Source organism: Musca domestica, unplaced genomic scaffold (assembly GCF_030504385.1).
Source record: "Musca domestica strain aabys unplaced genomic scaffold, Musca_domestica.polishedcontigs.V.1.1 37, whole genome shotgun sequence".
NCBI lineage: Eukaryota > Metazoa > Arthropoda > Insecta > Diptera > Muscidae > Musca > Musca domestica.
In genome coordinates, this window is record NW_026712321.1 from 1,311,237 (window position 1) to 1,599,594 (window position 288,358).

At 34.9% G+C, this 288,358-nt stretch overlaps 14 protein-coding genes across 23 annotated transcripts; 4 read left to right on the plus strand and 10 right to left on the minus strand.

Annotated features, from left to right (window-relative positions):
• Nucleotides 1–974: 974 nt before the first annotated feature.
• On the minus strand, nucleotides 975–22,310 carry LOC101887849 (calpain-A). Of its 4 annotated transcripts, XM_059126158.1 has the most exons (12): nucleotides 22,210–22,310; nucleotides 11,913–12,135; nucleotides 11,555–11,575; nucleotides 7,939–8,118; nucleotides 7,538–7,860; nucleotides 6,612–7,476; nucleotides 3,362–3,480; nucleotides 3,127–3,187; nucleotides 2,768–2,915; nucleotides 1,997–2,263; nucleotides 1,369–1,698; nucleotides 975–1,298 (listed from the first exon to the last, which is right to left on the minus strand). In XM_059126158.1, exons 2-12 carry the CDS (start codon nucleotides 12,084–12,086, stop codon nucleotides 1,213–1,215), a joined length of 2,574 nt encoding a protein of 857 aa, XP_058982141.1. In that variant the 5' UTR covers nucleotides 12,087–12,135; nucleotides 22,210–22,310; the 3' UTR covers nucleotides 975–1,212. The 4 variants fall into 4 exon arrangements, with proteins under 4 accessions (XP_058982141.1, XP_005185121.2, XP_058982142.1 ...); XM_005185064.4 differs by lacking the exon at nucleotides 11,555–11,575 and having other exon boundaries at nucleotides 22,210–22,309; XM_059126159.1 differs by lacking the exon at nucleotides 1,997–2,263 and having other exon boundaries at nucleotides 22,210–22,309.
• Nucleotides 22,311–26,814: 4,504 nt separating this feature from the next.
• Nucleotides 26,815–48,268, minus strand: LOC101888139 (transcription factor Ken). 2 transcript variants are annotated; one of them, XM_005185066.4, is made up of 3 exons: nucleotides 46,812–48,268; nucleotides 29,241–29,410; nucleotides 26,815–29,041 (listed from the first exon to the last, which is right to left on the minus strand). In XM_005185066.4, exons 1-3 carry the CDS (start codon nucleotides 46,818–46,820, stop codon nucleotides 27,421–27,423), a joined length of 1,800 nt encoding a protein of 599 aa, XP_005185123.2. In that variant the 5' UTR covers nucleotides 46,821–48,268; the 3' UTR covers nucleotides 26,815–27,420. The 2 variants fall into 2 exon arrangements, with proteins under 2 accessions (XP_005185123.2, XP_058982202.1); XM_059126219.1 differs by lacking the exon at nucleotides 46,812–48,268 and adding an exon at nucleotides 34,167–34,229.
• A 3,720-nt stretch (nucleotides 48,269–51,988) lies between these two features.
• LOC101889484 (uncharacterized) lies at nucleotides 51,989–70,311 on the minus strand. The gene is made up of 5 exons (XM_059126169.1): nucleotides 70,172–70,311; nucleotides 55,047–55,204; nucleotides 52,584–52,838; nucleotides 52,154–52,490; nucleotides 51,989–52,091 (listed from the first exon to the last, which is right to left on the minus strand). The coding sequence occupies exons 1-5, from the start codon at nucleotides 70,228–70,230 to the stop codon at nucleotides 51,989–51,991; spliced, it is 912 nt and encodes a 303-aa protein (XP_058982152.1). The 5' UTR covers nucleotides 70,231–70,311.
• On the plus strand, nucleotides 58,345–62,968 carry LOC131804016 (uncharacterized). Its single transcript, XM_059126168.1, has 2 exons — nucleotides 58,345–59,898; nucleotides 62,684–62,968. The coding sequence occupies exons 1-2, from the start codon at nucleotides 58,360–58,362 to the stop codon at nucleotides 62,693–62,695; spliced, it is 1,551 nt and encodes a 516-aa protein (XP_058982151.1). The 5' UTR covers nucleotides 58,345–58,359; the 3' UTR covers nucleotides 62,696–62,968.
• A 6,785-nt stretch (nucleotides 70,312–77,096) lies between the features above and the next one.
• On the minus strand, nucleotides 77,097–98,416 carry LOC101888430 (transcription-associated protein 1). The gene is made up of 17 exons (XM_059126093.1): nucleotides 98,033–98,416; nucleotides 97,763–97,948; nucleotides 97,485–97,679; nucleotides 97,239–97,405; nucleotides 96,943–97,178; nucleotides 96,503–96,875; nucleotides 96,363–96,441; nucleotides 96,154–96,297; nucleotides 95,881–96,081; nucleotides 95,197–95,814; nucleotides 91,542–95,136; nucleotides 91,319–91,478; nucleotides 83,122–85,912; nucleotides 82,518–83,054; nucleotides 82,337–82,459; nucleotides 81,049–82,272; nucleotides 77,097–77,803 (listed from the first exon to the last, which is right to left on the minus strand). The coding sequence occupies exons 1-17, from the start codon at nucleotides 98,267–98,269 to the stop codon at nucleotides 77,231–77,233; spliced, it is 11,439 nt and encodes a 3,812-aa protein (XP_058982076.1). The 5' UTR covers nucleotides 98,270–98,416; the 3' UTR covers nucleotides 77,097–77,230.
• A 2,921-nt stretch (nucleotides 98,417–101,337) lies between these two features.
• LOC101888596 (deubiquitinase DESI2) lies at nucleotides 101,338–104,713 on the minus strand. The gene is made up of 6 exons (XM_005185069.4): nucleotides 104,565–104,713; nucleotides 103,875–104,029; nucleotides 103,572–103,799; nucleotides 103,420–103,500; nucleotides 101,913–102,001; nucleotides 101,338–101,831 (listed from the first exon to the last, which is right to left on the minus strand). Exons 2-6 carry the CDS (start codon nucleotides 104,007–104,009, stop codon nucleotides 101,750–101,752), a joined length of 615 nt encoding a protein of 204 aa, XP_005185126.1. The 5' UTR covers nucleotides 104,010–104,029; nucleotides 104,565–104,713; the 3' UTR covers nucleotides 101,338–101,749.
• A 2,261-nt stretch (nucleotides 104,714–106,974) lies between these two features.
• LOC101898850 (paired mesoderm homeobox protein 2B) lies at nucleotides 106,975–125,664 on the minus strand. The gene is made up of 3 exons (XM_059126229.1): nucleotides 124,810–125,664; nucleotides 117,291–117,466; nucleotides 106,975–107,227 (listed from the first exon to the last, which is right to left on the minus strand). Exons 1-3 carry the CDS (start codon nucleotides 125,144–125,146, stop codon nucleotides 107,144–107,146), a joined length of 597 nt encoding a protein of 198 aa, XP_058982212.1. The 5' UTR covers nucleotides 125,147–125,664; the 3' UTR covers nucleotides 106,975–107,143.
• A 5,166-nt stretch (nucleotides 125,665–130,830) lies between these two features.
• LOC101889839 (alpha-catulin) lies at nucleotides 130,831–143,212 on the plus strand. Of its 3 annotated transcripts, XM_059126228.1 has the most exons (9): nucleotides 130,840–130,969; nucleotides 134,891–135,054; nucleotides 135,120–135,300; nucleotides 135,364–136,934; nucleotides 138,305–138,622; nucleotides 138,682–138,888; nucleotides 141,936–141,954; nucleotides 142,343–142,406; nucleotides 142,479–143,212. In XM_059126228.1, the coding sequence occupies exons 2-8, from the start codon at nucleotides 135,028–135,030 to the stop codon at nucleotides 142,357–142,359; spliced, it is 2,340 nt and encodes a 779-aa protein (XP_058982211.1). In that variant the 5' UTR covers nucleotides 130,840–130,969; nucleotides 134,891–135,027; the 3' UTR covers nucleotides 142,360–142,406; nucleotides 142,479–143,212. The 3 variants fall into 3 exon arrangements, with proteins under 3 accessions (XP_058982210.1, XP_058982211.1, XP_058982209.1); XM_059126227.1 differs by lacking the exon at nucleotides 141,936–141,954 and having other exon boundaries at nucleotides 130,831–130,849; XM_059126226.1 differs by lacking the exon at nucleotides 141,936–141,954.
• Nucleotides 143,213–146,854: 3,642 nt separating this feature from the next.
• LOC101887255 (focal adhesion kinase 1) lies at nucleotides 146,855–159,511 on the plus strand. Of its 3 annotated transcripts, none has more exons than XM_020039395.2 (20): nucleotides 146,855–147,011; nucleotides 147,108–147,232; nucleotides 147,900–148,114; nucleotides 148,168–148,580; nucleotides 148,642–148,919; nucleotides 148,997–149,106; nucleotides 149,488–149,750; nucleotides 149,820–150,072; nucleotides 150,141–150,365; nucleotides 150,432–150,564; nucleotides 150,642–150,774; nucleotides 153,034–153,175; nucleotides 153,244–153,448; nucleotides 153,514–153,653; nucleotides 153,716–153,873; nucleotides 155,712–156,196; nucleotides 156,344–156,454; nucleotides 158,431–158,545; nucleotides 158,612–158,821; nucleotides 158,994–159,511. In XM_020039395.2, exons 3-20 carry the CDS (start codon nucleotides 148,093–148,095, stop codon nucleotides 159,189–159,191), a joined length of 3,594 nt encoding a protein of 1,197 aa, XP_019894954.2. In that variant the 5' UTR covers nucleotides 146,855–147,011; nucleotides 147,108–147,232; nucleotides 147,900–148,092; the 3' UTR covers nucleotides 159,192–159,511. The 3 variants fall into 3 exon arrangements, with proteins under 3 accessions (XP_019894954.2, XP_019894953.2, XP_058982123.1); XM_059126140.1 differs by having other exon boundaries at nucleotides 146,862–147,011; nucleotides 147,112–147,232; XM_020039394.2 differs by having other exon boundaries at nucleotides 146,860–147,232.
• A 132-nt stretch (nucleotides 159,512–159,643) lies between these two features.
• On the minus strand, nucleotides 159,644–166,170 carry LOC101901721 (benign gonial cell neoplasm protein). Its single transcript, XM_059126139.1, has 5 exons — nucleotides 164,474–166,170; nucleotides 164,053–164,412; nucleotides 161,814–162,776; nucleotides 161,007–161,754; nucleotides 159,644–159,795 (listed from the first exon to the last, which is right to left on the minus strand). The coding sequence occupies exons 1-5, from the start codon at nucleotides 166,020–166,022 to the stop codon at nucleotides 159,657–159,659; spliced, it is 3,759 nt and encodes a 1,252-aa protein (XP_058982122.1). The 5' UTR covers nucleotides 166,023–166,170; the 3' UTR covers nucleotides 159,644–159,656.
• A 917-nt stretch (nucleotides 166,171–167,087) lies between these two features.
• Nucleotides 167,088–169,734, minus strand: LOC101901385 (exostosin-2). Its single transcript, XM_005190853.4, has 3 exons — nucleotides 168,077–169,734; nucleotides 167,854–168,013; nucleotides 167,088–167,795 (listed from the first exon to the last, which is right to left on the minus strand). The coding sequence occupies exons 1-3, from the start codon at nucleotides 169,533–169,535 to the stop codon at nucleotides 167,294–167,296; spliced, it is 2,121 nt and encodes a 706-aa protein (XP_005190910.2). The 5' UTR covers nucleotides 169,536–169,734; the 3' UTR covers nucleotides 167,088–167,293.
• Nucleotides 169,735–171,314: 1,580 nt separating this feature from the next.
• On the minus strand, nucleotides 171,315–242,555 carry LOC101895046 (serine/threonine-protein kinase MARK2). Its single transcript, XM_059126142.1, is given in 17 exon segments — nucleotides 171,315–176,105; nucleotides 176,180–176,298; nucleotides 176,488–176,640; nucleotides 191,124–191,247; nucleotides 198,463–198,551; nucleotides 204,561–204,720; nucleotides 204,816–204,943; nucleotides 207,477–207,597; nucleotides 207,719–207,850; nucleotides 207,853–207,901; nucleotides 208,004–208,116; nucleotides 214,599–214,783; nucleotides 214,873–215,154; nucleotides 215,317–215,537; nucleotides 216,148–216,363; nucleotides 230,668–232,288; nucleotides 242,396–242,555. Coding segments are annotated over 16 exon segments (3,039 nt in total). The 5' UTR covers nucleotides 231,556–232,288; nucleotides 242,396–242,555; the 3' UTR covers nucleotides 171,315–176,046.
• Nucleotides 234,205–236,529, minus strand: LOC101895217 (meiotic recombination protein W68). Its single transcript, XM_011296084.3, has 2 exons — nucleotides 234,977–236,529; nucleotides 234,205–234,904 (listed from the first exon to the last, which is right to left on the minus strand). Exons 1-2 carry the CDS (start codon nucleotides 235,467–235,469, stop codon nucleotides 234,261–234,263), a joined length of 1,137 nt encoding a protein of 378 aa, XP_011294386.2. The 5' UTR covers nucleotides 235,470–236,529; the 3' UTR covers nucleotides 234,205–234,260.
• Nucleotides 242,556–244,794: 2,239 nt separating the features above from the next.
• Nucleotides 244,795–254,219, plus strand: LOC101897377 (RNA/RNP complex-1-interacting phosphatase). 2 transcript variants are annotated; one of them, XM_059126247.1, is made up of 7 exons: nucleotides 244,795–244,949; nucleotides 245,196–245,271; nucleotides 245,347–245,457; nucleotides 245,531–245,613; nucleotides 245,684–245,730; nucleotides 253,279–253,386; nucleotides 253,463–254,219. In XM_059126247.1, the coding sequence occupies exons 1-7, from the start codon at nucleotides 244,927–244,929 to the stop codon at nucleotides 254,164–254,166; spliced, it is 1,152 nt and encodes a 383-aa protein (XP_058982230.1). In that variant the 5' UTR covers nucleotides 244,795–244,926; the 3' UTR covers nucleotides 254,167–254,219. The 2 variants fall into 2 exon arrangements, with proteins under 2 accessions (XP_058982230.1, XP_058982231.1); XM_059126248.1 differs by having other exon boundaries at nucleotides 245,534–245,613.
• Nucleotides 254,220–288,358: the final 34,139 nt, after the last annotated feature.

Sequence of the window (288,358 nt, forward strand, 5' to 3'; positions counted from 1 at the left end):
TTATTTGGAGAATAGGTATTTCAACACGATATTCTATATTATAAAAATGGCACAAATTCCTTGACGTTAGACACTAATCAAAAGCAAATTATTTTCGTTTTATGTTATTATTCTCACCTGGGCAATTTTCAATATTTCTTTATTAATATTTCAGCATTAAATTCTCCAATCTTTAGTTTTAATATTTTAAATTTTTATTAATTTAACTAAAAGAAAAAAAAAAAAAAAACGTTTTATAACCACTATCACCATTACTCAATGTTTCAAATTTCACCTTCTAATTTTAATAATTGCTAAATATCTTAAATGTTAACCTTATTGTAAACCTTCAACGTTTGAAATGAAAGAACAATTTCAAGGTGACTTTGTGAAGGTTGGAACTCACATGCTGGAGTTTTAGAGATGGTACAATTGGTTCCTTTTTCTAGTGGTATCAATTTGTATTGTTAAGCATTCTATATAGATGGCTCTCTAGTAATGATCATGGCAGCATTTATTTTTCTTGTGTTCAAGATTTATTAATACGAATTAATAATGCTATCATATTTTTAAAAATTCAAATAATTTAAAGCAGGTCAAGGATTATTTTATTAAAAGCTTTTTATAGCAATTGTTAAAGCTTTTTTCCAATTGTTGTCCAACATTTACTACGATTTATTGGAAATAAATCTGTTGTACGACTGCGGTGTAGTTACGACCAGATAATATGCAGATGGTAAAAATACGATTGCAGAATCCCTACTAGATAATATGAACTTGGTCAAGATACGATTGTGGCATCCCTATAATGTTTACATTTGAAACATCAAGCCGCTAAATTGTAAAATAAAAAGTCATGTTGAAAAATATTAAGTGAGTTGCTCATCTCCACAGCCCAAGGGTGGCTGTCACATCCTATGAGAAACTGATTTTTTAACAATCCTTGTTAACAAAACTGGTTCATTTTTAATTCTGATTAATAAAGCGTTGTATGATTCTTTAATTTATTTTTTTTAATAATACAAAAAAACAATACAATTAAATACAGTCAGTTACAGATAAAACTATATAGAACTCACATATATCAAAATACATTCTTTTTTTTTTAAGAGATTGGACAAGAATTCGAGAGAGATAGCGATAGAGAAATAAATACATATTTCATATTTTTTTTATTTATAGTTTATACGCACAATTTGAAAAAAGCTTTAATTGTTAGAGTAAAAAAAAGAATTACGAGTAAATTGTACTTTCAATCCATTCATCCATGGTAAAGGTGGCCGTTTCTGTATTTTCAGTATCTTTGTCCTTGAATATATCTAAAAATAGTTATTATTAAAAATGGGTTATTATTTTTTGTGATAAAAGAGATAAAGAGGGAGTCCCTACCTATAAAGGTCTTTATTTTAACGGCACACATTAAAAAGTCATCAAATGCAATTTTGCCATCCCTTGAGCCATAGCGATGCACCAGAGCATTCAATATGCGATTGTTCAAATGATAACCAGCCGAGTTAAGGGCCTGGCGCAATTGGAAGCCATCGATGCGTCCGGTTTGATGGACATCATATATTTTAAATACCGCCTTCCATTTGGCAATGTCGGTGAGGAGGGCCTCAAATTCTTCCAAACCCAATTTACCTGACTTGTCTACATCTAACATGGCCACCATGGAACGGCAAATGTCTTTGGAGAAACCTTCGGGAGTGGCAGTCATTACTGGAAATAGAAAGAAACGGGGGAAAATTAATAACGAAAATTGGAAAGTTGTCAGCAAAGATTTGGATGAAAGTCGTCTTTATTTTGATATTATTCTATTACATAGTTTTAGGCGTTTTATGTGTATCAAATCACCGGGCACATAAGCTTGCTTTGGAAAAAAAATGTAAAAAACAGTTCATGACCAACACCATGTTTTTTTTGAGGATATTATTTTATGTTTTGTAAAAAAAAACAATATTTCATATATATATGTTTTTATAGATAGTTGTTTCTATAGTACGTAGTAATTGCTCACCCGGGCTATTGTAGTCATCTGTGCGATTAGGGTCATACAGGCGTTGCGTCGTATTGTTCTGATCGTCTAATCCAAACATTTCCTGTACACTATTATCTTTATTACAAAGGCCACACAACAATGATACGATGGTATTCAAAATATTGCCAACATCGAGGTCATTGTTGTTGTTAGTATTTGGCACATTACCATTTTCCTGGGACAATGGCGCTAAGTTTTCTTTAACATTTTGAGCTGTCTCTAGACTTGACGTAGTTATTGGTAATTCTGCATATGGGGTTTTTTGTTTGTTTTATTTTTGTATTTTTGTGTTTGTGTTTATTTTTTAGATTTGGAAGATTTTGGAATGTATGACAAGTGGCGAGAGAAAAAAACAAAAAAAATGTGGAACAGGTTTTGATTATCTAATTCAAGAATTAAAGGCTACTATCACGTAAACAAAAAACAAATTAAATTTTTTGTAAAAAAATAACCAAAACAAATCACATGCAAAACTCATATTAGATAACAAGCCAAATTACAGTGCAGATGCTTCAATTTTTTCGATTTTGATTTATTAATTACACATGACATTCTAATGATAGTCTACAAATATGGGATGGGAGTTATGAATTTAATTTTGTGCAGAACCCAGAAGAAACTCAATATTTCACAGAAGTTTTTTTATAAACAAATATTTGTTATAAACCAATCGTCTTATAAACATAATTCGGTTATTTAAGAAAATCAATAAAAAATTTTAAGTTTTTTTGTTATGCCTTTGAAACTTACCATCCCTCAGTGAATGATCCAAAATGCGTTTCAATTCCATCCAATCCACTTCCATATCGGCACCAGCCACACTCTTGAATAAACGGGCCAAGGCTTCTTTTTGGGGATCCACGGGTGGAGCAACGGGTGAAGGCATATTGGGGTAAAGCTATTCCATTTTATTTTTGGGAGGAGTGAGAGATTTTCATTGTTATATTCTTATAATATATACTAATACTTAAAGTTAATAACTAAATAAAATTTCTACTCCAATAACTACTCCCAAAAGAAAATTAAAAAAAATAAGAAAATAAAACCCAACATCTCCAAAAAAAGCCCCCAAAATGAATTTTTGAAATTGGTTTTTCCTAAGTACTTACTCCGCCAGGTCTATTGTCATTATCTGCGCCATCTCCATAGCCCACATGATCATCATTTTCTCTAAAAAAAAGTGTGTAATATATTTTTTTATTAACAATTTGTAAATTTACACAGTGTGGACAAACACAACAACAAAAGGGACAAAAACAAAATTACGGTTAAATTATATACAATAACATTTTAATTTTCTTGTTTCGTCATGCATTATTACTATAGCTGTCTTATGATACATACTCCATATCCATCTGACTTTCGGAGAAGACACGTATAATAAATTCACCCTCTTCATTGGGATCGAATGTTGAGGGTACAATCAGATAATGGCCGGGTGGCAATTTGAAACGGGCCGTGACCTAATAAAATAAGAAAGAGATTTAAAAACAAATGAAAATTGTTGTAAAAATATTGATTTCATGGGATTCTATTCCTGAATCTATTAGTTCTGAAATTTTTTTTTTGATATAATAAAGGAAAAATCTGTTATCGTAGTGAAATTTTGACATTCTTGAAGACTCTGGAACAGAACAATTGTCTACATGCATCTTTTAAATCATGAAGTGTGAAATATACTTATTTATCGTAGCTTGTGAACCTCCCTAGATCTGTTTATTAATAAAATTGATGTGCGGTGCGAATAAAAATTTATAATATATATCTTTTGATATGAATATACCTAGATAGGTTTAGTAAAAAAAATTGAGGTCTGGCCGACTATCTTGGTTTTGCTGTTTATTATAGTAGTGTACACATTGCCGATCATAAATGTCTAAATGAGTTCACAAAATCCAAAAATCCGTTTTTTTATCGATACTTCAACCAGTTGAAGAAATCGTTAGTTATAAATGCATTATTCCACAACTAACTACAAATTGGTTGAAAAGTCATCTGGAGATCAGAAGGTAAGTAATTACAACTGGTTGATATTCAGATGACTTTTCAACCAATTTGAAGTTAGTTGTAGAATAATGCATTTACTAACTAACTTACCAGCGGGGCATTTTTCAACCAGTTGAGAAAATCGTTAGTTATAAATGCATTATTCTACAACTAACTTCAAATTTGTTGAAAAGTCATCTGGATATCAACCACTTCAAACACCAAAACGAAAATAAATTGCAAAAACAAAACACATATAAGTTCTCTATTTCTCAAGAGATCACAACACCCAAAGCAAAAACCGTTAGAATTGCATACCATACAAAAAAAAAAAAAAAAAAACAATAACAAAACACTTTGCTGAGCGATGAAAAGAAAAAAAGAAGTCATTTGTGTTTAGATTTCAATCGATTAGGACGCGTTATTTGTGGTGAAAAAAATGTGAAATATAAAGGGTAATTTAAAAATATTAAAAATGCTTCCAAGCAAATCTCATTTAAGAAAATTAATTAAATCCCATAGGGAGATGTATTTGAATTTATTAAATTCTGGTATGCCTTTGGGTGAAAGTGAAGAAAGTGTGGTTTCGAAGTCATTAAATAAAAGAAAGCGTGTGGAAGGGGAGGAATCAAGTGAAAATGAGAAATTGAGAAGTTAGGTGATTGGTATCGCAGATATAGGCCGTCAAGAATTTGTTTGGCAAAATTTAATGAATTAAATGGTAAAAACCAACAAAATTATTTGTATGTATTTTTAACCTTCTTACATTTCAGAAAGTATCAATTAATTAAAGACCACAATGCTGTTTAAACGTATGAGGCAATTATGACAGCTTTAGCCTCACAAAAAGTTGTCACACAAAAATTGATACAACAGGACAATCACACGAAAATCATAAGGAAATCCTTCCCAATACAGACCTTGTCAAATTTGGAAACCCTTAAATGATGAGATAAACGATGATAATCGTTTAACATATGTACGTTTTTTTTCTTTAAAGCATTGTTGTTTATATTCTTCTAATGGTAAATAAATTTCTATTTTCATGTTAAAGAGTTAAAGACGTTATTAAAAGGACCACTTCATAGATCGATTTCTGAAGTTTTGTCAACGAACATCATAATTGACTTTAATACGGATGGGACGCATGGTAAGAAACGACTGAAAGATTATCAAAATGTTTTCGAATGTCTAATGGACGCCTTGCGATCACAGACGGAAGACCCAAACAAAGAATTTCGAAAAGCTCTTAATGTCGTCAAAAAAAGGCATTTTCACAAAGTGTGCATTGAAAAAAAAAAATCAGTAAAATATTTTTATATAATTTTTGAAAAATATATTTGTTTTAATAAATAAAATTGAATTTTAATAAACGAATTGGTATTTTTTGTAAGCTGACAAAAAATCAGTCAAAAATAGTTAGATATAATTTGGTTTCATTTCAACTAGTTATAAATTGTTTTTTTTTTTGAACTAACTACAAGTCGGTCAAAGAACCGTTAGTTATAAATTGGTTATAAATTGTTTTTTTTTTAACCGGTTTATAGTTAGTTTAAAAGTAATGCAGGAAAGGACAATTTTCCAATGCCTAGCTTCATCCCCATGTTAAAATAGTTAGTTGGCGTAAAGGAAATAAATCAAAAAATAAATAGTTGTGTTTTTTTAAACTAATTTTAAGTTAGTTTTAAACCCCGCAGGGATATTTGAAAAAAATAAAAAACTGTCTGTTCCAATTGCAGATTAGCTTCGTCGTTTATCAAATTATAGCATGTTCAAATTGGTTGTGTAGTTTCAAAATTGTCAACCCAAATCAGTGACACTATTCATCATTCATAGCTGTATTCATGTTTATTTATTTCATTTTGTGTTGTTGTCCTGTTTTTATTTAATTTTAAATCAGATCATATTCGATAAGCTTTGAAATTAACAAAAAAAGATACAAGTCTTTCTTCCATATATATTTTGTTCAATAAATTGTATACTATTCATTCAAGGTATTCAACTTTTTATAAAGCTTGGACTTTTTAATATTTTCCGTTTTTCTAAATCTACTGGAAAGATATACATATGTCCAAACTAATTTTGTTTGCTACAGCCACTCAGAAATTTATATCTTTGTTTCTACTCGTCTCAAACATCCGGCCGTCTAAATAATTGCTGTAAATCATTAAATGCGAACAGTCCTTTTAATACTCTTAGAAATGTGAACATCCCTAATGTCGTTAGTCAAGTCAATGTGTGGCCGTTATGTCGCCGTAAAATATCTAGTATTGCGAATCTACCTTGTCTTTCGGGCATCCGTTTGAATTTTAATGTTTATAATTGATTACGAATTTACTGAATTTACAGTTAAATTTACTACCACATATAAATATTCAATTACTCAAAATTGCAATGCAATAATTACTTTCTGCTATCGATAATTGTTACAAAATTGCAGAGCTTAACAAAACGTGATGAAAGTGCCTCTCTAAATTTTTACATGAAATTATAATTGTGAGATTAAAAAAACTTTAGGGTAGCTAATTTGATCCTTCAAAATAATGATTTTTTCAAATTTTTTCAAAAAAAAAAAAAAAAAAATAAAAATAAAAAAGCTACCACTTACCTCACGTGTATTAATGAAATGCGGTGATCTCGCCACCGACGAACGATATTTGAAGAAACTCAAACCCTGAGGACGTACTTGCAGGTCACGTTCATTCAAATGGTATATGGCAAAACCGATTGTCAAACACTCCATGCCCAAGTTACGTTTCGAACGGCGATTCTTTTGCATAAGGGCCACAATAACGGTACATTTACCATCATCATCCTCTTCGTCGGGATCTTCCAGGGTAATAACATATTGCGGATTATGCCAAAATGTCTCCAAGAAATTACGACAACCACCGGCTGTTACGCCCGGCGTCCATTCACCCTCAAACATTGACATTTCCCATTTACGTTTGCCATCGTTCTGTTGACTTTCCGTCAACGAGTCGGGCGATAAATTACAAATTTCTACACGTTCGAAATAGTGCAGGAAATCCTGGAATGACATCCAAAATTCACCATCACGATCAAAATTTAAACCGATTTCATGTTTTTGATCGTCCGGTATGTAACGCCATTCGGGCGAACCATCACTCCAGGGGCCATTCCATTCGGCTTCATTGCCCCATGGATTGCGCAGACGTATCATGGGGATTTTTCCTTGGCGATTGGGTGTAGCAATGTCGATCATACACACTTTGGTTATGGAATAGGCATGACCACGAATCAAACCCTCGGGGGTTTCGGCTTCCAAGACATTCGGATCAGCCTCCAATGAGCAACCCATCATGGAGTTGCGTTCAGCCGCTTTGGCCAGAATACTAAATAAATTTTGTGGAGCTTCTTTCAGGTCATACCATTCAGTAACACCACCGGTGAAATCTTCCATGGCTTCACAGGTTGAGCCACCTTTCAAGGCTTCATAGGAACCGTGTAATCTGTAAACGAAGGAGATACATTTGAGTAATTACGGAGGGAAAGTTAAAGAAGTTTTCTTACTTGGCATAGGCTTTTTCCAATAAGGCACTCCAGAACTCATTCCTTTCCGCTGAATGCATGTACATTAATTCACCCCTGCTGGTGGGCAGACGATCATCAATGACCACATCCACCCATTTGCCGTATTGCCAAAAACGGAAATGAAAAATACCAGCATAGTTTTCTTCAAAGCTTTGATCCGGTGGCACAACACGGAAGAAGAGATTCGAATCTTGTGTGAGATTTGCTGCAGCAGCCAAAAGCCAACAATCACCCAATTCACCCTGTTGGACATCGAAACGGGAATAACCCTCCACAAAGAATTGAGGATTATCACAAATTTCCTAAAACGACAATTCAACAATTATTTCAAATTCAAATAAGGTTTATATTTCAATATTTATTTCAATATATATACTCACATGTGGCCTTAGCCATTCGATGTAACGATCTGGACGTCTGGAAAACATAAGAGATTCATCACTGGCCGGAAATAGGGGATCTTCAAACAGTGAGCCAGAATTCAGGCACTGTTGTCGTATGGTATCAAAATCTTGTATATCTTGACGTGGCCTATGTGAATATGCAGCGGTCTCACCAAGCTTAGAGGGAGGTTAGAAAAACATCAAAATAACATTGTTAGAAATCTTGCATCGAATTTGTGGTATATTAGGAAAAGAGAGGTTATTGATGACAATTCATTTGTGGTTTTGACAATCAAAATAAATTTTGTACAAGAAAACAAGGAGGTGTAATAATAAAAGGTAAACCACAAAAAAAAAACACAAATCAAAATCACTAAAAAAGAAACAAACGGACTTGGTGAACCCTCCTAATGTTTTCGCAAAATGATGCTGTGAACCCTCCTTGCATTATTTTAATTTCCTAATACCTAGTTGGTTTCACATACCAAGTTTCATATGGTAAAATTATGAAGGTAAAGTCATTTCAAATAAACATTCCCATCTCTGCATTTTCTGTAATTTGCCTTGTCAAATTTCGCTGCATAAAAACTAGGTTTCCATGTCTGATTTGTGTATTTACAAAAGTTTTATAAATATATATTTTGACAATGAGATGTTGTCAAATGAATAATTAAAAAAAACAAACAGGGTGAGATGAAACAACTGCAACCAACTTCAGACTGCTGTCCTTTCTAAGCCACTCGTCCGACAGCTGTTAAAATTATTCCAGTGACAGTTCATTATATTGTCTACAAGCGTACAAAAGCGTTTTGATGAGAATTTTCCAGAAAAAAAGTTATTCGTGACGGAATTCAAGCGTGATAGGGTGATTTCTTTTTATTTGGCTGGAAAACCACAAGTGACTGTCGTTAGAGCAGCGCTCCAGCATTTAAATGTGAATAAATCATTTGTGTCTCGTACGCGCCGTGATACTGCTGGCGTAGCTCGACGTCAAGGAAGTGGACGGAAGAAAACAGCAACATCAGCAGAAATGGTTCGAAAAGTAAAGAAGCGACTTGATCGAATCCCGCGTCGCAGTGGCCGAAAAATGCCTTGTGAGCTGAACATATCGCAATATTCCATTCGGCAAATATTGAAAAATGAGCTCGGGGTAAAGCCATTGAAATTCCAAAAAGTGCAAGAACTTACACCGCAACAGAAAGAAAATAGACTCTAAAAAGAGCTAAAAAGTTGCTTCGCTTGGCCGAAAGTGATGAACTGTGGAATTTGATTTTCTTCGATGAGAAAACATTCGTTGCCCAGCTGTTTGTAAACAAACAAAATGATCGTGTTTACTTGCCAAAGAGGTCAGCTGAAAATTAGCACCTTCTTGTGGGCCACCATAACAGCCGATGGTCGCTTTCCGCACGTATTAATCGACTGTGGCATCAGAATAAATGCCAAATATTATCGCGAAAATATTCTGGAGGGTTTATTAAAGCATTGGGCACGCAAACATTTTGTTCGCAGACCTTGGACATTTCAACAGCACTCAGCACACGCCTCCCAAGAGTGATTACAAAATGAGGTTCCTCGCTTCATTTCCGGCGCACAATGGCCACAAAAATATCCGGTTACCAATTCGTTGGACTATTGTGTCTGGAGGGTTTTGAAAAGCAAGGTTGGCACTAAAAAATACCAAAGATGGGCCAAAATATCGCAGAACAACATTCGGGCAACGTGTGACGGTTTTATTGGTCGTTTGAAAGCCATAACTCGTGCCAAAGGTGACCAATTCAAACAAATCTAAACTTATTCTAAAATTTGATGCTATTTTCGACATTTTTTGCTCTCATTCAATAAAATTTAAAAAAAAAATGAAAAAATTATTGCGTTTGACTTTGTTGCAGTTTTTTTATCTCACCCTGTATGTTTGTATGACTTTACCTTCTTGATTCTACCATGCTAAAAACAAACTGAGTTAAAAAAAAAAACTCACATAAAACTTTAATCGACATCAAGTTTTGTCTAAAAGGTTTCATTTCAAATTTTCATAGGACAGAAATTGAGGACCAGCTAGCTAAAAATTTTCCGACTACAATTGTGTAAATGTCCATAAACAGCAAAAAGATCACATTTGTCAGACGATTGTAAAAAAAACTGTATTTTGCCATGTGAACATACCTAGTAACGTTTGGAAATTAAATTGATGTGTGGCCGAATAGCTTGAATTTGCTATTTCTCATAGTGGTGTACACATTGTCGATCATAAATTGCATTAAATTACCTACATCATAAAATCGATTATTTTTATCGACAGTTTGCCACACCTTCCGCTAAAGATTGCCTTGGATGATGTGAACATTGTATGTAATTACAAACGAACTAAATTTTACCATGTGAACATGCCTTTTGGAAACCTCTACCTTGGGGTGGGATCATTGTAATCAATTTAAAAAAAAATACAATAAGTTCATATTAAATATATGCGTTCTAAATCTATACAATTCAATCTTCTTCAAGGGCTCTTAATTTTACGTTGTTAAAATATTTATTTTTTTTTTGAGGACAACACAATGTGAATAAGGAAAAAAGTACACGAAAAACAAATTACATAAAACATTCTTTACAAGAAACAAAAAAAAAATATAGTGAAAAAATTTCATCGATTACATAAAACAGCAGAAGTTAAAAATATCACATTTAATATTTGGACAATTGAAAAAAAATAAAATATGCACAAAAAATGTCTGTAAAAGAATAGACGTTTTTGGTTTTTTATATTAAAACTGTATGTTCCCACACCAAAAAGGTAAAGCCTAAAACAGATTGGAATGTTGTTACATTGCTTGTGTGGGAGCAAAAAAATTCAAAACTATTGAGTTCAGATTAGTTTGTCACAGTCGCCATGTTGTTTTTTTTTGTTCATCGCATAACGGAAAAAAAAAACTTCCAACTTGGATTTTTAGAATTTTGGGCTTTAGTTTGCCAAATTTGGTGACATTACGGTCTAATTGCTTGTCAAATAAACCAAAAACTAACCACATAACCTATGGTAGAATTAAAAAAGTTCAAATCATTCCAAATAACAATATCCATGTTTTTTTTTTTTTTTTTTTTTTTTTTTTTTGTAATTTATCTAGTCAAATTTCACTGCAAAGAAAACAGATTTCCATCTCTGCTTCTGTATATACAATTTGTTTATAAATTAATATTTTGATAATTAGATGTTGTCAAATGAATAATTTTGAAAAAAAAAATGCAAACAAATGATTGCATGACATTACCTTCTTAATTCTACCATGATATAACCCTTGGGAATATTTTAAGGTTAATTCATGTCAATTATGTATCTCATAATTCCATTATATTTTTTATAATATTTAAATATTCCATCATCTGCTAATTGACGTATGTGAATACAAAATGTGACTTGCTAGCCCAAAGGATTTTTTCGTTAATATGTGAACATCCCTAATCGAAATCTCTCTATATGAGCAATTCTTAAACAGGGTTCACACGACCAAAAACTGTATACATTTCCTTGGTCTTTTTACAAAAACATTTAAACAAAAAGTGACAAAAAAGTATGAAACAAAAACAAATAAGAACCTTTTTTAATGTTGCTACATACCAATTGTGTTCGTTTGGAAACCTCAAATTGTTTAATGTGGAATTAAGAGAGGGGGATGTTTTATTGTATGGGATGAAATGATAATAATAATATTGCAGGATATTTTTAATGGGGTTTAAAAGTAAACATTCTAGCTGTGTTCCAGTTAAAATACCAATTTTGTTTTAATTGTTTTCTACTCTTTTGGAAAAATATTTTTTTTTTTTTCGATTTTTATATTCATATTTTTCTCTCACTTTTATTAATTAGGATTTTAGAATTCTATCTCTTATTAGTTTTTTTTTTTTTTTTTGTAAAAAAATAAGGTACTGGAATACAGCTTATGCGATGCTTGAATAAGTAATTTACATATACTTACCACTCTCATATTCTTAATGCTCGGCAGAATTCTTTTAGTTTCAGCCTCCTTCTTAATAAATATTTCATTGATCACTGAGCCCATGACTTCTTTGGCCGCGCCCATGGCTGCATCGCCGGCGGCATTTAGGAATTCCTTGCCGGCTTGTTTGAAGAATCCCTTAATCTCATCCATCTTTAGGTACTTTTATATATATGTTTTTATTTATGTTTTTGTATTAATTCTGTGATGAAAGAAGTTATAATTTTTATAAGTGATTAATTCAAGTGGAATCATTAATTTATAAATAATTGACTAAGTAGGCACTCATAGATAAGAGACTTGCAATGTGTCAAGTTTCATTATCAGGGTGCGTGCGACGACTACTTGAAGATAATTTTCTTCCATCTTTATCTAAGGAAATCTACATTAATATGGAGGTTATTGCCATTCCAATTTATGAAAATTGATAATCGTATAGATAGATTATCAATTTTCATAAATTGTTAGATTTTAACATTTGTTAGCCAGTTTCGGAGTCATAAGCTAAAGAATAGAATCAGTCTGTGTAGTAATGAACGAACATTTTAGATTGGGTACCATGGCTGTTTTTTCTGCCAATCCATAGTATTGTGTTCATCTAACTAAAAAGTTCTCGCCCTGAAATTGTAAGGATATACACGAACAGGAAGAAAGGATGACGGATTACATTTTCTAGATGATTGCCTCTCCATTTAGTTAAAAAATGTATTTTACCATGTGAACACACCTAGTTACGTTGAATAATTAAATCGATGTGTGACCAAATGGCTTGAACTTGCTATTTCTTATAGTAGTGTACACATTGTCGATTATAAATGACATTAAGTTCCCTTAATCTTAAAATCGATTATTTTTAACGATAGTTAGCCACAACTCTTTTAAAAAAATGTTCTCCAGTCCTCAATTCTTGTTCTGAAATGAGTTTCAACTAGCTGAAACCTTCCCGCTCTGAAATTATAAGGATGCACATAAACATTAAGAGATCACATTTATGAAATGCTCTCTGCTCTCTACTCAGTTAAAAAAACTATATTTTGCCATGTGAACATACCTACTAACTCTTAGTAATGAATGGGCGACCGATTAGCTTGAATTTGCTTTTTGTTTTTTATAGTGGTGTACACATTATCGATCAAAAATGACATTGAGTTCCCTAAATCATAAAATCGATTGTTTTTTATCGATAGTTAGCCAAAAAAGGTTTCTCCAGTCCTCTATTCTCGTTCTATTAAATTGTGAAATGAAATGCAGCTAGCTTAAAAGTTCCCGCGCTAAAATTATGAGGATGTACATAAACATTGAAAGATCACATTTGTCAGATGTCCAAGGTCTGCGGCCAAAATGTTTGCGTGCCCAAAGCTTTAATACACCCTCCAGAATATTTTTGCGACAATATTCGGCATTTATTCTGATGCCACGGTCGATTAATACGAGCGTAGAGCGACCATCGGCTGTTATGGCGGCCCACATCATCACCATGGCCGGCGCTTAAGTTCTGGTGTCCAACCATAGGTGCACATTTTCAGCTGACCTCTTTGGCAAGTAAAAACAATCATTTTGTTTGTTTACAAACTGCTGGTCAACGAATGTTTTCTCATCGGAGAAAACCAAATTCGGCAGTTCACTCCTTTCGGCCAAGCGAAGCAACTCTTTAGCTCTTTTGAGTCTATTTTCTTTTTGCTGCGGTGTAAGTTCTTGCACTCTTTGATGGCTTTACCCCGAGCTCATTTTTCAATATTTGCCAAATGGAATATTGCGATATGTTCAGCTCACGAGCCATTTATGTGGCCACTGCGAAGCGGGTTTCGATCAAGTCGTTTCTTTACTTTTCGAACCATTTCTGCTAATGCTGCTGCTTTCTTTCGTCTACTTCCTTGACGTCGGGCTACGCTACCAGTATTACGGTAATGAGCGATGGTACGAGACACAAAAGATTTATTCACATTTAAATGCTGGAGTGCTCTAACTATAGCCACTTGTGGGTTTCCAGCCAAATATAAAGAAATCACACTATAACGCTTGAATTACATCACGAAAAACTTTTTTTCATGGAAAATTCTTACAAAAATGCTTTTGTATGCTTGTAAACATTATCATGAGCTGTCACTGGAATAATTTTAACAGCAGTCGGACCACTGACTTATAAATGACAGCAGTCTGAAGTTGGTTGCAGTTTTTCCATCTCACCCTGTATATGATCTCACAGCAAACGGACAAAACTTTTGATTAAATTATGTTTTTCTTATGAAAATAGGGCTCGCTTGTATCGAAAAAGTATGTATGTACTTTAGAAATGTATTTCGCAGCTGAAATGTTTTCCATGTATTACACGATGTGTGCAACGTCTACATATGGAAAATTTGTAATGTCAAATTTATTTATTTATTATATGTTAAAAAATTGTTGGTCTGATAGAGCATTAAGAACATGATTTCAGCCCCTAATTATTAAAATTAATTGTCTTACTTACAAAAAAAGAAAAATATCCAACATGATCGATAATGTGTACACAACTATACCGTTATGTTTTATTAGACGTATGTCACGTCTACTCATGCATTTCACAACTGAAATGCCGTCCATGTGTCACACGATATGCGCAACTTCTACATATGGAAAATGTGTAATGTTAAATTTAATTATTTATTTATATGTTAACATTTTTTGGTCTGATAGAGCCTTAAGAACAAGAATTTAGCCCCGGATTATTACAAAAAAAAGAAAGAAAATTTTAGCTGTAATATCCAACATGATCGATAATGTGTACACAATTATACTGGTTTGTTTTATTAGACGCATGACACATGTCATGTATTTCACAACTGAAATGCCATCCATGTTTCACACGATCAGTGCAACTTCTACATATGGAAAATTTGTAATGTCAAATTTATTTATTTATTTTGGTCTGATAGAGCCTTAAGAACAAGTATTCAGCCCCGGACTATCAAAATTAGTTGTTTTACTTACAAAAGGGAAAAATATCCAACATGATCGATAATTTGTACGCAACTATACCGTTTTGTTTTGTTTGACGCCTGACGCATGTCATGTATTTCACAACTGAAATGCCGACCATGAGTTACTCGATATGTGCAACTTCTACATATGGAAAAAAATTCGTAATGTCAAATTTATTTATTTATATGTTAAAAGTTTTTGGTCTGATAGAGCCTTAAGAACATGAATTCAGCCCCAGATTATCAAAATTAATTGTCTTACTTACAAAAAAGAACAAGTTTAGCAATAATATCCAACATGATGGATGATGTGTACACAACTATACCGTTTTGTTTTATTAGACATAGGTCCCGTCTGCTCATGTATTTTACAACTGAAATACCGTCCATCTGTTACACGATATGTGCAGCTTTACACATGGAAATTGTGTAATGTCAAATATATTTATTTATTACTTGTTAAAAAAATTGTTGTTTGATAGAGCCCTAAGAACAAGAATTCAGCCCCGGATTATTAAAATTATATTACTTACAAAAAAATACAATTTTGCATGTTCAATAATGTGTACACATCTTTACCGTTTTTTTTGTATTATACGCATGTCGCGTCTTCTCATGTATTTCATAAATGAAATGTCGTCCATGTGTCACACATATGGAAATTTTTTAATGTCAAATTTATTTATTATATGTTAATTTTTCTTTTTTGGTCTGATAGAGCCTTATGAACAAGAATTCACCCCGGATTATCAAAATTAGTTGTCTTACTTGCCAAAAAGGAAAATATCCAACATGATCGATAATGTGTACGCAACATGTATTTCACAACTGTTACTCGATATGTGCAGCTTTGCTTATGGAAATTTTGTAATGTCAAATTTATTTATTTATATGTTACAAAAAATTGTTGGTCTTATAAAGCCCCTTATTATCAAAATTAGTTGTCTTATTCAAAAAAAAAAAAAAAAAAAGAATAACAATAATATACAACATGATCTATAATGTGTACACAACTATACCGTTTTATTTTGTTGCCAGTTACACCTAAATATAATAATTTCCTTTCTTTTCAAGGCAAAACAAAAATATCCCCCTTTTCCAAAGAAGCACGGCCACTGACAAATATGGCATTTTAAGTACATGACTAATATGAAGAGATTCCGATACTGATTTGTTAATTATTCTAAATCCTCTCATTAAGCAAGTGACATTAGGCATTCCAACACTTCTTAATTCTGCTTTACAAGTCAATATGTTATCTTATCTATCACCTGACGTCGTATCCAAATAAATGCATAAAAAAGAAAATAAAGTATTGTGTCAATATTGATTTTGGACTTAATCACTTTAGAAATATTTTTTTTTTATAAACATTGTTCTAACCAAAGGAAAGGGGCGATTAAAAACAATAATTTTTGCAATTTATCTATGAACACCAAATAAAAAAAAAAAACTTGTGCATGAATAATTGGTATTTTTATCCACCACGAAACCAAGCATTTGAGTATTTAATTTCAGCGTTTTGCTCTAGAGATCCCCCTTTCCAAGCGGCGTGAATGGACCATTGAATGCGTCATTGATTTGTTTTGTTGTTTTCAACAAACTGACAAAAAAACTAATGCATTAGATTGTTGGGCACGTTTGTTTTTTTTTTTTTTTGTTTTTGTTATTTGCAAGGTATTTGTAATGAATGCACGATACAAGTTACGTTAGGGGACATGTATGTCTCCGTGTGGACTTTAATAATTGCGGCAAACTAGTTTTTTTTTTCTCCGATTCTTGATATGATCACTTCTCTCTGTATATGTGTCTGTGGCATTTGTTATTGAGATAGGTGGCTCCATGCATCACATTATCATTTTATATAGGAAATACCTTTGTATTAGTGTGGATCGTAAAAAAACACATTTTGGCACAACATTGAAAATTGGCGCTAACTGAATACCAATTAAGAGTACTGTCAAAATATTAGCAGTAGTAATAACATTCCATGGTGTCTTTTATTGTTGGCAAACCCAAAATATGAGTTTTTTAGGGTAATTGTTTACTGAGATTTTTTGTATGGGGAATGTATTTTTTAGAATACCAAATGAGTTATGAAGAGATTTCTTTCTTTGGATATATTACTCATATTTGTATACTAAATATTTTTTGTTGCCTGGAAAAATAAATTTATTTTTTATTATTTGTTTATTTTTATTATAATTGATTATTGATTTATTTTTCCAGGCAACAAAAATATTTATATTTATAATCAATTTCCCAGCAGACATATAAATCATGTGTTTACAATTCAGCGGAATTGGTGAGTAGTCTGTAGAAAACCCCAGCTGTTTGAATGAAAGAACAAAACCACCAGGGATACGTAGGTCGATTATTGATTATTCATTTTTTTACACAATTACAGAAGGTAGAACAAAGCAACCCCCCAAATACATTTTTTTTTCTTTTGGTGCCCTTATTATGTCAAAACATATACACATTTTTTGTATGTTTGTGTATATAACCCCGAAATTCCTTGAAGTTAAGGCTAGGCATATCAATGTCAAATTATAATGGAAAACGACGGCAGGATTTTAGTGCGGCTCTGTAATTCCTTTATGAAATGTCACAAAATATGCCTAGCCATGACTTCAAGCTTCTTATGTACTTGCACCTTTATTTTTCATTAAGTCGATTAAATGAAACTAAAAAAACTTAAGAACTGTATAGCGCGTTTATACACTAATTTTTATCCGAAGTAACCCTCAGTATTTATTTCCTTAACCCGTATTAATTGCACTAGACTTCCCGTATAAAAATATAACTTTTCACGACTGGATTTATTTTAAATCCGATATGGAATCGGCTAACAATCCAGTATATTTCATTTTTCAAATCCGATAGTGTGTACACCGCTTTATACGTGAATAAAGTGAATCGTTTATTCGCTTTATAGCGATGGAAAATAGTTCAGAGGTTATTTTCAATAAATCGCTCAAAGGAACTAGTTCCATTGTGAACTGAATATAGTGCATTTAACCACAAATATTTATTTTAAATCCTGTATGGAATCTGTTAACAATCCAAAGTTGTAAATGTTTAGCCAAAAATGAAGTTTACACTGCATGCAACCGATATATAAGTAAAACCATTCTTCAAATCCGATAGTGTGTACACCACTTTATATGTCAATTAAGTGAATCGCTTATTCACTCTATAGCGATTAAAAATAGTTCAGAGGTTGTTTCATCGTTCAAAGGAACTAGTTCCATTGTGAACTGAACATGGCGCGTTTACGCACAATTGTTTATCCGGATTAACCCTGATTATTCAACCTGATTAACCGTATAAAAATAAATCTTCTCATGATGAGATTTATTTTAAACACGGTATAGGATCTGGTAACAATTCAAGTGCTTAGCAAAATGTGAAGTTTGCACTACAATCAACCGATATTTGGATGAAGTTATTCTACATCTTGATCTGATAGTGTGTTCATCGTTTTATACGTTAATAAATTTTATTCGCTCTATAGCGTTTAAAATAGTTCAGAAGTTATTTTTAATGAACTGTTCAATTGAACTAGTTCCTTTGTGAACTAAATACTTTATAGCGCGTATACCTACAAATCCGGATTAATCCTTTACTATTAGGATTTATTTACTCAATCCGGATTTATTCAACTAGATTTACCTTACAAAAATATATCTCATAATTGAATGTCAATTGACAGTTGACAATTTTGTTTCGATTTTGCTGTGATTCCGTATGAATACATAAACAAACATCAGCTGAGCGGCATTTCAAATTTTCCATATGTAGAAGGTACACGCATCGTGTGATACATGAACGCCATTTACGTTGTGAAATGGATGAGTAAGATACATATGTACTTTTTCGATCACAGTGTTCCCTATTTTCATCGGAAAAATATAATTTAATCAAAATCTTGTTTGTTTCTTATGTAAAATTCCATTTAATTTTGCAGTAAAACTTCATTCATAAAATGTGATATTTCTTTATATAAATTACAATATAAACCTGTGATAGCAAAAATTATGAATCATAAGTAAAATGACGATTTTGATAAACTCCAGGAAATACACATGGATAATAAAATTGACAGCTCATATGCAAAAAAAAAAAAAAAAAAAAAAAAAAAAAAAAACATTACGTCTGATAGAGCCTTAAGTGTGTATGTAAACTATCGCTGTAAACAGCAGTGGATTATTTTTGAACAGTTTGCAATTTTATTTTTTGTCTCTGAAATATCGCTGATAGTCATGGGTCAGGACTCAGTGCTTGTTGTAGACATACTGACATACCTTTTAATATACAGCTTGCATGATTTTTTTATGTTTTACTAACCACGCTAATAAACCATGTCCATGTTAATTGCTTGTTCATTGAAACAATCAATGTTTCATGATGGCGAAATTCAACGATAAAAAATTTTTAAATTTTATTTTTGCTCAAACTCGCTTTGATGTATAAAAATGCTCACAAAATGACAAATAAAAAAAAAACTATGGTTGCGATACAATTAAATTTAATTTTCATCGTTTTGAAATTTTTTTGCTCTTAAAAAGAATTTTTGAGAATGGACCGCATAAAACAAAATGCCAACATTAAGTGCTTTCAAAAATAAAATAATTCATTAAAATAATTGAGATTATTGATCGCATGGACATTTTTTCACATTCACTTGAATGCTAGAATTTTATTGGGTCATCGCTCAGCAATCATAAAGATAAATGTTTGTTTGATAAGCAACAAGTTCAAGGTCAAATAAAAAACAGCTAAGTTCGGCCTGGTCACACTTTTAATACCCTTCACCATTTGGAAGGAAAAATACCGAGTATTGGGAGGTACCGTCATATGGAGGCTATACGAAGACGTAGACCTTTTTCTCATAGGTTGTATTAACCATTGATATCTCCAATACGAAATTTGATACGATTCCGGTAAAGAATGTCGCCGAAATCATGAAAATATCAAAAATCGAGAGGTACCGTTATATGCGAACTATACGAAGACGTGGACTTGCATAGAAAAATGTTTGTCATAGGCTGTTGTACCCTATACGAACTTCAAATATGAAATTTGAAATAATTCCGGTAAATAATGTCGCTGAAATCATGAAAATATCGAATATCGGGAGGTACCGTTATATGGAGGCTATACGAAAATGGCGACCGATATGGCCCATTTACGAACTTAACCTGCCTAATGGTAAACTATGCATGTGTGCAAAATTTTAGCCTTCTATCTCAATTCGTTCGAAAGATATCGTGATTACAACCGACAGACAGACAGACTGACATCACTAGATGATCTTAAGGTGGGAATACATAAAGCGCCTATTTACTTGGCTTAAGTCATCGGCTGGCTTCTTCGGAAATGAACAAAGGAGCCTAGGGCCGAAATCGAACTAAGTCAACCTAAAACTATTTTGTTCCTCTACGAAGAAACCAGCCGATGACTTAAGCCAGCCAAGTATGCGCTTTATGTATTCCCACCCTTAGAATTTAACGCTGAAACGTCCGTTGAGTGTTGTTGGAGTAATTAGACAAAAGAACATTTTTTCCCTTCCTTTGTTGAAACTTTCTCATAAATCATTTCAAACGGCGCATTACCGTTTTACTGACAACGCACACAATCGATAATGTGTACCCTACTTTATGGCTGATAACAGTTGAGCGATTTGTTGTGCAACCTACATGTGTTTCTCACAGTTAAATGTCAAAGCAGCACTCATCACGATTTACCTTTTTTCTTTGGTCTAATTTAACTAACAATAAGCGGGAGTATATCGTAGCTTGCTACTTTCAGATTGCACCCTAATAAGCACTCATGACGATTTAATTGTTCTGTGGAAAAAAATATCTTAAAAAAAGAGGGAGCATCATTGTTTCCATGTGCTAAGATTCTAGGCGTTATTTCACACAGTCCAAATGACTCCTACTCTTTTGTTCAAAACAAAATCCCAAAAAAATTGTTTTCTTTGGTAAAGCAAAGCAAAACTTGTTTCTAGCATTTCCGCAAATTATTTCATCTAAAAAAATACAACAACAACGGGAAAAAGAAACACATTTAAATTGATAACAATATAAAATAACAAGAGCGGCAAATTATTTTCATTTGTAAACAAAAGTACTCACTAAAGAATAAATCTTGTTCTAAACCTCCCCCACTCTTGCCGCCGGCATGGCTTTTATTTATTTACTTTAGAACACACACAGAAGGAACATAAACAAATCATTTCATTTGATTATTTGCTTCACCCAATTTTTCTGTTCGTTTGCGTTTTTATGAACTGCCAGACGACAACAACATGTACTTAGTTGAGGATGACTCAAATCGAGACAATACAACCTCTAGGCGTCGTCGGTGTTTAGAATAGAAATAAAATTTTTTTGAGGAGTGCCAAAAATATATGAAAAACCTAGAGACTGGTAATTAGCACACCAAAAAAATGGCCCTCTAAAGATTTACAAAGAATGGAGTTAGTCATATTAAAAGGAAACAAAAAAGTTGCCAAAAATGTCATGCGACTCCATAAAAGGATGGCCATTGAAACATGTCAAACCCACAACAAACTTTCCCCCAAAAAAAGTAGTTCATTTACATCAATTAAATTCAAGTAATTTCTGGATACATTCAAATTTAACATCAAATAAATGATTAACACATTGTTGTTGTTTTGTGCTTTAAAGAAATATTCCGCATTCTCCTCCCCCACTAAAAAAAAAAACAAGAAAACCAACACCTGGTGAGAAGACAGACCACTGTCGGCAGAAAAGACGGCAATCACAAGATGAATCAGTTAAAGAGCAAATAAGGAGAATATGGTTGCTGCTGCCTAGTAAATTGTCATGGTCGCTTCTAAAGAAATTTATTTTTCTTCTTCTTCTTCGGTTTCCCCCACATCTATGCTTTGATATTGGAAACATCTTCTAAATCTAATTTTGGATATAAATTGTAGATATTTTGCCTTGTTCACATTTGAGATTTTTTTCTTCCAAAGGGTTTCCATATGTTGTTTTGTTATTGTTTTCTTTTTTGTTTTCATTGATGACATCATCAAATCGCATTGCTTCCACTTTCTCTTTTTATAAAATACATTTGATTATTTTTTCAAATTATTCTTATTTTAATCCACAAGAACTCATCAGTAATGCTTCGATATTGCGTTGAATTTCTTAAATGCTTCAAACGCTGTTAATGAATTCTTAGCGAAAAAGTATCGAAACACCAGCGAATACTATAGAATGTATAAACATTCAAACGCACACACACACACACACACACTCAAAAAACAAAATAACACGCACCTACGGAAGAGCGAACGGAATTCAACAGAACGACCCGTTTCACAACGCTTTGAAAAAATGACTAAAGTCATATGGTGGCAGTAGCCGACAAAGGCCGACAAAAAAACACACACACACATTTCATTGAATGAATTTGTTATTGTTTTGAAACAAACAGTGATAACAACTGGGCGTTTTTTGTGATATAGCGATACTATTTCTTTTTGACGTTTTTATGACAGCAGACTAGTTTTTATCACAATGACAAGGAAAGGACAAGTAGTTAAATTTTTTACGGTTTTGTGGAAATTTTTGTTTTTTTGAAAATTTTTTGAAACAGAAAGAGAGAAATTTTTTGATGACCATTAGAACATTTCAGATTGATGTAGAATAATAAAAACAATGAATATCCCAAGGTATTAAGCTGCTATCAGACGATAAGGGTTCTACATATGTAGTGTAGTCAAATTTTAAATATATTGAACTTGCACACATCGTGTGATACATGGAGGACGTTTTAGTTGTAAAATACACATGGTAGAACAACGCTTGGGAAAATTGATATGTCAAAATTTTTTTTTAATGTTTTGTAAAAAAGAATTACATTTTTATATGTTTTCTTATATGCAACGAATCGGAGGTTGTTATAATACGCATTTTTTAATAATTTTTACAAACAGAAAAAATTTATCATTCAAAATTTTCAATTTCAAAATCGGGTTGACAGTTCATTATCCCTACAGTTGTGCATCGACACACCATGGAAATACATGAGTAAAGTACATATGTACTTTTTCGACCACAGCGATCCCTATTTTCAGCGGAAAAATATAATTAAAACAAACGTGTTGGTTTTGCTAATATGAAGAAGGTGCAGTCATTTAAAATAAGACTATCCATCTCTGCATTTTCTCTAATTTACCTTGTAAAATTTCACTGAATGAAAAAAAGGCTCCTTTCTGTGATTTCTGTGTATACAATGGCTTTATAAATATAAATGTTGACAATGACATGTTGTCACATGGATAATTTTGAAAAAAAAAATGTAAACATAAGATTGCATTACTTTACCTTCTTAATTCTACCAATAGTTCTACATATGTAGTGTCAAATTTTAAATATGTAGAAGTTGAACACATCGTGTGATACATGGACGACGTTTTAGTAGTGAAATACATGAGTAAAGTACATACGTACTTTTTCGATCACAGCGAGCCCTATATTCATCGGAAAAATAAGTGTGAAAATATACACAATTAAAATTGTCGTAAAAAGTCATCCATAAAGCATAATATTTTTTTAGAAAACACAACCTAATCACAATTTAACCAAAGGAAATAAAAAAACGTATGCAAGTGTGTGATTGCAAAAATTATGAGTCACATGTAAAATAGCAATTTTGGCAGCACATGTGTAAAACCCTTATCGTTTGATAGCAGCCATGGCAATGATATCAGCTTTAGCATGATCTACAATGTTAAGGTGGAAATTCATAAAGCGCTTATTTGGCTGGCTTAAGTAATATGCTGGCTTCTTCGGAAATGAACACAGAAGTCTAGGGCCAAAATCGAACTAAGTCAACCTAAAACTCCTTTTTTCTTCTACGAAGAAGCCAACCGATGACTTAAGCCAGCCAAATATGCGCTTTATGTATTTCCACCCTTAAGTTTTCTCCCTTGGCAAAGTGGAAGCAACGCCTTTGCGTAGTCACATCCAACTTTGGAGTGTTTGAATAAAAAACAGCTGTGTTTAAAAGTAATATAAATCCTTATAAAGTTCGCCAGATTTGCTTTGTTCAGAACTGCAAAAAATAAAATCATGTTGCCACGAAACAGGATTTTCCTTCATGATACCATAAAGAATTCCAAACTACTGGATTATGGCAGATTTTGAAACAGAGCAATAGACATGTTAGACTCATGGTATAATTTTGAAAGTAACCTCAAGCAATCATATGGTTACCATTTTTCAAATAATTTTTTTGACAATATCTCACTGTCAAAAATTACCTTAATAAATCTATTGTATATGCAAAAATGAAAGATGGAAACGTGTTTTCAATGAAGTAAAATTTGACAAGGTTAATTACAGATAATTAATGGCTTATTGTTTGAAATGAGGTTACGTTGAATTCATTTGTCGTGATTGATATATATTATGCTATTAATTCAATGACAAAATCGATGCAAATAAGCCACATTATTTTCATTTTAAAATTCAATTGTATTTAAGATGAAAATAATGTTGCTTATTGGCTTCGACTTTTTCATTGCCACAAGCAGTTGCCATACGCATCTGTTGAAGTATGTCTATTACATATGTATATTGCGAGTTTTGGTAGCAAATATAGATGGCGCTCAATAAAATATGTATACTAAAACTTATATTAAAATGGTCTATGCCTTAATGACATAATTACTTCAATCGGTATTGATATAAATTACGCTATTCATTTATAATTTGAAAATAATATAAATGTTGATTTGCAACGAGCTTGTCATGGAAAAAGTGTTGATATACGGCTGTATTGACAACATTTAAACATTTGACACACGCATCTATTGAAGAATGTATATTGCAACAGTTTGTGTTAGAAAATATAGATGGCGCTCAATGGTTTCATCTGTTAATTCCAACTTGAAACAACCTGATAAAAAAATATTAAAAAAAAATAAATAAATAAAGTCGTTTTTGAGTGGGAGCAAAATTTGTTCAAAATCGAGCAGATTGTATTCTTGCCGAGCACTCTTTTAGTCTTACATTGTCCTATTTTTATGTATGTGTATTTTTCTGTACAGACAGGAGGCCGTGCTCTCACACAAAACAAAAGAGCGAAGTAGAAAAACTCTCACTCATCGAGCAAATTTCGCTCCATTGTGAATATGGGAAAGTTTGTGCTCTGGTTTCGACACATGTCGAATGTTCGGTCAACATTATACAAGGTGAGATAAAAAATCTGCAACAAAGTCAAACGCCATAATGTTTACATTTTTTTTAATTTTATTGAATGTAAGCAAATAATGTCGGAAATAGCATCAAATTTTAGAATAAGTTTAGTTTCTTTCGAATTGGTCACCTTTGGCACGAATTATGGTCTTCAAACGACCAATGAAACCGTCACACGCTGCCCGAATGTTCCTCTGCGGAATTTTGGCCCATTTCCGGATCGACACTTCGGTATTTTTTAGTGCCAACCATGCTTTCCACAATACTCCGAGTATCCGGATTTTTTGTGGCCATTGTGCACTGGAAATGAAGCGAGTAACCTCATTTTGTAACGCTGTTGGAATGTCAAGGTCTGCGGTCAAAATGTTTGCGTGCCCAAGGCTATAATACACCCTCCAGAATATTTTCGTGATAATATTCGGCATTTATTTTATTGCCACGGTCGATTAATGCGAGCGGAGAGCTACCATCGGCTGTTATGGCTGCATCATTTTGTTTGTTTACAAACTGCTGGACAACAAATGTTTCCAACGGAGAAAACCAAATTCGGCAGTTCACCACTTTCGGCAAAGCGAAACAACTCTTTAGCTCTTTTGAGTCTTTTTTCTTTCTGTTGCGGTGTAAGTTCTTGCAATTTTTGGAATTTCAATGGCTTTAGCCCTAGTTCATTTTTCAATATTTGCCGAATGGAATATTGCGATATGTTCAGCTCACGAGCCATTTTTCGGCCACCGCGACGCGAATTTCGATCACGTCGCTTCTTTATTTTTCGAACCATTTCTGCTGATATTGCTGTTTTTTTTCGTCCACTTCCTTGACGTGACGTTACGCCACCAGTATCACACAAAAAATTTATTGACATTTAAATGCTGCTGGAGTGCTCTAGCGATGGCCACTTGTGGTTTTCCAGCCAAATATAAAGAAATCACACTATCACGCTTGAATTCCATCACGAATAACTTTTTTTCTGGAAAATTCTCACCAAAATTCTTTTGTACACTTGTAAACAATATAATGACCTGTCACCGGACGAGTGGCTTAGAAATGATGGCAGTTTGAAGTTGGTTGCAGTTTTTTTATCTCATCCTTTAGAGACAAACTCGTTTCAATTGACACATTGGAAGACAGCATTGAGTTATTTATTCGTAGACCAAAGTTGGGCTAAGCTGATGGACATTTGAAGCGCAATCGCGCGATCAACATTTGCATAAAATAATCTTTAAGCATTGAATTATATGGACGATATTTATTTTATGCATTATTTTGCATTTTATGAGTTTTTATTTATTTATTTATATATTTTTTTTGAAAAACTTTCCTATAGCTCCTAAAAATCATTCTTTATTTTTCGTATTTGATGTGTGGTCAGAAGCTCTAAAATGTTGTCCAACAAATATTGTACAGTGTGAACATTGTCTTTTGGCTTAAACTTCAAATCAAGTGAAGGGAAAACAACATTTGGGCGCCACGAATATCTTTTGGGAATTTTATAATTAAAAACCCCCCGTTAGAGAAGCAAACAAATTTTTTAATAAATCTATTAAAAAATAAAACAAAATTTAGTGTATAACAAAAAAACTGTAAAATGATCATTTTGTATTTTTGTTTTTGAATTTAAAAAAAAAATGTATTTAATTGTATTACAATTCAATCATATATATATTACATATGTATAAAATAATAATAATAATAAAAAAAAATCATGTATACGACAATGTGTAAAAGTTTATATTTAAAAAAAAATATACAAAAAAGTAGAAAAATATAGATGGAAATGTTAAAAATTAACAACGACAAAATGCATAGCTTTATATTATATATATACATATATAGAATATATAGAATTTTTTTTAAGATGGGATTGAACAGTTTTCTTGTTGTTTTTTTTTTTTTTTGATATATATGTACATATATGTATATATAGATTGTTGATGCAAACATACATACTTGCATTTTAAGTTATTTATCCAAAAAGGGCTACGACGAGGGGGTGGGGGTGGAGGAGCACTACTTTTGTATATTTAAAAATTATATATATATAATATAGGTACCTATATGGATTTGTGCAGCATATGGGAGAGAGAGAGAGTAAGAGAGACAGAGAGGAAAAAAGATGCATGGGGGTATGGGTGCTTGATTGATTTTGTTGTTGTTGTTGGTGTATATGGTATGCATGTATATAAAATTATATAAATATTCACTTTTTTCTTCTTCTTCTTCTTCTTTAGGATCAAAAAATATAATTATGATTATTGTTATTGTTATTATTATTATTATTATCAAGTACTAATCGCGTAAGTTTTTTGCTAACAATAAATTGTTGTGGTGACCCGACAAATGTCGGACCAACTCTTGTACTGATTCGAAATACATTGAACAGAAACAGCAACAATATCGGGTGTCATTGTCGCTGCCATTGGTGGTAATGACATTTCTATGAACTGAACACAAATGTTTTAGCAGATGGGCCTTTTGCTTGAACATAGCTATGCAAAGGCGGCAGGCGAATGGCTTCTCACCGGTGTGTACACGAAGATGGGTCTTCAGATTCCAGGACATGCCAAACTGTTTGCCACAATACTCGCAGCGATATTCTCGAACTGAATTCTGGGAATTGCCACCGCCGCTACCAACTCCACCGCCGACGCCGCCACCGCCTCCACTGGCCGCCGAGCCGCCACAGTTGTTGTTGGAGTTTTGATTGCTGGAGCCTTCTAAGCTTAAATTAATGTCCGCCATGGAAGAGAGACCCGTTTGCAGATGGGATAGTGATGAAATATTCGAGTTGTGATGGCTAGACTGCCATTGATAGACCAGCTGTGGCGGTAGTTGTACTGTCTTTTCAGGGCTGTTGTCATGTCGTGATATACTCTTCTCCAGGGCCAAACGATTTTGCGGTAGGATATCAGAGGGATTTATAACACCCTCATCCAGCGGCAGCAGCATATTTTTATCCGGCAAATAACCCGACATGGGTGACAGGGCCGATTTGGCTGAGCGGAATTCATCGAGCAGATTTTGTTGATAGGATACAAACGGCTTGTGGCTGGGTGAGGAATGGAAACCAGGTCGTCGTTTTCGATGCGGTGTCACAACATAATTATCCGGAGAACTATTCAGATCACCATGTTCGGAGAGGGGTTTAAGACAATCCTTGGCCGAGTCCGAGAACAGTGTTTTGCGCTTGGCACTTTCCATAATGTTGAGCGTTTCATAGTCGGGTGGAGAATAGCTGCTTTTGCCACGGAATATATTTTTCATACTGTGTTCGGACTTGGTGCGTATGCCCAGCGAGAGATTGACCGGATTTAAGCCACCACCACCACCACCACTTATGCTGTTCACATCGGATAAGTTGTCGTCTATGTCTTGGCTGTCCTTGGTTTTCATTAGATCTGCGGTACTGTCACTGTCGATATTCAAATTGTCCTCATCTTCGTCGTGGTGATTCTCATCGGAGGCGGCATTCTTTTCCGAGTGGCATGAGGAGGGTGGGCTCTTTTTGATGTCATTGCCATTTTCACTTTTCAGTTTCTTTTCGCAATCGGGGCTCTCACAGTCCGATTCGGAAAGTTTGCGATTGCTGTTGAGATTGTGGGGAATGTGGTGAGAAGGGGTTGAGTTGCCACCACCAGCCAAACCTAAGCCAACGCCTCCTCCCCCGCCACCACCTCCACCCCCCACACTATTGGGTGTTGCAACTGGTGTCGTATCGGTGGTCTTCCAATTGTCCGATTTAATTTGCAGCAGCAACAACAGGTCATGTAAATAGTTGACATCCCGCGATGTTATGCACGTCTGGCCGGAATACAAGAAATCCAACAGAAACTTAAAATACGTTGCATTCACATCCGGGAAATATACGGTTGTCATGCAATCATAAAGCTGTGTATCTTCCAGAAGATTTCTTCGCGAGCGGCGAGAGGAGAAAGGGTACCACAAAGCAAAAGCGAGGCATGAAAAAAAAAACGAAACAGAGAAGAGGGGGATAAAACAGAGAATTAAAAAAAAAAACATTTCTAAAAAAATGCAAAAGTGCCAACGACAGACGTCGTGTCAGTTCGTCGTCGTCTTGTGGTTGGCAACAGTTTATTGTATGTGTTTACCTAATTAACGGACTTGCCGCTGCCAAGACCAGCTTGTGAGCATGCAATTTAACTTTGTTCTCGCAGACAATTGTCAGATCCGCGGGGTGTTCTCCACGAAATGCGGCTCCAATTTCTTTAAGAATACATTCGCCATGTTTGCTGTATTGCAACATCAACATTCTCGGTACCTGAAACAACAACAAAAACAAAAAAAAAAATACATTAAATAAGCAACAATGAAATACCACACAACAACAACAAAAAAAGCACAAATAAGTGAAGAAACCCAAGATTAATTTTCAAGCTAAACTCATACATTTACAGACCAAAAGATACAACAAAAAAAAAAAAGAGTTTCACACACACACACAAAGACACTCACTCGCCTGTCATTATATAGTAAAAGGCCTTGGATTTTGAAATTATTACCACAATAAAAACGTCGGCGACGACGACGCCAGCGACTTGATCAAAACTACTTTCTAAAAATGGCTTACATCTCTTTTCTCGTTTACTGTTTCTTTTTTATATTTTCAGTTCACAAGCTTGGCAGGCGCAACTCTTGCATTTACATACAGACATACCGACAAACATACAGACAGACAAAGAAATAAAAGTTAAGCAATCAACCAGCCAGCCAACCAGCCAGCCAGTCAGTTAGTCAATTCGACAAATAACCCTTCATGCCAGCAGCCACAAACAATGACGAAGACGAGACGAGACGACAATAAAGCGTTCTACATTCACTTTTATTGTGGCCACATTGGAGAAGAGAGTAAAGCACGCTTTGTTGGAGTGTGTGTGTGTTTGTGTAGGTGTTCAAGAGGATCGTAAAAATTGTTTTTTTTTTTTTTTTTTGTCAATATTTCTTAACCCTTTTTTTTAGCTGTTAGATATGATATTAGAATCATTGAAGCCCATATGGGATAATGGCGCCCAATGTAGGCATTTTGTAGGGCAGAGAGAAAATTTGTGTAGGTGTTCAAGAGGATCGTAAAAAGTGTTTTTTGTCAATATTTCTTAACCCTCTTTTTTAGCTGTTAGATATGCTATTAGAATCATTGAAGCTGATATGAGACAATGGCGCCCAATGTAGCCATTTTGTAGGGGAGAGAGAACTTCTCAACTTTCCTACGGCCAGTGGCAAGAGAGATATTTCATTTGATTTGGGAGAGAACATAAAGTGGAGATATATCTAAAAATTTGATCTAGACAAGAGATCCATTAGATAATGCGAATAGGTCATCTAAACACTTGAAAAGGATATTCACCGTCGAAAACAGGCGACCACCAGATATGATATTAGAAACATTGCATCCGATATAGGACAATGGCGCCCAATGTATGCATTTTATAACGGAGAAAAAATTTCTCAACATTCCTGTGCTAATGGCAAGAGAGAGAGAGAGAGAGATATGATACAAGAATAGGACAATGGCGCCCAATATAGGCATTTTGTGGTGGGGAGATAATTTTTCAATCTTCCTGTGCCAATGGTAAGAGAGGGAGAGAGAGGGAGATTACATGTGATTGATATGATATTAGAAACATTGCATCCGATATAGGACAATGGCGCCCAATGTATGCATTTTATAACGGAGAAAAAGTTTCTCAACATTCCTGCGCTAATGGCAAGAGAGGGAGAGAGATATGATACAAGAATAGGACAATGGCGCCCAATGTAGGCATTTTGTGGTGGAGAGATAATTTTTCAATCTTCCTGTGCAAATGGTAAGAGAGGGAGAGAGAGGTAGATTACATGTGATTTGGGAGAGAATATAAGGCGGAGATATATATAAAAAAATGGTCTAGACAAGTGATCCATTCTTAAATGCGGGTAAGTTATCTAGCCACGTGAATAGGATATCCACAGTCGTGAATAGGCTAGCCACTGGCGTGAATACGATAATAGTCGCCTGGGAAAGGACTTCCGACGACGTAGATAGGCAGTCCACCAGATATGATACTAGAAACATTGCATTCGATATAGGACAACAATGGCGCCCAATGTAGGCATTTTGTAGAGGAGAATTTCTCAATCTTCCTGTGCCAATGGTAAGAGAGAGAGAGAGAGAGGGAGAGAGAGAAAATACGTCTGATTTCAGAGAACATATGGTGGAAAATATGTCTAAAAGAGATTGGTCTAGACAAGCGCTATATATTCGCCAATGTGAATTGGTCATCTAGCCACGTGAATAGGATATCCACAGTCGCGAACAGGCTAGCCATTTGCGTAAAAACGGCAATGCCGTCTTGGAAAGGACTTCCACAGACGAAGATGATAGGCAGTCCACCAGATATGATACTAGAAACATTGCATCCGATATGGGATAATGGCGCACAATGTAGGCATTTTGTAGGGGAGAGGGAATTTCCCAAATTTCTTCTTCTTCAATGGCAAGAGGGAGAGAGAGAGAGAAAGAAAATACGTGTTATTTCAGAGAGAATATAAGATGGAGATATGGATCTAGACAAGCGATCCATTCGCCAATTCGAATAGGTCATCTACCGTCGTGATTAGGCTAGACACTAACGTGAATACGACAAATATCCATCTTGGAAAGGACTTCCACCGGCGTATGAAGCTAATCCACCAGATTTGATAGTGGCGCCCAATGTAAGCATTTTGTAGTGAAGAGAGAGAATTTCTCAACCACCATGCGGAAATGATAAGATAGCGAGAGGGAGAATTTAAGTGAGATTTAATATAGAGAAAACTTAATGTGAAAAATATATCTAACAGAAATTGGTTTCGCCAATGCGGATAGGCCATCTAATCTCGTCAATAAGCTAGCCCCTGACGTGAATAGGATAAATAGCCGCCTCAAAAAAGACTTCCACCGACCTGATTTAAAACTGGATAGGCCCTCCATCGACGTGGTTAGGACTTTCTATGTCGTGGATGGGACTTCTGTCGTGGATAGGACTTCCACTGACGTGGATCGATTATTCACCGAAGTGGATAGGCCATTCATGACGTGGATAGAACTTCCACCGTCGTGGTTGGATCATTCACTGACGTGGACGTGGGACATTTACAACTTCACTGACGTGTACAGGACGTAGGACTTCCCAGGGCGTGGATAGAACTTATTCCTCCACGTCGGCGATCGGACTTCCACCGACGTGAATGGATTATTCACCGACATGGAAAGGCCATTAAAGACATGGTAAGGACTTCCACCGACGTGGACAGATCATTAACGGCGTGAATAGGACTTCCACCGGCGTGAAGCAGTCATTCACCAACGTGGACAGACCATTCAAGACGTGGACATGACATTCACGACGTGGTTAAAACTTCCACCGAGGTGGATAGGCCATTCACGATGTGGATAGGACTTCCACTGACGTGGATGGGACTTCTGTCACGGATAGGACTTCTGTCACTGATAGGACTTCCACCGACGTGGATGGATCGTTCACTGACGGGGCCGAGACATTCACGAAGTAGATAGGACTTCTGCCGCGGATAGGACTTCCACCGACGTGAATTAATAAATCGCCGTCGTGGACAGGCCATTCACGATGTGAATAGGACTTCCACCTACGTGGATGGATCATTCACTGACGGGGTCGGAACATTCACGAAGTAGATAGGAATTCTGCCGCGGATAGGACTTTCACCAACGTAAGTTAATCATTCACTGACGTGGACAGGTCATTCCCGAAATGGATAGGACTTCCGTCGCGGATTTGACATCCAACGACGTGAAGAGGACATTCACGACTTGCATTCACCGATATGAATAGAAAACTCACGACGTGGATAGGACTTCTACCGACGTGGGCAGGCCATTCAAGCCGTGGAGAAGAGGAAAGGTCCATTCACCGACATTTCACGAACATGCAGTGGCGTGGATAGGCCGTGCAACGATCTCTCCACCAACGTGGAAAGATTCCTAAGGCATAGATCGAAAATTAACGATGTAATGGATCTTTCATCGACGTGTATACGCCATAGGACTACCGTCGACGTGGTCATGTCATTTACTCTCCTGAATAGATCTTCCACCAACGTGGATGGGACATCCAAAGACTTGGATAGGACATTCGACGAAGTGGATAGGTCATTCACGACACGGATAGAATATTTTACCTCGAAAATAGGGCATCTTAAAGGCAGTCGTAGATAGGATTTTAACCAACGTGGATAAGAATTCCCCGAAGTGGATGGACACAATATGGCATTCTCGTTTACTATTCTTAGTAGGCGAATTTCTCCGACTAAAAAAAAAAATAGTAGCATGGTTACCAGCTCCTGAAATGTCTGAAATTTTCAATTTTGAACGATTGTCGACTATTTTTTTACATTTTTATTAGTTCCCATACTTTCTACGTAAAGCAGTTCTCTCACATCGAATACAACATTTCTCTCTTTTTCTTTTTCTTGTATTACCTTTAAAAAGTTACGGGAACAGGATATATTTTTTTTAATATTTTTACTTATAGCACGTTGGAGGTGAGCCATTACTTTTAGGCCATGTGAAAAGTTTTGGATCCTATTTTTCCCAAAAGGGTAACCCCTACATGCTACTTTCGATTATTTCAAAAGTCATTTATTTTTCAGTCATTTATTGGCACAGCGAAAAGGAAGACAAAGAGAGGGAGATTTTCAAAAGCAACAGCAGCGGCAGCAGGTAGAACAATACGAACCAACAGCACCATACACATAATAATATTGGCCAATGGATCCTGTTTTGTGATCTTCTTGTTGTTGCTGCTGCTGTTGTTGTTGAAAAAATCACACAAACAGAAAAAAAAAACAAGCAAACATTGTGGGTACTAATGAAATTGAAAGCGTTCTTGAGAGTTTACGGTTAATCAACTTCTTCAGCAAGAAGAAGAAGAAAAAAAAAAAAACACAACAGAAGAATAAACTACACACACACGCACGCATGCCAATACACAAATAAAATACTCAGAGAGATAGGCGAAACTTACGAAACTGCCAATGTGCGCCGACTCAGTTATGGCATGCTCCTCTGACATTCTCTGGCTCTCTGAGCGAAAAAAAAAATTATGATTACTCATAGCTTTTTTTTTTAAATTGACACACGCAGTGAGTATGTCTTGATACGAAATTGAAAGCTTTGTTGTTTTTTTTTTTGGTTGAAACTCAGTTTCTTCCGTTTACTTTTATTCAACTGTCTCTTGCTGTCGTTGCTGTGGCTTCTCATTATTCCTTTCACGACGACAACTGGAAAAAGAGCTTTGGCGTTGATCACGTATGCGTAAAGCAGACTCCCCGCTGCTCTCCCCTCCCCTCCCCCAAAAACACATGTACATTCACTACTCACACTCACTCAAGGCAAGACGTCAGACAGACACACGAAGAGACGAGACGCGTCGCGACACACACGACTGCGCTCTAAAATCTCAAGTACAAAAAAATTAAAGAAACAGTAGTGGTTGAAGACAAGAAAAAGAAACGAAAATGAAAACGAAAACTATGATATGAAATTTAGCACACACCAACACATGGGCAACAAGAAATACACACACACACACACAGTCACACATGCATAAATGGTTTGAACACACACACACATGCGCACAAACATAGATCACACAATCATTGGGCTTGGGGTTATTAAGTAATCCCCATGAATTGAATGGTCGCTCGGTCGGTCGGGTGTTCGTTCGTTCGGTTACTTGGCTGTCGGATGGATAGATGGCTTGTTGGCTACACTGGTTTACTGAGTTTTGTGGGTTTCATGCTGCTGCTGTTGCTTTTTGAAAATGAAAGTGAGAATTCATCGCTTACAAATGTTTTTTTTTTCAAGTTATTTTTAGATTACCAAGGTAACGACGAACGACACATGCACACAGACAAATAAAACAGCAGAAGCAACAACAATAACACAACGGGAAGTTGTAAAATAAAATATCTTTAACACTAGCCGACCAGGTTTTTGGCTGTCAATTGTGAAATATCCATGGGATTTGAAGATTAGGAAAGCATATCGGACTGGAAAATATATACCTAGAAGACCATTTTCTATCCAATGACATGGACAGGTCATATTCCTACGTTAAGTGGATATTTGCCGACATGAATAAGTCATTCACCCAGGTCGAGTGAAAAGTCGAATTTTGTGGATTTTATAGTTTTCGAATTTCTGAAAAGTCGAATTTTGGGAATTTTGATGTTTTCGAATTTTTGAAAAGTCGAATTATGTGAATTTTAAAGTTTTCGAATTTCTGAAAAGTCGACTTTTGTGAATTTTAAAGTTTTGATTTTCATCTTCACCAAACAAATCGTTTTCTCGATCAGCTAAAAAATCGAATTTCGATTTTTTACTTTTAAAGGTGAAAATACATAAAACGATTTTTTGACTGACTTAAGTCATCGGCTGAGCTCTTCGTAGATGAACAAAGCTAAACATAGAAGTATAAAGATGGGACAAGACAGAGTCTATGGAATAGAATTTTGAAATCCTATTTTCGGGTTTTCCAAACTTTTATTTGTCATTTTTTTCTATAAATGTTGTTTTTATATTAACATGGTCCTGTCATGAGCTGTTATTCCAGATAGTATAGACACAAACCATCTGCTCAGAATGCATTTTGTCTAGTCTTTACCATTTAAAGTCTTTGGCAAAGGAGTTTTAGGTTGACTTAGTTCGATTTTGACCCTAAGAAGCATCTTTGTTCTTCTCTGAAGAAGCCGGCTGATGACTTAAACAGTCAAAAAAAGGTTTTATGTATTCTCACCTTAACTCTTCAAACCAAATTCGATTTTAATTCTAACTTGCCAAAGAGATCGACTTTGACTTTTAAACATTTATTAATCGAAATTCGATTTACGTATCCCTAACGGGTATTCATCAGGGAGTACAAGAAAATGAACTGGAGGAACTAGATGACAAAAAGGAACGGAAAGCTATTTTCATTTCTGTACCTAAAAAAGTAGTGCAAGAATAAAAAAAAACCGGAGTCAAGTTAATGGTAAAACAATGGAACGAAAATAACTAGAAACGAGAAGAACGAAATAGACTTGATAAACGAAAGAACTAAATATTTATCCTATTGTTCTTTTGAATTGAATTGGTCACAAGGCGAATTGGAGCGGCCAATTTCTATATATCGATATGGAGTTGTCACTTAATGACCTGGATGGGTTAGTCTTGAGTAGTTCACTAACGATTTTGGTTATAAATTCTTATAAACTATTAGAGGTGTACAGGGTGAGATAAAAAACTACAACAAAGTTAAACGGCAAAATTTTTACATATTTTTTTTAAATTTTAAAAATAAATAAAAAATGTCGGAAATAGCATTAAATTTTAGAATAAGTTTCGATTTGTTCGAATTGGTCACCTTTGGAACGAATTATGGCCTTTAAACGGCCAATGAAACCGTCACACGCTGCCCGAATGTTGCTCTGCGGTAATTTGGCACATTCCCGGCGAAGCGCTTGCTTGAGGTGATCGATACTTTGGTATTTTTTAGTGACAACCTTGCTTTCCAAAATACTCCAGACACAATAGTCCAACGGATTGGTATCCGGAGATTTTGGTCGCCATTGTGCACTGGAAATGAAGCGAGGAACCTTATTTTGTAACCATTCATGGGTGGCGCGTGCTGAGTACGATGGTGTTGAGTCCTCATGGAATATCCAAGGTCTGCGGCCAAAATGTTTGCGTGCCCAAGGCTTTAATACACCCTCCAGAATATTTTCGTGATAATATTCGGCATTTATTCTGATGCCATGGTCGATTAGTACAAGTGGAGAGCGACCCTCGGCTATTATGGCGGCCCACACCATCACCATGGCCCGCACTCGAGGTGGCCAATCGAAGGTGCACATTTTCAACTGACCTCTTTGGCAAGTAAAAACGAACATTTTGTTTGTTTACAAATTACTGGACAACAAATGTTTCCTCATCGGAGGAAACTAAACTCTTCAGTTCACCACTTTCAGCGAATCAACTCTTTCGCTCTTTTCGGAGTCTATTTTCTTTCCGTTGCGGTGTAAGTTCTTGCACATTTTGGAATTTCAATGGCTTTACCCCGAGCTCATCTTTCAATATTTGCCGAATGGAATATTGCGACATGTTCAGCTCACTAGCCATTTTTTGGCCACTGCGACGCGGGTATCGATCAAGTTGCTTCTTTACTTTTCAAACCATTTCTGCAGATGTTGCTTTTTTCTTCCGTCCACTTCCTTGACGTCGAGCTACGGCAGCAGTATTACGGTAACCAGCGATGGTACGAGACACAAGAGATTTATTCACATTTAAATGCGGGAGCGCTGCTCTAACGATGGCCACTTGTGGTTTTCCAGCCAAATATCATCAGAAATCACACTATTATGCTCGAATTCCATCACGAATAACTTTTTTTCTGGAAAATTCTCACCAAAATGCTTTTGTACGCTTGTAAACAATATAATGAGCTGTAACTGGAATAATTTTAACAGCTGTCGGACGAGTGTCTTAAAAATGACAGCAGTCTGAAGTAGGTTCCAGTATTTTCATCTCACCCTGTATATACTTTGTTGGGTCTTAAATTATTATTTCGATGAGTTACAAACGGAATAACGAACTTAATATTACCTCCATACAATGCCTGGTGGAGGGTATAAATAAAGATAGAAATCAGCATGGTACAATAAAAAGGTAAGGTAGAGCCCCCAGATGATTACAATTTTTTTTCTAAATGTGTCCGACTTCTGTATTTGTTGCTTTAAAAAATATAAACAAAATATTTTCAAAATCAATGTTTTGAAGAAACTTAAATTGCGGGGCGCGCAACCAGATTTGCCATGAATTTGAAAGATTGAACATTTACAGTACGTTTATATATATGAGGGTTAACCCACTGGATTTGGATTTAAATTGTCATATCCATTACTTTTACTTCAAATAAATCCTCTCAAAGTAGGTTAACCCTACAAAAAGTTCTAACGTAAACATGGCATTAGGATCATATTTATGAGAGAACACATCCAGGCATTTCATTCATCTTTCGCGTTATTTGACTCATTTTAGAAATGAACCAAATATATCATATAAATGAAAAAAACTTGTTGTATATAATTTTGAATAATTCTGACAGGAAGCGGGCATAGCCTCAGGGCTGTATTTCTGTAGTTTTACGAAGCTGTTCTACCTCCTTATTGTACCATGGAAATCAGCCTGTAAGTAATTTGATTTCGTTTTTAGAATCTAGGGGAATATCTTATTATTATGTCCAGCAAATGAATGAACTAGTTCACAGGAACTGCTACTAAAAAGAAACGATCGGACATCGATTGTCTTGAAAACTTAGGGCAATGGTATGTTTCCTCCATACTATGTATGGTGGAGGGTATATGAAAATATAGAAAGCAGCCCGTAAATAATTTTATCTGATTTTGAGAATATGGTGGAACATCTTATTATTATGTCCAGCAAATGAATGAACTAGTTCACAGGAACTACTACTCCAAAGAAACGATCGGACATCGATTGTCTTGAAAACTTGAGGCAATGGTATGTATCCTCCATACTATGTATGGTATGGTATGTATGAATATCTTATTATTATGTCCAGCAAACGAATGAACTAGTTCACTTGAACTACTACTCCAAAGAAACGATCGGACATCGGATTGTCTTGAAAACTTAAGGCAATGGTATGTATCCTCCATACTATGAATGGTGGAGGGTATAAAAAAGCGTAGAAAGCAGGCCGTAAATAATTTTATCTGATTTTGAGAATCTGGTAGAACATCTTGTTATTGCACCAATCAGTGAGAATGAACTAGTTCACAGGAACTACTACTTCAAAGAAACGATCGGACATCGATTGTCTTGAAAGCTTAAGGAAATGGCCTGTTTCCTCCATACTATGCATGGTGGAGGGTAAAACAAACGTAGAAATCTGCCCGTAAATAATTTGATCCGGTTTTTAGAATCTACTGGAATATCTTATTATTACGTCCAACAAATGAATGAACTAGTTCACGTGAACTACTACTCCAAAGAAACGATCGGACATCGGATTGTCTTGAAAACTTAAGGCAATGGTATGTATCCTCCATACTATGTATGGTATGGTATGTATGAATATCTTATTATTATGTCCAGCAAATGAATGAACTAGTTCACAGGAACTACTACTCCAAAGAAATGATCGGACATCGGATTGTCTTGAAAACTTAAGGCAATGGTGTGTTTCCTCCATACTATGAATGGTGGAGGGTATAAAAAAGCGTAGAAAGCAGGCCGTAAATAATTTTATCTGATTTTGAGAATCTGGTAGAACATCTTGTTATTGCACCAAACAGTGAGAATGAACTAGTTCACAGGAACTACTACTTCAAAGAAACGATCGAACATCCCATGGTACATATTAAAAAGGTAAGGAAGAGCTATCAGCTGATTACCATGGAATATCCCACATATCCAGTTAAGGCCAATGCGTGCTTAAAAGCCTATAAAAGTAAGTTTACATACAAATCTTAATCGGGATTAAAATGATAATTTACAAACACAAAAGAACGCGAAAAAAATTGTGTATTTAAAGGCGCTAAATGAAACGAAGGAAGTAAATTAAATAACTGGTTCATCTTGAGGAACGATCGATTCGCTTAATTAACGGACTTGGCTAACTTATAAACTTAACTTATAAACTTATAAACTAACATGGTAGAAGAATATAGGTAGACGTATCGACACAGCTGCTAGGACAGTGAACTGTCAAACCAAATTTGGAATTGAAAATGTTGAATGAAAAATTATTTAAATTTGTAAAAATTGTTGAAAAACGAGTATTATAATATCCTCCGAAAGACGCCGTATAAGAAACCCTATAAAAATCTACTTAAATGCTCCCAAGCGTTGATGCATCAACCTGTATTTTTCTACCATGATAACTAACTTATTTCATAATTGTGGGGGGCTGATCCAAACTAAACTAAAAAAACTAAACTAAAAAATTACATTTTTCTGGAAAAATCATTTTTCCTCATTTATTTGTATTTTTTTATCTCCATAAAATATTCACTTTAAAGTTTGGCCATAAGTTTTTTTTTTATTTCAATTATTATACAAAAAAATACGGAAATTGTGAAACTGATTTTTTAGAAAGTGTTTCAAGGTCAGTGAGTTTAAATAATAATGACGTGTGTGTGCCTCTGTGTGAGTGCGTGTCTTTCACAGACCATAAAAATTCCACTTTTCCACCAAAATTTATTTCATCAAGGCGTTTCTTTTTTTTGCCAGACAGTGTAAACCCTATGACAAAATAATTACCCAAAAAAAAAGAAACCCACAAAAAACAAAAAAAAAAACTTCATAATTTATTACGTCTAAACGAGTTTTGAGGGGTTTCGTGACGTTTTCTTTTGTTAGCCAGTGTTAATGGTGATGAAAAACCTTTCCTTGGCTGGCTGGCTGGCTGTTAGCTTTTGCTTAGCGCGCGAGCTGTGTGTGTGCGTGTGTTTGTATATGTGGACCATGAAGTTAACAACAACACCACAACAACAGAGCCGAGAGTGAAATGTTTTCCGGCTGTGGCCCACATACATACTTATATACGAAAGAAACAAAAAGCAAAAAAAAACAAAACAACAGCAGAAAAAGTGAAGTGTTGCCTCACACTCCTCTCATGCATACACACTCACACAAACACAAATAAAAAAATGAGTAACAACAACAAAAACGTTTAGGTGGGCCATGGGGTACACTCCATGGCAGACAATGAATGGTGGTGATCGTCATTGTTTTTATTGTTGTTGTTGCTGTTGTTTTCTGTCGAAAACGATGATGACTGGCTGGCTGGTGTTGGTTGGTTGTTTGGATGGTTGTTGAATGTCGAAATGTTAGGTCTGGTTAGGTTTTGCAGCTCCTCTAGCTCTCTTTTTATTGTTTATATGTTTTGTTGTTATTTTTGTTGCTGCCGCTGCCGCTGCTGGTGTATGGTGGCTTGACATACCTTCTGTAAGTTTCTCTTGTGTGTGGGTTTGCAAGTATGTCATAAATATGTTAATGTTGGAGTAGTGTGTGTATGTACGTGTGAACACGGTATAAGAAACTCTTCATGAGGTGAAGTTAAAATTGGATAAAAAAGAAGCCGAGCTATTAAAATTAACAACAAAAATTTCAAGCATTGTTGTAACATCATCTACAACAACAAAGACAATTTCCTTTTGTAATACTTTTCCTTTAAAAATTGTTTTTTTTTTAAGTTTTTTGTTTTGGATATTTTTCAAAGTTTTTTATGGCATGCCTTTTATTATTGCATGTGTCCAGGCGACGATGACAACGAATGTGTGTGCATGGGCGTGTGTGTGTGTTTTCCCATTCACTTAACATTTACTTTCCATTTTTCTTCTTCTGTGTTGTTGGTGTTGCTGCTGTTGCTGCTGCATCACAAGGGAAAAGAGCAAAACAAGACTTGTTGACTAAGGTTGCGGTGGCGGCCGCTGGCTGAAGCAACTGGTTACTGCCTTAACCAGTCCGAGATTTAGGTGGGGTTAAACAATTTTTTTAACATCACATTTCAAAAAAAAAAAAACACACACACAGACTGAAAAGAGAAGGTAACAATTTCTTTACTGGCGTAAGGCGAAGGCTTGCTTTCAAAAAAAAAAATGGAATGAAATGGAAATGTTACATTTTTTTTCATTTTACATTCTCCGCCATGTCTGTCTTTGTTGTTGTATGTGGTAATATGTAACTTCAGAAAATACAAAAATAAAAGCAACAACAACAACAACCAGCAATATTTTTCGAAAGTTTGCGCCGTCATTAAGAAGTAAGCGTATGATCGATCTTTGCCGTTTTTTTCTTCTCATTTTTCTTTTTAGTAACGAAACACAGACAACAACAACAACTACAACAACAGCAAAAATTAATGAAAACAAAAATCTGCCTTTCACAAAAAGCTTCAACCAAACCAGCCAGAACAACAACGTAGAAGAAAACTCAATGTGTGCTTGCTTCTCGGCAGATCTCTCTTGTTCTCTAGTGGGGCACCATTGTGTGTGTCAAGAGTTAATGGAAAAGTTGAGAGTTCATGGTTGCCATCACATAATAATAATAATAATGCAATTAGTTCCTATGAAGAATTGGGATTATCGAGGACATTACATGACAGAAGAATACAGGTAGTACATGTAGACAATGAACTGTCAAACAAATGTTGGAATTGACATTTTTTAATGAAAATTTATTGAAATCTGTAAAAATTGTTGAAAAATGCTTATCACAACAACATCCGATTTGCGTCGTATAAGAAAACATATAAACATCTAATTATTGTTAAAAAAACGAAAAACATTTTAAATTTTTTGACACATCAATGTTCCCAAGCATTGATGCATGTACCTGTATTTTTCTACCATGGTTCCTATGAAGAGTTCTGATTATAGAGGACATTATAAGTGTACTGATGTTATATTCATGGTAAAATTAAGAGGGTAACGTCATTTCAAATAATCATACCCATCTCTGCATTTTCTATCATTTACCTTGTCAAATGTCACTGTATAGAAAACAGCTTCCATCTCTAATTTGTGTAGATACAATGAATTCATTTTGACAATTAGATAATTTTGAAAAAAATTGTAAACATATGATTGCATGACTTTACCTTCTTAATTCTACCGTGGTTGTATTTTGGAAGCCACTGGATATTTTAGAGAAATAACTAATTTTTATATTGTTTATATTATTTCAAGTAGAGATGCTCAAGAACAAGAGCTCGCTCACCAGTGCAATTTCTCTTAGCCTTTTGATATCATCAAATAATTTTTAAGTTTTGTATTTTTTAGATATCATAAAGGAAAAATCGATTATCGTAGTAAAAAAAAAGTTATATATTCTTGTAGTTCTGGAACAGAACAATTATTTACATATATTTTTTTATAAAGTGCTTAATTAATATTTTAGACAAGACTAAGCATTTGAAAAAATTGTTAAATATAAGGAAAAATATAATTTATCTTTTCTCTAAAATGAACTCTTTTCCGGGTTGATTGCTAGCTTTTTAAAATCTAAGCAATAGCTGTATCAGCCCTGAAAGAAGGACTTTCCCCGAAATGTAAATGGATGAAAAAACTGCAACCAACTTCAGACTGCTGTCATTTCTAAGCCACTCGTTAAACAGCTGTTAAAATTGTTCCAGTGACAGCTCATTATATTGTTTAAAAGAGTACAAGAGCATTTTGGTGAGAATTTTTCAGAAAAAAGTTATTCGTTATGGAATTTAAGCGTAATAGTGTGATTTCTTTATATTTGGCTGGAAAACCACAAGTGGCTATCGTTAGAGCACTCCAGCAGCATTTAAATGTGAATAAATCTTTTGTGTCTCGTACCATCGCTGGTTATCGTGATACTGCTGGCGTAGCTCGAAGTCAAGGAAGTGGAAGTGGAGAAAACAGCAACATCATCAGAAATGGTTCGAGAAAAGTAAAGAAGCGACTTGATCGAATCCCGAGCCCGAAAAATGGCTCGTGAGCTGAACATATAGCATTATTCCATTCGGCATATATTAAAAAATGAGCTCGAGGTAAAGTCATTGAAATTCCAAAAGGTGCAAGAACTTACATCGCAACATAACAGCCGATCAGAATAAATGCCGAATATTATCGCGAAAATATTCTGGAGGGTGTATTAAAACCTTGGGCGCAAACATTTTAGCCGCAGACCTTAGACATTTCAACAGGACTCAGCACCATCGCACTCAGCAAGCGCCACACAAGAATGGTTACAAAATGAGGTTCCTCGCTTCATTTCCAGCGCACAATGGCCACCAAAATCCCCGGATACCAATCCGTTGGTCTCTTGTGTCTGGAGCATTTTGAAAAGCAAGGTTGGCACTAAAAAATACCAAATTGTCGATCATCTCAAGCAAGCGCTTCGCCGGGAATGGGACAAAATACGGCAGAGCAACATTCGTGCAGCGTGTGACGGTTTCATTGGCCGTTTGAAGGCCATAATTCGTGTCAATTCAAACAAATCTAAACTTATTCTAAAATTTGATGCCGAAATTTTTTGCTTTCATTCAAAAAAAAAAAAATGTAAAAATCATAGCGTTTGACTTTGTTGGAGATTTTATAATTCAACCCGTTTTTAAGCAAAAAAGCTCTGAAGACTTCCTTGGTCCATGAAGCTCATATTTCATAAGGTACAATTCCCAGAGAGTAGCTCCTCTTAATGTGTGGAACGGGAAATGTTGACATTAAATGGCATGATATTTTCTAAACCAATTATATGCTGAATAATATCATTAAACTCATTTTTAAGTTAGCAACAAAAATCGGTAACTTTGAAACCCAAAGTTTTAATATAAAAAAAAGTTAAGGTTGACAACATTGATATCTAGCGTGTACTTTTTTTTGTCGCTATCTTAACGACAAATTTCTTTAAGTACCGAAATTATATTTATTTTTATTTTACATTGACTTTTGTCGGGTAACTTAAAAACGGGTTAGAGAATTCCTGCATTGATTTAGCTTTTTTAGAAAGTCTATAGTTTATATTAAAAATGTCTTGACATAGGATTGAAATAAATTCGCCCCATTCAGCTGTGAAATTCATTTTCCCAGTTAACGTTTTCAAGTTCCTTTCCTATCGGATATATTTTATTATTATTTTTTATGTTCAGGTTGTGGTCATTATTTTTTAATATTTGTATGCAATTTAACATAAAGTAGTTACATGTGCCCTTTTGCTCGTGAATTGAAAATATAATTTAATAGTACACTTACAGTACACCAGATACAATAAAAACCCCATTTACATTTATTTCAAATAAATCCCCTTAAAAAAATATTAACCCGCAAAACCTGTAATGTAAACATATTATAAAGCATGGGACAGTAAAAAGGTAAGACAGAGCTACCAGCTGATTACATTTTTTTTTTCTAAGTGTGCCCGACTTCTGCCACTTTTGTGTATGTATTTAATATTTTGAAAAACAAAATATTTTCAAAATCAATGATTGGAAGAAACTTAAATTGCGGGGAGCGCATTATTGATATTAACCAAATTTGCCATGGAATTGAAAGATTGAACACTTAGGATCATGTTTTTGAGAGAACATTCAGGCATTTCATTCATCTTTCGCGCTATTTGACTCATTTTAAGAAATGAACCAAAAATATATCATATAAATGAAAAAAAACTTGTTGTATATAATTTTGAATAATTCTGACAGGAAGCGGGCATAGCCTTAGTGCTGTATTTCTGTAGTTTTAAGAATTTGTTCTACCTCCTTATTGTACCATGCTATAAAGCTCAAAATCCCAGCATATTTGGTTGGAGATTGTGTGCGAATTTTGTATTTATTTCACTTTCCATTTCAAATGGTTTTTCTCTTACTACTTAGTGTCTAAAAAGTGCATTTTTTGTAAAAGTCAAAGTGTTTTAAACTACATATAATTTCCATTTATTTCCAAAACTAAAAAAACATAGCAATGGCAACCATGCTACTATTTGTGTTTTGTGTACAATGAGAGCTTATGATCACACTCTCTCTCTCTTTTGTTTTTTGGTGAGTAACCAAAACATAGACTGTGTAAGTATGGGAGATATGGAGGATTGCATTAAAAAGTGTACATAACAATACCCCATAAAAAATATCAGAGGCAGCAGCAACAGCAATAATAACAACAACAATAAGAAACAGAAAACATTTCGTAAGTTTTTGTGAAACTTTGACGACGACGAAGAAGAAGTAGAAAAAAAGTGGTAATATTTATCGCAAGTAGTTTGGTTATTGGTGTTGTTGTTGGTTGCTTTGAACAAAATTGCGACTTCTTCGCTCTTGCTGTGAAACACAACAAACCAACAAAGAAACTATTTTATTTTGTATGTTGGCTTTAAGAAATTGAATTATACGCAGCAATAAAAAATAACAACTAAAGAGAAATAAATTCAAATTAAAAGAAGAAACTTTAAGTGAAGGTCGAACATGCATGGGTTTGTTTGTATGTTTTTTTTTTTTTGTAATTTTTATGGTGAGAAGAAGAAGATGGACAGACACGGACGGCCTGGCAGAAAAGTGATCACTTGAATGTTGAGTAGTTGGAAATATATTGTAAGTTCACAGAGAGTGTGTGTGTGTGTGTGTGTGTGTGTGTGTGTGCGTGTTTGTTTTTGTTGAGTTCAGATACTTTTTGTTGTTGTTGGTATGTATGCCCCATTGTAAAGTTCCATTTAATGTAGCCATATAATTCATGTAAAATATCTTTAGTTTTGTTTTTATTGGGGGGCCTATGCTTTTGTTTTTTTATTGTGTATTCTTCCTCTCTTTCACTTATGCTCGCTCTTTTTGTATTTTACTCATTATTTGTTTTTATGCACAGAGACACTTCCCCAGCCTGTCATCCATCTATCCAGCTGGATGGTATGTTTAGTGAATGCCTGTCTGTATGTGTATGGGGGCAACCAGACATGCATGCATGCATGCCTTTCTGCCCAAGAGATGTAATAATAATAAGACACAATGCCGTCGCTGCGACGTCGCCGTTAATTTGTGTGTTGTGTGTGGCGCAGTAAATGCTAGTAGTTGTGGTCGTTTATACACGACCTACATAAAAGAAAATTATTCACTTTTGAAAAAAACACTACAACAACAACCAGACAAACTTACCTCTTTCATTTACAATAGTTTTGCTGTTGTTGTACAAGTCCCAGAAGAAAAAAAAAAGAAACACGTAGTAAAAAATTTCTTAACGCTTGGGGTAGTGAAGATGATGATGATGGTAGTAAGGATGAATTGTGGATTTCTGGAGAGGAGTTTACGATCCGTTTAATAATTTTTTTTGTCACAAATTTATTTTGTTGTAAATTTATAAATTAATTTCCATAATTCTTGCTTATTTTTTTACTTTCGTTTTGTACTTGTCTTGTGTGTGCCACAATATTTTATTGCATTTTTATTTTCTCTTGTTTCTTTCTTTCGTTTTACTTTTTCTTATAAAATGCCTGCTGTTGTTGATCTCTGATCATTTTAATCATTAACTTCATTATGAGCACTTTATTAATAATAATTATTAACATAACAACAAGAACACATTCACTTTTTTGTTTTATTTGTTGTTGTTGTTTTTTTTTATTTTCTTCTTCTTTTGCAATTGAAGTTTTAAATTCTGAATCCTCTGTTTTTTTTTTTTTTTTTTTTTTTTGTTTTCAATTAAGTTCAAACATTTGCTTGCAGTTGGTTTACAAATTTCTTCTTCTTCTTGTTTTCAATGGAATATCTTACCCAGCTAGCTGAGCAATTTTTTTCCGATTCGCTATTTTTTTTTTGTTTTTCAATTTTATTTCTTTCAATTTTGTATTATTGTGAAACAACATGGGGGAGCTATTGCGCTTGGGTATCTTTTATATTTTTTTCTTCTTTTTTTTTTGTGATTTTTGCTTAGTTATTGTCTCCGCGCGTTGTAAATTCCATTCGCCAACCACACAACAGCTCTTTTTTCCGAGTAATACAACGACGATGTGTGTTGTGTTTTTCGTACAGCGTTTTCGAAAACTTAAACCAAAAAAAAATCAATCCATGTAGCCGTTGTTTGTTGTCGAAATCATAGTGCCCAAGACCGACGTAGAAGAAGAAGCAGAAGCAAAAGAAATAGACTTTCCAAAACACCCAACAGGTTTTCCGCGACTGCTTGGTTAAATATCACTTTTCTTACTGTGCCGAAACTTTTAAGTAAACATATTTCGTGGTCTAAAACACAACTGCAGCAGTAAAACTTCATGCTTAGCTTTTGTTGGTTTCATATTTGTTGTTGTTGCTGCTAGCGTTTTTGGTTTGCTGCTGGTGATCAACACCATCTCTTTTTGTGAGTGTGCCCAATAGTTGTTGTTGCTGCTGGTATTTCAATGCAATTGTTGTACTAGATACGTTTTATTTTCTCCTTCGTTTTGTTTTGCTTTTTTGGTTTTTTACTATTAAGCGCGACGATCACAAAAATCCACTCTTCTGACAACAACACTCACTCCACTCCACTGGCGGCCCGACTGGTTGCTCTGCCTAATTGTGTGCGGAGAATTTTGAATTTTTTTTCCATCATCGACCAACCGAGTATAACGACACTGTTACAACTTTCATGTGGTGTGAATGGTTTTTTGGTATTGAGTAATTCTTCTTTTTTGTTGTTGTTTGTTAATATTGATAATGCATAGAAATACGCTCTCCCTCTCTCTCTCTCTCTCAGTTTGGCTTGCAAAAGCTCAGCAAGAGAAAGACCAATGGAAAAATATTCATGAATGGTTGATGTTTTCACATAACAGACAGATAGAGAGAGAGAGAGAGTACTCTCTCTTCTCAACAAAATTTACATGAAAGCTTTTGGTGTTATGAGAATCCCATGAATCATGGAGGGGGGCAAAACAAAATCTCTCCCCCATCTCTTTGATGGAAAAGGAACATTTAGCAACTCTTCACTAGGAAATGCCAAACTAAACGAAACAAAAAAAAACAACTGAGAGAGAAGACAGTGTTTCCATTTGAGATTTTGTAATCATGACTTAGGTAGCTGGGCTGAATGGCTGGCTGGCTAATTAACCAACAAAAAAAGACTTTCACATACAACAATAAACCCTTGCCCCCTTTCCACCTACCCCCTCTTCAAAGCAAATCACATAATATTAGTGTGGCGGCTCCATTGGCATTTTCTGTGTGTGTGTTCGGGCTTTAAGAAGTTTTTGAAAAATAAAAACAATTTCAAGGACATTCATAGCGAGAGTAAAAGCCAAATGTGTGTGTGTGCGTGTGTGTTTGGGGCTAGTAAAACAGAAAACCCCCAAAGCATAAGCTGCGTCACAAAGAGAGGCTTACCTTAACAGAAACCACTATTTGTGTGTAGGAAAAAAACCAAATACCACAAGTCATTTCCCTAAACAAAAAGTTTGCCAAGATATTTCTAGAAATGCCTATCTCTACCTATAAAAACTGTAATATTTACTATATTATTGCCTTCTCAATACTATTGGAGGCCATTTTCTAGCTCTGACTGACTGACTCTTTCATAATATTTAAATTGTTTATCTAAACTTTTCTCGGGGGTTTCCAAGGTTTCCCTCAAACAGTTGGGCGCCATTTTTTTGGTTCTCATTTCATTTGGGCGCCATTTTCTAGCTTTATTTTATGATACATTTTGAAGATGAGTCTTTCATAAAATTGCATTTTTATCTAAACTTTTCTCGGGGTTTCCAAGGTTTACCTCAAACATTTGGGCGCCATTTTTGGCCTTCATTTCTTTTGGGCGCCATTTTCTTGCTTTATTTTATGATAAATTTTGAAGATGAGTCTTTCATAACATTTCAACCTCTACCGAGGTTTCCCTCAAACATTTGGGCGCCATTCATTGTTTGACAAATTCCCCTCAAACAGTTGGGCGCCATTTTTGGTCCTCATTTCATTTGGGCGCCATTTTCTAGCTTTATTTTATGATACATTTTGAAGATGAGTCTTTCATAATACGAGCATTTCCTTTTTATCTAAACTTTTATTTGGTTTTTCTAGAATTCCCTCAAACATTTGGGCGCCATTTTTGTCCTTCATTTCATTTGGGCGCCATTTTCTTTATTTTATGATACATTGTGAAGATGATTTTTTCATAATATTTCAACCTCTACCGAGGATTCCCTCAAACATTTGGGCGCCATTCATCGTTTGACAAATTACCTTTAAACATTTGGGAGCTATCTTTGGTCCTCATTTCATTTGGGCGCCAATTTTTTAATGTCAAATTATAAGGGGAAACGATGGCAGGATTCTGGCATCCCTTTACGATACGTCCAAAAAATTGGCCATGCGAAGACTTCAAGCTGCTTATGCACTCGCAACTTTATAAAGAATGGATGTCATCGGTCCGTATTCCAATACATTTTCAGAGTGGCGATCATTCAAAAGAAATATAAAACTTGTATTTTCAATACTATGGGGCGCCATTTCCTATTTTTAATATATGATTTCTAAGATTATTTTTTTTTTTTTGATAAACCCATAGGCTACTTAAATAGTTGGATTCAACAATTTCTCAATTATTTGGGCGCCATTCATCGTTTGACAATTTCCCCCTCAAAAAAAGGACAGGAACTTAAGGTGACGATACACAAGCAGCTTGGCATCATGGCTAGGCATATTAATGTCAATTTATAAGGGCAGACGAAGGCAGTATTCGAGTGCAGCTCTGGCATCACTTTAAGATATTTTAAAAAATAGGCCATGCAAAGACTTCAAGCTGCTTATGTACTAACAACTTTATAAAGAATGGATGTCATCGCTCTGTATTCCAATACATTTTCAGAGTGGCGATCGTTCGCAAGAAATATAAAACTTGTCTTCTCAATAATATTGGGCGCCATTTCCTGTTTTTAATATATGTTTTCTAAGATCGTTTTTTAAATAGTTGGGTTCAACGGATTCTCAATCATTTGGGCGCCATTCATCGTTTGACAAATTCCTCAACAAAGGACAGGAACTTAAGCTGACGGCATCATGGCTAGGCATATTAATATCAAATTATAAGGGGAAAACAACGGCAGGATTCGAGTGCGGCTCTGGCATCTCTTTATGATATGTCAAAAAATAGGGCATGCAAAGACTTCAAAGCTGCTTATTTACTCACACCTTTATAAAGAATGAATGCCATCGGTCGGTATTCCAATACATTTTCAGAGTGGCGATCGTTCAAAAGAAATATAAAACTTGTCTTCTCAATACTATTGGGCGCCATTTCCGACCTCTATTATATGATATCTAAGATAATTTTTTGATAAACCCATAGGCATGACCTATATAAATAGTTGGGTTCAAAGGATTATTTTTTGTCAATCATTTGGGCGCCATTTTTTGTTCTTCGTCTTATAACAATTTTCCATATAATATTTTACGAATTCGCTTAAGGCCTAACGACGCCATGAATGGCATGCCTTTCGGTATTCCAAAACATTTTCAGACTTGGTGAGATAAAAAAACTGCAACATTTTTTAAATTTCATTGAATGAAAGCAAAAAATTTCGGAAATAGCGGATTATTTTTTTTTTCTTTCAATCATTTGGGCGCCATTTTTTGGTCTTCGCCGTATAACAATTTCCCATACAATACGTTACGAATTCGCTTAAGGCCTAAAGACGCCATGAATGGCATGTCTGTCGGCACTCCACAATATTTTCAGACTTGTGCCAGAATATGAAAAAAACATAGCTTGACTTGAGGATATATCTGTGGTTTTCCAGCCAAATAAAAAGAAATCACCCTATCACGATAGAATTCCATCACGAAAAACATTTTTTCTGGAAAATGCTTCTGTACGCTTGTAAACAATATAATGAGCTGTCACTGGAATAATTTTAACAACTGTCGGACGAGTGGTTTAGAAATGAGAGCAGTCTGAAGTTGGCTGCAGTTTTTTCCATTTCACCCTGGATTTTAAAAAAAGTTTTCAAAATTCAATTGGGCGCCATTTGTGATTTTCCACCTATAATTTCTATATAAGTAATTTCGGACTTCGGACACATGTTATAATAATTTTTAGGCTGTTGTAAAAGTACGGCATATGTTGAGCGTTATCCCCCAATTTGTAAATATTTGAACGCTTTTTTATCTTTATCGTATAACATAAATTACATACAAGTCATTGCGGATTCTCTGTGGAATATTTTCCATGTTATATCAAAACATTTTTAGAGTAGGACTTGGACAAGAGAAGTAATATTTGATTTAATGAACTAAAATGGTTATCAGCTATCGATTGGGCGCCATTTATTTATAAAACCAAAAGTTTAGGAATTGTTTTAAAAATTTTATTTCCGAATTCACGTTTCCTTAAAATATTTTTCATAGGCTTTCAGTTGTCTTTTCGACAGATTATAGGGATAATTTAGGCCCGTCGGTACAAATATATCACCCTGTATGTGGCTGCAAAGAAATTAAATATTTTTTAATAATATTATTTTTTAATGGGAAATCCTCCCGCTTACCTTCCAATGTCACCATTATAACCAACTTTGAAGCCCTCTGGTAAATTTAGCACCGGATTTCCGGCCAGACACCAGGTTGGCAATTTACTCGAGGCATAGAATGGATAGTCAAAGGCATTTATATAGATTTGTACACTCAGGCCATGACTGCTGAAATAGGGTTGACTCAAAATGGCCGGCTGTGTATAGCCGCAGTGGCCCAGCAATATATTTTGATGGCAACTACGAAATTGTGTACCCTTATCTAGACTGGCATAATAGCAGGCCACATTTTCGGCAGCTTCACGATGGGCCGCATAGCTGAGAAAATCAAAGCCAGGTCCGGCAATGTCACACACTAGAAAAAAATGTAAAAACAAGAAACTTAAACAGTAAAGCTCGCTAAGCAAGTTTAAACCCCCGACTCAAAGACCTCCCCTTCGATACTTACTATCAATCTGCTTAAACATATAATCATTGTAATGTATCAATTGTCTGCCAATTTTTGATGCCAATTGACCGCCATAACTAAAACCGAACATATAGCCATTTGCCGGGTCAACACCTCTACGTATTAGTTCAAGAATTTCTTCGTATAAAATATGACTGATAATATCGAATTTTTGTACCAAATCCAAATAGGGTTTCTTGGACCAGTTGCTGTAGTCTATGCAAATTATACAGCCGCCACGATAAAATGTCAAACCTAAAAATAAAAAAAAATAAAGAAAATTAAAAATTTTCACTTGAGGTGTGAACATGGTATAAATGCACATGAGATATTTACACACTTTGTGTGAATATGCCATTAGTTTAAAAAATGTCAAAATGATAAATAAATAAAAATGTATAAAAGAGTGAAATATAAATTCTCGGTGCGAACATGGTATAAATGTCACACCTAAAATAAAAATAACATTTATAAACAAAATGATAAATTTCCACGCAAGGTGTGAATATGCCATAATATGCTTATAAAATGTCAAACCTAAAAATATTTAAATTTAATTAAAAGTAACATGTTCCACTTGCGGTGTAAACATGGTATAAATGTCAATGATAAATTTACACTCCAATATGGAATGAATATGAAAATGTCAAAACCATAAATAAATAAAAATGTATAAAAGAGTGAAATATATACTCTCATTGTGAACATGATATAAATGCCACATTTAAAATAAAAACATTTATAAAAAATTTTTAATTTCCAATCAAGGTGCGAATCTGCCATAGCATGCTTTTAAAATGTCAAACCTAAAAATATATAAATTTAATTAAAAGTAACATATTCCACTTGAGGTGTGAACATGGTACATGGTCAATGATAAATTTACTGTCCAGGTGTGAATATGGCATTAAAGTTTTAAAAAATGTCAAAACCAAAAATAAATAAAAATGTATAAAAGAGTGGAATGAATACTCTCGGTGTGAACATGGTATAAACGTCGCACCTAGAATAAAAAAACAAAATTTATAAAAAATCATAAATGTATACTCAATGTGTGAATATGCCATTAGATTTTTTTAAAATGTCACAGCTAAAAATATATAAATTTAATTAAAAGTAACATAATCCACTTGAGGTGTGAACATGGTGTAACTGTCAATGATAAATTTACACTCCACACACATAAATAAAATGTATAGGAAAAGTGAAATATACACTCGCGGTGTGAACATGATATAAATGTCACACTTAAAATAAAAACAAAATATTAAAAAATTACAAATTTCCAATCAAGGTGTGAATATGCCATAAGATGCTTTTAAAATGTCAAACCTAAAATATATACATTTAATTAAAAGGAAAATTTTTACTTGAGGTGTGAACATGGTACAAATGTCAATGATAAATTTACACTCCAGGTGTAAATATCGAATGAATATGAAAATGTCAAAACCATAAATAAATAAAAATGTATAAAAGAGTGAAATATATATACTCTCGGTGTGAACATGGTATAAATGTCACACCTAAAGTGTGAATATGACATTAGATGTCTATAAAATGTCAAACCTAAAAATAAGAAAAATAAAGAAAAGTGACATTTCTCACTCGAGGTGTGAACATGGTATAAATGTCAATGAAATATTTATACTTATGGTGTGAATATGGCATTAGAGTTTTAAAACATGTCAAAACCATAAATAAAAATGTATAAAAGAGTTAAATATATACTCTCGGTGTAAACATGGTATAAAGTCACACCTAAAAAAAACAAAATTCATAAAAAAAATTTAAATGTACACTCAAGGTGTGAATTTGACATTAGATGTCTATAAAATGTCAAACCTAAAAATATATAAATTTAATTAAAAATAACATATTCCATTTGAGGTGTGAACATGGTATAAATGTCAATGATGAATTTACACCCCAGATGTGAATATGGCATTAGAGTTTTAAAAAATGTCAAAACCATAAATAAATAAAAATGTATAAAAGAGTGAAATATATACTCTCGGTGTGAACATGGTATAAATGTCGCACCTAAAAAAAAAACAAAATTTATAAAAAAAATGTTAATTGTACACTCAAGGTGTAAATATGCCATTAGATGTTTTTAAAATGTCAAACCTTAAAATAAATTAAACTTATAGAAAAGTGAAATATACACTCGCGGTGTGAACATGATATACAGGATGAGATGAAAAAACTACAACCAACTTCAGACTGCAGTCATTTCTAAGCCACTCGTCTGACAGTTGTTAAGATTATTCCAGTGACAGCTCATTATATTGTTTACAAGCGTACAAAAGCATTTTGGCGAGAATTTTCCAGAAAAAAATGTTATTCGTGATGCAATTCAATCGTGATAGTGTGATTTCTTTATATTTGCCTCAACACACTTATAAAGGTGGCCATAAGAAGGATATCAATGATTAATAGTTCCCCTCAGAATATACTTACGTTCTCTCAGATTGCCAACCCATTCTGTACTACAACTTTCCGTCCAACCATGAAAAATAAACGAGGTTTTTTCATTGCCTCCACATTTGCGGGCCACATATGAGATGGCTTCTTCCGATTCATCACCAGGCGACAATTTGGCCAGTAAATTTCCATTTCTATACAAAAAAAAAAATGTAAATAAATTTATAATTTAAATATATATATAATATCATGTAGGTCCACGTTTTGGTATAGCTCCCATATAATGGTACCTCCCTATTTTCGGTATTTTGGAGATTTTAGCGACATTATTCATCGGAATTCTTTCAAATTTGGTATTTGAAGTTAGAAAAGGATGTCATAGCCTATGGCAGAAAATTGTCTGTGCAGGTTCACGTCTTCGTATAGCCCCCATATAATGGTACCTCCCCTTATTCGGTATTTTGATGATTTTAGCTACATTATTCACCGGAATTATTTCAAATTTGGTATTTAAAGTTCGTATTGGATGTTATAGCCTATGGCAGAAAATTGTCTGTGCTGGTCCACGTTTTCGTATAGCCCCCATATAACAGTACCTCCCGATATTCGGTATTTTGATAATTTTAGCGACATTATTCACCGGAAATGTTTCAAATTTGGTATTTGAAGTTAGTAATGAATACTACAGCCTATGGCAGAAAATTGCCTGTGCAGGCCCACGTCTTCGTATAGCCACCACATAACGTTACCTTCCGATATTCGGTATTTTGATGATTTTAGCGCCATTAATCATCGGAATTGTTTCAAATTTGATATTTGAAGGTCGCAATGGATGTCATAGCCTATGGCTGAAAATTGTCTGTGCACGTCCAAGTCTTCGTATAGCTCCCATGTAACGGTACCTCCCGATATTCGGTATTCTGATGATTTCAGCGCCATTATTCACCGGAATTGTTTCAAATTTGGTATATGAAGTTCGTAATGAATACTACAGCCTATGACAGAAAATTGTCTGTGCTGGTCCACGTTTTGGTATAGCCCTCATATAACGGCACCTCCCGATATTCCGTATTTTGATGATTTTAGGTGTAACGCCCAAAAGTCATGCTTTCGTTTTTGGGGTACATTATTATTTTAAATACCATTTTTACGTACTTATGTTATATACATCAACTATGAATTATATTTTTTTTGTTAAGTTATGAATTAAACTAACAGCTACTCAGGGTCATGTAATTTAAATGTATTTGAATATTAACGGTCACACAGGTCCCCTAGTAGAAAGAAGTATACTTAAAATACAACATTGGAACCCCTGGTGGCAAATGGCGGAACTACGCAAAACTGTCAGATTGGGATCAGCTGCTGTCATGAGAAAACAACAATCGTTGTCCAGCCAAAAAGGTATAAAAGGAGACGCATTTCACACAATCGGGATCAGTCTTCTGTTGATGGCTGGTAAGTCAAGTGTGATTGGGAGGAAGAAAAGGCGCGCAACCTCGGTTGAATTGAGTCTTAGTAAGCCAAACAATAAGCCTTGACTATTTGTGGTGACGGGACTGGACTGAACGCAGGGTCAAGTGAGGGTTGTAGCAATACTCCCTATTCTTCGGGCTGCGTTGACGGCGACTGAACGCAGGGTCAAGTGAGGGTTGTAGCAATACTCCCTATTCTTCGGGCTGCGTTGACGGCGACTGAACGCAGGGTCAAGTGAGGGTTGTAGCAATACTCCCTATTCTTCGGGCTGCGTTGACGGCGACTGAACGCAGGGTCAAGTGAGGGTTGTAGCAATACTCCCTATTCTTCGGGCTGCGTTGACGGCGACTGAACGCAGGGTCAAGTGAGGGTTGTAGCAATACTCCCTATCCTTCGGGCTGCGTTGACGGCGACTGAACGCAGGGTCAAGTGAGGGTTGTAGCAATACTCCCTATTCTTCGGGCTGCGTTGACGGCGACTGAACGCAGGGTCAAGTGAGGGTTGTAGCAATACTCCCTATTCTTCGGGCTGCGTTGACGGCGACTGAACGCAGGGTCAAGTGAGGGTTGTAGCAATACTCCCTATTCTTCGGGCTGCGTTGACGGCGACTGAACGCAGGGTCAAGTGAGGGTTGTAGCAATACTCCCTATTCTTCGGGCTGCGTTGACGGCGACTGAACGCAGGGTCAAGTGAGGGTTGTAGCAATACTCCCTATTCTTCGGGCTGCGTTGACGGCGACTGAACGCAGGGTCAAGTGAGGGTTGTAGCAATACTCCCTATTCTTCGGGCTGCGTTGACGGCGACTGAACGCAGGGTCGAGTGAGGGCTGTAGCAATACTCCCTATTCTTCGGGCTGCGTTGACGGCGACTGACGTATTCATCGGGCCGCCGCTGTGCCAAAGCCGCCGCCACCCTATTCGCCGCTCGCCTATTCATCGGGCCGCCGCTGTGCCAAAGCCGCCGCCACCCTATTCGTCGCTCGCCTATTCATCGGGGCGCCGCTGTGCCAAGCTGCCGCCACTACTACTCGCCGCTGACGTATTCATCGGGCCGCCGCTGTGCCAAAGCCGCCGCCACCCTATTCGCCGCTCGCCTATTCATCGGGCCGCCGCTGTGCCAAAGCCGCCGCCACCCTATTCGTCGCTCGCCTATTCATCGGGCCGCCGCTGTGCCAAGCTGCCGCCACCACTACTCGCCGCTGACGTATTCATCGGGCCGCCGCTGTGCCAAAGCCGCCGCCACCCTATTCGCCGCTCGCCTATTCATCGGGCCGCCGCTGTGCCAAAGCCGCCGCCACCCTATTCGTCGCTCGCCTATTCATCGGGCCGCCGCTGTGCCAAGCTGCCGCCACTACTATTCGTCGCTCGCCTATTCATCGGGCCGCCGCTGTGCCAAGCTGCCGCCACTCTATTCGTCGCTCGCCTATTCATCGGGCCGCCGCTGTGCCAAGCTGCCACCACTGCTACCCGTTTATTAACATTTCGACTGAACTTTGTGATTTAGTGTTCTTCGTAAAAAGTTCTGAACGTGATTTTATTGTGTTTAGTGTAGTGTTTAGTGTTATTTAAGGAAATAAATTTATAACGTTTTAAGAAAATATTTTTGCTTCGCTCTCTCTCTCTCTTTATGCCCTAACAAATAAATTTTTGTGACGACTCTGGCCCCCGCTGAACCTACCCCAGCTTCAAAGTGAAAACACGTCGTCACAATGGCGCCCGAGCAGGGACTATAAAAGAGAGAAAGAATAAATAAATGAGTGAACAATAATTAGACAAATACAGATGAAAACCCAGTGAAAAAAAAAAAAACAGTTAAAAAAAAAAACTGAAACAAGTAAAAATAATAATAAAAAAAAAAAAAAAAAAAAAAAAAAATGTCAAACGAAAAGACAATGTTGAAGGTCTCCTGGGCCTATATGCTAAAGCAAGAAGACTTGGTAACATATCTTACTGAATTCAATCTTGATCCAGTTGGAAAAGTGGACGATCTCCGAAAAAGATGGGCTAAATTTCTCCACAACGACCATGAAGCCGATGTATACAGACGGCTTATAGAGTTGCAGAACAAACATGAAAGTACCAGTCCGACCAAATCGCCGACATTGCGAGCCGTCACAAAACAACCCCTTATAACCGTAACACCGTGTGGAGCAGAAGCAATAGTATTATCCCCAATAAAAACAGAGTACGCCCTTCCCCACATTTCCGCGGAAAGGTCACATGGAGAGTCAAGCACAGGGGTAACAAACGATCAAAAAGTACAGAAGATGTCGCCAACAAACCCCGAATATGGATTTCAAAAAGATTCTCCGCCCAAGCCATCCAATAATTCGTCGTTACTCGTAATTCTCGACCAAATCCGAAAATGGAATATTACTTTTGAAAATGGAATGGACCCTATTGGATTCGTAGAACGTGTAGAAGAAATGGCTGAAATGTACATCGTGGAATTGAATCAAATAATTAAAGTAATGCCAGAGTTGTTACGAGGTAAAGCTTTAATCTGGCTAAGGAACAACAACCGACACTGGACTACCTGGAACGAATTTAAGAGTGATTTTCTGAAATTCTTTTTGCCACCGAGATACTTTGAGAAATTGGAGGATGAAATTAGGAGAAGGATACAGCGTAATAAGGAGCCGTTTAAGGAATATGTACTCTCTATACAGCATCTTATGCAGCACACCAATATGACCGAAGAACAAAAATTGGAACGAATTTTTAGAAACGCGCATTCGGATTATCAATGGTACATTCGCCGTAAAGACTTTACCACACTTTCGGAATTGATCTCCTTGGCAGACGAACTCGAAAGCATACCAAATAATTCTCGGTCAGAACAGCCTCGAAATCAACAAAACTATAATCGACGTGCGGACAACTCTAGAAATAACCTGTATTGCACCAATCAAGGTGACCAAGTGCTAAACGAAAGCTCATCCAATCCAGAAACGCAGCAGGATGAACCCCCGGCAAAGAAGAGTAACCAGAATATTACATCATTGCAATGTGAAGAATATCGCCTTACTGCAACTGTCTTAATAGAGGGGAAAGCTATTAAAGCAACTGTCGACACTGGTGCCACTAGCTGTTTTATAAAAAGAGAATTTGCGGAAAAAATCAAGAAAAGGTTTACTTATTCACGGCATGAGGCAAATGTTATCCTCGCAGACGGCACCACGGTGAACATCACAAGATCAACAGTGTTACCTGTTACATTTGGAAACCAAAGCTCAGATGTTACATTTCTCATCATGCCGCAATTCAAGGAAAACATCATATTGGGATTGGAATTTCTAAAACAGTTCCACACGACCATTCACTGCGCCGGTATAAGTGTCAAATTAAGTAAGCCAACCACATCAACGGAGCATTGTACCGTGGCTATAGGAGAGGAAACCCCATCAAAAGAGGTAATAGATACAATGACAGCTACGAATAATGTATCCCCCAGACCTAAATTCTTAAACGATGAATTGAGTAAAACGCAATGTGAGATCGTTGAAAATTTTCTGGCACAGGAACTCCCTAAGTTCCAACAATTAAATGGCCTATCGTCAATAGCTGAACATAAGATTGTAATGACCGACGATCGACCCATTAAATTAAGATATGCTCCGCGAAATCCTGCAATGCAAGCCGTGATTAATGCCGAAGTGAGAAAGCTCGAAGAACGAGGATGTATAGAGCCGTCTACAAGCCCATACTGTTTCCCCATCACATTAGTCAGAAAGAAAAATGGGAATTGGAGAACTTGTATGGATTTTCGCCAATTGAATAAACGTTCTGTTCCAGATGCCTACCCTTTACCCCGCATCGACACAATACTGAATCGACTACGGGATGCCAAATACGTGAGTAGCCTGGACCTTAAAGACGGATATTGGCAAATACCTATGGCGAAGGAGAGCAGAAAATACACGGCCTTTGCGGTAGCTGGTAAAGGTCTATATCAGTGGAAAGTGATGCCTTTCGGTTTGCATTCAGCACCGGCAACCTTCCAACGGGCATTAGATAGTGTGATTGGGCCTGAAATGGACCCCCACGCTTTTGCATACCTTGACGATATCATCGTCATTGGAAAAACGTTTGAGGAACACTTGCGGAACTTGAGAGAAGTGTTCAGAAGATTGCGATCAGCTAACCTGAGAATAAACATTGAGAAATGCGAATTTTTCAGAAAAGAAACGAAGTATTTAGGCCATGTTGTGAGTAGCGAGGGAATAAAGACGGATCCAGATAAAGTTGCCGCAATAGTGGAAATGAAACCTCCAACATCGGTAAAGGAGGTACGAAGATTTCTTGGAGTAGCATCTTGGTACCGAAGATTTGTCCCACAGTTTGCAACAATTTCACAACCATTGACTAGTCTTCTTAAAAAGGGAAAACATTGGAAATGGGGTCCCGAACAACAAGAAGCATTCTCAGACCTAAAAGCAAAGTTAACTGAAGCCCCCGTTCTGGCTTGTCCGGATTTCACAAAGACGTTCATATTGCAAACTGATGCCAGCAACTATGGCCTTGGAGCAGTTCTAACACAGGAGTTAGATAACGTGGAACGTGTCATAGCCTACGCCAGCAGACATTTAAAACAGGCTGAAAAGAACTACTCAGCGACTGAAAAGGAATGTCTAGCCATACTGTGGGGCATTAGACACATGAGACCCTACTTAGAGGGTTACCAGTTTATAGTTATTACCGATCATTTGGCCCTAAAATGGTTAAATTCTATTGAAAGCCCTACAGGTCGACTCGCACGTTGGGCTCTCGAGCTACAGCAATATAATTTTTTGATCAGATACCGTAGAGGAAAACAGAACGTTGTGGCGGATGCGCTTTCGAGAACACCTTTGGAAACGTTAGACCTAGCCACAGTAAAATATGACACCAGTCCGTGCCCATGGCTAGAAAAGTTGAAGGAAACCATAACCAAGAATCCGAAGAAGTATCCAGACTATACAATCATTGAGGGAAATGTTTATCGACATTTTCCCAAGCAAATAAACGATGAAGATTGCACACCATGGAAGCTGTGTGTGCCCACCGGATCAAGGATTCAGGTCCTTAGAGAAAATCATGACAGTGTCACCGGAGGTCATTTGGGAGTGCGAAAGACTAGCAACAAGGTGGCGAACCGATATTTTTGGCCTGGTATGTTCCAGGACATCAAACGTTATGTCCAGCAGTGCGAATGTTGCCAAAAATATAAAGTCAGCCAACAGAAACCAGCAGGGGAAATGTTGATAAGAATCCCGGAGGAACCATGGGCCACTATTTGTGCGGACTTCGTAGGACCCCTACCGCGATCTAAGCACGGTAACTCAATGCTACTCGTTATTATGGATAGATTCTCAAAATGGACGGAGTTGGTTCCATTGCGGAAGGCTACGACAGAGGGATTAATAAAGGCATGCAGAGAAAGAATTATTTCTAGATATGGGGTTCCAAAAATATTGATAACCGATAACGGAACCCAATTCACTAGCAACCAATTCGAAAAATTCCTAGCAGAAATGGGTATAAAGCATCAACTTACGGCTCCTTACACCCCGCAAGAGAACCCTACTGAAAGGACAAATCGGACAGTGAAAACAATGATAGCACAAGTTTCGAAACAACATAATACATGGGACGATATGCTGCCCGAAATAATGTTAGCCATAAACACTAGTGCATCAGAATCCACTGGATATTCGCCGGCATACCTGACACAAGGAAGAGAACCGCGACTGCCCCAGGCATTATATGATCAGCTCACAACAGGAACTGGTGCTAGAATAGTCTTACCAGAAGACCGTGCCCAGGAGTTGAAAGAAATATTTAAGATAGTGCGTCGAAACTTGGCAAAAGCATCTCAAAACCAGCGGAGACAGTACAACCTTAGACGACGAGTTTGGAAACCAAAGATTGGGGAGCAAGTTCTAGTTCGTCTACATCCTCAGTCGAAGGCCGTCGAAAATTTCGCCGCCAAACTAGCGCCCAAATACGGAGGGCCGTTTGTCGTACAAAAATTCCAATCTCCAGTAATCGTTGTAGTCCGAGGAAAAGACAACATCACCCGCGTCGCGCACTTAAGTGAAATTAAGCCTTTTTATGAAGAACAAAATTAAATTGTAGACATAGAAGTAGAATGTTGATTGTAGTTCCACTTACGTTTATGTGATGCCATTTCATTATAATTTCTTATTTTATTTTTAGACATTAAATTGACAATACCCAAACTAATCAGTGTCCTAATATAAGCCCATACTTCAAAGACCATCGCAATTCTCAAAATTTCAACATCACGATGGAGCAAGATAGCCCCAACACGAAAAAATTCAAACGGGCGAAGGAGAAATTTCGAGCTCATCTGGAACAAGTCGAGGCTCAAAGGCGAAGGACAATATTTTTAGACGAAGGTCCTAGTACCAGCCGAAAGAGGAGAACAAATCAATACCGTAAGCCCAATCCAAGAAAGGGTAGCAGTCAATCCTCATCGCCCCAGCACCAAATATTTTACCGAATGTGCAGCACAACCCCGAATGACGTTCCACAGCAAAAGTGTAACACGACCGAAAACAACAGCGACGATATCGATGAAACTGACTCTTTGAACGAGGAAACCCAGCCTAGTAGTGACGTCCCGCGTACACCAACCTACGCCCCGTGTTTTGGTTCGCCAAATAGCTTTAAGCCGGCTTCCGATGTGCTCTCAACACCCACTTCAAGGTGCTCAGAAATGCCTGCTACACCGGGTAAAGAATGGTGTCGTGACTCAGATGACGCATCAACTCTTCCTCGGCCCAATATGGAGGAGTCGGATGAATCTCAATCAAATTTCGAAATGGATGAAGAATGTCGGCGTATGTTTTACGGTTACTTAGAAACCTCAGTGACTCGGCGAGCACAGTCACCCTTATCCTCGAATAATTCCTCGCTGGATGAGTCGGATAACGAAGATCAACGTTCCTCGTCTCCGCCAAAAAGGTATGGTCTGGGATTTGTCCGTCAGAAAGATAGCCAATACAAATATCTCGGATTTCGCTGTTATGAGAGAACAGTTACTGTGCAGCTTTTGGTCCCCGACTCCGGGGAAAATCCAATATATGAAATAACCAACCCACCGCCGGATAATCATCGTACGCCCTCACCCACACCCGCGATAGGGGAAGAGATCAACACCGAAGATATCCATTCAATATCCAACACCTCACACAAACATGAGGAGGTTCCTACTTCATCCTCACATGCTTTCGCACATTTAGAAGAAGACTCCAGATCGACCGCAAGTAGTTTTGTGACAGTTCCGAAGATCCTAGTTTTGAGTGGTGGACCCAATGGCAGACGCTGGTTGGTGTTCCTCCATCATCACCGCTATATAACATAACCGAACAAGCAAATCTGTTGCATAGTGATGACGTACAAATTCCATCGCAATCCAATGCTGCCGTCATATCGGACGATCACAGGTCCCCCAACGTGAAGGAAGATAAATCATTACCAGGAACGCCGGGACACGTTGTCGAACTGTCATCACCATCGATATCTTCCCGATCGTCATCCTCATCCTCATCAGCCTCGTCGTCTTTATCGTCATCCTCATCCTCATCAGCCTCGTCGTCTTCATCATCATCCACAAGCCAAACGATGACACCTCATCAGCCAACATTGTGTAGCAGTCAACCTTCCATCGATGAAGTGTTTATACCCAGTAAGGAGAATAATAGCACACCAAGTACAATCAAATTGCCAGTCACTGAAATCCCAACTGAGTCAACGCCATCGTCCTCGACAGACAATCCCGTGAACGATAACACATTTCTCGAACTGCCAAATTATCCCGAAAACCTACAAATCCGTATCGAGAAGTTTAAAAACAATTGGAAAAAGGGACACAAACTGAAGCGAATTGTTAAACAAGATGGCAAGCAGTACCGCATAATAATATCAGCAGACGGGGTAGTGAAGGTATCTCTCCGAACTTCTGCAATTGGTCTCTAACATACCTTCCTATTCGACCGAGATATAGTCGAACCAAAGTGCCCATGTCGGAGAAATAAAAGGTTACATAACACCCTAGGGCTTCCTGGCTATTGAAACCCAATAGCAATAGAGAAAGCAAATCAAGGAATCAAAATCAGAGGGAGGAAGAGATGCCATGTAACGCCCAAAAGTCATGCTTTCGTTTTTGGGGTACATTATTATTTTAAATACCATTTTTACGTACTTATGTTATATACATCAACTATGAATTATATTTTTTTTGTTAAGTTATGAATTAAACTAACAGCTACTCAGGGTCATGTAATTTAAATGTATTTGAATATTAACGGTCACACAGGTCCCCTAGTAGAAAGAAGTATACTTAAAATACAACATTGGAACCCCTGGTGGCAAATGGCGGAACTACGCAAAACTGTCAGATTGGGATCAGCTGCTGTCATGAGAAAACAACAATCGTTGTCCAGCCAAAAAGGTATAAAAGGAGACGCATTTCACACAATCGGGATCAGTCTTCTGTTGATGGCTGGTAAGTCAAGTGTGATTGGGAGGAAGAAAAGGCGCGCAACCTCGGTTGAATTGAGTCTTAGTAAGCCAAACAATAAGCCTTGACTATTTGTGGTGACGGGACTGGACTGAACGCAGGGTCAAGTGAGGGTTGTAGCAATACTCCCTATTCTTCGGGCTGCGTTGACGGCGACTGAACGCAGGGTCAAGTGAGGGTTGTAGCAATACTCCCTATTCTTCGGGCTGCGTTGACGGCGACTGAACGCAGGGTCAAGTGAGGGTTGTAGCAATACTCCCTATTCTTCGGGCTGCGTTGACGGCGACTGAACGCAGGGTCAAGTGAGGGTTGTAGCAATACTCCCTATTCTTCGGGCTGCGTTGACGGCGACTGAACGCAGGGTCAAGTGAGGGTTGTAGCAATACTCCCTATTCTTCGGGCTGCGTTGACGGCGACTGAACGCAGGGTCAAGTGAGGGTTGTAGCAATACTCCCTATCCTTCGGGCTGCGTTGACGGCGACTGAACGCAGGGTCAAGTGAGGGTTGTAGCAATACTCCCTATTCTTCGGGCTGCGTTGACGGCGACTGAACGCAGGGTCAAGTGAGGGTTGTAGCAATACTCCCTATTCTTCGGGCTGCGTTGACGGCGACTGAACGCAGGGTCAAGTGAGGGTTGTAGCAATACTCCCTATTCTTCGGGCTGCGTTGACGGCGACTGAACGCAGGGTCAAGTGAGGGTTGTAGCAATACTCCCTATTCTTCGGGCTGCGTTGACGGCGACTGAACGCAGGGTCAAGTGAGGGTTGTAGCAATACTCCCTATTCTTCGGGCTGCGTTGACGGCGACTGAACGCAGGGTCAAGTGAGGGTTGTAGCAATACTCCCTATTCTTCGGGCTGCGTTGACGGCGACTGAACGCAGGGTCGAGTGAGGGCTGTAGCAATACTCCCTATTCTTCGGGCTGCGTTGACGGCGACTGACGTATTCATCGGGCCGCCGCTGTGCCAAAGCCGCCGCCACCCTATTCGCCGCTCGCCTATTCATCGGGCCGCCGCTGTGCCAAAGCCGCCGCCACCCTATTCGTCGCTCGCCTATTCATCGGGGCGCCGCTGTGCCAAGCTGCCGCCACTACTACTCGCCGCTGACGTATTCATCGGGCCGCCGCTGTGCCAAAGCCGCCGCCACCCTATTCGCCGCTCGCCTATTCATCGGGCCGCCGCTGTGCCAAAGCCGCCGCCACCCTATTCGTCGCTCGCCTATTCATCGGGCCGCCGCTGTGCCAAGCTGCCGCCACCACTACTCGCCGCTGACGTATTCATCGGGCCGCCGCTGTGCCAAAGCCGCCGCCACCCTATTCGCCGCTCGCCTATTCATCGGGCCGCCGCTGTGCCAAAGCCGCCGCCACCCTATTCGTCGCTCGCCTATTCATCGGGCCGCCGCTGTGCCAAGCTGCCGCCACTACTATTCGTCGCTCGCCTATTCATCGGGCCGCCGCTGTGCCAAGCTGCCGCCGCTACTACTCGCCGCTGACGTATTCATCGGGCCGCCGCTGTGCCAAAGCCGCCGCCACCCTATTCGCCGCTCGCCTATTCATCGGGCCGCCGCTGTGCCAAAGCCGCCGCCACCCTATTCGTCGCTCGCCTATTCATCGGGCCGCCGCTGTGCCAAGCTGCCGCCACTACTATTCGTCGCTCGCCTATTCATCGGGCCGCCGCTGTGCCAAGCTGCCGCCACTCTATTCGTCGCTCGCCTATTCATCGGGCCGCCGCTGTGCCAAGCTGCCACCACTGCTACCCGTTTATTAACATTTCGACTGAACTTTGTGATTTAGTGTTCTTCGTAAAAAGTTCTGAACGTGATTTTATTGTGTTTAGTGTAGTGTTTAGTGTTATTTAAGGAAATAAATTTATAACGTTTTAAGAAAATATTTTTGCTTCGCTCTCTCTCTCTCTTTATGCCCTAACAAATAAATTTTTGTGACGACTCTGGCCCCCGCTGAACCTACCCCAGCTTCAAAGTGAAAACACGTCGTCACATAGGTATATTATTAACCGATTTTTTCAAGTTTCGCATTTGAATGTTGTAATGGCTTATGAAAAAATTTGCCTATGCAGGTCCATGTCGTCGTATAGCCCCTAATATAACGGCTACATTCGGTATTTTTAAGATTTTAACAGAATTGTTAAAGGATTTTTTTTTATACCCTACACCACAAGGTGGTCAGGGTATTATGTCTTTGTGCATTTGTTTGTAACAGGCAAAAGGAAACGAGATAGACCCTTAATTCTTTTTGATGATCTGCATAGAATCACATTCTGAGTCGATTTATACATGTCTGTCCGACCGTCCTCCTGTCTATGTATTTTTGTGAACAAAGTACAGTTCGCATTTATTACCCGATCCAGATGAAATTTTGCACAAATCATTTGTTTGGCCCAAGGACGAACTCTATTGAAATTGGAGATAATCGGTCAAAATTTAGATATAGCTCCCATATATATCTTCGTCCGATTTGTCTTTTATTGTGCACTAAACGTGTAATATCACCCCGAATAGTATGAACTTTTGCACATACAACCAAATTAGGCCTAAAAATAAGTATGCTAAAATTGATCGAAATCGGTTCAGATATAGCTATAGCTCCCATATATATTGTCCATCCGATTTGTTTATTTTTGTCCTCCGCAGCCGTAATATACACTATGTACCAACAATATTTGGGGAAAAATATCAAATACAGCTCAGAAATACATTTGCTAAATTTTATCGAGATCGGTTCGGATTTGGATATAGCTCCCATATATAACTTCGTCCGATTTACATTTTATTGTGCACCAAACGTCTAATATTTGTCCAAATGGGATGGAATTTGGCACTTACGACCGAATTGAGTCTAGAAGCTAGTATGTCAAATTTGTTGAAGATCGGTTCAGATATAGCTATAGCTCCCACATATATTGTTCTTCCGATTTGTTATATTTGTTACCCACAGCCGTAATATGCACTCTGTAACAACGATATTCTGGGAAATATATCAAACACAGCTCAGAAATAGCCTTGCCAAATTTTATCGAAATTGGTTCCGATTTGGATATAGCTCCCACATATAACTTCGTCCGATTTACCTTTTATTGTGCACCAAACGTCTAATATTTGTCCAAATGGAATGGAATTTGGCACTTACGACTGAATTGAATCTAGAAGCTAGTATGTCAAATTTGGTGAAGATCGGTTCAGATTTAGCCATAGCTTCCACATATATTGTTCATCCGATTTGTTATATTTGTTACCCACAGCCGTAATATGCTCTCTGTAACAACAATATTTGGGGAAATATATCAAATATAGCTCAGAAAGATATTTGATAAATTTTTTCGAGATCGGTTCGGATTTCGATATAGCTCCCATATATAACTTCGTCCTATTTACATTTTATTGTGCATCAAACGTCTAATATTTTTTCAAATGAGATGGAATTTGGCATTTTATGAGCGAATTGAGTCTAGAAGCTTGTATGTCAAATTTGGTAAAGACCGGTTCAGATTTAGCTATAGCTTCCACATGTATTGTTCTTCCGATTTGTTATATTTGTTACCCATAGCCGTAATATGCGCTCCGTAACAACGATATTCAGGGAAATATATCAAATATAGCTCAGAAATACTTTTGCTAACTTTTGTTGAGATCGGTTCAGATTTGGATATACCTCCCATATATAACTTCGTCCGATTTACCTTTTATTGTGCACCAAACGTCTAATATCAGCCCGAATTGTATGGAATTTTGCATATACACCCAAATTAGGCCTGAAAATAAGTATGCCAAAATTGATCGAAATCGGTTCAGATATAGCTATAGCTCCCATATATATTGTTCATCCGATTTGTTATTGTTGTCCTCCGCAGCCGTAATATGCACTCTGTAACAACAATATTTGGGGAAAAATATCAAATACAGCTCAGAAATACTTTTGCTAAATTTTATCGAGATCGGTTCAGATTTGGATATAGCTCCCATATATAACTTCGTCCGATTTACCTTTTATTGTGCACTAAACGTCTAATTTTTATCCAAATGGAATGGAATTTGGCACTTATGAGCGAATTAAGTCTAGAAGCTAGTATGTCAAATTTGGTGAAGATCGGTTCAGATATAGCTATAGCTCCCACATATACTGTTCTTCCGATTTGTTATATTTGTTACCCACAGCCGTAATATGCACTCCGTAACAACGTTATTCAGGGAAATATATCAAATATAGCTCAGAAATATCTTTGCCAAATTTTATCAAGATCGGCTCAGATTTGGATATAGCTCCCATATATAAATTCGTCCGATTTTCCTTTCATTGTGCACTAAAAGTAATTTTTATCCAAATGGAATGGAATTTGGCACTTACGACCAAATTGAGTCTAGAAGTTAGTATGTCAAATTTGGTGAAGATCGGTTCAGATATAGCCATAGCTTCCATATATATTGTTCATCCGATTTGTTATATTTGTTACCCACAGCCGTAATATGCACTCCGTAACAACGTTATTCAGGGAAACATATCAAATACAGCTCAGAAATATCTTTGCCAAATTTTATCGAGATCGGTTTAGATTTGGATATAGCTCCCATATGTAACTTCGTCCGATTTACCTTTTATTGTGCACCAAACGTCTTATATTTGCCCAAATGGAATGAAATTTGGCACTTACGACCGAATTGAGTCTAGAAGCTAGTATGTCAAATTTGGTGAAGATCGGTTCAGATATAGCTATAGCTTCCACATATACTGTTCTTCCGATTTGTTATATTTGTTACCCATAGCCGTAATATGCACTTCGTAACAACGTTATTCAGGGAAATATATCAAATACAGCTCAGAAATAGCCTTGCCAAATTTTATCGAAATCGGTTCCGATTTGGATATAGCTCCCATACATATCATCAAATTAATTGTGCACCAAATGGGCAATACAATTCCGAATTTAAAAGATACAAATGCTTCGGCATATTTAGTCTTTTAAACTTTAAATTATAATTATAATCATGGCGTGTATGACTGAATTCTCCCATAAAAAAACTTTTAATTGTTAAGCGGAGCTCCACTAAATTAGCAAAGTGGTGTAGGGTATCATAAATTCGGCCCGGCCGAACTTACAGCTTTTTTTCGTGTTATATATTAATCTTATGAAATTTGTGTGTACCTACTTGTAATAGATAAATTGTATGGCATTTTGTATCTTTGCCTTGGTCTCGGAACGGCTCATGGCCAATGATAGATTTCCAACGGTGCTGGGTAAATGTAGCCATCGTACGGAATATAAATTTATGATATTATTATTATTATTATTATTACTATTTTTATTGACATTTTGCGAACTGGAGCTTGAACGATATTGAAGATGATGATGATGCTCTGATGGGGTAACATTGCGGAACTCAATACTTAAATTACCCCGGGCATCTTCAATTAAACAATGCATCGCAAGATATGAAAATATCATAGATGTGAGAGAAGTTTTGACCATCTTTGTTTGATTTTTTCGGCTGTGATGTGTTATCCGTTTTAAAACTAAGTCAATAGAAATTTTAGAATAAACTAAGTTTGGTGTTTTGGGTGAAAGTGGTAAAAATGCTGGCTGGCTGGTTGGTGGTGGTGAAAATTTTCAAAAACGAAATACCTAAAATCTCTTCCAAAAATTAGCTTAGGGATTTTTCTTAAACCAAAAAAAAAAAAATAAATAAATAAAACCATAAAAAACCCAAAGGTGATGAAAAGAGAGCTGCTAAATGTTAATTTTTGAAAGCGGGGGGAAGGGGAAAGAAGAAGAAGAAATATATTTTAACCTCGAGTCAAACGTTGTTATTCACAAAAAACCAGCAAAAGTCGCCGTCACACATAGTTATGCTATAATTTTTTTTGTTTTTGGTTTTGTTTTTGTTTCTAACGTTGATGGAAGATTGTCATTGAAGAAGAGTTAGAGAAGAGTTAGAAAAATAAAAAAAACAGAGCTTGGCACGTTAGCTCTGTTTTTTTTATTTTTTTTTTGTAAAAACAACAAAATATTCCACACACACTCACAAATTTCATGTGCGCAAGCGCAACACATTTAAAATTTTTAATCGAGCGGTGAATGCCAGACGAAATGGGGAGGGGGGGCTGGCTGAGGGGGCGGTTAGCAAGCATATAGCACAATACTCATCGTTGATAAGATTGTCGTAGCTTATGAGTAATCAAAACAAAAAACAAGCGAAGAAGAAAAAACACTTCCAAAGAAAAACAAAACCCCCCGAACAACAACAACAACAACGATGGCCATAGCGGCGAAGATTTGAAAACTATGTTGTGTACGGTTTTATGCTAAAGTGAAGGTGGTCAAAACTTGTTTTTGTTTCTTCATCATTTGGTAGAAAAAAAGAAAAAGCTTTTTTTGGGAAGTAAAATTTAGCAACACTTCAATGCTTTGTTGTACACATATACAGGGTGAGCTGAAAAAAAAAAACTGCAAACAACTTCAGACTGCTGGCATTTCTAAGACACTCTTCCGCACAGCTCTTCGAAATTATTCCAGCGATAGCTCATTATATTATTTACCAGGGTATCAAAAGCTATTTGGTGAGAATTTTTCAGAAAAAAAAGAGTAAAGAAAGGCTTAAAGTCGGGCGGGGCCGACTTTATGATACCCTACCCTATCTGAACCGATCTTGATAAAATTTGGCAAAGATATTTCTCAACTGTATTTGATATATTTCCCCAAATATTGTTGTTACACAATGCATATTACGGCTGCGGAGGACAAAAATAACAAATCGGATGAACAATATATATGGGAGCTATAGCTATATCTGAACTGATTTCGATCAAATTTGGCATACTAGCTTCTAGACTCATTTTGGTCGTAGATGCCAAATTTCATTCCATTTGGGTAAATATTAGACGTTTGGTGCACAATAAAAGGTAAATCGGACGAAGTTATATATATGGGAGAGATATATCTAAATCCGAACCGATCTTGATAAAATTTGGCAAAGATATTTCTGAACGGTATTTGATATATTTCCCCAAATATTCTTGTTACACAATGCATATTACGGCTGCGGAGGACAAAAATAACAAATCGGATGAACAATATATATAGGAGCTATAGCTATATCTAAACCGATCTTCACCAAATTTGGCATACTAGCTTCTATATTCAATTAGGTCGCATGTGCCGAATTCCATCCCATTTGGGCAAATATTAGACGTTTGGTGCACAATAAAAGGTAAATCGGACGAAGTTTTATGTGGGAGATATATCCAAATCCGAATCGATCTTGATAAAATTTGGCAAAGATATTTCTGAGCTGCATTTGATATATTTCCCCAAATATTGTTGTTACAGAGTCCATATTACGGCTGTGGGTAAAAAATATAACAAATCGGATGAACAGTATATATGGGAGATATAGCTATATCTGAACCGATCTTCACCAAATTTGACATACTAGCTTCTAGACTCAATTCGTTCATAAGTGCCAAATTTCATTCCATTTGGGCAAATATTAGACGTTTGGTGCACAATAAAAGGTAAATCGGACGAAGTTATATATGGACGCAATGTCCAAATCTGAACCGATCTTGATAAAATTTGGCAAAGATATTTCTGAGCGGTATTTGATATATTTCCCCAAATATTGTTGTTTCAGAGTGCATATTACGGCTGCGGAGGACAAAAATAACAAATCGGACGAACAATATATATGGGAGCTATAGCTATATCTGAACCGATCTTCAACAAATTTGACATACTAACTTCTAGACTCAATTCGCTCATAAGTGCCGAATTTCATTCCATTTGGACAAATATTAGACGTTTGGTGCACAATAAAAGGTAAATCGGACGAAGTTATATATGGGAGCAATGTCCAAATCTGAACCGATCTTGATAAAATTTGGCAAAGATATTTCTGAGCTGTATTTCATATATTTCCCTGAATATCGTTGTTACGGAGGGCATAATAAGGTTGCAGAGGACTAAAATAACAAATCGGATGAACAATATATGTGGGAGCTATGGCTATATATGAACCGATCTTTAACAAATTTGGCATACTAGCTTCTAGACTCAATTTGGTCGTAGATGCCAAATTTCATTCCATTTGGGTAAATATTAGACGTGTGGTGCACAATAAAAGGTAAATCGGACGAAGTTATATATGGGAGCTACATCCAAATCGGAATCGATCTCAGTAAAATTTGGCAAAGATATTTCTGAGCTGTATTTCATATATTTCCCTGAATATCGTTGTTACCCAGTGCATATTACGTCTGTGGTTAACAAATATAACAAATCGGATGAACAATATATATGGGAGCTATGGCTATATCTGAACCGATCCTCACCAAATTTGACATACTAACTTCTAGACTCAATTCGCTCATAAGTGCCAAATTCCATCACATTTGAACAAATATTAGACGTTTGGTGCACAATAAAAGGTAAATCGGACGAAGTTATATATGGGAGATATATCCAAATCCGAAACGATCTTGATAAAATTTGGCAAGGCTATTTCTGAGCTGTATTTGATATATTTCCCTGAATATGGTTGTTACGGAGTGCATATTACGGCTGTGGGTAACAAATATAACAAATCGGAAGAACAGTATATATGGGAGCTATAGCTATATCTAAACCGATCTTCAACAAATTTGGCATACTAGCTTCTAGACTCAATTTGGTCGTAGATGACAAATTTCATTCCATTTGGGCAAATATTAGACGTTTGGTGCACAATAAAAGGTAAATCGGACGAAGTTATATATGGGAGCCATATCCAAATCTGAACCGATTTCGATAAAATTTGGCAAATATATTTCTGAGCTGTATTTCATATATTTCCCTGAATATCGTTGTTACGCAGTGCAAATTACGGCTGTGGCTAACAAATATAACAATTCGGATGAACAATATATATGGGAGCTATAGCTATATCTGAACCGATCTTCAACAAATTTGACATACTAGCTTCTAGACTCAATTCGCTCATAAGTGCCAAATTGCATTCCATTTGGGCAAATATTAGACGTTTGGTGCACAATAAAAGGTAAATCGGACGAAGTTATATATATATGGGAGATATATCCAAATCCAAAGCGATCTCGATAAAATTTTAACAAAGGTATTTCTGAGCTGTATTTTATATATTTCTCTGGATATCGTTGTTACGGAGTGCAAATTACGGCTGTGGGTAACAAATATAACAAATCGGATGAACAATATATATTGGAGCTATAGCTATATCCGAACCGATCTTCACCAAATTTGACATACTAGCTTCTCGACTCAATTCGCTCATAAGTGCCAAATTTCATTCCATTTGGGCAAATGTTAGACGTTTGGTGCACAATAAAAAGTAAATCGGACGATGTATATGTATATGGACGATATATGGGAGATATATCCAAATCCGAACCGATCTCGATAAAATTTTAACAAAGGTATTTCTGAACTGTATTTGATATATTTCCCCAAATATTGTTGTTACAGAGTGCATATTACGGCTGCGGAGGACTAAAATAACAAATCGGATGAACAATATATGTATGGGAGCTATAGCTATATCTGAACCGATTTCGATCAAATTTTGCATACTTATTTTCAGGCCTAATTTGGTTGTATGTGCAAAATTCCATACTATTCGGTCGGATATTACACATTTGGTGTACAATAAAAGGCAAATCGGATGAAGGCATATATGGGAGCTATATCTAAATTTTTACCGATTATCTCCAATTTCAATAGGGTTCGTCCTTGGGCCAAACAAATGGTTTGTGCAAAATTTCATCTGGATCGGGTAATAAATGCGAACTGTACTTTGTTTACAAAAATACAAGGACAGACGAACAGACGGACGGATGGACGGACGGACGGACATGCATAAAATCGACTCAGAATGTGATTCTATGCAGATCATCAAAAAGAACTATGAGTCTATCTCGTTTCCTTTTGCCTGTTACAAACAAATGCACAAAGACATAATACCCTGACCACCTTGTGGTGTACAGGGTAGGACCTTGAACATTCCAACAGGACTCGCATCTCAACACGCGCCACCCAAAATGGTTACAAAATGGGTTTCCCCGCTTCATTTCCAGCACACAATGGCCACCAAAATCTCCGGATACCAATCCGTTGGACTATTGTGTCTGGAGTATTTCGGAAAGCAAGGTTGGCACTAAAAAAATATCAAAGTGTCGATCACCTCAAGCAAGCGCTTCGCCGGGAATGGGCCAAAACACGGCAGAGCCACATTTGGGCAACGTGTGACGGTTTCATTGGCCGTTTGAATGCCATAATTCCTGCCAAAGGTGACCAATTCGAACAAATCTAAACTTATTCTGAAATTTGATGCTATTTCCGACTTTTCATTCAATTAAATTAAAAAAAAATAGAAAAAAAAGCTGTAAGTTCGGCCGGGCCGAACTTAGAAAACCCTCCGCAATTTGAAACGAATTTGTCAATTCTCAAAAACAATAAAATCCGTTAAAAATTCTGTTAAAATCTTAAATGTACCGAATGTAGCTGTTATATTAGGGTCTATACGACGACATGGACCTGCATAGGTAACATTTGTCATAAGCCATTACAATATTCAAATGCGAAACTTATGAAAAAATCGGTGAATAATGTAGCTAAAATCATCAAAGTTCCGAATATCGGAAGGTACCGTTATATGGGGGCTATACGAAGGCGTGGACCTGTACAGACAATTTTCTGCCATAGGCTATGACATCCATTACGAACTTCAAATACCAAATTTGAAACAATTCCGATGAATAATGTCGCTTAAATCACGAAAATACCGAATATGGGAAGGAGCCGTTATATGGGGGCTATATGAAGACGTAGACCTGTACAGACAATTTTTTGTCTTAGGCTGTAGTATCTATTACGAACTTCAAATTCCATATTTAAAACAATTCCGGTAAATAATGTCGCTAAAATCTTCAAAAAACCAAAAATGGAAGGTTTATATGGGGGCTATACGAAGTCGTGGACCAGCACGAATAATTTTCTGCCATAGGCTATGACATCTGTTAGGAACTTCAAATACAAAATTTGAAATAATTCCGATGAATAATGTCGCTAAAATCATCAAAATACCGTATATCGGGAGGTACCGTTACATGAGGGCAATACGAAGACGTGGACCAGCACAGACAATTTTCTGCCATAGGCTATGACATCCATTACTATTAATGTCGCTAAAATCATAAAAATACGGAATATCGAAAGGTGCGTTATATGGGGGCTCAACGAAGACGTGGACCTGCACAAACAATTTTCTGTCTTAGGCTGTAGTATCCATTACGAACTTTAAATACCAAATTTGAAATAATCCCGCTGAATAATGTCGCTAAAATCACCAAAATACCAAATATCGGGAGGTACCATTATATGGAGGCTATACCAAAACATAAAGTTACATGGCCCATTTTCAATACCAAAAGACCTGCAGACATAACATACATTTGGGTAAAATTTTATCAATCTACTTCAATTCGTTCGCAAGCTTGAGTGATTTCCATAGACGGACGGACATCGCTAAATCGACATAGAATTTTATGCTGATCAAGAATATCAATATTTTGTGGGGTCTAAAATGTATATTTCGAAATGACAAACTTAATATACCCTCCATACTATGGTGGAGGGTATGGAAATATGTAAAAAAAATATTTAAAAATTATGGCGTTTGACTTTGTTGCCGTATTTTTTTATCCCACCCTGTACATACAAAGATATACACACACACATGTATATATGTGGGGATGTGTGTGTGTATGTAAGTCTGTCTTTTGGTCTTTCCAACAGTCATTATGGCTGTTTGTTTGTATGTTTGTAATATGCACTATGATATTCAGTGTGAGTCTTTATTTCATAGACGCAATCTTCCACACACACACACATACATACATTTATTTATTTTTAAAATATTTTTTTTTATAAAAAGAAGGTAGGCTTTTAGCTAGTTTCATGATATTTGCCCTTCGAGCATAAAACCAGCAGCTACTGGCTTGAATACATATTTAGCTTTTTGTTTCCAAAAAAAAAAACAAAACAACATCAACAACAACAAAATATGGTTACTTTTTCAAGTCTTCTTTTTTTTATTTCAACGCAATGAAAAGTCTTAAAATTATTACAAAAAAGCGACACATTTTTTATGGATGTCTCTTTCTTTTTTTTTTCCTCTTCTCTATGTTGTAATGACAGCCACTTACAACCATGGATGCCATGCCGGATCCATGAGACACAAATTATCATGATTTGTGGCCTGTTGTAAAAGTAATGAAATTTTCTTCGATTCAATATTATCAAAATATGATATTGTGTTCAAGCGACTCAAGATTGCATTGACAGACTTATTGACCAAATGGATCATGTTTTCCGTGGCATTGGCATCAGCCGCCGTATCTTCCATGGTGTCCATGGGCTTATTGTCACGCATTCGTTTCTTATGAAATGCAATGATTTCATCGCGTAAAATGGTTCGCAAAATCGAACATAACTTATAGTTCGGATGTACAAAACACCGGGCTGTTGCAATAATCGCTGCCGACAGGGGCCCAGAGATGCCAATGTTGGTTAGGAATTCTGCAATATTGGGCGTCAAACGGAACGGCACAGGTCGGCTGTGATCCAACTCCTCCTTCTCGTCGTTTATATCGAATTTAAAATACGACACATTAATCAGTCCCGAATCTTGATGGATATAAATCATATCGGTATTTAGGCGGGTCAAATGCAGGGCATATTCACAGATAAAGGCCAAGGCCATTTGCAAAGTCATCTGAAAAGATAATAATACGATAATTAAATTAATGCAATTTGTAACTGAGTTCAGGTCCTGCCACCAAAAAAATGAGATAAAATGAGGCCAGGTCATACTTTTGGGAGAATTTTTTTTGGCGAAATTTTCCTGAAAATCAAAATCGACCAGTCTATGTCGTAGGAAAATGCAAATACAGGTAGTCGCATCGATATAGCTGCTGGGACAATGAATTGTCAAACCAATTTTGGAATTGAAATTTTTAAATGAAAAAATATTCAAATTTGTAAAAATTCTTTAAAAAGGCATATCATAACAACCTCCGATTGACGTCGGTTAGGAAAACTTACACAAATCGATTTATTTTTAAAGAAACATTTACACAATTTTGACATTTTAATAATCCCAAGCTTTGACACTTCTACCAGTATTCTTTTACCATGAAAATGCACAAGCCGTAAATCTAAAAGTTAGGTTATGTCATACTTTTGAGAGAATATTTGATGAAAATCAGATTTCCTGTCGAAGGAAAATGCGACAGAAGAACATCAACCCTATGGGTGTTTTCCAATATTTTCTTTTAATTTTATAACAGAGATAATGAAATAAAAATTGAAATTTGAGATTAGGTGTAAAAAGACAATAATAATAATAATAATAATAATAATAATAATAATAATAATAATAATAATAATAATAATAATAATAATAATAATAATAATAATAATAATAATAATAACAATAATAATAATAATAATAATAATAATAATAATAATAATAATAATAATAATAATAATAATAATAATAATAATGCCATAAAAAACTGAGGATAGGTCACACTATTGGGAGCACTTTTGTGAAAATCGGATTTACTGCATGTCTATGTCAAAAGAAAATTAATGCTAAAGAAGAACTTCAACCTTATGTGTGTTTTCAATTTTTATACCCTCCACCGTAGTATGGAGGGTATATTAAGTTTGTCATTCACATTTTAGACCCCACAAAGTATATATATTCTTGATCAGCATAAAATTCTATGTCGATTTAACACTGTCCGTCCGTCTATCCGTCTGTGGAAATCACTCTGAGGAAATCGCTCTTTTGGTATTGAAAATGGGTGATGTAGGTCCACGTTTTGGTATAGCCCCCATATAATGGTACCTCCCTTTTTTCGGTATTTTGGTGATTTAAGCGACATTATACACCGTAAATGTTTCAAATTTGGTATTTGATGTTCGTCATGGGTACTACAGCCTATGACAGAAAATTGTCTGTACAGGTCCACGTCTTCGTATAGCCCCCATATAACGGTACCCCCCGATATTAGGAATTGTTTCAAATTTGGCATTTGAAGTTCGTAATGGGTACTACAGCCTATGACAGAAAATTGTCTGTGCAGGTCCACCTCTTCGTATAGCCCCAATATAACGGTACCTCCCTATATTCGAAATTTTGATGATTTTAGCTACATTATTCACCGAATTTTTTATTCAAGTTTCGCATTTGAATATTGTAATGGTTTATGACAAAAGTTGCCCATGCAGGTCCATGCCGCCGTACAGATCCTAATATAACGGCTACATTCGGTATTTTTTAAGATTTTAACAGAATTTTTAATAGGATTTATTTTTTTTGAAAATTGCCAACATCGTTCCAAATGGTGGAGGGTATTTAAAGGTGGAGGGTATTTACAGCTTTTTTAGTTGTTTTAATTTGTATAAGAAATAATAAAATCAGAATTGAAATTTGAGGTTAGGTGCGAAAAGATAATAACAAATGGAAATATTAAATAAAGTTGAACGATAATTAAATTAAATGAAATAATTTTGCATCTCAGAGCGGTTCCTGTCAAATCAAAAACAGATAAAGTGAGGTAAGGTCATGTTTTTGAGAGAATTTATGTGAAAATCCGATTTACAGCCTGTCTATTCCGGCGGAAAATGAATGCGAAGAAGAACAGATAATGAAATGAAAGCTGAAATTTGAGGTTATGTTCGAGTTGATTCAGTTTGATAAACCTTAATGGACACCGGTACAGATTCTTGACCAGTAAAGCTCATCTATATAGACCCTCGTCTTAATGGACTCCCTGAAGTCCCCCTAATTCGTCCAAATGTCTCTATGTCTCTTGTTCCCCCATTATGACTCTCCTTCGCTTGCCCATAAGGACGACCATAAAGTCTTACTTTCACTCGCCTATAAAGGCTCCTTTCGCTTGATTATAAATACCCTTCTCAATATTTCTATAGTCTCCGTTGGGCTCTTCTATGATTAATACGTTTCAGATCTGTTCAGCTTGTCTATAAAGGCTCCTTGTCTTTCGTTTTCCTGTAAAGACTCTTTCGTCTATAAAATCTCCCTCTCGGCGGTCTAAAAAACTGAATTTCTCCCGTTTAAAAATGCTGCTATTTTGTCGTATATAAAGACTAACTTCAGCTAGGCTATAAAGACTCCCTTTCGCTTAAATGTAAGACTCTTTTCGGTTGACTAGAGAGACTCTTTTCATCTCGTCTTTAGTCTCCTTTGGGCTCTTCTCTAAAGACTATGTTCAGTTTGTCTATGAGGACTTCGTTTTTTTACCTTCTATAAAAACTCTGTCTGTCAGCACTTCTGTAAGGCTGTCTGTCTTACCTTTCCCTATAAATACTCTTTCGTCTATAACAAATCCCTCCCGCTCGTCTAAAAAACAGCCTTTCTCCCGTGTATAAATGTTGCCTTCCCCTGATATATAAAGAATCGCTAATATAAAAAGACTCTTTTTTGTCTTAACTATAAAGCCCCTCTTCAACTCGTAAATATTCTTCGTTCAGATCTTCTATAAACACTTCCCTCAGGCCATCCATCAACACTATCAAGTTTTCAGTTAGCCCTCCTATAAAAACTTCATTCAGCCCATCTCTACAGGATCTTTGTATTTCGTTTTCCAAAACAGGCTTTTTCGTTCGCTATCATTTCCTATGGAATCCTTTCCACATACCTATAAAGATTCCCTTTCGTTAGCCTCTAAAAACCAACTAAGACGCTCCATTATGCATGCCTACAAAGATTGCCTTTGGTACTCCTATCAAAATTTCCCTTAGCCCAAAATTTTTCTCTTTTGTTAGTCTATAAGGCGTTCGCTTTCCATTGTCTAAAAGCCTACCTTCAATACTTTATAAATTCTCGCCTTTGCCTTCATATTCCCTTGACTTACATTTCATCCTCTAAGAAAGACATAATTTCTCAAGAAAATAAATAACCCTGCGATGTTGATGTGTTCAACTTACCATTTTACGGAATTGCCAAAAATCTGTGGCCGAGACAAAGGTCTTGACGGCCCATTGTTTGAACAGCGTTTTGGGTACCATTTTCGTTTGTATCTCCTGGAAGATGTCCCTTAAAATTGCATGGGTTATTTGGCCACCCTGTGATTGCACTTCGGAGAGACGTTCATAATACTTCATAATGGGTAAATCATGTTCCACATCCATTTTGGCACAGGTGCTCTTGTAGATTTCATACAACGATATGCTGGCCGGATTGTCTTCGGCCAAACGCATTTGTGGCGATATGGGCACAACACGTGGCACTGTGATGTTAAGGAAACGTCGTGTTGTCTCTTTTTGTTTTTCCAAATAATAGTTAAGCATGCGCAACAACTGTAGGACTCTTTCCTCACGGCGGGCATCTCCCAAACCGGTATCAATGACAACCAGATATGGATAGATTTTACCATTTGTACCACGTATATGCAGACGACGTGCTGCTGTGTTATTCTTTTGGACAATCTCCACGCGTGGCATAAACCGGGAGATTCGTATGTGATAATGGGAGGAGGAGGGTATAAGGAATTCACCGGGCAACTCAACTTCGGCAGTCTTTTGACTGAAATTCGAGAGAAAGCGACACTTGTCTTCGATAAGAAATGAGGTGGGTAACTTTTTCACTTTGTTCTCCAATGCTTTGATCCAGGATTTCAGTTTGGTAATCAAATTGTGCAGCTTCATGGCATCCGGTTTGGAGAAATCAAAATCTCGTGTAAATTGTTCTTTCATCATTTGGAAGGCAGGATCTTGGAAGGTAACTTGAGCACGACGAGCCAAGGACTCAGAGGCGGCGGAATTCGAGGCCGAAGAGGCCACCGAACCGGGAATGTTTTCTATGCCAATGCCAAAGGTTGAACCCAATTTCTTGACAAAGTGTAACGTGTGCGGCGTAATGGTGGCCTCATTCACTGTGCTGCGTGTCTCAAAGGCAATGGCATAGCATTTGATGAGACCCTGCCTCAGTTGCCTTAACACCTCCTCCGTCCAACTTTCTCTAAACCAAACCATTTGATCGACAATACCCTCCAGGGAGCTTAAAATGGTTGGATGTATTTCCCGTTGAACGTGCATTACCTTGGAGCAACGCCACATGGGAGGTGTGGCTTTGATGGGATTAACTGAATTGGATCCCGTGGCTGCTGAGGTATTGGTGAATACCTGATTCATGTTATTTTCCAAGTTGGGCTGGAAAAAAGGGAGTATATTAAAATGGAGATTCCAATAGGATTGCAAACAGGGTTTAGCTTACATGATTATGCGGCCTACCAGAGGCCTGTTCTGCAGTCTTGTGTTTTTCACGCTGTTCTATTTTCAGGGTTAGATAGAGAGTACGTATGGGGAAATAAACCGCTTGGGGATATAAACGACCCACCTGCAAATAAAAATTGTCATTTCCTTTCCAGGATAGGATAAAGATATCTATTACTTACATGGCTCAACAGATTCAATATAACATTGCTTTCATATTGTACCAGACAACACAGAAGCTGTGGTATCCAGGGCAACCAGTACGATGGCGGCACACCCACAACATATTTCTCCAAAGTACTCATCAGTGTGTTGCTGGCATTGTCATAGGACAAGAACCACAGCACCTTGGCCAAATATTTTCGGGTTTTACTTTCGCTGGGATGACGACAGGCATGCAGATAACATGTCAAAGCACTGACACCCAACGAGATTTGTTTGTCTCGAAGGAATAGATGTTCCATAAAATCACCCCACATGGCCCAGGCCTTGGTGAGACCGTCATGAAGTTGTACCGCAGCACTGAAAGCCTTGGCGGCCTCATCGGTGCGACCAATCTTGGCCAAAAGTAAACCTTTTAGGGCATAAAATTCGGCATTCATTTCAGCTGTGAAATATTTCAAGTTGGTCGATTCAATAACTTCCAAGGCTTCGTTTAGATCATTGCGCCCCGCCAAGGAGGCTGTCTGAATGTAGCATTTGACTTGTTGGCGTATTTTCTGGAAGTAAAGGAGTACTTCGTTATTTAAAAGAATAAAAACCTCCCTTATATTGCCACCTACATACCTGAAAACAATCCACAATCGGCACCGACGGTATCGTATAGATCCTCGACAATGTCTCCTGACACACCCCCGTCAAATTGTGTTTCCTTGCTATCTTACCGAAATAGATAATGGCCTGGGCCGAGGCATGCACCCCCAACATGGTATTACCCTGATCGGGTTGCTGTTCCAAATGCTGGGTAATAATCTGATAATGATGTTGACGCCATGTAAAAATGTCCGACCAATGGGACAAATCATCTGCTATGACCGGTAGACGATTTCTCCATGTCTTTACAATGGCCTTCATGTCATGCAATGAGGTATTGCGCGATTGCAGCAATCCCTGATGGATTTGACTTGCCTCGTGTAGCTCGATTATTTGTTGAGCGGCCTGGAGATATTGCAAATGAATGTGCGACACAATGTGCGGCAGCCTACGCCATTCCCGTATACACAGACCCGAGGCAATTTCAACATATTTCTCAACATTGGACAACTGGCGATCGTCGGGATGCAGAATGGCCAAAAAGCCCCGATACAAATGGACTTTGTAACCATACTGCTTCGAATAGGCCTGTTCGATTTTCATTAGAGCCTTTTTCATTAGATTCCAATCGGGTACACGCCAGGCACTTTCCATGATAAGTATTTCGTGCTGCTCACGATTGGTTTGGGCGTAGTCCAGCAGTATATCCCATTGATTGAGTTCCTTGGCACAGCGTATCCAGTGATTTTCCCACAGGGCAATTTCACTATTCATGTGCGAATTACACTGGCCATTGGAGAGATCTTCTTTGAACTTTGACATCACCAAATCGTACGCCCCCTGGGCCTCCTCAAAGAAACCCATTTGTTCATAGGCAATGGCCAGATTTGTTTCAGCATATTGGGCATATTTCATCCAGAGACCGGCCCACAGATCTTCCTCATGCATGGCCGAATACATGAGCGACAGCGAATCATGAACCGAACTTTGATTGCCATTGTATTCATGTTGCTGATCACAATAGTCCATAAAGGATGTTTGATTGCTGGGATTAACCTTGGAGGCCATTTCTTCCAGCACCAAAGTCATGCGATGCCATAGATTGTGGGCCTTGCCCAAATACGTGCAGACATTGGGCGGTATATAAATCTTGGGATTACAGTGTGTGAGCCCCTCAACAAATGTGTTAATGGCACTGGGTGCACAATCCTTTTGTATGATATTTGTGCCCGAGGCCAGGAAGGGTATGACTTCTTTGATAATGGTTTGTTGCTGATCGGCATTGAATATGTTCCAAATCTGGGGGAAAATTGCCAACCACACCGATTCGGCTAGATTTGTGTCCATGTGACACAGCTGGGAGGTGGCCACCAGCAATTGATCGGTACGTATTTTCCGATTGATTTCCAAAAACTCTATTTGGCGATTGATCAATTTACATATTTTCATTTTCCTAGCCGGCAGCAGACGTTCCGTGTCCGGTTGATCATTTTGTGAATTGATATATTCCAAATTTACATCCACATCGAATTCCTCATCCTTATCATCGACACTCTGTGGCATATCCATGCAATCGGATTGTGACGAGGTATAGATGACAAATTGACTCTTCTCCTCATTATCGGCCATATTGATGATGGATGTGATGCTGGGAATCTTGTGCATATCGTTGGAATTCTGTATTGCTGTCATGGTATTGGCGGTCAAGACCAACAGCTCAATACATTGTTTTATCCAATAATGTGTGCCAATCGAATCCCATGCCTGCGAACAAATGATGTACAGCAGACGATCGTGCAAACGTCGGCGCATCGAGGCATCAATGATTTCAAAGAATTTTGCCCGTATCGTGGGATTTTGACTGCGCAGCCCCGTCAAGAATGCCGCCTCCAACTTCGCACTTAACTCTGTCTGTTTCAAATGTTCATCGCGATATATATAATTGATCATTTCCAAGAACTGTATGTGCAATTCACTTTCATCCGAAAACTTTTTCTCCACACACTGCATCAGCTTGACCAACAACACCGATTTCTCCCGAATCGAGGGTATTTGTACCACAATATTTTGATCCTTCACCCTCACCCAATCGTCGAGCATTTTTATGATACACTTTATGATCTTGGCATCCATGCTTTTCTCAATCAGACTCACAATAATGTTACCAATCAGCAGCTTTCTCACCTCCACACTCATGATGACAATGCGATTCTTAATCATGTCAAACGACAGTATCAACAATTCCAAGTGATTGCCCTCCACGGAGGGATTCATGGCCTGGGCGTTATTTTGCATGGCAATGTGTTCCTTGGTCAAACGATTTAGAACCCTTATAAATTGTACCATCAAACGATCGATATAGTCTGGGTTATTGACACAGCAAGCCTTGAGAATCATTAGCGTTCCCAGCAGAGAAGATGGATTCGATTGCGGACTCTTCTCGTAGAAATTCAAATTGTCCGCAATCATTTTACTAATCGCGCTATACAAAATATCCAGATCTTCATTTTTATGCTGAGCATCGGGTGGAAATATGGTCATCAGGCGGGTTATCAAGCCATGCATTAGGCGAACAATTTTCGTATTTTGATGTATGATACAGGCGGAGAGGCCCTTTTGTATGGGCCTTATGATGGCCAACAGTTGTTCCGGTTTCATAATCGTACTGAGGAATGTCAAAAAGTCCAGCGCTGTACAGATGTTGTTGATATTTGTGTGTGGCGATTCAATGGTGGTGAATATTTTATCCATCCAATTCAGTTTCAATTCAAATGGCTGGGGCCAAACATCCGGACGCATGGCTGTTTTCAATAGAATTATACATCTGCAAAAGAGAAAAGGAAGAAGAAAACAAGGGTGTTAGTAATGGGGTAGAGTAACACTCAGTAAAAAAATTTCAGTCGGTTCTGCCGACAGATGTGTACCCCCAGCCTTGAGGTTATGACTATACAAACTGTTCACCCTTTATGAGGCAGGTTCCGAAGCAGTTGGCCAATATTGAGCAATTCGTATCTGACCTAAGACCGATATAAACATTACAACGTGCCAGATTTGGCCTATATCGACTACTTCCTATTCTTTATATTAGATATGTGCAAATTTTATGCGATATCATAAGTTCCGATTAATTACGTATTCATATCAGATTTCTGGTTAAGAAAAATATTTAAATACAGCAATTTTTAAAGAAACGCAGAATTGATTCGCAAGTTATGACAAATATGACAAGTATTGGAAATTGTGAGCCGTTATGGGTGAGGTGTACCAGAAGAGGTTGGCAGATATATATCATCTTTACAACAGATCTTGCGTTAGAAAATATATTTGGATGTGTGAAATTTGAAGAGAGTTGGATCGCTTTCTTTGTGCGTTTTGTTTTTAAGAATCTTGAACCCTTTGTGGGGGAGGTCCCAGAAGGAATGGTCTGATCTCTATAATATTTTTAACAGATATTGTGCTGATGGAAATATTGAGATGTGCCAAGTCTGAATGGAATCGAAGGTTAATTTCGCGTTTTATGGGCTTCATGAATATTCAAAATTTTGACCCTTTGTGGGGGAGGTACCAGAAGGAGTGGACCGATATATTCCATCTTTACACCATACATTCGGTAAATAAAAATATTGGGATGTTTGTAATTTAAAGAGCAACGGATGCTTTTTTCGGATTTTATGGTCGTTTTGGTTATTCAAAACGATGACCCTTTGTGGGGGAGGTACCAAAAGGAATGATCCAAACTCTACCATCTTTATGACAGATCTTGTGTTGCTGGAAAAATTGAGATGTGCCAAGTTTGAATGGAATCGGTTGTTAATTTCGCGACTCATGGATATTCAAAATTTTGAGCCTTTGTGGGTAGGTACCAGAAGTAGTGGACCGATACATTCCATTTTCACACCAGACATTGGGTTAATAAAAATATTGGGATGTGTGTAATCTGAAAGGAACCGAAAGCTTATTTCGAACTTTATGATCGTTTTGGTTATTCAAAACTTTGACCCTTTGTGGGGTAGGTACCAGAAGGAATGGTATGATCTCTATGGTATTTTTAACAGATATTATGCTGATGGAAATATTGAGATGTGCCAAGTCAGAATGGAATCGAATGTTAATTTCGCGTTTTATGAGCTTCATGAATATTCAAAATTTTGACCCTTTGTGGGGGAGGTACCAGAAGGAGTAAACCGATATATTCCATTTTCACACCATACATTGGGTTAATAAAAATATTGGGATGTTTGTAATTTGAAGAGGATGCTTATTTCGAATTTTATGATCGTTTTTGTTTTTCAAAACTTTTACCCTTTGTGGGGGAGGTACCAGAAGGAACTGTCCGATCTATACCATCTTTATGACAGATCTTGTGTTGCCGAAAAAATTAAGATGTGCCAAGTCTGAATGGAATCGGCGGATGTTAATTTCGCGTTTTATGAGCTTCAAGGATATTCAAAATTTTGACCCTTTGTGGGGGAGGTACCAGAAGTAGTGAACCGATATATTCCATCTTCACACCAGACCTTGGGTTAATAAAAATATTGTGATGTGTGAAATCTGAAGAAAACCGAAAGCTTATTTCGAATTTTATGATCGTTTTTGGTTATTCAAAACGTTGACCCTTTGTGGGGGAGGTACTAGAAGGAACTGTCCGATCTATACCATCTTTTTTACAGATCTTGTGTTGCCGGAAAAATTGAGATGTGCCAAGTTTGAATGGAATCGGATGTTAATTTCGCTATTTATGAGCCTCATGAATATTCAAAATTTTGACCCTTTGTGGGGGTGGTACCAGAAGTAGTGGACCGATATATTCCATTTTCACATCAAACATTGGGTTAATTAAAACATTGTGATGAGTGTAATCTGAAGAGAACCGAAAGCTTATTTCGGATTTTATGATCGTTTTGGTTATTAAAAACGTTGACCCTTTGTGGGGGAGGTACTGGAAGGAATGGTCCGATCTCTACAATATTTTAAACAGATATTGTGCTGATGGAAATATTGAGATGTCCCAAGTTTGAATGGAATCGGGTGTTCATTTTGCGTCTTATGAGCTTCATGAATATTCATAATTTTGACCCTTTGCGGGGGAGGTACCAGAAATAGTGGTCCGATATGTCCCATCTTCACAGCAGATCTTGTGCTAGTAGAAATAATGAGATGTACGAAATTTCAAGAGATTCGGATGCTTATTTCGAATTTTATGATCGTTTTGGTTATTAAAAACTTTGACCCTTTGTGGGGGAGGTCCTGGAAGGAATGGTCCGATCTCTACCATCTTTAGATGTCAGATCTTGTGTTGCCGGAAAAATTGAGATGTGCCAAGTCTGAATGGAATCGGATGTTAATTTCGCTATTTATGAGCTTCATGAATATTCAAAATTTTGACCCTTGGTTGGGGTCGTACCAGAAGGAGTGGACCGATATATACCATCTTCACAGCAGATCTTGTGCTAGTAGAAATAATGAGATATGCGAAATTTCAAGAGATCCGGATGCTTATTTCAAATTTTATGATCGTTTTGGTTATTCAAAACGTTGACCCTTTGTGGGGGAGGTACCAGAAGAAATGGTCCTATCTCTACCATCTTTACAACATAGCTTGTGTTGCCGGAAAAATTGAGATGTTCCAAGTCTGAATAGAATCGGATGTTAATTTCGCTATTTATGAGCTTCATGAATATTCAAAATTTTGACCCTTTGTGGGGGAGGTACCAGAATTAGTGGACAGATATATTCCATTTTCACACCATACATTGGGTTAATAAAAACATTGTGATGAGTGTAATCTGAAGAGAACCGAAAGCTTATTTCGGATTTTATGACCGTTTTTGTTATTCAAAATTTTAACCCTTTGTGGGGGAGGCACCAGAAGGAATGGTCTGATCTCTACAATATTTTTAACAGATATTGTGCTGATGGAAATATTGAGATGTGCCAAGTCTGAATGGAATCGAATGTTAATTTCGCGTTTTATGAGCTTCATGAATATTCAAAATTTTGACCCTTTGTGGGGGAGGTACCAGAATTAGTGGACCGATATATACCATCTTCACAGCAGATCTTGTGATAGTAGAAATAATGAGATATGCGAAATTTCAAGAGATCCGGATGCTTATTTCGGATTTTATGATCGTTTTAGTTATTCAAAACTTTGGACTTTTGTGGGGGAGATACTAGAAGGAATGGTCCGATCTCCACCATCTTTATGACAGATCTTGTGTTGATAGAAATATTGAGATGTGCCAAGTCTGAATGGAATCGGGTGTTAATTTCGCGTCTTATGAGCTTCATGGTTATTCAAAATTTTGACCCTTTGTGGGGGGTACCAAAAGGAGTAAACCGATTTATTCCATTTTCACACCAGACATTGAATTAATAAAAATATTGGGATGTTTGTAATTTAAAGAGCAAAGGATGCTTATTTCAAATTTTATGATCGGTTTGGTTATTCAAAACTTTGTCCCTTTGTAGGGAAGGTACCAGAAGGAATGGTCCGATCTCTATAATATTTTTAACAGATCTTGTCTTGATGAAAATATTGAGATGTACCAAGTCATAATGAAATCGGAGATTGATTTAGCTATTTATGAGCTTCATTAATATTCAAAATTTTGACCCTTTGTGGGGGGAGGTACCAGAAGGAGTGGTCCGATATGTCCCATCTTCACAGCAGATCTTGTGCTAGTAGAAATAATGAGATGTACGAAATTTCAAGAGATTCGGATGCTTATTTCGTATTTTATGATCGTTTTGGTTATTCAAAACTTTGACCCTTTGTGGGGGAGGTACCAGAAGGAGTTGACCGATATATTTCATCTTCACATCAGACCGTGGGTCACTAAAAATATTGTGATTTTTGTAATTTGAAAGCAATCGGACACTTACATCACATTTTATTAGTGCTACAATTATTCAAAATTTTGACCCTTTGTGTGGGAGGTACTTGATGGACTGGACCGATATTTTCCATTTTCGCACCTGACCTATCACTGATGCAAATATTAGGATTTGCAAAGTTGGAGCAAAATCGGATTATCGTTTCTCTTTTTGTGCAGAAAATATATTTTTTGAAAAGTTCGACCTTTTGTGGGGGAGGTACCAGAAGGAGTGGACCGATATTGTCCATCTACGAACTCGATCTAAGTTTGACAATAATATTTTCGATATACCAAGTTTGGATCGAAGCGGATACTCCCTTCGAGAGTTATCGTGTGCACCAACCAGCCAGCCAACCAGACAGAGGGACGGACATAGTTAGATCGAAATGTTCTGAAATGGATTTGGTCCAAAGAGACCTAGTGTCTAAAACCATTATTTCGATTAGGCACATTCTGGCCGTATCAAGTGATATATACCCCCTGGCCATATGGCTGAGGGAAAAAAAAGCAGGTCCGATTTCGTAAAAATATCATTTGAAGACTTTTCTCAATTTACGATATATGCGGCTTGATCAAATTATCCTGGGTACCTGGGTGGGCACATCAACGTCCTGAACACGCTGACAATAGGTGACGAGTTTGCTGGTGAAATATCGGACCTTACTGTAAATCCATTACCTAATTATTAGGTGATTCACAAATTCTACCTTGAAAAGACAAACACAGATGGCAATGCAGGGAATTGTGGATCCTTTTCCGAAGTAGAAATAAATCCCAACTCTTGAAAATTAGGATAGATATACGAATTGCAGTGGATCACTATATGATCAGATCTCTGACTTCAACATGGGAGGATAACAGCAGTACTTCTGTGTGGAGACGTTCGAACATTTCCATGGTATTTGCCCGGATTTTTATATGGCAAAAATCATTGGATATGAGATAGATACTCCAACATTCTTATCAGATCCCAGTAGACCTCATAAATATTTCAAATTTGCTTTCCTGAATCATTTTCCCCCCAAATCTCTGTTTTTATTTCTAGACCAAAACAAAAAATTTTGCTTTTCATTCCTCTGGACCTGATGATATCCGAAATTAAGTTCATTTACTTTCATTGGCAACATTTTGCTTTTCATTCCTCTGGACTTGATGATATCCGAGATTAAGAAGTCCTCAGAAAACATTTATTTATAGAGGTGCTCCTAGATTTATATCTAGCGTATGGGCGGTCTTGAGATCCTCTTTTTTCGGAGATCATATAGAGAGCTTTTTACCATCTTCCTCATACCTCTAAGCATTTTTTTCTGTTCTATGAAAAATCGATGTTCTCTACCGAATTTCCTACTCACCTTCTTGATAAATTATCTCCCGAATTCAAAATACTCGGCTGATTGTCATTGACTTGGCATGCCAAACGAATGAGGAAATTCAACACCGTATCACAGTGGACTTTACCAATGGAACGGCTGCTTTCATCCATTTTCGAGCTTATCGAGGCCGCAGAAGTACCTGGATAGAAAAAAAGATATTATCATTAATCAAATATTCAAAAAAAAAAAAAAAACAACTCACTTGTTCTGGCCACCACCGCAGCCTCGGTATTCAATTTCTTACGATGTGATTCGGCAAAATCATCACCGGTACTGCGTTTCACTGCCGTCTTATCATCCATTTCATCATCCATATTGGCATTGAGTTTGCTCTCCGTTTCATCCTCTTTGATACGTTGCAGCTCCCATTTGATAATGACATCGGCCAGTTCAACCGATAACTTTTTATGTTCCAACGAAGCATTGGGTGGGAAACCCAAACGTTGCATATAATTCACCAGATGTGTAACCAATTGATGACGCACCGGAAAATAGACTTTATAGTGCCGAACAATTAGTTGCAAAATATGAAATAGCTGTTGCATAGAGTGACCCTCTTCCACAATGATTTTCTTTGTCCAATGGGTAAGCATGGTGTTGCCATCTTCCATGCGCAGTGGCATGGCTGGTGTTAAGACATCCAAAGCTTGTCGTACAACTGGCCGAGCCTCTAAGGCATGACCCTTGAGCAGCGAATGGAAAACTTGTAGTACAATTTTCTTGTGTATAGCCAGGCGCGCAATGATATGGGCCAGCAGCAAATGGCCATGATAGCGGGCTGTGGGATCGACAGAATTTTTACTCAACAAACATGGCCAGGCAAAGGTCATGAGCCGGCGCAACTTGTTGCCCTGTATGCGATTATTGGCATCGCCATCATGTATGTGCTGGGAGGCCCTTTCCACCAGCAGACAGGCAAACTGCAGCAAAGCAATGCGCACCGCATCATCCTTGGCATAGGGCTTTTCGGGATCAAATACTTTGCTATTGATGAAAACGGAAACAATATTTGTTTCATCTTCCTGGAATTGAGTGGGTGGTGCACCAATCAGTTTATTGCCCTCACCCTTGTCGAAACTGGCCACAAAGCAGGGTATCAAAATCGAGGTAATTATCTTAGCCTTCAGCTCTTCCGACAGCGAGGCATTGTTGAAATTTTCAATGAAATAAAAGAATGCCTGACGTTTCCAGTAGACCGTATAACTCTGGGCCACGGTGTTTTGTAGAAAATCTCGCAGGAAATAAAAATCGGGAATGAAATGCAAGCACAGAGCTCGTGACAGCTGGAACAGCAATTCAATTTCATTGGTATTGTGTGAGAAATATTTCAACAGAATCTTTCCCACCAAATGCCATTTATAGCTAATGACATTCTCCTGGCAGCTGTTGCTCAGGTTGTATTGCCACAGTTGTTTCAGGCAATTGATTAGATCGGTTTGGACGGCAATCCATTGGTCATCACATTCCATGACTGTGTAGACAATTTTAATGGCCTGCTCTTGGACCTCTTGTTTTTGTTCATCATTCATGATGGAACTGTCGATTTGTCCACAGCTTATCAAACGTATCAAGGCCTTAATACATTTCGCTGTCTTGAGGGCAGCATGGAAGGGTTTGCCATCTTTGTGCTTCAGCAGATAGATAAAGAAACGATTCCACTGGGCATCCACAATGTAGACATCGGATAGGAAATAATCCACCGTTTGTTGGGGGAAACGTAAAAGAAATTTCAGCAAAGGAGCCCGATAGGGTGATGATGATTCGATCATTAGATTCTTTTCCGTTTGCAGAACCAATTGACAGAGATTCTCGATGTATTTCGGTGTGGCTGCTGTTATCTGGTGGAACATTTCAATGAGGCATACTCCCTTTTGTTCGTATTCTCCTCCTCGTATGGCAGCAAAGAAATTACCACCCTGTTGGCCTTGTTTACAGATCTGCACAGACATTTCCAGCAGATTGCGACACAGTTCAAGTATCTGCTCACTGAACTTCTCCTTGAACATGTGAGGGAAAAGCTGGGTAAAATACGACAATCTCTTTGTGGCGGTGAGTGTTAGATTCCGGTAATCGCCCAATATCATTAGCAGCGGACGCATGTAATTGTTCAACTCCATTTTGTCGATATGTATGCCAGCATTGAAACGTTTCATACACTGGAAGGCTGCCTCCTGCAGTTCCGGTTTCTTGTGGTCCATCAACTTGAAGAGGATATTTATGATTTTATCTTTGTGTTGACTGTCGGTAATGTAATGGCAGGCGGCCAAGGCCTTTAGGGCACTTATCCGCAGTGGCACCAGATTGGTGACATTCTTATAACAATCCAATTTCATGAGCGTTGAATCCTCAGCCTCGGATAAGGTTAACAGTTCATGGAAGAATAGTTTGTGGTAGTTATTGTTCAGATCTATGGTAAAAAGTCTGGGCTCCAGGGTGGTACAAAATGTATTGCCTTCCATCAGACCAATTTGGGCATTAACCGGTTGATGACGCAGCAAATGTTTCTTAGGCGGAATAATATCCGCTAATACCTCTTTGTGGGGATCCATTACTTCGGACACGGTTCGATTTTGCAGCTGGGCAACATATTTCAGCGAAGCCATGGATTCTTGCCGTACCAAGGCATTGGGACTGGTCACTTGCCTACACAACTCATGGACCACATCATATGTGGCCTTGGTTCGTATGACGGTAATTTCCTCGCTGGTTTCGAGTTCCTTGGGTGCCATACACAGATCTAGCAGAGAACGCAAATTTGTTTTGGCAATGTAGATGGCTCCATTCGATACCTCTCCCTCCAAATCCATTAGCACAAACATAAATGCCTTTACAAAGGAGAACAAATGCTGATACAGGGAACGGGGCGAGAAATGTTGATACAAGAATTGTATGGCCTTGCAGCCGCCCACCTTGGCGTACCAAGGCCTTTCATAACACAAAGCAGTCATTTTCTCGGCCAAGTATTGCATTAAGGGCAGGCGACAGGCTCGTTCCTTGCTGCCCAAAATATTTGCGGCCGTGTCCAATATCAAACCCATACAAAGTTGTCCCGGTTTACACAATTCCTTCTCTTCATGGCCCATACAAATGGCCAGGGCATCTACCAAGACCAAAGGATCTATGCCATTCAAGGAATAATATTGTTTCACCGGAAACGGACCGGCCTGTTGGGCAATGGCAATCATGGTAAAATGTCTGGCAATTGCCACCATTATGGGAAAAACAAATTCCCTCAAATCTTTGGTGGCCGAGGCCACAAACATTCCCATTAAGGCATTCTGTAGGGTCTTGCGTGCCTGATAGTCTTCGATTTTATTTTGATTTACCGGCACATTGACAATGTTATTCTCCAAGAAGCTGGGATGTAAAAAGAATTTCTGTAGAGTGTGTTTTTCGTCGTCCAGATTTATGGAGGCAGCCAAATAACAACGTATTACCTCCCAACTTTGTCGCCTATAAAATGAATCCGTGGCATTGGAGCTGAGAGCATTGAAGGCCGTCTCAATGGCTTTGTCTATGGGAAAATCAATGGGTTTTTCATGTTCTTGGAAATAGGCCACAACAGATGTGGGCTGGATTTCGCTATTTGTGTACTGGATACATTGCGGTTCGGTCATCATTTTACGATTACCACCACCAAATTTCCCCAAGACACGGAATGCCACCAAGGCAGCATTATCTTGATTGCGTAGCGTTTTCCACAAGGCTTGCATGAGGGCAGCTCTCACCGGTTGTATGTGGTCATAGAGGAAATCGGGTTGCAAATTATCCACACATAATTCCAAGGTACGGAGACCCTAAAAAAAACGCAAAGCAAAAATTACACTTTGTTTTTCATATCTCCGACAGCAACTTGCCTGGCTAACCAAGGTTGCTGAACCATTTAAGGCCGATACCAATGGATCCATTAACATTGGCAAATAGGGCAAAAGTGAAGACAGCCTCACCGGCACCGTAAGACACAGCTCCACAAAAAGATCTTTCATGTGTTGTTTGTGGAAACCACTTTGCAGGCGATTTAAACCCTCCAAAAGATTTGGTAAAAGTGGCAAAAATTCTTGATACAACAAATCATGTGAACCACCTCCAATCGAACGAAATAGGGCTCGAAGCAGAAGGAAATAGTTGTAGGGTTCTTCGGCCGTCAAGGCCAATTCCATTGATTGATTAACAATACTATGGAGATGGGGTTTCAGCATTTGTTCATTTTCCACGGGAAAAAGACTAACACTGCCAAATACCAATTTAAAAAGCCTCAGATACAGATTGGATCTTTCCACATTTGTACCCATTTCATGCATTTTACCCAATAGATATTCGACCAGTATGGTGGCAAATAATGGCGAAGTCTGGGGATTGGCCAAAAATGAATTGGCCACAATTTGCAGTGAGGGATTTTTGTGTATACGTTCGACCATAAAATCAATGGTTGTGGCAAATACTTCTTGGAAATTTTGTGGATGCATCATGAGGAACTGCAAAGGAAATGAAAGTAATTTGTAAATTTTTCTATGCTGAGAAGAAGAAGAAGCAACACTTACAATGCCACTAAAATGTTCCAGAACTTCCTTCTCCTCCTTTGTGCGTGGCATATTACCAGATGTTTTCAATTGATTTGCGGCATTTATGGAATAAATATCTAAAGCCTCCATGGCCCAGTGCACCAAATCAATGTAGATGCTAACCTCGTAGGGTTGAAATATTTTCTCCTGTTTTATTTTGGTAACATCAACGGAGGGGGACTAAACGGAGGGAGTAGAAAACGCATTAAAAAAAAGAATTGTTTTTTTTTTTTTTTTAAATGGATAGATTACCTTGGAGCTAACAAAACCCCAGGTTATGGTTTTAACACCGCCCACCAATGTTTTTACCAGGCTGCGATATTCAACAATATTTAGCGAGCATAGCATTTGATTTCCCGTCAATTGATTTTTGGCAATTGAATCTGCATTAGTATCCTAAAAACCAAAAATAATGGTCAATCAATGTTAGATACCTAGTTGCAAAAATAATATGTTATTACCATAATTGCTGCTGTTTCCTTGCCCTCCAAACCAGTTGCATTCGAAGCTGGTGATGTGCCTGAGGCAGACTGGGCTTTCCTAAGTTTTAGAAAAAATATTTAAAAAGAAAAGGATATAAATCTCATTTCACAAAACTTACAATCTCTGGGTTATTGTGGGCAATGTTATTTTGGCAATTGTTTGGAATTTGTAGACAAATACCTTTAGCAAGGTTGTTAGTAAATTCCTTGCCTTCAGAGGATCCATTTCACTGTGTTGCCTTACACAGTCTACCAAATTGAGTAAGAGTTTGCATGACATGGTCTGTATGCTGGTGGCCAGCGATTCGTCATGAACATTTTTGGAAAACAACTTAATGGCCTTCTCCAAGACATCAAGACTTAAACTTTGCCTTAAATGATGGGCCAAATCAGCCAATGTGGAATAGGCCAAGGGACGTATCGAGTCCAAGGTTACCCCCTTGCCAATCAATAAATCCTCATCGAACAAACGTTCAATGGAGGGAATGAATTCTAAAACAGAGAATAGAAAATTGTTGATAAATACATTTCTTTTAAATGTTGAATTATTTGCGGGTACTTTGTCTTAGATCCGTGGCAAAGATATGCCTTGTGGCAATCAAAAGTTCCTTTCGCAGATGGGCTGCTTCTTTGGGACACAAATGCATAAGGCTTAATATGCCACTTGTCACCAAAGCTGAATGATTCATGGTGTTCTCTTGGAACAGTCTTACAATGTAGGCCAAAAAGGAGAGGGTTTTGATCTGGGCATACATGAAATCGATGAAGATTTCCTTGTTGAAAAATTGGGAATTTCTGCAAGGAGGAAAATATTGAGACATTGAGAGAATCGATCTCGATCAATATATACATTACCTATGTACTGCTGAGGGTTGTAAATTGATGGTGGTCATTATCAATGGTATAAATTCTGAGACTTCTTGATGTACGGCATTCTTGTAGATTTGATACATTAACACCACAATAATGGGCAATTCTTGTAATACCCTCAGAGATAACATGCCTCGCGGCAAAAGGTTATACTATTGTAGGGGAGAAAGGAAAAAAAGGGGACACACATTGAGAATGACATGATAAATTTCGTTATGTATTTCACAATACCATTTGATAGGTAACCGGTTCTGTGGGATTTTCCAAATGTATGGTCTTAATGACATAGGTTTCTGATAACAATTGTTCCATGTTTAACTCCTTGAGTTCTTTGATTTTTATCTGTTGTGTGGGCTCGAAAATTTTATTCATATGATTGGGCAGTTCTGTGTAGATTTTCTTCACCAATGCCAAAAACTGTTGGACCTTTGAGGGGGAAAAATATAAAAAAGGTTTAGTATTGGAACCAAATAGCCCTGTTCCAAAGCAAACTTTCAATCTATACTTACCTCATTATTGAATGATGGTCGAAAACTTTTGTGCAATTCAATGATAATGCGCAGGCAGACCAGGACATTTTCTTCATTATCGATTTGAAGGATGTTTAACATCAGCGATATTATGGACTTGACATGTTGGCGTAGATTTTCGGTGATCGGCAGGCGATGTATCATTTCCAGAATTAATTTTCGTACCTAAAAAAAGCACAGGCCATAGAAGTTCATTAAAACAAGACTTCCAGGGAGAGAGGGGGGAAGAAGGTGGTATTGTCGGCTTACCTGATGAGCTTGATACTCTTGTATGAACTGCGGCTCACCATCTTGCAGGAAATGCATAAACGCCTTAAGCGAATGCTCCAGAAACGATGGATACGATGAACTCTGGACAACTACCTCAAAATGTTCACTCAATTCCTGGGCTGCTTTCAGTTTTTTGTCATCCGTCGCCTTGCTATCGGCCAGTATTGAAACATAGCTGCGAAATGTGTTTAATTGAAAATTTTCACTGTGCGCCATTTTGAAAAGGCATCCGGCAATGGATTGCAAATGATTACACCGTTATATATTGATATTTTTAATTTTTATTTAAGTTTTGCGACAATATCTAAATTTTTGCTGTATTTTTGCTTCCGCTCGGTATTTTCGCATTGTAGGGTTATGTAGGTCGACAAAAAAAATTTGAAAAACACGAAAAATGTGTAGAAACAAATTGGTCTGATAAACGCATGGAGCAAAACAAAACCGGCGTGTTGTCATAGGGTTAGCACAATCGTTTGCTGCAACAGGGTGATTCAGGAGAAATAAAAACCGATATTTTCTTTTTTTGGGGTGATGTAGTCTAGGCGTTTCAGAGTATGGTACCATGGTACAATGATATCAAGGTAGGGCTATTATACCATATGATTTTATTTTTTTATCTTCATGGCTTAATATGGCATCTTTTTTGGTTATGTGTGGGTATTCTTTTCATAAATAAAAAAATTGTTCAGAAAACATTCAAATTCGGATGTTTTCAAAATGTTTATTTCATCGTATGCACCGATAAAATCTACAGTTTTTGTAGGGAAATAAACCTTTAGGAATACATAAAACATGATTTTGAAAAGAAATTTTGTAAATTCATTCAGTTTTCGCGGTTTTCAATTATTTATTCGAATTCTACGCAACAAGTTGTTTGATTTTTTGATTGTTTTGATAGTAATTCAGGCATTAGGTGTGTCTGGTTACTCTAAAATTTGTAACAATGGTTACAAATTGTTACTGGACGTCGTCTGTTTACCCGAAAGTTCTGCAAAAGAGAGCGGTTGGAGAGAGAAATTTTGACAGGTTTTTTAGTGAGAGTTTGCAATGTCTTGCTGGACAAATTTCTCCCTGCAATCACTTGCAACTCTTCTTCTTAATTTATTTATTTTTGTGCTTTCGTTTTGAAAATATTTTTTTTTTGTTTTTGGAATTAGCAAGTCTAATTGTGTTTTTAAGAACAACTCTACAAAATGTAAAAAACGTAAACATTAATATGTACTAAGAAAATAAAAGACTATTTCCAATATTTTTAGTCAAACGCCATTAGCAACACGCTTAAAAGATTCCTAATTTCCTTTTCATTTATAAAACTTGTATAATTGGTGGTGCTTGCTTTCTTTTAATTATTTTAATGGGGGACATATTGGTTTGTTTTGACAAATCAGCTGATTAGTTGCAAGCTTCTGCAGGAATACCGTCTATTTACTTTTCGAATTTTCCTTGCAAAAGAGAATAAAACTACTATAATCTCTCAGAAAGCTGTTACTGGACAATTCCTGCAGGAAAAGTAACCAGACACACCTATTACAAGCCAAACAGGTAGACCTCTATACTTGCAATTTTTTCAAAGTCTTCTTTGTACCATGGTTCAGAATCAAAGGAAGATGATGCTGGCGTTTTTTTATTAAAAATTATTTTCAAATAATCTTTGGTGGCGGATAACAAGCCACCAAAGATTATTTCATTATTTGGTTACTTGGAACCATGGTACAATGAAGAGAAGTTAGGCCAACTTTGAAAAAATTGCAAGTACAGAGGTCTATCTGTTTGGCTTGTAATGTCAGAATTAGTATCAAAACAATAAAAAATCAAACAACTTATTGCATTTATTTTAAATAAATAATTGAAAACCGCGAAAACTGAATTAAAGGTCAACACTTCTTTTCAAAACCAAGTTCTATATTTCTCTAAAGGATTATTTCGCTACAAAAACTCTAGATTTTGTCGATGCATACGATGAAATAAACATTTTAAAAACATCCGAATTTGAATGTTTTCTGAACATTTATTTGTTGTTGAAAACAAAACTCATACATAAACAAATAAAGATGACATATTAAGCCAAGAAAATAAAAAAATTGAAATCATATGGTATCATAGCCCTACCTTGAATTCATTGTACCATGCTTGGAACGTTTTTCATTCAATGCTAATCATTTACTGTACATTGCATGTATTTCTTGAAAGACGACGATGAAATCAATGAAATTCTTGTTCTGTTAAGGCACCAAACTAACACAATATACACTATTTTTAACAGACATCAAATGCTGTCCCAGTTTAATTTTTTATTTGTAATTAGTTTCCCAAAAAGTTAACCATTTACTGTGATTTATTTCGGAAGAAGAAATTGCTATAAATATTTGTTTTTTTTTTTTTTTTTGAATATAAATTGTAATCGTGTTTGTGTAAACATGTTCGAGATTAACCCTGCAAAAGTATGTTAGAAGACAGCAAGTGTAAGGTTTAAATGCCTTACTGATTCTATAATATCCTGCCAAAGATATTTGTTTCTTTGGCAACAAATTCAAAATTGTAGACTATTCATAAAAATTAACAATTTAATTATGTTGGGCTTAAGAAAGCACAGTTGTACGGGAGTCGGCAACTGTTTTTATTGGAAGCCTTTGGTCCATTGAGTTCAAAACCTGTGATTTAGCTATTTGTGCCATGCTTGAAACGTTTTTCATTTAATGCTAATCACTCACTGTACATTGCATGTGTTTCTTGAAAGACGACGTGGAAATCAATATAATTCTTGTTCTGTAAATTCACTAAACTAACACAAAATGTACTGCTTTTAACAGACATCAAAAGTTAACTCAGTGGAGAACAAACATTTCCCTCGTTTAATTTTTTATTTGTAAGTAATTTCCCACAAAGCTAACCATTTACTGTGATTGATGTGGGAAGAAGAAATTGCTGTAAATCTTAGCGTTTTTTTGAATATAAATTAAAATAAATTCAAAACTGTAGACTACTCATAAAAATTATCAATTTAATTATGTTGGGCTTAAGAATGCGCAGCTGCGCGGGAGTCGGCAACTGCTTCTCTCGGAGGTCTTTGGTCCATTGAGTTCAAACCCAGTGCTTTAGCTATTAAGTAATAGAGATGGAATTATTCATTCTTAAATTTGACTTTTTCTGTAATTGGTTTATTTCTCAAGAGATATCGTTGTCTATATTATATTAATAACATAATTCTAGTTATAATAATTTGACGGCATCTAAAAATTCCCTTTACATTCCCCACAAACAAAAAAGAAAAATGTAAAACAGAATTTGCATTAACTTTCTTAAATATTAGAATATATTCTATTATCATTATATCGTTTTTCGTTATTATTATAATTTAATCATTTCAAATTTGTTGTAATTATAATTATTTTCACTAAAATTGTATGAGTTTTTTTGTTTTGTTTTGCTATCTCGATCTCTTTGTTTTTGTTTGTGTGATTTGCATTGTTGTTTTTTTATGATTTTTCTTGTTTTTTTGTTAAATAAGACGAAAAAATGAAATTATAATTATGTATAATAATAATAAAAATTAAAAAGTTTTTCTTTTTTTATGAAAAATATATGTATGGTTGTAATATGTTTTGTGTGTGTATGTTTTTTGTTTTTGTAAGTATGTATATAGTACAAATTGGTGCATTGTTACGATTACGATGTATGGCCCTGACAGGCCATGTCTCAAAGGGGACTATTTTCAGAATCATCACGTTCCTGGATAGCAGTTATGCTCTGTTGTAAGGCATTGGGAGTTAACCATTCCCTGAAATATAGGAGGATGAAGAATGTATTGTAAGGTGTGTGTGCTCGTTTGTGTGTGTGTGTTTAATATAATAACACCTACTTTGGCAAGCATCTTTGTAAAAAAGGTACACATGAACTGAAATGGGCTAAACGATTTACCCAACTGGGAATTTCTTGGCCGCAAAGGATCTGCAGACATGAGAAAAGAAAATTGTATAAAAATAAGTATTTCATTTAAAATTATGAATTATGAATTAATAAGAATAGACAATTATTTTTGGAAAGTAAAACTTTTGTTTTGTTGCATCTACAGGGTGAGATGAAAAAACTGCAACCAACTTCAGACTCATTTTATTTCTAAGCCACTCGTCCGACAGCTGTTAAAATTATTCCAGTGACAGCTCATTATATTGTTTACAAGCGTACGAAAGTATTTTGGTGAAAATTTTCCAAAAAAAAATTATTCGCGATGGAATTCAAGCGTGATAGTGTGATTTCTTATATTTGGCTGGAAAACTACAAGTGGCTATCGTTAGAGCACTCCAGCATTTAAATGTGAATAAATCTTTTGGGTCTCGTACCATCGCTTGTTACAGGAATACTGGTGGCGTAGCCCGACGTCAAGGAAGTTGACGGAAGAAAACAGCAATATCATCAGAAATGGTTCGAAAAGTAAAGAAGCAACTGGAAGCAAGTGGCTCGTGACGCTGAACGTATCCCAATATTTCATTCGGCTAATGTTGAAAAATGAGCTCGGGGTAAAGCCATTGAAATTCCAAAAAGTTCAAGAACTTGCACCGCAACCGCAAGAGATAAAGAGTTGCTACGCTTGGCCGAAAGTGGTGAACTGCCGAATTGTCGAGAAAACATTTGTTGTCCAGCAGTTTGCAAACAAACAAAATGATCGTTTTAACTTGCCAAAGAGGTCAGCTGAAAATGTGCACCTTCGGTTGGCCACCAGAACTCAAGCGCCGGCCATGGTGATGGTGTGGGCCGCCATAACAGCCGATGGTCGCTCTCTGCTTATATTAATCGACCGTGGCATCAGAAAAAATACCAAATATTATCGCGAAAATATTCTGGAGGGTGTATTAAAGCCTTGAGCACGCAAGACCTTGGACATTCCAACAGGACTCAGCATCATCGCTCTCAGCAGGCGCCACCCAAGAATGGTTACAAAATGAGGTTCCCCGTTTCATTTCCAGACTACCATGGCCATCAAAATCTCCGGATACCAATCCGTTGGACTATTGTGTCTGCAGTATTTTGGAAAACAAGGTTGGCACTAAAGAAAATATCAAAGTGTCGATCACCTCAATGGGCCAAAATATCGCAGACAACATTCGGTCAGCGTGTGACAGTTTCATTGGCCATTTGGAGGCCATAATTCGTGCCAAAGGTCATCAATTCGAACAAATCTAAATTTATTCTAAAATTTGATGCTATTCCCGATATTTTTCGCTTTTTTTTTCAAAAAAAATAAATAAATTAAGAAAAATTTTAAAAATTATGGCGTTTGTCTTTGTTGCAGTTTTTCTATCTCACCCTGTACATGCCATATACATTTTAAATAGCTCTATATTCCCTCCAAAAAATGTCCTCCTTACCTGAGTAAGTGCACTGGAAAAATGATTGCAATTATTGTTCATTAAATGGTAACGGTCACCACGAAATTGATTGCCCAATTCCTAAAACAAAACAAAAAGAAATTGTATTTAAAAAAAGACCATTCAAAATTTATAAATAATTCATGACTAACCTCCACAATACGACGAACTTCTTGATACGTAAAATCTGTACATCCTATTTGTATACTTTGTCTAAATTGAAATTGATCGCCGAGTTCATCGTGATCCCTGGGCGTTATTTCGAATACTCCGGTAAATGAAAATGGATGACCTCCATAGGCGAATTCGGTGCCAAAAACTTCAACGCCCGAATGAAAAACACCCAAACCTATTGATGTTGTGTATTCATTTATCCAATACTGGGTCGGAAGAAACCAAATGACAATATGTTACAAATTTGGGTAAAATATATAATATGTTTGCCACAAACTTACCATATCGTATACATTCAAAATTACCGGTTCCCGATTGCCAGTATTGGAGGGCAGTAGTTCATCATTTCCACTATCTTTGGATATGCCCAAGCAACTGGGAAACGGTAAATTGCAAGGAAGACCATTCGAAAACATCTCGCATGAATATTTACTAACTGCAATGGGAGTTGGGAAATGGTAGGAAATTCCTGGTTATTTTATTATTTGGTTAATATTCCAAGCACATAGTTTGTGGAACAGTTCTTAGTTTCTTTTTTGTGTTCTTTTTTTTTTTGGTTCAAAGTAAAAAAATCGATGTAAAATGATAAATTGTTGTAGGCGCTGCTGCTGCTGCCACAATTGTGCAGTCGACGTCGTAGTAGCTTCACACTCAATGACAACAATGAATGGTATTTATTCTGGTTAAACGACCGACCGACATAGTATTTCTCTGACTATTACACATCATCCAATGACCACCATTGACACCGCTTTGTTTATTTTTTACAATGTCAAATGCTCCAATTACTTTCACCATAAATGAATTGTGTATTCTGCCATCAATTTGTTGTACAACAAAGACAGATTTACTCTTTCTCCATGCATCGCGTCGTCGCTTATTGACTTATTTTTGTTCACCAAAAAAAAAAAAAGAAGACAGCAGCCCAGCAGCAGCAACAACGAACGACGAAACTGGAACACAACACATACCTTATGGTTAAGGATTATATTTTAGAAAAAATATATACACGACAAATTGAATTTGAATTTAACGTTTTAAATTGTTTTTTAACACTTCTTTTTGAACACAAAAATATCATTCAGTTTATGTTTTTTTATGTATCTTTGTGTTAATAAATATTGGGGATGTGTAGTTCGGTTTTTTGGCTAATCGACATATTGGTATCGAGTTATCGATATTTCTTGTGGACTATTTGACGGTCGATCCGATTGGGGGATTTTTAAGCAATTTATTGTAGTTTTTGAACTCAAATAGATATGATATTTTTGAGAAACTTTGTAACAAAGTAATCATTCACATTTATTTGTTATCTTAAATTGCTAGAAAAATTTGTTTTTCAGTTTAATTATCAAAATCGAAAATCGACTTACATATCCCTAAACAGTCTTTTGCAATGTTCATACGACAATTTGAGTTTTATTGTTTGTTCTGTTCCAAAGATGTAAGAAAGTAAAAGTTTTTACTAAGACAACCGATTTCCCTTTATGACATTGAAAAAAATTGCGGAACTAGTTGATTTTTTATGGTATTGAAACAGAATGCCCAAAAAAATAATAAAGATGAATACAGGTAGCTGCATCAACGCTTGTGAACATTGATATGTCAAAGATGTTTTGTTTCTTCAAAAATAAGTAGATTTGGATATGTTTTCCTGCAGAACGCCAATCGGAGGTTGTTATGATATGCATTTTTTTAAACAATTTTTACAAATTTGAATAATTTTTCATTCAAATATTTAAATTTCAAAATTCATTTCACTGTCTCAGTAGCTGTGTCGATGCGGCTACCTGTATTCTTTTACCATTGACGCCGAATACGTTTCCAAAAAACGCGTTATTTAGATTGTCAATTACATTAATTATATGTCAAATAGATGACGAATGTTCGTTAAACGCATAATTTATATGCCGGTATAAAGTAGATTTAATTAATTTTTCCTGTATTTGATTAAAAATTCCTGTTTGGTAAATAATTGAAAGACAGCTGTGTTTTCATCCCCAAACGTCACTGCAACTTAGAAATTATAATTGGTCTGTTCCAGAATCTGAAGGTAGGTTGATAAAATTTTACTCAAATGTGTATTATGTCTGCAGGACTTTTGGTATTGAAAATGGGTGATGTATGTCCACGTTTTGGTATAGCCCCCATATAATGGTACCTCCCTTTTTTCGGCATTTTGACGATTCACTGGAAATGCTTCAAATTTGGTATTTGAAGTTCGTAATGGGTGCTACAGCCTATGACAGAAAATTGTCTGTGCAAGTCTACGTCTTCATATAGCCCCCATATAACCTCCCGATATTCGGTATTTTGATGATTTTAGCGACATTATTCACCGGAATCGTTTAAAATTTAATGTTTGAAGTTCGTAATAGATACTACAGCCTATGACAGAAAATTGTCTGTGCAGGTCCACTTCTTCGTATAGCCCCAATATGATATTAGCTACATTATTTACCGAATTTATTATTCAAGTTTCGCATTAGAATATTGTAATGGTTTATGACAAAAGATGGCGTACACGTCGTCGTATAGACCCTAATATAACGCCTACATTCGGTATTTTTGAAAAATTTTTACAGAATTTTTAACGGATTTTATTTTTTTCAAAACTGTCAAATTTGTTCCAAATGGTGGTGGGTATTCAAAGATCGGCCCGCCCGAACTTGTAGCTTTTTTACTTGTTTCGATATCATGAGGTGAAAATCGGCTATCATAATAAAAATTTGTACATTCTTGCAGTTCTCGAAAAAGACCAAATAAAAACTCTAGTGGGGTTCCGCAAAACAACACGAAAATAAGAAGTTCTTTGAAGAAATATTTCTCTTTTATTTTTTCTGATACATAAATCTGAATTTTAGAAGTTTAGGTTTCAATTGGGCCTCGAAGTCATAGAATTTAAAAGTCAAATGTAGCAGTTCTATGACTATTCTTTAATTTCCATTGGGCGCCATTATTAAAATTTGGCTCAAACAGTTCAGTATAGTAGAAAAAATTCGCTGAGCGGCATAATTTCATGCTATTCAATAACTTTATAATGTAAAATAGGATGGTCACACCAATCAGAATTCAATAAATTCTCTATGTAAATTTTCCAATTTCACTAGATTAGGTTATCGATTATTCTCATCTTAAATTCTTTTTCCAAGGGGCTGACTACTTGTACTCGAAAATAAGAATTGAAAAAAATTGTCTTTATAAAAGTTTTCATTTCAAGAACAAGAATCGAAGACCTTGGGCTGAATTCTTGTTCTATGAAAACAGAAATGAAAAATATTTCCTTTATAACATTTTTCATTTGACATTTCTTTCCTCTATAAAAGTTTTCATTGGGCGCCATTACTAAAACCAATAAAATAAAAGTCCAGCAAAACAATGTTAAATATTATTATTATTTATTAATACATTGTAAATGAATGTATTTTATGACTTAAATTATCAAAAACACAGTAAAATCGTAAACTTATATATTATGTAATGCCTTATGATGTATATCGTAGTAGTGTAAAATGTTAGTGGGAGGAAGGATTGGATGTATAATGTAATCTCAATACGAAGACGTTGTACGATTGATATGTATGGAATGCCGTTCCTGTTTTCGAAATTTGGCCCGACGATTTTGGAACCAGACCTGCAAGAGAGAGAGAGAGAGGAGAGAAAAGTATAAGTAAGGCAAATTAGAATACAATTTTAAAGTATCAGGATTTATTTTTTTGCGTCGGCAGGCCGAGATGAAAAAACTGCAACCAACTTCAGACTGCTGTCATTTCAAAGCCACTCGTCCGACAGCTGTTAACATTATTCCAGTGATAGCTCATTGTATTGTTTACAAGCGTACAAAAGCATTTTGGTGAGAATTTTCCAGAAAAACAGTTATTCGTGATGGAATTCAAGCGTGATAGTGCGATTTCTTCATGATTGGCTGAAAAACCACAAGTGGCTATCCTTAGAGCACTCCAGCATTTAAACGTGAATAAATCTTTTGTGTCTCGTACCATCGCTCGTTACCGTGATACTGGTAGTGTAGCCCGACGTCAAGGAAGTGGACGGAACAGCAACATCAGCAGATATGGTACGAAAAGTAAAGAAGCGACTTGATCGAAACCCGCGTCGGAGTGACCGAATAATGGATCGTGAGCAAAACATATCGCAATATTCCATTCGGCAAAAATTTAAAAAATGAGCTCGGGATAAAGCCATTGATATTCCAAAAAGTGCAAGAACTTACACCGCCACAAAGAAAAATTAGACTCAAAAGAGCTAAAGAGTTGCTTCGCTTGGCCGAAAGTGGTGAACTGCCGGATTTTTGTTTTCTCCGATCGGAAAACATTCGTTGTCCAGCAGTTTGTAAACAAACAAAATGATCCGCTCGTGTTTACTTGCCAAAGAGGTCAGCTGAAAATGTGCACCTTCGGTTGGCCACCAGAAATCGAGCGCCGGTCATGGTGATGGTGTGGGGGCTGTCATAACAGCCGATGGTCACTGTTCGCTCGTATTAATCGACCGTGGCATCAGAATAAATGCCGAATATTATCGCGAAAATATTTTGGAGGGTGATGTCGAAGGGTTTTACTGATTATCGCCTTGACGGCTTCAATCATGACGCACCATTGCACAGGGGTCGCGATACGATGCGTCGGCCAGCGCCCCTTTGGAATTACCCTGAATTCTCTTAGAGAGTGGTAGCCCTCCACAGAGTTCTAGATCTATTCCGCAGGTACCAATTCCAAGATCAGCTATATGGGCTTCACTTCCTTCTTGGTAAGGGGTTGAGGACTATCTTACACCTCTGCTGCTGTATGGGTCGCAGCACCCGGTTGAGAATGCAACACCAAATCGAGCCGAAGCTCTACCCGCGATTTGGGTATAACCCACAATCACCGCGTTGCACCCAAAACAGGGGCCTCTGCATAGTCAGGCTAGATCAATAGATGTAGGGGCTCCTGACACCCGCGGCATCAGAAGAGTCTCCGGTCAGACTTCGTAGTCGAAACTACTACCAGTTTTTGCTCCATACAGCACTGGACTGGTCATATTCTGGGGGGTGTATTAAAGCCTTGGGCACGCAAACCTGTTTGGCCGCAGACCTTAGACATTCCAACAGGACTAAGCACCATCGCACTCAGCATGCGCCACCCAAGAATGTTTACAAAATGAGGTTCCTCGTTTCATTTCCAGCGCACAATCTCCGGATACCAATCCGTTGGACTATTGTGTCTGGAGTATTTTGGAAAGCAAGGCTGGCACTAAAAAATACCAAAGTGTCGATCACCTCAAGCCAGCGCTTCGCCGGGAATTAGCCAAAATACCGCAGAGCAACATTCGGGCAGCGTGTGACGGTTTCATTGGCCGTTTGAAGGCCATAATTTGTGCCAAAGGTGACCAATTTGAACATATTAATGCAAATTATAATGGAAAACGACGGCTGGATTTTAGTGCGGCTCTGTAATCCCTTTATGAAATGTCACAAAATATGCCTAGCCATGACTTCATGCTTCTTATGTACTTAGCCCTTTACACCCTTATTCTAAAATTAGAAGCTATTTCCGACAATTTTTACTTTAATTCAATAAAAAATTTAAAAAAAAATGTAAGAGTTATGGCATTTGACTTTGTTGCAGTTTTTTCTTCTCACCCTGTGAATGAGAAAAGAAAACCAACTGAATGGTTTGGCTGTAGTTTCAATTCTGATTTTATTTTAGGAATATGTTTCTTACGTACTACTGAAACTGATCTAACTTAACCTAGTCGCAGCCACACAATTGTTCTTATCTATTCTAATACTGAATGGAGAACATTGCAGGGCTGCTTGACATCTCATTCAAGTGGTCTTGTGCATCTACTGAGCGCATCGATATCTGTGCGTGTGGGTCATAACCTTTATTATCTCACACATTATCGTATGCGTCAGCGCACAAGATCGCCGAGTTCTTCACATGTGATATTTTATGGCGGTTGGGAAATATTTAATTTTAGAACATTTATCTTTTATTGCTACATTTTCCCAGCGGGTCGATCGCACTCAAAAGTATGTACAAAGTATTTTGTACACCCTGTATATCTGTAATTTATCCCAAATCACTGAATTTGGAAACTGAATCTCCCAACTTCCAGGCTTTCTTGGGAAATTAACAAAGGAGCCTAGGGCCAAAATCGAACTAGGTCAACCTAAAACTCCTTTGTTCATATACGAAGAAGCCAGCCGATGACTTAAGCCCGCCAAATATGCTTCCGCCTTAAGACTGGAAATACATAAAGCGCTTATTTGACTGGCTTGACAGGTGCCAGCATGGTACAATAAGGAGGTAGAACAGCTTTGTAAATCTAGAGAAATACAACTCTGAGGTTATGCCCGCTTTTTGTCAGATTTAGTCAAAATTATAAATTTTCATTTATTTCAAATTTTTTGCTCATTTTTAAAATGACTCAATAATAATGCCTGAATTTTATTTCAAAAATATGATCCAGAGTGTTCAATCTTTCAATTCGATGGCTAAACTGACATAGAAGTGTAAAGATAGGACAAGACAGAGTCTAAATATGGTAACCCTGTGAAAATACCTCTGTTGTTACGATATCATAACAACATAGTTACCAATGTTAACTGGTTTAAACCGCTAAGGCATGTGCAAATTTTCGGAATGGTCCATGAAATAGAATTTTGAAACCAAAATGTTGGATTTCTCAAATTTTTATTTTTTATCTGTTTCTGTAATTGTGGTTTTTATATTAACATGTCTCTGCCATGAACTGTTACTCTATGTATTGTAGACACAAACCCTTTGCTCAAAATTAATTTTGTCTAGTCTTTACCATTTTAGGTCTTTGCTTTGTTCATCGTAGAGTTTTAGGTTGTCTTAGTTCAATTTTGGCTCTAGGCTCCTTTGTTCATTTCCGAAGAAGCCAGCCGATGACTTAAGCCAACCAAATATGCGCTTTATGTATTTCCAGCCTTAGGAAGTAAATGCCGGGCATCTTCTAAAAATAATTTAATAAAATGCAATTTGAAAAAATGTGTACAGAACAAAGAAAAAAAAAACTGACAACATTTCAAACGCAATGACTTGTTTCCAATTTGACAAGGCTATAATTATTATGAAAGCAAAATAAGCATTTGATAGGAAATGTAAACAACCCTCCAACACTTAGCTATCAACAATCGACCAATATTCACCCGCTTACTTCCCAACATACGGATATTGGTCTGCTCGCTCTAAAAACTTCAAAGTGACCGAAGCAATCATTCTTTAGACGAATGAGAGGGAAAATAAGCATGTTCAATTCCCTAGAGACTCAGCAGTTAACGAAACCAGGGTGTAATTGTTGCTTTTTTAATTCATTTAGTACAATTTTCCACATGGGCAGACATCAGGCACGAGCCAGCACGTGCCCTTGGAATTAAGGCATATTTTGAGTGAGATTAGATGTAACTTGGAAAAATTAGATTTGGTCGATTTGCTGAAAATTAAGTGGACATTTGTTATTTTTTTCGAGAGAAAGGTAGTGGAAGACATGGTAAAATTAAGAAGCAATTAATAAACAACCATATCCATCCCTGCATTTTCTGTAATTTTACCTTGTCAAATTTCACTGAATAAAAAAGAGGTTCCCATCTCTGATTTCACATAAAATCTGGAAATTCTACCCATGACTTTGGAATCCACTCAGTCACTGAAAAGAGAAAATGTAAACGCCTCTCATACAAATAGAGGTGGCAGCGATTGGGCGCCAATATTATATTGACCATTTTTATACCCTCATCCACTTGATATGGCAAAGCGTGCCTCACCGAATTACGGGTTTAGACCCTAGGTCTCTTTGGACCAAATCCGTTCCAGGTCATTTGGTGTCGATCTAGCGATGTACATCCTTCTGTCTGTCTGGCTGCATGGTGCGCACAATAACTCTCGAAGGGAATATCCGATTTCCGATCCAAAATTGGTTCATCGTAATATTATTGTCAAACTTAGATCGTGTTCGGAGATGGGCAACATCGGTCCACTCCTTCTGGTACCTCCCGCACAAAATGTCAACATTTTCAAAGAAAATAATTTACGGCACAGAAAGAGAAAGAATGGTTACAAAATAAGGTACTCGCTTCATTTCCGACGCAGAATGGCTACCAAAATCTCCAGATACCAATCCGTTGGACTCTTGTGTCTGGAGTATTTTGGAAAGCGAGGTTGGCACTAAAAAATACCAAAGTGTCGATCACCTTAAGCGAGCGCTCCGCCGTAAATGGGCCAAAATGCCGCAAAGCAACATTGGGGCAGTGTGTGATGTTTTCATTGGCCGTTTGAAGGCTATAATTTGTGCCAAAGGTGACCAATTCGAACTTATTTCTTATTATTCTAAAAGTTGATGCTATTTCCAAAAACCGATTGATACATTATAATTTTAAATTTGGGATATAAAATAATAACAATTGGGCGCCACTTTATGAGCAATACCCCTCTATAATTTTTGTTTTTTATTTTTACACAAACAACAAAGCTTACAACAAAACGTATATTCTCCCTTGGCCAGTCTAGAGAAAAACGACTGATGCAGTCTGAAAATTCCGCTTTCTTTTAGGAGGTTGGAAAGTACCAAGCCATGTTTCACCACACAGAGCATTCACCATACTATAAAAGATCTTCTGTTAAGAGACACTTTTTTTAAATACCTTAAATAATTATTCTAATTTTTGCAATTCCATAATTTAAACATATAACGGCTAAACTCTCCAGTAGCTTGTCCCTCACCCTAAAACCACACCGCCCCTCCATCTATTTATCCCGCAAAATATTTTGTTATTTACCGATTGTCTACATTTGTCAATAAATGTGTAAATCCATACCCAGTTTCAAATTAATTAAATATGCTAATAAAAATAACACCTCAACCACCCTTCTTTGCCTGCGTTCGAGTGCGGTATGTTCGTTCACTCGTTCGTCAAAATATCAAAATGTTCAAATGCCATGCCATGTTTAAAGCGCTTGTTTGATGTTTCAATCGAGAGAAAAAAATGCGAGCAGAAAAATCAAAAGGAATAAATGATTACCAAGGATTTGGAAGATGTGTTAAATGTATGTACGTATGTACGCATTTTCAGACACATAGAAATGTATGTATGCACATACATACATACATTTGTATGTAAATATTTCATATTGATAATGGTTTATGGATATAAACTTATTTGACATTTGAATATTTTTTTTTTTGGAAAATAACGATTATACCTTTAAAAAAATTAACAAAAGAAGGAGAGTTTGAAGGGTTCAGAATGTAAAACCACAGATTCCGGGTGGGGTAAGTGAAACAAAAACATATAAAACATATGCATTTCTTCGAAGCTTCCTTAAGGTGAAGATAGAAATCAGCAAAAGACAGACAGAGCTGCATTTATATTTGGTCGTCCATGTGTCAGTGTAAAAAACAACTACGATTGGGTTTGAAATGCTGTCAAAATACGTTTATATTTTTAATATTTTATTTTTCCCGATTAAAATAGGGCTCGCTGTGGTCGAAAAAGTGCGTATGTACTTTACTCAGTATTTTACGACTGAAAATTTGTCCATGTATCACACGATGTGTGCAACTCTACATATGGAAAATTTGACATTACATATGTAAAAAAACACATCTTCTGATAGAGTTCTAAGGAATCACCCTGTTGCATTTCCCGCGCTGGCATTCTGGAAAGTCCAAATGTCTCTTCATTGCGTAATACTCTTGGTAGAAGAATATAGGTAGTCGCATCGACAAAGTTGCTGGGACACTTCATATTCAACAACCTCCTATTGGCGTCGTATAAGAAAACATTTAAATATATTATTTTCTTTTTTTGAAAAAACATTTAACAATTGTTGACACATCAATGTTCCCAAGCGTTGATGCATCTACCTGTATTCTTTTACCATGGTAATACTGACATCGCATAACTAATCACAGACCAACCGATCTCATAAAAAATGACCACCTTTTATATGCAGTCTAAATGCTGACGGCTGAACTTTTTTTGCGTAATGAGGAATTAACCCGTTGCAGTTCTTACGTTGGGGTTCTGGCCAGTCAGCAATTGCTTGTATTAAGCCAGAAGTCGCTTAGCACAACACAGACTAACCCATCCCATTGGAAAAGGTCAACATTTTTAATGCAACTCAAATGCCGACGGCAGCATTTACGGAGTTGCAGTTCCTATGACGCCGTCCTAATAAAAGTTCGAATACTTCCCCGTGGCAAAAAAAAACTTGTATTTGTGGACAATATTGGCATGGCAAAGCTAATCACAGACCAACACAACCATCAAGTGTTAACGGCAGGAGTTTTGGCGGCCTTTCAAAAAATGACAATAATTGATATATACGGGTTGCCCATATTCGACGGACCCATGACTCTTTGGGTCCATTCCAATCGACAAGGCTTGTCCACAGGCAACATTCTTTGCGTCAATTGAATTTTGAATGCAAATCAATGCGAATAATCCGTTGTAAAGTGGACCGAGCCATGCCCAACTGCTGAGAACAGCGTTTTTGGGATGTTCTTGGGGACCTCTCAACACTGGCTCGTACGGCAGCGATATTCTCGGCCGATCGCCTTGGTCGACTTTTATATGGCCTCTTCGGATTAGAAAGAGCCTTACCAGTCGAAAATTTTTCGTATAAACGTTTAATGGTGTTCTTAGAAGGCGCACTTCTCACATTTTTTAATGTTTAAAAATCACGTTGAGTTTTCACCACTACGCGTGCCGTGTAGTGGTTCATGGTAAAAATCTGCTTGGACTGACGCTTCAAACGCGGTATGTCATTAAGCGATGTGACATCTCTGTCAAAAGTTATGGCGTTGCCAGATGGGTCCGTCGAATATGGACAACCCTGTACAAACCTACTTATTTTTGTCAAAACATTTAAAAATTTTTTGACATATCAATTTTTCCAAGTGTTGATGAATCTACCTGTATTCTTCTACCATGGGACTTACCCTAAGCTTATCCCCTGTTGTACAAAAATAGGTTTGTTTGATAACTCGAAAATTTTTATAATTTGTGATGAGTAAATTTCCTTAGTAAAAGTGTGGGTACAAAAGCAGCTTGGCATCATGGCTAGGCATAATTATGATAAATTGTAAAGAAACACAAAAGCAGGATTCACGATTCAGCATTCTGGCATCCCTTTATGATATGTCACAAAATATGCCATGCGAAGACTTCAAGCTTTCTTTCTCGTTCCTTTCACTAAAAGAGGAACTAGTTCCTTTCTGCTCTGTGGTTCCTTCAAGTTCAATCGCCCCTTTTCATTTCACCGTTCCTTGTAACTTAATCGTTCGTTGATGTGAAAAATGCTTTGCAATAAAAACATATATTCATAGGCATGCTATATATAAATAGAAGTAAACTCATTTCAATTTTAACAATTCCGGTGAATAATGTAACTAAAATCATCAAAATACCGAATATAGGGAAGTACCGATATTTTGGGGCTATACGAAAACCTGCTCAGACAATTTTCTGTCACAGGCTGTAGTTCTCATTAGGAACTTCAAATATGAAAGTTGAAACAATTCCTGTTACTAAAGTTGCTAAAATCATTAAAATATCGAATATCGGGAGGTACCGATATTTTGGGGCTGTACAAAGACCTGGACCTGCATAGACAATTTTCTGTCATAGGCTGAAGTATCCATTACGAACTTCAAATACCAAATTTGAAAGAATTCCAATGAATGGTGTCGCTAAAACCATCAAAATACCTAAAATAGGGAGGTACCGCTATATGGGGCTATACCAAGATGTGGGCCTGCATAGCCAATTTTCTGTCACAGGCTGTAGAGCCCGGTACGATTTGCAAATACGAAATATAAAACAATTGCGGTGAATAATGTTGCTGAAATCAACAAAGTACGGAATATAGAGAGGTACCGATGTATGGGGGCCATACGAAGACCTGGACCTGCATTTACAATTTTCTGTCATAGTCTGTAGTACCTATTAGGAAAGTCAAACACAAAATATTAAACAATTCCGGTGAATAATTTTTCTAAAATCATCAAAATACCCAATATCGGGAGGTACTGTTATATGGTGGCTACAAGAAGACGTGGACCTGCATATCCAATTTTCTGTCACAGGCTGTAGTACCCATTACAAACTATCATAACGAAATTTGAAACAATTCCAGTGAACAATATCGCTAAAAAAATCAAAATAGCGATTATAGGGAGGTACAATTATATGGGGGCTATACCTAAACGTGAACCTATATAACCCATTTTCAAAACCAAAAGTCCTGCAGACCAAACACACATTTGAGTAAAATTTTATCAACCTACTACAATTCGTTCGGAAGGTAGTGTGATTTCCACGGACGGACGCACGGACAAGGGTTATATAAGGACGGCCAAGAAGATTTCTTTTGACAACAATCTGACAATAAACATAGTGGTTGACTGCTATTTGACGCTCTTTGAATTTCAAATCAAAATATGTATTTTGACAGCAAACTTAGTAGTCAGATGGGCTTACTGGCCGATTTTATATAGGCCATGATGACATTTACTTCGTAATGTTACCATGGTTTGTAGGCTTATGTAGTTGAATATGTAGTTTTTTTATTTTAATTTGGTAGATAAGTAAGATTTCTTTACTGGAAACAAAACGTCCTTCAAAGATGATAATGGAGAGTAAAGGTGAGAATACTTAAAACGCTTTTTTGACTGGCTTAAGTTATCGGCTGTCTTCTTCGGAAAAAGAACAAAGGAACGTAAGGCCATAATCGAACTAAGACAACCTAAAACTAAAGTTAAAAGTAGGGCAAGAGGATCAAAAAGAACAAGATCAATTAAATGAACTAAAGGAACTAGATGACCGAAAGAGCTGGATATAGTCAAAAGACTGGACAAAATGCATATGGGCTTTACTTTTTCTATCAGGTAATAGATGGCAGGCCACATAACAGAAATGCATTGGAAATTTTAGAAAAATATGTTATTTCGATATCGCCGAAATATGGCGGAAATACTCGGAAAAAATATCAGATATGATAGACATGCTCTCAAAAATCTATTCCAGAGCATTTCCTTGTACATTGAATCGATAAAAATCAACAACAAATCTTAAAATGTGACAGCTCTGTTAAATTATAACATAATGGTATGTCACGATATCATGACATAACATATTTTCCACTACCAACGTCATCTATTGAAGAAAAGTAACAATGTAATGTCCCATCTTATTATATTATATGTCTTTAATATAGTTCAGATTGTTCCTTTCACGTAGTATTTTTTCCGGAACGAATCAACCCTACTCCTGATCAATCTGCAGCCTAAATCACATTCCATAATCTAAAGGTGGGAATACATAAAGCGCTTCTCCGGCTGGCTTAAGTCATCGGCTGGCTTCTTCGAAATGAACAAAGGAGCCTAGGGCCAAAATCGAACTAGGTTAACCTAAAACTCCTTTTTTCCTCTACGAAGAAGCCAGCCAATGACTTAAGCCAGTCAGAGAAGCGCTTTATGTATTCCCTACTTTAGCTTATGGGATGTAATTTAGGCTGCAGATTGATTAAGTGTAGGGTTGATTCGTTCCGGAAAAAATAAGCGCTTTATGCATTTCCACCTTAAATCAGAAGTACAAAATCGAGCAAAAAAACAATTCCTTTTTATGTTTCTTGTTCGTTTTATTTTTCCTTCCTGGCCTTAGAACTTACCTGTACCCTAGCTTCGGTTAGATCGATTTTTGTTGCAATTTCTTCACGGGTGTATATGTCGGGATAGTGAGTCTCTTGGAATATTTTCTCTAGTTCTTTGATTTGGGCCGAACTAAATGTGGTACGCATTCGACGTTGTTTCTGTCGATCACTTTGATAGGCATCGGCTTTTAAATCTAAAAAGAGTGGGAGAGAGAGAGAGAGTGAGAATATTACATAAATGTCAAAAATAAAATCAGAGTAAAAACCGAAAATCCTGACACTCAACTCCTACCAAAAAAATAAATATTTCTTTGGCAATTTTCATAATTGTATTCATTAATTTATAATTCGTTTGCTATTCTCGGCTACAAAGGCTAGAAGGAAGACACACACATTCGTGCTATTTGTTCCACACATTCATTTTATTTTGTGTGTGTGTGTAAAACTTATTTATTTACTTTTTATGGTCCTGTTTGGTGGTCGTTGCCTTTATTTTTAGAACATGACTTTTGACGCATCGCTTTTTTGTGTGTGTGAGTGTTTTCCTGCCATCCAACAGACATCTGTCTGTCTTACAAATGTCCCCCCTCTATTGATATGGGTGAATTTAATTGTTCGGAAGTTAAGAGATTTCATTTTTTATATTCTGTTGTTGCTATTTTTTGTGCTGCTGCCGTCGTTGTTGTTAATGAACAAAATGTTCATAATTCATAAATTATTTTGTCTGTACGCCAAAAAAAAATAAAGAAAAAAGCCAATGGTGAGGGATGGCGCCCAACATTCAATGGGTTTATAACGTGTAATTCCATGCTTATTTAATGGTGTTTTAGTTACACTTAATTTTAACACTTCAATTTGCCGTTGTTGTGGGGGAGGGTTAAAGGCTGCTGCTGGTTTCTATCTCCCTCTCTCTCGCACTCACCAAAGCCAAACTTTTCTCCTCCCCCTCAATCCCACATTTCCATAAACAAGATGTTGTTGCTGTTATTATTATTATGTTGTGAGAATTGATAATAAACATACCAAAGGACATTACCAAATAAACATAATCAACAGCAGCAAACAAGAACAACAACAACAACATCGAGAAGATTATCAATACCAATACCACCATCTATCTATCGTTTCTCTCGTCTGACATCTCTATCAGCACGACTACCACCGTCGTACCACACCACACACACACAGTGGCTAACACGATTCATTAAATTGTTTTTATTTGCCATTTCCCTTTTCATGTTTGTTTGTTTGTTTGCATTACAATTACTGCCTGCCTGAGCCTGTTCCCCGTGCCCATGCCATCTATGCAATCAAGAAACAGGCAGAAAATTAGAGGGGTTGGTCGGCTGGTTGGTTTTCGTTGATTAATCTTACAACCAAGGACCAATGTACATAAAAACAGAAACATTGAGACACACATAGATTTCTAATAAATATACGAGGGCTAACATAAAAGTTACTGTTGGATTTTGGAAGGATAATAAAACATATTTTTTCGTAATCGATCGATTTGTGGCTAATCATGAACCAAAACTTTTATGTTTTTTTAATGCTCTTTGGAAAACAAAGATCTAAATGTGAGAATACATAAATCGCTTTTTTTGACTGGCAGGAACAAAGAAGTTCTAGGTTGACTTAGTTCGATTTTGGCCCTACGCTAATTTGTTTTTTTTTTTTCAAAGAGGCCAGCCAATGATTTAAGCCAGTTAAAAAAGCATTTTATGGATTCTCACCTTAAAGGTGAGGGTACATAAGCAGCTTGGCATCATGACAAGGCATATCAATGTCAAATTATAAGGGGAAACGACGGCAGGATTCGAGTGCGGCTCTTTTTATACCCTCCACCATAGTATGGAGGGTATATTAAGTTTTTCATTCCGTTTGTAACACCTCGAAATATACATTTTAGATACCACAAAATATATTTGAGATCAGCATAAAATTCTATGTCGATTTAGCGATTTCCGTCTGTGGAAATCACTCTAGCTTCCGAACGAAATGAAGTAGGTTGATAAAACTATACTCAAATGTGTATTATGTCTGCAGGACTTTTGGTATTGAAAATGGGCCATGTAGGTCCAAGTCTTCGTATAGCCCCTATCTAACGGTACCTCCCGATATGCGGTATTTTGATGATTTTAGCGACATTATTTACCGGAATTGTTTCAAAATTAATATTTAAAGTTCGTAATAGATACTACGGCTTAAGACAGAAAATGGGCCACGTTTTCGTATGGCCCCCATATAACGGTACCTCCCGATATTCGGTATTTTGATGATTTTAGCGACATTATTTACCGGAATCGTTTCAAATTTGGTACTTAAAGTTCGTAATAGATACTACAGCATAAAACAGAAAAGGGGCCATGTAGGTCCACGTCTTCGTATAGCCCCCATATAACGGTACCCCCGATATTCGGTATTTTGATGATTTTAGCGACATTATTTACCGGAATATTTTCAATTTTGGTATTGGAAGTTCGTAATGGATACTAAAGCCTATGACAGAAAACTGCTACATTCGGTATTTTTAAGATTTTAATAGAATTTTCTACGGATTTTATTTTTTTGAAAATTGTTAAATTTGTACCAAATGGTGGAGGGTATTCAAAGTTCGGCCCGGCCGAACTTACAGCTTTTTTACTTGTTACATTTAACACGTATTTTTCTATTTTCAAATTCGGTTGGACCAAAATTTTGAAAATATTGCTACTTTTATTTACAGTTTTCTGTCGAAATTCCAACTCGTTGACAAAAAAGCGTACCTCGGATGAGAGAGAAAACAAAATGTACTTTCGTTTGAATGCACATACGCCATTCAACATTATATCTTTCATTCATAGTTTTCAGTCTTCCTGAAAAATTTTAAAATTTCATTAAATTTTTCTATTTTGAAATGTCATAATTTATTTTCTGAGAGTGATTTGAATGGAGCAAAGAACAAAAATCTTTGTTCACTCAGAAAATTTTTGTGTGGAGAATCAAGTAGATATTTCATAAATAATGGTCGAACAACGAATAGAGAGCGAATCACGTGCCATATGAACTCAGCATAATATTGTTTTCAATCGTGATTTGTTATTTTGATAGCAAACAGCGTAATTCAAATGTCAAGTTTGGTAAACTCTATGTTGTGTTCTCGCACTAATAGTAAAAATGGTAAAAGCTCTCAGTAAAAATAGTAAAAGAGAGAAATGCTGCCTTCGCAAAAATGCAAAGGCAAAAATGTCAAAATAAGATACAAATCCTTCAATACCATAATTTCAGCCAATCAGAAGCTGGAAACCATGCCACTATTTTTAACTCTGCCAAATTCACCTTATATAAAATAGTAAAAGAGAATTGCATATTTGTGTGTGATCTGTTAATTTTGTCTGAAAGGTTTACAAGTTTTTTGTGTTCGGAGCGGCTGAAGTTTACATAAGACAAATTGCGTTGTATTTTACATTCAAATACATGTTTTCGTAGCTTTGTAGGATTTTTGAAAAACAGAAAATGCTATTAATTTTCCTGTTCCAGAACCTGCAAGAATCTACTAGTCTTGTATTTTTTCGATATTATAAAGGAAACGTGGTTATAGTAGAAGTAAGTTTTACATTCGTTTCGATAAAAATTAAAATTATTATAAATTATTATAATTGATGGGCGAATTTTTTTGATATTCTTTGAAATTCAACAAAATATTTGATTACGACTTGAACAAAACACCGAATAACGATATAAGAAAAGCACTTAAAAACAATACGGATTCAATTGCCTCGACGTAATAATCAGCTTGGATGGGAATCTCGAACAAAACTATCAACCATAGAGTATGAGCCGTCGGAAGAAGAAACAAATCTATTAACAACATCTACACTTTTCATTTATAAAATCACTATTTTGAGTTGCCCATGAGAGGCGTGACCATTTATCTGACGTTTATACAAATCACACTCTCTTGAGATCAGAGTTGAATTTTACTATCCCATGTATATGGGACCATTTGGTTTCCCCGCGGTTTGGCACTTTTCGAAGGCAGTAAATTTTGTATGTATAGGTCCACGTTTTGGTATAGTCCCCATATAACGGTACCTCTCGATATTCGGTATTTTGATGATTTTTGACACATTTTTTCACGAATTTCTCTGAAAATTGGTAGTTGTAGGTCATAATGGGCTCTAGCTCCTTTGGCGAAACATTGCATGTTTAGGTCCACGTTTTGGTATAGCCCCCATATAATGGTACCTCCTTTTTTCGGTGTCTTGGTGATTTAAGCGACATTATTCACCGGAAATGTTTTAAATTTGTTATTTAAAATTCGTAATGGATAGTACGGCCTATGACAGAAAATTGTCTGTGCAGGTAACGTCTTCGTATAGCCAGCAAATAGCAGTACCTCCCGATATTCGGTATTTTGATGATTTTAGCAACATTATTATCCGGAATCGTTTCAAATTTAGTATTTGAAGTTCTACAGCCTATGTCAGAAAATTGTCTGTGCAGGTCCCCGTCTTCGTGTCTTATTATTTTCGTAAAAACTATTTACTGTTCCATATTCTTAGAAGACGAATTTTATTTTAATTTACTTGAGCTTAAATATATAATATTGGGTTACTTCATGTATAGTCCTCGAATTATGTTTTATTTTGAACGATAAACACTCGAAAAAACTAGTTGGAAAATGTTGCCTGCTAAAACAAAAGCTTACTCTAATAATTTCCTGCAATGAATTTAATGTCAATTCGACTGAAGTGGAGGATGGCAATCTTTTAGCAAAATAAGGCTCGATATTGTCGATTTTCATGCTTGCTCTAGCTGCAAAGTTCGATCATTCCATAATCAAGTCTCACATTACTTATGAGGCTAATTATTTAGTTTTCTGTTTTAGATTACAGACTTCCTTGAATTGCATACCCTCTAAAAGCATTTAAAATATCAAAATATTTGGTCGGAAATAAATGTAAAATTCTTGAGAGTCTTACGCTCTGAAGAAGGATGAAGGGACGTCAAATAAAAATACTGTAATCGTGCGGTTGCATGGGATTACCATGGTACAACAAAGAGGTAAGATAGAGCTACCAGCTGATTACAATTTTTTTTTTTAAGTGTGCCCGACTTCTGCCAATTTTGTGTATGTATTGATTGCTTTGCAAAAATAAAAACAAAATATTTTCAAAATCAATGATTGGAAGACGCATAAATTGGGAGACGCGAATTAAAGCTATTCGCCAGTTTTGCCATGGAATTGAAAGATAGAACTTATTAGATCATATTTTTTAAAAAGAAGATCCAGGCATTTCATTCACTTTTCGCGCTGTTTAACAGATTTTAAAATGAGGAAAAATACTTAGTAAATGTAAACAACTTGTTGCATACAAATTTGACAGGAATCGGGCATAGCCTCAGGGCAGTATTTCTGTAGTTTTACGAAGCTCCTTATTGTACCATTGGGATTAACTTGGTAACTGTACCATGCTTTTACCAATCAAATTGAATTTCAGGTGGCTAAATTGTGAAGGTGAGAATACATAAGACGCTTTTTTGACTGGCTTCTTCGTAGAGGACCTAAGGAGTTTTAGGTTGACTTAGTTCGAGTTTGGCCGTTTATGTACTCTCACCTTAAGTCTATCCAAATTTGCTGTCAAAACATAATTGTGATTGGAAATTTAAAAAAGTCAAAAACTTTATTGTCAAATTGTTATCCAAAGTCTCCTTGTCCGATCTTATGTAGGCTAAGAAGTAGATTTTTAAAAAAATAAAAATTGTCAATTCCTTTCAGTCAAAAATAAGTAGAACGCACATAGCCCAGTGTGGGCTATGTCTTGAGGTGAGAATACATAAAACGCTTTTTTAAGTATAAAGATGGGACAAGACAGAGTCGAGATATGGCAACCCTGTAAAAATACCTCTGTTGTTATGATATCGTAACAACACAGTTAGCAATGTTATGCGATTTAAACTGCTTAGGCAATATGCAATTAATTTGAAAAGTCTATGGAATAGAATTTTGAAACTCAATTTTTGGATTTTTCAAACTTTTGTTTCTCATTTTTTTTCTATAAATGTGTTTTTTATGTTAACATGGTCCTGTCATGAACTGTTATCTGTATAGTATAGACACAAACCATTTGCTCAGAATGCATTTTGTCTAGTCTTTACCATTTTAGGTATTTGAACATATGATTTTCAGGTTGCCTTAGTTCGATTTTGGCCCCACGCTCCTTTGTTCTTTTCCAAAGAAGCCCGCCGACGATTTAAGCCGGTAAAAAAGCCTTTTATGTACGCTCACCTTTAGTCATTGTGGCATGCTTTTTAACTTATTCCAGAACCTGCAAGAATCTACTATTTTTGAAATTTTTTCTATATCGCAAAGGGAAAATCGGTTATCGAAGTAAAAAGTTTTACATTCTTGCAATTCTGGAGCGGAGTATTTAACAAACAAATTTAATTTTCGACGGCTAAAGGGCTGTTCCGGAACCTGCAAGAATCTCGGAGTTTTGTTTTTTTCGGTATCATAAAGGAAAAATCGGTTATCGTAGTAAACAGTTTTATATTCTCGCAATTCTGGAACAGAGTATTTATCAAACAAATATAATTTCAGACGGCTAAATGTATTGGTCTGTTCCAGAACGACAAGAATGTAAAAGTTTTTACTATGATAACCGATTTTCCCTTTATGATATCGAAAAAAAAAAATGCAAAACTAGGCTAGAAATTAAACTGCAATAGCCTGGAGCTAACAACTCAAGGCATCGAACTATGGCGCCCAAATAATGGGTTTTTGTTTATTTTTGACAGAAAGGAACTGACAATGTTTCAATTCAAGAAAGAATCTGCAAGAATCTTGCAGGTTCTGGAACAGCCTATGTGCGCCTACCTTTCTGTCTACACCAAGGCCTATATAGGGTTTTCCGGTAAGTTCAAATTTTTTACCAAGTTTTATTGTCAAAAGTAGTTTTCTTGAATTGAAACATTGTCAGTTCCTTTCTGTCAAAAAGAAATTAAACGCATTATTTGGGCGCCAATTTTCGATGCCTTGGGTTGTTAGCTCCAGGGTATTGCAGTTTAATTTCTAGCCTAGGACCCTTTGTTCCTTGCTGTGTTATTTCCCAAAAAGTGTTTAAAAATAAATCCTGTTTTAGAGACCAGTGGTGGGATTCTCTAGCTCATTTTTTGAGTTACCGACAAAAATCGGTAACTTTCAGATACAAAATTTTGTTATAAAAAACAAATAAAACTTGACAACATTGGTATCGATCGGTAGGTCGGTAGCTTACCAAACATTTTCGTTAATTAAAGAAATTATAAGCATTTGAATTTTACCGATTTTTTTCGGTAACTCAGAAAATGAGCTACAGAATTCCACTACAGACGTCCTAAAAATAACAAATTCAACCCCCGCCTGCAGTTTATTAAACAAAACCCGTCTGTAAGCCATTATTCACATCCAGTCGGACAATTAAGTGATCAACAGTCACCCCACCCACTCCCACAGAAGCAATTGTCTGTCTGCCTACTACTCCCTGTGGAAGTAATAAAAATAAATTTGAATTACCTGAAAATTGATTATTTATACTGCCAACAATGGCGGCCGACGATGATGCGGAGGAAGGCGGCGACGATGAGGAATTGAGCGTTGCTGGATTATAATTGAAATAAATATCCGATTCATCCTGGTTTTCATATATCACGGGCGGTATGGTCATGGCGGCAGCGGCTGCCGCATTCGCGGCGGCGGCATGGCTGTGACAATTTTTGAAATGATCCATAACCAAATCGTAACTGGATAATATGTCGCGACCGATAACATTGCTGTGATGGTGATAGAATGTCTTGGCGGTATCTTTGAGATTTTCCGTGAGCACGAAATTCTTGAGGGATGTATATTCCATAATTTGGGAAAATTTGCTTTTTGATTTGATTATTTTTCTCTCTATTCTTTACTTCTTTTTATTTTTATATTTTTTTTAATTAGAGATTATCACACCAATAACAATAAAAACAACAATAATTGATGTCCGTTGATGCCAATTGATTTGCCTATTTCAATATTCCTTGTCGTTGTTATCGAGTTAATTTTCCAAAACAATTTTATTATTCGTAGCAGCAGCACCACTTCTTTACCAAATGAAAAAACCTTGCAATTAATACTCATATTACGGTCTGTGAATTTTTGAGGAGCAGAGTACCACTGGCAGCACTACTTGGTCGGTCGTTTGTGTAAATCGACAAAACAACTACTCGAAAACGTTAACGACACAAACTCTCACAACACCAGCACACACACTCACTCACTCAAAGCTGTGATGCGTATGGTGCGGCATGGCTGGGAAAAAGGCCATTAAAGCATCAGTCAGCCAGCCAGCCATACAGCCAGCGAACAAGCACACCAGCCACAAAACAGATGAACCAGCAACAGTAGCAAATTTCACAAAAGGCGTTACCAAAATAAAAATAGGGGTGGAAAAACAATAGCAACAACAACAACACTAACATTTCCCTTGTGACGGCACTACAATAATTGTGTCAAGCATGCCCGGATGCTTACAACCACTTCAATTTCCAGGCACTGTGGTGTGACACATTACCCAAGGGGGGAAGCGTGGCTAATGTAAAGTGGTCAAGCATTGTCATTTCATGTTCATTTAACAGTTACAACCCTCAAGCGGATTTCCAGAACCCATTATCCATTGTCCGACACATTATATTCTGTTTTGTGTGTGTCCATGAAATCGTAACGCTTCGTGAACTAAATAGATTGAGCAATCGTCGGTAGGGTAAACAGATTTCCTTATGGAGATTTTTATGATTTTTGGGTTGTGCCAATTATTGGGTCGCTACCGTAGATGGTGAAGGATGTTAGATGCAATGGGAAGTATGTGCTCTGCTCCACAACCTGCAAGAATCTACTAACTTTAAAATAGATTCCGAGATCATAGCGGAATAATAAAGATGGGAATACATAAGGCGCTTATTTGGCTGGCTTAAGGTGGGAATACATAAAGCGCTTATCTGGCTGGCTTTTTCGGAAATGAACAAAGGAGCCTAGGGCCTAAATCGAACTAAATCAACCTAAAACTCCTTTATTCATCTACGAATAAGCCAGCCAAATATGCGCTGTATGTATATCCACCCTTAAGTCATCAGCTGGCTTCTTCGTAGATGAATAAATGAGTTTTAGGTTGATTTAGTTCGATTTTGGCCCTAGTCTCCTTTGTTCATTTCCGAAGAAGCCAGCCAGATAAGCGCTTTATGTATTCCGCTTATTTGGCTGGCTTAAGACATCGGCTGGCTTCAAAGGAGTTTCAGGTTGACTTAGTTCGATTTTTGCCCTAGGCTCCTTTGTTCATTTCCCAAGAAACCTTTAGGGTAAAAAAAATACATAAAGCGCTTAAGGTGGAAATACATAAAGAGCATATTTGGCTGGCTTAAGTCATCGGCTGGCTTCTTCGTAGATGAACAAAGGAGCTTTAGGTTGACTTAGTTCGATTTTGGCCCTAGGCTCCTTTGTTCATTTCCGAAGAAGCCAGCCGATGACTTAAGCCAGCCAGATAAGCGCTTTATGTATTCCCAGCTTTATTTGACTGGCTTGACAGGTGCCAGCATGGTACAATAAGTCCGTAGAACAGCTTCGTAAAACTAGAGAAATACAACTCTGAGGTGTTATGCCCGCTTCCTGTCAGAATTAGTCAAAATTATGAATTTTCATTTATTTCACATTTTTTCCTCATTTCTAAAATGACTTAAACAATGCGAAAGATTAATGAAGTGCCTGATTTTTTTTTTCAAAAATATGATCCAGAGTGTTCAATCTTTCAATTCGATGGCTAAACTGGTTAATATTTTCAAAGCGCACAACCCACAACCTACGTTTCTTCCAATCATTGATTTTGAAAATAACACAACCCACAACCTACGTTTCTTCCAATCATTGATTTTGAAAATATTTTGTTTTTTTTTTTTCAAAACAATCAATACATACACAAAATTGGCAGAAGTCGGATACACTCCGAAAAAAATTGTAATCAGATGGTAGCTCTACCTTACCTTTTTATTGTACCATGGATGCAAGTACATAAAAAGCTGTAAGTCATTGCTAGGCATATTAATGTCAAATTATAATGGAAAACGACGGCAGGATTTTTGTGCGGCTCTGTAATTCCTTTATGAAATGTCACAAAATATGCCTAGCCATGACTCATCAAGCTTTTTATGTACTTACGCCTTTAAGTCATCGGCTGGCTTCTTCGTAGAGGAGCAAAGGAGTTTTAGGTTGACTTAGTTCGATTTTTGCACAAGCTTGATTCGTTCATTTCCCAAGAAACCAGCCGATGACTTAAGCCAGTTACATAAGCGCTTTATGTATTTCCATCTTAAGCTGTAGTAGTAAACATTTTTTTTTGCATTCATGCAGTTCTGGAACCGAGCATGAGTCAACCTTGGTACAATTACAAAGGTATTGTCATGCCATCATACGATTATATTTTTTATTCATTATCAATTTTATATTTTTTTAGTTCTTCCTTAGATATAGACGTATGACTGGCAAGTAATTTACTTTAATTTCCAAAGAAATATTTTGTCATTCTCACGCCTTGCATACCCTCTGTCGGTGAAGAATATAATCTAAAGTCTCTAACAGACGAAATGTTCTTTTACATATACAGAGTGAGATGAAAAAACTGCAACCAACTTCAGACTGCTGTCATTTCCAAGCCACTTGTCCGATAGCTGTTAAAATTATTCCAGTGACAGCTCATTATATTGTTTACAAGCATACAAAGGCATTTTGGTGAGTATTTTCCAGAAAAAAAGTTATTCGTGATGGAATTCAAGCGTGATGGTGTAATTTCTTTATATTTGGCTGGAAAACCACTAGTGGTTATCGTTAGAGCAGCGCTCTAGCATTTAAATGTGAATAAATCTTTTGTGTCTCGCACCATCGCTCGTTACCGTGATACTGGCGGCGTAGCCCGGCGTCAAAGAAGTGAACGGAAGAAAACAGCAACATCAGCAGAAATGGTTCGAAAAGTAAATAAGAAACCCGCGTCGCGTTAGTCGAAAAATGGCTCGTGAGCTGAACATATCGCAATACTCCATTCGGCAAATATTGAAAAATGAGTTCGAGGTAAAGCCATTGAAATTCCAAAAAGTGCAAGAACTTACACCGCAATAGAAAGAAAATAGACTCAAAAGAGCTAAAGAGTTGCTTCGCTTGGCCGAAAGTGGTGAACTGCCGAATTTTTGGGTTTCTCCGATGAGAATACATTCGTTGTCCAGCAGTTTGTAAACAAACAAAGTTACCGTGTTTACTTGCCAAAGAGGTCAGCTGAAAATGTGCAAATTCGGTTGGCCATAAGAACTCAAGCGCTGGCTACGCCGATGGTCGCTTTTCGTTCTTATTAATCGACCGTGGCATCAGAATATTATCGCTAAAATATTCTGGAGGGTGTACTAAAGCCTTGCGCACGCAAACATTTTTGCCACAGACCTTGGACATTGCAACAGGACTCAGCAAATAGCACTCATCACGCGCCACCCAAGTATGGTTTAAAAATGAGGTTCCTCGCTTCATTTCCAGCGCCCGATGGCCACCAAAATCTCCGGATACCAATTCGTTGGACTATTGTGTCTGGAGTATTTTGGAAAGCAAGGTTGGCACAAAAAAAAAATACCAAAGTGTTGATCACCTCAAGCAAACGCTTCGCTAGGAATGAGCCAAAATACCGCAGAGCAACATTTGGGCAGCGTGTGACGGTTTCATTGGCCGTTTGAAGGCCATAATTCGTGCCAAAGGTGTGCAATTCGAATAAATCTAAACTTATTCTAAAATTTTATACTATTTCCGACATTTTTGCTTTCATTTAATAAAATTAAAAAAAAATATGTATATAAATTATGGCTTTTGACTTTGTTGCGGTTTTTTTATTTGACCCTGTAGAAGTTGTACATACCGTGTGAAACATTAACAACATTTCATTTGTGAAATACAAGAATAATGTACATACATACTTTTTCGATCACAGTGAGCCCTAGTTTCATTGGAAAAATATAATTTAATCAAAAGAATTTGGTCTGTTTCAGAACAGCAAGGATGTAAAATTGTTTACCACGATATCCGATTTTCCATTTATGATATGGAAAAAAGTTGCAAAAATAGTAGATTCTTGCAGGCTCTGGAACAGACCAATTGTTTGTTTATTGCATGGTGAAATAAAGAAGATAAAGCCATTCAAATGGAAAAATCTATTTCTGCACTTTTTGTAATTTACCTTGTCAAATTTCACTGAATAAGAAACAGGTTCCCATCTCTGATTTCTGTGTATACAATGGATACATAAATATCAAGTTTGACAAAAATTATAAGTCATACGTAAGAAGACAACTTTGACATACACATGGATAATAAAAGTCACAGACATATGTAAGATTTTTATATGTTTTCTTATACGACGCCAATTATAGTTGTGTTCCAATACTTTTTTAGTAGTAAAACTAGCAGAAGAGAGAACAGTTCGAAATGTCATTCTCATTTAGGTTTGCTCAAAAAATAAGGGAACGGAAAATTAGCAGAAATGCGATAAAATGTCAAAATTCAAAATTTCAAAAGTAAACAGCCTAAATCGGACTGGTGAAACCTTACTGAAAAGAGCGCCAACATTTAAAAATGAGAATTGAAGACGATAAGTTAAAATTAATAATTTATAATAATAATTAATAATCTGATTCCTCATTCAGCCAGTCCTCTTCACTGCTGGAATCATCCAAAAGTGAATACATCAGTTGCCCCATGTTTTCTCTTTTTGTTTTTTGCACGACAAATATTAGTTTTTCCTTTAGTTTTCAAGTTGGTCATTTTCTTTATTGAAATGTATCAATACATTTTCAACCTTGTTAGCCCTGCCAATTAAATGTCAAATTTACAATATGCACATTTCTGCTCGGCCAAATTCATGTAGCTAAAACAAGCAGAAATGTGCAAGTTTTGCTAGTTTTTGGAGTACGGGAACGAGTTGTAGCAGAATTAGTGCTAATTAGTACTAATTTGCAGGTTCTGGAACACAACTTATGACAAGCATTTTTCCACAATTTTTAAAAATTTCAATAAATTTACATTCAACGTTTTCAATTTCAAAATTGGTTTGACTGTTCATTGTCCCTTCAGCAGTGTCGATGCGATTACCTGTATTCTTATACCACTGCCTCCAAGTATTTTCAACTAACACATTTTTTAGCATACCTTTGGGCTTACACTTCATTAATCGATTTTTTCTACAACACAGAGTGTCAAAGTTATGCTATGTTCATACCAGCTTTATTTCAATCTCAAGGTCATAGAATAAATATATTCTTTTAAAAATATATAAAATATAAAAATATATAAAAACAATTTCAAATTCAAACCATATATAACAGTCTCAATCTCTAACGGTTAACTTAGTGCCATGCTATCGATAACAACGATTTCCGTTTTGCACTGCGCATATGCAGCAAATCTATAAACACTTACCTGGGTAACATCTATTCTACTACATAAGTTGTGAAAATTCCTTCAAATTGTTTATACGCTTTCCCCTGAAACGACGAAAAGAAAAGTGAGAACAAATAATTTCTTTATTTTGCAAAACTCGCTCGCTGGTTTGTTGTCTTGTGCTGTGTGCAGTGCTGTTTGTGAAATAGAAAAGCGTAATTACTGGCCTTTAATAGGAGCCAAGGTAGTAGAATTTTAAATAAAATAGAAATATGTGAACAAAAAAATCTTTAGAAAAGAAGAAAAATTTGCTATGAATTTTCACAGTTTTGCGAAGCAATAAAAACTAAACGATTTTTCCCAATGGAAAAAACGTACGTTTGTCAAGCACAGCAGTCAACCTAACAAGTATAGGTGGCAGGCAAGCTGCATACACTTGTAGACACTTTTCTATTGTGTGTTTTTTTTTCTTCTTTTCTTTTTGTGTGTGTCTTCTTCTTCTCCTTTTAACTGTGTTGTGTTGTGTGTTGCAAAGACTTACTGGTGCCTTATCTGCCAGCCAGCAATTAAATTGAAATTGACAAACTGTGTGTGTGTGTTTTGTGGTAGGCTCTCAGAGTGTGTGTTGGTACTTGTCTTCTCTGCTGCTGCTGCGACTGCGACTGCGACTGCTGCTAAACAACAGTTAGAGCAAAAACCCCACTGTGAAATTGAACATCAGCTGCATGCAGTCAAATCGAGGGGTTGTTGTTTATGGATAATAGGGCGCGGAGGGTCAACGAAAACCAACAACAGAAGGAAAAAAAAGAAAGAAAAACGAAAGTAAAGGTAGAGGTGAAGTGTGCCAAAGAGCTGTGTCACAGTGTGTGGTGGTGGTGGTGCTGGTGACACCTTTGCCTTGTCTATATTACAATCATAATAAATCCATCAATTCAAGTGCAAATGATGGCATTTTTAATGTGATATTACATTTTGCCAATGCTACAATGTGTTCGAATTTTTGTTGCTGGCCTTTTTTTTTGTTGTTGCAAATTTCAACAAGATTTGCTCTTGTTTTTGAGTGGGTCTGCCTGCAATCCTTAAGACTAGCTGTGTTCATGCTACTTTTTCTTTCTTCTTCTGCTTTTCCCTTTTATATATTTTTTAAAAGAAAATTACTTTGTTATTACTTGAGTGACTAGTGGCCCATGATGATTTACATATTTATTAATAAGTGCCAAGAATAAAAACATGGCAAGTGTGTACATGCAATAACAACAACAACAACTAACCTTGTGTATAGTTCAATGTTGTTTGTCAAAGTGTTCTGTGTGTTTGCTATGAAATATTTATTATTTGTGTTTTTATTAGTTGACCTCTTATGTTTGACTAGAACAAAAACAAAAAAAAAAAAAAAAACAACAGCAAAGCAAAACAAAATACAGCACTTAAAGGCCTGTTTTATAAAAAACAACTGGTCTATGTGAATGTAGCAACAAAAAAAAAAAAAAAAACAAGTTAAAAAGCAGTAATTTCGGCCGGGCCGAACTTTGAGTACCCTCCACCATTTGGAACGAATTTAGAAATATTCAGAAAATAAAATCCCTTAAAAATTCTGTTAAAATCTTAAAAATACCGAATATAGCCGTTATATTGGGGTCTCTACGGCGTAAACCTACATAGGCTTTGTTTATCATAAGCCATTACCATATTCAAATTCCAAATTTGAAATAAACGGTGAATAATGTATCGTATATAAGGAGGTGCCGTTAAATTGGAGCAATTTTCTGTCACAGGCTGTAGCATCCATTACGAACTTCAAATACCACATCTCAAACAATTTCGGTGGGTATTGTACATAAAATCGTCAAAATACGGAATATAGAGAGGTGCTGATATATGGTGGCCTATACGAAGACCTGGACCTGCATACACAATTTTCTGTCACAGACCGAAGTTCCCATTACGAACTCTTAATACGTAATTTGAAACTACTCCGGTGAATAATGACGCTAAAATCATCAAAATACCGAATATTGGGAGGTACCGTTAAATAGGGGCTATATGAAGACGTGGACCTGCACAGACAATTTTCTGTCATAGGCTGTAGTATCCATTACGAACTTCAAAGGCCAAGTTTGAAACAATTCCGGTGAATAATGTCGCTAAAATCATTAAAATACCGAATAAGGGGAGGTACCGTTATATGGGGGCTATATGAAAACGTGGACCTACATGGCCCATTTACGAACTTAACCTGACTACTGGCAAAGTAAACATGTGTGCAAAATTTTAGCTTTCTATCTCAATTCGTTCGAAAGATAGCGTGATTACAACAGACAGACGGACGGACATCGCTAAATCTACACGATGTATTCATACTTAATATCAATGGAGTCTATTTGGACTCACCGATCTTCCAACAAACTTTCTCCAGAAAACTGGGAGGAGTCTCTTAAAGTTCTTTTAAAATTCAGTGACGCCGTCAAGCTGCTGTTCTATGAGACCAATTCCGACCAAATAGTGAAAAAGTCAAATCATTTTTTGCCAAGCTTTTTTAAGGCACCAATTTTCTGGGAGGTTTAATCTCTCATACGATGCGACCACAAGAGATGTGCAAGGAGCCACATACGCTGCCCGAAAGTTCATTTTTTTCACTAAAAAAAGTTGCTTTGGATTTTGGTTGGTTTGGCTACATGGCGCCCAAGATAAAAAAACTGCAACAAAGTCTAACGCCATAATTTTTATATTTTATTTTTAAATTTTATTGAATGAAAGCAAAAAATGTCGGAAATAGCATCAAATTTTAGAATAAATTTAGATTTGTTCCAATTGGTAACGTTTGGTACGAAATATGGTCTTCAAATGGCCAATGAAACCGTCACAAGCTGCCCGAACATTGCTCTGTGGTATTTTGGCCCATTCCCGGCGAAGCGCTTGCTTGAGGTGATCGACACTTTAGTATTTTTTAGTGCCAACCTTGCTTTCTAAAATACTCTGGATTCGATAGTCCAAAGGATTGGTATCCGCAGATTTTGGTGGCCATTTTGCGCTGGAAATGAAGCGAGGAAGCTCAGTTTGTAACCATTCTTGGGTGGCGCGTGCTGAGTGCTTCCTGTTGCAATGTCCAAGGTCAGCGGCCAAAATGTGTTTGCGTGCCCAAGGCCTTAATACACCCTCCAGAATATTTTTGCGATAATATTCGGCATTTATTCTAATATCGAATAATACGAGCGGAGAGCCACCATCGGCTGTTATTGCAACCCACACCATCACCATGACCGGCACTTGAGTTCTGGTGGCCAACCGAAGGTGCGCATTTTCAGCTGACCTCTTTGGCTGGACAACGAATGTTTTCTCATCGGAGAAAACCGAATTCGGCAGTTCATCACTTTCGGCCAAGAGTTAGCCCTTTTGAGTCCATTTTCTTTCTTTTGCGGTGTAAGTTCTTGCACTTTTTGGAATTTCAATAGCTTTACCCCGAGCTCATTTTTTAATATTTGGCGAATGGAATATTGCAAAATGTTCCACAAGCCATTTTTCGGCCACTGCGACGCGGGTTTCGATCAAGTCGCTTCTTTACCTTCCTCGAACCATTTCTGCTGATGTTGCTGTTTTCTTCCGTCCACTTCCTTCCAGTATCACCAGATTTATTTATTTATTTACATTTAAATGCTGGAGTGCTCGGACGATACCCACTTGTGGTTTTCCAGCCAAATATAAAGAAATCACACCATCACGCTTGAATTCCACCACGAATACCTTTTTTTCTGGAAAATTCTCACCAAAATGCTTTTGTGCGCTTGTAAACGCTGGAATAATTTTAATAGCTGTCAGGACGAGAGGCTTAGAAATGACAGCAGTCTGAAGTTGGTTGTAGTTTTTTCATCTCACCCTGTAGAGTTAAAAAAATGTCATTTCTGTTGGGAAATTAGGAATGGCGCCCAACGAAAGTTTCAAGATATAACAGCAGCGAATTTCAGTTGGGAAATTAGGATGTTAACTGGAATGGCGCCCAACGAAAGTTTTTCAAGTTATAACAACAGCGTATTATACAACTAATGTGACTATATCTACATTGATTAGGCATCAGAATTAACCCATGAGATGGCAATGTGTCATCAGAACTCAGTTTTCATATGTTAAGAACTCCTCCATTATTTATTTTTTTTTTTAACAATTTCAGCGATTTCCTCACAGCACAAGGGTTGTTCACATGCCAAGCGTAGCCTAACGCTCTGTCTATAACAAGCATGGATAGTGTGCTCTAAAGAATTTTGCAAAAAAAAACTCAAAAACGGATACGAAAATAAAGAGAACAACATGATTTCGGCAAATAATTTGGAGCCGGTATGTACCACCTCTTTTAAAGAACGTATAATTAAAAAACCCTATTTTTTTAATTTTACAAACAGCTCGCAGCGCCCAGACACTTGGAAATGAGTGGTGAACAAAAGTTAATGGCTTACAAGCGGGTTGGTCAGGCGGTGAATATGTCTGTTGATCGTTTGGTTACCATTGGAGAAATCATTGCTGAGGGTTTTCAGGACATCAAAGGTGATATGTTTGAGTGCTGTAAGGATGCTCGGGATACGGGTAAGTGGGAAAATGCTTGCAACGAGGAACAAGGAATTATTTAATTCAATTTTTTTTTCGCAGGGAAATCCATTGAACAACTTTGTATATCGGGGGATTTGATACACGACAGTGCTGGTGTGCCCAAACCCTATGTGGATCATACGGCCATTGTTTTGGCCTCACGTTCCCTGCTGACCTCCATAACACGGGTCCTCTTGCTGGTCGACATTATTGTGGTGAAACAATTGTTCAGCTTCAAATACAAGGATAGCAAATGTCCCCAGAATTTGGAATGTGTCATGAACTTTACCAAATTTGTGCAGGCCTTCTCTGCTTTCGGCACCGAAATGGTGGAAATGACCTATTTAACCGGTAGTAATGCCAATTGTGCCAAAGAAGAGCGGCGACGTTCGGAAATATTGTCGGCTCGCCAAGTGCTGGAGCACTCGGTCAAGGTTCTGATAACCTCCTCCAAGGTGTGTATGGTCCATTACAATTGTGTGATTGCACGCGAAAATCGCAATACCGTGTTCTGTCAAATTCGCCGCGGCATGGATCACATACATTTCATCATCAAGGATACCATAATCGAATCCGAATGGCATTCGACGAAACAGCAGCAGTATTCCTACTACAACAACGACGATCGTGGCACCATACATGCCACCATACAACACTTTACCTATCTGATGCAGTGTTGCCGCTACAAAACGAACAAACACGGTGGCGGAGATCCCTATCTGAATTCGAAATTCAATCACAACTCTTCGTATCGCAAGAAGGCCCTGGAGCGACGATGGGTAGCACCACATGACAATAAAACCAAAACGAAGCTATACGATGCCACGGGACTGCCCGAAGGAGAGCGCCTGCTAAACGAATGCTACGGCTTGGATGAGTACTCCTCGTCGGCGTCGGGTAGTCCCAAATACAAGACGACAATCAATCAATCCTGCGTTTGTGAGGATCTCATTGAAAAACTACTGATCTCATTCGACAGAATCCTGGAGAACATACACGATTTCACCGACTCACCCTATACCAGTCATGAGATGCGCGAGAGTATTCTGATCTATTGCGACCACTGTACCCGTGAGCTGAACAAATACCTACGCATTGTTGTCAAGCAGGGTGACCAGCCCTATGCCAAAGATCCGTATCAGGATGAGTACATAGACACGGTGTTGTCGGCCGTCAAAACACTCTCCGAACAATTGGTCGCCTCGGCAGCAGAGCAGTCGCGTGACATGTTTCATGCACTGAAAATGTCCACGGAACTGGTGAACTCTCTGAATGCCATAATTTCACAACAAAACTTGCCGCAATTCACCCAGAAAGTCAACGAGTTTCACGAACATTGTGATCACATTTTGGATGTGTGTAAACTGCTGAGGCACATTGCCGTGCAGGATGCTCTCAAAGAGCAGGCCAGCCATGTGTCCATAAATCTACGAATCTATGGACCTCAAGTAATATTAGCTGCCAAAATACTAACGAAATTTCCGCTCAGCAATGTGGCCAGTGAGAATTTTGATGCTTTTGTGGAAATGTGGACGTGGCTGGTGTCCGAAGTGAATATTGTAGCAAAGAAGATCTTGGAATCGATGGCCGTAATAAGTGAACAAGATTTAAAGTACCTGACATTTGGGAGTGTAAGTTTGGGAGTGGAGTGGAAAAGAAAGAGTTAAAAAAAGTTGGCGGGAAACTAATTTTGACAGGAGCTGAATTCAAGGCCGGCGAATCGGTTCCTTTTTTTAAGTCGAAAAGTTATGTCGGCGATCTCTGAGATTTGTTTCTGTGTCGGTCTTTAAATACCATCACAAAATGAACCTTCTCTCTCGTCTTGTAGGTGACCATGACCGCGTGAAGATCGGGAAGCACTCACTCCCAGTTTGACTTTTTCTATTTTTGTTTTTGTTATCTTCCTTCGGGTACGGAAAAGTGATTCGTAGTCGAGTGCAAGAGTCGACTTTTCGATATTTGATCAGTGATCAGCTAATAATCGATTTTTTACTTTCCAACCCAAAATCGATTAATGTTAATTTCGATTTTTTCATGGCCAATTTTGCCAACTGTTCCACAACCTGCAAAATCGACTAGTTTTCCAACTTTTTTTTCGACATCATAAAGGAAAACTCGGTTATCGTAGTAAAAAGTTTCACATTCTTGGAGTTCTGGAACAGAACTGTGGTGGAAGAGACCAGAATTTTCCAGAACTTACAAGAACATAGGGCGAGAATACATAAAAGGCTTTTTTTGACTGGCTTAAGTCATCGGCTGACTTCTTCGTAGAGGAACAAAGGAGTTTTAGGTTAACTTAGATCGATTTCAGCCCTAGGCTCCTTTTTCTTTTTCCAGCCGATGACTTAGGCTGGCTTCTTCGGAAAAGAAAAACGAGCTAGTCTAATGTGAGTTTTATGTATTCTCACCTTTACTAGTTCACAATTTGTTTCGATATCATAAAGGAGGAAAAATCGATTATCGTAGTTTAACATTTGGTGTCTTCCAGAACTGGAAGAATGTAAAAGACGATAACCGATTTTCCATTTGTGTTATCGAAAAATATTACAAAACTAATAGATTCTTGCATGTTCTGGAACAGCCCTAATGTAAAAGTGTTTACTACGATAACCGATTTTTCTTTATGATATCGAAACAAATTGCGAACTAAAACACACATTTGACTGGCTTAAGTCATCGACTAGCTTCTTCGGAAAAGAAAAAGGAGCCTAGGGCTGAAATCGATCTAAGTCAACCTAAAACTCCTTTGTTCTTGACTTCAAAAATGTAAAAGTTTTTGCAAGAATGTAAAAGTTTTCAATACGATAACCGATTTTTCCTTTATGATATCGAAAAAATACAAAACCAGTGGATTCTTGCAGGTTTTGGAACAGAACATACATCTTTTCGTGATCACCCTAAACAAATGCCTTATAGAAGCTCCTGTCAAAAAACTTCCCTGACAAACTATTTCAACAGAATTTATTTAAAATATTACTTTTTTCCTCCCGAAAACATGTAGAGCACTGCATCGGTATCGGATGTTGCCAAACCGGCGAAAAGTGTTAATTTTCCTAAGGACTTACCGGAACCCAGTAAGGAGCTAGATCTCGAGGCCGATGCAGTCAAACGCGATTTGCAACCTCGATGGAATGAAGATCTCTGCGACAATGACATAATTAAAAGAGCAAAAAATCTTTCGGCCATGGCATTTCTAATGTATCAATTTACCAAAGGTAATGGTTCGCTGAAAACCACACAAGATCTCTTCACACAAGCTGAATATTTTGCTGAAGAAGCCAATCGTCTCTATAAGATATTAAGACAATTTTCCTATCAGGTGAGAGACTCTTTTCAGCCATTGAATTATCATTTTAAGGTGTATTGTGGCTTTTTCAGGTCCCCGCAAGTCCACACAAAAAAGATCTACTCAATGTCCTAGACCGGGTACCCACATTTGTACAAACATTACAGTTTACTGTCAAAGATCATACGGTGGGTCCATCGGCTACATATGTTAAGGTGGATCATGTTATCAGGGAAACGAAAAACCTCATGTGTGTTATCAATAGTGTTGTGACAAAGTGCCTAGAATGTGCTACAAAGGTGAGTACATGAAACGATTAATTGTAATTCATGGTATTTTGATGTCATAAAATGGGAGATTTATGAAAAATTAAAAAGAAAAATAATTTCAAGTGAACTTCTTGCGAACATGATATAAGGCAGGGATGTATCAATCGATAATGTCCAGGGAGGCAATTCGTGTTTTCAATATAAAAAAACGTCTATTTATTAGCATATAGGGTAACAAATAGTGTTGTTGTACAGCAATTTAAATAACAACAACTATATGGAAATTAGTTAGCAAAAAATGTTTACTTATCAGCAAACTTGTGAACATGGTATAAACTAGGGATACATAAGTCGATAATGTCCAGAGAGGCAATTCTTGTTTCTAATAAAAAAAACTTCATAGTTAAAGAATATGAGCATGACAGAAGAATACAGGTAGATGCATCAACGCTTGGAAGCGTCGATATGTCAAAACAAAAACAATGTTTTTGTTTTTTCAAATATAAGCAGATTTTTATATATTTTCTTATACGACGTCGTTCGGATGTTATTATAATTCGCGTTTTTCAACAATTTTTAAAAATTTAAATAATTTTTCTATCAATATATTTAATTCCAAAATTGGTTTGACAGTTCATTGTCCCAGCAGCTATGTCGATGCGTCTATCTATATTCTTCTAAAATGAATATGAGGTAAAAGCAAGTTGTACAACAATTAAAAACAACAACATAAAATTTGTTGGTAGAAAGAACATGTGGAGTGAAAAATTTAATGTGAATGTAAACAAAGTCAAACAAACCATAAAAACAACAAACAAACACAAAAACAGCCATCTTGTGAAGATGACATTATGTAGGGAAATGTAAATCGATATTTTCAGGAAAAGGAAATTCTTCTTTTTATAAAAAATTAAAGTACCATAGAATAAGGTTACAGCAAATGTTGTTGTACAACAATTTGAAACAACAACAATCATTTGTTGTTGGTAGAAAGTAATAGAAATGTCATCTGAAAAATCAAATGTGAATGTAAACAAATCATAAAAAGCACTTTCACCCATGGTACAATAAGGAGGTAGAACAGTTTCGTAAAACTATAGAAATACAGCTATGCCCGCTTCCTGTCAAATTAGCATGCCACAAGTTGTTTTCATTTATTCAATATTTCTCCTCATTTTTAAAATCAGTTAAACAACGGGAAAAACGAATGTAATGTCTAAATTTTCTTTCAAAAATATGATCTAAGCAGTTCTATCTTTCAATTTCATGACAAAACTGGAGAATAACTTTAAAGCGCGCCTCGCAATTTACGCGTCTTCCAATCATTTATTTTGAATATATTCTGTTTTTTTTTTTTTCAAAATAATTGATACATACACAAAACTGGCAGAATTCGGGCACACTCAGAAAAAAAATTGCAATCAGCTGGTAATATACATATTCCTCATGGCAGAAGAATACAGGTAGATGCATCAACGCTTGGGAGCATTGATATGTCAAAAAACATTAAATGATTTTTTTTTTTCAGATATAAGTAGATTTTTATATGTTTTCTTATACGACGTCATTCGGAGGTTATTATAAATCGCGTTTTCAACATTTTTTAAAAAATTAAATAAATTTTCATTTAACATTTTCAATTCCAAAATTGGTTTGACAGATCATTGTCCCAGCAGCTGTGTCGATGCGTGTACCTATATTTTTCTACCATGATATTCCTAAACGAAGGGAGAAACGTTACCACTTACAAATAAGATACATTACATGATTTATATGTCCATAGCTAATAGCGTGGTCACACGGCATCTTCAATTTGGCAAGTTGTTTTAATTGTACCACAAAAAAAACTTGAATAATGAAAAATTAAATTTAATTTCACGTGTGAACATCCTTTAAGCTAGGGACATACAAATCGGTGTGATATTTTTTGCCAAACACCATGGTAGAAGAATACAGGTAAATGCATCAACGCTTGGGAACTTTGATATGTCAAAAAATTTTAAATGTCTTTTCAAATATAAGTAGATTTGTATATGTTTTCTTATACAACGTCATTCGGAGGTTATTATAATACGCGTTTTTCTAAAATTTTTACAAATTTAAGTAATTTTTCATTCAACAATTTTAATTCCAAAATTGGTTTGACAGTTCATTGCCCAAGCAGCTGTGTTGATGCGTCTACCTATATTCTTCTACCATGCCAAACGCCAAGGAAGTGATTATTTGCTAATTTTGAAACATTCAAATGTTTGAATGAAAAATAATTTTATTTAATTATAATATATAAAAACACATATCATAACGGCCTCTCGAGGACAACGTATAAGAAACTAGTTCAAAACCTATTTATTTTTCATTTTTTAATTATTTGATATATCTTTGTTGAAATGTGCTGATGCTCCTACCTGTTTCTTTCTTCGACCATGGTTTTTCTATGAAAACTCCGAGGTTCAAAAACAGAAATAAAAGTCAATTATAAAGGAATAAGAGATAGAATTGTGTCAGATTATTTATATAATCTTCAATGCTTCCAGTCATTGTTGCAGTTTTTGTGAAATTGCCAGCCATTTAATCCACACTTACAACATACTTTAAGCATTATCAGACGGAATGAGTTTTACATATGTAATGTTACTTTCATGGTAGAAACAAGGAGGTAAAGTCAAGCAATCATATGTTTACAATTTTTTTCAAAAATTATTAATTTGACAACATTTCATTGGCAAAATTTGTATTTATAAATCCATTGTATACACATAATTCAGAGATGGGAACCAGTTTTTATGTGGTGAAATTTGATAAGTTAAATTACAGAAAATGCAGAGATGGGTATGGTTATTTGAAACGACTTTACCTTCTTAATTTTACCGTGGTTATTTTTACTGCGCAAGTCAAAATTGCCATATTTTATATGACCCATAATTTTTGCCATCACACACTTGCATATGTTGTTTTATTTTCTTTGATTGAATTGTGATTATATTGTGTTTTATAAAATACCTAATCGAATTTTATATTTTTTACACAAAAAAAAAAAAAAAAAACAACACTCTTCATTAAATTATATTTTCCCGAAGACTCGCTGTGATCAAAAAAGTACGTATGAACTTTACTCATCTATTTCACAGCTGATATAAATGTATCACACTTCTACATATGGAAAAATTTGTTCTTAAAAACATTTCGTCTGATAGAGCCTTTATTACGCTAAGCTAAAAATTAAGTTATAAAAGAAATCATAAATAGCGAACATGGAATTGTGTAAACATGCTAGGGATATATAGATCGACATTGGAGTTTAGTTTTCTTTTGTAAATTTTTCACTCGTATTGAAAATATCCTTAAAGTAAAGGTGCCATAAAACTAGTGACCGCCGTTTATATCATATTATTAAAACATAGCCTGAAGATTAAGCATTAGTTTTAACAATTTAAAATCAATTGCCAATAGATTTTATATAAAAAAAATATCTTTTCTTTTCTAGTACAATCTGGACTTTAATAGTATTACTGGAGGTCTTACCTCCTCTATGCATGGTGATGACTTAGGTATGCCATAACATAAGCTTAAATTTATCTAGAAAATCATTTTAAATTATTCATTTGTTTTTTTGCTTTAAGCTGCCGGTGCCATGGATTCAAAGGGTACAAGCAATAGCAGTGACATAACTGGGTGACATTACGGTATGGCCCGCAGAGCCAAAGGAGATACAAGGAGAACACGAGTCTCCTTTTTACTTTTTTGATTATTATTCACTGTTAAATGCCATCAAAAGCAAAACCATCAACAGTATTTCAATGTTTATATGGTCATTATTCCAATTTTTATACATCTATTCCATCTATTCCGAGTGTATTTGCGGATTATTTTTTAGACTTTTCCCCCTTCACAACAACAACAGCAACAAAAAAGCAAGGAGATTTTGGTGTTCAATGTGTATGTTTATCTTCTTTGTCAAAGAAATATACTAACTATATATATATGAAAAAAATTTGAATGTTATTGTTGTTCATCATCATCATGATCATGTTTTGGAAATGGTTTTGTTTTTCTTGTTCGTTTTGGAATTTTGATCAGCATTTTTTATTATTATTATTATTATTATTATTATTATTATTATTATTATTAGTAAACATTTTCTCATGTGTGTAAAACATAACTAAAAGTACTAAGTATTTACGAAACTAAACCAAAAAAGGAAAGAAAGAAGAAGAAGAAGTATAAACAGTATTCGAAAACAAAACATCCACCCAGTAACACATTTTTTTCTCTTACTCAATCAAGTATATATATATCAATCTAACTATCCTATACACCACATATATACATATATATAATATACATTCATACAAAACCGGACATACATTTCTTAAAACTAAAACAATCTATATTATTACTATAATGATTATTATTATTTATATTAAAAAAAAAATAAAATTTGTGGAACGTAGAGCTTAACAAATATTACCTCAATGGTTGTTTATAATTGTAGTCCTGAGTACAACAAATAAAAAAAAACATTATATTAATAGAGTATATACATTTATTTAAGTTATAAACAAATTACCAATAGTTATACTACATGTAAAATGTATTTGCTAATGCTAATCATAATCATTAAAAATTAAAAAAAAAAACAAAGTACGTATGTAATAAAAAACAAGAGAGATATAGACAGTTATATTCCAAAAAAACAAAAACAGTACTCATTCAAAAAGCAACAAAAAAATACCCCCCCAAAAAAAGGTGCATAGCTATAAGTTAAAGCCACAAAACTACTAATAATCCCCGCCTATTAATTTCATCCGCTTTTGTCATTATTTAACAAAAAAAACCTAACCCACAAAACGGTATTATTATCTCTTAATCTTAAATTAATTATTACTCCAACTTAATTGAAATCCCATGAGAAACCAAAAGTATTGTAACAAGACAAAAAAACAAACAACTATTAAAATGAAATCCCCCCAAAGTAGTATTTTGCATGTCTTCTTAGAAAAACGAGCTAATTTTATCCTCTCTCTCTCTTTCTATTTGCATATTAACAATCTCTGTAAAAGAAACGTACATACTTAATTATATAACAAAACTGCTTTAGTAGTTTTTCTTTGAAAAAAAAAACCAATCTTTAAATTTATAAAACAACAACAACAAAAAACAAAAATATATATATTTAATTAAAAATCATTTACAAAAGTAAAGTAAGATGCAAATGCTAAGTATCTCTTTTTTTCTTTTTGGTCTTTCATTTGTAATATTAGGTTTACATTATGAACAAAAACAGATTTTAAGGGGCCTGTAATGTCATACTCATAGTAACCGTCCCAAACGCCGTACATATGTACATAACAAATCCAGTGGATTTTAATTTGGGAGTCGATTTAAGTTGACGTATACGTAAACGTTCTTTTATTCTGATGAAATATTCTTTTATTTGAGATTGCTTTTAATATCAAATATTACGTTCACATGAAGTTGTATCTAGCATTTGGTTCATGAGCGGGGAAGTTTTCACAATTTTTGGGTAACATAAATATACAGCCTTGTAAACCTGCTAAAAGAATCCGATGATGTCATGGTAGAAGAATATAGGTAGTCGCGTCGACACAGCTGCTGGGACAATGAACTGTCAAATCAATTTTGAAATTGAAAACATTAAATGAAAAAATATTTAAACTCGTTAAAATGGTTGAAAAATGCACATCAAACAACCCTAGATTGTCGTTGTATAGGAAAACATAAAAAAACCTTTAAAAAAAAAAAACATTAAAAAATTTTGACATATCAATGTTCCCAAGCGTTGATGCATCTATCTACCTGTATTCTTTTACCATGGATGATATTCTTCAAGCTATAAAATCTCAATTCGATTATTATTATCACGGCACAATGAAATAAGCCGGCTAACATTCACCTTGCTACATATTTTCCATTTTTCTCCGCCGATAGTGTATTCGGTCATATTTCGAAATGGAACAAGTATTAAGGTGGAGATACTTAAAGCGCTTACGTGACATGACATAAGCCAGCCAGATAAGCGCTTTATGTATTCCCATTTTTATTTCGATTATTATTATTATCATCACGGTATAATAAAATAAGGCGGCTAACTTTTACCTTGCTATATACTTTTCATTTTTCTCCGGCGGTAGTGTATTGGGAAGCATTTCTAAATGGAACAAGTATTAGTTCTTCCAATGTCATCTGAATTCGATTATGTTCTTCATGCTATTAAATCTTAGTTCGATTATTATTATTATTATTACGGTACAATAAAATAAGCCGGCTAACATTCACTTTGCTACATATTTACCATTTTTCTCCGCCGATAATGTATTCGGTCGTATTTCTAAATGAAAAAATGGACCTTCTTCCTATGTCATCTTAGTTCGATTATTATTATTACGGTACAATAAAATGAGCCGGCTAACATTCACTTTGCTACATATTTACCATTTTTCTCTGCCGATAATGTATTCGGTCGTATTTCTAAATGGAAAAATGGACCTTCTTCCTATGTCATCCGAATTCTGTTACTGGGTCGTTCGTATCGTATCGTATGTATGTCAAAACTGACATCTTTCATTTCATGTTTGGTGTAACTCATGGTAAAAGAATGCAGGTAGTCGCATCGACATAGCGACACGGCGAGCTTTCAAAACGATTTTGAAATTGAAATTTTTAATCAAAATTTAATGAAAAAAATGAAAAATTATTGAAATTTGTAAAAATGGTTGAAAAATGCATATTATAACCACTTCCGATTTATGTCGTGTAAGTAAGCATATAAAAATTTACTTATTGTTGACAAATCATGTTAAAAGTTTTGACATATCAATGTTCCCAAGCGTTGATGCATCTACATGTATTCTTCTACCATGGTGAAACTGCATATGCATGCTTCGTGCATGGTACAATAACAACGGTAATCTCCAAAGACTGACTTAAAATAAAACGTATGTCGAGGACAATAGATAAAATACCAACGACGAGAAAGTTTCCTTAAGATGAAGGGTCTAAAATCTCTTATTCATAAGTTGAAGCCCAAGAAAAGATGAATAAAATACGTCTTCCTATGATATGGAACATATAACTGCTTTTGCTTCTCCAGGTACGGCGAATAAAATAGATTATCTATTAATTATGTAAAATATGCCACGCGTCATACGTACATATTTAAGATATTAAAATATTTTTCATTTCAGAAAATGAGAAGGCCGTTGGAAATATATTGCCATAATTAATTTTGCAAATGATGCAATAAAAAGGCAAGGTAGAACAACCAGCTGATTACAATTTTTTCTAAGTGTACCCGACTTCTACCAATTTTGTGTATGTATTTATTGTTTTGAAAAATGAAAACAAAATATTTTTTAAAAAACCAATCTATGGCTAAAAATGAATGATTTAACAGTTTGGATCATATTTTCGATAGAAAATCCAGGCATTTAATTCATTTTCCGCGCTATTTAACTCATGAAAAAAAAAATAAAACAACTTGTTGTATATAATTTTGAATGAGTCTGACAGGAAGCGGGCATAGGCTCAGGGCTGTAGTTTCGAGAAGCTGTTCTACCTCCTTATTGCACCATGGTACCAACTCTTAAATGTATTTTATTTCTTTTCGTGTACTTATTCTGCCCACAACGGATTATTGTTATCAATTTAATGTGAGTGGAAATATTTATTCGTGTAGGGCTTTACAGTTGAAAACGAAAATCGAGTTTTTCAAGTTTAATCGATAGTCATCATTGTGCGATAAATATTTGATTTTTGACATTTACTTAATTTACGAGCTCTTATTCTACCAATTTGAGTTCTCAATTAAATAAAACTGTATGTTTGGTCATTATGGGTGTTATAAAATCCTTTCTCATGCCATTATATACCTATTATCACAATGAATGTGTTGTGCAAAATTAAATTATCGATATCCAAACATGTCGACTTATGTATCCCTATGTCTGTGCTGGCTCTCTTTCTCTCTCTCGTAAATTGATTGATACATTTTGCGGAGGTGGTTGGTGATTGGTTGTTTTTGATTGCAAAATAATACTTTTTTTACGAAATAATAAACGAATTAAATGTATTAAAATTAAATAAAATACAAGATGAAAAACTAAAGGCCACTATCAAGGCAAACGCAACACATTGTATGGAATATAGAGAGTGTAAACATAATTTAATTCTATACGATTTAATGTTTTTCCCATTTTGCTCTCTTCATTACTACTGGTGGCTGCAAATAGATAGAAAAGAAAATATTGTATTTTATTTGTGAATGCCCCGCCGCATTGGAAGGAAATAAGAAAAACCACTGACTGGCTGGTAGGCTTGCATTCCTAGCTGGGTCCAAAGGATATTTGGAATAGAGGTATGTTATCAACTCCCTGAAAAAAATTGGTGGTATCAGCCCATTTCCATACGTCCGTCTGGCTGGCTGGCCGAATGTCTCTCCCTTTTTAATAGAAAAAAAAACAGTCGAGCCCATTTTTTTTTTTCATTTTTGATGGTATGAATGCGGCCAACGCAACTTTTTCACACAAAGTGTGTGTCTAGCGTAATTTTCGCTATTATTATTTATTATTATGATATATTTTTTCGATAAATCATTGTTTATTGCATTTAATTACAAAACAACCACATTGTAGCTAAATATATAAATAATAATAATAGGGGCATTTGTTTACATATCTATTTGTGCGAATGAATGAATGCTGCTGTTATTCACTTGAATTGGAAGACATCAAAACTTTGCCGCGATCTAATTCTGATTAGAGACGATTTTGGTGCTGGGTGCTGGGGTTGTCGTCATTATGAAACGTGTGGTTTGTCTAATTTTCTATACATATGTCCGAATCAAAACACATATGTCCACATCTGCACATATTCGTACATAGATTTTCACATGAGTTTTTGTTTTTTAACCAAATAATTGGCTCACGCAATTATTGATGAACTTTCTCAAAAACCAAGCATGATCAGACATATCATTTTACGTTTTAATTGCTAATGAATACATCACCTTTTTTTCGTTCCAGTGACTGTGGCGGCGAAAAGAAAATTTGTATAAAATAATATCAAGAGAAGGACAAGTTGAACACACACACAAATGTATCCATGATTTGATTTAATCCTCCTGGAAACAACATTGATCAATCAAACATTGTTTGTTTGTCTTAGGATATTGATCTGAGACAACGGAGCATAGCCAGAACAAAAACTTATAAAAGCATGTCTCAAAATTCTAACCAAAGTAAGTGTAGCTTCTTTAGATTTTGAAAAAAATAATAATTTCCCCTTCTCAAGGTAACCTAACATCCTTGAATGTCTACTGGCCGAATAATCTTCACCATGCGGTCAGCCTGGATGAACAAAAGGACACGGTCCAAGATATCATTGAAAAGACGGTGGCCATGGTACCCTATGCCAAGAAGCCCAATCCACGTTACTATGCATTGCGTCTGCAAAACATGGTCAGCAAAGAAACCCTGTGGATGAACAAAACAACGAAAATACAAAAACTTCTTGAACATATTTGGAATTCCACCTGTCCGAATACCGAGTGTCCCCAACAGAAATCACAACATATACCGCCAACTGTAAATGTTAACGATAAGCTTAGCGTTTGGAGGCCCGAGTTGCGTATCCGCTACTTGCCTCACAGTCTTCGGGAACTTTTCAATGAAGATAAAATCACATGTTATTTCTATTTTGATCAGGTATGGAAACTTTAAATTGAATTTTCGCATAGATGATTGAATGTCATTTTCCCTTCTTTAGGTTAAACAAGATTTTATTCAATCGAATTCGACGAGTATCGACTTTGATAGTGCAATACAGCTGTGTTGCCTCAGTATGCTGCACTATTTTCGTAATATGACCACAGCGATACCGGATAAAAAGACACAGCATGTGGAACACATAGACAAAGAAGTGGGATTTAATCAATTTCTACCAAAAACTGTGATATCTTCAACAAAGCCAAAGAATCTGAAAAAAGTGATACTCGCAACATATAAAAAATTATACCATTTAACCGATATCGAATACATAACGAAGTAAGCATAACTGGGGATAATAATTTCATTTGCTTTTCATAACTAATGAGTTATTCAATTGTCTTTTTTTATTAAAGGTATTTCGATATTTTGAAGAATTTCTACGAAACCGAATATGAAAAGTTTTCCGTAACGCTGAGTTCATCGTGGAACATATCTAGTTATCTTTATGTTGGCCCGAAAATAGGTAATATATTCAAGAAAAAAATATGATAATACAGACTTCTATCCAAAAAAAAAGGTCTTATATTTTCTCCATAAAAGTAAATAGACTTTTACCTGGGAGACCTAGAAGATTTACTGAAAGACCTCTAGAAGTTTGTATATTGTAGTCCTTAAGAATGTTTTCCTATATCAAGATGGCTTTAACCAAAAAAGTTCTAAGTTTTAATATTTTCTATATTTTCATAATTTATTAGAATTTTTACAATTTGTTCAAGACCTCTCAGAAATATTCTGTTTTTTTTTTTTTTTTTAAGTCGATATCCTCTGGAAGTCCTTATTTCATAGAGGATACATAGTAAAGATTTCCATGTATATTTATTTTTCTTTTATGATTTTCTTCCAGGCATTTCATATCAAACCCATCCCCAGACAAATATGACCCAAGTGGCCACATTTAAGGATATAAATCGTATTACCACTTTATTTCTACCCAAAGAAGATGCACATTCCAATCACGAGAAAAGTCTACTCAAATCATTGCCACCCAGCATCGATGATAATTTGGGCCAGGGGAAACCATGTCGATGTCGCGAAATGAAGACACAAGTTAAAATAACTACAACAAGCAAAGATGAAGATCTGGTGATAACATGTAATGGTTATAATGTAAGTAACAACATATACCTGGACACTCACACTACTAAAAATATATATTGGTCTTTTTTTTATTTATAGACTGCCACAAGTATTGCAAATCTCATTGAGGGTTATTGCCTTTTGATTAGCAATAATCAGGTTTGCACTCTATGGAATCCCATTGGTGGCAATGTGAAAAATGATACAACAAATAGCCTAAATAATGGCGGTGGTGGTGGCGGCGATCATGCAAACGAAACAAATTATAGCGAAAATTCTAAACCAAAATTAAGTGAAGATTATGCTGAACTGGGTTTGGCCGATGAAGAGGGGGATTATTCGACACCAGCTGGTAATTATAAAAAGTTTTCCTTTTTTTTGAATTTATAAAACTCTAATATATGCCACACGCAATTCCAGTAAGAAATTATGAATTGGATCGCTCGGAAATAACCCTAAACAATACCATTGGAGTGGGCCAGTTTGGTGATGTCTACATTGGCACATATCACACTAAAGTGAAATGTGGTAACGGCAAGGGTGATAAAAACGATATTGGTAATTCGGCAATTATACAGGTGGCCGTCAAGACATGTAAAACAAATGATGATCCCGAAAAAATGGAAAGATTCCTCGAAGAGGCCTGTAAGTGTACCCGCAAAAACCGTTTGAAAAAATGACTTTGCATTTCAAATTTCCATTCTTTTGTAGATGTCATGCAAAAATTCGATCATCCCCATATTATCCGTTTAATCGGCATATGCAGTGAATCTCCAGTATGGATTGTCATGGAATTAGCCGAATATGGTGAACTGCGAGCATATCTTAAATCGAATGCTGAAAAGTAAGTTGTATTATGAGTATGAATTTGAATTTGGTTTGTCATCTAATTTGTGTGTTTGTTTGTTTGTTTAATTTAAGATTACGAAGGGAGACATTGCTGCTGTATTGTTATCAGCTATCTACTGCCCTTAGCTATTTGGAATCTAAGAAATTCGTGCATCGAGATATAGCAGCACGCAATGTTTTAGTTAGTTCACCTACTTGCATAAAGGTTTGTGTCTCAACACCATCATAATCTTGGTATAATATTTGTTTAGATGATGATAATAACCGCCGAGTGAGGCCAAGACAAACGAAACCACTGCCAAGAGAAGATTGCGATTGCAACACTCTTCATTGTGAAGTCGTACCACAAATTTCGTTTTGCAATGTAAAACTACAATATAAAGCAATGGTCTTTCCTGGAATGGAGATTTTCTATCTTAGCATTTTTCTAAAAACTCATCTATATTGCAAAGATCGCTTTAAAGGAAAGACTTCTAAAGGAATTTCAGAAGACCTCTAAAAAAGAGTTCTACAGAAAAAAAAATTGGAAGATCTTCTAAAAATATGAAAACCAATAACATTCTTCTCACAGACAGAAACTTTTTGCAAGACCATCCAGAGAGGGTTTAACTGCCTTTTCTGAAAAGAAAATACACGGAATATATATCAACATATCGCAGAATACATTCTAGACTCAGAGTACATAACATAAGCCTTCTGGGTAAACATTTCTTTAAAAAATCTTCCACGCCCACTCAGAGAAGACCTTCAGAACGTTCTTTAGATACCGAAAATCAATTGAATCAGTTTATAAATAGAGAAGAGTAGGCCGTCCAAAGACCTTCTCAAATCTGAAAACCTTCACAAGGTCTTTTAGAGACAGAAAACCTTTCACATTATTCTGGGGAGTGGAGCTTCTAAAGGTTTTCTAAAAAGAGAAATATAATCATTAGTTTTGTCATTCCGTTTGTAACTCCTCGAAATATTCATGACAGACCCTACCCTGGATCAGCGTAAAATTCTAAGACGATTTAGCGATGTACGTCTGTCTGCCTGTTGTAATCACGCTATCTTTCGAATGAATTAAGATAGAAGACTAAAATTGGCCATATATGCATATTTTTCCAGTAGGCAGGTAAAGTTCGTAAATGGGTCATGTCGGTCCTCGTTTTCGTATAGTCCCCCTATAACGGTACCTCCCGATATTCGGTATTTTCATGATTTTAACGACATTATTTACCGGAATTGTTTCAAATTTGGTATTTGAAGCTCGTAATGGATACTGCAGCCTAAGGTAGAAAATTGTCTGTGCAGGCCCACGTCTTCGTATAGCCCCCATATAACAGTACCCCTCGATATTCGGTATTTTGATGATTTTAGCGAAAATATTCACCGGAATTGTTTCAAATTTGGCATTTGAAGTTCGTAATGGATACTACAGCCTATGACGGAAATTTGTCTGTGCAGGTCCACGTTTTCGTATAGCTCTTATATAACGATACCTCTCTATATTCGATATTTTGATGATTTTAGCGACATTATTCACCGGAATTGTTTCAAATTTGGTATCTGAACTTCGTAATGGATACTGCAGCCTAAGGCCGAAAATTGTTTGTGCAGGTCCACGTCTTCGTATAGCCCTCATATAACGGTACCTCTCGATATTCGGTATTTTAATGATTTTTGCGACATTATTCACCGGAATTGTTTCAAATTTCGTATTTGAAGTTCCTAATGGATACTGCAGCCTAAGGCAGAAAATTGTATGTGCAGGTCTACGTCTTCGTATAGCCCCCATATAACGGTACCTCTTTATATTCGATATTTTGATGCTTTTAACGACATTATTCATCGGAATTGTTTCAAATTTGGTATCTGAACTTCGTAATGGATACTGCAGCCTAAGGCAGAAAATTGTTTGTGCAGGTCCACGTCTTCGCATAGCCCTCATATAACGATACCTCTCTATATTCGGTATTTTGATGATTTTTGCGACATTATTCCTCGGAATTTTTTCAAATTTGGTATCTGAACTTCGTAATGGATACTGCAACCTAAGGCAGAAAATTGTCTGTGCAGGTCCACGTCTTCGTATAGCCTTCATATAACGATACCTCCCGATATTCGGTATTTTCATGATTTTAGCGACATTATTTACAGGGCCACGTTTTCGTATAGCTTCCATATAACGGCACCTCCCGATATTCGATATTTTCATGATTTTCGCGGCTTTACTCACCGGAATTGTTACAAACTTCGTATTTAAAGTTCGTAATGGGTACTACAGCCTATGAATTTCGTATGCAGGTTCATGTCTTCGTATAGTCCCCATATAACGGTTTTCATTTAAGTATTAGTATTCGGAATTTTCTTTTTCAATTTTTCAAGTTCCTTCCAAATGGTGGAGGGTATTAAAATTTCCATCTCAAGATATTTTCCCCCTATGTAGTACATACGTAAGCTAATAGTTTTGTTCTTATTCTAGTTGGCTGATTTCGGTTTATCCCGCTGGGTATCGGAACAATCGTATTATCATTCCAGTACTTGTATGCTGCCTATTAAGTGGATGGCTCCTGAATCGATTAACTTTCGTAGATTCACCATTGCCAGTGATGTTTGGATGTTTGGTAAATAATGTTTAAAATGTTTACTTTTTTTAGTTTGTTTAATTCCTAATTTTCCATGTCATGTTTAGGCGTCTGTGCCTGGGAGATTTTGATGTTGGGTGTTAAACCATTCCAGGGTATTAAGAATAGTGACATTATTGCCAAATTGGAAAATGGCGAACGTTTACCATTCCCCAACAATTGTCCACCCAGATTGTATTCCCTACTGTCACAATGTTGGACCTATGAGCCCTCGAAACGGCCCAATTTCAAAAGAATCAAGGAGACACTTTAGTAAGTTTTTTTTTTCTTTTAAAATTTATGGGGAAAATGTTACAAATTACACATTTTCTTTTTAGTGAAATTCTCATTGAAGAACGAGCTGCTGGTTTTGATTCCATGAATAAAGAAAATTCTGGTTTCTTTTCCATGGTCAATAGTAACAGTGATTTGGATATGCCACCCTCGAAACCATCAAAGACACCACAATTAGTTGGTGGTAAGAATTGTTGTTGTGGTTTGTTTTGGTATTTTTAAAAATTTGTAATTTTTCCTTTGCAGACAACTCGAAATTTTCTTCCAACGCTGGGGATAAAAATTCTAGTGCCCTTAGCCCCCAGACGTATATTATAGCACAAAATCCCGAAATATTGGCACGTCTTATGAAGGAAAATGAAAATCGTGGCATTAATCCTGCAGCCTATACAACACCTGCCTCGGTATTTAATACATTAGCTGTAGATGTAGACACTAGCAAGACCACCAATAATGATATAGCTTTAAAGACAAGTAAACTTCCGGTTTCGGAATTTCTAAAATTAGACAATACAATAACCAGGGAAGAGAAGGCAACAGTTTTGCATAGGCTACAACAAGATAAGCAACAACAACAACAACAACAACAAATGATGCAACAAAAAGCGAATAATGAGGCAACAATTCAAGCTCAAACTCAAGCGCAACAACAACAACAGACGATTAAGACAACCCAGCAACAGCAAAGTAAAATGTTTACCACAGACTGTCAGCCACAACAGCAACAGCAAATGCCCTATCCTCATCATGCTTGTGGTGGTGGCGGTGGCTCCATAAGGCAACCATTTGTCACACATGTCCATGATGGTGGGGGACACTTGTCGGGTTTTACCACAATGGTGCCCCAGTTTGTTATGGTACCAGAGGGCATGTTTCACATGCCCCACTCAACCATAACCGCGACCAAATCAGCCTCATTGGGTCAAGAAGAACGCACCCAAATGATTTATGATTTCGGTCGTAATCCACCCATAAATCGTCACATTCCTCACACCACTCACTGTGGTAGTTTGGAACGCAATGTTATGCCACCACATTTTCAAAATAACAATTGCACGCGATCGATTGGTGGTTCATTGGAACGCAATAAATCCCTAATAAGTCCCCTTAATGCTGCTGGACCACGCAAGTGTGTACCACGTAGTGCTAGTCTAGAGCGTTCCGCTCACAATAGTCGAGATTTTCCCAAATCATATTCGCGTTCAGGTAGTTTAGAAGCGTACTCTTCATTTTTGGCCTTTAAAAATCACATGAAAAACTCGCCCGAGTACAAGGCATTTGAGGAGGAAATCTATGATGTTTGTCCAGCAAATAAGTTGCAGGCACCAAACAGTGGTGGTGGCATGCTGCCAGGGCAATTGTATACGCCCATGGCACCGGGTAATGGTTTTATCTATGGTGGCTATGATCCACAGAGAATAAATCAACAGCAACAACAACAAATGGCTCAGAGTATCAGTGCCACGGGTATAACACAGCAGCAGCAGCAGCAACAACAACCAGCCTCCATAATGATGGCGGCCGGTCAGATACAGCAGCCACCATTAAGTATGGAAATGATGCCCCAACCAACCATGGATTCAGAGGTTAAAAACAGCAATTCAATGCTACAACTGACGGAGGTTTGAAAATAATTCTTTCCCAACCCCCCAATTTTTAGATGGATGTTCTTTGGTTTTTGACATTTCAGTTTCGTTGATGCTTGAACTGTTGTTGTGTTTTTTTTTTTACTTTTTAATTCATTTTGTTTTATATTTTTTTTAGAGACGTATATTTGTTGTTAAATATTAGGAATTTTTCTTTTTTTTTCTTTTATAGAATTTTGGTTGATTTTTTTTAGATAATTTTATATTTTTGTTTCTTTTTTGCTGGTCCGTAAACACACGGGGAAGAGTTGACGGAAAAGGAAATGAAGTATTTTGGGGAAAGAAGGGAGTTGAGTTATTTTTCCTATCCTCTCGCTCGCCCTTTTCTCAAAAAGCAGTTATCTTTCCGACAAACTTTACCCATGTGGAGTGGGACTTGATGCAATGGAGATCAATTTTTTTAGATTTGTAATTTTTATTTTTTTTTTTTTGTAGTCCTCGAAATGTTAAAGAAATGAATACAAATATTTTCATTGGCCAAACATTTTCTTTTGGATCTAAGAAAATTTAAATGCCAATGAAATGCTTGAGCTTTTCGAAAGTTAAAAGAAAATCTAACATTACCTTTTGAACTCTTTGTTTGCTTTCCAAAACAGAAACCCCGTAAAACCTCCCTTAGCCGTGATGTGGAAACGCCAAGCCACCACCCACACAACATCCAACAGACACATGCTGCCCCATCATCATCGCTGTGTTCATCGTTGAATGACAACATCAACAATAGTTCTTCCAGTCTAAGTGAAAGCAGTTGTTATCCACCACCACCACCATCATCGACGAAAGCCAATAATCATCTGTCACATCGTCTAAGCACGATGGCAATGAACGATCGACAATTATTGTCCGCTACCGAACAACAACATCAAAAGAATAGTCTTAGGCCTAGCCTAAATCGTAACAAGGATGCTGTCTACATAGCCACCACAAATGTGGTGAAGGCAATTATAACTCTGTCACAGGAGGTGGGCGAACACAAGAGTAATAATTTCCTGGAATTGGTTAAGAACATTGGTTTTGAATTGCGTAAATTGTTGCAATCGGTGGATCATTTGTCACCTTTAATACCAGGCGAAGCCTCAAAGTAAGTTCAATGTTATTCCAAATGGAGTTTTTTACGGATTCCATAGGATTTCTTCTCATAAAGGATCTCAATAAAGCTTAGAATTATGTTCTGTAGAAAGTTCTTTGTTCTATATGATAACTTATTATTCCCTGTTTTTTGTTACAGAGAAGTGGAAATGGCCCACAAAGTATTGCCCAAGGATATGCATGAACTGGTGGCAGCCATGAAATTGGCACAACAGTACAGTGATACTACATTAGATGTAGAATATAAAAAGTAAGTAGATTCAAATTAAAAAAAAAAAAAAAAACAATATTCCATTTTATTGGAAATCCAAGATAACCTCAAAAAAAGGAGAAAAAAACTGAAATTAAAAAAAAAAAACAAGAATATAATTAAATAATATTTACGCAAAATTGTATACGAATATAATTCTATTTTGGTTGCTATTCATTGAAGATTTTAAAGGGCGTGAATTTCTTTCAAAATTAAAATTGTATGTTTTTAATGCAACATAACCTCAAAAATAAAACTTTCATAAATCTTTCACTAAATGAACAATTTTTATGGGTTTTACGATTAAATACTATTAATTTGAGACTTTATTATAAATCAAATTGATAGAAACAATATTCTATTTTATTGGAAATCAAATATAACCTCAAAAAAAGGAAGAAAAACTTGATATCAAAAAATATTAATATAATTAAATAATATTAACACAAAATTGTATGTGATTATAACTTTATTTTTGTTGCCATTCATTGAACATTTTAACTTGCTTCAAAATAGAAAAAAAATATTTTTTTTAATGCAACATAACCCTAAAGGAAGAAAAAAGTTTAAATCAAGAAATATTAATATAACTGAATAATATTAACACAAAATTATATATGATTATAACATTATTTTTGTTGTCATTCATTGAACATTTTAACTTGCTTCAAAATATAAAAAAAAATATATATATATTTTTTAATGCAACATAACCCTAAAAAATAAAAGCATAAAACTTTCCCTAAATGAACAATATTTTATGGGTTTTACGACGAAATGTTATTAATTTGAAAATGTTAAGCAATATGCATACAATGCTTTTTGGTTTTTTAAAAAAATATATTAATCTTAGCATAACCTCAAAAAAGAAAATTGTAAATTTTTGGTTTTAGCAGCAGGTTTTATGCTGCTCCATTTTGCTACGTTTCAAAATGAAATTTTATTTTGATCAAAACAAGCAACACCGAAAACATTGCTTGATAATCATAAACTCAAATTTTTTAATTCCTAAAATCAAAAAAATTGTCTCTAAATAAAATAGTTTTATTGACTTCATGATTATATGCTCCTAATTTGAGAATTTAATGCAAATATGCATTCAATTCTTTTGGAAATTAAAAAATATTAACCTTAACATAACCTCAAAAAAGAAAATTGTAATTTTTTTGTATTTTTTTTTTTTGCAAAAAAAAAATAAAATTCCATTTTGAAGCATTAAAAAACTTGATCAAAACAGGCAACAACAAAAACATTGTTTGATAAACATAACCTCAAAAATTTAAATGCATAAAATCACAAATTTTTCTCTAAATTAATAATTTTTACGGGCTTCATGATATAAATGCTCTTAATTTGAGAATTTAATGCAAATATGCATTCACAATACTTTGAACATTAAAAAAAATATAGTAACCTTAACATAACCTCAAAAAGGAAAATTGTAAATTATTGGTTTTAGTAACAGGTTTTATGCAACAAATTAATAACATTCCATTTTGCTAACGTTTCAAAATAAAATTTTATTTTGATCAAAACAGGCAACACCAAAATATTTTTTGATAAACATAACCTCAAAATTTTTAATTCCTAAAAAACAAAAAATTGTCTCTAAATAAACAATTTTCATGATTCAATGCTCTTAATTTGAGAATTTAATGCAAATATGCATTCACAATACTTTGGAAATTAAAAAAAAATATTAACCTTAACATAACCTCAAAAAGGAAAATTTTAATTTTCGGTATAATGAGCAGGTTCTGTGCAATAAAGTTGAGTGTGAAATTTTCCCATTTGGAAACATTAAAAAAAAATCATGATCAAAACGGGCAGCAACAAGAAAAACCTCAAAAAAAGTAAAATCATAATTTTTTGCGGGAAATTTCTTCTAAGTTTGTCTAATATCTATTCTTTTTTAGACATAAATATGAATAATAAAATCCAAAATTTCTTTGTTCTTCCTTTTTCTTAATTTACAGAGGCATGTTATCGGCCGCCCATGTGCTGGCCATGGATGCCAAAAATCTATTGGATGTTGTTGATAATATACGACAGCGTTACGAATCACTTTTCGTTGAATATTTCGAACAAAATGTAAGTCTCATTTGGTAAAAATTAATTGAAAACGAAAAAAATGTAATAATAAAAAATTTCGCACAGGAACCACCACCATTATCTGCGGTGTCTAGCAGTAGTAGTGGTGGTGGTAGAAGTAGCATTAATCAAATGACAGCAACGGCGGCAAGTGGCAATATCAACACCAATACATCGTCATCATCATCCAACATGGTTGGTGGGGAAATATTAAATGAAGATGGTTATCAAATAATGCAAAATCATATAATGGAACCATTGTACTCGAATAGTACTGTAAGTACAATTGGAAGAAACAAGAAACCATTAAAAATTAATAATGCTTATCTTCATTAGAGCAAATAAAAAGAATATTATTAAAAATTTTCAAGTTAAAAAACGTTTTTTTTTTAATTCAAAAAATTATAAATTCCTTTTTGGATCCCTTCCTTCTTCTTCTTCTTTCCAGGATGCTCACAATACTGTAGTTAATCAAAATCTAGTCCATAATGCTGATGATATTCTTATAACAAGGAGAAACTCCACTTTCAATGTCGACCTTGGAATGTCGTCAATATCATCAAATTTTCTAAACGAACACCAATTGCAACAACAACAACAACATCAAAATCCTTTAAAAATTATTGAAGATACTAACACCCACTAAAACCTAACATAAATAACTTAGTTGTAAGATTTCTCTTGTAACCCTAGAGATTTTGTATGTGTGCGTGTTTAGACAAGCAATTTCCATAACTTTCCCTTCCCACCACTCCCCCACTTATTCCCTACTTATCCCCAATTGGAGCTGCCCTAATTATATATATTAAAGAGCAGCATTAAAAATATAGAATATCTTCCCAAATTCTATGTCTATCCGAAATTTCTCATAAAATAATGAATAGAATTTTTAACATATTTATTGAAGTATGCACTAAACAAAAAAACAAAACAAAAATACATTAAAAAAACTAATGGAAAATTCAATATCGAAATGCGTTTCTTTTTTTATGCTTAAAACTAAAGTAAAATACTCATTCAGGCACATTATTAATAAAATAAATAAAAAATATAAAAAATGAAAACATAATAAAATATAAACTAAAAACTGCTAAATTCATATAAAATTAGCTCAATTGTTGCTGCTGTGTAGCCAATTGTTACGATAAGCAAACATATTTAATATAAATAAACCAGTATTTTGATCCAAGGCAAAGACGTTTCTTCTTTGACTCAAGGCCATGGATAGGGCGGCATTGTTGACGTTGTTTCTAGAAAAGAAAAAAATATAAAAAAATTAATAATAGATAATGATAATCCTATGGGAAGTACGATATACGACTTCACTTCGAATGGTAATTGTTTCACTATTACCATTCGAAAAAAAACAGCAAAGAAAGTCTTAAAGTCGGACGGGGCCGACTTTATGATACCCTACACCACTTTGCTAACTTAGTAGAGCTGATTATAATTATAATTTAAAGTTCAAAGGACTAAATATGCCGAGGCATTTGTATCTTTTAAATTTGGACTTGTATTGCCCATTTGTGGCACAATTAATTTGAAATCGGATAAAAATATATATGGGAGCTATATCCAAATCTAAACCGATCTCGATAAAATTTGGCAAAGATATTTCTGAGCTGTATTTGATAAATTTCCCTGAATATCGTTGTTACGGAGTGCATATTACAGCTGTGGGTAACAAATATGACAAATCGGATGAACAGTATATATGGGAGCTATAGCTATATTTAAACCTTTAACATTCTAGCTTCTAGACTCAACTCGGTCGTAAGTGCCAAATTTCATCCAATTTGGGCAAATATTAGACGTTTGGTGCACAATCAAAAGTAAATCGGACGATGTTATATATGGGAGCTATATCCAAATCTGAACCGATCTCGATAAAATTTAGCAAATGTATTTCGGATTTGTATTTGATATATTTCCCCAAATATTGTTGTTACAGAGTGCATATTACGGCTGCGGAGGACAAAAATAACAAATCGGATGAACAATATATATGGGAGCTATAGCTATATCTGAACCGATTTCTATTAAATCTGGCATACTTATTTTCAGGTTCAATCTGATCGTACGTGCAAAATTCCATACTATTCGGACTGATATTGCACGTTTGGTGCACAATAAAAGGCAAATCGGACGAAGATATATATGGGAGCTATATCTCAATTTTGACCGATTATCTCCAATTTCAATAGGGTTCGTCCTTGGGCCAAACAAATGATTTGTGCAAAATATCATCTGGATAGGGCAATAAATGCGAACTGTACTTTGTTTACAAAAATACATGGACAGATGGACGGACGGACATGCATAAATCGACTCAGAATGTGATTTTATACAAATCATCAAAAGGAACTATGGGTCTATCTCGTTTCCTTTTGCCTGTTACAAACAAATGCACAAAGACATAATACTCTGACCACCTTGTGGTGTAGGGTATAAAAATACTTACAAAACACAATGCAGGTTTATATTGAATTTAAAACAGGGATACAGCTCCAAATAGCCTTTATTCCAATCGACCATGTATACGCTTCTCAGCAGATCTGGGTGGCGTGTATAAAATATAATAAAAGTTAAACGATTGCAGTCCGTTTTAGCATCCAACAAATTGTTGAGCAAGTGAAACCATTCACTGTGGCGCAACGAAGATGTATTCATAATCATATCGACACCAACAACATCATTCAAATCCTTTCGGTAAACCATAAAATATTGTTTGCTACGCTGCGGGACCGGTACATTATTCGGTGTTGGCAAATTCTTCGATACTGCCGACGTTTGAAATTGCGACCTATATAGGCATGGTGCCATTAACATGCCGCCATTAAGTGTCATCATAAGTTTATTGGGAACAGCTTTTGGCCTGAGTCCAATACGTTCTGGTTGTGGAAAACCATTGGCCAGATCTTCCTGCACAAGGATTTTCTCAATACAATCAATTAGTATGCTGTTCTGAGAAGTGCTGGTGGTGCTGTTGGTGACATTGGGACGTTTGAATTTTTCCAAAAGACCACAATGTTGCAGATAATTGACATAAATGTTGTAAAAATGTTGTCGTGTCTTGAGCAGAAGGGCAGCTTCGTTGTAGGCCAATTTAAAGCAGATCCACTCATCAATGTGTAATAAACATTCCGACGATTCTGTGGCATTGGATGGAGTGGTAATTTTACTGCTGGAGGATGATAGCTTTGTGGGGCCTGGACAAATAAACATTAATTATCAAAAATTAACAAACCCCTAACTGAATTGAATTTACCTGCAAATAAAGCCACACTCAGGCCACCTGCCACTGTATTGCAATTGATACTATTCCAATTCCAGCTTTTTGTGGCCTGGCCATAGATTATCCAAGGCGATTTGAAATGCATATCTCTCATGGAATCCAAACTTAAGTCGCGTAATACCGAATCCGGATGTAAAACCAATTCATGTTTATTGGGTGATTTCAAACGATTACACTGGCTATCCAAGGCACACACACTGGGATACAGGCCGCCCACCAAGGCTGCCTTAATGATGGGCCAACAATTGGACTTGAGATTAATGTAATGCATACTCAAGTTACCCTTGTTGTGAATTAGTTGCGATGAACGTAAGGCACCCACAAGCTGTGTCCTAACATTGCACACATATTCCAGCAGACCATTCAGGGTGAAATTATAACCGCTTGGTATGCTATCCATGCTATCGTCACGCAAATCATTCTGCCACTCTTGATACAGACGCAAAAACACCAAATGATCTGAAAGATGACCTTCGGCAAAATGTTTACGTTCATTTTTTAGCTTTTGCCTGACGATATCCCTATGCGGCTCAAGTAAATCATCTGAGTAGTGGGCAGTTTCAAATGGATCCAAGGTAGTCATAAAACTCACAATCGTCAAAATGGGATCTAGACATTGTAACAGAATGGCAAATACCAATAATTTACCCAAGTGACATTCGACGGGCACATCAATGAGACGACAACCAAGCCATGTAATGTCTTCCAGATCTGTGAAAACACTTATTTTCTTTAGATGTTCCACAGCTTGATAGACCTTTGTGAATGGCGGTTGTACAATGGTCTCTTGTAGATATTCCGACACCATGGTGTGTTGAGATAGCAATTTTACAGCCAGGCAAACACGATCCAGGGGTTTGCTTAATAAATCGGGTGTCTGAACTTCGGGCAATTGTTTGTATTGTTCCAGGGGCAGCAGATGAAAACAGGCACCACCTGAAAAGTTTTGAAAATGTGAAATTAAAAGAAAAAGAGGAGATATTAGCGATTTTGACAAAAGATCAAAGAAAATTAATAAAAAAATGAAAAAAGTGACCCCTGACAATAATAATTTGGGTGTCCCAGAACCTGCAAATTCATAAAGCAGACACATTTTTAGATTCTTGCCGAAACAGAGCAAATCTTTGGCCAATGGCCAATAATATTTGACAAGGATTGGCAAATGATAATGGCAGTGATCTTTGACAAAAGACCAATCATTTTATTCAAATAACCAAATATCGGAAAATTTTTGGAGGATCATAGCCGTGATTTCTTTGATCTTTGAAAATTTACAAAGAATTTCAATGGCCTTTGAGAAAACTTTAATGACATTTTAAAACATTAATAATTATTAAAAAAGCTGTAAGTCCATTTGGAACGAATTTGGCAATTTTCAAAAAAAAAAATCCGTTAAAAATTCTTTTAAAATCTTAAAATTACCGAATGTAGCCGTTATATTAGGGTCTATATGACGATGTGGACCCGCATTACCAAAATACCGAATATAGGGAGTTACCGTTATATGGGGGCTATACGAAGACGTGGACCTGCAGAGACAATTTTCTGTCTTAGGCTGCAGTATTCATTACGAACTTTAAATGCCAAAATTTGAAAGAATTCCGAAGAATATTGTCTCTAAAATCATCAAAATATCGAATACCGGGATGTACCGTTGTATGGGGGCTATACGAAGACATGGACCTGCACAGACAATTTTCCGTCATAGGATGTAGTATTCATTACGAGCTTCAAACACCAAATTTGAAACAATTCGGATGAATAATGCAGCTAAAATCATCAAAATACCCAAAATCAGGAGGAATCGTTATATGGGGGCTATACGAAGACGTGAACCTGCACAGACAATTTTCTGCCTTAGGCTGCAGTATCCATTATGACCTTCAAATACCAAATTTGAAACAATTCCCGTGAATAATGTCGCTAAAATCATCAAAATACCGAATATCGGGAGGTATCGTTATATGGTGGCTATACGAAGTCGTGACCCTGAACAGAAAAATTTCCGTCTTAGGCTGTAGCATGCATTACGAGCTTCAAACACCAAATTTGAAACAATTCCGGTGAATATTTTCGCTAAAATCAATAAAATACCGAACAAAATATCTCCATACAATGGTGGGAGGTATAAAAATGCAATGTCTTTTTTTTTTGGAAATCCATGTCTTATATCCACGATCTTAAAGAAAGGAAATTTTATGTTTATTCTCACCACCATTTTGTGTCACCAATAAACGACGATTTTCCAAATTCTGTTTCGATGACCACTCATAGACATGTTTCTTGCACTGAGTCTCACTATCGAAGACCGTACGATATTGCCTTGCCACATCAATGACATACTGGAGGTCATCAAAACACATCAAAGTTTCAGCAATATCAGTGCTCAGTATTATTTTGATCACTTTCGGATCGCTGGCAATCATGGCATCCAAATGTGCCTTTTCTGTGTGATTGTGCAGCATAAATATGGAAATTTGTTGGGGAAGACTACCCAATAGCTTCTCCTTTAATATAGTATAGTTCAGTTGTATTAGGTGTTGATAAGATGGCAGAATGACAATAATGTTACCTGCAACAAAAAAAGAAAACATTTACATCAATTTGAGTGAAGTTTATGTTTAAAATCTTACCCCTTATCCAAACATCATTTTTTGTTGCCAACATATTTATTAAATCCAAAATAAGTAAATTATCAACATGAGTTTCCTTGATTTGTGGCGACTTTTCAAAATAGGCCACTTTTAGCAGCTCTACACATTCCAAATTACTCATAGAGATGGCCACCTTTAAAGCATCCACATCTAGCTTATCGGTAATAAAGGGATCAGCACCCAAATGTAGCAGGATCTTGACATGCTCTACTTTGCCCAGCATGGCGGCAATATTGAGTACCGTTCTACCCGTAACACTATGACGATGATTTATGTTGGCCTGTTCTCCTTGCACCATATAGAGGAAAAATTCAAAACATTGATCGTGGGCAGTGCGTTCATAGGTCTCCAAACATTTATCCAATTGAATTAGATTTGTTTGCATATCATTATTATTGTGGCTGTGGCCGGTTGCCAACGTAATGGGCAGTGTTTTAAATGCTTTACGAATCCCAACTGATGGTGCACTTTCCGACAGAATCTTACGTATATCTTCATAATAAAATACTTGATTTTTGATCATATCATTATTCATTTCCAAACTTATTTCTTCTCCCTCACCGAAATACTGTAGAAATTCATAATTTCGACTGTAGTTGGAGAGTAAAATCACCTTTAGATATGGATGATATTTTAGGGCCACTTTCAATTCACGCAACAACAAATCGGAAAAGGCCTCATGGAGATGAGCATCAACCACAACCAAATGGGATATATGACGAAAGCTGTCCATTATGGACTGGCCCATGAGGACACGTAACAAAAAACTCGAAGTAGTATAGACCAGATTGGATGAGTCACTTATTCGACTCTGAAGTTGTACCTGATAGGCCACAGTTTCACCGACTTTTTCATGAAAATGTCCGGCCAGCAGCTCACTATTGTGTATGGCCACCAATTGTTCGCGTTCTACACAAATTATTTTACAATGCCGTTTCTCTTGGCTACACTGCTCAATGATGTACATGGGTATGGCAGTGGACTTGCCAAATGTGGCGCCACCATTTACCACCACAACTCGACTACGCGATAAGGCCTCTAAAATCATTTGCTTATACCGCTGCATGGGACTTTTGCGTTGAAAGCTTTGCTGGCCCATCTCATTACAACGGGCAATGGACTGTTTCAATGGACCCAACGAAAAACGATGTGGTGGCACGGTGGGTGGTACATTGCCGGGACTAAAAAAATCACTCGACATTTCAAACTCCTGCTGACTACCACAAAAATCTGAGCCACAATGGAACCTATACATATCCTTCAATGATTCCGTGGTCAACTTTAAGTCCACAATTTCCGCTGTATTGTGTGAACATTTATCCTTAAAAACAACAACCGATTCCTGGCCATTGTTATCAATGTGTGGTCGCATGCGCAGACGCAAATCCTTGACAATTTTTGCAAAGAATTGCGGATCAATTTCAAACAAATGACCCATGTACTTCATACAGCATCTTTTTTCGCGGCTAAAGCTGTTCAGTTGTTCCGAGACATAAAAATGCAAAATTTCATTTGTCGACGACGACATGGTGGTCGATAATGTTGGAATATAATAAAAAAAGTAAATTTTCTTGCAAAATAATATAAAATAAATACACAATGGGAAAAAGTACTACGACACGAACAAACGACAATTTCAAAGAAAGATTTTGCAGAATGAGCCGTTATTTATGCTGCAAAGTAGAGATGTCTAAGTCGACTTTTGACTAATCGAAAGAAAGTCGATTTATAGAGAGATCGATTGTTGGATGCTTTTGATCTTTTCTTATTTATTTCTGGACATTCATTTATATGAATTGCAGAAAACAGGAAGAATAAAATGGAAAAATAACTGGCATGAAGAAATTTAAAGTGTATAGAACGAATGTTTGTCCGTTTTGTAAAGTAGGGATGTGAAGATCGATTTTTGACTTCAAGGAAAATAAACTGGCATGAAGTACAGCACAAATGTTTGCTTGCTTTGTAAAGTAGGGATGTGAAGATCGACTTTTGACTTCAATTGGCGATTTTTAATTTTTTTATCTTTTTAAAAGTACCTTTGCCCATGGTACATTAAGGAGGTAAAACAGTTTCCAAGTAATACCAGAAATATTTTAAATGACATGTTATAAGTGTTTGACAATAATTTGATATTTCTCTTAGTTTTCTTCTATTTGCGCTTCGAAATACAATTCTTAAGACTTTTATATCAAAGTCTTATATCAAAGGAGTGACATATGTCGAGTACACTCAGAAAAAATTGTTATCAACTGGTTGCAATTTTTTTTTTGGTACCATGTTATTGCACATAAAACCTCTACCCGGACTATTCCTGATAATGGACCAATCTCAATAAAGTTGCCTAAAAAATGTACATTCAATTAATGGTATGTACCAATGATCTACTTATTTCCAGTTTTCTTCTATAAAATAAAGAAAAATCAGTTATTGTAGCAAAATTTTTACATTCTTGCTGTTCTGGAACAGAGCCAATTGGTCAATAATCAGGGTTAACTTTAGCGTATGTTTCTTATGATCAATTGTCAGGATTAACCCTGATAACCTACTTTAATAACCCATTCCCCGCCACTATAGTGTAAGAAAAACAAGAACATTTATATGAGTATTTAAGTCCAATGGAATGAATTTTATTCGAATATATTGTTATATATTGTTATTAATTACTATTATTATTATGGCGATATGTAGATTCAAACTACAACAACTACAACTAATTTAAGCTTAATTTCTTTCGTCTAGTAATTTAAATTTTGTTTGCTTCTTTGGCTGCGTCTTCTTTTCTTTAGCACTTATCCCCCTTTACAGGGTTCCCATGTCACTGAAACGTTTCAACTTTTCAGGGAAATTATCCTTAAACAATACCGGATCTGCTCTAAATTCCACTGTTCTCAATGGCATACGACCATAAATATGGGTGAATTCATCTATGCAACGTGATCGTTCACGCATATGATTTAAATCAGCCGAAAGCATTTCATTGTTAGCACATTCGGGACATTTAAATTTTTTACGGGGTGTCACCTTGATGGGTGGTTTATTGGTGACATTGGCTACTAGAAAATTCATTGCAATATCTTCACAATTCATGCGGCCATCAACAATGTCTTTAATGACCTCGGGCATTCGATACGTGTACATGTGACTCCAGTATTTGTGATGGAAAGCGGCGCCGGTAAGTACCATTGAGATTTGATTTGTCCACTCTGACTCGTAACGCCAGTGGGAGGTCAAATTTTCCCACACGTGCAGGCGACTGGGAAAGCCAACAATACGATCGGGAAATTCACGCCATACCTCATAACTATTCGAAAAATATTTTCTATAAAAAAGATATTTTGAAAATGAATTGATATATTTACCCAAATTCCACTTCATCCTCGGTCAGCATATTTATGTCATCATCAATGGTGAGTATGGCCTCAGTCTCAATATCCTTATAGGGATAGAAACGATTTGATAGGCGATTGTTACTGGTTTGTATTACCTTAATTGGTCGCGATATGGCTGGGAAGCTTGATACTATAAACCCAAGGTGGGATTAAGAATAAATAAGAAATCATATATATGTTCGAATAAACTTACATAGGGGAGGAGCTTTTTGCTGATTATTCCACACCACCAATATGGCATGCAACGAAGGCACCACCGACAATTTCTCTATCAACAGGAACAGACTTTCCACCCTATCATATGTCAATATAACAGCAGTAAAACCATCTGACCTACTGACAACCCGGGACAAAAACAAAGGATTCAATGCCACGCCATTTGAGCTATCAACGAAATTCCAATGTTTCTTATTTCGTTCGGTGTGTGGAAACAAACGACACTGTATATATTCCAAAGTTGTAATGGTTAGGGTTCTGATGCTATTAAAGTAATTCTCATAGAGTCTGCGGCCCTGTTGCTTCATTTCTTCGGCTTTTTCTGAGGATATACTTTTCAGGGTGTCCAAAACCAAGTGTATGTCGGCCTCCCGTATTCTTACCGAGGCCAACGACCAGTCTATGACATCCTCAAAGGGTAGAATATAACTATCCACAACTATTACCGGTATGCAATTGAAGGCCAGCATTTCTAAGAGATCTGGGTTACCAAGTCTCAGGCTGGGACCCAAAAGGCAAAATGTACCCTTAAGCAAAACACTGGGATATGAAATTTCATGTCCATTGTCTGCCGCCAGACATCTGGTCTTTCGTGATGGCTTATTATTGCACTGCTGTAAAAGTAAAATGTCTTTGGGATTTTCCTCAGCCAATCCCTGTAAGATCCACAGCATTTTGGGTAATATATTCAATTGGGCCACCAGCAGTAAATAGTCCGCAGAACCGCCACTGTATGAAGTCGCCAACGGATGTTTACGCAACAACGGACTCCATACCGGTATTGATATATCAAAACCATGGCGATATGACCACGAATCAAAGCCACCACCGGCAATCATGGCATGATCTGTATTCACATCCAGCACTGTATTAAATGTGGGAAACACTCCAGGCAACATGTTGAACAAGAAATGGTTCCGTCCATCATCCCAATAGTTTAGCGAAGCCAAAGCACGATTTACCAAATCTAAATTAATATTGTTCTGATTTATCAGATCAATGCTGGGCACAAACAGACATGCCTCATTCGGATTGGTGGTATAATATGGACTTTTCACAATGGTTTCCAAAATCTGATAGAATTCCTGGGTCAAAGGAGCTGCCTCAACACCGCTGTTTGCATCCACATACTCCTGCAGGGGATACACATACACCGTTATGCGATCATGCCCACATCGATAGGGATCCATACATGTCCAAATTGTACAATTACTACGGCGTGGCCGGGTACGATCTATGGACTCTGTCAGACGTATCTCTCCAATATCGTTCAGATCCAATGATATACGATTAAAATTGTCTTCTCCATGCAGCCGATGAGCCTTGTAGAAGGCATTGTATAGGGTAATTGCAGTCAGCACCAGGGTAGACAACAATAGCACAACATAGATATTTTGTTGGCACTCACTGCGTATGAGAGCAAATTTATTCAGCATTATGCTGTTGGATTGACCCCAGTTGTGGTCTTATCGCCGCGAAACCCGAAAAATTAGATGTGTTTTTACAATAACATTATGATTGTTGTCATAAGTATACGAAAATTATTGTCGAATTATGCTGCTGGATCGACCTTAGTTTTTGTGGTTCTTATCTTTCTTATCGCCACCTTAGATCCTTAGATGTGGTGTTTTGTGGAAACCAACTGAAATATAAGACGTTCCAACAAAGAAGACAAACAGATAATGCCCGATAAATATAAACAGAAAGCAAAATCATCGAAAACTCTGTTGTTGTTTACGAATGTGCAATACATAACGGCCATCAGCTGTTGCTTTCGGCTAATCACTGGAAATGATAGCTCACTGAAAATTAACAGTGATGCCACCTGAGATGAGAGTATTGACGATTAACTTTTTATGGACAGACAATACAGTGGAAAAGGTAGGGAAATAACAAGAATGAGCAAATTGTTTTATTCTTGTTAAAATTAAGAAGGTAAAGTCATGCAATCATATGACAACTTTTTCAAAATTATTAATTTGACAACATCTCATTGTCAAAATTTATGTTTACAAATCCATTGTATACACACAAATCAGAGGTGGGAACCTATTTTCTATGCCGTAAAATTTGACAAGGTAGGTTACAGAAAATGCAGAGATGGGAATGCTTATTTGAAATGACTTTACCTTCTTAATTTTACCATGGCTTTATTTTAAATTTTTTTCATATTTGGTCCGCTGCTTCTTCTTTAGGTCACTTATCAACTCTTACGTTCATGTTTAAAAGCAGAAGCAATTGCAAAGACCAAATGTTGTTTTACATTAGGGGATTTATTCTAATTGTTGTCTTGACTCTTCTTTGTGCTCTTTCGTATTTTTCATTAGCACTTTATTTCTCTTCTTAATAGATTTAAAAATGTTGCCTCCCAATTTCTTAGCCAAACTATTCATGCCTAGTCCTGGACTAAGACCTCGATTAGTTAGTGACGTAACGAATTAAAACGGAAAGTAAGACCTTACATGAAATAGTGTGTCGTTCGTCAAGGTTAGTTGGTGGTGTAAGGTAATGTACTAACCTGGCGTTTATACCAGACAAGACCTTATGTCAAATGAAAAGGAAAAACAGTTGAATAATGCCGAAGAATAGAAGGACACGATAATTAAAAGTATAAGGAAGCGCAAAGTAATAACAATAAAAAATATAAACACCTAGCTCACAAAAACAAATGCATTTTGACAAAAAAAAGTAGGACCAATTTGGAAATTGAAAATTTCAAATGGAAAATTATTCAAATTTGTAAAAATTGTTGAAAATGTATATCATAATCCGATTGGTGACGTAAAAGAAAACTTATAAAACTCTACTTATTTTTGAAAAAAAAAATTAAAATTTTGTCATATCAATGTTACCAAGCGTTGATGCATACACTTTACATGAAAATATGTTTCGTTTTTTAATATACAAGAGAAATTCACTGGAATGTTTTTTCAAAGAAATTAATAGTTTTTGGGTAACTTTTCAAATGAATCTAAAGATTAGATTTAAAAAATACCACAAACGTTGCCACATTGTGGATATGTCAAATATACTATGGAATTGTCAGTTGAAGTTCACTGGATTTTGTATATGTAAACATACTTTTAGTTAGTGCCAAAGTTATATATGTCCCAAATCCGATGTTTTTTTTTATTCGTGGATGAATAAAAATCTAACAACTTTAAAATTCTTCCCTTTCCTAAGAAACTATTTAGAAAATAAAACACCATCAAATCTTGATTACATTCATAAATGATGTTTTTATTCTTTGTTTTATGTTTTTGTTTTTTTTTATTTAAATGTGAATATGTAATGAAGAATACAGATGTTTTTGAATATTGTTTTCTTTTTTGTTGCTAGATTGCATCTAAGGGGATTTTGAGTTATTCGTCTTTTAGAGATTGGTTTGATGGGCCTCATTAGGTTTTTTTTTTTAAAGGAATTCAATGAAATGCAGGTAAGGTTTTTGTTCGTTTTCTTGTTGTGTTCACATAATGTCCTTAACTATTTCGTAAATATTATTACACAAATGTAATGTGTTGTGTATGTACCTAGATATTTTGTTGAGTATTTGATCGCCGTTACTCAATATTTTTGTTTATGTTTGCATAGTTTTCAGTTTTGATGTTTTTCATATTTATATAATGAAGATAGATCTCTGTGAACGCTATTTAACTATTTATATAAATACAACAATTAAACAGCATTTACATTATTACAAATTTTCGATTTATGACAATTTATTTGACATTGATGTTAAGAAAAAATTCCAAATCAAATGAAAATTGCAGTGATATAATCCTGCTTATTTGGTTTATTTTGTAATAAACTGGGAGAAATACCGGGGGGAAATTGAAAATTGTATTAAGAAACTCTATATTTAACTTTAAGAACAACTACAAACAGTACATAGAACGCCTTATATAAATAGGAAAACACAAAATAACCCAAAAACAAAAATAATAAAAATCAATTTGTTTTTAATTTATAAAAATAAATTGTTTTTAAATTTTTGTTTTGTTTAAAGCTTTGAAATTGAATTTTAATGAAAAATAGTATAATACAGGTAATTATAAAGGATATCAAAGTATTTAACAAAATATACAACAATGTTCTCAACACATGATTGTAAAATGAGTGTCATTTTATTAGATATATTGTAAAAATTGATAGAATATGTCACGGCATATTGTCAAGTGAAAGAGAGTGTGCTGGGAGTTTACTGGACATCGCTGGGGGCGAAAATGCCTAGTAATATTTGGCACGTTCGATTTGTTGTTTCGATCAGCTGTTTTCTGGATAGTTATTTATGGTAGCTCGTTGGAGATTGCTAAATTAAATACTTTTGGGAATTCTCGAAAAATGAGATATCTTCCTTACTCTCCCATAAGAACTTATAAAACGTTTACATGTGAAGTCTTTACCCAAATAAACTGTGATAATTGAGAAGTCACAATAATTTTAACGTAAGTTTTCCATAGTCACATCTATTGTGATTGGGCTAACCATTAGTAATATTTCTATGTAAACGTACTATTACTAAGTAAATCTCCCCGGAGACGTAAAAAATACTGGTTTGTTCTTGTTTTGAGTATTTAAAGAAAATTCAACATGTTCCCAGGCAGCCTAAACATTTAAATGCGAATAAGACCAGCTGATTTTATCTGTACTGTCAAAATGCATGTAATTGTGTATTAAAAGTATAACGGGGTTTTAATCCCAATGGTAGTTATTCATTACTCTTCCACGAATTTTTAATGGGCCTTGCAAAATGCATTAAATGGTAATGTGACCACCAAATTATTAATTACAAAGTTGACAATTATTGTGATTTTAAACATGACAGATGTAGTAAAATATATGACATTTTAAACTGACAACAGTTTTGTATTTTCCCGTTATTGTTTGGCCATACATATAAGCTTTGATCTTTTGCACCTTAAATATTTCAAAAGATTTACCCATCCAACAATTTACGTCCTATTATAATCTTAAAAATAAAATATACACTTTTATGAAATGAGGTTATAGCCATGGTGCAATAACACAACCAAAACAAAAATACATCAAAATTTGTTTACGTTTTGTTGGTCGTTTGTTATTAATTTGTACTGTGATTTCAATCACAATAAGATGATCAGCTGCGCATATGGAATTCTTACTGATTGTGTCATGATTAACGTTTTTGCACAACTGACACACGTTCTTATTGCAGCTTTACAGTTGAAAACATGGTAAAAGAATACAGGTAGTCGCATTGACACAGCTACAGGGACAATGAACTGTCAAACCAATTTTGTAATTGAAATTTTTGAATGAAAAATTATTAAAATTCGTTAAAACAGAACAACCTCCGATTTGCGTCGTGTAAGAAAACACATAAAAATCTACTTATTTCTGACAAAACATTTTATAAATGATGACATGTATTCTTCTACCATGTTTATCACGCGAAATTTCAAAACTTGTTTACGTTTTTTGGCTGTTTATATTTTGTACTGTGATTTAAATCACAATAAGGGGATTAACTGCTCAAATGGAGTTCCCACTGATTGTGCCACGGTTAACGTTTTTGTACAACTGACACACGTTATTATTGGAGCTTTACTCTACAAGTTCGTGGAAAACATTGTAGGAAAATACAGGTAGTCGCATCGACGCACAGTTGCTGGGACATTGAACTATTAAACCAATTTCGGAATTGAAATTTTTGAATGGAAAATTATTCAAATTTGGAATAATTGTTTGAAAAATTCATATTACAACAATCTCCGATTGGCGTCGTATAGGAAAATATATACAAATCGACTTAATTTTGAAAAAAAAAAAAAAAAACAATAAAAAAATGTTGAGATATAAATGTTCCCAAGCGTTGATGCATCTACCTGTATTCTTCTACCATGGGAGTTTCTATTGATTGTGTCATGGTTAAGGTTTTTGCACAATTGACACACGTTCTTATTGCAGCTTTACTCTATAAGTTCGTTGAAAATCTTTGCGATTTGACATGTGGTTAATTTATTTTACGATTTCAAAATAAATAGCAAATGTACATGGTTACCATGGTAGAATAATATATGTAGACGCATCGACACATCTGCTGGTACAATGAACTGTCAAACCAAATTTGGAATGGAAAATGTTGAATGAAAAATTATTTAAATTTGTAAACATTTTTGAAAAACGCGTATTATAATAACCTTCGATTGACGTCGTCATATAAAAACATACATATAAAAATCTACTTATATTTGAAATGACATTTAAAATTTTTTGACATATCAATGTTCCCAAGCGTTGTTGCATCTACCTGTATTCTTCTACCATTATTAATGCGTGGGTCATAGATGATTAAATTTCTTTTCTATTTTTTTTTGTTTTGAAGTATTTTTTAAATGAAAATTTTCAAATAAAATGATTGATTCCCTCAGAATTATTAAACCAACTACTATATTATTCCTTTTCTTTCTTATAATTATCTTAAAGATCAAGTTGTTGCTTGTTTGTTTTTCGTTTTTTTTTGTCTTACGTTTTCAATAAAGATGTTGAATGTTTGTTGTTGTTGTTTTTGTTGCTATTTTTTTGTTTTATTTTCGATTTCTAATAACAATTGATATTGTAGTAGGTAATGGGAGTGGTGTGTGGTTTGTTTTTGATGATTTTATTTCTGTTTCTTGTTTCAATAAAAAATGTTTATATTTTGTTGTTGTTTGTGCTTTAGTGTTTTGTTTTAAATTATTTGTATTATAATAAGATTGGTTTGTTTTTTTTCATTCTTAAAATATAACACGGGGAGAATTCTATTGTTCGGGTAGAATAGAGTGGGTTTTGTGTATAATAGTTATTTTTTATGAACTTATTAGAATTCACACATACATTTATACCACAATGTGGTATATATGTGTATGTGTGTTTTTGTATCTATATTTTAATATATGCATGTAGGTTTGTATTTTATGTATGTGTGTGTTTATATATAATAATTATATAATTTAACAAGTTTGATTGCAATTTTCTACATATGTATGAAGAATGAATGTGTGTTGTGTGAGAGCGAAAGGGGAAGGGAAGGGAGAGATGGAGAAGTGTGCGTTTTTTTCTTTTTTTTTGAAAAAATTAGGATTTGTGTTTGTGTAAAGAAAATATGTGGATATTTCGATTTTAGCTTAAAACTAGGTTCTTCCATGGTGTAAACGCCATCAGTTAAGTTTTCCAATTTCATTTGAAAGTTACAAAACATAAAACAAAAAAGTTGTAAATACATAAGAAACTTGAAGTCATGGCTAGGCATATTTTGTGACATTTCATAAAGGAATTACAGAGCCGCATTAAAAACCTGCCGCCGTTTTCTGTTATAATTTGACATTAATATGTCTAGACATGACTTCAAGGTTTTTTTTTGTACTTGCATCTAAAATCTTGTTTGATGATGTGTACCCCACATAACAATTGTGCCAAATAATCAATTTCCTAAGGCTTCATGGCCACACATCAAATTAGCTTTAGAAGGCCATCAACTAAATCTTCTTGTTTTGAATTTCAAAACACAATTATTAGTTTTATGAGATGCCGAAAGGCAAATTGATGCAAGAAATTGTTGACTTTTTTTTAGCACATTTAGAAAATCCTAGTTTTACTATTATTGTTCACTTTAAATGCTTTTTTTGTTTATGTGTGTGTGTGAGGTTTGTTATATGAAACATTTTAAACATTGTTATTGATGTCATCATGAGATTGAAGTTTATAAATATGTAACTTTATGTTGTGAGTGTTTATTTAGATTATTTAGATCCATTGTTCTTTCTTTCTTAAATTTTTGGGGGATGAATAAACCGGGGATTTTACATAATTTTTCCTGGGGGAAGTAATCTCCTTCATTTTGTTGCTGTGGATGTTGTTGTTGTTTTTGCTTCATACGGTAGTAGAATCGTTAATTTTATTAAGAGTTTCTCCCTTCTCCTGACAGAATCACAGTCGTAGATCGAACGCAATACGTGAAGCGATATTTTTAAAGCCTATACTAGTACCTAAATGGAATCGAAAGGGAGAAAGTCATTAATAAAATCTTATGAAAAAACAAATCCGAAAAAATAATGCTTACCAGAAATGCGTTTAAAACGTACTCCATTTAGAGACAAACGTGGAAGTTTACATACTTCAATTTCCCATTGTACCAATGAATCGGTATTTGGGTCTCCATGTACACACCATAAAACGAATCTAGAAAAAGAAAATTTTCCATACGTCAGGGTCACCAAGATATCATATTTCACATGTTTCAATAATAACGTGTTCCACCAGCTGATCCAAAACGAAATGGAATGAAATGTCAAAAATTGTTTACCATTTCAATCACAATGTTGTTGCTGGTGGAACTTTATAATTGTTTCATGGTTAGCGGAATCTCACCTTTCACGCTGCTCATAGTCACAGTTATTTTGATCGAGAACTTCTCTAATCTTTTGCATTATTTGATCTGGCATCAGAGGCGATGTTGTTTTCATTGACCAGGTAAATCGCAATACCCGGGGCTTAGCGGATTCTTCGGTGTTAGAGTTGCTGCTATAATTGTTTGATTTTCCAAAAAACAAATCAAAATAAATTACACGATGAGGTGGATGTGTTTTGTTTAATTTTTTGGGAAGAAAACTTTGAGATTTATTTTTTGTTTTGATATAAACCTATTGCACATTGTCTTACTTTTTTTACTGTTGTAAATATAAATAATTTTTGTTGAAATTTTTTTTATTTATTTTAAGAATGATGAGTTTTACAATGAAAAAGCCTTGATTGTTAATAAAAAAAAATTAGTGTGTATGTATATTCGTGTATGTAATGATATGTGTGCAAATAAAGCGATAGACATGGTAGAATCAAAAAGGTAAAGTCATGCAATCATTTGTTTACAATTTTTTTCAAAATTATTCATTTGACAAGATCTCATTGTCAAAATATATATTTATATATCCATTGTAAATATCCAAATCAGAGATGGAAACCTATTTTTATGCAGTGAATTTTGACAAGGTAAATTACAAAAAATGCAGAGATGGGTATGCTTATTTGCAATGACTTTAGCTTCTTAATTTTACCATGGCGTTAGGTGGAAAAAAGAAAGATTTGAAACTTTTAATTACAAAAATTTTTATTTACAAAAATTTTTTGGCCAAGAGAAATGAGAAAAAGGTTAGTACTTTTGTTGTAGCGGAATTAAAACAGAATTAAAAGTCCTTCAATCCAAAATCTTTAAAACAATTAGTTGAGTAAACATTTATTTTTCATTGAAGCCAGCAACCTTTTAAACCCACGGATGCATTTTTACAAAAAAAGCAATTAATTTTTACAAAATTTTGACAATTTTAAAGATACTAAAACATTAAAATTATTGATTGGTCAATTATCAAGGTTAACCCGGGTAAAGATTTTATATGTAAACGTGCCATTAAATAAAAACATATGTCATTTGCCACACAATTTTTATGTAAATAGTTCCTAATGCATGGCTTAAACCATGTTCATATGAAAACTAACACTAAGCTTCTATATAGAGAAAAGGTCAAAACAATTTGTGGTAATAGGGATTATATGGGGCAGCAACCTCAAAACCCACGGACGCACTTTTACAAAAAACAACTAATTTTTACAAAATGCTGGCATTTTTTGAAGATTTAAAACATTAAAATTATTGTGAATGGTCAATCATCAGGGTAAACCTGGGTAGAGAGTTTGTATGTAAACGTGCTATTAAATACAACATTTGTCATTTGCCACACATTTTTATGCATGGCTTATACCATGTTCATATGAACGCTCACACTCAGCTTCTACATAAAGAAAAGCCCAAAAAATTTGCGATAGCAGGGATCATATGGGACATTAATTTTTTAAACACTTTTACCAAAAACATATAATTTTTACAAAATTTCGGCATTATTGAAGATATTAACACATCAAAATGATTAAGATTGGTCAATTATTACGGCGGATACATCGTTGTTGTGTAAATGTGCTTCTAAATAAAACATTTGTCATTTGCCACACGTTATCTCGTAAGAAGTATCCAATGCATATCTTATGCCATGTTTATATGAGAGCTCACACACAGCCTCTAAATGCAACTATAGGGATCACAAAATCGATACATGGCAGTCATACATTTTTTGAATTTCTGCTAAAAAGTTAATGAAAATCTTTCATAAAGCATTAGTAAGGCCACGTTTACATTAAATAATTTTCAAAACTCGTAATTTAAGTTGCAATTTTCGAAGAATTTAGGTGAAAAATAAAAAAGATTTGTCTAAGAAATAAAGAACGTGTATATCTTTTCGAACTAATCTTATTGATATTTACAACAGTTCATGATTTCACTCATTTTTAAGAAAAAACATTGAAGAGAGAACATTTTTTTTTGAATTTTTTATATATATTTTCCATTTATTATTTTCTTCATTTTTTGTGTGTGTGTGTTATTATTAGTTATTTTTTGCAAGTTATGTTTGTATGTTAGGTTATGTTTATTTTCTTTTTTGTTTTTAGCTTAACTTAGTTATGTATGGATTTTTGCTTTGTGTTTTTAACAATCGTATGGTTTTTATTTTTTTTTTTCAAATGTTTTTAACCACACCAAAATGAGTTGTAATAATAGCTAGTGATTAGTTATTAACTAATTTATATATATTTTTTTTCTCTTGCGCTTCTGTCAAGAGTTATTGAGTAATGAATGGAAATTAATGATTTAATCTTTTCTCCCCACCCTGACAATTATGCTTGCAATTATCCTCCCTGCTTTTTATTTATCGTTGTTAGCCAGAGAAGTTTTGTTTTTTTTACTTGTATCAAAGGAAATAAATTTTGATTTTTAAGAAACCAAAACAAAAATAAACCGTAAAAGGAAATATAAATAATTAATTAATTATTAACAATTTCTTAAAATTTTCACAAATTTTTAATATTCTACAAAATTTGCGGCGAATATTACACTTTTTTTACTTAGTTTTCTTTTTTTTTTTAATGTGTGGGTCGTGAGTGATTTTTTCAACAAGAATCATATCTGTGTTTTGGTTTATAATAAAAGTTTGCGCCTTTTTTTTCTTTTCTTTTTTGTATAGGAATAAAATTTATCTATATATTTTATTGTGGTTTTCTTTTTTTAGAATAAATTATAAACTAATAAAAAAATATAGGATTAAATGATTAGCTTAGTTAAAAATAGTTCAGCTATAATTAAAAACTATTTTAAAATATAAAAAATTTCAGTATTGTTATGGTGACCATATATTTTTTGCAAGGATTGGAAGTGTGTGTTTAAATCAATTTAAATCAATGTTAAATAAAAAATTATGATTATTAACATTTCTAGGCGGAATAAAATATTTTTGTTTTTAATTATATCTTTCAATACATAGTGCACCATTTATTGCATTTTTTTACATATTTTTTGAAAATCATTGTTTTTTATTGCCTGCTCTCTGGCATTCTGTAAAATATTTTAATTTTCCACAGCATTGTTTTCACTATTACTATTGTGTTTTTTTTTTTTTTAATGCATTACATTTAATAACAAAGTGGCTTTATTATCATTCTAAGGGGTTATTCCTTTAAATACATTTGAAAACATCCGTTGTTAATCAGTATTTTTTAAGAAAAACCTTTGCAATATTTCTCCTTTAGAAATTAGATGACAATTGCCATACTTAAGTATTGAAGGTACCACATATGAGTGTCAAGGTTAAACAGTGTTCAGACGATGATTATTTTCAACAATTTTTGTGGCAATTATGGCTTTTATAAAAAAGATGGCCAATTTTTTATTGAAAAAGTTGGCAATTGACGTACGCCATAACTAAAGAAACTTGTGGCGGAATTAGGCCAGACAAGATTTGTTTAAAAAAACGTCAAGTTTTCGTGTGTTTTTGAAAAATGCAAATCATGACAACCTCCTTTTGGTGTCGCATAAGAAAGCTTATAAAAATCTACCTATTTTTTGAAAAAAAAAAATATTTTTTAAATTTTGACATATCAATGTTCCGAGCGGTGATGTATTCTTCTACCATTGTAGTGAGTAAAGTTTAAACAGTGTTCAGACGATGATTCAAAAATATATTAAACCATTTATGTCACAATTACAGCTTTTATGGAAAATAGTTCGCAATTGACTTACGTCATGATTAAAGAAAGTGATGAAAATAGGTAGGTCTCACAAAATTGTTTAAGAAAATAGTCAACTTTTGGCTTTTTTCATGTTTAACAATTGAGAAATGTGAGTGAATAAAGGTTAAACAATGTTCAGACGATAAATCAAACACATTTTAAACTATTTTTGTAGCAAATATAGCTTTTATAAAAAATAGTTAGCAATTGACTTAGGTCATGATTAAAGAAACTGACAAATAGTTTGGCGGAAGTGGGTTTCACAATTTTTTTTAAAGATATAGTCAACTTTTGGCGTTTTTTTTTAATGTTTAACAATTGAGAAGTGTGAGTAAGTAAAGGTTAAACAGTGTTCAGACGATGATTTAAAAACATATTAAACCATTTATGTCCCAATTACAGCTTTTTTTGAAAAATAGCTGGCAATTGACTTACGTCATAAATAAAAAATACTGCCGGAAATATGTTCGCATAAGTAGGCCTGACAAGACGATTGCGAAAATAGTCAATTTTGGCTTGTTTATTATATATTTAAAATGATGTGAGTAAAGTTTAAACAGTGTTCAGACGATGATTCAAAACAAATGTTGTCCCAATGATAGCTTTTTATGAAAATAATTTGGCAATTGTCTTACGTCACGGTAAAAGAAACTGCCGCAAATATTTTGTTGGAAGTAGGTTTCATTAGATTATTTCAAAAAAATGGTTGGCAATTGTTTTATGTCACGGTAAAAGAAACTGCCGTAAATATTTTGTTGGAAGTAGTTTTCACTAGATTGTTTCGAAAAAAATCGTCGATATTGAATAATTGTTGCGAAAAAAAAATGTTCCAAAACATTTTTGGCACTTTTAGGCAACTTTGAATGATAATATATTGTCATTTTGTTGTTAAATATAATGTCATTTTACACATGCTAACCTCAATTTAACTGGTGTAATAATAAGGGTGTTTGAAGGAAATAATTTGAAAATCCGGGTTGGATTCACATGTAAAGCAAGTTCCAACTGTAGAAAATCAATTTTTTATTCACGTTTTCATTCGTTTAAGAGTTTTGACCGAACAGAGAAGATCAGCTGTTCTTACAAACAATACTTGGAATTCTTTCCCAAACGGGGGAAAACGTAAACAAATTGCAAACGAATATTGACAATTTTTTAGAAGCTTTTTACTTGACCTCTGCATTGTTGCATGGTGTTTAACTCATTTTAATAATTCCCCTTAAGCCGCTAGTTCTCCCCATAATTTCCCCAGTAGTGGGATTCTCTAACTCATGTTTTGAGCTATCGATAAAGTAAAAGGCAACATTTAGAATGACAAGTCTGAATAAAAGTTGACAGCACTGTTGTTATGGATAGGACCATGGTACAATAATATAGGTAGATGCATCAACGCTTGGCAACATTGGTATGTCAAAAATTTTAAAATGTGTTTTCCAATATAACTAGATTTTCCCTCAATCGGAGGTTATTATTATATGCAATTTAAAAAATTTCTTACAAATTTGAATAAATTTTCATTCAAAAATTTCAATTGCAATATTGGTTTGACAGTTCATTGTCCAAGCCGCTGTGTCGATGCATCTATCTGTATTCTTCTACCAAGGATAGGACGTAGCGACTTCTTTATTTTGGCCGCTAAAAGTATGTTTACATATAAAATTCAATCACAATAAATTTAAGGTATGTTTGCTATAGTCCAATTTATTGTGATTGTTCAAGTACCAGGGTTACTCCGGGTAGAGATTTTTATTGTAAACGTACTTTAACTTGTCGAAAACATTTTAGTTAAATTTTTTCTTTAAAGCCATTAACAGTTTGTTTAAACTACCGGGCCACACATTAAACTTACTCAATGTCCTTTTCATGGTAGAAGAATATAGGTAGGCAATGAACTGTGAAACCAATTTTGGAATTGAAAATGTCGAATGAAAAATTATTTAAATTTGTAAAAATTGTCGAAAACGCCTATTATAATAACCTCCGTCTGACCTCGTATAAGAAAACATATAAAAATCTACTTATTTTTGAAAAGAAATTAAAATTTTTTTGACATATCAATGTTCCAGAGCGTTGATGCATCTACCTGTATTCTTCTACCATGGTCCTTTTGGAGAAAATTAAGAATGTTAGTAAAATGTCATTTTAACCGCATTTAAACCCACTTTAAGTAGTTATGGAACAATTGTAACATGCTGGCTTTAATTAAATTATGATGGCGGGCCACCCTTTAAATTCATGTTGTCATTTGAGGTTATGCATGCACATGTCATATATTTTTTTAAATAAATTTTGTTATTGTTTTTTCTTTCTTTTTTTGTAAAGAAGACAAAGGAAATCACATAATTATTTGTTTTAATAATAATATTGTTTTTTATTTACTTATTGTTTGTTTTCATTTTAATATAATTTACAAAACAGATATAAAGGTGAAGAATGTGGGGGGTGGTGGTGGTGGTGGTGTGTGGAGGTTTTGTGTGTGTTTGTTTGTTATAACAGTAATAAATGAGTGTGGTTGTTTGTTATGTTAATACTTAACCAATGAGGTTGTTGGTTTATCTTTTTTGTTTTGTTTACATGGGACAAAAAACAAAATTTGTTAAAGCATATTGGGAACATTTTTTTTTTCATGTTTTTTTTTTGGAAACAAACAATATAAAATTAAGGCTAGATATAATAGTTTTGTTGTTGTTGTTTTTCTTTTAAATAAAATATTTAATTTAATTATGGATTTTATTGTTACGTTTTGTTTTTCTTTCTTTTTTTTTTTTTTGCTTCTCGGTGTTACTACATTTTAACCTAATACCAACAAAAAATATATTTATATAATAATTATACGAATAGTAATAATAATAATAGTAGCTGTTTTGTAATAGTAGTTAATAATTGTAATAATAATTAAATTAAATTTCTACATGCTTAATTTTAATATTTAATAACTGTTCTTGTTGTTGAAGTTTGCGGTTTGTTTTTTCTTTTATATGTAGAAATAAAATGGTCACATTATTCATTCTTTACATAATTATTTCGTTTAAAATAATTTGTTTTTGCTAGATTTACAAAGAAAAGAAGATGAAGAAAAAAAAAACAGTGTCTAATGGAGAAAGCAAACGGGCTGAGCAGAAAAATACCAGTGGTGCTTTGCTGTTAGACAAATGGCTATGGTTATACATTTTCTTAAAGTCACCGGGCCACACAGCAAATTACTGTGAAGTGGCAAGATTTTAGAATTTTTCGTTGCCAGTAAATTTGTTGTGCGGCCAGGTAACTTCAGATGATTATTATATAATTTTGGCGTGCTAAATTTATACAAAGTGACAAAAGTTTATTACAGCTAAATTTTGTGAAAAGTTGTTGTTGGAGATTTTTGACATTTTCTTCGAAATTACAATATTTTATTTTGTTTTAGCCAAATTAGCACATTAAGTCGAGTGCAATGATTCCCAGAACAGAGTTTTGTAATAAATATTACCAAAAAGTAAAGCACATTTTTCAAATGGGGTAGGAGATGTTCTTTTTGTACACTTTTCTTACTTATACATATAATATTTCTTTTATATATATTTAAAAAAAGGAAACTATAAGCATAAAATGAAAACAATTGGGAGAAATCAAACATTTTTTTTTATATAAAAAACAATAATATTCCTTGCTATTTTTTTGTTTCTTTTTCTTTCTCTCTTTATAGTAGGGATATTTATACATTTCTTTTTTTTAGTTTTATATTAAATCTATATTTATATATAATTCTTTTTCATTACGAATACAACGTTGTAAGCTGCTTGTTTTGTGTTTAGTCTCTCTCTGTTTGTTTTTGAATCTCACATTGACTTTATCACTTTGTCTCTCTCTCTCTGTCTCTCATTGACTGTTCGAAAATATTTCAACGTTTGTCACAATGTATGTCTCTCTGGCGCGCGCGTGCCCTCATCATAGATCAATCACTTTCTCTCTCTCTCAATGTTTAATTCACAATCAGTTCATTCACAGTTAACAATTACAATTTTTTTATTTAGCATTAGTATTTATTTACTGGTTTGGCCTAAAATTAAAGAAAAAAGTAATTATAAAAACAAATTATTCACATTGTAAGAGAAAATCATATATTTTTTTTGTGGTATATTTTTTTTAAAAGTGAAAGTTATATTAAAAAAAATATAAATTTTTCGCAATGAAAAAGAAATGAAAAGGAAAGAAAAAAAAAAAAAGAATAGGAGACAACAAAATAAAGAGAGAAAAAAGAGAGAATTAAAAAATATATATAAAGTGGAACATATTTGCAAATTGTTTGAAAGGGGGGAAAAAGGAAGAAGAAGAAGAGTTATGGGAGAAATAGTAAATAGACATGTGATTGTTGGTTTTCTTTTTTTTTTTGGTTTTTGGTTTTTGTTTTTTGTTTTGAGAGAGAGTATTGTAGAAAAATAATATGAAAAAGGCATTAAAATTTATAAAATAAAATTAAAACACACACCGAGACACAACAATGAGAGACAATCAGCAATCATTATCATCAGCAGCAGGAAAAAGACAACAAAAGTAAAATGTGTAATAAAAACTATACACTCACATACGAACGAACACACCAAAAGAGGTTTAAATATATGAAGTTTTTTATTTGTTTTGTAAAGCTAAATAAGGGTCCAAATGATAATAAATATTTCTAAAATTGCCTGCATTTATTTTTGTGAAATTCCTGGGAATTTGTCCAAAAATATCTCAGTGTTTTTTTAAACAAGGTATTTGTCAGGTTGTCTAGTAGCTTTAAGAAAATCTTTTCATTAACATATTTGATAATATTCCCTAACTTTTTTCGTGGCTTAGGAGAGCTTGAATTGTGGCCCGTTAGACTAAAGTAATTATTCATTCACAATAGTTCCGTCAAAGTTAATTTAAACAATCAAATAAGTATATATCGTATTGTCACAATTTTAATACGCTTACACCCCTTTTGTCTACGTTCAAGTTAATGGTAAAGAACTTTGAGTTATTTAATGCATTTTTATTTCTTTTTGTTATGTGAAAATATAAAAGTAAAAAAGCAAAGAATAATTCCCAATTGACTAGAGAGGAATATGTGTCATTCAAAATAGTAATTATAAATACCATCGTTCTCTATCATTTTAAATGAGAGAGAAATGGCGAAAATTGTATTGCTCATCTCCATAAAAAAAATTTTAGGAATTTGACATGTGGCCTAGGGTACAATAAAAAGGTAAGGTAGAGCTATCAGCTGATTACTATTTATTTCTAAGTGTGCCCGCCCGACTTCTGCCAATTTTTGAAGTCTCAAAGCTGTTTTTCTGTAGTTTTACGAAGCTGTTCTAACCTCCATATTGTACCATGGTATCAGCTAGTTTACAGGACATGAAGACACTCTTAAAGCCTGAGTAAATTTTATATTATTGTATGTTTACAATTTACCAGATTAAGAAAAGCCAGGGTATTTAAAATGCTAATTACATTGTGTATACGTCAAAATAAATCCACATGAGAAGGTTAACCTGGCATAAAAGCTCTAACGTAAACATACTATTATACTCATCAATTCACAATAGGTATGGGTTAACTAACGGTCAGTGTGTCACATTATTTAAATTGTTTTAGAACCCGAGGGAATCGAACTGAATAAATGTATATACAGACCGTCGTAAACCATGATTTCTTTCGATAAAATATTTCGTTCTTGGCATTCGAGTCTTCTTCTAAACTCAGACAAGTACTACGAATGGATAACAGGACTATTTCCTTCTTTTGCTAATTACATTGGGAGACACGCAAATTGCAAAAGAGAGGTAAATATGAATAAAATAAACAAAGAGAGTGCAAATGAGACTTGCTCATGGCTTCAACGGAGCAAAAGTGTCTGCAGCAAATTAATTGCATGTGATCCAATCACAATCTATTTAACGTGCATTGTCTAATTAATTGTGATTGATCAGTTATCACGATTAATCGGGATAAAAATTTGTATGTAAAGCAAATTATTAATTTTTACTGAACTCGTGAACCTCCTACTCCTCTCCCTTTAAATCAAATAAATGTTGTACATGACTCATGAAATATTTCATGACTAATTTTCGAGTTTATATGGTTAAAAGGGGCAAGGATTTTCGTCTTTTATTTTAAACCGTGGAATTTATTGTGAATTAATTAGTTTTTATTTGAAAAATGAGATCAAATGGTATTTTTTATTGTTTTAGGAAATTATTCATTTTAATGAACTAGTGGACCTCCTTCCAATTATTAAAATTGGTGAATGAAATAAATTGTGTTGGTGTTTTGTTTTTATTGTTTGGGGGCGGAGGCATTTTTAGGTCTTTATTTTTTGTTGTAACGCAAATACTCTGATATAAATAACTAAAAGACCGCCGAAAATACACGTTTCGAAAACAGAAATGTACAAGAAAAAATAGATATCAAGACAAGATACAATTGAAAATAGGTTGACATATTAATGTCATAGACCGTATGATTAACAATTATATGCCAAAGTATGATCGAATATGAATAATTCTTTAAAAACCCGTTACCCACAAATTATACTCCAAATTATTTGTAATAAAAATTTAATACATTGGTTAATAATTTCAAGAAATTTGTATGTAAACGCACTATAAGGGTTTACTATTAATAACAAATAAATTGGTTACTAAAAATGATGCTATTTTGTGCCCGGGAAACATGTTTCTCGAGCAAAACGTTGCAAGTACAGGAATAGATCTAGTATTTCCAACCCCGGCTGAATGATTAATAATATTCCAAAGCGTATAAGACCGTTTATACTTAATAAATCGCGTGAAATTTAACTGTCAATTTCATTGCATCAAATCGAATGTAAAAAATCCAATGGATTACATTTGACGTATAAGGAATGGAATTGACAGTCGAAATCCACACCTTCTAAAGTAAACGTACTGTATGCTTCATTTATGGGTATACCCCATTTACCACGAGTTGTCAAATTACTTATTGTGATTGTACAAAAGGAAAACACAAAAATAGCCAAAATTAACAAATTTGACATTTCGTCTGATTTTGAAAAAATGCAAAAGATGCAGGGCCATTTTAAAAGGATATCCGCGCGAATATATTTTTATTTTCGTATTGTACGCCACTGTTATATAAACGTAAACAAAAATTTTGACAATATAAGTGGGTTTCAATCAAAATTTTATTTTTTTGCTTGTTTAATGGACTTTGATTTGATGTAAGACCTAAGTAAAATTTTACCATGGGGTAACTATCTTTGGGCTTATAATTTTTAGTGTTGTAATTCACAATTGACTGTTTACTAAATAACGCGTTACGCCTTATAAATGTTAATACTGAAAACAGTAATGAAAGTAACAGTACGTTTACATGGATTTAGATTAAAATTGTCATATCCATTACTTATACTTCAAATAAATCCTCTTAAATTAGGTTAACCCTACAAAAAGTTCTAACGTAAACATGGCATTAAGCTGAAGGTTACAATTCACAATAGAGCAAAAAAATTAAAACAAAACATGAATCGTAATAATCAACAGGACAGCTGATATAACCACCCAAATTTATAATTGTAAAAAAAATAAACCATAGTAAAAATTGTTAATATTTTTTGTATAAAACCCAATTTAAAACGTTTCACAATAAATTACCTACTTTTGGTGTTGTTTATGTATCATCATGTGAAATACAGAGTATATGTTTTTGATTTCTTACTGCATTTTTGTCTTTCGTTGTCTTTTTGTTATTTTGATTTGATTGCTGATTGTTGTTTTAGTTTTGGGGTGAAGTATGGTAGGTAATAATTAAGACAATTTTGTTTGATATTATTTAATTGATTGATTTTGAGGGTTGCCGTTGAACGTTTTAGAGAGAACAGAACATAATATACGTTACGATTATAAAATACGCCATAAAACTAAACCAGACCTAAATCATCATTGCGTTGTTGTTGTACTAATTTGGTATTATTTGTAGGAGAAAAAATTAAAAAAAAGTATATGCTCACTAAAAGGTGATAGGGAATCACTGCGGGCAATGTGTGATGTGTTTACACAACACATCACTCGCGCCCTAAACAAGGTTTCTATTACAGTGAATAAAACGCTCAAACACCGTAATATAAACCATGTTTTAAAGAAATCTTCCTTTTCATCCCGAAAAAATGTTTGAATTTACACATGTTTTTATGATGTACGTTTGATTATGTTTTATATAGAGATAAATATTTTGATTTTTTTTTTGATGAAATTTGAATAGAGAGAGACAACAAAATTTTGAATTAGCATATTTGTTGTGGTGTTTATTGTTTGTTTTGTTTATATTTGTTGGTGCTCGATAATAAAAAAAGAACAATTGTTTGTGACCATTTTATTTCATACAATATTTTTTGAGATATATGTATATAATTTTTTTTTTCATTTCAACAGATCTATATAATTATTATTTACAACAAAACAAAAATTTAAATAAAAACTTATATTTTATGTGTGTTTTTGTAAAAGAGTTTAGTAAAAAAATGAATTGCAAAAAGCAAAAAGCCGGCCAAAAAACACAATTTAAATATATATCAAAAATACATAGCCAAAAAAATTCGTTTAGACAAAAACAAAAACTGTCTAAAAACAGAAAGCGGCGACGGCCATAAAAACACAATTACTTCAATGATTTTTACTTAAAATTAACTTTTAAAAAAACAATTTGTCATACTAACAACTATTTCATAATATTTTATATAAAAGATTTTACTCATTAATTTGCTGGTCAACAAAGCCTTGGGCGTTTTAAATGATGAGGCGGCAGCGTTTGGGCGCATTTAATATGTTTGCTTTGTTCATGCATTTTGCGCGCAGAGATTAATTCACAATAACAGTTTGTAAAGAACAAGTCGCGCCGGTGCATTGATCAGATGCGGCATATTTGTGTTTAATTGTTGGTGCTTAACTATATATATTTTGGTAGCTTTTCCGTTTTGTATTTTATTTTTCTCCTATGTCGTTGTTAATCCAAATACAAGACAATATATTGGCGCGCAATCATATGGCAATGTCATCAATTCACTTTAGCCGTTTCTTAAGCAACTCACACATGTGTGTGTGGGTGTCTACTGCAAATGATCTGAGAGATGACATCCTAGTGCTGGACAACACACAAACGTTTTGCACACAGTGTTGTGGCTTTCTTTATTTCTCTCCTCCTTAATTTTCATTGTCACTTTTTTTTAAAACCCACTCAGAAAAAACACAACACATGTCTTGTTTGATGTTTTAGCTCTCAATAGATGCTTACGTCTTTTTTTCGTTTTATTACGTTGCAACGTTTACTATGCATTACGTTACGTTACAAACATTACTTAATAACATACATATGTCTTATAATAAATTAATGAAAATATTAAGCAAATACTTTGATATTTGTATAAATAATAAATGTTGTTAAATATGTATTCTCTTTCTCTTACTGTAGAAGAACGCACTCTCTTGTGTCTCTGTTTGTTTATGCTCTGGCGGTCGTTTCTCTGGGTTATCACTGATGATGATGTTGCTGAGATAATGCTTTGTTGGATACAATTATATAATTCGATTTGGTGGCACATGCTAGCACTTCCATAATGTTTCCCCATCCTCCCCCTTCTCTCTTTCTCTTCTTCTTGTCCGTGGTAGTTTATGAAATTTAGAGCGCAAGTGCAACGTTTGGGGAGGAGGGTTGAGCTTTATTTTTTTTATTGCATTATTACTTTTCCCAAAATGTTTGTGGGTTTTTCATTTTTCGTTCTTTCTTGCTTTCTTTAATTCAGAATCCATCTCACAGAGGAGGAATCAGAGTTGTGTATTTTTTTTTTAATTTTTGTGATACGTCATAAAACTTGTTGTTTTATATGACTAATGTTTGAGTTTTTGGAATCTAAATTAGAAATATGGGGTGCTTGTTATAAATCCATTGAGTATTAGGTATTAGAATACTTAATAATTATTATTTATTTTAACAGAAAATTAAACGAAACAAAACAAAAGAATTAGGCATTTAGGCAGCAGGTGGTGAGTGATAAACAAAATCGAGAAATGATTGACATTTGCTGGGTAAGTAGTGGTAGTAGTAGAAAGTGTGCAGATTTGTGGGTGGTATAACAAATCTTTAAAGGGTTTAGTAAACAAATAATATGCAAAAGGGGTGGGGAGGAGGAGGTTAGTTTTAATTACAATGATAGTATTTTTTTAATTTTCATTAAAACATAACAAAAAAAATTTGATTAAAATACAAAAAAATTGCTGCTGATATTTCTTGCTACGTCATTAACAAAAATAATAATAATAATAAAAAAGAACAAAATACATGACATTTACAACAATGTGATTTGTTTTACTGTTGTGTTAATATTATAAAAGGAGGACAATGTTTGGTTTTTAACAATATTAATAAATATATACGTTTGTATGTAAATATGTATATAAAAAAAGCTATACTTAGTTACTAAAAATGAACTATTTTCATATATATGTATATATTTGTTTCTTTTTGCAATGTTTTCTAAAAATATGTTTAATTCTTTGTTTTTGATTTTTTGTCAGGGGGAAGGGTGGCTTTTTGTCTTTTGTTTTTTTTTTAGGTTATGTTCAACTAAACTCTTTGTATTTTTTTTTAATAATTTTCTTTATATTCTTGTTGTATGTATATTAGATATAAACACAAAACAAATACATATAACATATTTTATAAACGTATGTATATGTAATGTTGTCTCTATGTTTAGTTTTTTTGTTTAAATTTTCTTCTTCAATTTTTAATATTTTCTTTTTTTGGTGCCAAACTTCTTCTCTTTTTTTTCAAGATTATTCTTATTGTTGTTGTTGTTTGTTTTTTAAAGACATTTAAACATAAAAATGATTAAAACAAAGTTCATTTACACTTACCGTTTACTAAACCTTGAGGAGAGTTTGGAAAAGAAACTCATGCGACCTGGATGAGGTGATTCGCCGGGCACACCACCTGTGGCCGAATATTCCAAAGCAGTATTGTTTCGTGGCCTTGTTTGACCTATGTTTGGGTATGTATGCGCATATAGCAGCAATATGTTGACAAACAAAAGGTATAGAGGATTGGGAGAAGAAATAGAAACAAAAACAAAGATTAGTAAAATGAAAAACATAAATCTTAAGAAATTATTGTAACAATAAGGAATGTCTTTGTAATAATAACCTTCACCATAGTTTTAAGTTAAAACAAGAAATTTGTTAGAGGTTCATAATTTTTTAACCTCAAAAAATTTTTTTTTCTTTGACATAACCTTGCTTTATCAGTATTTATTTTTTAATCGGGAAATATTCTTTCATTTTAGTTTTAAAATAAAAATGAAGTTTGTTTCCGCTTTAAACCATTATAACCTCAAAAAAATTATTTTTTTATTTTTGACGTAACCTCACTTTTTTCACAATGTTTATTTTTTTTTCTAGTCTAGTAATATTTTATATTGTTTTTTATCACATTCTCCTTTTCTATACCAGCATTAATTCTGTACATACATTCTCTTTTAGACAAATGATAAAGGACAGCATTTTTTTGGGGGGTAATATAAAATTACTTTGTTTCACATAAATTCAATCGAAGAGAAGAGAGAATGAGAACATGGTGGAGGTTATTAAACAAATTAAATATTCTGTGGTGTTTTATAATGTATTCATTTGTTAATTGTAAAAAGTATTAAAAAAAATTGTATTTTTAAATAATTTTGACTCGTTAAAGAACTCGTACCGAAGACTGAAGACACATGGACTTTTATATAAAAAATTGTTTTCAAGATGGGGGTCTTTTATGTAGTGAATGAATGCCGAGCAGAATTCAAAAAGGAGTTATTCTACCCACAAAGAATCCAAAGCATCAAACCACCATAGATAAGGTTGGAAAAGAGGAGAGGAAAATAAATCTTCAAAGTGGGAGCTATACAAAAAGTGGACCTACATTGAATTTTGTGTTTTTCCTTTTCTAAAGGAAATGTCAATTTAGAGCTGATTTGATGGGCGAAAGTTGAGGCAGAAACCTCCAAAATATCAGCAAAGAAGAGGGCCCGTTGTTTTCATTTTCAATACCAAAACACCTGGCGATAATATCAAATCCTGTGACATACATATATTTAAAGATCTCTCTAATTGTATCGTTGGTAAGGAAGCGGAAGGAAGAACTCAAGCGCCGGCCATGGTTATGGTGTGGGCCGCCATAACAGTCGATGGATGCTCTAAGCTCGTATTAATCGACCCTGGCATCAGAATAAATGACGAATATTATCGCGAAAATAATCTGGAGGTGTATCAAAGCCTTGGATACGCAAAAATGTTGGCCGCAGACCTTGGACATTCCAACAGGACTAAGCAACATCGCACTCAGCACGCACTACCCAAGAATGGTTACAAAATGAGGTTCCTCGCTTCATTTCCAGCGCACAATGGCCGCCAAAATCTCCGGATACCAATCGGTTGGACTATTGTGTCTGGAGTATTTTAAAAAGCAAGGTTGGCACTAAAAAAGACCAAAATGTCGATCACCTCAAGCAAGTGCTTCGCCCGGAATGGCCTAAAATACCGCAGAGCAAAATTCGGGCAGCGTGTGACTGTTTTATTGGCCGTTTGAAGGCCATAATTCATGCCAAAGGTGACCAATTCGAATGAAATCTAAAATTATTCTAAAATTTGATGCTATTTCCGACAATTTTTTGCTTTCATTCAATAAAATTAAAAAAAAAACAAATGTAAAAATTATGGCGGTTGACTTTGTTGCAGTTTTTTTATCTCACCTTGTACAACTGATTTGGTTGGCGAAAGTTGAGATAGAAACTCTAAAATACCGAAAATATCAAATATTCTGGATATAAAATGTCCTGTGCAAAATTTCACAGCTCTATCTAAAGTAAGTTCTAACATAATTTCGAACTAACATAAATGGATATAGGGTCTCTGATAATTATTTTGTTGTGTTGTAAACGGAAAGAATAACCCTGGAGGTTAAAAGTTATTGACATAACCTCACATTTCGAGAAGTTTTCTCGAAGATCAATTTTATTGTTTGCTGCTTGTTTCCTTTTTAATAATCATTGTTTAAATATATTCACCTTTATAACACAATGCAAAAAATTTTACGCCTAAAAGTATGCTATGGTTTTTGAGCAAACCATTAGTTTTCTTGGTTAACTAGTTTATGGCTTTATAACTCGAATATGTGATATCATGGAGTGATGATTTTTTGCAAAATCATTCATAGCCTATTGCGGGTACCTTCTACAAGAAATCGAAGCCCTGGCTCGTTGAGGTGCTAAACTATTGGTGCTAAAAATGTCGATGTTTCATAATGAGAAAGTAATTTATGGCATCCATTACTTTCATATGCTGATGTGTTTGGGCACTTGTGGATGAGGAGCGGCAAAGTTATGCCTAAGCATGTGAAAAAAGCTTTCTTTATTTAGATGGCAGCAAAATACTCGAATTATGAAATATACAAAAAAGAAGCTCCATTTTAAAACTTGTGACAGACAATCCATCTAATTTTACAGTAAAAGGTATAAAAATAATATAACAACATTTGACGCTGTGATAACAAACACTTGTTGTTAGTTTTATTTTCCAACCTGCTAACGTCATAAAAACACACCAATTGCTGGAAAATAAATATAAATTAATCTAGTTATCTTTTTTATGATACCAAATAAATCAGTATATGTTTTATTTATAGGTCGGTCATTCGCCCCCAAATATTTTCCATTATAATAATAATTCCAATAATAACACGGTGGCACATATTAACAACAGTTATAATATGTTAAAAATAAATGTAGTTGTGTAATGAGAAAAAAACACGCACACAAATTCTACAAAAAGTACAATGGTTTAATGACTCCTATACACGAAATATGTGGGGGAGGTGACGGCTGTATGCGTTGGGTATGGGGGTGGAAGCTTTCAATTGGTTGATATTAAAGGTTTTTGCTTGGTATTTGTTTAGTTAATATAACTACTTTGAAACCTTATCGTATTGATGAGTGTCTGCCTTGGCGGTGTCAGATTTATGAAAGAAATAGCAATTGACGACATGTGCCATGAAATAAATTAACAGTTTTTTGCCTTCAAATTGGAAAGGTATTAAAATAGGCTCAGACTGTTGCTCTGTTTAGAGTGTGGATTAACCAATAATAACAATTTTAAAATGTAATACACACATTCATTTGAATTGAAATAGAACATTCTTCTTGTCAATGGCAAAATTAACCTAAATAGATGTGTGTGAATTTAAAACGATACTAGAACAGTTAATAGAACAGTTAATAATAACTGTTCTAGTATTCTAGTAACTAGAACAGTTAATAATAATTTCTATCCAAAAAGGATAGGATTTCTACCTATAGAATATCTGTTTTAAAAGGGTTCTCTTATTGAAAACACATACCACCCAAAAGTAATTATGTCTATAGTAGTGTTTCCGGAAAGTCATCCATCCATAGAAGATTTTTTAGGTGCGAGACCCCTTTAGAGGACCTCCTATCCTTTGGAATGCCTTCCAAATAACCTTTAATAACCCTTTCAAGATATAGATCAAAGATCATTAAATGAACTCCTGTCTTTGGAATTCCCAAGAAGCCTTTCAAAGAGGTCGCCTATAGAGGAAAAACTCTCTTTTTTGACGAAAATTTTTCGAATAAAAACATTTATTTAAAGGATTATATCTATGAAGGAGATTCTATATATGGAGGCTCTTTGAAGAAAATATAAGCATTGGGTCTTCTGTAAAATTTAATTTTTTTTTATAAAAGATACTAAAACCGGAGATCATAAATAAAACTATTCTAATGACAAAGTGATCGTGTTATATTAATTAAAGGGTCTTCTATCTTTGGTATGGCTAAATAAGAAGAAGCCTTTCTAAGAGGTCAGCTATGGGTAGAAAAAATTGTTATTGTGTCGTCTTCATTAGAATAAAATTTCGAATAAAAATAGCAATTATAGTAGTACATTTATAAATGGGAGCAGCTGCTATAGCAGGCTTTGAAAGACTATATGAAAATATGGGATCGTAATGGTGTGTAAGCCTTCATTCATAAATAGAAATACTTTATAGGCTTCTTAAGGTAAAAAAAGGTCTTACTATTCGAGAATGTAAATATATTTCAATGACAGACAGCTCAATAGGGTCTTCTTGGACAGAACGCCTTTTTAAATATTTGATGTTTAGAAAACCATTTAAGGGATATTCAAAATAGATATGAAGGAAGATTTGAAGATGTCCTCTTTACATAAAATACCTTCCAGGAGGCTATTTATAAAGAAATAAATACCTGCTAATAGGTCTTCCATATATAGAAGCAAATCTCTACATACCGAATACATGTAATCAAGTCTGGCGAGACATAAGACCTTTTAAGAATCATCTATAGGCTGAGCGTCGGGTTTAAATAAGAATACTTCATGAAGGCTTCTGTCTTTTAATTGATGAAAGATGTCGTCTAAACTTTCTTTTTATTATAGGTATAAAACATCATAGGAGTTGTCAAAGGAGCTTTTTGGAGGCCTTCTAATGACAGACGACATTTAAGATTGGGATTTCTTTAAGATTTCCGAGAGATTTTCAGAACCTTCGATATCTTTTAAAGATATAATACCAGGTTGAGAAGTTTTCAAAGGAAACTGTCATAGGTATAAATACCAGTATAGGAGATCTTCCATCTGACTGAAACAGAATCATTGGGAGGAGGTCTTCTAACAATATAAAATATTTTAAACAGGGGCTTCAAGAGATCTTCTAAAGTTTTCAGATTCTTCAATGAAGAGTTTTTCAAAGGAGACTTTGAGGTAGGTTTAAAGCTTTATAGGAGACCTTCCATTTGACTGAAACAGAATCTTTGGGAGGAGGTTTTCTCACAATATAAGACATTTTAGGCAAGACCTTCAAGAGATCTTCTAAAGTTTTCAGATTGTTCAATAAGAACATTTCAAAGAAGACTTTCATAGGTTTAAAGCTTCATAGGAGATCTCCCAACTGACTGACACAGAATCATTGCTGAAGCCTTCTAACGATGCAATACATTTTAGGCAGGGACCCCATGAGATCTTCTAAAGTTTTCAGACCTGGAAATGTTTTTTGAAGAAGTTTTATATGGAAGGAGCCTATTAGGAAATCTCTTCTAGAGATCTTCTAAAGTTTTCAGATCCTTCAATGAGCAGTTTTTCATAGGTTTAAAGCTTTATAAGAGACCTTCCATCTGACAAGCGCAGGATTATTGCTGAAGCCTTCTAACGATACCATACATTTAGGGTAGGGGCTTCAAGATATCTTCTAAAGTTTTCAGATCTCTTCATGCATTCTGAAGAAGAAGTTTTCTATGGAAGGACGAAGAAGTTTTCAAGGAATTTTAAAGTTTCATAGAAGACCTTCCATCTGACTGGAACAGGATCATTGCTGAAGCTTTCTAACGATGCAATACATTTAGGCAGGGATTTCAAGAGATCTTCTAAAGTTTTTACAGTTCTTAATGCTTTCTGAAGAAGAAGTTTTCTATGGAGGGGCTTGTTAAGAAATCTTCTTACAAGCAACAATTAATAGAAGGTCCTCCAAAACGAGCTTTCATAGGAAATCTTCCATTTACTGCTCCAGGATATTTAAGAGATATTCTACAGATAGCAGAAATATTCGTTTTTTTTTTTTGTAAAAGAAAGGCATATAAGATATCTTCTATATACAGAAGTACCTATGGAAGATCTGCTAAGGGCATTCTACAAAAGACTCTTCAACATATGTTCTCTAGGTGCAAGTTCAGTTGCTGGGAACTTAAATTATTATTATTTTTTATGGAAAACTTTTTCAAGAATCTGCCATCTTTGTTGAAAGAGCTCTTGGCGAGCCTTCTAGCTACTGACTTTTAAATAATATTTCATACATTGAAGAGAAGATCGAATTTATAGAAGACCGTATAAAGGGGTTTGCTCCTGATGTTGGAAGGTGAATTCTTAAAAAAAAATTAAAAAATCCTTCTCCTAAAGAATGGTACAGTTCACATTTTGAATTTCAAAATCATTATTTTTGTTCCTCAGAAGAAAACTTTTCAAAATTCCTGAATGGTACATTTCCCTATCTCAAATTAAGAATAAAAAAATATATTAAATTATTCAAAATTATTGTTGTTAAAAAATCAAATAAAATGTAATAATAATTATTGAAAAAAAAAACTCAAATAATTTCAAATACAACAATACACAATTATGAAAGTTATATAAATATTTTGAAAAAAAAAAATAGAAGAAATGATTATTGAGATATATTGGTTCGAAAGGAGAGAGAGATAAAGATAGAAAGAGGAGATTGTTGTTATGGGGTTGTTCTTTCTTGTTATGGAGCTGGATGGGTGGGTGGTGGTGGTGGGTGAATGGATCAATGGGGAATGTTGGATTTTTGGAGTGGAGTGGAGCGAGCGAGCATTCATTCATTCATTCATTGAGTGGCAAGGTGGTAATGGTTATAGAGAGAGGGGGTCTGGGCTGAGCTGGGCTGGGTAGGGAGTAATTGCAGCAGCTTGCTTGGCATGGCGCGCTAGCAGCATATTGGTTCAATTCAAATCAATTCAATTTTTAACGTGCTTAAGAGTTGTAAATTAAGGTTAGTCGATTGAAAAAAAAAAAACAACAAAAACGGGTATGTATATATGTCAACATATATAATAATGGAGAATATTACAGGACATTAAGGTAGAAATACAAAGAGATAGATAGAATCAAGATAGTAGGGGGTGGGGGATTAAGGAGTTAATTTCCGTTCATAAATTTTGTTCTCAAAAGAGTTTTACATTCAAATACTTTCCAAAAAAAAAAAAAAGATTATATATATTGACTTTCAAGTGCATTCATTCAAGAGTCCCACTGATATATATGTATGGTAGAGAATAGTTTTAAAATATTTACAAACATAGATTTTTTTTAAATATTCCATTACAAGAATACAAGATCTTTCAAGATCTATCCTGTCAAAATCGTTACGTTTCCATTATCTTCTTAAAATAGCTAAAGAAATGGGTCATTCATTTGTATAAAAGGTGGGTGGTATAAATGTGTGTGGGTTGACAGGGAGAGAGCGAGAGAAAGAGAGCAATCAATTTTGAAAGTGAAGTCTGTAAGTTAAGATTGTTGTGGTTGTTGTTTTGTGGTGGTCTTGTTGGTTTGGTTTGGTTGATAGTTGTTGTTGATTGAGACATGTTGTTGAGATTCTTAAAGCAAAACTCACCCGAATGAAAGGTTGAACGTGATGGTACATTCCTGGGAAAATGTCTGCCAGATTTAACAGCCGATGTCACTCTAAGATCGTTGAAAACGCTGTTTCATTTATTTTTTTTTTTTAAATCAGTTTTAATGGTCATCGTCGTCGTGGTTGATATATAGTGATGGGATTTTCATAATTCAGGCAGGCAGGCAGACAGGCAATCGAGTCAGTCGTACATACAGGCGGGCGGGCGGTCAGGAAGGCAGGCATTCAAGGCAGATATATAGGCAAGAGAGCAGTGGCAGTGACATTTGTTTGATATTTGTATTATTTTCGAGTTGCACACACAGACACACAGATTTCATGATTTGTTCACATGGGAATATACAATAAGTAGTAGTTGTTGTTGTGGTAGTTACAAATCATTTGTTTTTAATTATTTTTTTTTTTTTCATATTTTTTTGAACAAAAGTTAGGTAGTAGTAGTAGTTTTGGAGCATGCGAGCAGCGAGACCAAGCATTTGATTTGATCGAATCATTTGAGATTTCAAATTTGAATATCGATTTGATTTTTGATGATGAAGGAGGATGTTGAGAGAAGATCGCAAGTTTTGAATTTGATCGATTGATTGATTGGTGGTGGTTTGGTTGGTTGATTTGTTGGTTTTGGTGGTGGTGGTGGTGTCATCATGCAAAAACAAATTTTTCACAATAAAGAGAAAAAAGAAATAAAAAAATTAAAAATTAAAAAAATTATATTTTTGTTTTTCTTTAGAAAAAAATTCAATATAATATATATTATATATAAGTATTATATAACAAATAAAATAAAAAGTAATTTTTATTAATTTCATATAAAAACATGAAATATATGTATATATTTTTATACATAGAAAGAGGGAGAGAGAGCGAGTAAAAACAAAAACATAAACATAGAGAGGTGAAGAGGTGTGGGGTTCGTTCTTTGGTGTTCTAAGCTACTTGAGACGAGACTTAGACAGAGAGAGGGACAGACAGACAGACAGAAATAGCGAAGATACACAAAATTGAGATACAATAATGTAAGGCTACTCAAAAGAGGTAACTACAATAAAGATATATATTTATATAGAAAAAACCAAGTGGGTTTGGAAGTGGAGGGTCTTTTTTATACATTATATAATTGAAAAAAAAAAAAAAATAAAGAGAAAAAACACAAAAATTAAAAAATAAAACAAATTAGTATTAAAATATATTTCCTTAATTTTTTTAATAGTAGTAATAAAAAATTATAAAAAAATTAAATAAAAATAAGATAATAAAATAATAAAAATTATATAATAAAAAAATACAAAAACAATATAATAATAAAAAATAGCAAAAAATATAATAAAAGTTCAAACACACACAAAAATTAAAAAAAAAAAAAAAAACTTTCTTGAATATTTTTTAAATAGTAATAAAAAATAAGATAATAATATAATACAATAAGCATTATAAAGCTTTTAAAAAGATAACAAAATAATAAAAATACAAAACATAACAACAATAATAAAAAAATAATAATAAAAAAATAATAATAAAAAAATTATAATAAAAAAATTATAATAAAAAACTATAATAAAAAATAATAAAAAAATAATAATAAAAAAATAATAATAAAAAAATAAAATAATAAAAAAATAAAATAATAAAAATAAAAAACACAATCACAATTTTGAAGCCTTTAAAAAAAGATAAAAAGAAAGAACAAAATAATAAAAAATAACACAATAATAAAAAATTATAATAATAAAAAAGAAATAAAAAAACAATAACAAAAAACAATATAAAAAACACCAATAAATAATAATAATAAAAACAATAAAAAATTTTAATTTTTTAAAAAATAAAATAAATTAAATTAAAATAACAAATAAAAGTTAAAATAATAAAAAAAATAATAGAAAAAACCATAAATAGTAAACAAAAATTACAAAATACAAAAATACAAAAAAAAAAATATTAAAACAAAAGTCAAAATTAAAAAAAAAAAATATCAGTAACATAAAAAAATATTTTTATGAAAATATAAAAATGTTAAAAAGGATATAAAATAACTACAAAAAAAAATAAACAACAAAATATTCAAAAAACTTTTATTTACTTAAATTATTAATATTTTATTTTTAAATTTTTGTGTTTTTCTAATTTAAATAAAAATAAACGTATACAAAATAAAAACAAAATATATATTACAACAAAAACTAATGTGGCAACAAAAATTTGCAAAATATTGTGTGTGTGATGAGATTTTACAACAAAAAAAAAAAAACTAAAAAACACGAAAACAAAAAATTTTATTCACAAACAAATGAAAATTAAGAAACCAAAATAGAAACAATTTATACATTGGCAGCGGTTTCTTCAATAAATATTTGCAGTAGTTTTGTGTAAAATTTGTGACTTATGACATTTGACGATATAACCTCAAAAAAAAATTTTTTTTGCAAACATAATCTCAAACACAGGTTTGTAATTTTACATTTTTATAGAAAATATATGATATATTTATTATTTTTCTGAATGGAATTCCAATTACTTTAGGAAAACCTGAGATGTAATCTGATTTTTTTAACTTTTTTTTTTTTTTGAAAATAGAAAAAAATCTAGTTCTAATTATGTTTTCTTTTGCACTTTAACACTTTTTAAGTAATTTATGCCATGGCATAAATTTTACACAAAAACAACTGCAACAACTACAAATCAAAGTGAAGGTGGTGATAGAGAAAGTGGTGATGTTTAATGATACTCTTGATCATCACCAACTCATTTGTTGGCATTTTAGAATAGCATAAATTGCAACTAACAACAGCCTAGCAGCATCAAATTCAAATATCTATCACAGCCTAAAAGTATACTCTAAAATATTGCAAGGAATTATAAAACCATTTCATATCCTAGCCCTAAAATTCTATATATTTCAATTCCTCTATGGCCTACTTCTTAGTTACTTCTGTAAAGGGGGTCTGGTGGTCTTGTTCTCAAAAAGGCGTGGATGTATAGCATTATAGAGAGAGGAGGAGAAAGGAATAGAGATTTACGGAGTGTGTTGGGGAGGTAGATAAAGAAAGCAAGCTCTTCCCTTTTGCTTTCTTGTCAAGAAGCCTTTTTATAGTTGGAACGCAAATGGTTTAATCTCTTTACGATTTTAGATATTACTTGAAAAGCATTAAAAGTTGGTTTTTGTTTTTCTTTGGTTTTTAGAAAAAAACATTGGCTTCCAAAAGAGTTAGAAACGAAAAACGAAAATTTTTTTTCAACAAATTATATTCTCAGTAGTATTGCATTGATTTGGTTTTACTTAAATTATTATACTCACCCATGGCATATTAATATGTAGTAGTAGTAGTGGTGGTGGTGGTTTTGGTGGTTGTGGTGAAGGAGGAGATTATGGTAATTTTTTTAGATTGTAGTAGTTGTAGCAGAAGTACCATTTTTTGTTGTAGATTTTTTTGGTTTGGTTTAATTTGAGTTTAATTTGCAAAAAAGGTTTTACGCAACAACAACAATACAGAAATTTTTTTGTTGTCGATTTGATTTTTTTGGTATGAGATATATATAAAAAAATAAAAAATGAAACATCAAAATATAATTAGTGCTTTTTGGAAATCTTTTATAATAAAAGTGTGTGTGGGTGGGTGTATTAAAGGAAGGAGGAGAATTTATATATATATATATATATATATATATATATATATATATATATATATATATATATATATATATATATATATATATATATAATAATAAATGGAAAGTGGTGGGGTAAATGTGTGTGGAAATCTGATGTGTTGTAGGAAAATTACAAAGGAAATTATAAAAAAAAAAACCATGTAAAAAAAGCCAAAAGTCGGAGTAGACCGACTAGTTAAAATTACACCACTCTTGAGACACTGAGAACCTAGGAGGTGAGATCCTCAATTGCAAGACAGTTGTTGAAAAAATATTAAAAACAAGTAAAAATGTATCAAACAGTTTTGCAGACAGACCCTTTGGGGATGAGGTACCAGACGGGGTTCCCAGATTTATATCATATTCATAACCGACCTTGTGTTAGCAAAAATTTTTGTATGTGTGAAATTTGAAGCGAGTTGGGTGCTAATTTCTATATCGCAGAGCGTTTTGTTTTTCAATATCTTCAACCCTATGTGGGGCAGGCACTAGAAGTAATGCGCCGATATATCCCATCTTCGCAGCAGATCTTGCGTTAGTAGAAATAATGGGATGTGCGAAATTTGAAGAGAAACGGATGCTTATTTCGAATTATATGATCGTTTTCGTTATTCAAAATTTTGACCCTTTGTGGGGGAGGTACCATAAGGAATGGTCCGATCTCTACCATCTTCATAACAGATCTTGTGTTATCGAAAATGTGTGCAATATGAAGAGAACCGGACGTATATTTCAGATTTTATGATCGTTTTGGTTATTCAAAACTTTGACCCTTTGTGTGGGAGGTACAAGCACAGCACACAGCAGATCTTGTGTTAGTAAAAATAATGGGATGTGCGAAATTTGAAGAGAAACAGATGGTTATTTCGAATTTTATGATCGTTTTCGTTATTCAAAATTTTGACCCTTTGGATTTTATGATCGTTTTCGTTATTCAAAATATTGACCCTTTGTGGGGAAGGTACCAGAAAGAATTGTCCGATCTCTACCATCTTCATAGCAGATCTTGTGTTGATGGAAATATTGAAATGTGTAAAGTCTGAAATGAATCGGATGTTAATTTCGCGTATTATGAGCTTCATGAATATTCAAAATTTTGAGCCTATGTGGGGAAGGTACCAGAAGAAGTGGATCGATACCTACAATCTTTACACCAAATCTTGTGTGAGTAGATAAATTGGGATGTGGGAAATTTGAAGAGAATCGGATGATTATTTAACATTTTATGAGGGTCATAATTATTCAAAAATTTTACCCTTTGTGGGGGAGGTACATGATGCGGTGGTCCGATATTGTCAATTTTTCCTCCTGACATACCCCTGATACAAATATTGGGATATGCAAAGTTTGTACAAAATTGGATGGCCCTATCTTGCTTTATGCTGTAGATAATTTTCTGTGAAATGTTTGACCATTTTTGGAGGAGCTACCAGAAGGAGTGGACCGATATTGCCCATCTCTGAACTCGATCTAACATTACGATGTAGCAAGTTTGGATCAAATCGGATACTCTCTTCGAAAGTTATCGTGCGCAACAGAAAGACGGACATCTATATTTTCACTCCAAATGTCCTGAAAGGGATTCGGATTCACAAAAAAAACCTAGCAATATGACGTGGATATATTTCAAAAAAATTCGAAATTTCAAAAAAGTTCAAAATTTAAAAAAAAAAATATATATACGATCCTCATATGCATTGAAAAAAAGAAGTGACGGACAGACAGACATAAAAAAAAACAAATTCATTCTAACCCAAAAACCTACCTTGTAAAGAAAAAAACATAGAACTCTCAAGAGTGGTGTAGCATATATATATAAAAATAATATTATAGAAAGCTCCTTCTTAAACAATATTTATGTAAGAATCATATTAAATAAATTAAAAAAAATAAGTATTAATAAAAAAATTAAGGGAGTTGATAATGATCAAGTTCTGGTAGTAAGTTGTTAAAAGCAGGGTGTTGTATGGAGGCTTGAACCAAAATTTTTTTTTTTCAAATTTGTCATTTTCATTTGTTTAGAAGAAGAAATGAAAAAAAGGAAAAACACAAGCCACCTAATTGTTCTGAGTTATTAGAAAAAATTAGTAACGAAATTGTGTTAATAAATTAGCACTAAAATGTCAATAATGTGGCATTTGATTAGTGGTGTCTGTGTTATTTTTTGGTTATAGATTTTCAAAATAGCGGCAGGTGAAATAAAGAGTGATTGGTGGTGGTTGATAATTTTGGAATTTTCTGTTTGTTTTTTAAGCAAGACAACAAAACAATGATGACAAAAAAAACACAAAATATTTATAACACTAAACTAGGATTCAAAAACATAAAACAAAAAATGATTCCAGTAAAAAAAAATTCATTGGAAATAAAAGTTTTATAATCAAAGCTGGATGACATAGATAGATAGATATATTTCCACATATACATACTTTGAGTCTGTTGAAATAGCATTGGTTTTCTCAGTTGAAGAAGTCTTCTCGTATAAAGTGGTAGAACGTCTTGGCATCATGCTAACCGTGGCCGATGGACGATTACTACTGTTTGTGGGATCATATTTAGGCGTGTAACGTGGTTTCGGACTACTAATAGCTGTACGGGATGAAGCGAGAGAGAGAGAAGAGAAGAAAAATGTTAATTTTTCTTTTCAGGAATATTATTCAAAATGTATCTGTTGCATCACTTACATGTATCTTGTGTCGTCAACAGTTTATGAGTGGCTGAGGCCGGCCTTTGATTTTGAGCCGATAGACGTGCTGTATTCTCTTTTATGGTTGCTGAATCTATGGTATTTTGGCGCTTGAAGTTGCTACTTCTGGAAGAAGGGGAAAAAGGGACAAAAAAATTAGAAATTAAAAATAAACGAAAATTAAAAGTAGAAATAAAAAAAATAACGAAAAAATAAACAAATGAGTTGGAAAAAACCTTTTTTGTCCAAAAAGGTCAAGATGTCTACTACATTTTTTGTATTGGAGCATCTTTTCTGTTGAATAGCCGACCTAAAATTGTACTTCCGTCTTTCAAACATGAGAGAAAGTATAAAACGAAATAAAAACAGAAGATCGACCGTCTATTTTAAATTACAACATTTCGGATGATCCTTCCTTGTTTTTCTGTGAAATTTTTGAGCTTTTGTGGAGAAGGTACCAGAAAATGTGGCTTGATATTGCCCATCGATTTAAGATGGACAAAAATATTACGAGGTACCAAGTTTGGACGTAATCGAATACTCCCTTTGAGAGTTATCGTGCGCACCATCGAGCCATCCGGACGGACGGCCACCACCAAACTGAATCCAAGTGTCCTGAAGTGGATTTTCTCTAAAGAGACCTAGGGTCTAAAACCGCTATTTCGATGATGCACATTTTGGCCGGAAAGTTTGGCCCACGAAAAATTTGTGTGTATCTGAACAAGTTTGCTCTTCTTCATGGGAGAGCTAGTCTATTGTTTTACTACATCGCTTGAGTTGTCTTCCCACATAGGATTTTCATCTTTTCTTCTAAAGACTTAGGGGACTTTAATTGTTTATGGTTGCCCATAAAGGCTTCCTTCGTCTGCAAAAGAACTAAAAGTCTTATATTGTCTAAAGGGAAATCTGGAGGTGTTCCATTGTCTATAGGAGAGCTCGAGGCCTTCTTTGGCCTACGGAAGACACAGGAGCCCTTGTAATGTCTAACGTAGACCTATAGGTCTTCCATTGACTTTTGTAGACTAAGGGTAACTTCAATTGTTTATGGTTGACCATAAAGGCTTCCTAAGTCTGCAAAAGGTCTTCAACGGAACACACAGAGGCCCTCTAATGTCTAAAGTAGACCTATAGGTCTTCCATTGTCTTGCGTAAACTAAGGGTGACTTTATACAACAAAAGCTTTCTGAGTATGCAAAAGATCTTCCACTGTCTAAGGGAGAGCTTGAGGTTTTCCATGGCATGTAGAAGTCCTGAAGAACTTATTTTGCCTAAAGTAGTCGAAAATAATATTTCAGGTAGACTTTTGGGGCTTCTATTATTTCTAGTTTATCTGGAAGACTTTCCTTGACTGCAAAAGTTCTAGGGGACTTATATTGAATATAATAGGCCTCGAGACGTTCTTTCGTCGTCTGTAGCAAAGTTTGAGGTCATATATGGCCTTCGGAAGTCATAAAGGCCTTTTTATCTCTAAATTAGACCAAAAAGTCTTCCAATGTTGCTAATAGACTTGCGGCGTTTCTATGGCTAATAAAAAAGACTTTCCTTGCCTACAAAAGCTCTAGATGACCTATATTGTCTATGGCAGGCCTGTACGGCAGTCATGGGGGTCTTTATTTTCCAAGTGGACTAAGACGTCTTCTATTGTTTCTAGTAGACTTGTGGGGCTTCTAAATTTTATAGTTTATCAAAAAGATTTTCCTTGTCTACAGAAGCTCTAGAGAACTTATATTGCCTATGGAAGGCCTTGATATGTTATTCCCTTGACTTGTGGGACTTCTAAAGCTAATAGTTAAAAAAAGATTTTCTTTGTCTAGAAGGCTTATATTGTCTATAGCAGGCCTAGAGATGTTCTTTCGTCGTCTTCAGAAATTTTGAGGTCTTCTGTGGGCTACGGAAGTCATAGGGGCCTTTATTTCCTCAAGTAGACCAAGACGTTTTCTATTGTTTCCTGTAGACTTGTGGGACTTTTAAAGATTATAGTTTATAAAAATAGAATTTCCTGGTCTACAAAAGCCCTAAAGGACTTATATTGTCTACAGAAGGCCTTGAGATGTTATTCCTTGACTTGCGGGACTTCTAAAACTAATAGTTTATCAAAACAATTTTTTTTTTGTATAGAGAACTTCTATTGTCTATAGCAGGCCCAGAGATGTTCTTTCGTCGTCTTTAGAAATGCTTGAAGTCTTCTACGGACTTCGGAAATAATAGAGATCATTTAACGTCTCAGAAAGACCAAGAAGTTCTTCTATTGTTGCTCGTAAAATAGAGAGGATTCTAATGTTTATAATTATCGAAAAGATTTTCCTTGTCTACAAAAGCCCTAAAGAACTTACATTGTGTACAGAAGGCCTAGAGAAGGGTCGAAGCGCTTCTAAAACTAAGCTCTTTTTCTAGAAAGCATGCCTAGCGATGTTCTTTCGTCGTCTGTAGAAAAGCTTGAGGTCTTTTACGAACTTCGGAAGTCATAGAGGTCTTTTAATGTCTCAGCTAGACCAAGAAGGTCTTCTATTGTTGCTCGTGGCCAAGCGAGACTTCTAAAGTCTAAAGCTTCACAATCAGATTTCCTAAATCCTTTGCCTGTACAAGGATATCTTTGCTCTGTTTTTTTTTTTTTTTGGAATTTAGAGAAAATCTTATAATCTATCAAAAATTTACTTACATTGAAGATCTTTCCGCTGTTGATCCAGTGCCAGCAATTGCATAATTAGTGCTGGTCGGAACGGTACCAGCTGTTCCTGTAGTAACAACTTGAGCCGCAGCATTGCCACCGGGTGCTACACCTTTGGGAATGAAAATACAAACAAAAATGCAAAATTAATAACAATTTTAATTAAAAAAAAACGATTTGCCACATAATTGGGAGTTAGTATAAAAAAATAAAAATAAAAAGAAAACACATACGTAAAGTATCAGCCCCAGAGGATGCCCTTCTACTTGGTTTTGTACTAGAAGCCGAAATACTTCTGTGGACACCACGGTGCGTTGGGCTTTGTACCGAAGTATTTGCCGAAATTGCAGTTCCATCATTACCGATATATTGCGTAATGAAAGTGAAGAACCCGAACGAGAGCCATCACTTTCAGGCTGCATGAAAAATAACAAGGGGGAAGAAAAGACAAGAAGAAGAAAAAGGGTAAGGCAATGTTGATTTTTTTTTTGCTTGCTCGATTTTGCTCATGTACTTACATCAGTACTTTTTCTTCCCAGCAATAAATATGTTGCGAACACATCATCGTAACGTACTTGAGACAATGATGCCTCGATTTCCTGTCTATTATAGCCCATTGCCACAAGAGCTTCTATATATTTTGTAACAACATGGGTGGGTGGGTGTGTGGGGTTAGGAGTGTGGGTGTTGGGTTGGTTTGAATAGATGATTTTTTTTTTGTTGTCATCCAGATGGCGCCATCAGCATCATCGTCATCATCATCATTGTCATTATACATAAATATTGTGTAAAAAGGGAGGAAATAGAAAATTAAAAACCATTAGCAATTTCATTTCATATTTCACACATCTCAGAGAGTGAGAGAGAGATAGAGACAGACAGAATTTGTTTGTTAAAACGATTATCTCAAAAACGTTTTTTTTTTTTAATTTTTTCTTTTCAAAATGCAAATTTAATTCACACTTTTTTCACACCTCTCTTTTGTATTGATTATTTGTCTAGATAATTTTCGCCATTTCAAAAAACCATGAGTAATGAATTTGCCAAAAATATAAAAAAATACTGATCAAAAATAAATGCAGCTTTAAAAAATACTAAGAGTAATTATTTTTTTGGGGAGAAGGAAGCTTGTCTGTGTTGGCTTCATATTGGTTGGCATTTGGAGGGAGAGAGAAAGAGAGAGAGAGAGAGGACAAAGTCCACAAGTGCGTGAGCTAAAAAAAGGCTAATATTATTAATAATATTTAAAGGGCGTATGTAGTGAATAAAAGCAATTTAGAAAAAGGATTTCAAAATTTACAGAAATTTTAACATGTGTTGTCGGTCATTTAAGGAGGGGTGGTTCCACCCAAATAAAAAAACACAAAAAAACTTGTGTAATTCATTCGTAAAACCTACAATAAAACCAGTAAAAAAGGGTCAAAAACCGGACTGGCGGACTTTATGATACAGCACACCACTATACATATTTTTTAGAGCAAGCCGTAACAAGTAAACTTTTATATAGGGATTTTTTTTAAAGAAGATCATACATCATGATAATTTGAAAGATATATCCCACTCTGAATGGATTTCAACAAAATTTGGCGGCAGTATTTGTGTCTCTTGACTTTGGGTGGCATTAGATTGAAACATATATATCGAAGCTAAAGCTATATCTGAATAGATTTTTCCCAAAAACTATCCAATTCGGGTTGATATTGCACTTTTGGGACACCATAATTGTGAAATCGGATGAAGATATACATATATGGGAGCTATATCCAAATCTGAACCGATCTGTATTAAAATTCAGCAGAGTTATTTGTATGCTGCTTCTGATAGCTGACACCAAATATCATTGTTGGCGAGAGCATTTTACGGGTGCGGGGGACTTAAGTACAAAATCGGATGAAACTTATATATGAGACCCATAGTTATATCTGAAGCGATTTTCACCAAAATTGACACACATTCTTTCAAAGCTGAATTCGGTTGTATGTGCCAAAATCTATTTCATTTGGACTAATATTAACCACTTGGGGCGTAATAAACTTGAAATCGGATAAAAGATATATATAGGAGCTATATCGAAATCTGAACCGATTTCGATAAAATTCGACAAAGGTATTTCTGAGCTCTATTTGATATCTTATACCGAATATCGTTGTTATAGAGTTCATATTACGGCTGTGAGGAGTAAATATAACAAATCGGAGGAGCAATATATATGGCAGCTATAGCTATATCTGAAACAATTTTCATAAAATTTGACATACTCGCTTCTAGGCTCAATAAGGTCGCATTTGCCAAATTCTATCCTATTTGGGCTAATATTACACATTTGGCGCACAATAAAAGACAAATCGTACGAAGATATATACGGGAGCTATATCTAAATATTGACCGATTATCTCCTATTCTGTGGAGATCGTCCTTGGGCTAAACGAATGATTTGTGCAAAATTTCATCACAATCGGACAGTAAATGCGTCCTGTAGTTTATTTACGAAAATATATGGAAACAGACGAACGGACGGACACTAAATCAGAACTCAGAATGTTATGCTATGAAGATAATCAAAAGTTACTATGGGTCTATTTTGTTCCTTCTCCATGTTACAATCAAATGCTCCAAGACATAATACTCTGACACGCAGTGTGGTGTAGGGTATAAAAATTAGGGTTTTGTATCCTAAACCAGATTAGAGGCGATCTATGTAAAACAAGCAAAAAATATTAGGTCCGATTTTGTAATACGCCCTCTACACAACAAGAAGGCAAAGAAAACATTTCGATTAAATCAAATCCTGCCAACTCTTCAGGTTTTGCTTTTGAACAGAAGACGTCCTTCAGATTTTCTGTGGATTAATGAACAACCTTAGGTCTCTTATCGACATTTGAGGACCTTTAGTTCTTAACAGAGGTATTTGAAGTCGCCTGGGTCTTATCCTAAGAATCGTTTTTTTTTGGTGTCATAGAAACCTTTTCGATTAAACCAAATCTTGCCAACTCTTCAGGGTTTTCTATGGATTAAAAGACGTCATTTAGATTTTCTGCGGATTAATGAAGAGCCTTAGGTCTCTTATCGACATTTAAGGACCTTTAGCTCTTCACAGAGGTATATGAAGTCGCCTAGGTCTTATGAAGAACATTAGGTCTCTTATCTACATTTGAGGACCTCTAGTTATTTGCAAAGGTCTTTAAATCGTCTAGGTCTGAAGAGCCTTAGGTTTCTTATCGACATTTGAGGACCTTTAGCTCTTCACAGAGGTATTTTAAATCGCCTAGGTTTTATGAAGAGCATTAGGTCTCTTATCCACATTTGAGGACATCTAGTTCTTTGCAAAGATCTTTGAAGTCGTCTGGGTCTAAAGAGCCTTAGGTCACTTATCGACATTTGAGGACCTTTAGCTCTTCACAGAGGTATTTTAAATCGCCTAGGTCTTATGAAGAGCATTAGGTCTCTTATCGACATTTGAGGACCTCTAGTTATTTGCAAAGGTCTTCAAAGTTGCCTGGGTCTTATCCTAACAATCCTTTTTTTTAGTTATAGAAATTCACCAGGAAGCCTAAAACATCTGTGAGCACCTATAAACAATTGAAGTCTCAGTTCATTTATACAATTCATGGAATACCTCCATGACACCTTTGTATCTTAAACCAGACTGAAGGCGATCTATAGATAAGTAGCGAAAAATTTTAGATTCGGCCGAACCGATCTTGTACTACTCTTACCCACAACTCTTCAGGGTTTTCTATTGATCAAAAGATTTCTGTGGATTAATGAAGAGCTTTAGGTCTCTTATCGACATTTGAGGACTTTGAGCTCTTCACAGAGGTATTTAAAATCGCCTAGGACTTATGAAAAGCATTAGGTCTCTTATCTACATTTGAGCACATCTAGTTATTTGCAAAGGCCTTATCCTAAGAATCGTTTTTTGGTGTCATCTACAGACAATTTAAGAGTCTCAGCTTCTTTATACAATTCTTAGAACACCTTCATGACTTCTAAAGACCATAAAAGAATTGGCTATCTATGAGCCACATGAGATTTCTAAGCTTGGAACGAGATTTTTTTTTGGATAAATAAAGAGCTGTAGGTCTTTTATCGATATTTGTTCTTGCCAATAGACCTTTGCACACTTCGACCTCTTGTTTTTTTTTTTTATTTTACAGAGGGTTTGGTTTTGAACTACACTTTTGTACTATAATTTGTTTCCATGAATCCAATGAAATTCCTTGCTTGATGTCATTGTATTTTGAGTGGGAGACGATGGCGGCGGAGAGAGGGGGTGGATGGATGGAATTGTTTGTGAGATATAGAGAGAAAAAGGGCTGCTACTTGTCAACATTACACATATATACATATTTCTTTGACTTGACTTGACTTTTTACATAAAACAATGATAACAACAACACACACATGGTTTTCCTTTTTTTGTTTTGTTTTTTTTTAGAACGGAACACACGTTGTTCTGCTAATTGTTGGTGTTGCTGCTGCTGTTGCTTGCGTGAATGTGGAGGAGAGAAGGCGACGAAAGAGGTGGAGGAAACACTTAGTATTTGCAATAGATTTTTTATTTATTTTTTTTTTTTAGTTTTCGTTGTGAAAAAAGGTGATCGGTGGGTTGCTTGGTTTGTTGGTTGTCTAGTGAGATAATTGCGATATAACATTTTAACAAATAAATATACAAACACACACACACGTATATATATACACACATAGTACAAATTACAAAATGTATATGAAACACAAGATAGAAAAAAAAAGAAGAATAATAACAACAAAGAAATATCTTGGAAGTAGTAAATGTAAAAAAAAGATATATCCAAAGTGGTGAGCGGCTACATACATTTTGATATAAGAGAAAAAACAACAAGAAAAAACAAATACCCCTGCTGTTTTGGTTGGGTAGAGGGTCGGGGGTGTTGGTTGTTTGGTAGAATGGTTGAGTGATTGGTAGATAGGATACTTTGTGGTTAAATGGCTGCTTGTTTGACTGACAAAGGCTATCATAGTAATAGAATGATATGGAATGATGCATATTTGCTGAATAGAGATGGGTGGTTGGTTGGGTGCTGGGTCGGATGATGACAGGATGTGACATGGTTGGATGGATGTATAAGTGTAATTTAATAAGATTGCTTCCATTTGAGTTGCATATTTATTTTCTAGATTGGGCTTGGTTAGTTGTTGTTGCTAGCTGTTATTGTGGGTGGGGGGGTTGGTGATGGTACGAGTGCAGTTGTTGTGAATGAGTGAAAGATGGACTGCTGGCTGATGGAAAAGTACTTTTTCTAATGACAATAATTCTTGGAAATAAAAAATATGAAAACGATTCCATTTAAAAGAGTAAAAAGGTATTAGCTGAAGGCATTTTTGTTTGGCATTATGTTTTAAATTTAATGGAAACATCTCAAGGTTTCTGTGGGTATTCATGGACAAAAAGATCCCTCGAGACGTTTCAGACACATAAAAGGTCTTTAAGTCGTTTATAAACAATAGAAGACCATTAGGGCTTCATCTGTACACAACATAGGAAATGTTGTTTTCCAAAAATCTATCCCATTCGGGTTGATATTGAACTTTTGGAGTACCAAAATCGTGAAATCGGATAAAGATATATGTGGGAGCTATATCCAAATCTGATCCGATCTTTATAAAATTTAGCACAGTTATTTGTATGCTACTTCTGATAGTTGGCACCAAATATCATTGTTGGCGAGAGCATTTTATGGCTGCGGGGGACTTAAATACAAAATCGGATGAAACATATATATGGGACCCATAGTTATATCTGAACCGATGTTCACAAAATATCTTTCTTTCAGACTAAATTCGGTTGTATGTGCCAAAATCTATATCATTTGGGCTAATATTAGCCATTTCGTGCGCAATAAACCTAAAATCCGATAAAGATATATATGGGAGCTATATTGAAATCTGAACCGATACTGATAAAATTCAACAAAGGTATTTCTGAGCTCTATTTGGTATCTTATACTGAATATCGTTGTTATGGGGTTCATATTACGGCTGTGAGGGGTAAAACCAGCAAATCGAAGGAGCAATATATATGACAGCTATAGCTATATCTGAAACGATTTTCATCAAATTTGACATACTCGCATCTAGGCTCAATTTGGTCGCTTGTGCCGAATTCCATTCTATTCGGGCTAATATTACACATTTGGTGTACAATAAAAGACAAATCGGACGAAGTTATATATGGGAGCTATATCCAAATCTGAACCGATCTCAATAAAATTACCAAAGGTATTTCTGAGCTCCATTTGATATATTTCCCCAAATATTGTTGTTACAGAGTGCGGAGGACAAAAATAACAAATCGGATGAACAATATATATGGGAGCTACAGCTATATCTGAACCGATTTCGATTAAATTTGGCATACTTATTTTCAGGCCTAATTTGGTTGTATGTGCAAAATTTCATACTATTCGGGCTGATATTACACGTTTGGTGCACAAAAAAAAGGCAAATCGTACGAAGATATATATGGGAGCTATATCTAAATTTTTTCCGATTATCTACAATTTCAATAGGGTTCGTCCTTGGGCCAAACAAATGATTTGTGCAAAATTTCATCTGGATCGGGCAATAAATGCGAACTGTACTTTGTTTACAAAAATACATGGACAGACGGACGGACAGACTTTTATGCCTTCTTCTGTACACAACATAGGAAATAATCTCCGTTTTTTTAATGCCCCCCAGATCTTCCGAAGATTCCAGAGGATTTTTTAGATCATAAATATGTTCATTATACATTTAATTAAAAACAAATTTAAAGAAAAACAAATCATGTCATTAAAAAAAAGTATTTTCCAAACTATTGGGTGAGTAGTGACTGACTGGTTAGATTGGGGTGATGGTGTTGTGTTATTGGGGTGATGGTGTAATCAAAATCACTATTAACGTTATTTCGTTTTTTTTTTTTTTTTCTTTTTCAAATAGGTATTTTGATTATTTTGCTTTTTTTTTTGGTGGTGAATTTGAAAACAGCGGCTGGTTCTCAGACATTTTTTTTTTTTGGTTTTGTATATACAACGGTCAAAAGAATGAAGAAAATGTTAATTGTAATGGCATTGTATACAGTACCCGTCTTACCTATCCGTTTGACATCGCCCAGTTCTTGTTTGGGTTCAACGTAAGGCTTCAGTTCGTCATCTTCAAACCCCATATTCATCCATTTGTCGCTCATGATGGTTTCGAGACTAGCACGTTTAGCCGGATTCAATACTAGGAATTTGCGCAATAGATTTTCACAGTCAGTAGACATGTAGAATGGAATCCTATGAAACAAAATCCAAGAAAAAATAAATAAATTAACATTAATTAGTTATTTTAATTTAAAATATTATTTGTGCGTATAGCAACATACCTATATTTGCCTCTGAGCACACGTTCCCTTAATTCTCGTAATGTTGAGCCATCGAATGGCAATGACCCACTCACAAGTGTGTATAAAATAACACCTAATGACCAAACATCTACCTCGGGACCATCATATTTTTTACCCTGGAATAGTTCGGGTGCCGCATACGGTGGACTGCCACAGAATGTGTCCAATTTGGAGCCAGGTGTGAACTCATTGGAAAAACCAAAATCGGCTATTTTTATGTTTAACTCACTATCTAATAATAGATTTTCGGCTTTTAAATCTCTGCAAAAAACAATCACAAACAAAAAAAAATTGGGAAAAGAAACAAAAAAGTTAAGTTATGAGTCATATAAAATATAATTAATCAAAACAGAGAATAAAGGGGGTTTTTATTTTCTCCACACACACAGAACAGCCCATACACGATGATATCTACATACATACCTATGTATTATACGCTTTTGGTGACAATATTGCACAGCTGAAACAATCTGACGGAATTTAACTCTTGCCTCCTTTTCCTTCATGCGGCCGTGTAACACCAAATAATCGAAAACTTCTCCACCCGACGCATATTCCATAACCAAATACAACGTCTTTTCAGTTTCAATGACTTGAAACAGTTTCACAATATTGGGATGATCGAGCATTTTCATTATTCTAACCTAAAATTGGGGAAAACAAAAAATTAATTAAACTTTGATATTCAGTCAGATGCTAGTGATTCAAGACAAGTCTAGGAATCATGAATGACTGTAGAAGAAATGAGTCATAATAGAGACAAAAAATCAATTATATCAACGTCATCTTATTTGCATAAAACAATACTCATCGAAATGTTTTTTTATAAAAAAAAATTGAATTTGAAAACCAAATTTTTATGGCCAAAAGAAATGGCCAAGGTCGACATCTTATATGGGCAACAGAGGACCTCAAGGTCTTCTATAAACAAAAAAAGACTTCAAGGTATTCTATAGACAATAGAAGAACACAAGGTCTTCTATGGACAATGGAAGAACTCAAGAAGACCCCAAGGTCTTCTATGGACAATAAAAGAACTCAAGGTATTCTATGGACAATAAAAGAACTCAAGGTCTTCTATGGTCAATAGAAGAACTCAAGAAGACCTCAAGGCCAAAGACCAAGACCAAAAACGACCTCAAGGTCTTCTATAAACAAGAGAGAACTTGAAGTTATTCTCTAAACAATAGAAGACCTCAAGGAAACCCATAGACAATGGTTTTCAAAATTTTGTTTGAAATTTATTTTACATACCTCTCTAAACAGCTTTTGCAGCGAACCAGGATTCAACTGGGTTTTGTCAATTATTTTGATGGCCACCTCCTTGCCGGTGGGCAAATGTTTGGCCAATTTCACTTTAGCAAAATTACCCTTGCCAATTGTCTTAATTAGTTTGTATTTGCCAATATGCTCCTCAGTAGCACGCCAACGCATGGGCGCACTGCTGCGTATAGCCATATTGGGAGATCCCTGGAAAACACACACACACACACAAAGAACAAAATAATTAGCAACAATTAAAGAAATTAAAAAAATGAAAAAGAAAAAACAAGATATTTTATACTAGAATCTACAAATAAAGATAGACAAACTTCCAGCCAGTTTCTATTAAATAATAGGAAAATCATTAAGCATTCTTTTTTCGTTTCTCTTTAGCTGTATGTATTACCTTTTTCGCTTTTGCAACAGCGGCAGATTCACGATTTTTGAATTTTTCCGCTTTACTGGTGGCAACAATGGGTAAACCTCCATTTTCCATCATGGTCACGACCACCTTATTATTGGTGGTCGTTGTAAGGGGTGCCACAACGGAACCCTCCTTGACCGGTGTCAGGGCATTTAGGGCCGTATTACCACCACCGGCCTCATGACCCAATTTATTGTTAAGCTTACGATCTATGTAGCCACCTTCCTTGTGATAACTTTGTAATTGTTTGACCGTGGCTGGGGTATGGGATTTGGAACGTTTTAGAAATTTCATCATTTGACTTTTGACCTTTGAGGAGGATTTGTCTCCCACTGTGACACCACCACCAACATTATTATTGTTGTTTGTACTGCCACTGTTACTGTGTATGGTCATTGAATTACGCTGGGAAGAGTTGCCAAGGGCAGTGGCGGGATCAAGTAGTTTTTTACCTCCTCCAACCGTCGCTGACTTATCCAGTAAATGTAAACGCCGAAAATTGCCATCCGCCAGACGTATATAGCAGCCTTCTGACATTTTGTGATATGAATCTGTTGGTAGTTTATGGAAGTTGCCCTGAGGCGTACGATAATAACAATAATCGGTTTTGTGATATCCATTTTCCAATGCCGAACTATTTTGTTGCTGCTCTGCCACAACTCCAGCATTTTTATTGGTAACTATTTCCAGTTTTTTCAATTCCTTTTCGGCATTAAAATTAATGGGTGGTGCACTTATGGTGACCGGTCGAACCCGAGCCAAATCCAACCCCGACCTGCGACCCAGTTTTTCTGTGGCAGTGGTGGTGACTGTGGCTGCGGCATTATTTGGAAGTGTTGAGGCATTTTGACGTTCTCGGTAAATCACCGAAGAATTACTGTCTTCATGACTGCTACTGTGTTGGTGGTGGTGATTGGTACTGCTTATGGTCTGGCCCATATTAAACATGAATTCCTTCCTTCTTCTTCTTCTATGCAAAGCTTAATGTTGTTGTCGTTACCTGCTTCTCCACAGCACATTGGCACATTTCTCCACTTAATGTTGTGTTTGTTGTTCTTTATTTGTTTCTTATTGTCGTCGTCGTTGTATGTCTCTGGTAGTTGGCACCAGCAGCAGGCCGTCGAACTTAACGTTTTACTAGTTGTCGTTGTTGTTATTGTAAACAAATTTGGCTTGTAGCTTTTTAGGTTTTGGTATTTTAACAACAGTATTGTCATTGGTGTTAATGATTATTTAAAAGTAGAAAAAAAAAACAATTTCTAAAATTTCTAAGGCTGCTCTTCTTCTTATTCTGCAATATGTAAATTCAGTTAGATCGATAGCAGTTGGGGAAATGTCAATTAATGAGTATTCATACATTCTCTCTCTCTCTCACGAAATAACAGTCACACAAATTGATTAGAAGAGATTGGGAAAAGGGGGAAGGGGTTAAGGAGGAGAAAACATGGGTAAGGCATGCAGAATGATGGAGAGAGTTGTCATCATCCATGATTAGAGGGGGAGACGAGACGAGCAAAACATGTGTAACGCATTATTTGCCTAAGAAGAGAGCAAGTGAAAGGTTTTATTTTTTTGTGAGAGGGGTGGTGTCAAAGCAAACTGTCGGCTGGCTAGCTAATCAGTTGGCTGCCGCTTATTCTGCCTGCTTTCTTTTACAATATTTACACATTTTTCCGTTCTATTACAACAGATAAGAACGACGTACAGACAAACAAACATGACACAACTCATAACCGAATAACAACAACAAAAACACTGCAGTTATGAAGAATAGTTTAGGCTAGTAAGGTGCTGGTAGTTGGGTGACAGGGGGAAGATCATTATTTGCGTTATTTTATTTTTTGCCAACTTAAAACGAAGACATATGAATTACAATGGAGGGTTGTGTGTTAGTTAGTTTTTTTGCGACGGCCACTAAATCAAAAACAACTTGACTGACGTATATACAACAAAAACAACAACGGCGACGATGAAAAGTACAAAAACTACCAGTGAGATAATCTCGGTAGTTATTAACTAAATATTCTACTATATTTTGGGTTTCATAATTAAACTAATACCAAGCAGGTTTTATCATGTGTTGGCAGCACTTGGGGAAACATGTATGTATGTACAACAACTTATTATCGAGTAAACATGGTGTTTAACTAAAGAAAGATAAATTATCGATAGATCGGACGGACGTACGGACCTGCTGTGTTTAAAAAATATTTATCATTTTTTTTTCATGATAGGTTGGTATTTTCTATTTTCGCTTTCTATGCTAACTCTCTCTCTCTCTCTCTCTCGCTCTCACCCTCTGACACACATACCAACACAAATTGACATAACTTTTCCCCCAATACTCCACTTCGTAAAAAGAGATATAGAGATCGAAAAGCTTTATCAATTGGTAATTTGTTTACAGTTCGACCTCTGACAATGCGTGAGAGTAAACAACTTAACTTCCAAGATACTCAGTACTCTCATATGACATTATCTCATTTTTAATAGACACACATTCACAATGGAAAATAACGCCGCAGGTAGTTTGTTATTGGTATTTTCAAACAGCAGAAAGAAAAGTGAGTGAAGGCGGCGAGGGTATGAAAAGAAAAGTCAACAGAGCAGCAAAAGTCGGTTTAACCAACCAACCAACAGGAGAACATAATAGAGACCAAATTCACATTGGAAAAATACCTGTTTCTTTCTTTGTGGGAATAAAATAAATATTTATATAATTCATGAACAACATTCCAAACTTGAACTTGATTCCGTTTTTGTGACAGAAGAAAACATTGAAGGTGATTTAAAAACAGAAATTCTAAAAATAGATAACCAATTAACATTTTTATAATTCATTAGGGTCAGTGCAATATTATTTAGCACAATTATTTCTATAAATCGGAAAGTTGGATAGGATAAAACACAAATGAAGGGCGATATTAAGACCTGGTCTAAATCTAATAGAAAGATCTATGCATGAAATATCCACTTTTTAAAATGATATTTTTCTTTAAGACAATTAATAATTATTTTCTACAGACGGATCCTCGATCCTTCATAGCCCATCCTCGAAATGGTCTTCTGACAACATAGGAAAATAGTTTTTTGCCAAAATAAGATGTGGTAGCCTCATCCATGTGAAAATTTGAATTATGAAAATTTGAATTATGAATTATGACATCCCCAAATTTAGAAGTGCTGTTATAAAGGGTCTTCATATTTTTTTTTTAAAAAGAAGTAACCCACAAACTAGCAAAGTAACAGAAAGATCATACCAAAGATGGGGAGTTACTGTTTTATGGAGTTATGAATATTAAAAGTGGGCCTATATTAAGCATTTTTGCGAGGAGATAAACTGCCCACTAAGAACAGGTAGTAAGTAAATTGGGGGCCGAAAGCTTGGAAATAATGAAATCCCAAAGTAACTGTAGAATATATTTTGTATAGTATATTTTTTGTTCAACTTTTTGCAAATTTCTCCCTTGATGGCTGGCTAAACAACGTATTATTCGAGGGTCATCTATTGTGAATGATTATGAGGTGTGTTGTCTTGCTTCGTCGTTATTATCTATTTGACTTGAAGTCATCGCCGTCACTGGTATTTACACGCGTTTAGTACACAAACAAAATTATACACACACACACACACAACAGGCATTCGAGCACATGATGGGGGGGGCAACACACACACACGCAAGAGAACAACAGGAGAAAGCTTCACAAGACTGATTCTTGTTGGGGTCTTCTTTATTCTCTCTCTACATGTTATTATTTAGTTTGTTTTTTCGCATTGCAACAACAACTAAAACCAATAAAAAAAAAACTTTTCAATGAATAATTTTCTTTCCACAGTTTCTTTTCTTTGTTATCTTCATATTCTTCGGATATTTTATTTTTTGTTTATATTTTACACACAAGATTTATTCTTATTCGAGGAGAATAAAGGTATTTTGCACTTTCAGAAAGGCAAGTAGATGCTATGTGTTTTTGTTATGGAATTGATTCCTTATTTGTTTTTTTTTTTTTTTTTTGTATTTCAAAGCTTTGGGCTTTAATAATATCGTTTTTAACACTTAATAGTAAAATAAGTCAGACTTTAGTAATCTCACAACATTTTTGTCTCTCTATCTCTCTCGCCCTGTCATTTGCAATCTCTCACTCTCAACTGGGCTTAACAAGTTTAAGCTCTTGTTGTTAATTATTGAACATAACGTAATTGTATTGTATAGGTAAGAGGGTTGGGGCTCCCATCTATACTTGAGGGTATGGAATGGATGGATACATGAGAATGGCGGCTTCGTGTATAAATCGTGTTCTAAACGAGAATCATCGGCATCAAAGCATTGCTTTGTAGCTGTCTGGCTTTGCCTTGCTTTATTTTCAATTCCCTTTCCATTGTGTTTTTGTTTTCTTAATTCGTTTTGGATTTTGCTTTTTTTCGCTTTCATATGTATCTTTTTTATTATTTATTTTTTTGATACTTTTATTGTTATTATTCACCAAATGGTCGGTCCAAATGTAGTTTTTAATTTTGCCATTGCCATTGTTGTTGTATTTATAAATATTCTATTGAATAAATAACTTGTAGATTTGTTCATAAACAAAAATACAAAGATGATTAAGAAGAAGAAGATAAAAAAGAGTCAGAGTGAGTATCAGCCAGACACAAAAGCATCATCGGCCTGAGATGCCAATTGCGAGGTTTCCATCAACGATTTCTGTGAAATATTAAAGGAATTTCAATATATATTTTTTAGTTTTCTAAATGCTCAGCACAAGCAGAATGTTGATATCGATAAAGACCAATCAAAAGTTGCCTTAAAGTTGAATTCGAAACGGGAGTCTGTTGCTCAGATCAGTTATCTGAAGGAAACGGAATCTTTACCTATATCGAATCATAGCTAGTTTTTATGTTTTTTTTTTCCTTTATGAATATATAAACAAAAAATACCTACAAACGGGCTCCAGATTCGCATAAGAAAATGCTTATGAGATTAAGATGCTTAACAGATATCTGTTGTCCAAAACAAAACCTTTTCCCAATTCAAAAGTGACGAATATGCCTAAAATCTTTGCAATTATGCCAATGTCTAAAATTAATAAAGTTGTTAAATATTTCCATATATTAATAGATAAAATACGTGCGGGACAAGTCGCAATCCTATATCTTGGTACACAATCTGAGCTCATGACATCTATAGCTTGAACTTTTTAACCAGAAAATAAGATTTTTCGCAAGTTCAGGGCAAGTGAATAGGGGTCACATGTCTGACAATGCCAATTAGGGATGACCTGTTCAATGGCGCCAATTAACATACAATACAATTACTAGGTCGACGTTCGGCGTTTGGACGTTAATCGTTTTGCGTCAATTATTTATCAACAGTAATTTAATGATTATTAATGACTTAATTCATTTAATTAATCACAGAAACATTAAAATACAAATTTATTTTAAGTACATATTGTGATTTTTTTTTAAATATACACAATTGGCATCACTTTAAAAGGAGAAGAAGGGAAAAAACTAAACCACTACTGGGTAGAGCCCAATAGTGAGTAAATGAACGAACGAACGAACCAAGCAACAACTTGCCTTTGTTATCTAACATTATGATGAGAAGAAGAAAGAGCTTAATAGTATAATAATCAATGATTACACACTGACTAACAAAACCAACTAACTAGCTAGCTAGACAGCAGATAGTAAGCTAGCTAGCTTACCAAGTAATAAATAGCCAAACAAAGATATTTTTCGCTTTGATTTTCCCCCCACAAGATGGAGTGGATGGCTTAAGAAAGAAGGAAGAGTCAAGAAATAGACGTAGGTTGATTAGCTATCTTTTGGTTTATTAAAACAATACAACAACACGATCGACAACAGCAGCAGCAATAGCAAAAACAATCATTTGTTGTAATTAATATAATTACAATTAGAAGTATATCCAATGTATCCAGCACACACAATACAACAATTCATTCATCCGTTCATTGCGGGTACGTTTTATGTTTCGTTTCGTTTCGTTTTTTTTTTTTTTTTTTGGTTTTTGTTTGGGGGTCTAGTCGCATACACACACAAATGACAGGCATACAACAAAAACACAACACATATAGGAATTGATTGCACAAAATTCATTCTGTTTCACATTCGTACAAAAATTTTGTTCAAATACTCTTGGCCTGTCTGACTGACATACATAATTATGACGTTATGAATTATTGCATTCAATCATCAATTGGCAATTTATTTTTTTTCACAATTTCGTTTCGTTTTTAATTGATTCTTATAAAATTATTTTATTTTTGTAAAAGGCACCACAAACACAAAATCCACGATCGATCATCACCACCGACCGACGACTATCCCAACCGAGGTAGAAGAAGAAGAAGATGAATAATAAAAACGTCGTCACACAACAATGCGCGTTAATTCGTTCGTTATTTTGTATTGTTATAATAATATAATAAAATAAAAAAAAATCACATTCAACAATAAAGAAAATAATTTATTTTTTTTCTTCTTCTCTTTTTCATTTGCTTTTCTTTGGATTTATTTGCATTATTTTTTGGATTTATTTCTTTACAAAAAAAAATAAAATTCAGTTTTTCTTTTTAAATTTTTATTATTATTTTTTTGAATATTGTCATCGTTTCTCGTTGTTGTCGGTGGTTGCGTTTTTAATGTTAACTTTATACTGAAAATGTAAATTGATTTTAACTGCTGAAAACATGTCTCAATACCGAAACCAGTCAAGTGTTTTCAGTAGCAAGCAGCCCCACCAATGAATGGCCCGTCGTTGTCGTCGTTGTAGTAGTAGTAGTTGTGTAGTGGTATTAGCACAGAGAGACCTTTTTTTAAGTACGAACAAAACAAAATTCCACAGGTCTGGAGAGACAGATGATGTGATGCGGGTGTGTGTGCCGTAGCTTTTTTGTTGTACTGCTTGTTTTATTGGTGAGTAGCGGGGCATTAAAGTGTTGCCAATGGTGAAGGAGATTATACTTACGTTCCAGATATTGGGATTTAAAAAAAAATTGAATATATATTTATATTACGTTTACATTGTACTGATTTTAGACAATCGGCTGGATTCCATTGCATATACCCAAATAGATCCTCATAAATGCGTTTAACCCGACAAAATGTCTAAATGTAAACATTTTTCATGATAGAAGAATACAGGTAGATGCATAAACATTTGGGAACATTGATATGTCAAAAATTTTAAAATGTTTTTTTTTTTTTTTTTTTTCAAATATAAGTAGATTTTTATGTGTTTTTTATACGACGTCAATCGGAGGTTGTTATGATATGCGTTTTTCAAAAAAGTTTACAAATTTGAATAATTTTTCATTCAACATTTTCAATTCCAAAATTGGTTTGACAGTTCATTTTCCCAGCAGCTGTGTCGATGCGTCTATCTGTCTTCTTCTACCATGATATTTTTACTGTGTTTACATTGTTGTTTTTGAGGCGTACTAAGTTTAGTGCAATGTAAACCTACTGCTAGTCCTCATTATATTAAAAATATCAATTATTAATATACATTTTCGATATTAATAAATGAAAATGATAGATTTAAATAATTAAGTGGCATCGTCATATGAGGGTTACATATGGAGCTATTCATATTTTCCATGGTAGAAGAATACAAGTAGGTGATATGCAATTTTCAAAAATTTTTAAAAAAAATTGAATAATTTTTCATTCAAAATTTTCAATTTTAAAATTGATTTGACAGTTCATTGTCCCAGCAACTGTGTCGATGTGACTAGCTGTATTCTTCTACCATGCTATTATCTTTTATTGATATTTGTCTGAATAGGGATCACTTGTTTGAAATGTGTCAATAGCGATCAGCTGTTGTGATGGTTGACCTCATTGGTTATTGTCAATATCGATATTTTATATACACTGAATACCTAAATTCCCAATAACGGCCAATTCTATAATAGAAGAATAAAAGAAATATTTTAGCCTTTTCCGGATTTTCTCATATAAAAAGTCAATAAACACTTATATTATTTCAGTCATATTCCATAGGATTTTTTTTTGGGGGAGAATAGTACCCAAATCTCTACTGGCAACACTTGTATCCAATAACTTACGCGCTAAGTACACACATTCGAGCACACTCTTACACAAACACACACACACACTTATTTGTGACAATGAACTCAGTGTAGTTGAGAAGCTTTTTCGAATTGATGGTGTTTATTTTTTCGTGAGTAAAAATAAGCTTTTTCACACACACATACACACGCACACAATTGGTTTCTCCAGAGCAATGTGATTTTTCTACCTGCATGTTGCTGCTGGCGCATTCGACTCTGGGAAATCGCACAAAATATTCATTTCCGTCATTGAAATAAAATACAACCAACCAGCAAAGCAGTGTGCGCGCCCCAATAACACACTCTACATATCTAAAACCAAGCTATGCGAATTTGAAAAAAAAAAAACAACAATAAAAATATAAAAAACACCTGAGAGCATGAGAATAATTTGAAAAAAAATGTTTTTCTCTTAATTGTTTCACACAGCTGTTTGAAAATAGCATCAGTGCATTGCGTTGAGTGTCCAAACTAAAAGCAGCACCATGCGAAAAAGATCAATAGATCATTTCAATGGGTGTTATCACAAAAATCATAATACAACACAATAGAAAAAATCCTTGTGTTTTAATTGCATTTTTATTAGGGCGGATGTAGTGAGAGAGTGCGATGGAAAAACTTTAGCCCGAAATTATTGAATGTGGATTTGTTTCATGAAAAGAGGAAAATGAACGACAAATTATGCTCATTTGATTGAATTGTCAAGACGATCGTTAGTATGTACTTCACTTTATGTGCAGAGTTTTTAATTTCTTCCACAAATCGTGGCACAATAAAGTACATCAGGATACACATAACCATCGGAATAGCTTTGAAAGTACGTTATTCTGAATGAAATCACAATAAGAGAGGCAACCAAACGTCTGTTATTTCCATTATTATTTTTTAGAGTAAAAAAAATATAAAATTAAAAAATGCAACTTTTTTGTAATTAATAAAAATAAAGCATACACTATATGACTAAACCGGATATCGGTTGCGAAATTTCCGCAGTAAATCTTCTTTTCGAGCTAATGGCATTTATTCTTCTCGGATATCAAATGAATAGGGATCACTCGTTTCATAATGGAACTATAAGGGATCACCTGATCGATAAATACAGAGGAAAATTTTATATATTTTCTTGCAAAGAAAAGGCGTATGAGCAATAATTCAAGTATATTGCGTATACGTTATTTCAAAGTGGGGCCCCAAAAAATTCACTTTAGTCCTCATTTTAAAACTAAAATCCACATTGAAATCTTATGTAAAAAATAGATATTTTACACATTTATTCTTCTCAGAAATCAAATGAATAGGAATCACTCATCTCTGATTCTTTATCATTGCAATGAAGCCCCCCCCGCCCTAATAACTACAACCTTGTTTATTATGCGCTACAGAGTCAGGGTTACCTAATTTTTCATTGATATTTTAGTATCAAGTACAAGAAATGAAAAAGAGCAGTTGTCGTGCACGGAACCACCCGCAACCGATTATTATCAAATTAAATAGACTTCATCATGGCAATCAAAAAAACCTTATTATAAATAAAATTCTAAAAATATCCTTTAATAGTTCCTAGTTTTTCAAATAACTTGACGACAGGCATAAACAAAACTACCGTAAAACACACACAGCGGCACACGTATATGTTTGGAAACGTAGGGTAGACGTAAATGAACCCACTCTCACAGAAAAAAAGAAACATACGTATCCATAACGTGACAACTGGTAATTAAATTAATAAATTGTATGTTCGTCTGTGTGTATGTGCGTTACAAAGTTTCACATCGTTTCGATTTCATGCATGTGTTCATCTGTCCGCTGTCTACTATCTTTTTGCCTTTAAAGTTCGTTCTTCAATGCTAGTTGTTAGTTGTCCCAGTCATAAAAAAGCCACACAAAAAAAAAAACAAAAAACGGAAAGCTTTAATTAAAGCTTTACTAAAAAATAATAATAAAAAATAGAAAAACAAATTATCAGTAAATTCAATAACTTAATTTCCTGAGAAAGACAAAAAAGGGAGAGTAAGCGAGAGAGAGACCTGCAAAGAATGCACTGACAAATTCTGTGACATGCCAGTAGGCAATCAAAACCGAAGAGCCCACACTATGCATCGGCAAAAGCTAAGCACATCAAGCAATGTTATTCGAGGTGTCATTACACAGTCGTTGCACGATTAAATTGTATACGACTGACCACCAAGCAGCAACGCGAGACGCTGTCGTCTTAATGCCATACACCACACACAATCATAACAAACCCAAAAGAAAAACAACAGCAATAGACCTCTGTTGTTTATTTTGTTCACCATTTGCGGTAGAAATGGTATTTTCCTGGGTTCATTTGTACTCGATTATGGGATCATCGCAGAGAGCATGGTGTGGCGGTGCAGGGGTGGGGATTATATACTCTCGCACACATTTTCTTTATTTACTGCCTTCTACTGACTTCATCTTCAAAACCTCCTCTCCAAAAACCAAAAGATAAATATTGTTTGTTTATAGTTTTGTGTAGCTCAAACAGTTTTTTGTTCCTCATAGATATAGCTTTTTTAAAGAATAAATAAATTCAAGGGAGAATTCTAATTTTAGACAATTTTGAGAAACGATTTTTTGGTTTGCCAAAAATTGCTTAAAACAAGTTTTACTTCTTTTTATTTTAAAACATGTTTAAATAACCTCAAAGTTGCAGATCAAAGCTAAACGTGCCATTTTTACTCTCTTTACAAATAGATACACCTATAATTTAAAATTAAGAGCACGAAAGCCCACACATATAAGAGAGGCCTGTGAAAAATTGGGTGGATTGCAAAGACAAAAATTTGAGAGGGGAATAAGCTCGTTTTTGGTTGAGCTAGCAGATAATAAAACAGTAGGGTCTCGCAATGAAGATTGCTGTTTATAGTTATATGCGTGGCCCAAGTGTAAGGTCCCCCTGCAAAGTCAGCTGACTACCAAATGCAATGTAAAAATGCCATATTGTGATTGAAATCACAGAACAAAAGATAAACAATATTCAAAAGAGTGTAAACAAATTTTGAAATTTCATCGGTTTTTTTCAAATTGCAGGAACACCTTGTCATTGCGCAAAGTTATATTTTTGTAGAGAATTACTGAGGGCAACAATGGCCATTCACAATTGTAGGTACTCCATATTTTTGGCGTCATAGTGTGGCGCAATAAATAGGTACTCCATTTACAACAGCACATTAACAAAAATAAGCAAACTCTAAACAAAAAAACGAAACCTTTTCAAAATAACTAGAAATAACACATACACTATGATTGAGCCGGACATAGATTGAAAATTTTCCGCTGGGAAGACTTCCATTCAAGACAGGTATTTCATTCTTCTTAGAAAACAAGTGAAGAGGGATCACTAGTTTGATAATGCAACTAAAAGGGGTCACTTGATCGGATATATATTTTTTTGTGAAGAAAAGGCAATATAAAAATACTTTCAGAAACAAAATTTCTTAACGGGTTTAAACTGATAATTGACGAATCACAATAAATCGGACTATATAAAACATACAAAAACTTTTGGATTCAATGCATCTGGTGACAAAATATATATTATTGTGATTGGAATTATTGAAAGATGAATAGATTTGTATCATTGATGTAAGCATATCATTCACAATAGTATATATTGACGGCTAGTCTTATGATATATCCTCCCTATCAAGAATTTCTGATTAGATTTTCATACAAATTATTATTCGGGAGGTTTATCGTGATAATCATCAATAAATTTGACTGGTTTAGGGTAAATTTATTGTTATACGTTAACTTGACGGTGAATCTCATAAAAACATGTATGTAAATACGCTATTAATTGAAATTTACATACATATCTATATGCGGGTTAATAGCGTTTTTATTAACCAAATCTTTATCAGGTTTGCCGTCAGATATGACCAATCACAATAAATTGAGTCAAGTCACAATAAATTTATTGCATTAACCACGAAACAGCTGATGCCATCACAAAAGATGACGAAGCATTCACAATAGAATTAACAATAGTTGCGCTTTTCGTATCGCTTGAATTAGAAGCTAACCAGTAAAGAAAGTCTAAAATTTGGGCGGGGCCGACTTGTGATACCCTACACACCTTGTCTTTTTAATTAAGCTTCATATAACAAATAAAAAATATAACAAATCGGATAAACAATAAATATGGGAGCTATAGCTATATCTGAATCGATTTTCACCAAATTTAACATACTTCTTTCTACGCTCAATTTGGTCGTAAGTGCCAAATTCCACTCGATTTGGGCTAATATAACACTTTTGGTGCACAATTAAAGGCAAATCAGACGAAGATACATATATGGGAGCTATCTACAAGTCTGAAGCGATCTCGATAAAATTTGGAAGAGGTATTTCTGTGCTCTAATTTATATATTTTCCCAAATATCGTTGTTACGGAGTTCATATTACGGATGCGGAGGAGAAAAACATCAAATCGGATAAACAATATATATGGGAGCTATAGCTATATTTGAACCGATTTCGATAAAATATGGCATACTTGTTTTCAGGCCTAATTTGGTTGTATGTGCAAAATTCCATACTATTCGGGCTGGTATTACACGTTTGGTGCACAATAAAAGGCAAATCGGACGAAGATATACATGGGAGCTATGTTAAAATTTTTAGCGATTTTCTCCATTTTCAATAGACATTGCCCTTAGATCAAACAAATAACTTGTCTAACATTTCATCCGGATCGTACAATAAATGCGACCTGTACTTTGTTTACAAAAATAAGTGGACAGACGGACGTACGGACATGTATAAATCGACTCAAAATGCGATTCTATACAGATCATCACATGGAACCATGGGTCTATCTCATTTCCCTTGGGGCTTCGTTTCCTTGTAGGGTATATAAAAAGGTTTAATATGACTTAAACATACAAATATTTTATTGAACAAATCACAATAGATTTAAAAAATATGTTTCCCACAGTCAAATAATTATGGCACAATAAACAATAAAATTTCACAATAGATGTTAATGAGCAAGAGACGTTATGATGTATTTATAAGTATAAATGTTTACTATCCTAAAAATTGAGTCCATCTGAAACAAGACCCATTAAACAAGTCTACCATTGTGATTGAAATATCCCCTATGCTGTCAAAATTGTTTTATGCGTCCTTCTACACTCCATTCACAATTACGTGCATTTTGACAACTCAGGGGAGATCAGCTTGTCTCATCGGATGACGTTGAGTTCGATTTAAAAAGTTTGGATTATATACAAAATTTTTACCAAGTACATATGTCTCTCGACAAAAAAAAATCATTATTTGTGTTGGCAAAAGGTCCCCAGCATTTTTTGCTATTATTGCTTTATTTCTAGTTTCTTGTTGTTATTTTAAATGTCTGGTAATACACAAAGTGACACATAATGGACACTTGAAAAGTATTCCAAGATAAACGTTTACATATCATAGACTTAAAGGAATTTTCACTTTGCCACAATCACACATCGACAACAAGAAACAAAAAAACTTGTATTCAATAATAATAAAGTAAAAAAAAGAAATATAAAAAAACGTATGCATGTTTAACATTTCTATGTAGGAAGGTAGGCAGGCAGGTAAGTAGTTGTTGGGCAAGAATATAAACCTGAAAAAGACGACCCACATATGTCTGGCGGAAGTTTGTCATTTGAAAATGAAATACTTTTGCAAGAAAAATACCCAACAAAAGAAAGGCAGCAGCACGTAGCACGTACATCCAACATCAACAGACACACACACACGCGCACACTCACCTGTAACTCCGTGCAGCAGCAAAGTCTACTTGCATTAAACATAAAGACTTTAGGCAGCTTCTTAGCTTATTGCCAGCCAATTGTTTTTGCTGCAGAGCAAGTGACGTGGTTGGTGAATTGTGTACTGTTGTTGTTGCATGCCATGCCATGCCACATCAAATAACTAATATCTATGCATATAGTAGTTAGGTATCTAGTTTCCAAACTTACCTTTGCTGATGAAGAAGTCCTTTGTTTTAAAGCCGATGTCGCCGAATTTGAATGACCACTAACAACGTTTTTGCTTATTATCGATGTACCTCCACCGCCGCCGCCACCACCGCCGGAGACAACAGCATTACCGCCACTGCTACCACCGCCACCACCACTCACATGATGATGATGGTGATGATGATTGGATGAAGACGAAGAACCACCACCGCCACTGCCGCCGCCGCCGGAGGAGTTCACAGCCGCCGCTGCTGCTGCTGATGAGCGAGAGCCACCATCCGTAACGGAATTTGTCGCTACACCACCAGCAACATGGCAATGATGCGACGACGATTGCGATGATTGTGATGGTGTAGATGGTGCATGATGTTGTTGTTGCTGGGCTGGTGGCGGCTGTTGTTGTTGTTGGTAAGAACTATTGTTTTGTGTCTGATTGGCATTGGCTAAAGATGTTGCAATGCTCGAAGTGCAAGTGGCCGTATTATTGGCTGGCGTTACATTATTGGCAACGGTCGATGAAGATGTAGTCGTCGAAGGCAGTACAATGGTATTTGCATTTGTGGAGTCATGATGAGTATCTTGTACCGATTGCACTGAACTATGCACACTGTGCTGCTGCTGCTGCTGCTGATGCGATTGTGAGGATTGTGGTTGGGCTGTTTGTTGTTGCGATGTCACGGCAGCAGCATTTGTCGTTGGGGTTGTTGTGCCATTCGTCGTCGTCGTGGTGGTACCGGCCGTGTTGCTGCCACCACCCGACGTTGCTGTTATTGTGGACGATGTCAGCAGCTTCGATGTTGCATTGCCCTCTGCTACGGCTGCACTATTATCGGCGGCGGGCAACGACTCAGGAACTGTTTGCAGTGTCGTGCGCATTGTTGTTGACATTATTTTTAATTCATTCGTAATTTTACCACAAATACTAGGGTTTCCTAATTGCTAAAACACGAAAAGGTAAACACAATGACAATGTTGTTGTTGTTGTTGTAGCTGTTGTTTTCGTTAATGCTCTTCTTCTGCGTCTTTGCCTGTTGCCTTTGGCAGGTGTCACCACGTCTTATTGGGTTTTGTGTGCGCGGGGGTGTGTGATGATTATTGGCGGGAGAATATCGAGAATCACCACCACAAAATTTGGTTACAGAAAATCTTTAAAAGTTTTGGTGTTCCACTTCCTTAAAGTTTTCCAGGCTATGATCCCACAAACGATCTGTTCTATAGGTGGTGTTGTTGCTGTAGATGATGATATTTTATTCCTCTTGTTGTTCGGCTAAACATTCCTTAAATGTAGGTTCCACATTAAGTAAAGAGGGGGGCACGTCGTCTTCGCTCGTTCATATGACGATCCTGCTGGTGTGTTGTGTTGCGTCAAGTTCGGTTCTACAGATGCAACTCTTGGAGAGGTGTGACAAGTCTGACTGCTGCTAAGTACGTATTTGTTGCTCTGCTCCCATTAGACATTCATAGTGGTAGTCCAATAATTTCCATTTCATTAAGATTTCATATGGGCGTACGAAGAAAGATTTTATTTTTGGCTGGCTTTGTAAGAGAGTTTTTATTTCCAAAAAAATATATATGTAAATATGTTGGTATCAAATCAAAAAAACAATTTGAAGGTGTCTGTCTGAAAGTAGAGAGAGAGAGAGAGGAGGAAAATGAGGGATTAGATATTTTGCAAACAATTTAAATATATTTTTGTATAAAACATCAGTCATATATTGTATCGTTGTCCTTACACACACACATACGGCATGTAAATTTTGAAAATATTGTATCCGGATCACTGTGCAGGGCTCCTCATTCCATTGGCTGCTCATGGAGAGCAACACGCAAGGTTTTTTCTCTAAATTCATAATATATTAGAATGCATGAATGAATGGGAAAAGTTTATAAAATAATGGACCCCATTTGAAATATAAATACATAAGTATTGGCTCTTAGATTCTAGCACGTTCAGGAACAGAGCTCATGTTTATGTCTTCTGTATTAGTAACGTAAAGTAATTCACAATGAAAAGTACAAGAGAGTCTTAAACCACAAGAGAGTCTAATAATTGACCAATGACAGTTAATGACGCTTTAATATGGTGTTACACCAACCAACATTTTGTTTATTGTCTCTTTATATTTCGTACTGTGATTTCAATAACAATAATTGTTTCGACAGAACATATTTAGTGTGTCATGGAATTAGTATATGAACGCACACAATTATTGAAGCATGGCAGAGAGAGAGAAAAAGAATGAGTAAGAGAAAGTAGGATTGAAAAAGGGACAAACGTCAAAGGAATTACAATGTCTAACTGTGACTTCTGAAGGCCTAAAAGATTTCCCAGAAAGAAAAAACAGTACAAAATTTTTATTCACAATAGATAATTGTGGCATCAGCTGCATGTTTTATGACAGGGGAAGAAATGGGAATACAAATTAAGAAGACAAAGAAAAATGTTAATTTTTTATTAGCCCTTCTCATCCCATTTCTCAAGTGACAAGAGGAAAATTTCCTACACGGAAATTTGTACTGTAAAAAATATTAAAGATAAGCATTGTAATAGTAAATTTAATATCATTCACAATAGAGGTAATTAGTAAGAAGGCAAACGATATATAAATCAAAGATTTAAAGGATGTCGATTTGTTACAAAAAATGAATTCACAATAGATAAATAGAGTAAACTTCCGAACCAAATTCTGTGAATGCCAGAGAGATAGGGGTAAAAATGTAGAAGAAATGGAAACCAGCGGAACGTTCATATTGGACACATTCACAATGGAGAAAACGAGATATGTTAAAAATCATAATTATTGAATAATGGAGAGACGAATGATAAAAAAGGAACATAAAAAATGAAATTGCAATCTCTGTTTGTAACAAAAATAATATCATTCACAATAGACAATAGAGCAAACATTAGCCGCAAAATTCCATGAATGATAGACAGAAAGCTGGGATAAAAATGGAAAAGATAAAGAAAATGTTTATTTTTATTTGCCTATGTGACAAAAATAATGACATTTACAATAGATAAACGAGTAAAAATCAGACGCAAATTCTATGAATGGTAGATAAAAATTGGGAAGATGATGAACAGTTTTTTTATTCGACCCTCTCACCTAGAACTCAACTTCTAAAGTTACCTACGAAAGTAAAATTTGTTATTGTACTGAATTTGACATGTTCGGGAGATTTAAGTTGTCCATTACCACTACAAGGGGGTCATAGGAATACGTGAACCTACATTGACGAAGTTCTGCCACAGGAGTTAGAACTCATATTGAACTTTAAATACGAAATTTTAAACAATTCCACAAGAAAATGTTAAAATTGTTAAGACACCGAATATCATAAATTTGACTAGCGCGTTTCCCCTTCTTGGGCACAGGTAAGTAGTTTCCTATTAAAGCATGGTAGAAAATAGAAGCTGAGCCATTCGCAAGAACTTCAAAATGAGATCTATATATCAAATATCATTAAAACTGATACTTCCCCAGGCAAATGACCTTAAATCTAGCTTTCTTGGTAATAAAAACACAAATGATATGACTTAATCATGAATATCTTATATTAAAATTCCTTACATGTACAAAAAAAATCCTTTACAAAACAACCTGTCGCTTGATTTTATTAATAATATAATCATTGATAAACAAAGCAAAATTTTGCCCTGACATATTATCCAACTTGGCCTTAAAGCCATGCTGCTGGAGTACCATCAATTCCCGGCATATCTCTTCGGGAATATAGTTTCGCCTCATTACGGAGTTAATTTTCCGATAATCCATTTCGGATAATATCTCCTGGGGTATTTGTAGATTATACGTAATATCCGATGGATGTATACCCAACCATTTAAGTTGTGGTGTGGCCAGCTGGTGAGCATACTGACTATATTTTTTCGAACCAAAACGATATGTAAGCATGATTTCAATGCCATAGGGATCGGCATCGGCTAACATATAAATTGGAAGATTATGTTCATTGACAAGTTTGCTTAAGAGCCAACGTGTGGATAAGTCGGGATTGCCACGGGCTGTCAGCAGTATTAGTTTGCCTTGCATTATGGAGAAAATATTATTGGCAATTAGTTTCTTGAAAATTGTATCCTTTTCCACGACCAAAACCAAGTGGGCCGTTGTCTCGAAATGATCAATGTGTGTGAATTGAGGTGGAATCATTGTGGGTGTGTTAGTTTTGTTACATTCTATAATATCACCATTGTTCATGTGAATAAATAATGGGCCTATGGGAAAAACATGCAAAGGATTTATATGTAATCATATTACTAATTTAATGATTTATCCATCCTGTTTACCTGCAATCATACCCTTGCCTGTACCAAAAACCCCCATATTCCATGGCGTTTGCCCCAGCACTGAAGCAACATCTTCCACGGCCTTGTTGATTTGCCACACATTACATGGCAAGTAAATATTTCTATAGTACAGCTCACGATATGTGCAACTGCTGTGTCTCAACAAGAGGTCATGTATTTCGGCCATAACATAAAGTAATATTGCCATGCGTTTGCGATTGCTTCGGTTGCCATAAACTAACCTCTCCATCACAGATGTTGATGGCGCCGCCGCCTGTCGACCCTCCACCATTGTGAAAACATCTGTGTTGAAATTGCTTAAACATATGTTGTCACCAGTGGCTCCCAAGAGATTTACAATACCGCTACCAACAGCAGCAGCACCTGTCATCGTCAACATGTCATTTCTTGTTATATAAATTTCCATATTAGGACCCCATAATATTAGGTCTCTCAACCAAGAGTTGATTAACACTTCAATGTTATTAATCATTATAGGAGTACGTACGTACTTATCTACCACGCACTTAGAGTAAATATTCTGATGACGATGGGTCTGATGATGATGATGACTTTAGGACGAATGACGCGATAATGTTGACAATGAAAAAATAACGTATAAAAGAAGGAAAGTTAAACAATAATCTCCAAGGTATTCTTAAATAGTACCGTTTTTTTCTTATTTGTTTTTGCCTTCACACACATTGCCACATACGCTTCAGCATGTCAAGTCTTGCAAGCAGGCAATGCACTTTGCTTGTGTCAAAACACACGTACACACATCACTCCACCCATTGCCACATTTGACCAAGCCAACAGGCAAGCAAGCTACCAACGTATAAACAAACATCCCGGCAAGTTTTGCCAAGGAAGATTAATGACTTTTGTAGGGATTCACCACCAGCCCCGGCTGCCAGCCAGCATTGCAAAGCTCTATGTGAAAAGTAAATAAAGAAGCAGACTGTCAACGGATATGTAATCTTTGTCATCATCATTGTCAGCTAATGAAGCTTTCTTTATTACCTCTCTCTCTTTAATGATTTGACTTTAAATGTTTTAATTCATCATTTCTTTTTTTCTTTAATTCAAAAGGAAGAGGAAAAGAGATCTGCAACAAAAACAGGTGTTTAGTATGCGTAACGGTGACGACCATTCACAATAACAACGTAGAGTAAGGTAGCGAGCTTACTTGACGGCGTTGCTCACACGATATGTAATGTGAAGGTAGCGGCATTTGGCAATAAATCGCCGGCTTTGACTTTAATGCATACCAATGGAGCAATAACTCAATCGTATTTAAAAAAGAGAATATGAATAAAGGATTGACATGGATTTAATATTGTACAGGAGAAGAAAAGAAATGTGCAAATAACAGGTAGGATAACGGTAATGACAATTCGCAATGAAAAATCAGAGTAAAGGGACAAGTTTATTTGACGCCGTTGCTTAGCCGTTATGTTATGTGGCAACAGCGTCATTTTGGAAAATATCACCGGCATTGATTTTTAGGCAATTTAATTGAAGTTATTCGTTTAATTCGGCAGGGGAGAGTAAAACTAGCAACTTGGAACGAAAGGACAGATTATAGCTGATTTAAAAAAAAAAAAAAAAAATACAAAAATATTGAAAATCAAAAAAGAAGAGAAGAAAAGAATTCAGCTAGTCGCATCGACACAGCTGCTGGGACAATGAACTGTCAAACTAATTTTGGAATTGTAAATTTGGGACAATGAACTGTCAAACTAATTTTGGAATTGTAAATTTTGAAGGAAAAATTTTGAAATCTGTAAAAATTGTTGAAAAATTCATGTCATAACAACCTCCGATTGGCTTCGTATAAGAAAACATATAAAAATCTACATATTTTTGAAAAAAAATTAAAGAAAAAATTGACATATCAATGTTCCCAAGTATTGATGCATCTACCTGTATGCTTCTACCATGGATTTCAATCACAATTAGTGTTTTGACAACTCGTCTAGATGATCAGCTGGGGTAATTGCCAATATTACAAAGTGATCTTTTAAATATGGAAAATCAGACTTATATGTCAAACTTTATTTACTACGTATTTGCTATTTGTTTATTTTTTGTACTGCCCGAATACAGTAAACCATATTGACATTACATTTGTATGGTCTTGATGGGGGTGCTTTTTTGCTTAACAATTGCTATTGTGAATAGTAGCTGTTCTTATACTATGTTCACACAATTAAAATTGCTTATCAAAATCTTCCCCAAAATAGATTTCCTATTTTTCAATTGTTTTTGAAGTCTAATAAAATAACCATTCACAATAGCACAAATTAATACTAAATCATTTGATACTCTGCAAATAGGGGTGCAAGTACATAAAAAGCTTAAAGTCATGGCTGGGCATATTAATGTCAAATTATAATGAAAAACTACGGTAGGATTTTAGTGCAGCTCTGTAATCCGGTTATGAAATGTCACAAAATATGTCTAGCCATGACTTAAAGCTTCTTATGTACTTACACCTTTTTTGCAGAGTATCCTCAACTGGGAAAGTATGCTCTGCTGCTTAAAACAACAAATCACAATAGAAGAATTAATATTACTTTCTTCATCTGCTCATGCCCATATTATGAATATCTTTTAACCCGTTTAAATGGTGGTGGGAGAAAGAGAAAATTGTTTCAAAATCAACATTCATTTCCTTTGTTAAAAAAATACAAAAAATACCCTCCACCACCTCATAACAAAGAGCAGCAAAGAAAACAATTAGAAAGAAACTGTATCTTGGTTGGCGTCATTAGTTTCTTCTTTTCTTCTTGCACACATGCCATGACGGTCGGTCGGTCTTTGCCCTTGTCTTAAAGAAATCACGAAAAAAACGAAAATTTAGTTATTGTTTTGTGCATAGAAAAAAAAAAACAAAAATTGCAAACATTTATTTATAGATATGGATATGTGTATTAGAAATGCGCTGACGTTTCACATTATATGGAAAACAGCAAAAAAAAAAAACTACGTCATATCTTATGTTGCTGTTGTGGTTGGTTTTCATTTCGCATTTGCTTTACAAAGCAGGAAACTAAATCAATTGTTTTATCATAATGACCACATTGGTATACGATTGATGGGTTATTGGTCGCTAAACACAATGTCATTGAGGCTTATTGTTATTACGGCGATGATTGTGGGCCAGCTGACAACAGAAGCTGTTGGTGGAAGATAAGGCGGCCACAAAAAACAATACCAGTCAGTCAATCAACCTGCTAGCCAAGCCCAGCCAAGTCAAGACAGCTAATCAGTCAGTTGAATAAAGAGTATATCTCCCTTATTATTTTTATGGTATTTTGATAATTTAGCTAGTCCCAACATTAGCTAATTGTGCAATCAACGTGTACTGGGTTAAAAAAAAACCATAGAAATCTAGCAAATGAATGTGAGTTGATTTATTTTTATCATTTCATTTATCTAACAAAGATAATCAAGGGAGAAACGAACCGGCAGGTATGATAGCGATTTTTTTTTCTGAAGAGACCAAAAAAAATGAGGTTTTATTTAAATGCGTTTGTCTTTGAAGGAATATTCTTATCATTTTTAATAGTTTTATTTATTTTGTTAGACACACAATAAATAAGGAAGAACGCCAAGCAAATATGTCAGTTTAGTTTTCAAATGCATAGCCATTCGGAAAAGAAGACATTCAACACTGAGAAGAAAAAAGTGACAAAGAAAACGATAATCGTTTTCATCAAATTTCCAAAGGCTGTTCATGTAACCTTGAAAAAAAAGATCTATATAAATATGATATATGAATTGCTGTTTCAATTTCATCTCTTTGCGGTTTTGTAATAGAATGATTAATATCAAGACTGTAGTTTAAAATAGAAAACTACACTGTTTACTTAGAATCGCTACGAAGATAATCTCAAAGTTTGAATTGGCTCAGAGATAACTTGGTTTTTACGTTTTTTTATTTGTTTCCAAATCAACAGGGTTGCCATTAAATGGTAAACCAATTTCTCAAAATATTATGAATTTCCAAATGAGGATCTAAACGTGCCATAAAATTATTTTCTCTTTTATGACAATCAGCTGATTATTATCGTGCGTCAATGGTAGAATTAAAAAGGTAACTTCGGACTTACAATTTTCCAAAATTGGCCTTTGTATCAGAATCTAATTGTCAAAATGTATAATTCATAATCAAATCAATAAATCAGAGACAAATTTGACAAGGTGAATTACAGAAAATGCAGACCTTGATATTATTACAGGGTGAGAGGAAAAAACTGCAACCAACGTCAGACTGCTGTCATTTCTAAGCCACTCGTCTATTGTGAATGAGTTCCTCAGAGAAGTTTAAATATAAAAAAGAATGCCTTAACTTTATTGTAATTCACATAATATTGATGTGTAAACGTGTTACAATTTTCTATTTGTACCATGGTAGAAGAATATAGGGAGACGCGTCGACACAGCTGCTAAGACAATGAACTGTCAAACCAATTTTGGAATTGAAAATGTTGAATCAAAAATTATTTAAATTTGTAAAAATTGTTGAAAAACGCGAATTTTAGTAGTCTCCGAATGACGTAGTATAGGAAAACATATAAAAATCTACTTATATTTGAAAAAACATTTAAATTTTTTTGACGTATCAATGCTCCCAAGCGTTGATGCATCTACCTGTATCCTTCTCCCATGATTTGTATGCTCTGCGATCGCGATTTACCGTTCATACCCACAAAAAAATTAAAATTTGCAAATACTTCTCTTTACTGAAATTCCATACCTGTTAAGAATAATGTAATACCAAGTAGGAACCTGGTTTAAGATTGTGACAACGACTAATCAGCTGATTGCTTGATTACGGTTACTTTACAATACATGTTGCACTAATGACTTCCGCCTATTGTGAATGATTTGCATAAATTCTTTGCAATGTTCAAAAGAAACTTTTGCAAAATTTACAAATTAAAATAAACAGAGAAGTTTAAGTGCCGAAAAACGTTTCATATTTTTATCTTTCGTTATAACACGAGGTCACTAAATGTCACCTCTTTTGTTCTACCCTCGTTCTCATTGTGGAGTTGGAAAACTAACCTTCACACAACCAAGTGCAGAGGAGTATTTGCAGATCATGCAAGCCATTGTATGTAAAAGAAAAATAAATCGACAGTATTGCAACATTTTTTCCCAGCTTTAAATATAACCACCAACATTTCAAGGTCTACAAGAAATGTGACAACAACAACAGCATTTTGTACCCCGCAAAAAAGCAGAGTTTGACCTGCTGGCTGTTACAGCTACTGTTGGTTGGTTGCTTGCTTGATTTTTCATTAACCATTACAAAGGGGTCTTTAAATGGTTGGTTGGCTGGCGCATGATCTTTCTTCCGGTCTCAGTACTACTTTTTTCGGTTAGCAAAGCAAAAAGATGGCAAGACGCACAACAACAACAACAGAAACGACAACGGCTACGGTAATGTTACGGTGGTTATTGTCCTATCACAACGACGATGACAACAATAACGAAAACACCATTAAAGGTAGTCGGTAGTGTGTGTTGTTTGCAGAGTATACTACTTAATGGATGGAAAGATGGATGGTTGGCTGGTTGGCTAGATGTATGTAGTGGTTACCGCTGCCTTAAGCTACTACAGACAATTAACCATATTCATTTGCAAGCTATTTTTGTTTCTTTCTTCTACTTCTAATTGACATCTTTTGCTTCGTCTTCTTCCTCCTTTATGGTGAAAATTTCAATTCATCCAAAAAAGAAAAAGATAAAAACAACAAAATCATAAGAAATAGAGTAGCTGCTGTGGCTCGTTGTTATTTTTAACAAAAAAAAAAAAAAAAAAAAAACGACAACTTACTGTTGAATGACCCAAATTAAGAAACATTCACATATTATTTTCATTTAGAGCAGGTCGGGTAAAAACTGACGACTGCGGTGGTGGGAGGTGGAGAAGGCAGAGACAGTTTGGCAGCAGCGGAGAGACCAGACCACTGGCGAACCCAAAATTTTATTTTGAGGGAGAGAGTAAATGATTTGCCTTGTCATACAGCAAGATACGAGATGGAGCGAACGAGCGAGCCCACAGAGACAAATAACAAAAAAAAACAGATTGTTTCAAGTTTTCATTATTTCGTACTTACGGCGGCGGCGAAAAGAGAGTGTACAAAAAAACAAAAACCGAAAAAGAAAATTAATTTTATACTTTTTTTTTTTTTTTGATTTGTACAAGATCAGTTTGTTTAACTTTGTTAACTGGTATGGTGGATATTGTTTTTTCTTGTTCAGTACAATAATAATTATAATTTCTTCTTTCTTTTCTTCTTCTTCTTCGTTTAGGTCGGTTGGTTAGATGGCTGGTTGGCTGGCTCTCGTTGATTGTATACACACAACACCATACACAAACATTCACACACACTCACTCTCACACATCTATAGATTTTATAACGTCAACGACGACGACGACCGACCGTCCGACCGACGAATAAATGCTTGAGAAAATGAAACGTAATAATTTTTCATCTACCTTTAGTTAGTTACTGCACACAAAGCCAATTTCAAATAGAAATCAACTTTTGGCCATTAACACTTGTAAACTTGGCCAACACCACACTCGTTTTAATTCGTATTTAGTTCTTAACAATTTTCTCAATAGATTTTCTTTCACAAAATTCACCACCTTAAGAGGAGCAACGAACGAGCTACGCTCGTTTTGTTCGTTCATGTATTGGTCCTATCCTATTGGCCATTTTGATGATTCAAGTTTTTTTTTTTTTGCTTTTTTTGGATTTTCGTTCAATTGCTTCTTTTCTCAATCTGTTTTTTTAGCACACAAAGTGGTTTTGTTTTTTCTTCCCCACGGAGGGAGGAGGGGGAATATGTTTGTACTTCTTTTTTTATTTGTTTGACGTAAACCGTCGTGTATGACAACGAGGAAAAGCAAATTGCTTTGCTTACTTGTTTTTTTTATATTTTTGTTATAAAAGATGAAAAGAAAAAAAAATAAATACACCAGAGATGATGATGGAGAGGAAAATATGTATATGCTTATATATAGCTATATACTCTTGTATATGTGCATACATATGAAATTATGCACATATATCTCTATATAGAGGAGTATATATACATATTTGTGTCTAAGAGTAGCAGCAGCAGCAGGCACAATTCGACAGAGCAGCAGCACAATGATCCAGAGCTGGCAATAGCTATTTTTTCACAATTGTATTGGTGTGCAGAGAAAAACCTTGGCTGTATGTGTGTTGGTGTGTAGTTGTGTCGGGGTTCTGGCAAACTTTTCTTTTTTCGTTTCGTTTTTTTTTTTCTTGCATTTTTTCTCTCTCATAAGAGTTGAATTTTTATCATTTCACTTTATTGCATTTGCATCGTTTTGTTATTGAAACGTTTTCTTGTCATCACTGCACTTACATAAAAGCCTTAGCGTTAAGCAAAATCTTAATAAAATTGTATTATTTGTTCACTTTTAATCATTGACTTTTCCGTACACACACTGAAATTCTCCAACTTCACAGTAAATTCATGTCCGCCATATTTGATTTGGCAATGGGTGTTGCCACTCTTGCAAATAATTTTGTGTGTGGTAGTTTATGCAACTCTGTTGGCTGGCAAACAGGGTTGAAATCTTCTGCGGGCATACGGGAATGATAACATGGGGTAACTGCAAATATCCGTGGAATGATAACATTGCTACAGTATGTATTTGATTATTTAAACATTTATTAAACTAAAGACGAATATATGTATAGACGAAGAAATTATCTCGTTGAGTATAGGTATGTTTAAACTACACCTTTTTCGTCGGACTAACATTCTTTATAAAGATTTATTTGAGTCATATGCAATAAAACTGACATATTAAATAGACTGGGTTTTCTAAATTCATTACAACCATGATTACAACGTTATTTAGATCTCAAATGTCAATTTCATATCCACTGTATTAATAAATACGATTTAGGTGGCTAAACGTGATCTAAGCCGAGCGCGGAGTTCATTAGTACAGAGTTGCATTTTTCCCAATTTCACGAATTCAACTACAATTCTGCTTTAATTCGACACCCGAAATAGCCTCTTAATGAAAATTTGAAATATACAATACCAATAAAAATCTATTTGACCCAATGAGACTCCAGGGCCTCAATTCTTGTTCTATGGAAATGTGAAATTAAATTTTGTTTAAAGGAAAGACATGTCAAATGAAAGATTGTATAAAGGAAATATTTTTCGTTTCATATTTTCATAGAACAAGAATCCAGCCCCAGTACAAAGCATGGCTCAATAAGAAAGGTTGCTCAACTTCAAAGAAACAAGCAAAATACAACTCTGTGCCGAAGTCTTATAGTGCCAAATAGGCTTTTAAACATGCAACATGAATGGAATATTGGGGTTTACCACAAAATTGAATCCAAGATAGAGAGACAATATTGTGTCATCCTAAAATTACACATTTTGAAATGATTTCAAATTATATTCCTTTTTATCAGAACAATACACGCACATATAAAAAATCTGTATGTGATTTGACAGAATAGAGGCACCAAAGAAAAAAATGTATTTAGGAGTAGGCTTTGTTCTACCTTTAAAATTGTAAATTGGCCATGGAATGAATGATCCACAGACTTTAGTCGAGATTCCAAAAATTTCTGTAATATTCATATATATATATTCTTTTTAAAATTTTGCATTTGCCATTTTTTTCCTTTACAAAAATTTTAATTTCACATTTTCTTAGCTCAAGATTTGTGTTATATTCTATAGATTTAGCATTTTTAGAATTAGAGGGTGTGTATTTGAAAAAATTGGGGGTTTCAGAAGGCGTCAATTCTAATTTTTTTCTAGTTCAGGAGATAACTGCCAAACCAAAAAAGTAAGACGGTATGGTAGAGCTAACAGCTGATTATGATTTTTTTTGAGTGTGCATTTAGCCATTTTTTTATGTTAATCCAGGCATTTAGTTCATACTTCGTGCTTTTTAATACACTTTAAAAATGAGGAAATATATTAAATTAACGAGAACAACTTATTGCTTTTAAGTTTGTATTTCAGTAGTTTTACGAACCTGCATTACCGCACTATTGTACCGTGGATGAAGGGCAAATATTGTATATAAGATATATTAAATATGGAAGACCTGAAGATACCTTAGAAGAGACGGATGGGCAATAATCAACGATTTTTAAATAACATTTTTGTGGGAGTTACTATTGCCATAATCGGGGGTTCGTTATTGCTAATATTTGTGAAGGGTCTATCAGAGACATAGCGTGATTTTTCCAATTGTGTACTTTTGAAGGAATACTTCCAGGATCCTATCTGCGCCATTTCTGCGCAGTCTGTAGTGATGGGGTTTTAATGGACTTTTTTAAAGGACAATCAAAGCAATAATCTTGGATTTTATAATGATTATTATTTAAGGACACTTATGCGCCATAATCGCACCACAAGAAACAGACCAATTATTAGCTGAATCCTACGCCGTATATAGCAGAAAACTATTTTCCTGACTTTGTATCATATTTTTTTTTTTAAATCTGAATGTATTATAGTACGTTTATATATATGAGGGTTAACCCACTGGATTTGGATTTAAATTGTCATATCCATTCCTTTTACTTCAAATAAATCCTCTCAAAGAAGGTTAACCCTACAAAAAGTTCTAACGTAAACATGGCATTAAGCGTATATTTCATCATGTCAAAATTTGTCGTTTCATCTATTTGTTATTATTTTCCCCTGGCTAATAAAAACGAAAGGAACAAAGCTATTAATTCCATTAAAACGTCACAATCCCTGTATGTTAAATGCCGTTGCTGAAACACTCAACGCCGTCTTCTTCTTTGAGTTCGGCATCGATCTCCGTACACGTTGAAAGCGGTCTGTTTACATTTTTCGACATCAATTGGAAAAATTTTGATAAAAACAAAAAATAAACCTATCTAATGTCACGGAAAATACCCGACAGGTAGGCCAATCAAACTATGACCTTAGGAGCGTCTGTTCAAATGAAAATACGCGTATTATTGTTGAATTGTGTCAAGCGGATTTCTCTCCCAGAGAATATAATGTTTTTAGTGATGTTGAAGTTAAAAGTAGTCGTTGAATGATCAAAACCGGGTTTTGTGACTTTTAGCTGTTATAAAAACACTAAATGGAAATTATTTTTCTTTATATATTTTATAATAACATATTTATATTTCTTTCCCCCTAGATGGCTGGACTATACAGCGGTTGGTGATCGCATTGAGGGTACGAGATTTATTGCCTTTAAAGTCCCCCTGAAACCGGTAAGATTTTAAAATAAGTGGATATTTATGTATTTTATGAATATTTGTTAACATGTCATCATTTTAATTTTACAGCAACTTACTGATGCAGACAATCGTTTCGATGGAAAAATTCTATTGGAAAAAGTACCCAATTTGGGTATAATTATTGATCTAACCAATACCAATCGTTATTATGATCCAAGAGTAAGTTTCACTTTTTTTTGAAATTTTACAATTTATATTTATTTTAATTTGCGCCTTGTTTTTCTTACTTAAGCAGTGCTTTGAGAATGAGGGCGTTAGACACCAAAAGTTAATGATTCCCGGTCATGTTACTCCACCGCAAAGACTAGTTGATAAGTATGTTTTACCTAGATGAATGTTTTAAAGATTATTTCGTAACTGTTATCCATTTTCCATTTGCTTTTAGATTTAAAGAATATGTAAAGGAGTTTTTACAAAATAATCCAGATAATGGTATGTATTGTTCCCCATATTTGGGGTTGGAGTAAATGCTATTGGGTATATCTCTTTGATTTTTTGTCAATTTCAGAAAGGAAATATGGTTCCGTTGGACAAACCGTTTAGGAGACATTACTATGTTTTATTTTAGGGACTCTGCTCGTTTTGTTTTTAAACTTTTGCCACATGCAGTCTATGTCCTCAGATTCACATAACTAGTTTGTGTAGGAAGTCGACAAATGTGCATTTGAAACTTACAAATCCATTTGAAGTTTTAGAGATTTTGTTGACTGAAATAAATGCTGCACCCTGTAGAGGCTATTGTCTGATTTACATTGACAATTAAATAAAGAGTTTACGATGATTTATATTCCATTGTTGGTCCTATCTGCTTATCAACAAATTAAAATGAAAATATCCTACCTATCACCAACAACTCCCCTAGGATGAACACCATGTAGCTGTAGAAGGCATCTTTATACTATCCGAAGATATTCATATTTATTTAAGGCCCCCAATAGCTTAAAATTGAATGATTGGAAGCGCTTTTGCGAATTTTCCTATTGAAAACCTGTTTGAAATCTAAGAGAAATTGTTCTTGTTGGACTCCATTGTTTCTGAGACGTAAGAAAAGAAGGCCTTATCGGAGGTAATTAATAAATATACTATTGAGGACTTTTATAACTATTTACAAAGTCATTCCGCTTTTTTAAATATTTTTCAGGCGGAAGTAGTAAACGCTCTTGAGGACTTCAACAATTTGTAGAGAATAGCTTTGGTTAGCCTTTAAAGAGTCATGTTTTGTAAACGTTAGGATGTACTTCTAATATGCCAAAAGACTTCTAAAATGTCAAAGGACTATCTTATAATAATTAATTAAGAACTCTACGGGAAGGTCTTCTGATTGCCTTTAAAATATCAGCTATTGTAGTGCTTTTGTATTCCTTATAGACATTCTGAGATTCTTTGTAGGCATTTTAAAAACGTTACAGAAAGAATTTAGCTGGTCTCAAAAACAATGTTTTTTAGCAAACTTTAGAAAGGTGAGAAGATCCGTTTAGAGTAGCCCTTGAAACTCAAAGTTTTTTTTGTTGGAAACATATCAAAGAGAGTCCTATGTATGGCTCATAGAAATTCGGGATTTGTAGTTTCTTAGAAACTCGTGGAAAAGCCCTTTTGATGGCCTATAAAAATGGAAATTTTGTAGGGCTTCAGAACTCGCGCAGAAAGTCATCTAGTAGCCTCTAAAAAATTCACGTTTTGGGGAGCTTCGGAAATTTTTGAAAATTCCTTTGGAAAATCGTAAAGAAAGCTGACTTTTTGGAAAATTATAAGACAGGCTTCGGCTTAAATTGGGTTTAGCTCCAGCTGGCGGAATATTCTGAAATTTTTACCGAAGGTAGGTCTTGTAAACCAATTTTTTTTTGGGGGGAAATCAATTCTTTTCGAAATCCAAAGTTCTAAAATACCCCTTTTTTACATTGCTATCAAAATGACACCAAATTTATGTCGCCGTGATTAGCATAACAAGACCTACATTCGGTCAAATTTCCGAATTTTCCGCCAGCTGGAGCTAAAATAAATTTATTCCCAAGCTTCCAATAACCTGATAGTCTCCCCATAACCCTAATGATCCTGTGTGTAGAACATCAAGAAATTCTCTGGTAGGCTCCCTGTTATCCCTTGCCTTATTTAAAAATTATACTGTTAGGTCTCCTTTTACCCACGATATGTAGGTGTTTGAAAACATTTTCTGATAGCCTCCTTTTAACCTTACGGACCTTGTTTATAGATCATTAAGAAATTCCCTGGTAGGCCTCCTGTTTTCCCTTAAAAAAACACATGTAGAAATGTTCTAGTAGGTCTTCTGTTACCCCCTAAAATTCCCACGTTTTGTTGAGCTCTACAAATGTTTGAGTCTCCTGATGACCTTTAAACTCCATGTCTTGTAGGCCTTACCCAAAAAATATAGGTCTTCCAGCATTCAATAATTTATTTGAGGTAACCTTCCTTAGTCTTTGAGTATATCTTATTTGTATAGATTAGTTTGACATGACCTCACAGAATAACACATTGTTATGTTCCTAACATCCATAAAAATTCCTCACAAAAGATGCATTTGTTTCTGCAGAAACGCCATAAAACCCGAAATGGGTTAATGACGCCCATAGAAAAAGAAGGCAAACAAATGTTAAATTTGTTCAAAAAAAATTTTTTTTTGAAGTAAAGACACAAACAAAACTCTGAACAAATAATACTTCAGTTTATTTTTACAAGTTAAAACTAATAGCAACAAATCAGACATGTCGTCGGTGGTCTTGTCATCTATGTTACAGTACACACATTTCTGAGATGAGCTAAGAATGTATGCCAAGAATGGTGGGGTCCATATCCGAGCGGAGCCAATGGCAAAGCAAGGGAAGGATGTAAAGCCTGTGCTGCTGCCTTAAATGTAAATCAGTAACATTGCTGGAGGCAAATGTTTTACTGCTACCAACCACCATCACCAATCTACCAGGCATAACCTCCTAGTAGTCACCAGCATCATCTTTGTTTTTTGTGTGTGTTTTGTTGCATTGCATAGCTGCTTACTGGCTCTCATATCATTGAGTCAACCAGTGCACAGCAAGTGTAGCATTTTTGTTTACAGCCGCACATCTTGCAAACTGGCGTTGCTTTCTTTCTTCTCTGGCCAAATTATGCTGCTGACATGTTTTGTACAATTTATGACCAATGTTTTTTTTTGCTCTTTCTTCTTTTGCCTCTCCTTGTCTTGAAGTTTTCTTTGTTTCGGTGTGAAGAATATAAAAAACGCGGGCGTACATACCAAACCTATCATTGTAAAGTTAGTTTTTGTTATTGTTGTTGTCTGAAATTCGTTTAACTTCATCGTCATTGGCATGGTCTACTGGGGGTCAGGTTGGCTGGTTGGTTGGTTGGCTGGTGTGTCAGAATAGAAAAGAAATCCAAACTATGTGCAATGACTTGGCGTTTTCTTTTGATTTACTTGGCAATGATTGTTGGTTGCCGTTTACTACCAGGTTTATGCCGGTGTTGTTGTTGTTATTTCCATTCCAAGGAACGATGGCACTTCGTTGTGGAGTGTGGGTGTTGACATACATACGTACATATATAAGATGCTGGGCTGCATTTATTGCCATGTGATACACATGAGGAATGGCATTATGCCGGGTAAATTTCATTTTGCTTGGGCCAGTGGTTGGCCGGTCTTTTTTTTTATTCTTGAAATGTTTTGTGGGCCATGCAAACGTCTATTGCAATAATCTTTGATTGTGGTATGGGCTATGGGTTGTTGCTTGGTTTGTTTGTTAAATAAAAAAATGTTGTGATTTGTTTGATCTTGAATTGATTGGATCATAATTGTGTTAATCGCGTAAAACGGGTGGGAGTTTTGAGAGTTGACGCCATTACGCCAGTAATTGGATGGATAATCAATCAATCAATCAATCATCACATTGATGTGAGGTGTAATAGCTGGTTATATTTCCAAAAAGTGAAATCCGCAAAGCAAGTTTTTTTGGTAATGAAGCAATTTGGGATATCTTGGTGCCTGAAGCCCCTTCAAATAAAGACACGTTTTGGCTTTTAAAACGCCTTTGCTTAGGAGGTTTTACTTTGAGGAATCCTAGAAAGGGACAGCCTTTCAAAAATATAAGGATGTCTTTAAAAATAGGTCTTTATATGGCTTTTAAATATATGTTTTGTGGACCTTTCAGTAAAACTGAGGAAAGTCCTTGGATAGTCTGTAATGTAAACTTTCGGGAATCTTTGGAAAAATTGAGAGAGGCCTTTGAGGAATCCTAGATAAAGTTATCGAATCGAGCCTTTCAAAATCCAGGTTTTTGTTTATTTGAGGAATTTTAAAGGGGATATATTGGAGGACGGCCTTTCAAAAATATAAGGAGGTCTTTAAAAATAGGTCTTTATATAGCTCTTAAACATCTGTTTTGTGGACCTTTCAGTAAAATTGAGAAAAGTCCTTGGATAGTCTGTAATGGAAACTTTCGGGAATCTTTGGGAAAATTGGGAGAGGCCTTTGGATAACCCTTAGGGTTTTGATGAATCCTAGATAAAGGTATCGAATATGTGAACCTTTCAGTAAAATTGAGAAAAGTCCTTGGATAGTCTTTAATGGAAACTTTCGGGAATCTTTGGGAAAATTGAGAGAGGCCTTTGGATAACCCTTGGGGTTTTGAGGAATCCTAGATAAAGTTATCGAATCGAGCCTTTCAAAATCCAGGTTTTTGTATATTTGAGGAATTTTAAAGGGGATATATTGGAGGACGGTCTTTCAAAAATATAAGGAGGTCTTTATATAGCTCTTAAACATCTGTTTTGTGGACCTTTTAGTAAAATTGAGGAAAGTCCTTGGATAGTCTTTAATGTAGACTTCCGGGAATCTTTGGGAAAATTGAGAGAGGCCTTTGGATAACCCTTAGGGTTTTGAGGAATCCTAGATAAAGTGATCGAATAGCCTTTCAAAATTCAGGTTTTTGTATATTTGAGGAATTTTAAAGGGGATATATTGGAGGACGGCCTTCCAAAAATAAAAGAGGGTCTTTAAAAATAGGTCTTTATATAGCTCTTAAACATCTGTTTTGTGGACCTTTCAGTAAAATTAAGGAAAGTCCTTGGATAGTCTTTAATGTAAACTTTCCGGAATCTTTGGGAAAATTGAGAGAGGCCTTTGGATAACCCTTAGAGTTTTGAGGAATCCTAGATAAAGGTATCGAATATGTGAAGCTTTCAGTATAATTGAGGAAAGTCCTTGGATAGTCTTTAATATAGACTTTCGGGAATCTTTGGGAAAATTGAGAGAGGCCTTTGGATAACTCTTAGGGTTTTGAGGAATCCTAGATAAAGTTATCGAATCGAGCCTTTCAAAATCCAGGTTTTTGTATGTTTGAGGAATTTTAAAGGGGATATATTGAGGACGGCCTTTCAAAAATAAAAGCGGGTCTTTAAAAATAGGTCTTTATTTATAGCCCTTAAACATCTGTTTTGTGGACCTTTCAGTAAAATTGAGAAAAGTCCTTGGATAGTCTTTAATGTAGACTTCCGGGAATCTTTGGGGAAATTGAGGAAGGCCTTTGGATAACCCTTAGGGTTTTGAGGAATAATAGATAAAGTTATCGAATCGAGCCTTTCAAAATTCAGGTTTTTGTATATTTGAGGAATTTTAAAGGGGATATATTGAGGACGGCCTTTCAAAAATATAAGCGGGTCTTTAAAAATAGGTCTTTATATAGCTCTTAAACATCTGTTTTGTGGACCTTTCAGTAAAATTGAGAAAAGTCCTTGGATAGTCTTTAATGGAAACTTTCGGGAATCTTTTGAAAAATTGAGAGAGGCCTTTGGATAATAACCCTTAGGGTTTTGATGAATCCTAGATAAAGGTATCGAATATGTGAACCTTTCAGTAAAATTGAGGAAAGTCTTTGGATAGTCTTTAATGTAAACTTTCCGGAATCTTTGGGAAAATTAAAAGAGGCCTTTGGATAACCCTTAGGGTTTTGAGGAATCCTACATAAAGTTATCGAATCGAGCCTTTCAAAATCCAGGTTTTTGTTTATTTGAGGAATTTTAAAGGGGATATATTGGAGGACAGCCTTTCAAAAATATAAGCGGGTCTTTAAAAATAGGTCTTTATATAGCTCTTAAACATCTGTTTTGTGGACCTTTCAGTAAAATTGAGGAAAGTCCTTGGATAGTCTTTAATGTAAAATTTCCGGAATCTTTGGAAAAATTGAGTGAGGCCTTTGGATAACCCTTAGGGTTTTGGGGAATCCTAGATAAGGCTAACGAATAGCCTTTCAAAATTCAGGTTTTTGTATATTTGAGGAATTTTAAAGGGGATATATTGAGGACGGCCTTTCAAAAATATAAGGAGGTCTTAAAGAATAGGTCTTTATATATAGCTCTTAAACATCTGTTTTGTGGACCTTTCAGTAAAATTGAGGAAAGTCCTTGGATAGTCTTTAATGTAAACTTTCCGGAATCTTTGGGAAAATTTGGAGAGGCCTTTGGATAACCCTTAGGGTTTTGGATAGGATAGATATGGACCTTTAAGTAATCTTAGGAGGGGCTTTGGCGAGAAATATTGAGAAAGACATTTTTGAGATAAAAAAAAACTGCAATAAATTCAAACGCCATAATTTTTACATTTTTTTTTTGAATTTTATTGAATACAAGCAAAAAATGTCGGAAATAGCATCAAATATTAGAATCAGTTTAGATTTATTCGAATTGGTCACCTTTGGCAGAAATTATGACCTTCAAACGGCCAATGATAACGTCACCACACGCTGCCCGATTGTTGCTCTTCGGTATTTTGGCCCATTTCCGGCGAAGCGCTTGCTTGAGGTGATCAACACTTTGGTATTTTTTAGTGCCAACCTTGCTTTCCAAAATACTCCAGACACCAGAGTCCAACGGATTGGTATCCGGAGATTTTGGTGGCCATTGTCCACTGGAAATGAAGCGAGGAACCTCATCTTGTAATCATTCTCGGATGGTGCGTGCTGAGTGCGATGGTGCTAAGTCCTGTTGGAATGTCCAAGGTCTGCGGCCGAAATGTTGGCGTGCCCAAGTCTTTAAAACACCCTCCAGAATATTTTCGCGATAATATTCGGCATTTATTCTGATGCCACGGTCAATTAATACGTGCGGAGAGCGACCGCCGGATTATATGACGGTCCACATCATCACCATGACCGGCGCTTGAGTTCTGGCGTGCAACTGAAGGTGCACATTTTCAGCTGACCTCTTTGGCAAGTAAACACGATCATTTTGTTTGTTTACAAACTACTGGACAACGAATGTTTTCTCATCGGAGATAACCAAATTCGGCACTTCACCACTTTCGGCCAAGCGAAGCAACTCTTTAGCTCTTTTTGGAGTCTATTTTCTTTTCTGTGGCGGTTTAAGTTCTTGCACTTTTTGGAATTTCAATGGCTTTACCCTTTGTAGGTCTTTGTGGAGTGCTAGGAATGCTATTCCAAGGCCATGTTCTAAAATATTAAGGAGCTCCTTTAGGGTAACTTTTTTTATATAACATTATGTGGACCTTTCATAAAGAATTGGAAATTGAATTGACAATATCAAGGACGTCGGTAGCCTTAATCCATAGCCTTAATACTTAAGACTTCAGTCCCATGTTTTGTAGACCATGGAGAAATATGTATATAGAACTTCTGATGGCCTCTTCAAAACCCAATTCATTCATATTAGGGAACCACACCAGGGAAACAGGCTTGGGATAATTGTCGGGATAAGAAGACCCTGTTGAGCCTCATAAAGAATTAGAAAGGCCTCCTTAATAGTCATTAAAAACCCCTGTCTTGTAGGCTTTTACTGAAGAACGTCCTTGGTATCCTTAATCCATAACGTAAATCCATATTTTTAAGACTTGATTTCCACGTTTTGTAGCCCGTGGATATGTAAAAAACCTTCTTCTGGCCTCTGAAACCCCAGTTCACACATATTAGGAAAACCTGTCTGACCTGTTTTTTAATACCCATTTATTTACTTGTTCTTTTTCAGACAAACTAATTGGGGTCCATTGTACACATGGTGTAAACCGAACCGGATTCCTAATCTGTAATTATATGGTATCGGAGATGTCCATTGCTCCCAACGATGCCATAGAAAGTGAGTAAAAACAAATATAAAATTCCGTGCCTTTGACATATCATCTAACAATGTTTGGCTTGTTTGATTTTTCTAGAATTTGCAAAAGCCCGTGGTCACAAAATTGAAAGACACAACTATTTGGATGCCTTACAAAGGATAACGGGTGATCCAGATGATACTAATGATACTTCTAATACTGAGACAACTGCCTTACCAATGCCTACCTCCCCTGCAAATGCTAACAATAGACAAAGTCATCATAGTCCTGAACGCAGCAGTTGGAAAAACACTACTGAAAGAGACAGAGTTGTTGAAAACTTGGATCGGAGAAATGCAAATTATCATAGAAATGTAAATGATAGACCGCCACCTCCAAAAATGCCTCGTCGCTTCAATGATGCCAAGCGCGGAAGACGTTACCGTGATAAGAACGAGGGACAATCTCATCGCCGTCCAAAGAGTGGTTTTCAAAATTTTGAATTTCGCGGACTCAGTGCAATAACATATGGCATTAATGACAATGGGAGTTCCTCCCATGGCCGAACCGCTCACCCAATGTATGGTTATCCAAATGGGCCAAACAATAGCAACAGCAGCAGCAGCAGTCATATCAGTCGTTTTGAAATTGATCGATCTCGCAATAATGATCGTTACCATAGTAATAGCTATTCCCGTGAAAGACCTGACAGTAAGAATCGTTCATATGCCAGAGATAGGGGCGAGAGACAGCGTTCCATCTCAGCTGGACGTAGGCAAGGTTCACACCCCACAAACAGTTCATATCAAAATCGTCGGTAGTGTTAAAGGAAGTTAGGAAAACACCCCCCATTTTGTGGAGTACAAAAACAAAATGTGAAAAAACATATATATTTTTTTATTAAATAAAACAATTGAAATTTTTTTAGTTAATCTAATTTGCAAGGAAGGCGACTTTCTTTCAGTGCAGGATATCAAAATACAAGGAGTTCTTAATGCTCACTTATTCAAGCGGAATAGGAAAAGAATTCAACGTAGAGTTAAGCAGCTTTGTGTATCCTTTTTTATTTGCAACATCGTGAAGGCGTATGTGATTTGTCCTTGTCATCGAATGGAAGTACACGACCAATTTGTCTACACCCTACACTAGGGAAGGAAAAAAGGTTTTTGTTTTTCATGAGAGAAGTTTTTTTTTTAATATCAAATAGAGATTTTTGTGCTTGCCAATGTTAAGATCCAAAGTCTATTCAATAGAAGTGCAATTAGCAAGATAATGAAAGACCTATTGATCTTCTAATTGAAGACCTAATAAACCTTTAATAAAGCTTCGAATAAAAGACGACCTTTTGGTTTTCGCTGCTAATACATTTTTCTCTTCTGTGGGAGTTAAAAAGGCTTGATTCTCCATGGACAGAATGTCTCTTTGTCTGCTTGGATACCGTATAGAAGAATTTGTTGAATTTCTCAGGGGGAAAGCAGTTAATCCTCCGTGTTATAACCCATTTCGGTTTCTATTGAAAATACCCCAAGTCGCTTTTCAGAGGGTATCTTAGGCCGCTTTTCAGAGGCTTCACCGACTTTGTTTTTTTTTTTTTTTTTTGAATAGTTTAGCAGCATTATCCAAACGATCTTAGTGGTATTTGTAGTTTAAAGTGGAACACGTGTGAATACATACTACATACTATGATACTTTTATACAGGGTGAGATAAAAAAAGTCAAACGACATAATTTTAACATTTTTTTTTTAAATTTTATTGAATGAAAGCACAAAAATATCGGAAAAAGCATCAAATTTTAAAACAACTTTCGATTTGTTCGAATTGGTCACCTTTGGCACGAATTATAGCCTTCAAACGGCCAATGAAACCGTCACCACACGCTGCCCGAATTTTGCTCTGCGGTATTTTGGCCTATTCCCGCCGAAGCGCTTGCTTGAGGTGATCGACACTTTGGTAATTTTTTTTTAGTGCCAACCTTGCTTTTCAAAATACTCCAGACACAATAGTCCAACGGATTGGTTTCGGAGATTTTGGTTGTGCGCTGGAAATGAAGCGAAGAACCCCATTTTGTAACCATTCTTGGGTGGCTCGTGCTGAGTGCGATGGTGCTGAGCCCTATTGGATTTTCCAAGGTCTGCGGCCAAACAGGTTTGCATGCCCAAGGCTTTAATACACCCTCCAGAATATTTTCGCGATAATATTCGGCATTTATTCTGATGCAAAAGTTGTTTAATACGAGCGGAGGGCGACCATCGGCTGTTATGGCTGTCCACACCATCACCATGGCCGGCGCTAGAGTTCTGGTGGCCAACCGAAGATGCACATTCTCAGCTGACCTCTTTGGCAGCTGCTGTCCAACGAATGTATTCTCATCGGAGAAACCAAAATTTGGCAGTTCATCACTTTCGGCCAAGCGAAGCAACTCTTTAGCTCTTTTGAGTCTCGTTTTCTTTCTGTTGACGTGTAAGTTTTTGAACTTTTTGGAATTTCTATGGCTTTACCCCGAGCTAATTTTTCAATATTTGCCGAAAGGAATATTGCGATATGTTCAGCTCACGGCCATTTTTTCGGTCACTGCGATGCGGTTTTCGATCAAGACGCTTCTTTATTTATGCCACATTTTTTCACGGATTTTTCTGAAAATTGATATTTTTAGGTCATTACGAGTCCCTGTGCGTGTGGCAAAACATTGCATGTATAGGTCCACGTTTTGGTATAGTCCCCATATAACGGTACCTTCCAATATTCGGTATTTTGATGATTTTTGACACATTTCTTCACGGATATGTCTAAAAATTGGTATTTGTTGGTCATAATGGGTTCCAGCTCCGGTGGCGAAACATTACATGTATAGGTCCACGTTTTGGTATAGTCCCCATATAACGGTACCTCCCAATATTCGGTATTTTGATGATTTTTGCCACATTTTTTCACGGATTTGTCTAAAAATTGGTATTTGTTGGTCATAATGGGTTCCAGCTCCGGTGGCGAAACATTGCATGTATAGGTCCACGTTTTGGAATAGTCCCCATATAACGGTGCCTCCCAATATTCGGTAATTTGATGATTTTTGCCACATTTTTTAACGGATTTGTCTAAAAATTGGTAGTTGTAGGTCATTATGGGTTCTAGCTTCTTTGGCGAAACATTACATGTATAGGTCCACGATTTGGTATAGCCCCCATATAACGGTACCTCTCGATATTCGGCATTTTTTAAGGTTTTTGCCACATTTCTTCAAATGTTTCCTTTACCCTAAGGTGGAGGGTATTAAAAGTTTGGCCCGGCCGAGCTTAATGTTTTTTTTTTTACTTGTTTACTTATTGATTTATAATGGGATAGGAGAGATTTGTAGGTACAGATAGCCAACTATGTTAACCATGGAGCCCAAAACAAGTGTCTTAATGCCAAGAAGAAAAAAAAAAACTCGGGAGGAAAAAAGGATATAAAAATCAACTTAGAAAAGGACAAATTTGCATAGCATAGCTTTACTCTGATTCTTGTTTTTTTTACAATGCTTCTCCCCTTTTCCCCGAATTCTTGCATAGGCAACATGCTAATGTGACATTTGACCACCACGACGAAAGATAAAGAAGCATCCCAACAATAAGTAACACAAAAAAATGCCCAAAGCCTTAATATCCCCATTATCTGTCATTCTTTTCATGGGGTTTTTGGCCAACAAGTACCACACAAACTGAATGCATTTACCCGACAACTGCAAGCTGTGTGTATGTGTGCGTGTTGATCTCTTATGAATATGTACTGTGTTTTTAATTAATCGCACATTATTAGTGCAAGACATGTGCGCCGCCGCTGCCGATCCAGTTTTGGCTTCCAGGAATCACTTTGCCCCAACTTATCTTTACACGATCGGCATTGTCGGCAAAATAATAATAATAATGATCGCAAGGTAATTCTGTGCGATATGGATCTCTGGCCATTCTGGGCAATTTTACATTTTGTAATTGAAAATATTAACAAGTTTAAAATCACTTTGGTACCACCACATTGTTTGCTTAATTTGGATGTGGTGGAGGTGGAGGTGCAACCGAAAACCAAACACACACACGCACACACATATGTACACAAAACGAAAGTATTTAAATGAACTGATTTTGGAACTGATCGTCGAAAGATTTTCGGCTAAAATGCTTATCAGGCGTTAAGATTGTCATTTGTTGAAAATTTTCGACAAAAGAATTTAGAAAATATTCGTTGTCCTGCAGTTTGTAAACAAACAAAATGAACGTGTTTACTTGCCAACGTAGGTCAGCAGAAAATTTGCACCTATGACCGTGGCATCAGAATAAATACCGAATATTATCTAGAAAATATTCTGGAGGGTGTATTAAAGCCTTGGGCATGCAAACCTGTTTGGCCGCAGACCTTGGACATTCCAACAGTACTCAGCACCTTCGCACTCAGCACGCGCCAACCAAGAAGGGTTACAAAATGAGGTTCCTCGCTTCATTTCTAGCGTCCAATGGCCACCAAAATCTCCGGATAACAATCCGTTGGACTATTGTGTCTGGAGTATTTTGAAATCAAGGTTGGCACTAAAAAATACCAACGTGTCGATAACCTTAAGAGCAACATTCGGGCAGCGTGTGACGTGTGTTTCATTGGCTGTTTGAAGGCCATAATTCTTGTCAAAGGTGACCAATTCGAATCAATCCAAACTTATTCCAAAATTTGATGCTATTTCCGACATTTTTTTGGTTTCATTCAATAAAATTTAAATTTTAAATTTTTAAATTTTATTAATTTTATTATTATTTAATTAAATATTATCACTATTGTTATTATTATTATTGTTATTATTATTATTATTATTATTATTATTATTATTATTATTATTATTATTATTATTATTATTATTATTATTATTATTATTATTATTATTATTATTATTATTATTATTGTTATTATTATTATTATTATTATTATTATTATTATTATTATTATTATTATTATTATTATATTATTATTATTATTATTATTATTATTATTATTATTATTATTATTATTATTATTATTATTATCATTATTATTATTGTTATTAATTATTATTATTATTATTATTATTATTTTATTATTATTATTATTGTTGTTGTTATTATGATTGTCATTATTATTATTATTAATTATTATTATTAATTATTATTATTATTATTTTATTATTATTATTATTATTATTATTATTATTATTATTATTATTATTATTATTATTATTATTATTATTTTTATTATTATTATTAGTATTATTAATTATTATTATTATTATTATTATTATTACTTATTATTATTAATTATTATTATTAGTATTATTATTATTAATTATTATTATTATTATTATTATTATTATTATTATTATTATTATTATTAATTATTATTATTATTAATTATTTAATTATTTTAATTTTAAATTAAATTTTTAAATTTAAATTTTAAAATTAAAAAAATATATAAATTATTGCGTTTGACTTTGTTGTGGTTTTTTTATCTCACCCTGTATATTCTTGATCAGCATAAAGTTCTATGTCGATTTAGTGATGTCCGTCCGTCTGTGGAAATCACTCTAGCTTCCAAACGAAATTAAGTAGGTTGATAAAATTTTACTCAAATGTTTATTATGTCTGCAGGACTTTTGGTATTGAAAATGGGACATGCAGGTCCACGTTTTGCTATAGCCCCCATATAATGGTACCTACCGATATTTGTTATTTTGGTGATTTAAGCGACATTTTTCATCGGAATTGTTGGTATTTGGTATTTGGTATTTGGTATTTGAAGTTCATACTGGATGCTACAACCTATGACAGAAAATTGCCAATGAAAGTCCACGCCTTCGTATAGCCCCCCTATATCATATACCTCCCGATATTCGGTATTTTTATGATTTTAGCGGTACTTTTTACTGGAATTGTTTCAAATTTTATATTTAAAGTCCGTAATAGGTACTACAGCCTATGACAGAAAATTGCCTATGCAGGTCCACGTCTTCGTATAGCCCCCATATAACAATACCTCCCGATATTCGGTATTTTAATGATTTTAGCGGTACTTTTTACCGGAATTGTTTCAAATTTCGTATTTGTAAGTTCGTAATGGATACTACAGCTTATGACAGAAAATTGTGCGTGAAGGTCCACGTCTTCCTATAGCCCCCATATAATGGTACCTCCCGATATTCGGTATTTTGAAGATTTGCAGCGACATTTTCTAGCGGAATTGTTTCAAATTTGGTATTTGAAGTTTGTAATGCATGCTGCAACCTATGACAGAAATTTGTCCGTGCAGGTTCACGTCTTCGTATAGCCCCCATATAACGATACCTCCCGATATTCGGTATTTTGATGATTTTAGCGACACTTTTAACCGGAATTGTTTCAAATTTTATATTTAAAGTCCGTAATAGGTACTACAGCCTATGACAGAAAATTGCCTATGCAGGTCCACGTCTTCGTATAGCTCCCATATAACGATACCTCCCGATATTCGGTATTTTGAAGATTTGCAGCGACATTTCCTAGCGAAATTGTTTCAAATATCGTAGTTGAAGTTCGTAATGGTTGCTACAACCTATGACAGAAAATTGTCCGTGTAGGTCCACGTCTTCGTATTGCCACCATATAACGATACCTTCCGATATTCGGTATTTTCATGATTTTAGCGACATTATTCACCGAAATTGTTTTAAATTTCGTAGTTGAAGTTCGTAATGGATACTACAGCCTATGACAGAAAATTGTGCGTGAAGGTCCACGTCTTCGTATAGCCACCATATAACGATACCTCCCGATATTTGCTATTTTGATGATTTTAGCTACATTTTTAGCGGAACTGTTTCAAATTTCGTATTTTTTTCGGATTATTCTTTTTTTTTGAACATTTTCAAGTTCCTTCAAAAGTGGTAGAGCGCATTATAAGTTCGGCCCGGACGAAATAAGCTACTTTTATACTTGTTTTTATTTTCTTCCCAAAAAAATCTTCAACACCTTCATGATTCCGTAAATTATCAATTGGTCAAGCTAAACTAATGAGAAAAAATATTTCAGTTTTTAATTGCAAAACTCTCTGCTTACGGCTCCCTCTGGTGGAGCACAAACAGAATCGTTGGCGTTGCCTTTGTGCTAAATACCTCTTTTTTTGGAGGGGGAGAATATTGAGAGAAACTGGGTTTTTGTGACCATGACTTTCACGTTTCGCCATAACGGTCATGCAACATTTGTGCGTTTTTGTTATTTGGTCTTGGTTATCAGGCAGGCAATACACCTATTAGCTGGGTATGCCGTTGCACACAAACTCCTCCAGTAAGAACACCCAGCAGGAGGTTAGTCATAGTTTAATGGAAGTAAATTGAAGTGAATTTTTTGAAATGGCCAGACGATTTTCGTTTCCAATTTGGGTGTTGAAATTTCCTAGTGATCTTAAATATTCGCTGCCACATATATGAGCCTTCTCCCGACATTGTCCCGAGCTTTCAGAAGTATTAAAAACCCATTTGATTTGGCATTTTGTGTGTGAAATCGAAACAGCGTTACTTTCAACTCCTGTTACCGACGACTTGGTTTGGCAACAATGAAACGCAAAAGATCCTCATCGCTTGTTTAGAAGTTGAGTAATGTTCCGAAGCGGCATCCACGCATTGAGACGACAAGCCGGACGAAATGTAAGACATAATTTAGCACAGATTGTGGGTAATTGCATTCACAGGTTAGGTTATAGCTGGCTATCGATTTAAGGCTTAAATACTCAATTGGATATGGACAATAAATTTGCACTTGTTGTTTTCTTAAATGGTGGGGAGGAGGACGATGGCGGCATATTCAAAAGACATGAAAGAGAGACTGCATATTTTTGTATTTAGGCAATGATTTGGCTTTAGCCCAAAATCTTATGGACATTTTAAAATAGGCTATTTTTCCTCTTTAGATATCTGCAATCAAAACGATGCTAAAAACCCCGAAATGTCAATATTTAAGGAGTTATGACCGTTTTAAAATAGGCTATTTTTCCTCTTTAAATATCTGCAATCAAAACGATGCTAAAAACCCCGAAATGTCAATATTTAAGGAGTTATGAGCGTTTTAAAATAGGCTATTTTTCCTCTTTAAATATCTGCAATCAAAACGATGCTAAAAACCCCGAAATGTCAATATTTAAGGAGTTATGAGCGTTTTAAAATAGGCTATTTTTCCTCTTTAAATATCTGCAATCAAAACGATGCTAAAAACCCCGAAATGTCAATATTTAAGGAGTTATGAGCGTTTTAAAATAGGCTATTTTTCCTCTTTAAATATCTGCAATCAAAACGGTGCTAAAAACCCCGAAATGTCAATATTTAAGGAGTTATGAGCGTTTTAAAATAGGCTATTTTTCCTCTTCAAATATCTGCAATCAAAACGATGCTAAAAACCCCGAAATGTCAATATTTAAGGAGTTATGAGCGTTCTAAAGCAGGCTATAAAGAAACTGCAATCAAAACGATGCTAAAAACCCCGAAATGTCAATATTTAAGGAGTTATGAGCGTTTTAAAATAGGCTATTTTTCCTCTTTAAATATCTGCAATCAAAACGATGCTAAAAACCCCGAAATGTCAATATTTAAGGAGTTATGAGCGTTTTAAAATAGGCTATTTTTCCTCTTTAAATATCTGCAATCAAAACGGTGCTAAAAACCCCGAAATGTCAATATTTAAGGAGTTATGAGCGTTTTAAAATAGGCTATTTTTCCTCTTTAAATATCTGCAATCAAAACGATGCTAAAAACCCCGAAATGTCAATATTTAAGGAGTTATGAGCGTTTTAAAATAGGCTATTTTTCCTCTTTAAATATCTGCAATCAAAACGATGCTAAAAACCCCGAAATGTCAATATTTAAGGAGTTATGAGCGTTTTAAAATAGGCTATTTTTCCTCTTTAAATATCTGCAATCAAAACGATGCTAAAAACCCCGAAATGTCAATATTTAAGGAGTTATGAGCGTTCTAAAGCAGGCTATAAAGAAACTGCAATCAAAACGATGCTAAAAACCCCGAAATGTCAATATTTAAGGAGTTATGAGCGTTTTAAAATAGGCTATTTTTCCTCTTTAAATATCTGCAATCAAAACGGTGCTAAAAACCCCGAAATGTCAATATTTAAGGAGTTATGAGCGTTTTAAAATAGGCTATTTTTCCTCTTCAAATATCTGCAATCAAAACGATGCTAAAAACCCCGAAATGTCAATATTTAAGGAGTTATGAGCGTTCTAAAGCAGGCTATAAAGAAACTGCAATCAAAACGATGCTAAAAACCCCGAAATGTCAATATTTAAGGAGTTATGAGCGTTTTAAAATAGGCTATTTTTCCTCTTTAAATATCTGCAATCAAAACGATGCTAAAAACCCCGAAATGTCAATATTTAAGGAGTTATGAGCGTTTTAAAATAGGCTATTTTTCCTCTTTAAATATCTGCAATCAAAACGATGCTAAAAACCCCGAAATGTCAATATTTAAGGAGTTATGAGCGTTTTAAAATAGGCTATTTTTCCTCTTTAAATATCTGCAATCAAAACGATGCTAAAAACCCCGAAATGTCAATATTTAAGGAGTTATGAGCGTTTTAAAATAGGCTATTTTTCCTCTTTAAATATCTGCAATCAAAACGATGCTAAAAACCCCGAAATGTCAATATTTAAGGAGTTATGAGCGTTCTAAAGCAGGCTATAAAGAAACTGCAATCAAAACGATGCTAAAAACCCCGAAATGTCAATATTTAAGGAGTTATGAGCGTTTTAAAATAGGCTATTTTTCCTCTTTAAATATCTGCAATCAAACGATGCTAAAAACCCCGAAATGTCAATATTTAAGGAGTTATGAGCGTTCTAAAGCAGGCTATAAAGAAACTGCAATCAAAACGATGCTAAAAACCCCGAAATGTCAATATTAAGGAGTTATGAGCGTTTTAAAATAGGCTATTTTTCCTCTTTAAATATCTGCAATCAAAACGGTGCTAAAAACCCCGAAATGTCAATATTTAAGGAGTTATGAGCGTTTTAAAATAGGCTATTTTTCCTCTTCAAATATCTGCAATCAAAACGATGCTAAAAACCCCGAAATGTCAATATTTAAGGAGTTATGAGCGTTCTAAAGCAGGCTATAAAGAAACTGCAATCAAAACGATGCTAAAAACCCCGAAATGTTAATATTTAAGGAGTTATGAGCGTTTTAAAATAGACTATTTTTCCTCTTTAAATATCTGCAATCAAAACGGTGCTAAAAACCCCGAAATGTCAATATTTAAGGAGTTATGAGCGTTTTAAAATAGGCTATTTTTCCTCTTTAAATATCTGCAATCAAAACGGTGCTAAAAACCCCGAAATGTCAATATTTAAGGAGTTATGAGCGTTTTAAAATAGGATATTTTTCCTCTTTAAATATCTGCAATCAAAACGATGCTAAAAACCCCGAAATGTCAATATTTAAGGAGTTATGAGCGTTCTAAAGCAGGCTATAAAGAAACTGCAATCAAAACGATGCTAAAAACCCCGAAATGTCAATATTTAAGGAGTTATGAGCGTTTTAAAATGGGCTATTTTTCCTCTTTAAATATCTGCAATCAAAACGGTGCTAAAAACCCCGAAATGTCAATATTTAAGGAGTTATGAGCGTTTTAAAATGGGCTATTTTTCCTCTTTAAATATCTGCAATCAAAACGGTGCTAAAAACCCCGAAATGTCAATATTTAAGGAGTTATGAGCGTTCTAAAGCAGGCTATAAAGAAACTGCAATCAAAACGATGCTAAAAACCCCGAAATGTCAATATTTAAGGAGTTATGAGCGTTTTAAAATAGGCTATTTTTCCTCTTTAAATATCTGCAATCAAAACGATGCTAAAAACCCCGAAATGTCAATATTTAAGGAGTTATGAGCGTTTTAAAATAGGCTATTTTTCCTCTTTAAATATCTGCAATCAAAACGGTGCTAAAAACCCCGAAATGTCAATATTTAAGGAGTTATGAGCGTTTTAAAATAGGCTATTTTTCCTCTTTAAATATCTGCAATCAAAACGATGCTAAAAACCCCGAAATGTCAATATTTAAGGAGTTATGAGCGTTTTAAAATAGGCTATTTTTCCTCTTTAAATATCTGCAATCAAAACGATGCTAAAAAACCCCGAAATGTCAATATTTAAGGAGTTATGAGCGTTTTAAAATAGGCTATTTTTCCTCTTTAAATATCTGCAATCAAAACGATGCTAAAAACCCCGAAATGTCAATATTTAAGGAGTTATGAGCGTTCTAAAGCAGGTTATAAAGAAACTGCAATCAAAACGATGCTAAAAACCCCGAAATGTCAATATTTAAGGAGTTATGAGCGTTTTAAAATAGGCTATTTTTCCTCTTTAAATATCTGCAATCAAAACGATGCTAAAAACCCCGAAATGTCAATATTTAAGGAGTTATGAGCGTTCTAAAGCAGGTTATAAAGAAACTGCAATCAAAACGATGCTAAAAACCCCGAAATGTCAATATTTAAGGAGTTATGAGCGTTTTAAAATGGGCTATTTTTCCTCTTTAAATATCTGCAATCAAAACGGTGCTAAAAACCCCGAAATGTCAATATTTAAGGAGTTATGAGCGTTCTAAAGCAGGCTATAAAGAAACTGCAATCAAAACGATGCTAAAAACCCCGAAATGTCAATATTTAAGGAGTTATGAGCGTTTTAAAAATAGGCTATTTTTCCTCTTTAATATCTGCAATCAAAACGGTGCTAAAAAACCCCGAAATGTCAATATTTAAGGAGTTATGAGCGTTTTAAAATAGGCTATTTTTCCTCTTTAAATATCTGCAATCAAAACGATGCTAAAAACCCCCGAAATGTCAATATTTAAGGAGTTATGAGCGTTTTAAAATAGGCTATTTTTCCTCTTTAAATATCTGCAATCAAAACGATGCTAAAAACCCCGAAATGTCAATATTTAAGGAGTTATGAGCGTTTTAAAATAGGCTATTTTTCCTCTTTAAATATCTGCAATCAAAACGATGCTAAAAACCCCGAAATGTCAATATTTAAGGAGTTATGAGCGTTCTAAAGCAGGTTATAAAGAACTGCAATCAAAACGATGCTAAAAACCCCGAAATGTCAATATTTAAGGAGTTATGAGCGTTTTAAAATAGGCTATTTTTCCTCTTTAAATATCTGCAATCAAAACGATGCTAAAAAACCCCGAAATGTCAATATTTAAGGAGTTATGAGCGTTTTAAAATAGGCTATTTTTTCCTCTTTAAATATCTGCAATCAAAACGGTGCTAAAAACCCCGAAATGTCAATATTAAGGAGTTATGAGCGTTTTAAAATAGGCTATTTTTCCTCTTTAAATATCTGCAATCAAAACGATGCTAAAAACCCCGAAATGTCAATATTTAAGGAGTTGTGAGCGTTCTAAAGCAGGCTATAAAGAACTGCAATCAAAACGATGCTAAATACCCCGAAATGTCAATATTTAAGGAGTTATGAGCGTTTTAAAATAGGCTATTTTTCCTCTTTAAATATCTGCAATCAAAACGATGCTAAAAACCCCGAAATGTCAATATTTAAGGAGTTATGAGCGTTCTAAAGCAGGCTATAAAGAAACTGCAATCAAAACGATGCTAAAAACCCCGAAATGTCAATATTTAAGGAGTTATGAGCGTTTTAAAATAGGCTATTTTTCCTCTTTAAATATCTGCAATCAAAACGGTGCTAAAAACCCCGAAATGTCAATATTTAAGGAGTTATGAGCGTTTTAAAATAGGCTATTTTTCCTCTTTAAATATCTGCAATCAAAACGATGCTAAAAACCCCGAAATGTCAATATTTAAGGAGTTATGAGCGTTCTAAAGCAGGCTATAAAGAAACTGCAATCAAAACGATGCTAAAAACCCCGAAATGTCAATATTTAAGGAGTTATGAGCGTTTTAAAATAGGCTATTTTTCCTCTTTAAATATCTGCAATCAAAACGATGCTAAAAACCCCGAAATGTCAATATTTAAGGAGTTGTGAGCGTTCTAAAGCAGGCTATAAAGAAACTGCAATCAAAACGATGCTAAAAACCCCGAAATGTCAATATTTAAGGAGTTATGAGCGTTTTAAAATAGGCTATTTTTCCTCTTTAAATATCTGCAATCAAAACGATGCTAAAAACCCCGAAATGTCAATATTTAAGGAGTTATGAGCGTTCTAAAGCAGGCTATAAAGAAACTGCAATCAAACGATGCTAAAAACCCCGAAATGTCAATATTTAAGGAGTTATGAGCGTTTTAAAATAGGCTATTTTTCCTCTTTAAATATCTGCAATCAAAACGATGCTAAAAACCCCGAAATGTCAATATTTAAGGAGTTATGAGCGTTTTAAAATAGGCTATTTTTCCTCTTTAAATATCTGCAATCAAAACGATGCTAAAAAACCCCGAAATGTCAATATTTAAGGAGTTATGAGCGTTTTAAAATAGGCTATTTTTCCTCTTTAAATATCTGCAATCAAAACGGTGCTAAAAACCCGAAATGTCAATATTTAAGGAGTTATGAGCGTTTTAAAGTAGGCTATTTTTCCTCTTTAAATATCTGCAATCAAAACGATGCTAAAAACCCCGAAATGTCAATATTTAAGGAGTTATGAGCGTTTCTAAAGCAGGCTATAAAGAAACTGCAATCAAAACGATGCTAAAACCCCGAAATGTCAATATTTAAGGAGTTATGAGCGTTTTAAAATAGGCTATTTTTCCTCTTTAAATATCTGCAATCAAAACGATGCTAAAAACCCCGAAATGTCAATATTTAAGGAGTTATGAGCGTTTTAAAATAGCTATTTTTCCTCTTTAAATATCTGCATCAAAACGATGCTAAAAACCCCGAAATGTCAATATTTAAGGAGTTATGAGCGTTCTAAAGCAGGCTATAAAGAAACTGCAATCAAAACGATGCTAAAAACCCGAAATGTCAATATTTAAGGAGTTATGAGCGTTTTAAAATAGGCTATTTTTCCTCTTTAAATATCTGCAATCAAAACGATGCTAAAAACCCCGAAATGTCAATATTTAAGGAGTTATGAGCGTTTTAAAATAGGCTATTTTTCCTCTTTAAATATCTGCAATCAAAACGATGCTAAAAACCCGAAATGTCAATATTAAGGAGTTATGAGCGTTCTAAAGCAGGCTATAAAGAAACTGCAATCAAAACGATGCTAAAAACCCCGAAATGTCAATATTTAAGGAGTTATGAGCGTTTTAAAATAGGCTATTTTTCCTCTTTAAATATCTGCAATCAAAACGATGCTAAAAACCCCGAAATGTCAATATTTAAGGAGTTATGAGCGTTTTAAAATAGGCTATTTTTCCTCTTTAAATATCTGCAATCAAAACGATGCTAAAAAACCCCGAAATGTCAATATTTAAGGAGTTATGAGCGTTCTAAAGCAGGCTATAAAGAAACTGCAATCAAAACGATGCTAAAAACCCCGAAATGTCATATTTAAGGAGTTATGAGCGTTTTAAAATAGGCTATTTTTCCTCTTTAAATATCTGCAATCAAAACGATGCTAAAAACCCCGAATGTCAATATTAAGGAGTTATGAGCGTTTTAAAAATAGGCTATTTTCCTCTTTAAATATCTGCAATCAAAACGATGCTAAAAACCCCGAAATGTCAATATTTAAGGAGTTATGAGCGTTCTAAAGCAGGCTATAAAGAAACTGCAATCAAAACGATGCTAAAAACCCCGAAATGTCAATATTAAGGAGTTATGAGCGTTTTAAAATAGGCTATTTTTCCTCTTTAAATATCTGCAATCAAAACGGTGCTAAAAACCCCGAAATGTCAATATTTAAGGAGTTATGAGCGTTCTAAAGCAGGCTATAAAGAACTGCAATCAAAACGATGCTAAAAACCCCGAAATGTCAATATTTAAGGAGTTATGAGCGTTTTAAAATAGGCTATTTTCCTCTTTAATTATCTGCAATCAAAACGGTGCTAAAAACCCCGAAATGTCAATATTTAAGGAGTTATGAGCGTTCTAAAGCAGGCTATAAAGAAACTGCAATCAAAACGATGCTAAAAACCCCGAAATGTCAATATTTAAGGAGTTATGAGCGTTCTAAAGCAGGCTATAAAGAAACTGCAATCAAAACGATGCTAAAAACCCCGAAATGTCAATATTTAAGGAGTTATGAGCGTTTTAAAATAGGCTATTTTTCCTCTTTAAATATCTGCAATCAAAACGGTGCTAAAAACCCCGAAATGTCAATATTTAAGGAGTTATGAGCGTTCTAAAGCAGGCTATAAAGAAACTGCAATCAAAACGATGCTAAAAACCCCGAAATGTCAATATTAAGGAGTTATGAGCGTTTTAAAATAGGCTATTTTTCCTCTTTAAATATCTGCAATCAAAACGATGCTAAAAACCCCGAAATGTCAATATTTAAGGAGTTATGAGCGTTTTAAAATAGGCTATTTTTCCTCTTTAAATATCTGCAATCAAAACGATGCTAAAAACCCCGAAATGTCAATATTTAAGGAGTTATGAGCGTTTTAAAATAGGCTATTTTTCCTCTTTAAATATCTGCAATCAAAACGGTGCTAAAAACCCCGAATGTCAATATTTAAGGAGTTGTGAGCGTTCTAAAGCAGGCTATAAAGAAACTGCAATCAAAACGATGCTAAAAAACCCCGAAATGTCAATATTTAAGGAGTTATGAGCGTTTTAAAAATAGGCTATTTTTCCTCTTTAAATATCTGCAATCAAAACGGTGCTAAAAACCCCCGAAATGTCAATATTTAAGGAGTTATGAGCGTTCTAAAGCAGGCTATAAGAAACTGCAATCAAAACGATGCTAAAAACCCCGAAATGTCAATATTTAAGGAGTTATGAGCGTTTTTAAAATAGGCTATTTTTCCTCTTTAAATATCTGCAATCAAAACGATGCTAAAAACCCCGAAATGTCAATATTTAAGGAGTTATGAGCGTTTTAAAATAGGCTATTTTTTCCTCTTAAATATCTGCAATCAAAAACGATGCTAAAAACCCCGAAATGTCAATATTTAAGGAGTTATGAGCGTTTTAAAATAGGCTATTTTTCCTCTTTAATATCTGCAATCAAACGGTGCTAAAAACCCCGAAATGTCAATATTTAAGGAGTTATGAGCGTTCTAAAGCAGGCTATAAAGAACTGCAATCAAAACGATGCCTAAAAACCCCGAAATGTCAATATTTAAGGAGTTATGAGCGTTTTAAAATAGGCTATTTTTCCTCTTTAAATATCTGCAATCAAAACGATGCTATAAAACCCCGAAATGTCAATATTTAAGGAGTTATGAGCGTTCTAAAGCAGGCTATAAAGAAACTGCAATCAAAACGATGCTAAAAACCCCGAAATGTCAATATTTAAGGAGTTATGAGCGTTTTAAAATAGGCTATTTTTCCTCTTTAAATATCTGCAATCAAAACGATGCTAAAAACCCCGAAATGTCAATATTAAGGAGTTATGAGCGTTCTAAAGCAGGCTATAAAGAAACTGCAATCAAAACGATGCTAAAAACCCCGAAATGTCAATATTTAAGGAGTTATGAGCGTTTTAAAATAGGCTATTTTTCCTCTTAAATATCTGCAATCAAAACGATGCTAAAAACCCGAAATGTCAATATTTAAGGAGTTATGAGCGTTTTAAATAGGCTATTTTTCCTCTTAAATATCTGCAATCAAAACGATGCTAAAAACCCCGAAATGTCATATTTAAGGAGTTATGAGCGTTCTAAAGCAGGCTATAAAGAAACTGCAATCAAAACGATGCTAAAAACCCCGAAATGTCAATATTTAAGGAGTTATGAGCGTTTTAAAATAGGCTATTTTTCCTCTTTAAATATCTGCAATCAAAACGATGCTAAAAACCCCGAAATGTCAATATTTAAGGAGTTATGAGCGTTTTAAAATAGGCTATTTTTCCTCTTTAAATATCTGCAATCAAAACGCTGCTAAAAACCCCGAAATGTCATATTTAAGGAGTTATGAGCGTTCTAAAGCAGGCTATACAGAAACTGCAATCAAAAACGATGCTAAAAACCCCCGAATGTCAATATTAAGGAGTTATGAGCGTTTTAAAATAGGCTAATTTTTCCTCTTAAATATCTGCATCAAACGATGCTAAAAACCCCGAAATGTCAATATTTAAGGGTTATGAGCGTTTTAAAATGGGCTATTTTTCCTCTTAAATATCTGCAATCAAAACGGTGCTAAAAACCCGAAATGTCATATTTAAGGAGTTATGAGCGTTTTAAATGGGCTATTTTTCCCTCTTTAAATATCTGCAATCAAAACGATGCAAAAAACCCCGAAATGTCAATATTTAAGGAGTTATGAGCGTTTTAAAATGGGGCTATTTTTCTCTTTAAATATCTGCAATCAAAACGATGCAAAAAAACCCCGAATGTCAATATTTAAGGAGTTATGAGCGTTTAAAATAGGCGATTTTCCTCTTTAAATATCTGCAATCAAAACGGTGCTAAAAACCCCCGAAATGTCAATATTTAAGGAGTTATGAGCGTTTTAAATGGGCTATTTTTCCTCTTTAAATATCTGCAATCAAAACGATGCTAAAAACCCCGAAATGTCAATATTTAAGGAGTTATGAGCGTTTTAAAATAGGCTATTTTTCCTCTTTAAATATCTGCAATCAAAACGATGCTAAAAACCCCGAAATGTCAATATTTAAGGAGTTATGAGCGTTTCTAAGCAGGCTATAAAGAAACTGCAATCAAAAACGATGCTAAAAACCCCGAAATGTCAATATTTAAGGAGTTATGAGCGTTTTTAAAATAGGCTATTTTTCCTCTTTAAATATCTGCAATCAAAACGGTGCTAAAAACCCCGAAATGTCAATATTTAAGGAGTTATGAGCGTTTTATAAATGGGCTATTTTTCCTCTTTAAATATCTGCAATCAAAACGATGCTAAAAAACCCCGAAATGTCAATATTTAAGGAGTTATGAGCGTTCTAAAGCAGGCTATAAAGAAACTGCAATCAAAACGATGCTAAAAACCCCGAAATGTCAATATTTAAGGAGTTATGAGCGTTCTAAAGCAGGCTATAAAGAAACTGCAATCAAAACGATGCTAAAACCCCCGAAAATGTCAATATTTAAGGAGTTATGAGCGTTTTAAAATGGGCTATTTTTCCTCTTTAAAGAAACTGCAATCAAACGATGCAAAAAAACCCCGAACATGTCAATATTTAAGGAGTTATGAGCGTTCTAAAGCAGGCTATAAAGAAACTGCAATCAAACGATGCTAAAAACCCCGAAATGTCAATATTTAAGGAGTTATGAGCGTTTTAAAATAGGCTATTTTTCCTCTTTAAATATCTGCAATCAAAACGATGCAAAAAACCCCGAAATGTCAATATTTAAGGAGTTATGAGCGTTCTAAAGCAGGCTATAAAGAACTGCAATCAAAACGATGCTAAAAAACCCCGAAATGTCAATATTTAAGGAGTTATGAGCGTTCTAAAGCAGGCTATAAAGAAACTGCAATCAAAAACGATGCTAAAAACCCCGAAATGTCAATATTTAAGGAGTTATGAGCGTTTTAAAATGGCTATTTTTCCTCTTTAAATATCTGCAATCAAAACGATGCTAAAACCCCGAAATGTCAATATTTAAGGCGTTATGAGCGTTTTACAATGGGCTAGTTTTTCCTCTTTAATATCTGCAATCAAAACGATGCTAAAAAACCCCGAAATGTCAATATTAAGGAGTTATGAGCGTTTTAAAATAGGCTATTTTTCCTCTTTAAATATCTGCAATCAAAACGATGCAAAAAACCCCGAAATGTCAATATTTAAGGAGTTATGAGCGTTCTAAAGCAGGCTATAAAGAAACTGCAATCAAAACGATGCTAAAACCCCGAAATGTCAATATTTAAGGAGTTATGAGCGTTTAAAGCAGGCTATAAAGAAACTGCAATCAAAACGATGCTAAAAACCCCGAAATGTCAATATTTAAGGAGTTATGAGCGTTTTAAAATAGGCTATTTTTCCTCTTTAAATATCTGCAATCAAAACGATGCTAAAAACCCCGAAATGTCAATATTTAAGGAGTTATGAGCGTTTTAAAATAGGCTATTTTTCCTCTTTAAATATCTGCAATCAAAACGATGCTAAAAACCCGAAATGTCAATATTTAAGGAGTTATGAGCGTTTTAAAATAGGCTATTTTTCCTCTTAAATATCTGCAATCAAAACGATGCTAAAAACCCCGAAATGTCAATATTTAAGGAGTTATGAGCGTTCTAAAGCAGGCTATAAAGAAACTGCAATCAAAACGATGCTAAAAACCCCGAAATGTCAATATTAAGGAGTTATGAGCGTTTTAAAATGGGCTATTTTTCCTCTTTAAATATCTGCAATCAAAACGATGCTAAAAACCCCGAAATGTCAATATTTAAGGAGTTATGAGCGTTTAAAATGGCTATTTTTCCTCTTAAATATCTGCAATCAAAACGATGCTAAAAACCCGAAATGTCAATATTTAAGGAGTTATGAGCGTTTTAAAATAGGCTATTTTCCTCTTTAATATCTGCAATCAAAACGATGCTAAAAACCCGAAATGTCAATATTTAAGGAGTTATGAGCGTTTTAAAGCAGGCTATAAAGAAACTGCAATCAAAACGATGCTAAAAACCCCGAAATGTCAATATTTAAGGAGTTATGAGCGTTTTAAAATAGGCTATTTTTCCTCTTTAAATATCTGCAATCAAAACGATGCTAAAAACCCCGAAATGTCAATATTAAGGAGTTATGAGCGTTTTAAAGCAGGCTATAAAGAAACTGCAATCAAAACGATGCTAAAAACCCCGAAATGTCAATATTTAAGGAGTTATGAGCGTTTTAAAATAGGCTATTTTTCCTCTTTAAATATCTGCAATCAAAACGATGCTAAAAACCCCGAAATGTCAATATTTAAGGAGTTATGAGCGTTTTAAAATAGGCTATTTTCCTCTTTAAATATCTGCAATCAAAACGATGCTAAAAACCCGAAATGTCAATATTTAAGGAGTTATGAGCGTTTTAAAGCAGGCTATAAAGAAACTGCAATCAAAACGATGCTAAAACCCCGAAATGTCAATATTTAAGGAGTTATGAGCGTTTTAAAATAGGCTATTTTCCTCTTTAAATATCTGCAATCAAAACGATGCTAAAAACCCCGAAATGTCAATATTTAAGGAGTTATGAGCGTTTTAAAATAGGCTATTTTTCCTCTTTAAATATCTGCAATCAAAACGATGCTAAAAACCCCGAAATGTCAATATTTAAGGAGTTATGAGCGTTTTAAAGCAGGCTATAAAGAAACTGCAATCAAAACGATGCAAAACGATGCTAAAAACCCCGAAATGTCAATATTAAGGAGTTATGAGCGTTTTAAAATAGGCTATTTTTCCTCTTTAAATATCTGCAATCAAAACGATGCTAAAAACCCCGAAATGTCAATATTTAAGGAGTTATGAGCGTTTAAAGCAGGCTATAAAGAAACTGCAATCAAAACGATGCTAAAAACCCCGAAATGTCAATATTTAAGGAGTTATGAGCGTTTTAAAATAGGCTATTTTCCTCTTTAAATATCTGCAATCAAAACGATGCTAAAAACCCCGAAATGTCAATATTTAAGGAGTTATGAGCGTTTTAAAATAGGCTATTTTTCCTCTTTAAATATCTGCAATCAAAACGATGCTAAAAACCCCGAAATGTCAATATTTAAGGAGTTATGAGCGTTTTAAAGCAGGCTATAAAAAACTGCAATCAAAACGATGCTAAAAACCCCGAAATGTCAATATTTAAGGAGTTATGAGCGTTTTAAAGCAGGCTATATAAAGAAACTGCAATCAAAACGATGCTAAAAACCCGAAATGTCAATATTTAAGGAGTTATGAGCGTTTTTAAAATAGGCTATTTTTCCTCTTAAATATCTGCAATCAAAACGATGCTAAAAACCCCGAAATGTCAATATTTAAGGAGTTATGAGCGTTTAAAGCAGGCTATAAAGAAACTGCAATCAAAACGATGCTAAAAAACCCGAAATGTCAATATTTAAGGAGTTATGAGCGTTTTAAAATAGGCTATTTTTCCTCTTTAAATATCTGCAATCAAAACGATGCTAAAAACCCCGAAATGTCAATATTTAAGGAGTTATGAGCGTTTTAAAATAGGCTATTTTTCCTCTTTAAATATCTGCAATCAAAACGATGCTAAAAACCCGAAATGTCAATATTTAAGGAGTTATGAGCGTTCTAAAGCAGGCTATAAAGAAACTGCAATCAAAACGATGCTAAAAACCCGAAATGTCAATATTTAAGGAGTTATGAGCGTTTTAAAATAGGCTATTTTTCCTCTTTAAATATCTGCAATCAAAACGATGCTAAAAACCCCGAAATGTCAATATTTAAGGAGTTATGAGCGTTTTAAAATAGGCTATTTTTCCTCTTTAAATATCTGCAATCAAAACGATGCTAAAAACCCCGAAATGTCAATATTTAAGGAGTTATGAGCGTTTTAAAGCAGGCTATAAAGAAACTGCAATCAAAACGATGCTAAAACCCCGAAATGTCAAATATTTAAGGAGTTATGAGCGTTTTAAAAGGCTATTTTTCCTCTTTAAATATCTGCAATCAAAACGATGCTAAAAACCCCGAAATGTCAATATTTAAGGAGTTATGAGCGTTTTAAAATAGGCTATTTTTCCTCTTAAATATCTGCAATCAAAACGATGCTAAAAACCCCGAAATGTCAATATTTAAGGAGTTATGAGCGTTTTAAAGCAGGCTATAAAGAAACTGCAATCAAAACGATGCTAAAAACCCGAAATGTCAATATTTAAGGAGTTATGAGCGTTTAAAATGGGCTATTTTTCCTCTTTAAATATCTGCAATCAAAACGATGCTAAAAACCCGAAATGTCAATATTTAAGGAGTTATGAGCGTTTTAAAATAGGCTATTTTTCCTCTTTAAATATCTGCAATCAAAACGATGCTAAAAACCCCGAAATGTCAATATTTAAGGAGTTATGAGCGTTTTAAAATGGCTATTTTTCCTCTTTAAATATCTGCAATCAAAACGATGCTAAAAACCCCGAAATGTCAATATTTAAGGAGTTATGAGCGTTTTAAATGGGCTATTTTTCCTCTTTAAATATCTGCAATCAAAACGATGCTAAAAACCCGAAATGTCAATATTTAAGGAGTTATGAGCGTTTTAAAGCAGGCTATAAAGAAACTGCAATCAAAACGATGCTAAAAACCCGAAATGTCAATATTTAAGGAGTTATGAGCGTTTTAAAATAGGCTATTTTCCTCTTTAAATATCTGCAATCAAAACGATGCTAAAAAACCCGAAATGTCAATATTTAAGGAGTTATGAGCGTTTAAAGCAGGCTATAAAGAAACTGCAATCAAAACGATGCTAAAACCCCGAAATGTCAATATTTAAGGAGTTATGAGCGTTTTAAATAGGCTATTTTTCCTCTTTAAATATCTGCAATCAAAACGATGCTAAAAACCCCGAAATGTCAATATTTAAGGAGTTATGAGCGTTTTAAAGCAGGCTATAAAGAAACTGCAATCAAAACGATGCTAAAAACCCCGAAATGTCAATATTTAAGGAGTTATGAGCGTTTTAAAATAGGCTATTTTTCCTCTTTAAATATCTGCAATCAAAACGATGCTAAAAACCCCGAAATGTCAATATTTAAGGAGTTATGAGCGTTTTAAAAATAGGCTTTTTCCTCTTTAAATATCTGCAATCAAAACGATGCTAAAAACCCCGAAATGTCAATATTTAAGGAGTTATGAGCGTTTTAAAGCAGGCTATAAAGAAACTGCAATCAAAACGATGCTAAAAACCCCGAAATGTCAATATTTAAGGAGTTATGAGCGTTTTAAAATAGGCTATTTTTCCTCTTTAAATATCTGCAATCAAAACGATGCTAAAAACCCCGAAATGTCAATATTTAAGGAGTTATGAGCGTTTTAAAATAGGCTATTTTTCTCTTTAAATATCTGCAATCAAAACGATGCTAAAAACCCCGAAATGTCAATATTTAAGGAGTTATGAGCGTTTTAAAATAGGCTTTTTTCCTCTTAAATATCTGCAATCAAAACGATGCTAAAAACCCCGAAATGTCAATATTTAAGGAGTTATGAGCGTTTTAAAGCAGGCTATAAAGAAACTGCAATCAAAACGATGCTAAAAACCCCGAAATGTCAATATTTAAGGAGTTATGAGCGTTTTAAAATAGGCTATTTTTCCTCTTTAAATATCTGCAATCAAAACGATGCTAAAAACCCCGAAATGTCAATATTTAAGGAGTTATGAGCGTTTAAAACAGGCTATAAAGAAACTGCAATCAAAACGATGCTAAAAACCCCGAAATGTCAATATTTAAGGAGTTATGAGCGTTTTAAAATAGGCTATTTTCCTCTTTAAATATCTGCAATCAAAACGATGCTAAAAACCCGAAATGTCAATATTTAAGGAGTTATGAGCGTTTTAAAGCAGGCTATAAAGAAAACTGCAATCAAAACGATGCTAAAAACCCCGAAATGTCAATATTTAAGGAGTTATGAGCGTTTTAAAATAGGCTATTTTTCCTCTTTAATATCTGCAATCAAAACGATGCTAAAAACCCCGAAATGTCAAATTTAAGGAGTTATGAGCGTTTTAAAATAGGCTATTTTTCCTCTTTAATATCTGCAATCAAAACGATGCTAAAAACCCCGAAATGTCAATATTTAAGGAGTTATGAGCGTTTTAAAGCAGGCTATAAAGAAACTGCAATCAAAACGATGCTAAAAACCCCGAAATGTCAATATTTAAGGAGTTATGAGCGTTTAAAAAGGCTATTTTCCTCTTTAAATATCTGCAATCAAAACGATGCTAAAAACCCCGAAATGTCAATATTTAAGGAGTTATGAGCGTTTTAAAATAGGCTATTTTTCTCTTTAAATATCTGCAATCAAAACGATGCTAAAAACCCCGAAATGTCAATATTTAAGGAGTTATGAGCGTTTAAAGCAGGCTATAAAGAAAACTGCAATCAAAACGATGCTAAAAACCCCGAAATGTCAATATTTAAGGAGTTATGAGCGTTTAAAATAGGCTATTTTTCCTCTTTAAATATCTGCAATCAAAACGATGCTAAAAACCCCGAAATGTCAATATTTAAGGAGTTATGAGCGTTTTAAAATAGGCTATTTTTCCTCTTTAAATATCTGCAATCAAAACGATGCTAAAAACCCCGAAATGTCAATATTTAAGGAGTTATGAGCGTTTTAAAATAGGCTATTTTTCCTCTTTAAATATCTGCAATCAAAACGATGCTAAAAACCCCGAAATGTCAATATTTAAGGAGTTATGAGCGTTTTAAAATAGGCTATTTTCCTCTTTAAATATCTGCAATCAAAACGATGCTAAAAACCCCGAAATGTCAATATTTAAGGAGTTATGAGCGTTTTAAAAAGGCTATAAAGAAACTGCAATCAAAACGATGCTAAAAACCCCGAAATGTCAATATTTAAGGAGTTATGAGCGTTTTAAAATAGGCTTTTTCCTCTTTAAATATCTGCAATCAAAACGATGCTAAAAACCCCGAAATGTCAATATTTAAGGAGTTATGAGCGTTTTAAAGCAGGCTATAAAGAAACTGCAATCAAAACGATGCTAAAAAACCCGAAATGTCAATATTTAAGGAGTTATGAGCGTTTTAAAATAGGCTATTTTCCTCTTTAAATATCTGCAATCAAAACGATGCTAAAAACCCCGAAATGTCAATATTTAAGGAGTTATGAGCGTTTTAAAATAGGCTATTTTTCCTCTTTAAATATCTGCAATCAAAACGATGCTAAAAACCCCGAAATGTCAATATTTAAGGAGTTATGAGCGTTTTAAAATAGGCTATTTTTCCTCTTTAAATATCTGCAATCAAAACGATGCTAAAAACCCCGAAATGTCAATATTTAAGGAGTTATGAGCGTTTTAAAATAGGCTATTTTCCTCTTTAAATATCTGCAATCAAAACGATGCTAAAAACCCCGAAATGTCAATATTTAAGGAGTTATGAGCGTTTTAAAGCAGGCTATAAAGAAACTGCAATCAAAACGATGCTAAAAACCCCGAAATGTCAATATTTAAGGAGTTATGAGCGTTTTAAAAATAGGTTTTCCTCTTTAAATATCTGCAATCAAAACGATGCTAAAAACCCCGAAATGTCAATATTTAAGGAGTTATGAGCGTTTTAAAGCAGGCTATAAAGAAACTGCAATCAAAACGATGCTAAAAACCCCGAAATGTCAATATTTAAGGAGTTATGAGCGTTTTAAAATAGGCTATTTTTCCTCTTTAAATATCTGCAATCAAAACGATGCTAAAAACCCCGAAATGTCAATATTTAAGGAGTTATGAGCGTTTTAAATAGGCTATTTTTCCTCTTTAAATATCTGCAATCAAAACGATGCTAAAAACCCCGAAATGTCAATATTTAAGGAGTTATGAGCGTTTTAAAGCAGGCTATAAAGAAACTGCAATCAAAACGATGCTAAAAACCCCGAAATGTCAATATTTAAGGAGTTATGAGCGTTTTAAAATAGGCTATTTTTCCTCTTTAAATATCTGCAATCAAAACGATGCTAAAAACCCCGAAATGTCAATATTTAAGGAGTTATGAGCGTTTAAAATAGGCTATTTTTCCTCTTTAAATATGCAATCAAAACGATGCTAAAAACCCCGAAATGTCAATATTTAAGGAGTTATGAGCGTTTTAAAGCAGGCTATAAAGAAACTGCAATCAAAACGATGCTAAAAACCCGAAATGTCAATATTTAAGGAGTTATGAGCGTTTTAAAATAGGCTATTTTTCCTCTTTAAATATCTGCAATCAAAACGATGCTAAAAACCCCGAAATGTCAATATTAAGGAGTTATGAGCGTTTTAAAATGGCTATTTTTCCTCTTTAAATATCTGCAATCAAAACGATGCTAAAAACCCCGAAATGTCAATATTTAAGGAGTTATGAGCGTTTTAAAATAGGCTATTTTCCTCTTTAAATATCTGCAATCAAAACGATGCTAAAAACCCGAAATGTCAATATTTAAGGAGTTATGAGCGTTTTAAAGCAGGCTATAAAGAAACTGCAATCAAAACGATGCTAAAAACCCCGAAATGTCAATATTTAAGGAGTTATGAGCGTTTTAAAATAGGCTATTTTCCTCTTTAAATATCTGCAATCAAAACGATGCTAAAAACCCCGAAATGTCAATATTTAAGGAGTTATGAGCGTTTTAAAGCAGGCTATAAAGAAACTGCAATCAAAACGATGCTAAAAACCCCGAAATGTCAATATTTAAGGAGTTATGAGCGTTTTAAAATAGGCTATTTTTCCTCTTTAAATATCTGCAATCAAAACGATGCTAAAAACCCGAAATGTCAATATTTAAGGAGTTATGAGCGTTTTAAAAGGGCTATTTTTCCCTTTAAATATCTGCAATCAAAACGATGCTAAAAACCCCGAAATGTCAATATTTAAGGAGTTATGAGCGTTTTAAAATAGGCTATTTTTCCTCTTTAAATATCTGCAATCAAAACGATGCTAAAAACCCCGAAATGTCAATATTTAAGGAGTTATGAGCGTTTTAAAATAGGCTATTTTCCTCTTTAAATATCTGCAATCAAAACGATGCTAAAAACCCCGAAATGTCAATATTTAAGGAGTTATGAGCGTTTTAAAATAGGCTATTTTTCCTCTTTAAATATCTGCAATCAAAACGATGCTAAAAACCCCGAAATGTCAATATTTAAGGAGTTATGAGCGTTTTAAATAGGCTAAAGAAACTGCAATCAAAACGATGCTAAAAACCCCGAAATGTCAATATTTAAGGAGTTATGAGCGTTTTAAAATAGGCTATTTTTCCTCTTTAAATATCTGCAATCAAAACGATGCTAAAAACCCCGAAATGTCAATATTTAAGGAGTTATGAGCGTTTTAAAGCAGGCTATAAAGAAACTGCAATCAAAACGATGCTAAAAACCCCGAAATGTCAATATTTAAGGAGTTATGAGCGTTTTAAATAGGCTATTTTCCTCTTTAAATATCTGCAATCAAAACGATGCTAAAAACCCCGAAATGTCAATATTAAGGAGTTATGAGCGTTTTAAAAGGCTATTTTTCCTCTTTAAATATCTGCAATCAAAACGATGCTAAAAACCCCGAAATGTCAATATTTAAGGAGTTATGAGCGTTTTAAAATAGGCTATTTTCCTCTTTAAATATCTGCAATCAAAACGATGCTAAAAACCCGAAATGTCAATATTTAAGGAGTTATGAGCGTTTAAAATAGGCTATTTTTCCTCTTTAAATATCTGCAATCAAAACGATGCTAAAAACCCGAAATGTCAATATTTAAGGAGTTATGAGCGTTTTAAATAGGCTATTTTCCTCTTTAATATCTGCAATCAAAACGATGCTAAAAACCCCGAAATGTCAATATTTAAGGAGTTATGAGCGTTTTAAAATAGGCTATTTTCCTCTTTAAATATCTGCAATCAAAACGATGCTAAAAACCCCGAAATGTCAATATTAAGGAGTTATGAGCGTTTTAAAATAGGCTATTTTTCCTCTTTAAATATCTGCAATCAAAACGATGCTAAAAACCCCGAAATGTCAATATTTAAGGAGTTATGAGCGTTTTAAAGCAGGCTATAAAGAAACTGCAATCAAAACGATGCTAAAAACCCCGAAATGTCAATATTTAAGGAGTTATGAGCGTTTTAAAATAGGCTATTTTCCTCTTTAAATATCTGCAATCAAAACGATGCTAAAAACCCCGAAATGTCAATATTTAAGGAGTTATGAGCGTTTTAAAGCAGGCTATAAAGAAACTGCAATCAAAACGATGCTAAAAACCCCGAAATGTCAATATTAAGGAGTTATGAGCGTTTTAAAATAGGCTATTTTTCCTCTTTAAATATCTGCAATCAAAACGATGCTAAAAACCCCGAAATGTCAATATTTAAGGAGTTATGAGCGTTTTAAAATAGGCTATTTTTCCTCTTAAATATCTGCAATCAAAACGATGCTAAAAACCCCGAAATGTCAATATTTAAGGAGTTATGAGCGTTTTAAAATAGGCTATTTTCCTCTTTAAATATCTGCAATCAAAACGATGCTAAAAAACCCCGAAATGTCAATATTTAAGGAGTTATGAGCGTTTTAAAATAGGCTATTTTTCCTCTTTAAATATCTGCAATCAAAACGATGCTAAAAACCCCGAAATGTCAATATTTAAGGAGTTATGAGCGTTTTAAAGCAGGCTATAAAGAAACTGCAATCAAAACGATGCTAAAAACCCCGAAATGTCAATATTTAAGGAGTTATGAGCGTTTTAAAATAGGCTATTTTTCCTCTTTAAATATCTGCAATCAAAACGATGCTAAAAACCCCGAAATGTCAATATTTAAGGAGTTATGAGCGTTTTAAAGCAGGCTATAAAGAAACTGCAATCAAAACGATGCTAAAAAACCCGAAATGTCAATATTTAAGGAGTTATGAGCGTTTTAAAATAGGCTATTTTTCCTCTTAAATATCTGCAATCAAAACGATGCTAAAAACCCCGAAATGTCAATATTTAAGGAGTTATGAGCGTTTTAAAATAGGCTATTTTTCCTCTTAAATATCTGCAATCAAAACGATGCTAAAAACCCCGAAATGTCAATATTTAAGGAGTTATGAGCGTTTTAAAGCAGGCTATAAAGAAACTGCAATCAAAACGATGCTAAAAACCCCGAAATGTCAATATTTAAGGAGTTATGAGCGTTTTAAAATAGGCTATTTTTCCTCTTTAAATATCTGCAATCAAAACGATGCTAAAAACCCCGAAATGTCAATATTTAAGGAGTTATGAGCGTTTTAAAATAGGCTATTTTCCTCTTAAATATCTGCAATCAAAACGATGCTAAAAACCCCGAAATGTCAATATTTAAGGAGTTATGAGCGTTTTAAAATGGCTATTTTTCCTCTTTAAATATCTGCAATCAAAACGATGCTAAAAACCCCGAAATGTCAATATTTAAGGAGTTATGAGCGTTTTAAAATAGGCTATTTTTCCTCTTTAAATATCTGCAATCAAAACGATGCTAAAAACCCCGAAATGTCAATATTTAAGGAGTTATGAGCGTTTTAAATAGGCTATTTTTCCTCTTTAAATATCTGCAATCAAAACGATGCTAAAAACCCCGAAATGTCAATATTTAAGGAGTTATGAGCGTTTTAAAATAGGCTATTTTTCCTCTTTAAATATCTGCAATCAAAACGATGCTAAAAACCCCGAAATGTCAATATTTAAGGAGTTATGAGCGTTTTAAAATAGGCTATTTTTCCTCTTTAAATATCTGCAATCAAAACGATGCTAAAAACCCGAAATGTCAATATTTAAGGAGTTATGAGCGTTTTAAAATAGGCTATTTTCCTCTTAAATATCTGCAATCAAAACGATGCTAAAAACCCCGAAATGTCAATATTTAAGGAGTTATGAGCGTTCTAAAGCAGGCTATAAAGAAACTGCAATCAAAACGATGCTAAAAACCCCGAAATGTCAATATTTAAGGAGTTATGAGCGTTTTAAAATAGGCTATTTTCCTCTTTAAATATCTGCAATCAAAACGATGCTAAAAACCCGAAATGTCAATATTTAAGGAGTTATGAGCGTTTTAAATAGGCTATTTTTCCTCTTTAAATATCTGCAATCAAAACGATGCTAAAAACCCCGAAATGTCAATATTTAAGGAGTTATGAGCGTTTTAAAGCAGGCTATAAAGAAACTGCAATCAAAACGATGCTAAAAACCCCGAAATGTCAATATTTAAGGAGTTATGAGCGTTTTAAAATAGGCTATTTTTCCTCTTTAAATATCTGCAATCAAAACGATGCTAAAAACCCCGAAATGTCAATATTTAAGGAGTTATGAGCGTTTTAAAATAGGCTATTTTTCCTCTTAAATATCTGCAATCAAAACGATGCTAAAAACCCCGAAATGTCAATATTTAAGGAGTTATGAGCGTTTAAAATAGGCTATTTTTCTTAAAAATCTGCAATCAAAACGATGCTAAAAACCCCGAAATGTCAATTTAAGGAGTTATGAGCGTTTTAAAATAGGCTATTTTTCCTCTTAAATATCTGCAATCAAAACGATGCTAAAAACCCCGAAATGTCAATATTTAAGGAGTTATGAGCGTTTTAAAATAGGCTATTTTTCCTCTTTAAATATCTGCAATCAAAACGATGCTAAAAACCCCGAAATGTCAATATTTAAGGAGTTATGAGCGTTTTAAAATAGGCTATTTTTCCTCTTTAAATATCTGCAATCAAAACGATGCTAAAAAACCCGAAATGTCAATATTTAAGGAGTTATGAGCGTTTTAAAATAGGCTATTTTTCCTCTTTAAATATCTGCAATCAAAACGATGCTAAAAACCCCGAAATGTCAATATTTAAGGAGTTATGAGCGTTTTAAAATAGGCTATTTTCCTCTTTAAATATCTGCAATCAAAACGATGCTAAAAACCCCGAAATGTCAATATTTAAGGAGTTATGAGCGTTTTAAAGCAGGCTATAAAGAAACTGCAATCAAAACGATGCTAAAAACCCCGAAATGTCAATATTTAAGGAGTTATGAGCGTTTTAAAATAGGCTATTTTCCTCTTTAAATATCTGCAATCAAAACGATGCTAAAAACCCGAAATGTCAATATTTAAGGAGTTATGAGCGTTTTAAAATAGGCTATTTTTCCTCTTTAAATATCTGCAATCAAAACGATGCTAAAAACCCCGAAATGTCAATATTTAAGGAGTTATGAGCGTTTTAAAGCAGGCTATAAAAACTGCAATCAAAACGATGCTAAAAAACCCCGAAATGTCAATATTTAAGGAGTTATGAGCGTTTTAAAATAGGCTATTTTTCTCTTTAAATATCTGCAATCAAAACGATGCTAAAAACCCCGAAATGTCAATATTTAAGGAGTTATGAGCGTTTTAAAATAGGCTATTTTCCTCTTTAAATATCTGCAATCAAAACGATGCTAAAAACCCCGAAATGTCAATATTTAAGGAGTTATGAGCGTTTTAAAATAGGCTATTTTCCTCTTTAAATATCTGCAATCAAAACGATGCTAAAAACCCCGAAATGTCAATATTTAAGGAGTTATGAGCGTTTTAAAATAGGCTATTTTTCCTCTTTAAATATCTGCAATCAAAACGATGCTAAAAACCCCGAAATGTCATATTTAAGGAGTTATGAGCGTTTTAAAAAGGCTATTTTCCTCTTAAATATCTGCAATCAAAACGATGCTAAAAAACCCGAAATGTCAATATTAAGGAGTTATGAGCGTTTTAAAATAGGCTATTTTTCCTCTTTAAATATCTGCAATCAAAACGATGCTAAAAACCCCGAAATGTCAATATTTAAGGAGTTATGAGCGTTTAAAATAGGCTATTTTTCCTCTTTAAATATCTGCAATCAAAACGATGCTAAAAACCCCGAAATGTCAATATTTAAGGAGTTATGAGCGTTTTAAAATAGGCTATTTTTCCTCTTTAAATATCTGCAATCAAAACGATGCTAAAAACCCCGAAATGTCAATATTTAAGGAGTTATGAGCGTTTTAAAATAGGCTATTTTTCCTCTTTAAATATCTGCAATCAAAACGATGCTAAAAACCCCGAAATGTCAATATTTAAGGAGTTATGAGCGTTTTAAAGCAGGCTATAAAGAAACTGCAATCAAAACGATGCTAAAAACCCCGAAATGTCAATATTTAAGGAGTTATGAGCGTTTTAAATAGGCTATTTTTCCTCTTTAAATATCTGCAATCAAAACGATGCTAAAAACCCCGAAATGTCAATATTTAAGGAGTTATGAGCGTTTTAAAATAGGCTATTTTTCCTCTTTAATATCTGCAATCAAAACGATGCTAAAAACCCCGAAATGTCAATATTTAAGGAGTTATGAGCGTTTTAAAATAGGCTATTTTTCCTCTTTAAATATCTGCAATCAAAACGATGCTAAAAACCCCGAAATGTCAATATTTAAGGAGTTATGAGCGTTTTAAAGCAGGCTATAAAAAACTGCAATCAAAACGATGCTAAAAACCCCGAAATGTCAATATTTAAGGAGTTATGAGCGTTTTAAAATAGGCTATTTTTCCTCTTTAAATATCTGCAATCAAAACGATGCTAAAAACCCCGAAATGTCAATATTTAAGGAGTTATGAGCGTTTTAAAGCAGGCTATAAAAACTGCAATCAAAACGATGCTAAAAACCCCGAAATGTCAATATTTAAGGAGTTATGAGCGTTTTAAAATAGGCTATTTTTCCTCTTTAAATATCTGCAATCAAAACGATGCTAAAAACCCCGAAATGTCAATATTTAAGGAGTTATGAGCGTTTTAAAGCAGGCTATAAAGAAAACTGCAATCAAAACGATGCTAAAAACCCCGAAATGTCAATATTTAAGGAGTTATGAGCGTTTTAAAATAGGCTATTTTTCCTCTTTAAATATCTGCAATCAAAACGATGCTAAAACCCCGAAATGTCAATATTTAAGGAGTTATGAGCGTTTTAAAGCAGGCTATAAAGAAATGCAATCAAAACGATGCTAAAAACCCCGAAATGTCAATATTTAAGGAGTTATGAGCGTTTTAAAATAGGCTATTTTTCCTCTTTAAATATCTGCAATCAAAACGATGCTAAAAACCCGAAATGTCAATATTTAAGGAGTTATGAGCGTTTTAAAATAGGCTATTTTCCTCTTTAAATATCTGCAATCAAAACGATGCTAAAAACCCCGAAATGTCAATATTTAAGGAGTTATGAGCGTTTTAAAATAGGCTATTTTTCCTTTAAATATCTGCAATCAAAACGATGCTAAAAACCCGAAATGTCAATATTTAAGGAGTTATGAGCGTTTTAAAATGGGCTATTTTTCCTCTTTAAATATCTGCAATCAAAACGATGCTAAAAACCCCGAAATGTCAATATTTAAGGAGTTATGAGCGTTTTAAAAAGGCTATTTTTCCTCTTTAAATCTGCAATCAAAACGATGCTAAAAACCCCGAAATGTCAATATTTAAGGAGTTATGAGCGTTTTAAAATAGGCTATTTTTCCTCTTTAAATATCTGCAATCAAAACGATGCTAAAAAACCCGAAATGTCAATATTTAAGGAGTTATGAGCGTTTTAAAATAGGCTATTTTTCCTCTTTAAATATCTGCAATCAAAACGATGCTAAAAACCCCGAAATGTCAATATTAAGGAGTTATGAGCGTTTTAAAATAGGCTATTTTTCCTCTTTAAATATCTGCAATCAAAACGATGCTAAAAACCCGAAATGTCAATATTTAAGGAGTTATGAGCGTTTTTAAATAGGCTATTTTTCCTCTTTAAATATCTGCAATCAAAACGATGCTAAAAACCCGAAATGTCAATATTTAAGGAGTTATGAGCGTTTAAAGCAGGCTATAAAGAAACTGCAATCAAAACGATGCTAAAAACCCCGAAATGTCAATATTTAAGGAGTTATGAGCGTTTTAAAAAGGCTATTTTCCTCTTTAAATATCTGCAATCAAAACGATGCTAAAAACCCGAAATGTCAATATTTAAGGAGTTATGAGCGTTTTAAAATAGGCTATTTTTCCTCTTTAATATCTGCAATCAAAACGATGCTAAAAACCCCGAAATGTCAATATTTAAGGAGTTATGAGCGTTTAAAATAGGCTATTTTCCTCTTTAAATATCTGCAATCAAAACGATGCTAAAAACCCCGAAATGTCAATATTTAAGGAGTTATGAGCGTTTAAAGCAGGCCATAAAGAAACTGCAATCAAAACGATGCTAAAAACCCCGAAATGTCAATATTTAAGGAGTTATGAGCGTTTTAAAATAGGCTATTTTCCTCTTTAAATATCTGCAATCAAAACGATGCTAAAAACCCCGAAATGTCAATATTTAAGGAGTTATGAGCGTTTTAAAGAGGCTATAAAGAAACTGCAATCAAAACGATGCTAAAAACCCCGAAATGTCAATATTTAAGGAGTTATGAGCGTTTAAAATAGGCTATTTTTCCTCTTAAATATCTGCAATCAAAACGATGCTAAAAACCCCGAAATGTCAATATTTAAGGAGTTATGAGCGTTTTAAAGCAGGCTATAAAGAAACTGCAATCAAAACGATGCTAAAAACCCCGAAATGTCAATATTTAAGGAGTTATGAGCGTTTTAAAATAGGCTATTTTTCCTCTTTAAATATCTGCAATCAAAACGATGCTAAAAACCCCGAAATGTCAATATTTAAGGAGTTATGAGCGTTTAAAATAGGCTATTTTTCCTCTTTAAATATCTGCAATCAAAACGATGCTAAAAACCCCGAAATGTCAATATTTAAGGAGTTATGAGCGTTTTAAAAAGGCTATTTTTCCTCTTTAAATATCTGCAATCAAAACGATGCTAAAAACCCCGAAATGTCAATATTTAAGGAGTTATGAGCGTTTAAAATAGGCTATTTTTCCTCTTTAAATATCTGCAATCAAAACGATGCTAAAAAACCCGAAATGTCAATATTTAAGGAGTTATGAGCGTTTTAAAATAGGCTATTTTCCTCTTTAATATCTGCAATCAAAACGATGCTAAAAACCCCGAAATGTCAATATTTAAGGAGTTATGAGCGTTTTAAAGCAGGCTATAAAGAAACTGCAATCAAAACGATGCTAAAAACCCCGAAATGTCAATATTTAAGGAGTTATGAGCGTTTTAAAATAGGCTATTTTTCCTCTTTAAATATCTGCAATCAAAACGATGCTAAAAACCCGAAATGTCAATATTTAAGGAGTTATGAGCGTTTTAAAATAGGCTTTTTCCTCTTTAAATATCTGCAATCAAAACGATGCTAAAAACCCCGAAATGTCAA

What these genes read in the sequence shown, in the direction of transcription:
- LOC101887849 (XM_059126158.1), bottom strand. Translation starts at nt 12,086, where the DNA reads ATGGATGAGATTAAGGGATTCTTCAAACAAGCCGGCAAGGAATTCCTA. An exon ending in TCGAATGGCTAAGGCCACAT is followed by an intron (nt 7,861 to 7,938) that starts GTGAGTATATAT and finishes TTGTCGTTTTAG; the next exon opens with GAAATTTGTGATAATCCTCA. An exon ending in TTGGAAAAAGCCTATGCCAA is followed by an intron (nt 7,477 to 7,537) that starts GTAAGAAAACTT and finishes CTTCGTTTACAG; the next exon opens with ATTACACGGTTCCTATGAAG.
- LOC101888139 (XM_059126219.1), bottom strand. Translation starts at nt 34,214, where the DNA reads ATGTCAGAGGAGCATGCCATAACTGAGTCGGCGCACATTGGCAGTTTC. An exon ending in CGGCGCACATTGGCAGTTTC is followed by an intron (nt 29,411 to 34,166) that starts GTAAGTTTCGCC and finishes TTGTTGTTTCAG; the next exon opens with GTACCGAGAATGTTGATGTT. An exon ending in GCGGCAAGTCCGTTAATTAG is followed by an intron (nt 29,042 to 29,240) that starts GTAAACACATAC and finishes CCGCTCGCGAAG; the next exon opens with AAATCTTCTGGAAGATACAC.
- LOC131804016 (XM_059126168.1), top strand. Translation starts at nt 58,360, where the DNA reads ATGTCAAACGAAAAGACAATGTTGAAGGTCTCCTGGGCCTATATGCTA.
- LOC101889484 (XM_059126169.1), bottom strand. Translation starts at nt 70,230, where the DNA reads ATGAGCCGTTCCGAGACCAAGGCAAAGATACAAAATGCCATACAATTT. An exon ending in ATACAATTTATCTATTACAA is followed by an intron (nt 55,205 to 70,171) that starts GTAGGTACACAC and finishes TTTTTTGTATAG; the next exon opens with AAATGGAAATTTACTGGCCA. An exon ending in TATAATGGTGACATTGGAAG is followed by an intron (nt 52,092 to 52,153) that starts GTAAGCGGGAGG and finishes ATTTCTTTGCAG; the next exon opens with CCACATACAGGGTGATATAT.
- LOC101888430 (XM_059126093.1), bottom strand. Translation starts at nt 98,269, where the DNA reads ATGGCGCACAGTGAAAATTTTCAATTAAACACATTTCGCAGCTATGTT. An exon ending in TGCCACGGATCTAAGACAAA is followed by an intron (nt 96,876 to 96,942) that starts GTACCCGCAAAT and finishes TCTCTGTTTTAG; the next exon opens with AATTCATTCCCTCCATTGAA. An exon ending in GGGGTTTTGTTAGCTCCAAG is followed by an intron (nt 96,082 to 96,153) that starts GTAATCTATCCA and finishes CCCTCCGTTTAG; the next exon opens with TCCCCCTCCGTTGATGTTAC.
- LOC101888596 (XM_005185069.4), bottom strand. Translation starts at nt 104,009, where the DNA reads ATGTTTTCGAATGGTCTTCCTTGCAATTTACCGTTTCCCAGTTGCTTG. An exon ending in TTTCCAGTGCACTTACTCAG is followed by an intron (nt 102,002 to 103,419) that starts GTAAGGAGGACA and finishes TCATGTCTGCAG; the next exon opens with ATCCTTTGCGGCCAAGAAAT. An exon ending in TTACAAAGATGCTTGCCAAA is followed by an intron (nt 101,832 to 101,912) that starts GTAGGTGTTATT and finishes CCTATATTTCAG; the next exon opens with GGAATGGTTAACTCCCAATG.
- LOC101898850 (XM_059126229.1), bottom strand. Translation starts at nt 125,146, where the DNA reads ATGGAATATACATCCCTCAAGAATTTCGTGCTCACGGAAAATCTCAAA. An exon ending in TATAAATAATCAATTTTCAG is followed by an intron (nt 117,467 to 124,809) that starts GTAATTCAAATT and finishes CACTCTTTTTAG; the next exon opens with ATTTAAAAGCCGATGCCTAT. An exon ending in TAACCGAAGCTAGGGTACAG is followed by an intron (nt 107,228 to 117,290) that starts GTAAGTTCTAAG and finishes TCTCTCTTGCAG; the next exon opens with GTCTGGTTCCAAAATCGTCG.
- LOC101889839 (XM_059126227.1), top strand. Translation starts at nt 135,028, where the DNA reads ATGATTTCGGCAAATAATTTGGAGCCG. An exon ending in TAAGGATGCTCGGGATACGG is followed by an intron (nt 135,301 to 135,363) that starts GTAAGTGGGAAA and finishes TTTTTTTCGCAG; the next exon opens with GGAAATCCATTGAACAACTT. An exon ending in AGTACCTGACATTTGGGAGT is followed by an intron (nt 136,935 to 138,304) that starts GTAAGTTTGGGA and finishes GAAAACATGTAG; the next exon opens with AGCACTGCATCGGTATCGGA.
- LOC101887255 (XM_020039395.2), top strand. Translation starts at nt 148,093, where the DNA reads ATGTCTCAAAATTCTAACCAAA. An exon ending in TAACATGTAATGGTTATAAT is followed by an intron (nt 149,751 to 149,819) that starts GTAAGTAACAAC and finishes TTTTATTTATAG; the next exon opens with ACTGCCACAAGTATTGCAAA. An exon ending in TTGAATATTTCGAACAAAAT is followed by an intron (nt 158,546 to 158,611) that starts GTAAGTCTCATT and finishes AATTTCGCACAG; the next exon opens with GAACCACCACCATTATCTGC.
- LOC101901721 (XM_059126139.1), bottom strand. Translation starts at nt 166,022, where the DNA reads ATGTCGTCGTCGACAAATGAAATTTTGCATTTTTATGTCTCGGAACAA. An exon ending in GAGTGTGGCTTTATTTGCAG is followed by an intron (nt 161,755 to 161,813) that starts GTAAATTCAATT and finishes TTATTTGTCCAG; the next exon opens with GCCCCACAAAGCTATCATCC. An exon ending in ATAAACCTGCATTGTGTTTT is followed by an intron (nt 159,796 to 161,006) that starts GTAAGTATTTTT and finishes TTTCTTTTCTAG; the next exon opens with AAACAACGTCAACAATGCCG.
- LOC101901385 (XM_005190853.4), bottom strand. Translation starts at nt 169,535, where the DNA reads ATGCTGAATAAATTTGCTCTCATACGCAGTGAGTGCCAACAAAATATC. An exon ending in GCAAAAAGCTCCTCCCCTAT is followed by an intron (nt 168,014 to 168,076) that starts GTAAGTTTATTC and finishes TTGGGTTTATAG; the next exon opens with TATCAAGCTTCCCAGCCATA. An exon ending in GAGGATGAAGTGGAATTTGG is followed by an intron (nt 167,796 to 167,853) that starts GTAAATATATCA and finishes TTTTTCGAATAG; the next exon opens with TTATGAGGTATGGCGTGAAT.
- LOC101895217 (XM_011296084.3), bottom strand. Translation starts at nt 235,469, where the DNA reads ATGATTAATAACATTGAAGTGTTAATCAACTCTTGGTTGAGAGACCTA. An exon ending in AGGCAAGGGTATGATTGCAG is followed by an intron (nt 234,905 to 234,976) that starts GTAAACAGGATG and finishes TTTTTCCCATAG; the next exon opens with GCCCATTATTTATTCACATG.
- LOC101897377 (XM_059126247.1), top strand. Translation starts at nt 244,927, where the DNA reads ATGTCACGGAAAATACCCGACAG. An exon ending in TTAAAGTCCCCCTGAAACCG is followed by an intron (nt 245,272 to 245,346) that starts GTAAGATTTTAA and finishes TTAATTTTACAG; the next exon opens with CAACTTACTGATGCAGACAA. An exon ending in CCGCAAAGACTAGTTGATAA is followed by an intron (nt 245,614 to 245,683) that starts GTATGTTTTACC and finishes ATTTGCTTTTAG; the next exon opens with ATTTAAAGAATATGTAAAGG.